Source organism: Zeugodacus cucurbitae, chromosome 5 (genome assembly GCF_028554725.1).
Source record: "Zeugodacus cucurbitae isolate PBARC_wt_2022May chromosome 5, idZeuCucr1.2, whole genome shotgun sequence".
NCBI lineage: Eukaryota > Metazoa > Arthropoda > Insecta > Diptera > Tephritidae > Zeugodacus > Zeugodacus cucurbitae.
The window spans coordinates 73,811,416-74,078,898 of record NC_071670.1 but is presented as its reverse complement, the minus strand read 5'-3'; the positions used below and the strand labels follow the sequence as shown (position 1 = coordinate 74,078,898).

Here is a 267,483-nt window from a genome sequence, read left to right as displayed (position 1 = left end):
ACAGAATAAAGGAAAACTGCCATATCTAAGCAGAAAAATTCGCGTATGAATATGAGAGAATCTACAAGTCTTTTCTGATAAAACACCAACTTTTCTATAGAACAGTGAAAAGACACAAGAATTGCACTTTCCATAAAGAAGGCGGCTCAAATGCAACTATATTTCAGCACATTTTCAGCCAGCTTCCAAGCTGATGGAAATTTTAAGCATAACCTCAAAACGAAATAGCTTCAGAGTCATTCGAAGGACAACATTTAATTGCTGCAAAAATATTGCACTCACTCCCACAAACTTTCTTCCAGGTATTTAAATATGATTTGCTTAAACAAACTCAGTGGACACATATGTAGGCGCCCAAATATGCGTCGAGCGAGGTATCGAGCATACTCTTGGCAAATTTGAATTTATGAAATTGTACTATTCTAATTACTGAAATACCTCAGGCCACAAAGTGATTAAGGCGAACGACTTAAGCATTCATAAATAAGCAACGGTCTGGGTAAAAGTAAGAAGTTAATTCAGTTGTCACCCTTTCATTACTCAATGCCGCATGCAATGCCGTCCGAAGGCCCATCACACCCATCACCCATGTGCTGCCACACAAATAAATATACATATACACCCCGAGGTGCGGCAGAGAGGCAGATAGGCAGGGAGGTCTGCATAACAAAGTTGCATTTAGATGCCTATTATCGATGTTGTAATACCCCTCAACATCAATGGCCGGCACAGACACACGAACACCTGGCTCAGAGCCAGCACTTACTGGAACGACACTGTGATTTCAATTGATTTACAATGCATTTTATGTTGCATGTTCTTAGTATGACACAACATACACACGCTCAAGGATATGTTGGATCCAATTGCAGGTGTGTGTGTGCGAAGAAGCTTTAAAGCAGCTCATTGTGGTTAGACGGACACATGCATTCATGGGCCAACTTAGTATGTCAGCCATTTGAGCGTGTCTTATGTTGCGGCTTATCTTTTACTTATGTTTATCGCTAAGCACAATATCCAAGGACTGCACCAGTCTCCACAATAATGCCTGCCGATTCCGGATGCAGCAGGTTTGGCAGGTCGCCAGAGCGTACACATCACACACACACATCTGCGAGCATATTAAGATGAAACTCCCAGTCGAACGTCTCTTGTGTGTGGTGCGCGTCATGATACTATCGGACAAGCACGGATCATTGCAAGTTTATGGGGATTTCGAAAAAGAGGTTTGCTTTCAGGAAAAGTAATTTACCAAGTTGGCAACCATAGGCTTAATCTTAAATATCTATTTTTCTTAGAATATTTCATTTTGAAACAAAACATATAAAAAAAATAACTTTTACTTTCTTATGGTTAACCCAGGTTACTACAATTTTTGCTTATCCTATGAATGTGACAGAATTATCAAATTAAAAACTACACGTATTTAGAAATGTTCAGTGCTTTGAGGAGATCTTTACTACAAATGGTCAATACAAAATAACATCTGATAAACCATTTGATATGTATGAACCATTCTTGGTGAGCATATCGAAACTATAACACTAACCATGAGGTGATAATGGGATCCCTCCATAGACCCGCATATGAATCAGTTCACAAATTGGAATATGGGCGTGGTACTTCCTACTTTAAGACACGATTTTGTAATTCAATTGGTGATTAATGAGATCAATCAAGCACAGCTTAAAAATGCGAAAATCTGTCCACTATCACAATAAAAATTACTCCCAAATATTTAATGTCATTTGGATCCTCCACCATTACCAGCTTATATCTTTAAGAATCCAAATGTATGGCGATAATAGAAGATCAGGAAGGAACTCACTTACGTTTTCTTTGTCGTGCATAAGGTTCTACATTTATCAAAATCCCAGAACATGGGTATAGCGACTTGGTGCCTTGGGCGGAGATGAATAGTTCTACTTATTTTTCGAAAATCATCACGTTCTCCGCGCTCCTATGCAGATGTGCCCATGTATGGTTCAAGTAGGGAGAGTTTGTAGCTGTGAAGTTCAACCGCAACAATTGTCCTAAAACGAAATGCAAATTTGATTGTTGGTCCACACACACACAGGCATTGGCTCTGTTCACCCTTCTTAGCTCATATGTACGAGTATATGCGTAGGTGTGGGTGTTTGTGTGTTGTAAAGGGCATGGCAGACACTTGCATATTCAAGTAATCACTCACACGCCACCAACGCACACATACACCGACAAACACAGACAGACACAAGAACGCACTCAGTCACGCACACGTCGCTGAGTGAGTGGCTACAGGTACAACAATGCATCCTGGCGATGCTGATGCGAGGGGACTGGTGAACAACTATGCACCCGATGATGCGACCGTCCGTTGGTCTGATTGTCCGATTGTTCTAGCGCCCGACTGGACAGACGCTAATGCTCTTCCGCCGCTCAGCAGTACAGGATACGCTCGGACGTACAGGATTTCCGTTTGAATCATTGATGAGCTATTAAGTCAATTTCTCTTGCTTGCTTTGTAGCCCACTGCCATGGACACCGGCAGCAGTGTGCGCTGCCGCCGGCCGCATGCCTATTTTGCTTCATTGTGGTTGTTGTTGTTTCCAATTGAAATTACTATTGCTGTTGTTGTTATTGTCCGGCTTTGTTATTTTTATTGCTGCACACACATACATCCCATTGATGTACAGCAGTTGCTATTGGTGCATTCTCTTGTTGTTGTTGTTGCTGCTGCTGCTGAGTTGTCAACTTTTTCGATGTCAAAGTTTTCCGAAATTACGTGAGCCCGCATCAAAATTTTGTCAAATTTCCACACACAAATATTGCAAAAGGGCAACGCAGTGTCAGAATCTCCGGCGCTGAGGGGCGCCGGGCTGGCCGAGGGGCATGACACGCCAATTGCAGCATCGCCAGTCGCCCAGCCGTCCTGCTAGGCACCAGCATGCCCGTGCGACCGAAGACCAGCCTGGTCGTCCGTGTGTGTGTTCGTGAGTTTGCCTCGTGTGGTGGGTGCGTGTGCAAATGTCAAAATATGCACACAATTTCTAAATATGAAAATATCAACATACCAACGAAGTCATGTAATATTTAAAGTTAGATAAATTACGACGCCAACCGTTGGAACCAGGCAACCGGGCGACCGGGCACTATGGTGCATAAGCCGACAACCGCCTGGGATTGTTTTTGTCAGCAGAGATAGGACGGCATACACAGGCGGGCGGGTGTGTGGGGGAAAATGAATTTAAATTTACCAACGCCCGCCTCTCCGTCAGTCCGCCCACCCGTCCGTATGTGCATCAGTCAATCCGGCTTGACAACTGCACAGCCACATTCGAGCAGCCGACGAGGCTAAGCCTTGTACTACTCATATGCACCGTTAACTGTAAAATAAGGGATCTGTGTGTCGCCAGAGCACAGTATTTACCACTGTCAAATCGATAAGGACAATATTTGATTTGAGGACCCACTAGAAGTGTATTCACAAAACTCCATTTAAATGTCTTGGTCATCAATGGAATTGTTAGCAACTAATCAACATTTCAACGAATAACGGTTAATGCATTTTGCTTATCTCTTCTTCATGCCATGAGCTTGTGGCAACCGAAAATTCCGAAGAACTCAATTCATATTCATACACTGTCATTAGTTTGACAGGTCTCTAACTGGCTGCCCGCTGACACTTCCATTTGAGCAGCCATTCCTTCACCCACCCCCTGCCGCCGTTCGATTATCTAATTTTCATCGGACTTGTGATAATCCCTCCAATGGTATGTGGTCATACGTTTAACCCCTTCTGCGTGCTGCAGCTTGCGGCCGGTCGTTGCTTATGCTTGTCATGTCTCGTGCGAGCAAATCTTAATATTTCAGCTCCACCGCAACAAAATGGCTGCCCTCAAAATGGACAACGTGCCGCTCAGGTGAAGAGAGGGAAGGACTGTTAGCGTATGTGAGAGGCTTGGACAGTCTTTTAATGGCAAAAGTTGTTTAGTTTATATTTCGTGATTATGATGTGCTCTATCATATATGTATATGTAGTTATGCATACACCTGTATTACCTGGGCGAACTTATGAAGAAAGTTGTTGCGACAAGCTAGTGTCAAGAATTAGATTCAACGGTGTGAAATTACGTTATTTTTGTATTTACTTTATCAGAGCGAGTTGCCACTGTTATAGATTCTCCTAAATAAATGGAAATAAAAATGTACAAATATAAATGGGAAAAGTTTTATTACGGAACGACACGGTTCGCCTACTCCATCGACAAGACACAGTGCTTGAAACCCAACCAAAATTGAAGCAAATAACTTCACTCGTAGATACGTACATATACAAAAGTCATATTTGGTCCGGGAGATTATTCTGAACGTGTTTTGTACTCTCGCCAACCACAGTCATGGTCCTGGGAGCGGTCGGATCTTGGTATCCGTGCTATTAAGTAAAAGTATTGAAGTTACAAAAATGACACATTTCATCATCATTTTGACAGCGTGTTTATTAGAAAACTATTCGCTGGCCGCAGAATCGTATTAAAAAGTTTATTCCATTCAAATCGAGACTCCCTAACCCTTCTTCTCCCCTTCGTAGAATGGAAACGTGCAGAGCATGTAATGACGGGCGAGGCCAGCCGCCGGCTAAGCTGAAATCAAGTTGATCGCATTTAGCGCCGAATAACCCGTAATTATTGATAATAAATTCACATTCGAATTACGGGGAATTGTTGCGGCGGCGACTTCAAAGTTCCAATAAATGCGCAAATATGCTTTGTGACTTTTTACGCCCACATACTCACACAGCCGCAGTAAGGCGCCGCCATTTGCCCAAGGGCTCTGGGTTGCCGGGCGGCGCGTTCGATTCGCATGCGGGCCATTAGCCAGTGCGGCGGCTACCGGCTGGCACTGACTGTGGTTGTCGGCTTATGATGGCCATTTGTTTACAAATCAACGCAGATGCAGACACCCCCACACACTTGCCCGCACCATCCGGTGCATGCAACTTCGTCCACCAGCCCATGCATACCGTTATTTTGCGTGTTGTTTTTGTGCAAACTAGTGCAAAAAGTGAAATATCTATTACTAATTGTTGTTAATTAAAGTGATTTCGCATGGGCGGACCGGCATTCCGCACTGGCCACCCACAACAACAAACAACAACGCCGTGTTGCAAGTGCAAACAATCAACCAATTGAGCAGCGGCGGTGAACGTGAATACGAATTCTGATTGCTGATAATTATTTTCGCTATTCGATTTCGCTTTTTTTATCGCTTCAGTTTCGAGCTGGCTGAGCCGAGCCGGCTCCGCGCGTTCATCATTGCTCGTGTGTGTGTGGTGTTGTGCTCGCTCGCAAATATTTATGCAACACAAGCTCTATTTTGCGATTATTGAATGCATGCACACGCATATTTGCTTGATTGGAAACATTTGATTTGCATTTGTGATTCGCGCAAATTTATAATAAACATTTTGACGTTAATGTTGTGCATAAATTAACTTAACCAATAATGGTGTCCTGCTCGTCCGGCGCTGTGTTGCTTCAAAATTATATATCGCGAACAATCAACTGCTGAAAGCAATCACATTGATCCCACCTTTCGGAGAAGAACCCACATTGTCCATGGGTTCGGCCTAGCGAAATTAGGGACATTGATTTCGTCGTTTTGTCTTTGAGTTGCCAGGTATTTACAAAAATTACAAAATCAATCTGATGGAATTTAAAGTTCTAGGCGTTTAATATAAATTAAATTAAATAGAGGCTGGACCACTTTCCTCAACCATTGTGTTCTTACCGTGCTTCTAACCACAAATACATTTATTCACATAACGGTTGTCTGTGCACCTAAAACTAAATAAAGTATTCAGGCTGACGCATAGAGGTCGGATGTCCATCAGTTCGAGCAGGCGATAATATGAGTAAAAATTAAGATACAAAATCAGGTATTCAATCATATATGTATATATGGCTTGTTGCTCGCACCCCATTGAAATTCTAATATTTAACTCCTTGGCCTTTCGAAATACCTTCTTCTAATATATTAAATTCAAACAAATTCAATTTCGAATCCTAAAATAAAAAGTTGTATATTTTTAAGAGTTTCAAGAATGACTCCGCAATGCGGCCAATAAAATACACATTTCTGAAATGCCTTATCTCGACAGCAGCGGAAGCGCCACAAGCAAGCGCGCGTTGCAGCCCAGCTCGGCCGTCACAGATAAACGAATTTAGAATAATATTGGCGCGCATGCGCAGGCGGTTGGCCGTAATTTAACAGCGCAGCACTGTGCCACTCGCATTAATTACCGCGCGGCGATATCAAAGCATATTTTGCGGCGCGCTCGCCGCTAATAAACCATAAGTGCTATCGGTACATAACTGCACAAACAAAAACAATAAATAGTTGCCGCACAACATCAATTACATGGCATGGCGCGCGGCTGAGGGTGAGCGAAAAAGAACGCGATGGTTGTACCATATTAATTATGGATGGCAAGCAAGCATTCCGAATAGAACAATCTATGAATATGCATGTGCCTGCACTTCTGCCCCACTTGTTGTTGTTGCTCAAATCGCTGATGGCCAACATCGCGCGCGGCTTTGTATATTCGCATTAATAATGGCGCTTTTATTCGATTTGCCGGAATCAGTTCAATGCGCGCCCTGAAAGTCGCTCATACGCCCCGTGGCCTCGGCATATGCAAGCGCTGAACATGCGAGTGGTGTAGAGAAGGAGATGGGGAGTTCACTTTTTGCGCAACAAACGCTCGGCAATTCTATATATTCGTATTTTCATACCGGGGCATGCATATGCTAAGTGCTGTAGTTTTTTATCTCTCGCGCATTTGCCACTTAAACGCGTTGCAGCTGGCAAAAAGCTGTGGCCAATTTACTGACACAAAGCTATCGAGAATCAGTCACTCACAGAGATAATACGCACTCACGCTCGAATACCCGCCCGGAAGCCCTGCGCTGCCGCTCTCCTGAGAGTGTGTGTATCTGTGTCCTTGCATATTTACTCACCCACAACCGCAACTACACAAATACGCGCGCGATGCCGTCGTGTAAACACTGCAGCTGGTTATTACTTCCTGCGGTTTGCACGCACACACAAATAAACGCCCGCGCCACGTCCAGCTAATGCGTATTTATGCAGATTTGTGTGAATGTGTGGCAGTTACGCATGCGATGTGAAAAAGTAATAATTATTTCCACTTGTATAGCAGGCGCTGGCGTTGGCGGGGCGAGGCGTCGCGACGCTTGTTGTGCACTTGGTCGCTTTTTCAGCACTTCGACGGGTTGTAAATCGCGTTTTCAATTATATTTTCGTTTAGTTTTAATTAAAAAATCCTTATGCAAATAAATAGGCACGGAGAACAGCTGGGCGGCAACCGGCGCCGACTAACAAAGGGACACGCAAATAAACAAGTGCGCGGACGTATAGCGGACAGGCGCTAAGACTGACGGCAACAGTCGGGCATCCACCCGGGGCGAGGGGGCACGCATCATTCAGCGCTGCGCAGTTAGTCAAAGCGGCGGCGGCGAGCGCAAATATGCCGCAATAAAATATTCCATTCGCACTTGCCATGCACCAAAATTCATATGCGTCCACACGCTCGCCTCCAACGCACGGAGACCCCTCTGAGCATGTGTGTGTGTTTATTTATGACATAATTTCAATTTTTGCTACAAAATAAAAAAGCAATTTTAATTAAATCACGAAATCAATTATACCGTTTGCTTGTTTTTATATTCACACGCTGATGTCGTTGTTGCTGGCCGTTTTGTTTCGACAGCCGTACTTCACTGGATCAACGCAGGAGCTCCGAATTAAAGGCTTAATTGGGGAATTTATGCCGTTTATTAAGCATAAACCAACTTGATTTGTTCTCTCTAAATTCTACACAAAGAAGTCCATCCGATGACTAAATTTCACTCGCCGCTCAAATTGGGAGACAATAACTAGACTGATTGCGAGTTAACAAAGAGGATAAAGCTCACACGATGACCAACGCACATTAAATTTGTTTTATCTAGGCTTAGAAACGAAACACCCTGTAGAAAAGTGATACAGCTGAGCGCCAGGTATGAGTCCCAAATGACCTTTGTTGAACCTTTGTGGGGGTCGATGGAAGTTCACAAACTGCAAAACGGACGATCGAGAGTGAAGAGAAAAGTCGCATCACTTTGGCTCCAAATACTAAAATGCAACCTCTGTCCTTAAGGAGCAAGCTTCGGCTTGTTGAATATTCTTTGGACCTTCCTTCTTCCTGAAAAATAGAAACGACTCGAACCGACTAAATAAAAATTGGTGTAATGAGTTATGAAAATGAGTTATGATGTCAAGTCAAAGTTAGTGGGATTAAGTGCTATCAGAGGCAACAGCCAGAATAAGAGAAGGGTCTTTAAATGGAGCTAACGCTTTGACTATAGAAGAACCTAAAAGGGTTTCAATTACAGAAAAGAGAACAAAGAAATCCTTGAGATCGCCAGATGGAACGTGCAACAATGCAACTGTTATGAGTGGACCTAAGATGAAACTAGTGATTCAACAACGACAGCAACAACATTTCGGTGTGCATGAAAATCTGTTAAATTAGTTTTCACATTAAACCAAAATGAGCAGAAAAATAGCAGAAATTCCACAATTTCTGTGCATTCTGTGAATCTGCACGCCCTTGCTTGTAGGTGTGTGCAGCCGAACTGCCGAACTGCCGCTGGCTGCGAGCGCGGGCAAACAAGTCCAGGTAAACAATACCAATAACCACCTATACATGCATCAAGTGTTTGTTAACAAACATTGACAGTCATCGATGTGGCACCGCGAACACACGCGCGCACCCGACCGAGGCGCCCGTAATGTGTAAATTAAACAGAGAGATTGCAAACAAATGAGTCGGACATTTTTCCATTTGACATTTTTGACAGTCTGCCGCGACTCGACGCCAACAACTGCGAATGCAGCGGTGCGACGGCGGGCGCGTTATCGGCCGCTCTTGTCGGGTTATCAGTTAGCGTCGCATGTGGCACGGCTAATTTATGTGCAACAGTGCGCAGATATGACTCCGTTGTTTCTGTTTTTCGCCACATTTCACATGCAAACGCTGGTTTCCACTGGCGACCTCTCACAGCCGGCCACGCCCAACCCAACAACAGCATTCCGCGTTGACTTGCACCCGCGTCCCCGCCCGCGCAGTGTGTGCGCGCGAATACTGACTCACTTGATTGCAATTGATATTATTTATGATTTAAAATATTAACACGTGACTGCCTTGTGTGAATTTGTAATTTATTTAATTTTTGTCATTTTATATCATTAAACAAAAACAGTGAAACTGTAAGCACACAATGCCGCGGCCAGTGATACTGCAACTGCGACTGCCTCAGCTGTTGTAGTTGTGGCAACCATCAGGAAAACAATAGCAACAACACCAACATCATCGCTGGCAAATGCAAACGGCATCGCGCTATAAATTTCAAACCGAAATCATGAAAAAGCGTAAATTGTCATTTAATTTAAATAATTAATTGTTAATTGCTGCAGAATGCCGCTTGCCGCTTGCCGCGCGGTGAGGTGTTGTCCATTATGCCAAACTTGTTTTTGTTTTTTTGTCATTTTGTTTATGTTTTTTTTTTGAATATTTTTGAGCGAATTTATCGAAGTTTTGTGGAAGTCACAAACAGCAGACGCCACGATGTCATCTAAATTATTTTCGAATTTCCACGGACTTGTTTTTGTTGCACGCAATTATAAATTCAAACAAACTATTCATAAATGCCCACAATAACGGCAACACAATGGAAAACATATTTTAGCAGCAAAACAAATAGGCGCAAATGAACAGCGGAGCTCACCTAAAAGAGCAAAGCCTCGTTGGTCAACTGTTGAAAATTAATTAGGTCATTGTGGAGCGCATTTCACCGGAATGAGGAGTCAACTCGCACTCATAACAGTAATATGCGCACATACATATTTTATCCCACTAAATATTTCTAGAACTGGGAACCACTGCGGAGAGCTCCGGAGCTCTGTAAGAATAACGTTATTTCCATACTTTATGACGAAGAGAAGGGATGATACCTCAACCAAAATCGCTGGTTGGATTACGAGTAATTCTTTAACAACCCTTTCCTAAAGAGGAAGTAGAGAGTCCTGAATAAAAGAAGTTAGTTAATATATTTAAAAAACCCAACCGAATGGGAATATACTCCTCAGAAATGTTCGCTTCCCAGCTTATTTCTAGTCAATTATGGGGCTTTCGAAGCGCCAAATCGAGAATTGTAATTGGCACTTGATTGCTCCGATAATTGCGCAAGAACTAATAGCTTATTACTGCGAATTCAAAAGCCCAATGAAGGCAAGTAATTCGAGTGAGAGGCAGTCGGCAACAGGCAACAGGCACACATGCTGGCATGCACTTAAGTGGGTACTTAATGCAGCTACCGTTTAAGAGGACCAAATGAGTGAGCTTCCCCGCATGGGGGAGAGGTGGCACGCGCGGGAAGGCTCATGTCATTTCGCAAAATATGAAATATGAAATGCCAATTCACAAAGAGCCATCGGCAAATGGCAATGGCAATGATAAAACGGTACCAGAGTCACGGATGAGTGTGGCAAGAGCGCTGTATTCGGCACTCGAAGGGCGGCAGGCGGAACAAGGCAACAAATGTATCCAATGGCTACGCGTCACTGCCGCTACTCGGGCTACACTCTCGCACAGCCAGTAAGCACGACGTCAAACAACACGCAGGTGAGTCGTGAATTTGTGCACTCATTGCACTGCGGGGGGTTGGTGCCGGTGAGGGCAGCATGGTTGCCATGCAAACTGCTTTGACGCACACATAGCTGGGTGTGCCGGTGTCCAATGCACTGCAGTAATGCAAAGCGTTGATAACTGTTTATCGAAATGCACTAAGGAATGTGGAGCGCACACACACACACACGAGCGTATGCAGAGCAATGCGTCTGTGTTTGTGGCTCTGTGTCTTGCTAATTTCATTAGAATCCATTCGATTGGAATCGCAGCAATACTGCGTGTGTCACAGGAGTGCCTCTTTGTCGGCCCAGCACGAAGAAGCCACTGCACACACATACACACACACACACCAGCGCAGATCCAATAGCCTTGCGTATGCGTTCGAGTGCTGCAGCTATCTTTGAGAGATATCTTCAACTTAAGTAAATTAAAAGGAAATGTGAATTTCATTTTCCACAGAACTACGCACTTGATTACTTACGGCTACTGCTCGGCATTATTAATGCACGTCCTCACACAACTAGGCAAACTAACATAGAAGCCACACATGCAGCAGCTCTCTCACTTCATTGCGATGCGAGAGCAAATCTTCAAATGCATCTTAGGAATGTTGCGGTTACTAACTGTTTCTCGGAATGGAAATCCGATTGCGACTGCATGAGCCCGCCCCTCCCGCCGCCACTTGGCCACTTACCAACGCCGCCCACAGCTCGACCACCTTAAGCTTTTCAATTGTTACATCTTAATTATAAATGAATTAATATCAACCAATTAGATGGGCAAACAAAGCATCAGAAGCCAACGGCCAGGCACACCGAGGTCACATCTACGGAGTTGCTGGCCACTCGAACAGTGAAAGTACTTGCCGCAGCCACGGCAGCCTAAATTGATCTCAGCAAATTTAATTGAAAGTCGACACACACACACGCACTCACACATACATTTGTATTTGTGTACTTCATTTAAAAATGCAAGAGATGCTCAAGCATTGATAAGACGAAAGATGAAAGATGAACGATGAGAAAGTCACGCATACGCAGCTCCTGCAGCATGGCGAACTCTGAATGCGTTGCGCACTGCTGATGGCTATCCGGTTCGTTCGTCTAAGTAATTGCATGTGTCAAAGGAATTTTCCTAATTTCACAATCACAAATCTCGGCGTCTTCTCGACACTCTGCGGTCCTCTTAATAATGCAAGTAATCGATAAATATTCGTTTGCCAAACCTGTTAAGAATATTAAGGACGTGTTGATACAACAGAGCCAAGTGTATCACATCAAAATTAAATTAAAATCGAATGCCAAATGTAAATAAATAATACAAACCCGACGAGGCAATCATCCACAAGCACTCGAGAGTCAATGATCAGGGAAGCATGAATGAAATCGAGCATTGCATTAATAATTAATTATCAATTTTCTATTTGCTCAAACACCCAAGATGCCTTCCATTAACAGCAACAGCAACTGGTATAGTGGACTGTCTCGCCCGGAGCGCGGGGAACAAGAGTAAAGCACATAAAGGCCAAAGTAAACTTAACTTGAAAAGAAAATGCGAAAGTGCAATGAATGTGGCGAAAGCCACTGTTTTCTTATTTATAGCGAAAATTGTCAACCCAGTCCTGCCGCCCCTCCTCCGTGCTCTCACAAGTACCTTTCGAGGTTAAGACAACGCAGCGCCCAGCTTTTTTAACGCAGTTAAAAGTTCACGGGTTTGAGTAAAAAAAGGAACAGAAAACAACAACAAATCCAACAGTAAAGTCTGCGACTGTCGAGCGGCATGTATGTGCGCGCGTCCGAGGCAAGGGATAAAAAATCCATAAACATGGCAGCGGCTCGATAACTCAAATTGCTTTTAAGTAAACTTTGGTGCGGCGCAGCTTACAAAAAGGCAATAACCAATAGCACTTGTCCAACTAATACGGCAAAAACAATGGCGACGGCGAGCACTTTGTCGAAAGCGAAAATATATCGGAAAGAAATCTCCCGACCGTCCAACAAGCAGCCATAGCCATTCGGCAAGCACCCTGCCTGCCGCGTTGTTGTTGTTGGCTGGCAGAAAGAATGTCGCTCGGTCGCCAATGAATGTGTGTGTGTGCAAGAAGAGAAGGCCGTTACGGAAGAAGTTACTGCGTGCAACATGCCACAGCAAATTGCCACACCGCAACTAGCGACAATGCGGCCGACGTCGGATATGGGACGTCGGAGGACGCTAGAAACCGCACGAACAGGCGGGCGGCCAGACAACGCGACAGCTGCTTGTGTTTAACACTCAAGTTAAGCTCGGCAAACATTTGCTGCAGCACGTTCCACGACAACACAAACTATCAGACAACATACGAGATCGTTTGCTCGCTTCCTTTTGCTCTGTTGGTTTTGCAGTATCGATTCGCCTGCGTCCTACGTCCTGCGCCCTGTTGTCAAACGGTCGGGCTTAATGCCCAGATTGGCGTCGCTTCGCTGTTGCGGTGTTTAAAGAGAACCACAATAATAGAGGCGTTCGAGTGTGTAGATATGTGTGTGTGGAAGCAGGGTGCGCCATGCACTCACACAGAGCTGCCGCTTGCGCCACATTTCACAATTAAACTTTCATTGCATTCGCCCACGTTCGCCCCCGAGAAAGTAATCGACATGCCGCCAATTACTGCAAATAAGCGAAAATTATTTTTGGACTCGAGTGTGTTAGGCAGAGTTTTTCAATTCCGTTTCTATTATGACTTATGAGACAGAAAGTGTTTCAGGAACCGCACTCGTTTGTTCACCACTGCCAATAAATTAAATGCACTTAAGCGCAAATTTACTTCCACCATATTTTACTATTACCGGCTGCCGTCCCCTTCGGACCCACTTCGGTTTCCTTCGCTTCACATAACGCCGTCAAAGTGCGATCTCGCCCATCGTTCCCTGAGTGTGAGTAAAAACAAATAAAGAAAACGACAACAACTTCCCGGAGCTATTGAACTTCCATGCGGCGCATAGATAGGACATCGATTGTGGTAAATGTCTTAATTTAAGCGTGAAATGAAAAAGCACTGGGCACATGGGTGACAAATGCACAGCGTCGAAGGAGAGGATAGCGCCTTCGATGAAAGTAGGGAGCGAATCTTCAAATATTCCTATTGGTGTGCACACATACAAGGAGCTCACATGCGGACACTCGCTCTAATTTGAATGCACTACACACCACACACATGTAAATATTCTTATTCCGAATTACATGACGCACAACATATACATACAAACATACATACGAGTTCATATGAGTATCTAATGCCCTCATCAAGCCACACATACGAACATTGTTTTGAAATGTGGAAATTTCGCCCTAAGTGCTTTGGTCATTTACGCTTCTTTGCTCGCCACAGCTGTTGCGTCTCCACGCATCGTCACCGACCCCACGTCAGCACTCTCTTTAACGTCCAATCAAAGAAAACTTTTCACCACAGCCATTCCTCGTATTTATCTGAGCTTCTCCATTACTTACGGACAACTAGCACATCGGCTATTGGAAGTGGATAGACCTTTTCCTGGAGTTCTAATATATGAGGACCTTATATACAAAATGTGACTGGGCCATCCATAAAATATACGAAAAGTGCCCTGAAAAATTTAGACAGAGGCTCTAAGTACAACTTTGAGGGATCTGGCACTCAAACCTTATTTAATGTCACAAGCACATGGAAAACCCCGTTCAACTGTGCCATTTTGATGTGTTCCCGTATGACTCTGGGGGGCAATGGTCACCCTTCAACATGCACAAAAGAACCAGTCCAGACCCTTACGTTATTTTAATGTTGGGCAAAAACCCCCTTTAACCACTTCCGTTTTTATTCCATTCAGCAATTCATTTATTTCCAATTTGTTGACATTTATGTAATTCAAATCGAAGCATTTTTTGTTTGTGTACCTGTTTATTTAACGGAACTTGTCGTCTGGTTGCTTCGTAAGGCAATTGCTTTCGGCAAATCCCAGACGATTATCCGCCTTCTCTAGTAAATATGTGTGTGTGAAGCCTTAATATGTCTTGCCTACTTTTTCACAGCTTTTATTTGCATTCGGAAGTTTATGGCTCAAATATGAGCTGCGGCCATTACGAAGTTGTGTAGTTGGGATGTGCAAAGTTGCAGGCAAAGCAAAGTGCGCTGACAATAAAACTCGTAAAGGCCAACTTTGTTTAAAACAGCCGTTAAAGCTCAAGCTCAAATGAAGACAAATACGGATTCCACATATGCTTGCCAGTTCAACGCTACAGCGACTGTCGAAGACCTTCGCAAGCGAACTACGCGAAGGACGCGATGCCGAGCGAAGCTCGCAGAATGTAGCGACGACCACCCAGGCATATTTATGGATTAAATGTGCCGTTAAAAAACCATTTAGGATCAGTTAAATGTGCTCATCACCAGAACGTTGCCAGCATACGAAAACAATGAAGAGGCCTTGGCGTTCCAGCACACACGCTCTTCGCCATATACCAGGCTAAGTGCTCGTCATTTGCGAGTGTGTGTGTGTGTATGCTCGTGGACCATATAAAGCATTCAATGCATTTAAATGCTAGTTTAAAGCCCAAGATGGCTGCGGAGCGGGGTCGGAAGAAACGGCGGAGCTATTTGTAATCTCTGCGGCAGGCGAAGAAAAAACGCAACACCGGAATGGGCGAAGTTGGAAAACTTTATAGGCTTAGTGGGTAATCGTTGCATTGTCAGGCACGCAGAGAAACAAAAACAAAGCGTCAAAAACAAGGAACAATTCAGCTTTGGAGCTTAAAAAAAATTCGAAGAAGCAAAGACAATTTGAGCCGCTGAACGGCAGCCGGCATTGCCGAGCCCTCAATGAGCGAGAAAACCGTTTCGGCCAAATTATAAATTCATAAGAGCAAAAGTATGGATTTGTTATGATAACGAAAACAAGCAACCACCCAACCAACTATTGCAGTGCCGCACCAACAACAAATGCTGGAAATGCTCGCAGACCCACGCACACACTCACACAATCATTTGTGAACAACGCCTTGGGCCCAAGACAATAGGCGTGGGAGTCTGGCGTTGGTCCAAGTGGAAAATGGCGCGCATTTATTTAAATATAAAATGCCATTAGACGCGCCTTAAAGTATGCATCAAAAAGATTATCTGCGCCATCACTGTTTATATTTATATTTTAAGGCGTTGCTTGGAATACGATACACCTTGAGTTGACCTACGTACGAGCCATCACGAACTCAGCAACCCACCGCCAGCTTGCAATTATGGCAGCCACTTAAAAAAATGACAAATTATGCGACAGGACAACTATAAGGACAACTCTAAGCAACTGGCCAGGAATATTTATCAACTAAGAACCGAGGAGCTGACGTTGTAATAAATGGATGAGTGGACTACAAGTACACGACGTATGATTCATCTAAACTACCTGAAAAAAAAAATAATTTTTATCACAAAACATTAATTAATTTTCGAATTTTCCAAGCAACTGAAAATATGATGAAATTCATTAGACACTCCATCGGCCTCCCATGGTACAATCCACAACTAGAAGAGATTGTTGTCGCAAGAAAGCTTCTCCTCTCCCACCAACGAACTCTATTGAAAAACGTAAATTCGATTTTGCCAATTTCGACCATCGCCTAACTGCTCGGAATATTCGTATCAGGCGACGGAGCTCATTTCCATTAAATTTCATTGTCCGCAAACAATGAGCCCATCCAATATAATTGTATCGCGCCGAGACTGGAGTAGCAAAATACAATTCCCCTCTATAAATGTGCGGGGACTCCACCGCACACAGATCCGCTACATTCGCGACTTGGTGGTGCGTTTAAGCGCTTCGAAGGCCATTTGCAACCAGCCTTGTTGTCAAACTGCCACTGCCCGAGTCCTAACGAAGGCCCTCTCCGTTCGCACCGAAAACAGGCAGTCCAGTGGGAATGTTAGGCGCGCAGACAGACAATGATCGGTGGCATATCTGTGTAATTGTATTGTTGGCATTTGAAGCCTTTCACTGGTATACAACCTGCAACCGAATGATGCATTGTGCCAGCGTCTGGCAGTTTTTTAGCGCAATTCAGGTTACCAATTCCAAAATTGTTGAACGTTTTTGGACTTTTTTCAGGTACAGTGTGAAACTAAACAAAATCGAAAGTTCTTTTGAGTAATAAAGTGGAAGCAAGAGCATCTTCCACTTCTATTCACTTCTATTATATCTAGAGGCAAACGCAAGCCATTAAAACTAACTAGACTCACACCAAAGTCCGATTTTAGTCTAATTCTGGTCAAAAATATAATAACCATTATATTAGCGAATCCACAAATCTTAGCCTAAATATAGGAGCAATATGTATTATAGTAACTTCAATGAATAAGAATCTTAATTTATTCAAACATTTAACTCTGATAACAGTACCTGCAGTGCAACATGTGCAAAACCACAATTTCTGATATATGTCGAACATTCAAATCCCTCCCATCCCACAGCTCTCTAATGTTGAACTGGCCATGGAATTGCGGCGCACACGTGCTGAGGTGTTGTTTGCCTCAAAGTCATGTGGAGCTATACTTTAATTAAAATTCCGAAGTTTATTCTTCTCTAATTATATTAACTCGCCTTTCCACATTGGCGCAGAATGTGTTGCAGATGTTGCAACAATTGTTGCCATCGTAGTTGCTCTCCGCAATCTTAACTCTGCAACACGCACATACTTGGTATTTACTCAAACATAAATCAATTAATTCTTTTGTATGTAGCTATGCGAATCGATTCGGTGCCTCAAAGTTTTACTGCCTATTTTGTTAGATTTGGTAATGCGCTCTCTGGAGCTCCCACCAGGCTGCCAATGATTCCAGGTCGACTAGTTAATGGTGTTGAAATTAAATTAATTGAATGTAAAATGAAATTTATGTACACAAACAAACAAACGAACAAGCATTCGAACACTCGGATATACTATTAATATCTATATGTGTATGTACTTTCCATCATTTCCGATTCGCATTCATGGATAATGGGTAATACCCAATATAGTTCGTCAGCTTAGCAGCTCGGCAAGACGAGAGTTCGACTCATTAATTCGCCGACAGCCCAGCAGGTGCACGGCGCAGCGTCCGCCGCCGCTTGCAGCTCATCTTTCCGCACTTCAACTTCGTAATTGATTTATAAGTGGAGTTTTCGAATGCAATTAATATCGCTGGCGGCTGTCGACTGGCGGTGGCAGAGTGGCAGGCAGCAGGCAAGAGGCATTTTCCAAAAATTACCTTTCAATTCGACATGGTTTTCGGCAGCGCGGCCTCGAAGAAATGAGCTGTCGGCAGTCATCAACATAATTTTGCTATTTATTAACTTTAGAGCTTTTCTGCGCACTTAAAAAGCAACGAACGCAATTAGGACTTTTGCTAAGGCGGAGCAGACATATGAACATACCAACCACCAATCCACCAACCATCATATACCCATGTACAAGTGGATATTAGGGTGCCCTTCAAATCTCAAAGTTTCAGTGTTGAGAAGATGTTTACATATGAGCTCCCTAAACTTCTTCGAGTTCCCGTACCTCGGCCCTGTCTAAATTTAGTCAAGCGTAAACCAAAATTCCAAATCAATTTGACAACTTCTATGCTTGGCTTCTTTGAGTTCATCAATATGAGTTCTACTGTATGTAATGTCAAGATTTTCATTATCTTTGAAATCGACGAAGACCGACGAGAAAGTAATAAAATCAATGAATAGTTACGGTTATGAGTCAGCATCAAACCTGATCAGAATTATAGGATTATTATTAGGACCAAATTACACACAAAAATACGCATTTTTGAAAATCAAATCAACTTGTTAAAAAGGGTTTCCTTACTCCGAATGGACTTCCAACTTGCGTCAAGTAATGGTATTCCCAGATTGAAACGATCGCCCTAGTGTATAAGATTTAATTCAATATGTTTATGAGCAAAGCTGGAAATATTAATTTTTTAAATATATATGGCAACACTAAATTAAAGTCAATTAAATCTGCAGAATGCCATACGGTTTCTCGGTTTTAGTTCAATTGCGTCAGCCAATTGCTGATTAATAAACAAATTCAACTCAGTGAGGCTTCGAAAAGGTAACGGATCACATTTGCCACAGGCGGTGGCAAGCCAAAATAACTGTTCAAATAAAAGAAAACATTTGGGAAAAAGATATTATTACTTCGCCTTTGAGCGCATGTCCTGCATGTATATAATAAATTAGAAATCTAATAGACATCGCCTGCATAAATTTGCGTTTGCCATGAAAGGGGAGAACTGGCAGCGAAACTTTTTTGCCACACACATCCGTTGTGGAGGCAACCACGCAGTGAGTACTGTTCGATGATGACTGACTGGCTGACGTGCGTATCCCACACTGCATTTCATGTGATTACCTGGTCCAACAGGAATTCAAAAAGTGATTTGCATACCCCCTTGCTCGCACGGCCACCCTCATAGCGTGTTTCATCCACACACACACACAATTGCAAGCCACCGCCACTCATACATGCCCACAACAGATTGTGGCAGACACACGTTTACGCAAAATCAAAATAGTCCATTGACAAACAACTTGCCACACACACACACCCACACACGTTCTACCGCTGCAAACTACTAGCACTCAACTGACAGGCGCCCCACCCGCTCCTCCAATAATAGTTGCGTTTGACGGTACGCGCCAATGCTTGTGCTGTGGCAGTCGCAGTGCGGCAAGACAGTCGACGAGCAGTTGAGAGTTCGCTGCATGAAAGCGCCGAGAATTCCCAATGCATACGTCTGGAGAGCGTCATGTTGATTTAATTCAGATTTCCATACACATCCAAAAGCGATCCCAAGCCAACAACAGCAACAACGCAACAAGCCAAAAGCAGGAGCTGAAAGGCAGCGGGACGGTCGCAGAATACGAAAATTCTTATTTCACGCCTTGCCGCAAAACGTCAGTGCGAAAAGCTACAAGTTTCCTCATGTGACAGCAAATACGCCAAATGACACATGCACACGCATCACCGCACACCGACGCACGCACCTACGACACGAACACCACGAGACACTCGGCGAGAACACACGCGCCGTGAAGTGTGCATTACAAGCTAAGAGTTGCCACAACGGCGGGTAGATAATAAATGAAAAAGACGACGTCGATTGCCGACGTTCACTGGCGGCGGCAGAGACAAATAGTTATTGTTGCTGTTGGTGGCAACTGCAGACTGGCTTGCTGGCGGTAAGTGGACTGCCGGAGTCGAACTCCCCAGGGGCATCATTTGAAGGCTTATAACTGCGCAATATTAGATTATGGAAATTTTCATTGTCAATGTTCGGGCGAATCGACAGCGCCGGGTGTTGAATTACACCGCAAAAAATTCAACATAACCAGCGAAAACAGTGTCACTTTTGTAATCAACCGCAGCATCAGTCAGCAGACGAAAACTGCTTTAAACAGAGGAAGGATTGAGACGTAAAGCGAGCTCTAGAGGAACAAAATCAAAAATGAAACATAGACCAGAGAATTTGTGAAGGAATCCCTTTAGGCGATTCAGATGAGATGCCACAGCACTTGATTTCATTTGGCATGCGGAATCTCTTAAAGACGGTCTTCTTTATAAAATATAATTCGCAGTGTCAACGAGTAAGAGAAGAGTAATCACTGAAGCAAATTTGTTAACTTCGCTTGGCTGGCGTTCAGCAATCGCGGCCATCAGTCGTCCCGGTCCATCCATTTCCACTTTGATGTCGGATTTCCCTAGCACGCCCCCACCCGCAGGCGACAAATGAGGAATCGTTGCCTTCACGTTCATCTCAACTCTTCCGCTTCCTAATTCTGTATGTGAGTGTGAGTCCCGATTGTGAGCGATGGGGCACCTCCTCGGTTACTACTTTATTCGAGTGCGGCTAAAAAAAGTTGGAATTCTTAATAATTCTAGACTGCAGCAACCGGTTTGACGTCAGTGCGCCGTGTTTACGATTGTTGTGGCAAAGTGTAAGTCTCATGTTTCCACCGCACCCAGAGGCCTGAATGCATGTGTGTGTTCGTGTAGCAATCTGTTGCTACTCAGGCGCAATTTGCAGATGCGGGTACATCGCACTAAGCTCATAGCCGATCGCTTACACACGCCTCGGGGGTGGCTAGCCCGCCAGGGCGGTGTGTGCCATGCACACATATTGTTTACGCCAACACAGGGCGCGGTGCAATATCAGTATAACAGTAACAGAGTCATAAGAGCGTAAAATATGATATCTTTTCGAAAAATAATGAGATCGTTTTGATTTTCCTAATGCAGTTACTGCTGATACGGGACACTGAGGACACCGGGTGTCCCCCACCTTCGGCCCTCGGCAGCCGCAGAGTTCAGAAAGCAAACAACAACTGCAAATGCGAAGTAATAAATGGTAAAGGGAAAATTGCAATTTGATATTATTGAACTAACAGTCAAGCGCTCCGCACACACAGACACACGCACATACACACTTACAAGTAGTGCTCGCGCTTTAATGCTCGAAATGTCAGCAATGGCAACAACAAAATATGTGACAAAGGTGCGGCGAGGACATACTTCGCTTGACACCACAAAGCAAAACAACAAATACAACAACGATAGACAGGCGAACATTGCACACTTCGAACGGCAAACGGCAAACGGAACGAATGAGTGTGAGTGTTGCTAGTCGCCCGCAAGGAGCGAGCATGAAAAACGATGTCTTTACGATTATGCGGCGTGTTGTTTTACATATTTGCCGTTTAGTGAATTTTAACATAATGAAATGTCAAACGTGGCTGTAAAATGTCCTTGGGGAATCGTAATTGCTGCGAGTTGCCAGTGCCGATGATGGCGGTGCAGGCGCAGGCGATGCAGCGAGCGTGACCGTTATAGCGGGAATAACGAGTCGCTATGCTCTAGTATCGTAAAGTTGCCGAATTCATGAGCCATTCAATTCATTAACGCCGAAAAAGCGAAATTCCGCAACTAAGTTTATTTTACATCCACATTTACTTAATATGAGTTCATATGCCATATGCATTCGGCAGCGCTCGTGTGGTGTACGAGTATGTACTATAGATGGTGTGGCATAATGTGCCACTGCGCCGAGTCATCCAAGTGGAAGCATATGCTTGTTATTGCTTAAATGCAAATTTTTAGTGCTTTATGCGAACACGTCGATGCTGGAGAGGCGAACTCGTGTGTGAATGAAAGGAACGAATGAACAAAAAAACGCGAATGGAAAAATTCGACAAATCGCATAAAAATAAATAGACCACAAAACAGAAAACAATACAAGCCAAAATCAGCACATATGCCATAAATGCATGCGCTCATATCATAAAATCCAAAAGCAAGCACCGCAAGACACTTGAAGAATAAACATTAAAATAGAAATTTCATAAGCAAAGCCGAAGCAGAAGTAGAAGCAGAAATGGCGCCGAAGGGGGGAGGTTAGTAAAATCGGGTACATAAAAATGCATATGTGCCAGCATAATCGGTAATGTCGCTCGTTTCGTTACAAAATTATTCGCATCCACCTCGCAGCTGGTTGGGGGCTCTCTGCCCTGAGCGTTTAATATTGAATCAGCGGAAATAAAAATATGTATCAAATGAAATCCAAAATGAGATTAGTTTTCTAAATAAAATGTTTTCACTTTTCCATGGGCTCTTCTAGTTCCCCAATTTTTTTCCACTATTCCATGTATTCTCAGGTGAATTTGGTAATCTGAAACATTTTGGATCCGTCGTTGGTTTGAAAATGTTTGGTAAATTGTTTGAAGAAACTCTAAAAATAAAACTGGAAAACTACTTCTAAGAAAATAAGCTGTATATAATGTAACGGCCGGAAGAGAACCCCAACATATGTCGGAAGTTCTGAATTTCTGGAGTATTCAATAAGGATTGGAACTAAATATACTGATTTTGGTGGACCATTTATTTATTGGAAAAAGGTAGAGGATGGAATATATAGGGAAATAAAGATGGTAAATTGTATCCATACTTAATTGATACCATTTTCATTCTGGGATTTAGTAGTAAATAAATACTAACTGAGAAGTACGGAAAAATAGCTTCTGGTCCCTCAAAGGTCCCTCTGAATTGGAAATTATGTAATATGTGAGCTTTTCTGGAAAGTTAACCAATCATATTGGAGAGAGAATCTATGAACTTCTCAATTTTTGCGCTTGAAAGATAAATAGAAATGCCACTTTACCAGGGATGGAGGTGAAGATGTAAGTAAATTAAGTTTTTCTAAGCAGTTTATCGACTTTATCATAAAACTACATGAAAAACGCGATTCTATGTGTGTGTGACACATTGGTCTGCTCTGCTCCCCCACAACTCTTCAGTTCTCCCACTTTAGCCGAGCTATTTCCGCCACACCCCCACAAGTCACTATTCGAATAACGGTCCTTCATTCAAATGGGGGAGAGACGTGACAGCGAGTCAGTTGTCGCTGTCGCTGTCGCAATGGAATTTCAATTAGAATTCCTCAGTGCATAGTCGGTGTGTGGAAAACACAATAAGTATAATAAAATAATTTCCATTGTTTTTAACACTTCGACTGCATTCCCAATATCCGCAGCTCGACGACCCCCACACTTGTCAACCACCAACGAACACACACTCACCCATACCTATCACTGTGTCTCGAGTGTGTGTGTCGACGACTTGAGACATTTACATACGCACGAGCGAACTATCTCCGTCCGCACGTGAGCTTGAGCCTTGAGTGCCACTGCCAATACCAGTGCCTATAGGAATAGGTGAGTGGTGAGGTGAGATGAATGAGTGAGTGTGGGTAATCGGCGTTCACGCATGTGTGCTCCACTTGTGTGCCTCGGCTGTTGCGGTTTCGCAATTAGTACTTTTTCGAAAACATCGTTAGTCTAATGTGATTGTCTGCAGACTTTCAGTTTTCGGCTGTTGCCGTCGCTCATGTTCCTTCAACAACAACAACAACAGCAGCAGCAACAACAATGAAAGCGTGTCGATGTTAAATAAATACGGGAACATTTTCAATTTCATTAACACTCTAAGTTTTCGCTCTTTAGTGTGCTCATTAAAAATTAACAAAATTCGGCAGATAAAGGGTGAGTGCGGAGCAGTCGCTGGCAGGGGTTGCACCTGGTTGAACTGTGTTTGGGTGCGCAACCACATCCGCGGTTGCTTTGGAGCATTCCATCTATATGCTTATGCGGCCAACCAAAGCGAAAAGCGCTCTGCGTAGAAGAATTTAAATCCTTTTCTGCGGTTTCACCTTAACATCTCATTTACTGAGTGAGAGAGAGAGGGCTGTGTTGTGGCCCGAATATTCGAAAAGAGGATTAACTGCCGCATCGCAACTGTTGTGACATCAAAGGCACACAGACCCTACGCTGTATACCCTTCCAGGACACACCCTACTTCTCAACAATAACCAAGTCGAAATGAATACAGCACGAATTAACTAGCTAATATCAAGAGTTTGAAAATTTTTAATAAATGCTGAACTCTTAATCATATTGTCATTGTGTGCAAGTTCTTTGCTCTTCTAATTTCAATAACACTCTCGATAATTGCAATAAAGCCGATAGCCCATGTTATAAACAGATTGAATTGTTTAAATTAAGTGAAATGAGCATGGAAATAGGTACAAAATATACAGATACGTACAGACATGAATAGAGGTTTATATTTTCTTCTCAAAATAAAACAACTCCGCCATATGGATTTTTAATGCAGGAAACTATCAGAGAAATTTGAGACCTTCAAACGATGGCACAACTAAACGTGGACTTTTCCACAATCGACAGAAAATTATTGACAACAATTTAAAAGTAAGAAACTCGAAGAAAGTTTTTTATGTAGATTATTTTTCTTTGCACAGTTGCTTAATTTTAGTAGATACAAAGAACTCTCCCAAAGGACCCCTCCCATCTCGAATGAGCTCCCTAATCCTTTGAACTTCGTTTCCAGTGTTGAAATTGACATTTTCTTCACAACTAAACTCTTTAAGCAAGAAGGAACGTTTGTTTGTTGTTATTATTCGTGAAACATAACTCTGTCTCTGTCTCTGGTGAACACCTTTATGTGCAATAATTAAACATTTTAGTACGAGTTACACACGTTTATGCAGATAAAGTGAATTTTCAGAGGAATTTGATTAATGTTTCATACTTTATAATGTATTTCCTGTCTTTGCGGTTACAAGACAAGCAGAGAAAGTTTGCCCACACACGTGCACACACACACATTGCGGTAGAACTCGCTTACAGTTACACAGCCAGGGGGAACAAAATTATGGATGCTGTTGTGAGTTACGCTGGCACTCAGTACCCCTGCAGGGAAACGTCGAACCAATCAGGGAAATATCCACTAGTTTACTACTAATGCTCTGGCGAAGTCTAGTCGAACTAGTCTAAAAACATTAGATTCATATCATTTCTTGGAATTGAATTGAAATGTTTAAAGGTTCAAAACCTAAATTTCGCTATATTTCTAGGTAATATACCCAATACAGAAGGTAATTTGGCTTTAAATGGATAAATTTGGAGACATTTAAACCCATTAATTCTATAAAATGCAAGTGTGAAACTGATATATATCTGACCCCAATCTGATGATTGACAACTCGTCTGTTATAAGTACAGACTGTAACAATATCATCTCTGTTGAGTGGTAGGACTGATTTTCATAGTGGTTGCAAAATAGTTTATAACTAGTTGATTTTACTGCAGGGATGAAGCAACATATATGAGGAACAAGTAGTTACAGAGATATAGTATATCTCCATAAGTTCATATGCGTATGTGCTTTGTAGTGTCTGTTCTATTCACCGCGGGTTATTCACCTGTCAACACATTTCGCCGAAAACAAAAAGCTCAACAAATTGAAACGTGTAAATATTCGAAACTTGCCAGAAATTTATGAAAGCGAGCACAAGGCGCTTTGTCGCATTGTCAAATATTTCACAAGGCAAACCACACAAAGCGCAGAAAAATGCCAGGCGAAAGCGCCACAAAACGGCTGCGAGCCGACGACAAATGGTGGGAGAAGACAAAGAAGGCTGGAATTTATCAGCGAGATAATCTTTCTATTTGTTGCCAGTGTGTGGTCGGTTCTTTCTAATATGTAGCGACAGCCGCTCACGTTAGAAGGCACACATCCAAGCGAGATATTCTTAAGTATAATATGTTGCATTACAAATACAAGTTATATGCCGAGGATATGCGAACGAACCATAGTGAAGATTTCACAGGCAACAGGTTTGAAACCTTGTCTCCGTACTGGAAAATATGCGTCTCCGGTTTTTAAAGACTTCATTCTAATGCTTTTAAAGGGCGAAGTCTTTATTCGTCTCTTTAGCAAAGCAGAAAACCAGAAGAACAAAGTCATAAAAGGAGTTCTTTATGTTTATTGGAAAGAAGTAAAAGAATCCACCAGCCATATGAAGAACCGACCAAAACAGCAGCTAAACAATAAAATGCCAATATCATTTAAACCCGTTTGCTTCTCCGTAATCTCGGTGTAAAGCCTTGTGAACGCTTGTGTTGTTGTCGCTGTTTTAAGGCTCCATTAAGCAAAGTCGCTCAAACAATTTCGCCAATTTGTAAGGATTTTAGTGCATAATATGCAATTGCTGCTGTAACCTTAAGTACTTTTTACTACAACAACACGAACGGGAACGGGTAATGCATCGTCATGCGTGCGCTCAACAGACGCTCGGCAATCGGCTGTAATGAAAATTTCCTCTGGACTGCAGCAGCCGCACGAAATCATATGCCTCACGGCATCGGCAAGGATGAAGGCGTCGAAATGCTTCGAAGTTGCAAGCGTAAAATTCCGCAAAGGAACATAAAACTGTTGGAGAATTATTCGCACGAAAATGTGCTTAAATAATAAAAACAGAACAACGAATACTTCTTTTTCCTTTGCATGGCCCTGAGGGTAAGAAATGTGGCACAACCTTCCTTCTGCCTTTTACTCAGAGTAAACGCAACGCAGTGCGCTCTCACTGTTATTAATAGCGTCTTTTCGAGGATATGGTCGAATTCATCGACGAGAGTCTAAAGATGGCGAGTGAAATTCTCTTATGTAATGGTAAGCTCTCTTGCTTTGCTCAAGAGCATATTTTGCAAAGTGAATTTTGTGGATTTTTCATTTCTCGACTGTTATATGTATGTGAACGGAGTTTGCTATAATTATGACCTCCACATTTCCTATAATATAATGACAAAAAGCATAACAAAGGATGTTTTAATAGACGTCATTATCTGTGGATTCCATCTATTTTTTATTTTTATTACGAGAGATTTTTCAGATGTTCATGAGTATTTAGATTTTAGCTTATTCAAAATCGGTGAAAATCAGTTAGGTCTACTTTTAGAAAGATTCGGACAACCCTAAACTACTTCCTTTCTAAAACCACTCGTATTTCACACTCGAACCTATATGCATATTTATATACATATTTTGAGAGCCGTTTTTATTTGTGTCTTATATTGTTTTGATTTAAAGAATCCTTGGGATAGTTTTCGGAAAAATGATTTTACATATTTTGAACGGAGTTACCACCAATGGTGAAAATTGGCGGACGTGGACGCGATACGAGTTATGTGTATGACGTAAAACCTTTCGGGAATCGTTGAAAGATTCTTTATAACAAAGAGAAGAAGAGAAAGACAAGTGACCGCGGCGGCTGGCTCGAGTAAATTCCAGACAAGAAGCCCAATTTTCGACCACTTTTTGCAGCAATTGCAGCCTAATGCCAGCATTAAACATTGTTCTGGAGTAAGCCTGTACATTAGGAATTGGCAAACCAAACTAAGTATAAATTAAGTGACAACTCTCAAAAAGACAAAATCAAAAAAAGGTATTGTCTCACTGAAATGCGTATTGTTTTCAATGAGACAATACTCATTCGTTATTTAGAATTAAAAATTACTTTTCGAAAGAAATTAAAAGAGACGACTTATGTAAGAGGGAATATTACATTTGCACATCAGACTTTGTAAAGAAAATATGAAGAAGGATTTCTGCAAATATCTAAAACTAATATCTTAGAATGAAAATGCCGGAATCGAGTCTTTTGATTTCGTTCGCTTATATATAATTTTTTATAAGTAAAACCCCAATAGTTTAAGCGACTTAAAGAATTCCAATGTGTAAGAAGATCGTGAGGTATTAACATACGGATACTTAAATATGCAACTGATACCAATGTGTAAAGCAAAGACGAATGAAATAACCAATAACAAATGGCGTGGAATAATCACACATTGTAAAGCTTAAGTTAAACCGAGAAGACACATTTTCTGTACAGATAAATTTAGGATTATTAAGATAAGACGTTGAATCGAATTCTTTGAAATTATTGCAACCGAAGACATCGTTTTAATTGGACCAAGATGAGAATGCAGCCACTTGTAAGCTTGTACCTAATCACTTTTAATAAATTACAACAAAAACGTGTCTCTGGACAAGTGTGAGTGCACAGTTACAACGACTCAATGTGCAACCACTGCAACAGAAATTAATTATCACCCTCCACTGAGGCCTCGACTCGCCTCGGCAGACTGGCAAAATTCACACACACCCTCACACATTCGACCGCCTGATTGTTCAATAGACGTGTGTGCTTATCGGAGTCTCGCATAAGTGACTTGCTCGGACCCTCCACGGCTTTTGCATATTTTAATGAATGATGGATTTGTGTATATTTTTCTGTCACGCAACACCGCCGCTCACCCCCACCCACAACTATTCAGCAACACAACCATATCGCAGCACAAAGCATATTTTTATCACGAATTAATGTGTGAAACACCAACTGATATCTGGCGGTGTGTGTGTGGCGTTTGCGACAAATCGAAAATCGAACAATGCTGTAAAAGGTTGACAATAAAAAATATTGCCGCCAACAATAACACCACAACACACGAGTGTCTAATATTCTCATTGTGTGCACAAACGCGTCGAGTATGTGTGTGGGAAGTGTGTGTGCCACAAGTGTGTGGCATGTGTGTACATGCCAAGGAAATGAGGTTGAAACCTCACACCAGCCAAGTGATAAATTATATGCAACATTCGTGGCAACAACGACAGCAAAAGCAAAAGTCGACTCGAAGACGAAGCGGCCGCAGAGGGGGAGCGGGAGGCAGGGGAGGGTAGCAAAAGAAAAACAGAAAATGGCAATACATCATTCATACAATGTTTGTTGAATGTGCAGCAGTGGAGCGGGGGTGTATTGTTGCACGCAAAAGATATTTATCCATATCTGTTGACAATTATGATGAGCACAACAAAAGAAACTTGTGAATTTATTTGCATAATCAATCGAGAAACAATTTTGCCGGGTGTCGTTATAGTCGCACACACGTCGCCCTCACTTACTTCACGCCAAAAAATATTGCGCAATATTCCAGGATTTTATGGGGTCGCTCCCTGATGAGGGTTTTGACTTAGTCCGTGATACTTCTCTGTATTCTCAGATTCTATTCTCGCAAGCTTAAAGCAGAAGAAATACCCTGGACTAACACTTGCTGGTTCTGTGATATCTTTTATCTTATAGGTAAACCATTCTATAAATGTGTGCTCTCCAAAATAATAACTCGAAATTACAGAGGCAGTCAGTATAACGGTACTTTGTAATGTACTCCTGGTAATCGCCATTTGAGAGCCAAGAAAATGGCACACACACTCAGTTTGATCCGTGAATTTTCTTTAATTTGATTCCTCGTTTAAATGTGTTCGAGCTCATTCGGGTGGAAAATTATGTTTTCCCATTTGAAATTCTGTCAGTTTTGAGGGTCCACACTTTCGCATCGTCCAAGGTGTGGCGCTGCCTGGAGAGCATCGTATGTCACTGCTGATGTTGTGTGACAGTTGTGCATTGCTGCTGCTGCTGATGTTGTTGTTGTCATGTGTGTGTTTGCAATGCAGCAGGCGCTCCATGACACCTTGCCTCCACCACTCACCGAAGATGACGGCCGGTTGACCTGCTGGATGTGCTCGACAAATGCGAGCAGATTGAAGTCGACAGAAACGGGAAATGGACATGCTGCAACGTGGGCAGCCATTGCAGCAACGCATTCCAGAAAATGATGTGTGCGGCATTGGCGTGCGCAACTCTGATTACTCTTAATTCGTTAATTCCATTGAAGTGGCGGCAATGCGACGCACTGGTTGCGGACCCATCACTTCAGCGCGTCCACTTCATATTACTTATTGACCCGCCGCGCGCCGCGCTTTGCGCCGCATTCGGGCCGAGTCCATTTCGATGCATAACTCAATTCCGCGAAAGTCCTCTTGACTTTTATATAATTTTCACAATCGTTCAGCGCTCGGCCGGCTAATGAGATTTGCTGCTTTTTCGCTCCCACGAGCATAAAGATGTTATGCCGTCCGTCACTCGGCGAAACATTTTATTTTAAATTAACTGAAATGTCAGAGCAATTACCCGTTTGGTTGACTGCATGCTCGCATTTTAAAAATGCATTTGACCATATGTATGTCTGTATGTATGTGCGTATGCACTTAAGTTGGTGGTCACATGTGCGCTTTCGAAATTCAGTTAACATCTTTGTCGCGCAGATACTCGCGAATTTTCGGCCCAACTAATTGGAAACGGCAATTGAAGGCATAATTGAAAAGTTTGTACAAATTAAATGAAATGCGGCCAACATGCTGACGCTCCGTAAAGTCCCGAATTCAACACACAAATCCTCGCCAAGGCACAAAACTATTGAGTTCGATATACAGCTGGACATCAAGACTGAATCTGTTCTATGTCGAAAACCGCTTTATAGTCACACACAAAGTATACCTGTGAAGCTTAAACCCGGTATATGGCGCCATATTTGCACTAAATATCGTATTTATGATCGCTTTGCACACAAATTCATAAAATATATTTTCAAAGGTAAGAATCCCACTTTTAACAGTTGCGAGAGCCGAGAAAACCTAGTCCAGAAGCATATTTTTATATTATGACTTCGGATAATCAGACAATCAGTTTAAAAAGAAAGATCGAGCGAGGACGTTTACAAGATGACATGGTACAATCGTCAAGATTCCTCAAACATGATAGCACAGTGGATTATGCCAAGGATTAATTTTTCCTAAACATTCAAACATCCAACAGGGCCTTCAAAATACTAACCTGAATTAGCCACTAAATGTGGTGTACCAAAGCTCGTATTTGATTTCAATATTTAATCATAAACTGCTTTTCATTTCGCTTAAACTGCTTGTTTCGGATTAAAAAAAAGTCCGTTAATTAATACTTTAAGATAACTTTGTAAACCAACATTTGGCACATCTTTATCTGCTGCAATGAAATCTGTAAATAGAAGAGAGGAAAGAAAGCTTAAAATAAACACATAATGAAATAAAAAACTCATAAATATTAGATATGCAGGTTTAGAGCAGAAAGCAACCCCTTCTGTAGCTTTTGAAAGCTTTCATGGTCTCCACGGTTTCTATTCGGAAACTTTAACTTTTAACGAAAGATGGCGCTGCCTTCACTGTAATATTCGAAATGTTTGAGAACAAAAAGCTACGAGGGGTGTTTTCAGTTGAGGTCAGAGGACAGAATGCAGAACTCGATGTGAATAAAACAAGAGCGCACCGATATCCACACGAACAAAAACCTTTATTGGTTCATATTTAAATTACATTTACCAGCAATATCGCTCAAAGTAGTTATTAATAATTAATAGCAGTCATTTATTATAGTTGTTGCTGAAATTTTGTGCGTTTTCACTTTTTTGACCCATCCACTGTTGTCCACGGCCAGCGCTGGTCGCTCACATTCGGCGTGGTCTATAACGGTCCTACAACAATAACAACAACAGCCAACTGGGCAACTGACCGGCCAAATTGGCGAGACATAATTTATTTGCGCAATAAACGCACTGGACCGGATGCAGTCAATTCAAAACGATGGCATCCTGCGTCATTATGGCAAAAACAACTACAACACAAAAAACATAAACAGAGGAACAGGAAAAAGGCAGCGCTGATGACAAAGAGGAGGCTTAAGTAATCAGTTAAAGCGAAGTGATTACAACACCAAAGTGGGCGGGAAAAGGTTCGTGCACGAAATGGTAAGGGCACTGGGTGGCATGATGGCATATTTAAAATAAAGATACAAATTTATTTAAATACACCGTTGACCCAAATTCGATTGGTTGAGCCAAACAGCAGCGACAGAAGAAAAGTGATCCTCTTGTTTACATTTACAATGAGGGAGAGTATTCACAATTATCACGAGAGCATTCAAAACTTAGAGAAGTGAAAATACAGTGGAACTTCCATAACTCGAAGGTCTCCATAACTTGAACTTTTGAATTGGCAATAGCACTTAGAAATCAAATTTCATACAAATTTCCTCCCATAACTCAAACTTCCTTAACTCGCAGTTTTCCATAACTCGAACTCTAGAATTAGCAATAGAAGTAAAATTTCATACAAATTTACTTCCATAAATCGAACTTTTCGACCAGGGCATAGTACAAAATTTTCAATTTTACTATCGAGGAAGAGTTTTAAAAGAGTGTCTCTATATTGTATGGAGGCAAACAAAATATATGAGATTACACTTATAGATTGCATAAATAGTGTAACAAAGGCAAGAGATACAGACGTCAACAACAATAGAGGCCACACAATAGAAAAGTGCAACAAATAAAATTACAGAATACATCTTTGAACGTATTTAAATAAAACTTTATGCGAAGTAAATAACTAAAACTGTGTATAAATCTATATTTTACAGCTTTTTGAAACTCGAAGTCTCTCTAACTCGAAGTTTTTTTGTGGATTATGGTGATACGAGTTAGAAAAGTTCCACTGTATAATAATTCAGAAGGAATCACACCACAATGAAGGGTCACTTACGATGGAATTTACTGCAATAACAGTACTTGTAAATTACTTATCTAAATTCCTAGAATTTCCAATTTAGAATTATTTGCATTCCAACGCACATAAAAATTGAGCAAAAGACCAGCAAATTTGGAACGAGAGGGAGTGAAATAAATGCAGCCAGCAAAATGGAATGTATAAAACAATAATAGATTTCAGGAATTCAGCACATCCCTAATCGGGTGAGCAATGGCCTGAAATATTGTGAACCGAGCGGCAAGACATCTACAATGGGAAGAAAATGCATTCCAAAAGTCAAGGCACCTGCATGGAAGATGGCATCTCCTCCAATAGAAGGAACTACGTGAGCCAAATACGCAACTCAGCACTCAGTGAAGGCCAACAACAAGACACAAAAACAAATACAATAATAAAAACATCAGAAGCAGAGGAAGTTGGACTGTCCGAACATGTGCGCGAGCAGCACAAATATGATGCAATCGCAAGTCGTGCAAAGTTGCAAGTAAAACTTTCGTTCGTATATATTTCGTACTTGCGTGAGTAGAAGATGTGCGCTTGACAAACTAAGAGGACAGCCGAAATACCGATATTGATACTTTCATAACTCAAAAGTACTTTTTAAGTAAATATTCAAAGTTGTACTTAAAATTGGCCAATCAAATATTTATTGGCAAACCTTTCACAGCTTAGCCGAAGCCACTAAATCGATCTCGTGGGAAGCTATTTATTGGAAAATTTTTCAGATTGTTAGCGGAGGCCCAAAAATGTGGAATAGTGAGTGTGTGTAGCTCTAAATTATATGCTTATATTATATAACTCACAGTGAATTTTCAAATGCAAAAAAAGCAGAAGTAAGGAAGGGCTGAAGCTCAGCTGTAACCGAACTCTCTCGCAGTTAATTATTTTAATATTTTTAAGATAGCACAATGTTTGACCCATACGAGTTTAAGAGATACACTCGTGGATTGAATAGGCGGACTAAGACGGGTTGCCTTTCCCAAAGCAGACAGGTAAGTGAAATCCCCGGACTTGATCACCGTAGGAAGTGTTTCTAATACATACTTGATATATTATTTCAGATTTAAAATTTTATTGAGCAAATCGCGTTGTATTGTATCACCAGTTTATGAACAATCAATGCAATTGCCATAGCTTTGGAGAGTTCGCCCAACAAATTGATTGCATTCTTCATTCGCTCTTCTTCAGAAACTCGCTTTACAAATGGAATGGCAGTAAAAGTGCGAAAGGTTTTGTTGAATCGATGTAAACTATTCCACAGCGATTTTCTATTTCAAACCGAAAACAGCAATAACAACACAAGCCACTTGAGAATATCCCCGACAGAACAAGCAAAGCGATCGTAATTCACACTTGCGGTTGGAAATGCTTAAATTCGCATAAATATATCATTCGGCTGGCAATTCTTATTGTATCGCACACAATTCCTTGTTTCGAAAATTTACATACTCGTAAATCATGGGAAATATTCATAACTTAGCAGGACAATGATAAATGGGTGTTGAAATGAAGACATCTGTAAAAAGTCCGCACACATGCAAACACTCACACGCACGCCCACGCACTCTCGAATGCAAGTCCACACTCACACCCACACCCACACACACACAGAGAAAGAGATAGACCATATGCTACATGAAAGTGTAGTTAGGAGCGTTGAGCCAGCGGAGCGAGCTGCGAAAATGCCACAATAAAAATCCGAAAAACAAAGAATATAAAATAAAACGAGAAAATTGTGTTAACGACCCAATTGCAGTCGTGCAACATCTCTCGCACGCACACACACACGCTTACCGCTTACCGCGGGGCCAAAGTGGAAAGTATGGAAAAAGCATAAAAATGTGATGACATCGTTGATGGCGCTGCTGATAACGCCAAAGCCGGCCGAGGGCAGGAGAGCGGAGGAGGTGTCGGTGTTAGCAAAGTCCGCCTGATGAGCCGCCTATGGGCGAGGAGTGTTGGGGTTCGGGGAGGCGAGCGAACAATTGAGTAAAAATGATGAAGGTAAAGGATAAACGCACAAGCACACACTTATACTCAACAAACGCTCGCAATACGAAACGAGTACTCCCCCACCACCTACCCAGCGGCCAGAAAGACAATATAGACAATCTGAAATTGCGCTTGAACAAGCGTAGGCGAGTAGGCGGGTTGGTAGCCGGGGAGCCGGGCGCTCGTAAAACGGACAATGATACGAAAATGAGAATGCAAATAAAAAGGGAATGCAAATATCAACGACTCTATGTGTCAATCTTCCGAGCAATCTTAGGACTGGATGGCCACATGTGCACGTATGTATGTGTGGCCACGTCCACATGTAGCCTGGGTTTGAATGTGGGTTTATTATGTCTTCAGCGTGTTGTTAGCAGAGCATTTCGGCCTTCATTGGCCATTCCGGCACAAATTTGTTCATATGTGCTGTTGTCGGGTCACGTTGCCCGTGCCCCTAACATGTCCAGATCTGTAGCCGGTGGAATGTTAACAAAAGTTCGAGGGTCAAACAGCAGAAAAGATTCGAATGTGGAGATAAGCTCTACCTCAGCTGAGCGGTGCGCACAGTATCGCAAGATGACCAAGAAGGTTCTGAAAAAGAAAAAACAAATATTTGTTTCGAGCGGATTTTTCATAATTTCTGTTATGTGGCTGCGGATAATACACAGTTCAAATTCCAAGAGGAGTTTAGCCGAACAGAGTAACCATTAAATTGAATTTGTATTTCAATTTAAAAATAAAGGCATATTTGACGCGAAAGTGGAGAGTACTACAGGCACATACCGTTATTCATGATTATAGGAATATTGGTAACCGTTATTATGAGGCAACATCCCAGGGTCTGATGAGACAATCATTTCAAAATGTTTTACTCGCAGATAATAGGAGATGTTCCACTGTGCAACAAATTTTAAATCAACAAATAAAACCCGGTTTGCCTCGTGTATGTGTGTGTATGTGGGACTAAAAAGTGAAAGTGATACATTTATTTCAGAGATTGCATAAAGTTGCGAATGGAATTTCACAACTTTTTGTTTCGACATGCTGGAAATGTCATACTTTCATTCTCTACATATCGCCACACACACAGCAACACACATACAACAAAAACACGGGGCATGTACAGTGAGTGTTTCGTAACAGTAAATTAGATGTACAAATTATCGCGTCAGCAATCTCATTAACAAATTTAAGACAGCAACGCAACAGATATCACCGGAACAACAACAATGGTGCCCATTTTGGCTGCAGCAGAAAACTCTTGGCAGGGAAAGTCGGTAGCCGGGCTATGCCACGAGTGCCAACCGAGACACATTCAGCAAATTTCGTAAGTCAACATGAAACGGATTAAAATGCGACACACAACAACAACACACACACGCGCAACGCTCCACTAACGGTACTTCATTACGCTTACACTGCATTTTGCCTCAAATACCGGGCTGCGTGTGTGTGTGGCACATGTGGCATGCAAACGAGTGCGAGCGACAATAAAATGTGTGTTGCGGATGGGGCAGGACCCTTTGGTGTTGCTGTTTATCAAGTGTGCAAGCACCCTAGTAGACGGGAGAAGAAGCATTTAAGGCAGCACTTTTCCTATTCTGTTCTTCCGTACTTGAAGTAGTAAGTTACAAGCCGCAGCAGCAAAATACTCGATTTCAGGCCAGTGTCGGTTTTAGGACTGAGGATGTATATATCATTGGCTTTTGATATACTCAAGCTCAGAGTCCAAATACAAATTTAAGAGCGAGCCGATAACACTGCCGAGTAATCAGTTCAAGATCAGTTCATTCTCATTTCAAGATCCCTTTAGGCAGATTTTACTCAATTTCCTATTTATTAATGCAAAAACGATTCCACTTGAGTACTTTTTTCAGTCCAAACTAAGATCCCCATTTTCCTTACACGACACATCCAGAGCTCATACTCACTGACGGAGCTATTTATTTACGGCTGCACCAAAAAGGAATATTCCAAACACTCATGCATGTATGTATGTTCATATGTCTGTCTCTAACGGCATTTATGAGTATGTATGTGAGCGAGGGTGTGTGGATGTATGGCTGCTAGTGGGGAATTCCGCCTCAAAGCTGGAATTAGCCAAGTGGAAGATAGTTTAAATGTTCATTAGGGCATTGTAATACACTCTCACTCGAACGCATGCACCGGGGCGCATGTGATATGCCTTGCGCATACACCCACACACCAACTGCGGTTACATGCTGCATTGCACTTATTTGTCTTTCACAGTTTCGCAGAGACATGCGAGTGGCAAGTGAAGGTGTTATGTGGCAGCTTAGATGTTGCAAGGAGATCAGCAGCAAATTGACGTTCATCGTCTCAGATTGAAGCAGCAAGAGGGGAGGTGATGTGTGTAGCATTTTAACTTAAATGGTTTAATTAAGAGCTAAAATGAAACATTAAATGCTTAAAAGTGCCAGAAGCCGCTTAACTCGCACCTCACAAACATGAAGTCGCAACCGAGAAAGTAATTGCTCGCAGCGGCTATTCTGCGGTTTTTTGTTAAACAATTATTTCGAAATTAAACGAAAGCAGTGAAATATAGAACTTGACCAAAAAGGGACATCAAAGGATCTCTTAGCCTGGATCAAGTGTTAGAATCGGAAATCTTCCTTTCATTATTTCGCTTATTCATTAATTTATATGATGAAAACTGATTAAGCCAACTGGACATATTTGTGGTAGGCTCAAAGTATTTGTCGATAAACGAGGGTCCGTTGGTCCCGTACCAGTTTTTCAAGTGTAATACTCGCAATATTCGCCTGGGCGAAAAGCCTCGAAACCTAACCATCATAGCTGAAATAAGTAATTTCGAATTTTACCGTTATGAACTCCAAAACAAGTTTGTACAAACATAAATATATACCTTAAACCTACGTTTCAATTCAACCTTATTTCTTGCTTTCAATTGCTTTAATCCCAACTCGAGCATATTTTCCTTCTATAATTGATTATATTATTATTTCATTTAAATCTTCTTCGATGAATGCTTTTAAATGCGTAAACATAATTGACCTCTTGAGGGATGCGACTTAACTTGAAGAACGCACACTTTGCTGGAACGATTCATTGCAGATATGTGCCACTCACGCAAGTAATCCCTCCACGGCAGGCAAGAAACAGGCAACTTCAGCCAAACAAACAAGCTTCACTTTCGCAGTCTATTTATAGGCGGCAGAGCAGCGTGGGCATGCCATTAGCTGCTTGTTTGTATCGTGAATCTCTAGTGTTTATCGGGCATTTGGTGAGCTTATATGAGTATCTTGTTAATTTTTATTAAAATCCATTAGCATAAATTGGTTGGCAACATCCATCGTGCCACCCCTCGCGCTGCGCCAGCCAGAAAGCAGACAAATTGTCAACAAATCACAAATTCGGACACCAATAACAAAGCCCACGGCAAACATGCTCGCTCTGACGAGGGAGTCGCCAGCAAAGTATAAGAGCGCAAAAGCTCTCTCCGCAACTAAAAATGACGCTCTCAGGAGCGAAGCAGGTGTCCAAAGCGAGAGGAATAAGCAGGCAATCACTCGTATGCGACGAAAGCGTCGCTTCAATTCTCAGAGGTGGAGGGTGAGTGGATATGTAAACAAAGAATGCTTCGTTTGAATGCAAGTGAGTGAGTGCGTGCGGAACTCCAACGGGACTGAATGCACGCACAATGACTAGCATATTGACTCATATCTGCTGACGTTTACAAGCTAAGGCTTTCTGTGCAATTGCATCGACCGCCTCAACGCAGCCACCGAACCACCACTCGACTCTGACAATCGGCTCAGCTTGTTGTACTGGCACACTGCGCCACTTCGCCGTTTGACTAATTTTCAATTTCGATTTCATTCTGTGGTGATTCGCTTTCACTCTTTGCAAATAACTTTTTTCTTTCCTTTTTCCTCGACACATTTCCCTTAAAACACGCGGTAGTCTTCAGCGTAACTACATTTCTTACTTACTCCCAAAATCGTTTCGGCTGTTTTATTTGCGCATTACTTCGCTTATTGTTGGGAGTATGTGATTGAGTCTTATAAAAAAAGTATTTTTATATTTTGTTCAATCGAAAAAATCGCGTTCGAAACAAAAAACTTAAATCTTTACAAGCAATAAGACACAACTTTTCAAATTAACAAATGATTTTATATTAATCATCGACAAATACTTATCGCAGAGATAATAAGAGTAAATAATTTGAAAATAATTAAAGACTGGGTGTCGAGACTAATTCACAAGAAGTCATGGAATAATGGGGTTTTCCCAAACATTTCTCTGAATTCCTATCTGCTAAATGGTGAATCGGTACTTACTTCTCGTTCCTCATTTTTAATTTTTTGTTTTTTGAGTAATTCATACAGTCGTTAAAAATTTTATAATATTGAGGAAATATCTCTACCCTGTCCTGGGATTTTTTTATGTACCATTTTTTATATCGATGAAAGACGAATTGAATTATTAACGGTATTTCAAATGGAAAGTTATTAGCCGTTGTTTTAAATGTACGACCAACTACGAATGATTGACTAAGAAGTCTTAAGACACATCCGATCTGCAGCTCCAAAGCCTTCAAATCCTCAACAGTGTTGTTTCAGATTCAAATAGAATTAATCCATATTCATATTTTTCAAAGTCGAGTAGAGTTCCAAATCGTTGTGTCCACAGAACATATTACCGAATCTTCCCTCGAAATATCTAAAAGCCAAATCGTTCACTGTTCCAAAGAGCACTCCATGAGGCACTCTATGCTGAACGTCACTTAGCACATTCGGCAGAATAACGGAAAAATCCGATATTTAATTACGCGGCCACTGCATTTTGAGAGAATCAACACCTTTGCAAAACCAATTTCCTGTAAAAGAATTTCCATTTAAAAACTCTCAAGCTCGAAACTACCTACGCTGTAAGGAAAAACTAATTTCCGTCATCGATTAACGTAATTCAATCGCAAAGCCAAAGCGAATGCAAACAAAGGAGCGAGAAAAAAACGAACCAAACGAAATGAAACGAAAATGAAAGATTCAATGATGAAAGCGTCAAAGCCTCGCAGGACTTAAATGAGATTCGAGAAGCGCAAAAAGCGACTTCCAGCCAGCGACAAGTGAAACGTGCCCACACACGCACTCACACACACACAAACACACGCGAGCGCGTACTTGTTCGGCATCCTGTAGCACGTCTCGTTGCATTTATCACACGCTTAAAATTAATATCCGCTCCGCGCTCCACATTGCAAGACTGTTGCCGTCGCCGTCGCCTTTGCCGCCGCGAGTGCGTCGCACAGTCATGCGACGACGATCAGCGCGCTTCGCTTGGCAGGCAAGCACAGCCGCCGGTCCTCAGAGTAGTCGTTTCGCGGCCGACTTCGCAGACAGGAACTCGACTTCAGCGCAGCGTAATGCCGCAGCGCGCCGAGTCAGTCAATCAACAAGCAATTGGAAACTCAGCGAAATTGCCTGCAGCTGAAGCGGATATTTCACTGATTGCTCCCGCTGCGTGCTCGCCGAGTGACGGAAAATGACGGCGTCGCATGCGGTTGCAGGTGCCGCTGCATTAGCTGCGAGTGGCCGCTGGCGCCAGCGGAAGGAATGTGGAAATGACATCTGCACCGGTCGCAGGCTCAAAGGTAGCAACTGTGGCATTTCGACGGGCGGACGGCGGGGAACAGCGCACATGTAACAACTCGGAGAGCACTCAGCCATACACAAATCACGGCGGAGCAAAAGACACATTTCAAGAGTTAAAGGCGAACGCAGAATACCTACCATACATCTTCTGTGTAACGGCAATTAAATGATAGACGAACTCCGAATGTGTTGATTTGCATATTTATTTTTGCCCTTATGCTTAAGCTCTTATGTGCAGCCTGTGTGAGATTAATGCAAATTAGCTCTGCTTCACGGCTGAATGCAGTGTCAGTTCGAGCGTTAAATCGCAAATGCGCCAATGCGTTCGTAAACATAAATATAGCCAAGCGTCGGACAATCTGCGCAGCAAGTAAATTTAATTCATGGCCTCCAGGCGACATTAGTTATTTTAAGGTGCCTCCGTCTCAATGAGCATCAGCAGCGGCTTCTCCTGTTTGTGACGTAAAATGTTACTCATACGCACGGGCGCACGCCGCTCGCCTATAGATAAACTTAAGTGACATCTGGCAGAAAAGCGAGTGAAAGAGGTCCTCAAGATCGACTCATATGCCAGTTACAGTCCGTGTTTCTTGCACGCAGTTTTGGATGTTCATCACCTCTCTCTATCGGACTTACTTGATGAGAAACAGATATAATGAAAAAAATATGACATTAAAAGCTAATCAGAACTGTATTGGAACGAGAGCCATTAGCTTAGTATAATCCCTTGGACTGTCCTCCAAATTTATCCTTTAATAATAGTTTAACTGCAGTTTAATTTAACTGTAAATAGCCAATAAAGCGCAAATACGCGCGTGTGCCGTTATAGGTTGATAGATGCGAGTTAAACAAATTTTTCGAATCTAATTTGGGGATTAGTAAACACTTCAATTGGTTTTATTCAAACATTCAATCATAACCCAATTGAATGATTGCTCGAATTCCATGAATTTTCATTTACATAATGGCTTTAATCCGACGGGTGTGTCCATACACATATGTGTGGGTGTGTGTGTTTATGCCAATTTACAGGTTTACTGCAAAAACGCGCATCCTATTTCACTTTATTATTATTCACATAAATCGGAGAGTCATATTGCACAACAACAAATAACATAAATAACGCCGAATAACAGTACACCAACACACAGCCAAACGCATGTGAAGTGACAAGAAAGGTGATTTAACTGCGATAAAATTCATTTCGAAAATATTTCGATAAAAACCTGTCCGAAGCCCTTTTTTCCCACGACTAAGCTCGCGTCCTCCACACGCCGAATGTACCATAGATAACAACAATAAATGCAACAATTAAAGCAAGGCGACACTGAGCAGAGAACATGAATCAACGATAAATTGCATGACACTTTTATACAACGGTAATTTGCAGTCTTTCGTGCGACTTTTTTCGGGCGCTTTTTTCACGCTCGGCGCTTCGGCGAGCGCTTTGGCTCGTATCACCTGCAGTTCGAACGGCCATAACGGTATCTATTTTTGTGCAATTGGAATTTTTGCCAGATTATTGCTGCAGATGGCGGACGATAGCAGCAATGCATTTGTTGTTGTTGTTGTTTTTGTTTATTTTTTGTTAAACATATTAAAGCTTAGAGCGATTGCGTTCGAGGATTATCGCGGCTGCAACTATTTCTAAATTTGTGCGAACGCAGCAGCGACGTCCAGCCGCATTCCGACGCGGCCATTTGCAATGCACAACAACAACAACGGGCACCACGGCTATGTGTGCGAGTTATGCGAAGTTGCGTGGGCATTAAAGCCACACAGAAATGTAGGTTATGCTGGTTATTTCATAATTATGTGCTTTAAAGAGAAGATAGGTGGGAGTCAGCAAATTGAATAAATCAGAAACATAAACGCAGAAATATGCGAAACACTCGCAACAACAATGCCGCACACATCAAAGAGACACTCAGCCACACAGAGAGATGCGCTTACGGTAGTTGTAGTTCGTATATTTATTTCATTTTTCCACTCTGGGGAGTGAATTCGTTTTGTAAACAATTAATTACATGTATGTAATTACGTTCAGATGGCGACAAATTTATGACAATTACGGTTTACGCAACACCGCTTATGTCCACGCCCACGAGCCCACCGCAGAATGCGTGCACACACACATATATCACATACAGATATGTAGATGCATGTATGCGAGGGACATTTTTACGAATCATAAAAAATATGACAACTATCTTGAACGGCTGGCAACGACGGCTGATAGCAGCGGTGATAAGCAGTGTGGCTGTCGGTGGCTGTCGGTGGCGGCCACTGTGCAATTAACCGCAAAATGCATTGAAATTAACCTCAATTTCATGGATGCGCAATTAATCCAATTTGTTTACGATCGGCCACAGAAATGATTTTCACGCACACACACACACAAATATCATCGACCAAACTTCACGCGTGTTTAAGATCCGTTATAGAAAAACACTCTAACTGTAAACATTCACATAGCTCCCCATTGAAGGCCTTCATTCCCATTTTGTAAATGCGCGGAGATACAAAGTAATCTTAAGAAAGTTGAAAAACCTTATTTAAAATAGGCAAAATACCTTCGAAGCAAAGCGGATATAGCTCTAGGAAATAGTTCACTTAAAATAGCGGATGGTCATTCCTAACAAGAACTGAAAAAGACGCGATGCGACATTTCAAAGGCTCTGATCCTGACTTTCAGAAACCTAATTTTCTGGGATGTACAACGACACATACTACGAGATACGACAAATACAACTCTACTACACCTACAGTTTTAATACAGTAACTACAGTAAGTCAAAACACTTCGGAGAGGAAGTAGAAGCCCTATAAATTCACCAAAAAAAATATTTACCAACTTCGTTAGCATTTTTAAGCTTATGACGTTAATTTCTTATAAAAGCTAATACGAAAATAAAGCAAAAAACTTTTATCAATTTCCAACACCTCTTCGCCGTAGCTTAAATTATAGAACAGTCGATTTAGTTTGAACAAGGAGAGCTCTGTGTTCAACCTAAAATTATAAAAGCTTGATTTCGTTCCCACTATTTTATAAGCTCTGATGTTTTATAAATCTGTTTATCTATTTCAAAGTTCAAGTACGCTTCCCTATAACCAACCATAATGCACGGAAAGTAATAAAGCATGAAGCTTTTAATATACCTTTCCCTCATTTTCTGAAGCTCAAAAGTAAATTTATTTTAACCCTTAAATGCATGGCGTACCATATATGGTACATACGATTCCACAGTAGGCGTCATAAATGCTAACGGTTATTTCAAAATTCCGCAGCTTGCAGAAGTTTATACTCAGTTGGCAATAACCTAATGAAGTGGTCGGCAGTCTCTGTTTTGGGGCTGAACTCATGCATTTAAGGGTTAAGTTCGCTAAAACAGGATACTGGTTACAGGATAACCGTTCTTCACAGTAGTATAAGGGTAACCCAAGAAACAATTAACGCTTGAATGACCAAACGAGGCCTCTTGATGATGAACAGTGGTTACCACCAATGTACATTCGGATAAGTCTAGACCATTTTTGGTAAACTTTCTTTCTGCCATGGATTCATGATAAATGCTGGCTGGCTGTCAAACTCAAACTAAATGCAGAAGTTTTATAAAATTATCAAATCGGTTAATGTTCTTCTTCTTTATTTGCCAATTCGTATTCGAATATATTATCATATCCTGCATTTTTTCCTTGGTTTTTCGGTCAATGGACGCATTAATTATATCATATAAATCTATGCATCAAATACAAATTTAAAAAAATCAGAACTGAAATGAGGTCTACATCTAACTTCCAAACTTTAATGAACCCAGAATCATTAAACCAAATCCTCGGCCACGACACACGGTCTTGTCTTTAGCCTGAAGATCCGATGCTACAAAGGAAGACCCAACAGACTCAAAAAATACAATAGTCCAGTGAACTGAACATGTCAAAATAATTAATTTTTATATTATGCTATAATGATTAGATTTTATTTATTACCTCGTCAACACGGATTTCAAAAATATGGACATATGTTTGGCGTTGAATTAAAAATATTTCAATATCTTTTGGATCAAGAAGATAGTTTGGTGGAGAAATATTTAAAAAGTTTAACCCTTTAAATGAAAACTAGTCCTCTCGATACCATTAGAAAACAAACCAGATAGCCGGCTACTGTTGGAGCATTCAAAGCGGGATTTTCATATTTCTGCAGGGAAGACCATTCAGAATATATATGTTCACAATATTTACAAGCATATTTACTCCTCTCTCAACTCGAATCGTGAATCAAAAAGTTAATAGAATTTCAAAGTTTTGCAAAATATTTGAATGAAAAGATTGATATAGCTCGCTCAATAAATCTACTTGCTCTTCAATTATTGTAGCGCTCTGAATTTTAATGGATATATGCAGATATGCAGACCCGAATTCCCATAATTTCTTCGTGGAACTTAAGCGAATGTTCAAACCGTTATTTGGATACATTTATAACAGCATTCATTTCCACCTAAATATTTAATTTGATGAAAGGTTACGAAGAGAGACGTAAAGAGAAAATCCTTGCAGTAAATTCGACCAGTTGCGCCAATGAATAGAGCGGGCATGCGCAGAATCTTATTTTCTACAATTCATTATTGGACATCATCCCTTTGAGTTATGGCTTAGATTAAATTATTTTCGAAAAAAAAAAATATTTTTATTTCTAAATGCCACATTGAAATGCCGTCGATAATTTTTCCGAAAATAATTTTCATTTAAAATATTATCGAAAGCTCTTAAAACTCAACCAACTTACTCAGAATCCCAAATCAGTTCACCAAACCTAATCTGAATTTCCATAATACTAGATGGTAGCCCCCCGCTAGGTTGCTCTATAAGTAACATGGTTTTCCCTCGAGTGCCTTTCCGGCATACCTGAAATGAAAGAATATAACTCAATTAGAATCTTAAAAAGTGAAAACAAAACAAAGCAAAACAAGACAAGTCGTAAAATAAAAAGGCTGCAAACGGCACTGCGTTCGTAAGTAAGCGGCGGGATTAGGCGGCGGCGGCGCGGTGAACAATGCGCAACACTTGCGCTTCAAATATTTTCGTCTTTTAATTTCGCACTATAGTCCATTTTGCCGGCGCGGATTATGGCCACTTCATATTCACAACTGCCACTAACAAGTCAACTGTAATGTGAAAACGCAACGGCAACAACAACAATGCCACAAGTACAAACGGTAATAGCAAGGGAAAAAATAACTGTGTTACAAAACGAAGAAAAAAGGACACAAATGACGCCTTTCATGACAAAAGGTAAAAGCAAAGCAGACGAAAAGAAGTCCCATAAAAGAAAAACTCGAGCAAAACATTACCCAATAATAATGCAAGTGAGCTGAAAACCCTCTTTCATAAATACCACAAACGCTTCCTACATAATTGGGAAATATTCCTACTGACAATTTCAGTCTATTCGTCCACCCGAAAAGCTTGGATGATAATTCAAACCGAGTCTCTCATTGTAAGATATTTGTTTTTGGTTTTGACTTCAAATCGATACATGTTGTCAGGTTATAGAGAATTCGATTTAAACGTCCATTCCTCAAATTTTTGAAATTATGATACCCTGAACTAGGGACCCTGTCTATGGACCAAGTTCACCGAATGCAATTACAGTTTAAGTGGCGATGCGCGGAAAAGAACCAATTTCATAGATCTTTGTGAGGTTTGTCGAATTGGTTACCCGGCCTTTTCGAAATCTTACTCGCCGTTAAGCCACCGGCCAACCGACACTTTCAGCAGGCATGGCCCAAATGCTCACAATAATGTAACAACTTAATTTCGCTTGAATGCCTTTTTGCAGCACAACATAAAAATATGTTTTTGTTTTTGCACAGCGGCAAGGCAGGCATCTCTACTTCTGCGGCCCGCTGGTTTTTGCTTTGAAGCCACATTTTTGGCCTTTTTGTCGCTGTGGCGTACGACGTTTTCTGCGACCCTTCCATCATTTCGCGTAGCATTTACCGCTGCTGCTGTCCTTGTGAGCCCAGGCCGGTCTTCTGCAAGCCAAACCGCACTTTCTTCCGCTTTTTGGGCTTTTTTGCTTTCTTCTGGTTCGCTTTATTTCTCTAATTTTTTACTCTCCTGCTAATTTAGCCTTTGTTGTCTTTTTATCATATTCCACTGAAGGCATTGCTGTTGTTGTGTTGTCGCCTGGTGTTCTATCGCAACTTGTATTTCTGTTTACGCCTCTTTGAAGTGCTTCACATTTGCCCTTAAATCGCAGGAAGACATCCCCCCATTGATGTCCATCTGACCGGAATATAATACAAAAATGCAGTCAAAGTGACGCTTCTGACGCTTGTTTTGTTTTAATTAAAAAGTTGTTCTCCCCTCACCCCCCGCAATCGCACTAAGGCAATCACTAGTCTGTCAGTCCGTTTGGTTAGCAGTTGGTAACGAGGTTGCGGCATCATGCCCACCATTTCAGGTGGATTTGTATGAGTTTGTTGTATTGGTTGGCTACCAAGCTACAAACACAACGGTAAACGAGTGTGAGAGTAGTTGCAAATGGCAACTAATAATGAGCTCACTGATGGAGGTGCTCTCGTCGCTGCTGGATGAACCAAGACCACTTCATACCACAATGGAGGAGCTCTGAATTGCAACGCTTTTCCGCCGTTTGCGCTCGTTTAAATCGGTGAATGCGAAACCAAAAAGTTGCATCTTTTTCCGCTATGTTTGCGGTTTCATTTAATTTTGCGGGGACTGAGCTTAGCCGGCAGAGGTTTTGTATGCACGTGAACAAAGGTTAGGATCTGACCAACCACAGATGCAAATGCAATGTGGAAGTTCATAGGTCATAGGTCAATGCATGGCCAAACTTGAACCGCCGTTGGCATATAAAAACTCAAAAACATACATAACGAAACATATGCGGATGAGCAGCAAACGGTAGTGGACTCTGCATTAATGACCCATTTAAAAAATAACCGTAATCTTCTTTCCAAAGGGCTTTTAATCCTGAACAGTGCAGTTTCGAATCCTCGATGGATACAAACAAAGAAATCCATGAAGATAATAGGTGGACTTATACATATATCTGCGTACAGCGAAGCAAAAGAAAGGAAATGCTAAGCAGAAGTTTAGTTGTTAGCAGTGGCACCGCACAGCATTTAAATTTATTCTCAACTTTTCTCAATTTAAGTCACATCTATTATCCGAACACATGTCCGTCTTTACACTTCTACTTTGATAAATTTTTCCGTGTGTCCGTATTTGAAAACATCAAAAATGCTAAATGATGGATGTTGGACCTTTTCCAAAGGAACATCATTTTCCGACCTTTCGAACTAAAGTATGCAGAATCAGGACGAAGAGTTTTCTGGAGCTTTGTCTTTCACTTAAACAACTGGCAATGTCTTCTTCCCACTCCCGTCTACAACCTATTCCCACACATTACCTTTTGCTCTTAAGGAACCGAATCTATTAGCCGATTAATGGAAAGTCTTGAAGATATTTAATCGCTTCGGAAATGGTTTCAGTTCTTAAATGTCCCATTTAGGGTATATATCCATCACCTTACTTCTGAAATAGAAACCGACCGCTACATCAACATAATGTGATTTCATTATTACATAATGTGATTCCAGATCATCAACGAAGAGCACTAACTAATGTCTCCAATGTAAAAGAACACCAAGTAATTCAACTTGAAATAATTTTACTTTTATATGAAGTTTAGAAAACAAATTGATTTCGAATTATGTCTTAGGAGAAAAATTACCTTCCGCCAGCTCAAACTCATGTTATTCAAAAATGACTCATCACACAGGTGATGGGGAAATCAATGTGTTCGAAGGCAGGCAACTTGACTTGTATTTCAATTTCGCACAGAAAATATTTTAACCATCTCAATTTTGGCCAAAAACTATAAGCTTGACCAACCCACACGTAAGCTCACTAAAGTGGTTGCATTAAATGGCCGCTAGAATGGCTTATGGGAGGTTGCTGCAACAAATGCCACCGCCTAGTAATGCGGTGAGGTAAAAGTCTTGTGCGCCGCAAACTGGAATTAAATCCTTTCTTAAGGATTCGCTCGCAATGAAAGTAGATGACAAATCCTTTGGTAAATTCAATTCGACTTGATGTCTCCGTAAACCCAGACAAATGCGAGGGATAACTTAAAATAAATTAAATTGACCACATTTGCTAAGGCGTAATCATTGCAGATGCTACAGGTAGGGCACAGCCGGGTACTGGTGGGCCGCACGGGGCGTTGATTTCCCAAACACACGCCGTGGACTGGTTGGGCTAAGCAAATTATACGGTAATACAAAATTAACCAGAGCTTATTACTCGAGGACAACGTGGAAACCGCGACTGAAATTAAATATACAACAAACAAAGCTCACTAACAAAGTCTCTGCGCACATTTACATATTCTACTGCGTGCGTGAGTGTGTGTGTGTGTTGCGAGCACTTGGCCAATGCCACAAACCGAAATATACATGAAAACACTCAAATTCGGCGGCGGCAACGGCAGCACAATTCACTTTCATGCCAGTGGCACAGGCATTAAACAAAAGCAATAACAAAGCCAACAGAGCAACATAAACTCCGTAGCGGCAACCGCCACACACACGCGCGGCGAGTGGCTGTGGCGGCAAAGGAACCACAATCGGCAGCACAAAGGAATGGATGACACAATCAAACAGCCAACAAGCGAAGCCGAAAAGCTGAATGTGCAGCAATCCACTCACACAGACACACCGATAAATATGTATGAAAAGAAGAAGAAGAAGAAGAGGAAGGGCAAGAGTCAGAGCCAGAGCAGGGAAAGCCTACCAGTGACACTTTGCGTTTGTAAACAAGACGACCTCTCGGACGAGCCGCACACACGCGTGAGTTTGGCGGTGGGATGCGGCGCTTTGGCGACCAGTGAAATAGCAGCAAGCAGAGATAAAAATCCACACCAACTGCCGAAGCGCCAAATTAAATGAATTTTATTTATACGAATTGCGGGAAACATGTGCTCCAACCACGGCCTCTGCCGCCGTCCCCCCTCATGTTTACACGGACGCACACAAACACGCGCGGCTGCTGAGTGCTCGCAATTTAAGTGAAACTTTTATTGCTGCAACATTTTCGTTAGCGGCAACAGAGTGCCTCGCATGGCCCAGCGACAAGGCAAAAAGCATGACACAAGTATCCTTGCTTACTCATCATATTAGTAACGATTCGAGTTCGGCTGAAGCACACATTGTGGCTTTTGCGATCCACCACTGGTTTGGTCTCCCCTATCCGTCCACCTGTGTCTGCGCTCCGCAGCTTCACTCGTTCACTACATGAATTTCTAGTGTATTTTAGTTTATGAACATGACATGCCGCCACACTCCGGTCGACACACAACTGCCGCACACCGTCCTCCGTTTGTGTATATATCTTTTTGTCCTTTCGTGGCCTTCTCGCCTTTGCTGTCTCTTCATAAATTTCTTATGTAGCACGAAGCGCACAAGTAGAAATTACCGAAAGCCAAAAATAACACTAACACAAATCCACACAAACACAGCGACATACGCGAGTACACAACCCTCCCCCCTCACATCCAACAATAAAATGCAGCAAAAATAAAACTAAAGTGGAATAAAATTATGCTGTCATGTAGCGAGAGTGCTCAGCCGGCACTCAACGCTCAGCGGCACTCGAGGCGCGCGGCCGGCGGTGGCCATGCTTTTGGACAGCCATACACCCCGGAAGGCGGCGTCGCCTTACTTACAGCGCGCAGTGACCGTGGCCGTGGCAGGCAGCAGCCGCTTGTGAGCAATACCGTTACACGGCTAAGCCATTTCATTTTGCTGCTTTGCCGTTGAATTCGCATTACATGTAGCGTTGTTCCATGCGGCCGAAGCGCCGCTCAGCAGTCGTGCCATGCGAATTTTATGCCGTACAACGCCACTGGGACAGATTTGTTGAAATGCAAGCAGAAATTATATTTGCAGATGAAAGTGCCGCCCCTGCCGCTCCGCGCCGCATGCCTCACCGGCTGGCGGTGGAATTCGAGCTCACTTTTGCCTCGTTGCAGGAGCTGCTGAATATTTTTGGCAGTGCTTCTAATAATATATGTACGAGTATGTATATGGGGATATGCATGGCGAAAGGAATTTATGGCTTAGAGCGCCTACAACACGATGCGTTCCGGGGCTTAAAAATTCCACCCACACACACGCACACAGTCGACATGCAGGTGCGCCTGTCAAGGCTAGGCTTAGGCATTCCCTTTGCTGTTGCTGTTGCTGTGCTCGCAGGAAAGACCTGCAGGTTGGATGATAATTACTCGAAGCTAAACTTGAAGGTATTCCTTTTGATGATTTCCAAGTGCCTTCACGGATGAAAATTTCACCTGTGGCTCTAGCTAAGCTCTCGCAGAGATATTTGGCTTTTTCGACTATTAAATAATTCCGTGCTGCTGCAGGTGGTAATTTTTCACCGAACTTCATTTTTCATCGTTGCGAAGTGTCTAACCCTTTTTATGGCTGCCTGCGCACACGAGTGGCTTCCCATTTCAACTTGTGAAATTAATTTTCGAATTGTTGAACTCTTACAGCAATTTGCAAACGCTCGCAAAAGTAAAAGGCGCTGGCTGGCTGGCTCTGCCATGCAAAACAAAGGAATTGTCGACATTAATAAATAATTTATCATAACTTACGCAATCGGGGAACGGCGAACGAGGCGTGTTTTCAAAAACAAACTCACGCACCCACACATGTGCCGACACACACGCACGACGTTTTGCGGAAATTAATGGCAAAGGTAACCGCAAGTATGCCACACAGTTCAATTAGCACTCAGCAGTTGCGCAAGAGCATCGGCTGCAGAGGCAAAAATTTTGCTAGAGGTTGAGTAAATCCGCCATCGAAAGCTGATTATTGAAATGTACCGCAATATGCCGGCGAGGTGGGCGAGGTAGGCGAGCGCCTGCAAGGCTACTTTCAGATTCCCGACCCTGCCACAGGAAATACATAAGTAAACAAATAGACAGCAGAGTGGGTGCGCCCATTGTCACTCGACCACAAAGAACGCCATGCTCCGAGCAGTGAGGCGGCTGACAACCCACTAACGGCGATGGCCACTCTCAGAACACTCAAACATAGAAGCATGTGTAGTGAGATGAGGAGAACAGAGCAGCGGCATGCAGCAGTTAGCCGCCATTTCGGGAAATGATAAAAAATCGCACGACCACAGCGCCAGCCGCAGCCGCTCCAAAGGGCTTATGACGAAAAAGCCGCAAATGCGTTGCCGAAGCAACGGACAACGAAACGGACAGGAGCGACACAACAGCGGCAGCCATTACATGAGCGATATGCGAACATGCTGCAACAATATGTGTCCATTAATGCCCTGCGCCGGGCAAATGCCTGTCTGACGCCGGAAATCGAAAAGTAAGTGGCAGGCAGTCAGGCAGCCACGCTGCAGCCGGTTTAGGCGAGTGGATGCGCTCGTGTGAATAAAGGCGTCTCGCCACATCACTGCCACAGCAGTTTGTGCCACACAGAGGCAGGCGCACACAACACAAAGACAGCAAAATTTCTGAAAACGACAACAACGCCGCATGTAGCCGCGCATCGGCAACATCACCATCCACCATCCAACGAGAGGTAGGGCCTGTGGAGACGAATGCATATGTTGCAGCGGCAGGAAAGCTCAGACAAATGGTCGTTACGTGTCTCTGCGCTGTGCAACTCAAATTCAAATCACAAAAACCTCAAACAAATCAGCTTTCGATTTGCAAAAACGCAAATGCCCCAACATCGAACTGGATGCAGTTGTATGGCGAGATCATGCTAAACAAACTTAATTTTGAAATTGTTTAAAAAAATCAATATATTTTCAGTTGGTAACGCGAAATTTAAGTAGATATGAGCTGATGGCCCCACTATTCCCTGTAACCCTTTAATATCAAGCATAATTTATAGATACACTAGCAGTGAAGTTCAGGGCCTCCAATTGAAAAGCTCGTTCTGTACCCATGTACCTCATAATTGAAATTCGTAGAACTGTTTTTCATTCAAGCGAAACTCAACAGTTTCTTTCTGAATGTCTGACGTAATCAAGTGCCCTGAAAGCGTTCCATCAAAGTATCCTCAATGAACCGAAACTGAAGTATATAGAGTAGAGCGAAGATCTGTAATGGTGTTCTTGAGAAGTCGACATTTGTTAGCTTTTTAGTCAAAACATATTTTGCAATCTGTCTTTAGCAAAATCGTACTTAAATATTTTTCTTTTCAAAAATATATGATGGGTTTTCCAAATAGCAGGACAACAGCAAAATAATGAGTACTTATATATACTGGTGTTTCAAGAATGATTATTCTTGTAAACTCTTGGACGAATTCCGCTACCCTTGGAGGCACACCTTTGCTGAAACCATTCCAATTTGCTAAAAGTCCTCCATGAAAATGGCGCAGCAATGCAAGAAATAGCAAACGATGCGCCTCGGCGAGCAAAACAAACATAAATGGAAAACATTTGCGAGCACACGGAGAACATTGTGCGCCCAGAGTACCGTAGGCAATTGCTGGCGAGAGATGCGCAAATATAATTCAATCTACAGCAAATGATTAATCCGCCAACAATAGCAATAACAACAAGCAGTTACAAACAACGACAAACCGTTAGGACACCACACACTCAGTGTAATGACACTTTTCAATGCTGAAAAGACACTCTTCGTGCAACAAAGGACAAAATTTCGTTGAGTGCCTCCGAGTGAATGAAGTAGGAAAATGAAGTGCAAATTGTAGAACACAACGATGGACCAGATAGCCGCATAACAGAAAGTAAGTGAAACAGGAAAAACATTTAAACAAATGGATGAGGACAAAGAGAGGAGAAGGGCGATGGCACCGAAGTGGTATCAATGCAAGAAACGAAACCTAAAAAGTGCACAACAACAGCTGTAATAAAAACATCAACAACATCAACAGCAGCAGAGGCAACATGCAATGGTCTACTTGAGGACCAGCGAAGAAGCACATAAAATCCAATGAAACGTTAAGCGAGGACAACAAATACAGACATACTTTTATTATACATATATACATTGACCCAACATACTAGGTGCCGGTCACGAAGATGGCGCAACACTACACCACCTTGCAGTTACTAAGGTTCTCGTCAGGGCTCCAGTGGCAAACTGAAGACTGATCGACTCAGAAGGTTTATCGAAACTAGTTCCACAATATCCGTTTAGATTGAAGAATATTCAACGACAGTGGATCAATCCGTGGAACATTCCCGTTGAGTTGACTGAAGCTGATCCATTGCATATTTTGTGCCGGTCATGCCCAATTAACCAAGTAGATTGCGTGTGAGGCACATATCTACGGCAATGTGAGTGCACATGTAGGTGGGTAGTTAAGTTTGTATTTAAAGCTCACTCTCACCGTAAGTGAGGAGTCATTTGAAAATCACGTTAGTGCCTTCGCCCTTCTAATGGAATTAGCGCAGCAAACACGTCGATGTATTAAGTGCCAAAAAGGACGAAGAATGGAAGAACACAAAAAGGAAAGCGACAAAATGAGACGACATGCTTCGGTGGTTAGGATGTTGTAATCACTGGTACTGCAACTAACGTTAAAGTACATGTTTTCACATACACTTTGAAAGCCTCGAGGAGAAGGACATCCATTATCTTCAATTTTAGTTTTGTGCTCTTTATATTTATTTTACACGGAATAATTTGTTTACTCACAGCTACATTTAAGTGAGATTCCCTTCAATTTAGAATAGGTGTACTTATAGAATCGGAAGATAAAAACTAAAATTCGGAAGGAACGCCATTGCAGGTATTCTCACTCTCACGAAAGTTCATCAACCTTTGAGTTTAAACGGAAATGCAAATCTGATGACATTTTCCGAGGTCTTAAATTGAACCCCTCTAATCCGCATATTAATAGAACAAAGTCCAGAGTTTCCAGTTTTTCATATGGAACAACCCTAAGCAGAGCACAATGCACTCGGCAAAGCCATCATCTACCCATTCAAGTTCTCGCACACACATCTAATTCAGTTATGGCTCAACATCAGGCAAATGAACTGTGCCAACGGACAAAATGTGGCAGCATAAAGCATAAAACATAAAGAAACCCGTAACATTAAACGTAGCAGCTAGAGCACTTTGCAGGCCCAGCAGCCGCCCCCGTCGCAGCCCGCAGTCCCTGTGGCATCTCTTTGCGAGCGATTGCGTCTTGAGTGCATCTATGCTTAATTGAATTTATAAGCAATATTCATTTAACAGCATCAGCAACACATACGTTAAATTACTTGCACTTGCAACAAGCGAATGTGCACCAGCAACACCAACAACACCAGCTGACACACTCGCAACGACCCGCAGTCGCTGTCGCAGTCGCCGCATGCTACTTTGCATGTGGCACTTAACGTTTAAAGCTGCGTTGCAAAACGCCACCCGCTGTCCCTCTTTGCGCTGCCTTTCGCTTTATGTCAGTGCGTCCTTTAATGCAATTTCCAATATTGTTGTTATGTTATAGCAACATATATCGGTGGTTGTTGTCGTTGTTGGTAATTGTTGTTGTTTGTGCTCATGTGCTGCTGGCTTGCGTAAGTGTGTGTGTAATTTCTTTGGCAGCGACAGCCGAGGCGTTGCTTGTAAGCCAATACGCAGTTGCCACCGGCGGCGTCAGCAACAACATCGCACCTACACAAGCAACAACAGTATTGCTATTCGCACAGAACAGCAACACTCATAAAAAATTCAATTAAGCGTTAAAGGCACAAAAGCCAACCAAGCCAACATCATCAGTGTTGACTTTGACGTGGTGCAAAATGTGCAGACCATAAAGCCAACGCAGGCGCAGGGGCAGAGGGCTTAACTCTTGCCAGCTTTATAAATGATCTTTTGATCGTCTTTACAATACTTTGAAATCAAATCAAAGTTTACTACGAAATGAAAGCCAAAGAGAGAGAGTGGGAGAGGCACAGAGAAAATTATAAAATCTTCCGCCTTTTAACCTCCTTCCTTAAGCGTAGCAAAAAGTGAAGCAAATTTGCGATTACTGACACCTTTGGAATACATTTTCCACTCTCGATGAACTGCAGAGGGAAATAGCAACTCGAAAATAATTGTATAATAGCATTGGCCTGTTGCAACTGATAAATTTGCTGAATACAGATGTAGTGTCGACGCAAGGTGAAAGTTACACAAATTCGACAATATTTTTTTTTATTGATTTCCCACATCTATTCTTCCGGTATATGGAAAATTCGTCTTCGTAGCTCTCTCTCTCCGATTATCCCCAACCACGATTATTAAAACTTGGTAATGGGAAACCAACTTTCCAAAGTCCTTGCAACACTAAGCGCCTCCAGCAGCCGATTATCTAGATCGAAGAACCAGTAATGGTTATGCAAAAAGCCTCTTTTTCATTGAAACGTTTTGAGTCATTCTACTTTTTTGTTGCTGAGTTGGCGGATATTATTTTCCTAAGCAAACTAAGAAATAATCCAATTGCATATAAAACCAGAAATATTTTGGAAGACTAAGTTAAAAATATAAAAACGGTACTTACAAATAAAGGTAATATTATCGATTTCATGTAATCGACTTATGCACTTTGCTTTGTTCTTATTTAAGAACGACTCTATGAACCCCCTTTACAACCTGACAAACTAGGCAAATAAAATACTTGATTTATTTTTCCTAGCTTATTTTCGGAGGCCTATAACGGAGACAAACACATTGTTGATAATGGACTTTATTACGAGAATTGTTACAAGTGGATTTTGTTCGACACTTGACAGACCGTAAGCAACTGAACATGCTTGCGAAATTAGCGTTTTCGTCATCCTCCATATGTGCAAATTGTCGTCGCAACTTCGCACATTAGGGCATATGTACAACAACAGCAACCTGAAAGCTAAGCTGAACGAAAGCGATAAGACGAACTACAACATATTCGAAGCTAATATGCGAAACTTTTGTCACTTTAGAAAAAGTTGCCGAAACGGCGGAGATGAGCGTATTAGCGACGCAGATAGATCTCAGTACTGATGATATACGCGACACATTCGGGAAGAGTCGCGAGCGAGTCGTAACTCATATTGAACGAGTGGACGAGCCAGGGCTCTGCGGTGCACATTTAGCGACATCAACTTAGACTCATTCGACATGAATTGACATGGAAGTACAGGAAAATGGAAATCTAAAAGAAAACTGCGCATTGATTTAATGGGCGGGGAGGCTGGAAGGAGCTGCGACTGATGCAGAAGTCGGTGCTGAAAATGAGCTGAAACGATGTAAGTTATGACAAACCAATTACCCGCACCAGTCCCAGTCGCTCTATCCCATCCCCTGCTTTCTTCAAAGTTACCACGACCGTACAAGCGCTCCGCTCTCCCCGCGGCCAGCACACATCCTTGCAGTTTTACTGCTTGGTGTCTCCATTTCAGTTTTTACATTAAGAAACTCCCGTTTCCCTCTCATGATGGATGCACACACACACACAAGACACCTTGTGCGGTCGGCGTGTTGCTTGCGTCTTTGCTCTTTAAAAACTTTTCCAGATGTCACAAAAAGTGTTTGCCAAGTATGAAAAGGCGAATGAAAAAAGCTCATATTTGCCCCAACAACACACACACACACGTACATCGCCGCTATTTAGAGGTGGGGAATGTGGAATGCCAACCTCATGGCGTATGAGTTCTTATTTATTTGAAAGCTTCAAAAGCGGCTGCAAGTACGAAAGAATCCTTTAGAATTACAAATAAGTTGGTAAGCAGCGCCCGCATGTAACAACAAAAACAACCTCGGCAAAACGCCAGCGTTTGTGGTGTGGCTTATGTTTTCCGGCAAGTAAAGATAATAATCACAGCTGCGGCAGCAACACGATGCTCACCTCAAAACCAGCAAAGAGTACGTGGCCTCGGGGCGGGGAAGCAAAGCAAATCTTCTATTAAGATATCATAAAAGCAAAAGTTTGAGAGAAGAACCTCAAGACTGAAGAATGAAACAACCAAACTTTGCACAGCAAAAGAATTCAAGTCGCAACGCGACCAACAACACCAAACTCACCAAACATGAGCAGCTTTCATTTCGGCCGGCTGCACCGCCGCTGCGTTTGTTGGCTAAAATGTGGCGCATTATGGGCATAATAAGAAGGAATTCCGGGAAAGTTTTGCAACGTTTGCATTTGACTGACATTTGATGACATTTAAATCGCGCAAGAATGCAAAAGTCGCATGTGCCGCTTGCCAGCACTATCGCACCGCCAAGAGAAACCTAAAATTCCGGTACATTATATAAGTGTTACGGAAGGGCTGATTCAAGGAAATTCGTGGGAGGGTCCATTTGTCTGGAAAAAGTTTTACAGTCAGATCCCTCTTACAGAAGTCTATTGTAAAGAAATATTGCTTCGTTTCTTAATTTTGACGCATTTTCAGATAGAAAGCTTAGCGATGTTGCAGCTCCTGGTACGACCTAGAAGATCAGTAGGCGTAATTCAACCTAATCCGACAAACAATGCTTGAGCGGCTCCAGACCACCTTATACTGAACCAACATGAATTCTGTTTTGGAAAATATAGAACAAGAGACACTGTGACGTTCCTCACTTCAGAAAAAAACGCGTACACTTACAAGAGCCTTCGTGTAGGCTCGCACCAGCTGTCGGCAGTCCGCAAATAACTGTTAAAATAACTGCCTTTATACAACAGCACATGTTCGAAAGAAAAATAAAAAGTAGCACCTTGGTCCACACAAACGCTTTGCTGCGGAAACCAATGAACATAAGTGCAAAAGAGAGCTCAGCCTCCAGTGGTGAGCATCTGTTGAACAGAAGGGAGAGCGGCAGCCCTGCAGAATGCTTTAACCACTGCATGGCATTGTCACTTTGCCAAGTATTCACATTCCTGGAGACTCTCCACCTGCGCTACGGAGCTCGTACCTACTAAGATCAGCCGGACAGACACTTGGCAAAAACATACATACAGACATCTAGGCGAGCTGCTCAGCAGCCCCCAGCCCTCATTTACAATTCGAAGAATGAGTCTCAAAGCAATAGTTTGCACGATGAAAGAGCCGCAGCGGAGCAGCGATACGGACGAAGGGCTGTCCAAATATGCCATTAAAATGCATTTCGTTGCAAATAACAAATGCTAAAATGCCTGAACGACACACACACTTCTCGGCCGGTATATAAATACGAATATATGTAGGTGCATGTGTCTATTCAGCAGCTTTGAATCTTTGCAAATGGACTAACTGCCACCTGAACAATGCGCAAATGTGCAAAAACTATTTCACTTTTGGCCTTACATGTGCTAATCGCCCCCACCCCCCGCTTTCACCCGCTCAATACTCGTCCGAATTCAAATTGCATGCGAGTTTAGGCTGCTTTGTCATTTGTCACAGCAGGCCATCGGTCGGGCTTCTTTGCTGCAAAGCCGAGAAGTATTTTCTTTCATCTGCCAGTCGAAACTCATTTTCATCTAATTTTTCGCCTAACTTTTAATTACCCTCAAAAATGTCACATCTGCCATCGTGTTGACATTTTTGTTTTTGCAGTTTTCGGTTTCGAGACTGCCCTGGCTTTGCATGCCGCTGCACACATCCAATGCCATCTCGCCACCCGCTCCACCCACACAGCAGTTCCAACATTTCTTGATGAGGAAAACCTCTGAAACCTTTTTGTTGCAGTTTCAAATTAATTTTGCCATTTGTTGAGGTTATAACAGCACTTCAAGGGATTTCCTTTGCGAACCTCCGGAAAGCTGAGCCAACGCTACTTTCTAATTAAATAAGCTGGTGCTGGAAGGAGACAACCCTGTTAAAGCGCAGAGAAATGCAATTCAAACGCTTTAAATTGGCATTAAACTAGAGAGCAAGCGACATATAAGAGCCGTGCAGTCTTAGAAGTGCAAGCAGAGCTTAATTTTTGAGTAACTAACAGATATAGCCGGTTTCGAAAGAACCGTTCGACAAGTCAAGTTTTCCATTTTCAACGCATCTTCCAGGTAAAACTTAAAGATTTCCAAAGAAAGCGAATCGGATTTTTAATATTTCTTAAAAATAAATATGCTTTTGAAAGCTCTCTCTCTCTCTATCTTCAGCGGTCATGAGCAAAAACTCAATCGGAATCCAGCACTGCCATGAAGCGATCAGGTGCATTAATATTCCTCGCTAGCTCTGAAGTTTCGTGTTAGAGTTTAAATTCGCAGTTGGCACTTAAGCACTTGACTTTAAGTTGGCCAATTGATTGCATACAGTGTCGCTCCTTTAATGAACCCAAAGAAATTAATTAAAAGCGTTTGTTGTCCTTCCACACCACAGCAACGACACCATCAACAACAGGCAATACCGCAGCGTCGACACCTTAGCGCAGCGAAGCTTCAAAGGACAAACAGCCAGCCACACATGCGACAAACGAGTGCAAAAGCACACAAGCCAGTAACCGCCTTGAATGCGTGGTTGTTTAAAGTAAACGTAGACTGGCGGACTATTAACGCCCAAATGCCGCACATGTTGCACACACGGCTCGCACTGCCACACACACACCCGCACGCACAGAGCAACGCCTATCGAGCACAAAGCAGCCGATTTCGCCGGGACGAGGGTCGAGAGGGCAGTGTTGATATTGGCTGGTGATGTTAACGACGTCGCCAGCAGCGGACGTCACTTCCACGGCGTGAGGCGGGGCGGCTGGTGCGGTGGGGACGGTGGTGTTGATGAAATAATAAAAATGTATTGGCGACAAAGTTTCAACATTGGCAACACGTTGTCGCAAATCCACCCCCACACACACGCTTACACATGAACTGCATGAGAAAGTTGGCGAATCACAAAAACAAAAGGCAAAAGCAACAAAACGCTCCACTAACAACGGCTACAAACCACTTACGTTACGTTAGACAGCGACGATTGCGCCATATGCCGGATGAGCCAAAGAGCGAATGTTCGGCGCCGTGCACCAACAACACGTCGGGGCAGCGAGGGCGCGTAACTGTTTTTGCGCTCGATTTCATTGAATGTCAGCAAATTAGTTTGTTGACGGCGATGAGCTCCAACGCGGCATCGGTCAAGCAACTTTCGACGGTCCGCAATGTGGCTGTGAACATATTTGTTGAATGGCACATCTCCCACAATCGACACATGTATCAGCCGGGGGTACAGAAAGGCGCCCTCCGTTTGGATATATCGCATTTATTTTTTTACTTCAAACGGGAACATCGTTGTTTTTGTAGGTTGTTTCGCAGCTGTTTAATGGCTTTTCGCATCATTACATCACCCTTGACCCGCACCTCCGCCGTCGGCATAATTTTGCATCGTAATGCACCCACTTGACAGTTCGCATTCGTTAGGTTTAATTGCTCCTCTTGTCAGTGGTTCATGGTCGTTAAATGAGGTTGGTTGCCAAGCACGCCTTATTATTACCCTTAATAAATTCGTATTCGATCATAATTTTACAAGCCCCCAAGCGATCAAAAAAAGAACAAAATCTTCCTAATCTTGAAATATGTATATTCGCCTTACACCATAGATTTACGAGAGTTGAAAAATGTAAGTAATGACGAATACCACACTCGGACGAATATTTCATTCTTTTACAATCCTATATTTTCTTTATCAAAAAGACATCCTCCATCAAATTATGTTGTGATATACTTACATGCATGAAACTGTTTCTAAAGGCTAAGTAATGACCAATTGTGATGAAAAAATATTCAGACCCCTAACCCTAATGACCCTTAGCAAAATGGTGCTTTAGCCAGATATTGATTTCCATGACACGATGCGATATCCAACAAGCCAGACACCAATCTTTATTACTGCCTTCGCTCTGTTACTCGCATCAGAACCAGCATCAGCAATTTTGAATTCTCGAGAAGCAATTGCTCAATTATTGTAAGGCCCTTTGGAGTAAATTCAAAACTGCTGCGCATTATGTATTTCATGCACGCCATGCACCTATGCGGCTGGGTAAAGGTGTCGATGGATTGCACCCATTAAGTTGGCTCATAGACGAACCAAATGCATCGCGACGGCGGATTGTAAAGTGATCCGTCATTAAAACTTTATCCGGCCCCAATCCCCTCGCGTTGTCTCCTCTAACAATACCACAGACGCGACGACCACCGTGCAACATATTGGCGAAGTCGTGCAACAGCAGTGCTGGAGAAATTTAATGTTGCTCACTGAGTGCGCCTGACTGCTTAATTGGCGGAGTTTATTGACTGGCTAACTGACTGACTGCCTGCATGGCGGATCCCAGCCATTCGCGACAGCCGAGCAATTGCTAGCGGCCCCCCACCACTATCGACACTGTTAGCGTCAACTGTTACTATCACCAGCTATTACTAATGTCGTTACTGTTGCGACTACGACAGCCGCTTCTGCTCATCGCCGACTCTCTCATTCATTATTGTTATGTTTGCAGCTGCTGCCGTTATTGCTGCCGCTGCCCCGTTCACACTTCTGACTGCCTCAGTATGTTCTGCATGCGAGAAGTCATTAAAAAATCAATTAACTGTTGGGGATAAAATGCTTGTTTGTGTTGGCACTTGTCACCATGCCTCTTCCCGCTCCCGCATCAACACTCCTCGCCGTACAAGCCATGTCTGTCGTGAGTGTAACAGCAAATTTCCAGTTACTTTAATGTGCTACACTGGCTTAATGGCGAGAATTCCATGACACATTGCCTCGGCTATCACCGAAGGCCCGCAGTCGTGCATTCGTGTGTGTGTCGCTGACAGGACGCTTCTAGGTGGCGAGGTATGTGTTTGAGCCGTAGTAATTTATGTGCGCACTCAATTAACCACTCGAGGCGACTGACTTCGTCAGCATTTAATGCAGAAAAGAAAATTAAATGACACCGAAGTAGTTTATACAGCTCTAAAAGTATCGGAGTGAGTTACGGAAAGTACCGCTCGAAAGCGATTTTGATATATTCTCCTTTCCGTTTTTTATGACAACACTTAAGATTCTTACTATAAATAAGAGAAAGTAATATAGCCCACCCTTTATCTCATGTTTTTTTTTTTTAAGAAAACTGTTTTTGAAATTCATATCCGAAGAAAATAATTTAACCAACGTATAGAAGATCTGGAAAAGGCATTAAGCTTTGAAAATTGCAAACTACTCCAAAACGGAATATTGTGTGGTGAAAAGACGAGGCACGTGTGTGCCATCACGAGCAACGTTGGGCAACTCAAGTTTTTTGAAGTTACTATAATTATATTATGTCTCTGACTTTAATATTGCATTTAATATAACGGTATGTAGAGGGCTCTAGCTGGGCTTTATTCTTTAAAAGCGAGAGAACCGGAGCCGGAACTAATCGAGATCTCAAGTCTAAAGCCTGAGCGTTATTCCAAATCAGTCTCGGTAGTACTCACTAACTCACTGAACTTTCCGAGGAGTGGAAATTATTTATAGCATAAAGTGTAATCCCATCAAAATAGCAAGAGTAATCCATTTAAAAATTTGCATCAAAATAAATTGGAGCTGGGAAAATATGAAACGGAAGATTAAATTATTTGTGCAAATTAGCCTAAACAAATGAGTTCATTACATTCCCCATTCACCCGAATGCCACAACAAGCGCAGACACGTCAGAGCTACAACACCAATAAACAAAATAAAATATGATTCAGAGGACAATCGTGGCGAAAGGGCTGAGCTTTCACCCTGCAAAGGACGCCAGTCAAAACACAGCGCACGGAGAAGACTGAGAGCCACGCGAGCAGGAAAAACATAATAAATCAAATTTCCAGAGTGATACACCCGAAACGCCACTGCCAGCCAGTCAATCGCAAAAGCATTTAATTACCAATATGAGTTGGTTGAGCTGCTGGGATTTGCAACTGCGGCAGACGCACACGTCCAGCGCAAAAAAACCCACTGACTTCGCTTGTCGAACGGCAAACTCCCTTATGTATTTATTTACATATTGCATACATGAAGAATTCTGCAATTTTTTATCAGCGTCCGTGGGGTGGGCGTCGTTAAAGGGCGCTGCGGACGGACTCAGCAAAGGAGAGTGGAGCGACAATTGCAAATTCCTTCAAACTCTTTGCAACAACGAGCGCAGGGTGGATAAAAAAAAACAAACAGTTATCTATGGTTGGTCCAGTTAGCCCTCACAACAGAAAACACCCTCATGTATGTAAATAACTCATCCGAGACGGGTCAATATGAACCCTCAGTCAGTTGGGATTTGGAAAGAGCGTAGAAGAATCGAGGTCTATTAATTGAATCGAAAAAAGTTGAACGCAGTGCAAAGCAAAACTCCAAATAGCAATAGTCAATAAAACTTAAAGTTAGTTTGAAGAAATTGTTGGTGTACAGTGCAACCTTAAGATCCTCGTAATCCACATAATCGAGCAACAGAGTGCGACCCCAAAATCAGCCGACCATTTATATGAATGTCTTTATTTGCATTGCTGCCCTTTCACTGCAACAAGCATACACGTCACACCCTCCACTCTCCTCATCGCCAAGCACATTTCGACTGCTCATGCCGCTCCGCTAACCCGTCGCTCTTTCCATTCAGTTGTCATATTTGTTTTGGTTTTTGTGTCCGTTACCACTGCGTTTGCCAATTTCGTCTGTTTGCAATTGTAATTTTAATTCACCTTCGCTGCCGAATATGCTAATTTCATACGCCAGCAACTCGACCGCATCATCACTATTAACGACAGGACCAACCCGCGGACCGCCATCGCCACCTCCACGTCCATGACATATATACATATGTATTGATAATGGCGCAATACTACCACAATATCAGGCTCGTTAATGCACTGACATTTCGACGAAATGCCGGAGTTTTGTTGTTGGTACAATACGAAAGCGCCGAACTCGCGCCCGGGACTGGGGTCGGCGCCAAATGATATGCATGGCATGTTTTTCCGGAATCGCTGTCGATATAATTACATTGTGCAGAGCATATTCCGGACGCCCGGACCAGCTGCCAGTTTACCCATTTTATTTTATAATATGCTCGGACACATGCGCATATTCAGATTTCAGATCGCTTAAATAAAGATGTCCGGAATATGTGCATATTAAAAAGCCTACGACGTGGCAAAACGAACGGCTGGCAGTGCTAAGGTGGCAGGTGTCTACGAGTATACGAGTATGCGAGTCTGACTCAAAAATGACTCAAATAATTTGCCGATCATTTTGTGGATGACTCTTGCTATGCTATATTTTTAACAGCAACAAGTCCTGAGTCCCGAATAATATGCACAGGACCAGTATCGTCTCAAGTTCGCTCTTGTAAAATTCAAGGTAACTAAGTCTATTCAGTACTTTTCAAAGCAGCTAAAGCCTGTCTTAAAACATAATAAATATTTACTTTGTGTTCTTCCGGAGTGGTTCTTAATGGGATGAGGTAGACATTTTTTATGAGATTAGTGGAGTCTAATGTCAGTGATGCATGAAATAGGTTCCGACCTTCTCTTAGTCCTCACATAATCGATTTTTAATCATGAATCTAAGGAACTAATAAATTTTTTGTAGACTCCCGAATGTATTTTACACGCTTTTAATCTCTTACAGATTGCGAAAGCACTTAGCGCCTGGACTTAGATCTTTCTTACTTTTTTCTTCAATATATTCCAGTGCAAATGTATCTCTACAGCGTTTGTGCCCTTGCTTTAATTAAAAATCGACACAATTCCTTCGGTCCATTGGCGTTCACTCTGAAAGAAGCTCAGCGGCTTATAGGTTCAGCTTTGCCCGGATCTCAACCAGGTTATATAAGGTTAAGTAAAGAGGTAGATCTCCACATCTACAGGTAATCTCACTTAGACAGCAACGACATTTCTTTGCAACACCCAAATCTGACCCAGGAATACCCCAAAACCCACCATTGGCATGCCAATAGGCGTCAGTTGGCGGTACCTGAGCTAATGGGGAGTCACTGTAACTGCCTTTCAAGCATTTGTGATCGCAGAACAAACTATCGCACTTAATTAAAACTACGTGCCGAACCATTCGCTCTCTCAAATCGCTACAGAGATAAGAGGAGAGCCGGCTGAAATATAACTGTTTACACTGTGTTTTAATATTTGCAGGCGTGCATTACAGTACCTATTTAAATGTGTTTTAATTTCACTTCCTCTACTTGCAATCTCATTTTGAATTCGAAATCAAATAAAAATCCGCTCGGCAAACAACGAAATGAATTTTGTCTCCGCAATGCAACAATGAGATTTACCAACTCGCATTTACATTCTAAACTCATTTTCACAACTAAAGCGAATTAAAGTTTACATATGTACGAACGAGTATGCACGAGGACATGCTGATAAACGCTGCAACTGAAAGAGGCAGTCAAAGAAACCGACTGCTTCACCCTTTCGCCCGCACACGAACTCATGGGCATGCGATTTCACCAAGTCAACAACGATAAGGTGTATCAACAAAATGTGCCAAAAGGCCAAAGTGGTTTAGTGTTGCCACTGCCGGCTGCACAGTGACAATCGGCCACGCCGACAATCGCCGGCCACTTCGCTGCCACGCCATCGTGGCTCTTCAGGCGGGCAACAGCTAGCCAAACGAAGCGGGAGGGGCAGCAAGGACTGTAAAGATATTTTGTTAATTTTAGCGCCATTGTGCTCCGGCGATCCGACCCGATACTGCGCTTCATTAAAATGCCACTTCGCCGGGTAGGAGGGCGGAAGGGCAGTTGTGCTCTGACCCCACCGAGCGCTCCCGCCTTAGCTTGACTTTCTTCAGCTTGGTGTTACCGAACTGAACCGAATATGGGGGCAGGCCCGTTGGGCGGTTGGAAAAGTATTAAAAAATGTCTAGGTATCAAAGAGGAATTAATTGCAGAAACATCAGCATATCTAACTACCAGCACCAGAGCCGGCAATGTCGGCATGTAGGAGTTAAGGCAGTTAGTTAGTTCTATCGCCTGCCTTCTCCTCCTCTGGCAGTGCCACAGTGCCTAAACGGCTTTGGGCTTCGGATATGGCGGGTGGAGGAGTTTCAAGCTATGTTCGCGTTTCGCTACATTTTCGCTTATTCTGCTTGTATTTTTGAACGTCATGAATATTCATAAGCACGAGCGATATTATGCCACCGTGTAATTCGCCCACAAACACACACACCGACATTTATAAACACGCATACCAACGCAGTATATAAGAACCAAGCGAAAAGTCCGACTCCCGGCTGTTGCATGCATTTCCCAGCAGGAATATCGTAGCAATTAATTCGATTTGTTTCAAGTCCCTCCAAGAAGGACAAAGACAACATAAGCTGTATGCCTTTGTTATTTTAAAGCCGCTTTTATTTTGATCACCAGCGACGTTTCTTTAACTTTAGTTATTTAAAAAACAGAATCGTAGTGTTTTCTTTAAATTAGGGTGAACTGCTCTGGCCTGCAGCACATGGCGATATGGAGAAGAAAGAGCTTGTAAAGCTAAGTCGTACAGGGTGTATTATACTTCATGATTTTGGACTTTGACTCCGACAATCTCATATAAATGTTAACCAATATAAGGAATTTGATTTACTTTGAAATGCACCAGTTCCTCGATAACACAGGATTTCAAAAACCGTAATAAAGGATTTTGGTTGTAGTAGGGGAGAGGGGGACAGATGTCCAATGATTCAAAAGAAATTAGAGAGACCTTTGAGAAAGGACCTTAGCCTCTTTGAACTCCCTCTTTAGTTAGGGATATCTTAAAAGTAAGATTCCCATATTTTCGGGATTTAATTTCTTCGTAATCTTCAATTTGCTTTAATACTAGTTTATCGATCGAATTCTTGAAGCCTACGTTCATCCACAGTTGCCAGATTTCTACTTAAATCTCTTCAATTTCCTTACTCGTTTTAAAAAGCAATGTTGGCTGTGCTTGTTTACACACACATACGATATGTATGAATGTATATATACATACACATATGCAAGTGTTTCTATGCGACTCTTAAATACAATTCAAAAACGAAATTTCGGTCTATCATATTAACCCAATATCACATCTCTTGCACTTGAATGAACTTTTACCGAAATTTAATTCACGAGGAAAGCGCCTGCACTGAGGTGAGTTCGCTCACAGCCAGTCACTCCATCATCGCTGCACTGCAGGCCGTCGGCACGGCTGCTCAATAACGACCGAAGGATAACAACGTCGCATGAATGCCAATGTTGCTTTACTCGAACTCGATCTCGAACTCGTCGGTTTTTGTGCCACCGATGCCGTTATGCTCTCAACCGCAATGTTGCTGTTGTTTGTGGGATTTCTATTTGCTATTTCTGCCTCGCGGCCATTTACTTGAGAATCATCGAAATTTCTTTGCGAATTTTGGGAAATTCCAACGGTGCACAGCTGCTGCTACACCAATCGACAGTTATGGACGGCCGTCGCCCACAAATGAAAATCTACGAACGCTCGCATGTTGCATGTGAATCACACACACACACATACACACCTAAAGCACCGGCTATATACCCTCCCATCCTATCGAACTGTGAATGCGTCCGTTGCTTTTTGCACTAGTGGCCGGAGGGGAGAAAGCAGAATTCATGCCCGAGTTTTTCCTTGCTGTTGGTTTGTTATGTTTTTCATTGTTTTTATTGCGGTTGATGCTTCACCCGGTCGCCACATAACCATCCGAAAACATGAGGTTCAATTGCGAAATCAAAACTGCCACTCATCCATTTACGAGTGTGGTCCGCAAGCACAGGTCGCTCAGCAGACTTTCGACCTCCGCACCCTTCTATGCTGGTGGCTGGCCCATCGACTGAATTTCGTTTTGTTTCCTGGCAATATCCTTCATATCCTTACGCTTAATGTGGCAATGTCCAGCGAAGTGCAATATTATATTGTATTTTGAAGCCGTTTAGTCCGTCGCTCGCTCCATCTTCCCGTCCTGTGGTCGCGACGGTTCGGGCGGTCCATATGTTTGGATTCCGTTTGATTTCACATCGCACGCCGCCAAACCCTTCGCACTCTTTCTCGGCAACAGCTCTCATTTCGATGAATGCCAGCGGCCAAAAGCTAAGAAAAAACGCTTCCACATACACACACACAGAGCCGCAAGTGTGGACCTGGTATGTTTGTATTTATGTCTCAGTTGTGTGTGTGTTTTCATTTCAAGATGCGAGTATGGTTACAACAATAAAAATATGATTATATTTTCACTTGAGTTGTTTTCATTTCGTCGCTTCGTTGAACCCAAAATCGCACCGAAACGCCACTACAGCAACGCTGACAAACAGCTGGACGACGCACGCCTGACTGCACCGGCCGCACAAGCAGACCTTCCCGCTGCTTAACCTTCTTGAGCCCACAACTGCCCACGGCTATTGGTGAAGAAGCTTGGCCAAGTACAATAATTTCGCATACGCTACATTTCACCGCTTATTGTTACACCAACATCAACAACACCAACACCAACACCAACAACAAAAACAGCGGCAGCAGCACTTACAAGAACAACACGTGCACAGATAGTTTACATTTATCAAGATAGCAACGAATGATGTATGGCCCGGCCAACAGACGCACAAACCGCCCGACGTTGCTAACCTTTTCTGGTATCTTTCGTGTTCTCGGAATGGCCATTTAATGTTATTAGTTTGTAGTGGCAAAGTTTTGACGCTCATTGATTTTCATACTTTCGGCGAAAGCATTTATGAAACCAAAAGGTATGTGGCCCTGAAGCCGCAACAACACACAAACAAAAGGCGACAGCACAACCTAGATTGGTGAGGTATGAATATTTAGCGAACTGGGTCGAAAACACCTGAAATGAACGAAATAAGTTATCCTTTCTAACCCAGTAACGGAACTACCAAATCTGAGAGTGTTTACGACCACCAAAATCAGCGATTTTATGAACTGAGGTATCAATATTTGTTTAGCACAATGCTCACACATGCGCGTCTGTGTTTTAGAAGATTAAATTTCAAAATTTCAGATTTGGAATGAATCTTTGACAGCACATTAGCCTAGTAGTTTATAAGAACAACCTTTAGCTCCATATAATAGAAGTTTAACAGATGCTCAGACACATTTCCCTTGGTTTCATTATTTCGATTTGAATTGCTGGAAGGACCATCCAAGATTCCTCACGATGCTCTTTATATGTATGTATATATAATTCGAGTGCATTGACTGAAAAGCGAGTAGAATTCTCAAATAAACTTCCTTCTTACTATTAGTTCGGATTTATATTAAAATTAAGTAAAGGGTGGTCAAAGCTAGCTGAACGCTAACCAATAACGGTATTGGAACTAACGCTAGATAAACACCAATTAATAGTTCTTTACATTCTAGTCGTGATACACAGCCGTCGAATACTTAATGTAGTTAAATCAATAGAAAATTCACAATATTTCTAATGTTAATTGATTTTGTGTCGCATTTTTTTAGATTTCTTTCGAAAGGGTATACTGTTATCTATCAATGCTCAAACGAAGCCATTGATATTTGCACATTCAGCCGGCTCTGATATCTCAACTTCCGCTTCGCATTCGGAATCAGCAGGAAATCTCCAACCACTCAACTGGAATCTCTTGTGAATAACCCAATTAAGATGGAAAATGAATCTTAAAAGCCTCAGCGGCTTGCAATTTCCATCGATAATTGAATCAGAACCTTTGTCTTTACTCGTCCACCACATTTTCCATTTTCATTTGAGCTGTGCAAGTGTCCTTGCATAAAATGTATTTTTATTTGTGCCACTGCACTTTGCTGTTGTTTTCGTACTTGCTTGCTGTCATAAAGTCAACGACATTACCGGCAATCTCCTCCACTTCTCGCTGCGACATAACCATAATTCCCAAATACAAGCTTGCGGAAGGCATGAACTAATGTCACCGAAGTACTTGTGTCTTCAGCTTCTTCTTCCTTATCTTACGCTGCGCTGGCTCTTGTTCTTGGCTGTGTCGTAGCTATTTTCTCCAGGTGCCGGCCACCCACACACCCGACCGCCAACACACCTGATTGATGTGCGGCCAGGACTACGGCGAGCGCGGGCGAGTCTGCAACTGCTCGGCACAAGAGGTTATCTAAGCACCACAAAGCATATTTCCACCGCAACACAACACACACACACATGCAGATAAGCATAAAACATTTATTTATTAAAAGGACAGAATGGCAACGAAAAATATGAATTTGACTGGTAAACCGAAACAGAAACTTGGCAGAGAATTTTACAAAATGCCAAAGACAAAAACTTTTCAAGGCAACAAAGCAACAACACCGAAATTTACAACAATGCCAAAATGGGTGGAAAGGAAAACAATTTTCTTGAGTTTGCCAAACAGCCGGAGGGTCGAGGGTCGAGGGTGGTCGACCGAGACGGGGCGGGAGGAGCGGCCGGTCGGTTGGCAGCCAGCTCGCATGCAACATGAAATAAACGAGTTAGCTGCAGGCGACTACAGCTCAGTTAATGCTCAGCAATGTCCTTTGAAAAATGTCAAGTCAAGTATCCCTCAGCTCGACGCGACACAACTTCGCTAAGCTTGAGTCGGCTTCCTTCGCTGCCTTGGCTTGCCGGCTGCCAAGCATAGTAAATAACTACAGCGACATCTGCGTGTATATGTGTATGTGTGCGAATGCTATTCGTCTTGTCGCACCGGCTGTTGTCGTCGTCGTCGCTACTGATGTTGTTGATATTGTTATTGAAAATAGTTTTACATTTCGTACGCCCAATGCCTTGGCAATTGAATGTCGTTCAGGTGTGCTGCGGCAGCGTTGCCAACTACTTGAGCGCCACTTTGCATATCAAAGCCGCTACGGCACTGCAGCGAATGCAACGAGCGTCGCATGCCTCACGAGTTGGCCATTGTGCGAGTCTAACGAAATTTTACAGCCGATGACCAGGTGCACGCCAGGCAACAAATGAGGTGCGTGTTCTCTCCGGCCGGGTGAGGGATAATGGAAGAAATTGAAATATGCTAAGCTGTCAGTTGTGCTGTCAGTTGTGACAGCGAGTTTTCAACAAAGCGACCGCAATGGCGCTCCGCCCGGACGCAAGACGCCAGCCCAGCGATTGCAGGATTTATTTTATGCACAACAACAGCGGACAAATTAAATTAAGACTGCTGGACAATCAAATTCAATTTACGATTACATCATAAATTCCAAGAACGCCTCATGCTCCACTCGCCCCGCCGTCAGGTCCCACCTTCGGACCCTAATGCTTCTGCCTTCTGCGTCTTAAGAAACTTTTTATCGTCTTTGGAGTTCTGCGTTGCTAACTTTTGCCCTCATTTTATTTACAAAGTTTCTACGACTTCACAATCACAGCGACCCATGCATCCCTGTGCGAGCATGCGAGTATGTACAGGCTCACATATACAAGAGATAAGTATACAAAGATATGTATAAATATGTAGGTTTAGCTGTGCGTGCTCATTTCAGTTATTGGCTTCGAATACATTTTATACACAGAAATAAATAAATATTTCTTGCAATAATTACATTTGCCTGCTCAGCCAAGAGATTTGCTCGCTCGTTGCACTTGTTTTTCGGCTGACTGAGCAGGTGCGGTTTGGCTCGGTTTAGCTCGGTTTAGCTGGCTCCGTACGGCTCGCTTGTAGGATCTGTTTGCCGCCGACGCAATTCCAGTTATGTTGCAAACATTTTTATAAGGTAAAATAATAAAGTTCTTAGCTGAACTCGCCGAAGGCTGCTGATGTGCGTGGGGCCTAAGACGCACCCCGTTGTGGCGGAGCCGAAGTGGTGCGTTTATGAAATTTTAAATTTAATTTGTTTTATTAAATAATAATCAAACGTTGCGGAACGAAAATATTTTTGCCTCGGATTCAATGGAAATTCATAAAGCTTCAATCCGAATCGTTTATTGCTCCGCCCCTAGTGAGCCGGGGTAGAGTAGTTTACACAGCAGGCAACTGTTTCGGAGGGGAGTACGATATTTCTTATATATAAAGTAGCATATTGAAAAGCTGAAACAGGAATAGAAGGACTTTTGTCAGTTGTTAGTCAAAGGTATGTAGGAATCCATTAAAAAGCATGGAACCACACAATGCATGTAACAAAAAGTCGTTTTCTTTCCGATCATTTCGCCTTTCAATGAAATGAAATTATGTGTTCTTGGTAACCCTAATATAAGCAAATATCCCAAAAATTCCAAACTTCTCTGACAAACAACTGAGTAAAGCCTCCATCGCTTTATTCCTACGACAAATTTAGATAGTTTTTAATATCTGCCCATTTTGAGATAGACTTTGCAGTTCGGTTCCACCTCAATATAGCTGCTCTTACGTATTCATTTCTGTATTGTAGTATTTTTGGAAAACAGATGGATTAGATTTGGTTGAAGCACTTTTTTATTCAAAAAGAAAATCAAATTCAAATATCATTAATATTCATTTATAAACACGCATGCAATTCGGGCAGATTCCAGCTTGTCACAAGCCGTTCAAGTCATACAAATTACATTTCTGGAGCAAACAGAATAAATAATAGTGAAACCGTTAAGCCAGACTAACAACAAAACTGTCAAATAAAATACACACTTGGATTACACGAAAACATACTTCAAATGGTAAGCAAACAAAACAATTTGCAGAAACAAAACTAAAAGGAATATCCATAATAGAATACCTACGGTGGAAACCCGATACCGACCCCACCGCAACTACGGTACATTCACTTTTACAGTTAGACAGCATGGACATGTTGCCCACATGTTGACTATGCGATGTGTGTGCGTGTGTGCCTTCGGTTTGGTGCGTTTGATACGCTCGAATAAAAATGATGATGATGATAAGGATATCTGATCTCAACTGACAGCAGTTTTCATTACGAATTCATGTAATATTTTTGTGTACTTTGGCTGCGAATTTCACTTTCAGCTCTGCCCTGCGGCGTGGCGCCTGCTTGATGGGATTGCTTGCGAAAACTCATGGATTTTCTCATCAGAGTAATGTGGCAGGCGTCGTTATTTGGCAGGCAACATACGGGGCTGTCCGGCAGAATTGCGATGGGCCCATACACGGCCCGTGCTGCTGCCAACCAACAAAGCTGACCACTCGTCTAATTTCAATTACTGCTCACTTAGGACGCGTGTGCTCATGAGCTCATCCACCTATCCGCCAGCTCGGCAGTTCGCCCCACTCAGAGCCAGTCGATTTGTTCCGCGTCGCCAGCTGATTGAGTGAGAGCTCAAATCGAATTATGGAAATAATATTTCTTCATTATATATGGGATTGTCTTGTTCTCTTATATTCCGTTGTTTCAAAGATATTACCAATGCGCAGGTGGGTGCTTAAAGAGGTGAGCGGTGAGTGGTTTTCAACATAAGCGCATTCGAAATTAATTTCGTTCAATTCACATTTGTGAAGAATGTTGATTTAATGCTCAAATCAAAATACCGGAGCTGCCAATTTCATTTTATTTCACTGCAACTCATTTCACTAAATTTTATTGGTCCCGCTCCTCGCTCCAGCCGCTTGCCGCGGAGCACCGAGCCACAGTCGTAATACAATAATGTCTATGAAATTACTTGGCGAACAAGCATTTTGTCGGATTGGCAACCAAGTGCTCGCTTAGATCCAATATTCCCGCACTCACAGCCCAAATTAAATTGCACGCCGCCCGCTCCGCATTCCTCGGCTGATACTTTTGCCGTGAGTGTAATCGTTTTGGCGCAATTCAGTTGTGGTTGTGCCGCGGTAAGCGGCGTGGCCCCGTCTTCCGGCTTCCTGAAGTGTCTGCTACTCCGAGGATTGTTGGCTCCGGCTGCCCTGCTGCAGACGACGGCGCGGTCGAAGACGGCAGTAACAGCAAAATAAATAGTTGCTATGTCAATTCATAAGTAACAACTCACTTGCAATTCACCTGCAATCATAATGTTGCTACGGCGGTTACATTTAATAAAATAATTTCCCAAGAGTTTCTCCTACAACAACAGCTACAAGAACAACGACGGCAGCCGCAGCAACGTCATATACGGATTTCAAACGGATCTTGCAGCTCCACCAGCAACTTGCAAAAGTATTAGTTCGATGCATAAAAACACCACCGTGCCACCATCTGTAGGTGTGTGTGCGAATACCAACGAAGCGAGCTCAACAAGTCACCGCGGGTGTAGTTTGAGAAGTAAACATCAAAGGTGGGAATAGAAAAAATCTACCGAATCTGGGAGAGTTCGCGGTCATCGCGGCGTGGCATTATTTCTTTAAAAGTTCCATGTGAGTAATCAGCCTGTTTATGCCCACCAATTTGGATCGGAATAGAAGCTTCTTTCCTTGGTAAATTTCGAAAGATCCACTAAATACGCAACCTCCTGAACCAAAGCGCCAAACGAATCGATATAGTGTCCAAGTCAAATGGCGTTTCAACAAGAAAATATAGAAACAATTTTCATGAATTTTCATGGTAATGAAGGACGCTCTAGCCTCGTATTCAAGGGGTGGCATTTGCGTGAGGGGTGACGAGCCTCCGTCGGTTGCCGAGCATCAGCTTTGCCCGCAATTTAAACTTATGAGCAAATTTTCGGTAGCGGCTTTGATTACCGCAGCAATCCAGCAGCTGGGCGACGGCGGGCCAACAGTGTTTGCAATAGAAATCCAGCCGAATCCAACCGGCGTTGCATAACAGTGTAAGGAAAGTAGACGAGCAAGCAACAAACCGCCAAATAAAATAATGATTTTTAAGAAAATTGCAATTTCGAAAGGAGCTGAGTGAGATCCATGTTTGTGGGTGTGTGGTGATGCAGAATGTTTGATATGCACCTGTACACCAGAAAGCTAGAAAAGTTGAAACGCTCTTGTATGTGGCATGCATTTGGAGGAGCATGAAATTGCAGAGAGAATGACGCGCAGAACTCATAGTAGCTTCACGCCGGATCTTCCGTCCGAACGGAAGGGGATGGCAGCCACAAAGTTTGTTGATTCAACGGCTATGCGAGAAGCGCTTATTTGAGCAGCTAGATGGAAAAGTTCATATCAAAAATAATAACTGCGCTGCGAACGCGAGGTTGACTTAGCAAATATAACGAAAAGAGGCAAATGTGCGAGTTTGAAAACTCAGATGAGCAACGCGTCAGCTCTTTAAACGGTACACTGACGTAAAAGAGCTCTAAATCAAAAATGATTTACTTGCTGCTTATATCACTTGCATCTGTTTAATTATTCGATTCCATTCGTAAAATTTTGGGAAATAAAGAGCTTTCACTGTCCAAAGATAATTATGTTTTCGAGAGTAAATACTAATTTTCACGCACCGAAGGAACTTGAGAGAGTACGAGAAAGTTTCCTTAACGATAGGGATTCTTGATAGATCCACGAATATTCGAAGAAGAACATATCCAGAGTGTGAGATTGCTCTTCACTTGCAGCACCTAAGATTCATTCAAGTATTAGTGTGCCAAAGGTTTGCCTCATAAAGGTGTTGAAAATCAGTTTCACATTCAGAAAAAGTAATCGAGTTATGGAACAGTCTAGCTATTAATCCTTTTCTTTTATCTAATCTAATGTGAGAGCTACCTAACCTCGTACTATCATCTCCATCCACTTGGTGGATAATCAGCCAGTATTTCCAATGCGAAAGTGATGGGTGCAATGACATTCCGCTACTTCATGCTTACCCAAAGTGCTTCCTGCGTCGGCATGCCACGGTATGTGCCACTGTTTGCATTGCCACACTACCACAAATCCACCGCATGCTCACAAGAGATGGGAGTGCATTTTGAATGCGACGCCCGAGAAGACCCCCGGCGAATGTTTGCTCATTGTTTCTTTTGCCATTTTTAATTTCTTTCCTTTGCTAAGCCAAGTCCTCACTTCCCATCGAAAAAGTTTCCATGCATTCCGCATTTACACATATGTATATTGTATGTGTTTGTGTTTGTGTGTGTGTTTGTGTTTGTGTGTGCTCATGTATGCATTGTAGTTGAAGCATTAAAATAAACTTTGTGGAAATAACATATCACAAAATCATTTAAACGTAAGTGTTGGCCAAGTGAATGAGCTAAAGCCACAATGGCCCCAGGCGACTTCTCGCCGAACAGTGAGGCAAACTACCAAACAGCTTGAACAATAATTTGGCATTTCTTAGAGCGCATTTCGCATTGAATCTCCAAAACTTCGTAGAAGTAGTGATATGAATGCATATTTCGGAAAGCTTTCCAGCCAACCCTGACGCAGTCATTAACAACAAGTTTTGTCGTGTGCCGGAATGCAGCCACAAGGATCTTGTGAGAAAAGCTTTTAAGCTCGATCGGACCAATGTCGATCACTGTGGCAATTGAAACCGTAAAACGGCTCTCGAAGCTGCATTCAGCTATAAATTGGCTGCTGTTTGAACACCTCCCGTTCGCACCAACACACACACCCCCGCTTGCCTGGGTGCCTTGGCTCCTTTGTATGGACGTTCATGTGAGTTTTGCAGCAACAATAACACACACGGCTGGCATTGAAGTCCAAGTGAGACTGCTTACTTTCTCTTGTATGGAATTCAATTAACAATTCAGCCGCAATGCTGGCGCACACGCACCCAAACAAAGTCGCCCACCCCGCAGGCCAAGACGAGAACGAGATGAGAAAGTCCTGCGCTAGACTAGGAGACCGGTGGCGAGTGGTATCCGAAAGACGGACGGATGGATGGACGGATGGATGTTGGAACAATCATTTTCACCGTTATGCTCGAGCAAAGGGCGAGCAATGGATATTGTGCCAATCAAGCGGCAAAAACTCGCCAGCACCTGCACTCTTACGCCTCGTCACGCCACGCCACGCCGTGCCACACATACGCACGCACACTGCGGCGCACGTAACAGTTAGGTGCAAAACCGAAATGAGACTTTAACTGCAGTGCAGCTGCTGGGTTGGGACATATGCAACAGCACTTTGCCTTCACAACTTAGTGATTCTGCACGCTTGTATTGGCGTGGGAGTGTGTGTTCGTACAGAGCTTGCGCCAATCAAAGTGAGCATTAATTTCATAAAGTACAGCAGCAACAACAACAGCAGAAAACAAAAGTAATCAACATCAATGTGCTGAGCAAGCAAACGGCAGAAGGAGAACTTCTGCAAATCCCGAGCTACTGTGTTTTAATTTAATCTTACAAAGCGCAATACTTATGCACCTAAACGCATCACATGCATTGGCCACTATTCACACACGTCCACACATCCACACAGCCCACTCGCTTAGTTGGCAAAATAGCTTCGGTTTGTTGTTGTTGTTGTGGAATTGCTGCAATCCTTCTCCGTTTCTCTCATAAATATTTTGCAGTTGCTGTTGGTTCATCTGAAAAGCGATCATCAACTATTCAAATCCAACTTTTCTTCACCTTTGAAAGCGCACCGCAAAGCCACGTCGGTCTGCGTGTGTGTGTGTGTTTGCGTGAATTGCGTGATTGCCGAGAGGCGCAAGTGAGCTCATTTGTTTCTTATTTCAAGCTGCTTAATTATTAGTGAGCCACATGTGTACTCATAAAGCATGCTGCGCCTCAACCACTGAGCTCAGTGAGGCGTGTGTGTGCAGATCTCGGAATGAAACTTTTGACCGCCGGTGGAAAAAAATCGAAATTCGAAGTAATTAAAATATACATCTTTAAACTACAAATATTGCACAAAAACAATAATTAACTGATATGTGCTTAAAAGCAAAAAAAGAAGAAAGTCCTTGGTCCGCCATGGCGTATGAGCAACACCAGCGAAAGCAGCCTCAATAGAAAATACAAACACCAAACCGTTGACTAAGTTGAGTCTTTGATTGCGAACAACTCACACAGCACGAGCCAACAATGTTTTATTTGTTTTCGTATTTCTTTTATTTGTTTGCTTACTCTTTTTGTTGTTTTTGTAATGAGGCAACACAGACTCTGGTCATTATTGGACTCCATTTGAGAGTTGTTTCTGTTTGGTGATTTCTTTTTGCTTCCGCTTGCACACCTGCTACAATGTCGTAAAACAGTAAACAGTAAGTTCGCTCGTGTGTGTGTGTGTTGTTGTTGTTGTTATGCAAACAACTGACTTCAGCATGTTCTCGCTGGTCCTGTAATTTTGTTATTCACTGTGCCAACAATTGGGTTCATTTCCGCTTTTGTGGCACAGACGCAAATGTGTTGCCATTACATATTTATATATGTATGAACGAGTGACTGTACGGTTATTATAACTTTTCTTTGTTATGGTTCGTTTTTCTGTTTGTTGCAACTTCCTTTTATTTAGCTGTAGTATGTTGTTGCAACTTTTTAATGTTTCCTGCTGTTTGTTTTATGCAACACCAGCAACGGCTTATCAAAGCAAACAATCTTTTGGCAAACGACACTTGGAAAATCGATGAACATTTTTGGATGGAGTGGACTTTAGGACCCTCTAGTCAGAGATCCCAAAAACATTAAGCCACTGATCAGCCATTATGCAGCCCAAAAGTTGCTCCTAACGAGCTTCACAAAGCTCACCGACCTCGAAAATTTTACGTTGAAGGAGCTGTGTATTCTGCAAATAAAATATCTTTGAATTCAGATGACACACCTATTTCTCACACACTAACGAAAAGCACAAATTATTGAGTGCCTTTGTGCATCGCATATAAGTATTAAATGTGTAAAAATTATTAAAAAATCCGAAAGATGGATTCATTTCAATTCCTTCATATATGTATTTCATTTCTTAAGTGATATGCATAATGTGTGCCGCAAGCTAGTTGAGGGCTGTCTTAGGTCATTATCGTTAGCGTCAAGCTATGTCACCATTGGACTCATGTGGGTGCCGGGTCACTGCTCGGTTGCGAGATCCTATTGGCGCAGAGTCGGGCTCAAGAGGTCGGCGGAATTAGTGTACTTAAATAGATTCAACTTTCCGCAATAGTGAAAGTACTCACCGCACATTAAGGCACACATGCGATCAGGCTAAGAATCTAATCTAACCTAGTCTTCCTTTTTTAAACCAGAAGATTGCAATTACGACGAGACCAGTAACCACAACAGTGTCTGGTTTTTCGGAAATATGTACCGAAAAGCAACAACAATGCACTCGATATTCGAATGAATATTCATCAGACTATTGAATTTTGTTTTACTTACGTTTGTAAGTGGAATGAATATGAAGAAGAATAATTACTTTTTACCTTGTAACTAACTTTCGTCGAAATACAATGTGCATTGAATTCCTTCTTAACACTCATCAATTTTCAAAACAGACGTACCTGAGAAAATCCAACATATCGACTATGCTTCAGGGGAACACCTTACAGTGCTCATATTTTGAACACGCATGTGCGCCAGTCGGTCGAGCTGTGACGATCCATTTCCGGATAATAAGTTAAAATTTCGCAACATTTGTCTTCTGGAAGCATAAGCCGATTCCGGTATTAACGTGTGGCTTCCGAGCACCTATAGACAGCATTGTTGCAGCAAACATTTCGTTTAGGCGTTGACTTTTCGTACCGTTGATTCCGAATGTGGTTGCTCTGTTGCATATACCGTATATATCGCAATACCGTAAAGTACTTGCCAGCCTCTGTGGTAATCAGTTGCTCATGCATACAAATCGGCCAACAAAAATGCTCGCATATAAACCGCATTGAAATGGCGAGACTCGAGGGAATTCGCCAGCATTTGTGCCACAGTGCAATCATGAATACTTTGCAATGAAACGAGCCCGTCTCAGTTTGATTTCATCATTGTGTTTACACCCACAACCGTTAGGAACGGCACACGCCCTCCAGGAAAATGCTTTGTCTAAACTGGTTCGGTTTCAGACCAATACTAATCCATTATTAGCATCTAAGTCAGGAGAAAGATAGAGAGGAGATTTCGTTACAATTCTCTATCGCTGCACTATTTCGGTTTTTGAGTTCTCCATAATGCAATACGAAATTTGGAGATATCACCATAGTCCTTTTTTCCAAGTTTTTTCCAACAGGCCCGGGCTGTTCTGCAGGGTAAATTTGGGCAGCGCGATACATGCGAACTTACTCATAAGAAATTCATAATGATATTCCGCTTGTGTAGCTACCGACTACCCCCAACTCGCTCGTCTGACCAGCTTCTCTCACTTCTCAGTTCCTTCGCGACTCCCTGGTGGACTCTGATTTAGGTAATTGAAATGCGAACGAGTTAGCCGGCATCACCAGCGAGTGAGGATTGACTTTTATGCCGTTCCCTGGCGTTTTCCTGTTGCTCGGTTCCGTCCGCCATTTCGAAATTGACTGTGTTGGCATTGATTTGATTTCGTTTATTTTATAAACTTGGTATTGTTGTTATTTGCTCTTTTTACCCATGTTATGCCACTGTAAACACATGCTCCCGGTTATGTTCACACAAAACACATGTCAAGCTTTGTATTTATACTAATGTATGTGTATATATGTATGTATGTATGTATGTTCACTTTCTGACATGAGGGCGAACTGAACCAAGACTCCACTGCGGAGTAAATTGGCTAGTGTTTTGCCTGTGTAGAAAATTATTAATTCAGCAGATGAACTGTTCGTTTCCGCGCACTTGGATTAACTTTGCAAGTATGCACAACCAATGGCAACAACAACAAACTCTTGGAATTACAGTCTTTGCTTTAGTTACTAATTAATTTTCGAGCTTCGCACTCATCTTTGCGTACAACCAAGCGAACAGAATTCGATCTTCGTCCACGACCAATGTCCGATGCAATTCACCTTCGTCCAGGAAACCTAGTATATCCGAACAGCTACCAGTTTTCATAAATTTCTTCAATTTCTTTCATTGACTATAGAAAACGGTAGATCGCACCTCTGGAAAGTTCGAAACTATACATCGGATTCCGATTATTCTCCCAAAAACGAACAATTTTTGGCAACAGGCACATCGAACGAACACTCAAAAGCTGAACGTATATTCTATTCAGAGAGTATTTTGCATTCAAATAAAAACATGATTGCTTCATTGCAACTCGTAATAGTTTATGATCGCTATTAGAGGGGCATCACACATAATAATGGCTATCCACTAATCACGTGTGCACTTAGTTAATTATAGGCACTTCAATCAGATTGGCCGTTCGTTAATCGTTCACAATTGAATGCGAAATCCACTTCATGGAACCGCTTTACGCTAAGGATAACACAGGTTTAACACTAAAGTTGACCACAATAAAAATTAATTAACAAATATGCGGCAGAACACTTCATTGCATTCATGTTGACTTCCTCTGCGTTCCGGTTTCCTCCCTCCCTCCGTTACTTCAGGCAGCCACTCAAGCGTCATTTGATAGAGCATTCAAGCATTCGATGGTTTCACTCCTCGAACTTAGTGCTTCCGACCCAGCTTCCGGCTTCGAGTGAGCAACCACCTGCTCAACGCACATTCCATCATCTGTCGGCCTTTCTTTCTCATGTCACCTATCGCCTCGCAACCAGGTAGCCGGTGTCCAGTGATGTGCTCATGTTGCATGCCAATGAGTTTTATTGCCAGGCAGCATCGGCAGCGAAGTCAACACTACTGGAACCTATCACTCAACCGACTGATGGATGGCCCGGGCGTTTGAAGCTTCATTGCAGTCCCCATTTGCCAGCAAATCACGTCCGTGCAGGCTTATTCTGTAGCCAGATTTTTCTATTCTCCTTTGTGTTGTTCTTCTTGTTGTAGTTGCTTCACCTGCACAGCGTGAATTGCATGCAAAATGCAAAATACCTAAAGCATTCATGTCCTTTCCTGCTGCGGTGCGGCGTCGCTGCCAATGAGAATAGTGGTGTCCATTGCCGTCGCTCTAACGGCAATTAGAAGCGCTATTGTTCTCTTTGCACGCATTTTGCCAGTCATTAGGACCAGTCATTTCTCCATTGGACAGTGAACAATTGCAGCGCACAAATACACGAATAGTGCACTCTGATGCTCTCTCCTGTGCAATTTAGTTTATTGCCATCGGAACTAATTTTGCGGTTTTAACCTGGAGTTTTTATGGCATAAGCAAAGCGCAACACTTGAGGAAGGTCAATATAACCCCACAATCCAAACCAAACAATGTAAAACGCCTCTAATAAACATTCCATACATGGGGTACAGTAGTTTTCCTCAACACATATGAATATACATATGTACATATTTTGCTTAATGCAACATGTTGCAAATACATTAAAGTCTGTTCAATTCTTTTGCCCACATTTTGTGAAATAATCAGTTTTACGTTTTTCAACAGGCCACATGTGTGCCAGTCCAGTATAAAGACTCCCTCAAATGATTCACTTCTTTTGTTTCTTGTATTTTAAAACGCTTTTGGTTTGGACACCCCTTGACCTTTTGAAAAATCGCATGATTCAAAGGATGTTTTAAAAAACTAACTGGTTGGCAACCAATCGATATCTCCCTTGAATTTGTTGTTTAGAAGTTCATTTTTCGCACTCGGACATTAACTCGCATAAATCTTCACTTAAGTTAATTTGGTTTTATGTCATGCAAGTATAATCGACAGAATGGCAGTAAAATGCAACATTTGCAATATATAGTATGATTCCGTCATTAAATCTGCAGAGTCCCTCACCACCCATCCCCCTACAATCAATCCAAATGCCTCTTGCTTGGAAAAGTCACAGCATTAAGTTCACTCCATAAAGTTTAACACGACTCAATTTTTACCACTCATAAACACTCGCGCCGTTATCGTTGTTTCGCCGCATGAATATGGGCAAATATGTTGCAAACAAAATCATCAAGGCAACAGCACTTTTTATGGCAATTAAATGTTTTCACAAAAATTACAAGCCCCATTATAGGATTTCACACGAACATACGAACATGCGCGGACAACCGCTGCAGACCCGACCAAATGAAGGCAGCCAAGCAGCAGTAGTCGGGTAGACACGCCAGCCTGACTTTCTCGCATGCTGTTTGTGGGACACAATTCGGCTTCCGCTACCGCTGTTGATGCGCCATCTCAGGCAATTTCCGCAGGCACACGGACGCCCGTTTTATGTGGTGGCAACATCTTCGACATATGATAATGCGTATAATTTCCGCTCGCTGTGCTCTTTCGTCTTTCAGCGAGGCCAGCGCTTCATGCCACTCATGGTCTAACGGTTTGCCGGTTCCACGCTCCTGCGTGTTGAATCAGCGTTGACATTTCGGTAATTGTTCTTGTGTGAATGTGTGTTCGGAATCCTTGCAGTCAAAACCTCTCAAAGAGAAGCAAATTTCTACCGCTATTCTTCGACGAGATCTAGCCACTGACTGAATAACACTGGTTTGTTATTTTTTAAAACCCCGAAAATAGTTGGAATAGTCTAAACGATCATGGATCGCGCTAAAGAAAAATGTGACCATCGCAGAAAGGTTGTAGGAATTTTCCTCTCGGCCATAACTGCGTGACCATTGCATACGATAAGCTTGGCTCTTCATCCCTTTTTCTCATACAAGCAGTATGTATGCTGAATCCTTTGCCGAATGTGCTTGTAGCAATTGTGCGTGTTGCAACAATAATAACGAGCAACACAATAATCGTAATGTTTATAATGTAATAATAATAATATAGAGTACTGCAAAAATAATGATTATTATTGTTATGGTAATGAAAATGGTTTGTTGCCGATTAATGTTAACGGACGGCATCTTGCTGCTCATAAACTTTTGCGTACCCATTAAGTATATTAAAATATTTACGAATATGTACATTCCCAAATAAGCATATGGGCAAGCCAAGTGTCGACAACCAAATAAATCTCTTTTAAAGAATCAATGTAAAAATCAGGGTACCCGCGTCTAAGTTGGAGATGATCCATGTAGTGTAGTGTGTCGTGGCTGAAAATCTACGGTGGAAAAATCTTGAATCAAAGTACAAGTTCTTTCTTGACACGTTGACTTGGCTCGCAGGGTTAAAATTACCCTTGGTTCTACATAGATACAGCATAGACTAATTCGACCTGACCAAAAATAACCAAATGAAAAAGTATTGCTTATGCTTATGCTAGATGAAGCCGATATTACTGCCAAGTCTATTTTCACACAAATATAATGGCAATGTTCCCTTTCTTCGTTTTGAATTGTCTTGAACACAGCAAAAGGGAAATAACAATTCCTCCGTTACAAAATTCGACTAGTGGAGCCCCTGTGCGAGGTTCGTTTGCGAGACCAATCGGCCACGAGAAATATTTTCATTCGCCACATTTATGAGACCACATACTTGAACCACACAATAATGAAATATTCCATGACGAACGCTATTAAATGGGTGATTTGCATTTTAATTAAAAGCCAATCAAAAGTAAAAATTTGCGTCGAAAATCAGCTGAGCGGCGAGCGGAGTTTAATTTTCCGAGGAGAAAGAATCAGATAAAGGGACCAAATCGCATGTTCGATATATGTTTGTAAGTCAGTATACATACATATTTACAAATAACGCAAGAAAGAGGAGAATGGCGAAATTAAAAATAAATTCAAGTTTTGACGTTAATTACCATAAACCGCCGCTAACAAATCTCATTTGCTGTCAATAAAAAATGGTTGCGAGCCCCAGTCCACGGCCGAGGCGGTGAAAGGATGCGTGAACTCAAAACGTGCGCGAGGACGCGGAAAAAAGAGTATTTCGCCAAGTTAGAGCTTCACGCGCCTGAGAGCTTCGAGCCTGGCGAGAATGGCGAGGATGGCACTTTCAATAGACTCGCTCTCTGCTGCTCTACTGCTCTGCGGCGACGGTGCAGACGTTTTTCGTTTGCTATTTTCTCATGATTATGTTGTTATTGCTATTGTTATTGTTATTGTGGTTGTGTTGCCGGCGGCATTTGCGCTGCTGGCTGTCTTGACAACAAATTCTTTGGTGACAAATTCAAACAGCCGCGCCGGATAACAACAACTAGACAATAAAGGAGGACAACAACGCGGCGACAGCAGCCGAACGCTCGACAAAACCGGCAGAAGAAGACACTAAAGAAGAAAAGTTAAAAAAGCAGTGAAAACTCAATTAAACTTTTGTAATTACAGTTAAAACGGAAGAGGATATTTATCCAGGATAATTGCATTGAAAACGCACGACACGCCGCAACCGCCGCCGACAACCGACACGAGGGGCGCTGCGGCAACGGCGGTGCACTCGGCAAATCATGGCACAGTTGCCACAATAGATAAATAAACTGCCGGTAGGAGCAAGCGAATCAGGGGAGGAAGCTGTTATAACTTGAAAAGAACTGCAGCTCCTCAGCCCCTCAGCAGCCCCTTAGGTCCTGATCATGTGTTACTGCATGTGAATACAAGAACAACACACTAATTTATAACGGTAAAGCAAGTGGCACAAGTGAGAATGTGAACAAGTTGGCCAACAGCAACACGTCGGATTCAATTGTTAAACGAAAATGAATTATAAAATGAAAACGAACGGAAAACAATTAATAGTGCTCGGACTCAAGAAACTTATTAGACTCTTCAACAAGCAGGTCGTCGGATACTAATTGTCTCTTCATTACTATCGAAGCCTGTTTTAAAAGTATATTCTTTAAAATATCCCACTTAGAGTAAAACCCACAAAAAAGTAAATAGTTTCGCAAAGATCCATATAAGAGGTTCTGACGTATTCTATCGATTGATATGAGATCGCAGATATTATAGTCAGACAGCTACTACTTTAATTGTCTTATCAAAAAAAAATATAGAAATTTTGGTCTGAAAGACTTACGGCCCTCGTTTAATAAAACCATGTCCACCCAAAAGGGGGTCATCTCCTCAAAAACAATGCGAGTTTCTTCCATGATAATATCGATGGGTCGGTCTGTGTACTCAACAGCGCCATAATCACACTCAGAAGTCATGGAAGAAGAAGGAAGAAGTCTTCCACGGCAGACTGAAACAGTGGCATGCAGCAAACTCATACGCTAAATTAGTTACATTATACTCATAATATAACTCAAATCTAACTCTAATTGGCTTTATTTTCATCTTTTACCGTAAGAGTCCAGACATTACAGCGAGTCTGGTATAACTAAACACAGTCGCCGGTTAACTCTTTTGCGCTAACCTGACGTTTATCGTCGCTATGTTTCCACTTGCTTCGGCCTCTTTCGTTGCCATTAACTTTTCGCATCAGTTTTGTTGGTGTAGGCCATAAAATTGTCACGTGACGTTAGTTTTTATTGTGCCACACACGAATTTATTCAAAACAATTTTAATTAAATTGCAAAGTGCGCGAACTTTATTTTTATGGCCGTACACAGTACGAGCAATGCAGTTGTAGTTGTAGAGGGGAGAGAGACATCAATAGATACCAGTTGCATGGCATTGAAATTGTCCCCATTTGAAAAGACACGACTAATTTAAATGTAAGTCTGAACAATGTTGGATGAGGCTCCAACATCTCTTACTGAAGAAACATCTTGGAGATAACCAATTGGGTTGTCGGGCGGAACCAAGGTTTATTTCCTGGAAGAGTTAAACAGAGTCAGGCCATATTTAGAAAGGTCTCGTTAGAGTCAATGTGACAAATGTTTAATTTGCTCTTAAAAACGTCATAAACACAAACATTCTATTTAAAATCCAAATCGAATTTGGAGTCGAGTAAACCGGACCTCTGTTCCAATGTTCCGATGGTGAACAATTCGATTACGCTGCTTCAGTTTTAACCGATTTTTTGTGCCACTTTAAACAACAAATTGTGTTTTGTATGTCTATACTCTCGCAACAAAGTTGCTAAAGAGAGTATTATAGTTTTGTTCCCATAACGGTTGCTGGTATTGAAAATGGGCGAAATCGGACCATTGCTACGCCCACTAAATTGCGAAAACCGAAAACATATAAAGTGCCATAACTAAGACATAAATAATGTTATAAAAGTAGAATGTGGTACAAAGGATCGCACTAGGCATATTTGGATGTAAATTTTTGGGGAAAACCATATTTCCGAAACTACTCGACCAATTTCAATGAAATTCGGTTCGTAATATTTTCCTGGCATCCTAATGATATGTAGTGAAAATAGGACAAATCGGTTCACAACCACGCCTACCTCTATATACCAGAACTGTGAATTCAATCTCAATCGTTTACTTCACAATATATAAGTTAAGCGCTAGTGAAAATATGGGAAAAGAACTTTGCACAAATACTACATTTATAGTAGATGTGCAATAGATAATAGATAAATCAGATAATAAGATTTCAAGGCCCCATATATACAACATGAGGACCTCAGTGCTTCTAATAAATTTTTTACTGAAAATATAGGTAAGTCTCTCATATATTTTTAAGAAAGTCAAAGGGCTATTTTTCTTCCAATAATATGTCCCTGTACTAAAAATTTGTAAAATCGAGTCATAACTCCTTCTAGCTCCCATATACCTAATATTAGGGTTACTAACTTTCAATGGACTTTATACCATATATGTATATGGCGAATATGTTTTGACCATAATATTTTGTGTGTAATATTAATATAATTAAATAAATTGGGAGAGTATAAAATGATCGGTTACACCCGAACTTAGCCCTTCCTTACTTGTTAATAAATAAAATGCTTCATCAACAACTAACTCTCTCTTCCAACTTTATTTAGCGAAACGCAAAATGCCGAACCAGTGGCCGGCCATTCAGGCCATTCTAAACTGCAGGCATTAAACTGTTTAAAACATTAATTTCATTTGCTGTGTTTCCCACACATAAAGTGCCACAATAATCAACATAAATTCGGTGCAACAAAGTGCAGCGGGGGTGGCGCGGCAGCTGTTGGAAAGGTCAAGTGAATGCAAAAGTTTCACAATAAATGTCGCTCATACGTCCCGCCAGACGCAGCGCAATGGACGTGAATAATTCATGTAAATCGAAAAATAATGGCAACGAGAACAATCAACAACTTTGCTCGTACATTGGCATTGACTCGGGCGATTTTGTCACATTTTCATGGTAATTTTCCTCATCAAAGGCAGGCGGCACATTTGCCAGTTGTGCGGCAAAATGCGGAAAACACGGTAGAGGCGGAAGAGGCGGAAAAAGGCAGCTTTGTGAAACTTGCAACAAACTTGGACTGTAACTACTTTGTGTACTAACGACATTCATCGAACTTCGAAAAGTCCATTTAGTTGGCATTTTTATGCGAGAAGGCGTGCTGAACGACGGAAGCGATTCGATGAGTGGAAGTAAAGTGCCGCGCATAATAACCTCGATTTACAGAAAAATATTCTTCAATTTGTTTTTGTTTATGTTTTCCATTTCCACTTCATTCTAATTGTGCGCTATTTATTAAGTCATCACACCAAGTATAGATGTCTCTTATATAGATGTATCTATTAATAGCACCACCACCACCCGGAAGGATCATCGTCATCATTTATTGAGTCGTCATATAAGTTGTTATGGAGATTCGTTACAATAACAACATCTATAATACGCTGCACCCTTAAATCAAAGACTTCGGGTCATTTTCTCTAACAGTCATCAAACCAATCAGTTTTACTCTTCCGCGATTTTGTGACCATTCCATTCGACCTGCAATTGGACAGTGATGAGTTCTTATCCTAATTCACAACCTAAAGAGCGGTGTTTAATATAAATTTGTACTTCGTGATTGCTTCAAGGTAGACCCCGGCTGGTGAACACAAATCATGGTGGATATACTTAGCTACATTCTAAAGGCGAATAAGACTTGAGACTGTCACTCTCATATATATCGAAAGACCTCGATCCGTATCACTGCTTTTCTAAATACTTTAGAGGAGGAATGCTTGTTTGAAGATTTACTATATGTATTCATTGCTCCTTAAATCGATTCATTTATAATAATAATCCAAGTAAATTTATTTTATTAGAATCCTTTTCAAATTCCTTACCTTACTTCACAAAGGAATTACCGCGAAATCAGCTAATAAAATGGATTACTGAATTCATCGTTTATAATTAATTGTGCCACACACATCTCCCAATGACTTCAATTATTTGAGCTGAATATCTATTTTCTTTAAGCTTTAACTTCAAGCAAGGTTGCTTCCGAAGCGAAATTTTGCGCTTCGTCAAAATTCATACGTGAAACCTCTGCACACACGTCTTCGTTCAAATATAATCAAATTCATTTTATTCAATAACATTTACTAAAAGTATGTGATTTCCCATAAGCTTTGTAGATAAATAATATTGATCCATTGCTTTAATACAATACGAATACAAACTCCTCCAGCTGAAATGTGTACCTATCCACATTAGGGTGTGCTGGCTTCGTATACCAACAACAATTTAATTTTCTGATACAACAATTTCTGTCATTTGAAACTATGGACATATTAAGATGAAAATTCCAACATTTACTTAAATAAAATAATAAATTATAATATTATTTGGATTAATTTTTTATTTTTTTTGTTTCTAAAATCAAATTATATTTTACATTATTCTTAAGAGCCTGTTTTATTATATTTGTTCAAATTATTATTATTCAGTTTCTTCATTTCACTATAAATCAGTAGATTTATTATTCAAGTGGGACCATTCATTGCAAATCAAGAACATTTGACAACCCTAATGCTTCTTGTAGATAATTACATTTATCCTGAACCCAGATAAAATATGTCTAATGGCGGAGGAGCAGCGGAAGTGGCAGGTAGACTCCCTCAATCATTTCATCAACTTAAAAATACCAACAAATTCTTGTATAACAACAATAACAACAAAGGTAGCGTATATTTTTGCCATTCTAATCCTAATCAGTTGCGGCATCGACATTGCCTTCTACCCTTATCAATTTTTCTATAAATTATTCAGTTTCAATTTTGCTGTGATTTAGCATTCCCGCTGTTCGCAGCCTTCGTTGGCTTTTGGAAGTATTTTTGACAGCATATTAATGTGTTATCCTCCAGAATATTGCGTGAGCCGAGCAATTGAGGTAAAAAGGGGGATTTGACCGAGAAATCGCAATAAGTTTCCCTACCCTCCAATACATCGCAAACGAGTATGTACTTGTATGCTACTAGCAACTGTATGTTTTGTTGGTATCAGCATTTAATGATAATCGGCTGTTATTTACCTTTTTTCCGTAATGCAGAGATTTCTTTGCGGTTTCAATCGTCGAAGGCTTTACTGTTATTTTGGTTATTGCTGATACTCTTTATGCTCGTACATGGAATTGATAGACTCTCCTATACATGGCCAATGTGTTCATGGAGAGTCTTCCTAATCAGTAAGTCCAAAAATATTTCCATGATTCCCCTACTCATACAAATCTACTATATTAATTGTTTTGAGGAATAAACAAATTAAATAATAACTGATTTAATTCTTTTTAATTCCACACAACTATTCTCCATGATATTTGCAACCGTATGTCCTCTTAAACATCTTTAGATTGATACCCATATTTGCGTAATTTGGTTATCGATTTTATTAGATGGAATTTTTAAAGGAAGTTGCCTCCTCCCTCCTCAAAAAGTATTCCCAAATATAGGGTCTTTAAAGTTTGTTTGCATCCTATAAAAATTTTCAAACAGGTGGCAATTTTATTATTTTGTTTTAAAGCATCGAAGTCAAGCGTTTTCACATCAATGAATATAACCTTAAATTTTCAACTCACAAAATACAATTGTTGTTCGCGGCATGACTTCGAATGATAAAAACTTAATGCTTGTTCCTTTAAATTCCCATTTGGTAGTTGCCCATTTTTCAGAAAAACATCGCTTACCCTTCGTGCGGAGGTAAATGATGGAGAGACGCGATATGCGAGTGACGTTGTGTGGCCAGGCATTTCCGGCATTTTGTATTTCCAAATCAGTCAGATCTAGGAGACAGTGTGTCAATTAGGACAAAGTATTCATTTCGAGTTTGCTGAGTTGCCACGGTTTTGCAAAATAATACTGGGATTCCGGTCATCAAGTCTTTTTGTTATGTAGTACTTGAACTCGTAAATATTTTATCAGCTGAAGCCCGACTTTTTTCTTTTATTCAATAATCCATTCAACACATCGAAATTGTCCGCATTTTAATCAGAACCAATTTCTTTGTGGAATTAAATGTGAACATTCCCACTGTGCAACTCTCACCGCGAAAGCATTGTCCTGGTGCTCGTGTTTTGACATGAATTTTTCCCAGCCCTTTCATTCCTCCATTGGACATCGCTGAGGACGTCGTCGTCCTTGCGGTGGAGCACTTGGTGTGCGCCGTTCACACATTCGCTTGTGATTGTGATAAATGTGGGGCATGCCGCTAGCAAGACTTGCAGTTGTTCACCCCCCGCACCACCCTCTCTTAGCGTTGGTGCTGCGTTGCATGTGGAAGCACCTTTCAACATATTTCACCACGGAACATGCAACATCAGCAACAACAGTTGCAACACAACGCTAACACGATAGCAGCAACATGCAACAAACTCCACGAATTTAGCCGCCTTCCCTCACTTACTCGGGCGGTGTGCGGAGCGGTTAGCTTAACACTTGTTAATTTAGTGTGGCTGTGGCACTGGTAATTTTTGTTTGGCATCGCCTACTCATTCTCTTATTCTCTTTCATTGTTATATCTTCGCGCTGCCATTGCCGTTTGAGAATTGTAATTTTTCGCATTTCGAACTCTTTTCTTTACGATTTTTTCAAAAAATATAAAACATTTTTAAATGATGGGTTAGATTTGGATGATATTAAAAGAGGAAAAAAGGAGGAAGAAATGTCGTTAAGTGCGCGAAAAGTGCAGGTGATTGCATTGGTTCATGCGATTAACAAAATTTAAATTTTGAGAAGTTCACGTTCATCATCTGCTATGTTGCTTTACTTCAACAACTTGGTTGAACTTATCACCGGAAAAACTTACGACTACTCTGCGTCCCGAATGACGGCGTTGACTTAAGAAATGCATTCCCATTTATTCGAAGGCGCTCCGTAATATTCGAAACATAACTAAATCAAAAAAAAAAAATTCTTAATCAATTTCAGATATCAGGAGAAGATCAGAATATCAGATTTTAGGAAAATATATTAACCAAAATAGAGTGATGTGATATGATGTTAGAGGATCAAGTTATATCCATTTTTCCACTGGTTCAGTCAAAAGTAACCTAAACTAGCCTACTCTAGAGGTATTAAAGAGTTGCCCACATAGTGGATGCCTCCATCGATTCGGTTTTCCATATCTCAAGAAGAAAGATAAAATATATGCCAAAAGTATTTTAGAGGGCCCTCACAATTATAGAAATCCGCAAAAAATTGTACACATTTAATATAATATTCGACGACATATTTGATTGCGAGCATTTAGATTAAATTACATTTTACAGTCATTACATTTCAGTTATACGGCATATGCGTAGATGCGTGTGTATGTGTATGAAATTTGTAGCTAGCAATATGTCCTTATGGCAGGCTCTATATCACCAGGAAGCCATTTCATTTTGCAGCCACTTAATAAATTTAATCAACAAATTTTGTGTAAAACTGAAACTCACTGACAATGAGTGTAATACAATTTATATCCATTCTCGGTATCTTCCGCAGCGCCGCTTTGTGCCCGAGCTTGTGCAGCTCACATTAAATAAAATGAATTAAAGCTATTAAGCAACGTTTTTGCGGCGCCACGCCCACTGCCACTCGCATTCGCGCTGCCATTCAAATGCGGAATAAGTCGCAACAAAAAATCCGACACTTTACTCCTCCGCTTAATGCCATGCAATTTTCGATTTTTATTTAAATTTTACACATTTTCCGCTGGTTGCACTTTTTCAGTGGCCCTCGCCTCCCTTCCCCCCTGCCCCCTCCAACTACGGCCGGCCTCAACCAACTCGACAGAGCTGGACACTTTGTGCGAGTGGCGAGTGGCGCTCGATGCAGCGTCGGTGGCAAATTTTCATGCTGGAATATTTGCACCAGCGCGGCAAGTGCCAGCAATAACAACGGCAACAAATTTGCCGACAGCAGTAAACGCCAACAACAACATGCAACATGCAACAATAGCACTAACAGCAATGACCAGCTGCAAGTGTGGTTGTCAGAGACTATAATTGAACGCAACAGTCTAATGGAAGAGGTTTTAATGCAATTATGTCCACCAACATGCACGCACACACACATGCACATCCATGTAAATTCGTCTGCTCTGCTCTCGTTTTAGGTACAGTTCGGAGCGCTCTTCAAGTTGTACTAGGGTGATCGAATATATTATATCCATAGACTTGCTGTCATTATTTTTCGAAACAGTACACTCTTGTTCAAGGCTGTAAAGAAGTGTAGACAGGCTTCAAACGAGACCTTCATATGACGAATCGATTGGAATTTGCTTAAAATGAAATTGACATGAAGAGCCTCACAAATATGAATAACTACTCTAAATTATATGGTGTTTCAACTGAGCGAAATAATCCTAAACTATCAATTCCGTCCTCTTTTTCCTCTGTATAAACTAATTAAACTAATTAAAACTACTATGCCACGACAGATCTAAGCAATTTAAACTTATAAAAAGCTGAGTTGGGGAGATAATTTGTTTATTTTCACTAATTGACAGTTATTTACATGAAAGAGAATAAGAAGAGAAATGACGTCATAAATGCAAAGTACCAAAGAACTGTGTATATATATGAGACTAAAAAGATCTTATCAAATCTGGGATGCATTTATTTGAATTCTAAACCACTCTGTTTCTCACTATCTAATAGATCTTATCTGATCTTATCCACTTTTCGGTCTCTTGTAGTACCAGAAGGTCAGTGCAAAACCGAAAAATGAAGTCGTGAATGGCGTCATATAGATCATATTAATATAAGGAGACTAAAATATAATATAAAATATATATCACCCGTAAGTCACCCGAACCTATTCCCTTCTAACCCTGTCCTAAGAAACCCAGAGTTCGATACAGCCTGATTTAGGTGGATTCCTAAACTTTAGTTAGTTAAACCCACGATATTTCTAAAAGGTACTGACATATTTAGAACACGCCTCATGTGCATATGTATATATATAGGAAAGTGTATATGCAGCGATAATAGTTTGGCCATCGGTGGGTTTGGCCCCATCCGCTGCCGCTGCTGCTGCGTTGCGACGGATGTGCGAAATGTTTCACAAGTGCGATTCACATTGTGCACTGACGTGCTTGTTTGTTGCTGTTACTTTTCTGTTTGCAACAGCGCCAATCTCGCCTCGGGGGGCACTTGAGCACACCAAACGCTTCGAAGCGTTCAGTTCGAAACACACTGAAGTATGCATGCTGAACAAACTTAGCTCCCGCGCACGGCAGTGGCACAAGCGGTAAGGAGACCGGGGCCCCGGGCGCCGGAGAGAAATGCATGTACTCACATGGAGGGAGGAAAATTGCAGCGGCACATTGCATTTGCAACAGCAAATAATTGACTTATTGACACGCTGAGCTACAACAACTGCAATTATTAGGCTGAAAATGGCGCGTGGAAGAATTTGTCTCACCAAATTTTATCTTCTGCGATACATTAATTAATCCATGATGCATATTTATCACTCTCCGCAATGGTTCAATTATAACTGCTTAATGAGTGCATTCGAAGCATTCCTGTTCTCCACTCCCCCACTAAGGTCGGATCTTCATTATAGTCTCGAAGAAAATTACACGTGTTGCCGGTCGCCATAAAAGATTCATCGAAATTGGCGAAAAGTAAATTTCAAATGCCCACACGTTCTCTGCTGAATGGCTACATCAATTCTAATTACCTTTGATTAGCGTGCAATCTCCATAAAAATTTACACTCCCATTCTCCACACACACCTTAATAATGTCGCACACATCGCACTCGCCATCGGCGCGGACATCCTCGAAGCGCGGCGGGTTAGTTACCGAAGGAGGAGGATAAAGACTCCAGGCGTTCTTGTGGCCCATGAAAGGGCAAAATATATTCATGCATATGTAGATGTAAGTGCATATGTATGCCATTACATAGAGAGGGTCGCCACACTCACAATCCGTTGTCAAAGAGAAATGAGCGAAATTGCCTTAATTAGAACAAATAGCGTAATAAAAATTATTTTATTACAGTCGCCGATCCACCGGCCATCTTTCCGCTTTTTTTCTTGAATGTTGAAACAAGCGTCGATGTAAATGCGCCGCGATCACGCTCATCCTTAATGTAAACCGAAAACGAATCAAGTGTTATGAAAAACCTTACACACATAACCTTAATTAGACGCCATTTGATTCATGGCCGATCAAATCAAGGCAGTCGCACACCGATAGGGTGACCAGGAATACTAAATTCACTTCCATCTGAGGCGTGGTCGCCCAAAATATACTTTAAAAGGTGATATATCGTGGTAACGTGAAATGCTTTCAAGGGATATGATATGACCTCTTAATATTTTCCTTATAATTTCAAATTATTAAAGTAATTGTCCTCGTAATTTCGAATCATTCTTATCTAGTATAAGAACTCACATAATTATGAAAATAAGTTTCTGGTTTTTGAATAATTAAAAAGACTTGCAATGCCCAGCTTTTGGAGCCCATTTGCTCTTGCTTCTGTAGAACTTTCTTTATTGATTACCCCCTCTCACTTTTGTCTCTTCATTCCAATGCATTAGAAGCCTCGTATTTAGAGTCCATTGGCGCTTTAATAGTCCATTTCTCGACCGAAAGAAGAACCATAGCAACAAGAGGTTACTAATTCCATCAAAATAATGTCCCAGTAATGATTGGAGCTGTAACCACACAAGTGATTTTGTCCGGGTCCGAAGGCATTTACTTTGCCAAAAGGGTTTTTATTTGTCCACCTGTGGTGCGAAATCCATTAAGAATGTTACCCAGCGTGCGTATTTTTCTTTCGCATTGATGGGTCAGTTCATATCCGGATTGTCATTCGTTATTATTATCGTTTTTATTACTGTTGTTGGAACTTACTTACCCCATGGGAGCATTGCGATGTTGTTTGCACCACCAAAGTATTCCGCGAAGGGTATCAAAATATTGTACATTTAAGCTTCGTAACTGTAGTAAAGAATAGATTTAGATATATTTATAAAGAAAAACAAAGGAAAGGCGTTTACAAGATTATCGAAATGGGTCGATGATTTAGTTTCGTCTTCATCGTGGAATTTGCGATGAAACTTGTTGAGTTGGTTTCAAAGTGCCATTGGACCCTTATTTAAGTGATAATTATGCAATTTCTCACCTCACTAAAATACAAAGAAGAACCTATAAAGAATCTATTCATCAAGCAAATCTGAAATATTTAAATAGTACTACAAGCAATACTCCATTTGATGTCATCAGTTGCCTGTGTGTGCCACAAAAACTCGACTCCGGGCGAACACAAGCCCCCTTACTTGCTTTTTATTGCCTTTTTCACACTGAGTTTTGTTTATCTGTTGATCTACTTTAGCTTAATTTCTACTCGGACAGGGTGACAACCACAATCCCAGCAATCGATAACCCATGGGAGAGTGAACGGGAACGTGCCGGCGGAGAGCTGGACTACACGTACGAAATGTAGCCATTACAGTGCTTTTACGTAGCATATTTTCTGATAATTGCATGAACTTCACAAACATCCTTTCCACAGGAAGTGAACACAACTAAATGGATTAGATTGTCTTTAGATCCACTCAGGAGGGGACAAAGCCATTCGTGACACATACCCATGCATTACACACAGCCACACACGAGTGTGTGTGTATCAGTGAGAGAGTGAGATTTTGTTATTGTTGTCATTTGGTCTTCTTCGAAACACACAGTCACCGAGATTTTATTGCCATCAGTGACACTTCTTTCCATATTGCTTTATAGAATATATGGTACATTAGAAACGCACACAAGCACACAAATGTGCGACATGCGTAGTCGTGGGTTGAAACTTCCGGATGGTCGGGAAATTAATAGTTTCAGTCGGTTGATGCGAGTGTGTCTTTTAAAGCATGCGTTAAAATAACTGTACACCGTACTAAGGCAGTCCGAGTTGGAGCATATCAAATGAGATTTGCAAATTTAGCTTCGGTTTAACCAACACACACTCCTAAGCGTAGAAAACATTCCTTAAGTCCTTGACAACTAGCTTTCTGTGTTCTAAAGTAATTTTGCTTAGCTTAGCACCAAATATCCTGTATTAATTTGTTTTCATAATCTTCTTCATTAACTCTTCTTTTACAGTTATGTGGACAGAAGTGTTAGCTAGTTAATTTCGATTCAAAGGCAAAGCAAATGCAACAATTTCAATATATTAACATTAAACTTCCACTACAATGACCTTAATGGCGCCCCTGCCCACTTATTTTCGATTCCAATTTTCCACAATAATTCACCGGCAGATTTCAAAGGTCTTAAACTCATTCATGCAGCGCACAAAAGTCCATGGCAGCGCTCTCGAACACTGCCAGCCAGAACAAGCATCCTCCAGTCGCTCTTTGATAGTCTCAATTTCATTTCGAATGCATACAACAACAACAACAGCAGCAACATCACAGCAGTGGCAACAATCACAAGCAATTTGGCGTTATTGCTAACACAAAAAGATAAAATATGCTCAAATAAATATAAACAAATTAAGGCACAATTTAGATATGCCTGCGCCACAAAGAAACAGCCAACGAACACACACACACGTACACCATGCATGTAAATCCTTATCTGGCATCTTTCTTATATGTATATGTACAGAATGGATTCCTAAGAGCTTATGAAGCGCAACTGCTCAAGAAAAAGACACCCGCCCGTCGTCGTCGCTCGCTTCCAGACGCTCCCGTCCTCGCCATCGTCGCCGCCCCTCCACATAACTAATCAAGCTTCGTTCGTTCGAATGGAAGCACTTGAGCGGCGAATATATGCAACAAAAAAGGCAAAAACATATTTTCTGCAATCATTATGCACAATCCGGGCAGACATAACCGACAGACACACTGCAACAACAACGCGAGCATACATACGATGAAATTCACACCTTGATCATTTCACAATCGCTCCCGAGGGATGCACAACTACAACTACAAACAGCCGTATGTGCCGCGCCGTTCACCTCTTGGTTGGCTATGCCATGCCATGCCATGCTCTGCAGTGCTTTTTCAAGCAGTCGTTTGTGCTGGTAATCCCTGGCAGCGCAGTGTAAGCCGATATGCAAATTTAATGAACAATAACAATTGCAACAACACTCGAATATTCGAATATAAATACTTATGGATTCGCACATGCAAAGCTGCCAAAACACACACGCCCACACACATGCCTACATATGTATTTATGTAGGAGGCGCGCGTGTGCAAACGATTTGGCCAAAATAACATTGGCAATTGCCAAAGGAATATCGAAATACGAATTTAAATTTAAATAAAATTTGCCGTCCCCTCGCCGCTCTTGCAACATATCGTTGGTTACTTGTCGCCACAAAGGAGGCTTTCACTAATTGTTGTACTAATAAATGCAGTGTTATATAATTTTATGGTTTCCTTCGCACACATCTGAGTGTGTGTGTCTGCCGGGATGTGCGCTCCTTCACCTCACTTCATCTTCACTTACTCACACAGCCACTTTGCACAGTGCCTAAATGTATGCTTAAGTATGTGTATGAATGTATGTGTGTGTGTATGTAAAATAATTATTTTTCATTTGACTACACAATGAGAATTTTAAATTATTTTTATTTATTCATAAACTGAGCTGTCGTAGCCACAAAGTATGCCTTTTATTCTCCACAATTCGCCTAAGAGCAGTGTGTGTGTGTGTGTAGTTCGTTACTTGCGGGGTGAGAGGAAGGGGGCGTGCAGTGGCATAGTGGCGTAAACTGTAATCGAGTCCATGACTAAGCCTTCATTAGTGGCAACAGGATTTTCCTTATCACTGTGCCACTGAAATTTATTCATTGTGAATTGTGTGCCAACTTGTATCAAGTGCCACCCCGCCACCCTCTTCACTGGGCCAGCCACTGCATCTGCAGTCGTTTCTCAACGTTTGCCAGCCGCCAGCAGCCAGCTGCCAGCTGCTTCTTGCATGCAAACATACATACATACACAGATACAGACAGTGGTATGCATATTGGCGGAGTGAAAAGTCAAAGTTCGGAGCAATTTGCTCAAAACAAAATGCACTGAATCAACAGCTGCCAACTAAAACAGGGTGTCAGTGTATTATGACCGTTATGTCAGCTACTTAATGGAAAGGATGATGACTTACTGCCCAGAATTCAAAGTATTCGGGTTAACTTCCAGGGCAGCAATACTGATAAGAGCTTTAGACTTGGTTCATTGGTTATAGAATATAATGAATATCTAAACTTCCCGGTCAAAATTTTGGTATAAATATATACTTTTTCCAAAATGTTAAATAGTTCTGACTCACTATTAATCGAAATCTTTTTGTTCCCCAAAATCCCGTTTATCTCGATGGCCTCCGATTTACTTACAATTTCTTCCATAGCGATGAATGCACAACCTAAGCACCCTGTATTTTCGTCAGTTTGCTTTGGCTTGTCGTTTTCTGATTTCCATATTAATTACATATCGACCAAATGTGGGTCTGGCCGCTCGCTGCCCTCACATTTGGCCCAAGCGCTCAGTTCAATAGATTTACATGAAAATTATACCGCACACACACGGCCATGCAAGTGTATTTGCGTTGTAAATGTTCGTATAATTATGCGCATATATGTATGTGTGGGTGTGGTCTGTGTGTGTGTGTGGGCACATATAAATGTGGTGCTGTCCAATGGCAGAGGTGAAAACGCTGGAGGCAGCTGGCTGTAATTATGCAAATTTTCAAACTGCCAACACTCAAAAATGCCAAAATGCCAGTGGAAATTGTCGCTATTTACATAAGCGCAGCAGAAGATGCCAACACATTGGAAAACTGAACCGCCCGCCATGTATTCAACTCGAGATTTGCACACCCACAGCGCTGCACATTTGGGCCAGCGGATTTAATGCAGCGCCAATTGTTGTAAATGCAACTTGTAACGATTACAAAATAAACGCTCGGTGACTGCCGAACCAAATATCCAACGGAAGTAGATGCATCAGCACTCGCGCATCGAGCGTCCCATCTACAGCAACGAACAATTTTTCATTTAAGAAACGCGAATCGGTCCTCACTGTATCATTGCGCGCCAGCTTCAATCATTAATCCCGCCAAACAAGCGAAGACGGCGGTTTTGGAGTGCGCTTTCGCTGATGAAAAACATTAACGCCAACATAATTATAGAGCAATTTAAAATTCGCTCACGCCGTCGAATTCCGTTCATATTTTCTGCTGTCTACCGCACTGGCCTCGCGTTAAGATTCTCCAGTTAAGTGAGGGAGCTTGAAATACGCTTCGGGCAATTGCTTAAATGCCGCAGTGACTGCCGGCGTTCTCAAGCTCATGACTTTATACAAAGCCTCAACATTTGACGGGAGAAAAACGGTCTTCATATTTTAGGCATTGGAAAAGTTGGCTAGCACGCTGGAAGAACCGATACCAAGCCGAAAGTAGTGTGTAGAGTAACAGCTATGAGGGAGGACTCAGCAGCTGTGCAGCACTCAAACACGATTGCTTTAAGAGCTCCTTCGCTTAAATGAAGAGCGGATTGCTTTTAGCAGCGAATAACAAACAGTAAATGATTCACTTCCGTCAAAGTAAACCCACACAGAAATACACATTCGATGCCTTCGCAACAATTGCCGCATTTTCTGGCCTACACCGTTTCTAACACGGGCTTATGGTCATGCACACACCAAACACCCCGAAATCAACGAAATCCTCAAAAGAAATTGGGGCTGGCTCGCCTGGATAGCTATCGACTGGAATCCACAAGGTAGCCGAAGAAAAAGCCGACCTGATCTAATCTGAAGAAGAAATTTGAACATCGAAATATCTAAAGCCCAAAAAAGTTGGAGTCAAATCCAGAGGCTAGCACAAGATCGCAATAAACGGAGGATCTCATTGTGGTCATTTGCTCCCACGCGGAGCCCCAGCTCCCGCGGACAATTTGTTGACTAAATTTGAGCTAAAACTATTTAGTTCTAGAAATGAGAATATTTCATTATTTTGGTATTACTCTAATACTGAAATTGATAATTTCAGAATTTCTAATATTGAAATTTACATTATGTTCTCTCAACCCCACAAGAAGATATATATATAGTTTACAAAAGAAAAACATTTTCAGTGAAAAATATTAGTGTTCGTTGTTCCTACAAGGGGCGTGAGTGTCTATATTTGTACAAATTTATATATATTTATGTCCGAAAATAAATATTATATACACTCTGATGTATACGATGCCATTGACGCTCGATTTTTAATACGCGTACTAAATTAACAAAGAAATTAAAATTCTTAGTGACTCATCACAGCAAAGACGGCGAAAAATCAAATATGCGCGAGTTTGACTTCGCTTCTTTGCAGGCTCCGTGCATTCATTTACTCCATAGTGATACATATATATGAACTATATAAAATATGCAAAAACAATCTGGCATGCACTACACGCTCAATTCACAAGCGTTCGCCTCGCCTGGTGTTGAGGTTTAATAAAATCACAATCTTAACCAAATCACTTGAACCTTTTCCAAATGAAGAACGAAGCTCCCCCTCGCTTGTAGCCCAAGTCTTGTGTAGATAAGCATGTGTGTGTGTATGCATGTACAAGAAGTGGTTGAAAGAAAAGTGATGGCACATCTTTGATCTTCTGGCAGATGCACCGTGTGAGCAAAGAGAAGACGAAAAGGTAGCAGGGTTAAGACAGAAGGCCATGTTTGGAGTGCCGCCACACAAGGGCGGCATGTGCTGGCGAGGCAAAGCAATAAATAAGACCAATGAAAAATGCGCGTAAACAAACACAGTCAATGAATCTTACAAAAACCAAAATTAAGAAATTAATTTTTCATAAAGCGCACCGAAACATCACCGAATCTCCGAGAGCACCGAAAATACGCACTCATTAAATATTTTATCACTTGTTGTTGTGCCGTTTGTTCTTCTTCGTTGTGTTATTGGAGCTTGTTGTAGTTGTTGCTGCTGTCAGCAGCACATCAACACGTAAGCCCAGCAACAACAGCAACGGCAGCTCGCCACTGACGAGCATCCATTCACCGGGGGTAAGTGACGGGGCTGTTGTTCCGCTTAATGCGGCTACAGCGGCAATCAGTGGGTCAGCTTCGCTAATTTACTAGACTTCCTGGCGTCGGAGGGTGCTGTGCCCGCGTCTTCTGTCATAAAGTTCACAAAATTACTTTTATTTACCTGGACGCCAAAGAGCAGCCGCGCGCGTGTTGAAATATTTGCCAATAAATGTCGAATTCATAATTCCGCACGTGGACAATAGTTTCATATTATGCACGGTAAGTGATAAAAGAGAATTGAATCATGGGGTGATTAAATCAACAGCGTTGAAGCACTGCCACTCGATTGCTCCATTAAAATGTGATATATTCACGCTCTTTCTATTTACACATTTATAAGCAAGAGCGGGAGAGCAAGTACCTTATTTACTTTCCGCTGACCTTTGGAAATACTTGTTTGAGGGCCACCGTGAGAGAAAAGTCGAAACGCTTGTGAGTATTCCATCGTATCGCATAGATATTTAGAAACTTCTCTATTTTCAATCAGCTTTGGATCTCACAAGACAACTTACAATATGTAGACATAGAAAAGAATCTGTGATCACTGTAATTTTTCCTGAATTTTATAAACAAATGGAAGCCATCAGACTAGTCGTGAGAAGTTTATGAAGGCTCCATAGGCATTTATGAGGTTTTTCAATTTGAATCGCCATAAGAGATAGAAAGAGAGAGACATTTTCCAAAGAGCCTCCCGATTCTGTATTTGGACACAGCAATTAGACTTTCTGCAAAAGATCGCCCAGAATATTTCTATTTCTCTCCGAGCACTATACTGAAAGTGGACATCAACGCACTCCGAGCCAAAAGAATCGAGCGTGGCGTTTCAGATGCCATCTTCGTGTGCTCTTGCTTGAACGTGTGAAGAAGCGGAAAACCGTGAAAAAGATATGTTTGGGCAGCGAGATTTAGACTGAAACGCGCGCGTTGCTGCTTTTATTGCTACAGTGGAAATTGGCCAGGCAGAAAAAAGCCAAAGCAAAAGTGGAAAAAAATTTATAGTGAAAGGAAAAGAAACTCGTCGCGTCATGGCCAACAGCGGCCGTTGGGAACGTGTACAACGCGCCTAGTAAAGCCTATCGGGTAGTGAAAAGTGAAGTGATGTTGTTGTGTTTGAACTAATTCAAGATAACTTACTAAGGACATTTGTGAAAGGTGGATCATTGTAGGCAGTGAGAAATGTTAACGAAGCCAAATTTATAATCGTAAATGTCGTTCCACCTGTCTATATTAGTATATATAAAGGTATATATGTACTTGTTTACAAAAAGATTATGTTATTCAGTGCTCTGTATACATAGTTAAAATGCAAACAGAGTGCTTTGTGCTCATTTACATTGTGTGCCTACATATACATATATATAGATGATCGGAGTCTAGCTGACGTCACAGTGAACGCATACCAGCAAGGGCCTTCACACACAGTCGCATCTTGCCACTATATATACACATACATTTACTTCACGTAGCCATCGACGCACGAGTGAAATATCATCTGGAAAATAATATTTCAGGAATTTCGTTTATATTGTGTTGAAAACCAGCGAACAACAACAATGCCAGTGCTACCAAAATAATCGCGGTTGAGGAGAACGATAACCGGGGCGCGTGAAATTGAATATTTTTTTTATTCAAATTTGGTAAATTTGCTAATAAAATCGTTAACTTGCAATTAATTTACAAAAACAACAGCAAAGTTGTGAAAATAGTGCGTGTACCGTGAATCTAGACAAAGCAATCAAACCATAGCCTACAATAGCGGATAATAGTGAATTTATTGCAATAGTAAATTATACAAATTCTCGATTATATACACATACACATCATGAATAAATCGTGCAAATCAAAATATTTATTCAACTGCGTACATACACATATGTACAAAGATCTTACATATAAACAGATCGTGCATATATACATATATATTGTATATATACATATTTATATGCTATTAAGTAGTGAAAGCTGGCAGGAAACAGACACTAAAACAGAGAGCGAATATTAAGGTGTATAGTCACAGAATGCTGAGCGTTTTGCCCAATTAACGTCGGTGTATCTTATTTGCTCGCGCACACTCTCGCCCCAAAAGTCTGCGTGTCTTCTATGGAATGTCTAGCTGGTGGTTGCGGCTCTCCCCACAACTATAACCCTTTATCGCTGATATCCGCTAAACAAACAAACCGTAAACTGACAGTTAACGCCAGTCCTGTTTTTGCTGGCGCAAACAGTATCAAAGCGATTCTACAAATGAAATGGAAAAGAAACTATGAGCCTCGATCCAGAGGGAAAATGCGATTTTAGAAGATAACCACAGACTTGTCGTACTCGGTGTAACGGTTGAAACTAGTACTTGAGCGACCGTAAGAGGTGCATAATCTGTATAACCCGACTACGTGTTCTAAAAGTGATTTCCGTTTTCGTAACCAAAAAAATGAGTTCATGTGCTGATTTCTTTGATTTACTTTAATCAAATTGAAAAGCGCCCACTGCAATTTCAGTGGATTCCTACTTCTAAAAAAATTGTTTAATCAGATCTTGTTGTTGTTGTTCAATCTAGATACCTCGTGTTGTAATCTTTTATAATGGTGACGCACCCCACTAATACAGTGATATATTAATATGTATTTAATTTTTAATCCAACTGAAAGCGTTTGCTAATTGCAAACTTATTATTTAAGTTTTTCCATTCATCTAAAATTAAAATTTCTGCCTGTATTTGTTACAATTTGGAAACTGTTTCAGAACTGAACCGTGCAGTGATGAGAAATCTCAATAAACATTTCCGCACACTCATTAATTTTCCACCTTCAATAAAATATTCGCACGGACAATTGAAAGCTTTCTGCTTTGATTTGGAAATCGCACAAAAACCACAGAAAACAAACACGAAAAAACAACAAATAAATAAAATAACAACAAAGCAAACACTGAAACAGCAGCGGAAATAAGACGCTTAAGGAAAACACGCTCCACTGATTAGGAAAATCGGGCATTAATTGTGAAGATTTGTTAGCACAATTTCAACGGAGCACCCTGTACAACCTTTGTTACCATAAAATATATTGAACTACCAAGTTTCCACTGACTACTATTCAGCCCATTCCGCAGTCTCCCTCTTCCGCTGACAGGTGAGTTGTAATTAATAATAATAAATAATTAGAACTCAATAAACAAATTGGTTTCCATTTCTCTGAAATAGGCTCTAAAAACTCATTATTTGTAAAGTGGGTTTTATATGTAAAGTAGCCATGATAAGATTTCCTTTGATAAGATTTATATGATGGGAAAATATTGTTATTTCTATGATAAGGTAATTAATGCTCTGTAATTAGCCAAAATGGCACCTCAACCACAGCTTGATAACAAAAATGTATGACTTTGGCCCCCATCTTCCCCTATATCAAGCATATATAGTTTTAACTTTTTTCGTTTTTATAATTCGCTAGAATATTTAAGGTTCGATATTGCCCCAAACTAAGCCTTCATTAGTTTAATTACCTTCTTCTACTTATTTATTTTATATGCAGATTTTGAAGTGTTGAAAGATCTATAGTTTGCATTTTCCATAATTAAATTTGTCACACCCGGAAAAACTCCTAACGGATAACTAACCTTTTGTTGCGACAAAGAGCTTGGACTCAATAATAAAGTTCTTAAGTCGGCTAAGGTCGATTCCAGTCACTTCGCTGGGTTCGCCGAAGATATGCCTACCGAGATGCTTTAAACTAAGTCTGGCAAATGCTGGACATTGAAGGAAGAAGTGCTTGGACTGCTACTTTGATGGCAGCTACCTCCTGAATGACGCTGCAATGGTCTGGCAGCCGAAAACTGGAGTTAATTGAGAGCTTCCAACAGAAAATTCCGACCTGCAACATCCACAGGTGTAACACTGAAAATGGTATTTAGAGCCATGGTTGGTGTTGTTCTTAGGGCTCCGCAGATTCGAATACTACACTCGCTAAACAGCTTGAGCGTGTCCAGAGAGCGGCTCCCACCAGACGACAACTCCATAGAACAGTGTTGGTTTAACAATGGTTTCATAGATCCATGAAACCACTGTTGTTGAGAGCCCCACTTTTTATTCCTATATTTTCCAATAGCCCATCTACAGCAGTAAAGGGCTACTTTCTCACTCTGTCCTCAATGTTTGACTTCCACGAGAGCTTCCTGTTTAGGATAAGTCCCAGGTATTTCACCTTGTCCACGGGTTGCAGACTGGAGCCTCTCAATGAGGGGAGACATTGCAGGGATTAATGGCTAAGTCACTTCTTTGCGCTCAGCGGGTTACTGTGTTTAAGTGACCTTGAGTCATCTCATACACAGTGTTTAGAAATTTTAATTTGACCAACAGAGAGCTGTGAGAGTAACTTGCCATTTTTGACATTCTTTCTCTCCCAAAAAGCCTGCAGCTGCCAGCAGTTAATATAAAGAGCTTGTGATTCGAAAATTTAATATTTATTTACAATTTCACCTTTTAACACTTGACTCTAATAATATACGTATGTTCTTCAGGTCGCTGGAAAGGACGTATGTAATGCAGTTGCCTTTAATAAATAGTAAATAACAATCTCCCGAGTTGAAGTTACCTCTTAGAAATTGCTTATCCCATAAAGACAACAACAACGGCGCAAAGATGATGTTCACACGCGCCCAAGTGCGAAAACCGAAAGCCAGTGGCCACAACAACAATCAGAAGGGGTCATCACGCTCCTCTCATAAGCACCACAATTTACAACAGCAACAACAATATGAATGGGATGTAAAGTATTTCGCTACAACCTCAAAATCCGAATTAGAAATTTATAAATGATCATTCCATTCCTTTCAGACACACTACAAACAATCGCCGCCCAGAGGGAATGGGCGTGTCCATGATTGGGACAGAAACAGGGGCTGGGATAAAGATCGGGACAGAGATAGAGATCGGGATCGCGAATACTACGGCGATCGCAGCAATTTTAGTTGTCACAAGTCGCATTCCTACGAACTGCCGCGGCAACACTCCAAGGAGAAAGCCTATGCTCAGTTTTACGAGCACGAATTAGAGCACAGCGCTGTCGGTGATTATACGGACAAACGAACACGGCCACGCAGCATCACAAACCGGCGCGGCGCCATCAAACACCTCAAGTAAGATAATATTATCTCCTTAAGAAACTCTCCTATCACAAAATTCCATGTCTTTAATATTGATTCAATTGTCATCAGAACTCACGACTACAACGGGCATCGGTTTGTTGCGAAATTCTTCCGACAACCAACTTTCTGTGCGTTTTGTAACCTTTTCGTTTGGGGATTCGGCAAGAAGGGTTATCAGTGTATAAGTAAGCGATGCTTTTGAAAACCGTTAACTGTTCTAATATATTTCATAACGCCTACAGCTTGCCAAACAGCCGTACACAAGAAGTGCCATGAGAAGCTTCTCAGCAAATGTTCCGGCTCTGTCTTCAATTCGGCCAGCACAATTGTAAGTGAAACAATCACACAAACTGACAGATCTTCTCATTCACCTCTCAACATTTTGCATTCCAACTGTTTCAGCTGCTGCGCGAACGCTTCAAGATCGATATGCCTCACCGTTTCAAGCCCTATACGTTCATGTCCCCCACATTTTGCGATCACTGCGGTTCCCTTATGGCCGGCTTCTTCATACAGGGCCTCAAATGTGAAGGTGAGTGTCGTTACACATTTCGAAATCGAATTTTATTTTAATATATGTCCAGAAGCGAAACTTTTGATAAGCGCACTGAATAATTGGCTTTTGTTAGCTGTAATCAAACGTCAGTCTCCGATATCAGCGCTATCTAGTGGCAACTAGTACAAACGTCTGCATTATTTCAGACACAAACCTTGCCTGACAGAGGAAACAACTTAATATCGTAATTTGTATGCTCTTTTGGCTGAAACAGAGACCGTAAAATATATATTTTTGCCAAATAAATTTGTTTCTAGCGTTTGTAACGAAAATGTTAAATATATTTAACCTATATTTTGACGGCCCGCAATTCTCATTTTCAAGGCAATTACTAATCGAGTTATAGTATTTTGTAACGCATCACTGAATATTTGAATTGTTTGTAATAATGTCTTTTAAATGTTTATTCCTCTTCTTTATATTAAGGATTGATCCAGATGCTAGGCGATCTTATATCATATAAATCAAAGAATTAAATGACAAATCAATAGTCACAATTCAATTATGACCTCCCATCGCAATATTTTGAGAGTCAATATTTTGTAAGAACAACTGCCGATTTGAAAATGGTGACACTCATTGTCAGCCCAGATAGGTGATCTTCAAATACTTCTCCGAAATAGATATATTTAAGAAGTACGAATCTCCACAAGTTATGGGTTCGCACTGCTCTATTTCTGTAAGGATTTAGCTGTAGCGGTGAAGGCAATTTTAGACAAATCAAAGTTATTGGAATATTATGTTCTCGCAACATGTAGCACAGGGTATAATAGTTTTGTTCACCTAACGGTTCTTTCTAGATCAAACTTGTTCCTTGGGACTATGAATCGCCCAATCAAGAAATTTCATATTCCACTACATACTTGGCCGATAGAAAAAATTTGTGCCGAAGCAATTTCATTATGTTTGTTTGTCACTTTTTGAATATAAAATTGAACTACTGCCACACTCACTTACCATTGAAAGTCATTTTGAATTTCGTAACTTATTTACTTTAAAATTATGAGTCAAATTGGAGCAGATCTTTCCACATTCAAAGTTATGATCTCCCCCCTTATATTTGACTTTATTCCTTTTCTTTGAACCATAGTTGGTATATAGTTGTTCCCAAAAACGAATTTGGTGTTTCAAACAAAGTCCTGGGTTCATCAAAATATTATTGCTCCTAGTAGTGCATCCCTTCTCTCTCGGTAGCTATATCTTTAGCGAACTAACCGAACTCTTCGTTCGTAAAAATCATGATAGCCTCAAAGCGCTTCAGCGATACAGAAGCGTATTCTTTGCGGTTCATACTCTGGAGTCATTTGATACCGACTGCTTTAGTTGTCCAAGTGTCCAAGTGTCCAAGTGGTACAGGTGTCGCGAGGGGCTGCTTTTGAACCTAACCTAACCTTGTCCCTTCGGAATCAGTGTGTGCAAGTGTGCAAACATGTACATATATACATATATGACATAATGTTTACATAAATGTTGTACAAAATAAAATATGTTTATTTTTTGGAAGAAACTCCGGAAGAAGAAATGCAAGAGATTTAACGGAGAGCATGACCCATACCAAAAACTAAAGGATAGTGGTAAAAGGTTGTGCCTGATAACTGCTGATTGGTACCAGCTTGGTTTCTTACACGGTTCAAATTGTTCGATCAATAAATCGTCAAGTTGAAGTGAATTCGATTTCATTACTTTAAAAACCTATTATTTATGAATTGTCTTTTTGTTGTTGTTGCTGGCACCACTCAATCACCCTTAAATATTGACTTTGCTAAATCACCATTCAATCGGCATCAACAGCCGAATAAACAGGAATTAGTCCGTTTCTTGTTTATTATCATACAACAACATACTCGTAGCAACACATAGAGTCTTCTGTTAAAATTGTCTCTTCCACTGACGATGCTCGGAAAACAAACGGTCAGGATTAGCACGGAAATAAACTAATCGCGCACATTCGGTTGCCTCATATTCCGTTAATTTATGAGACGATGTCGTGATCACCATCGCCATCGCAATGCTAATCTATACATACTCATATACATATTCATATGTATATATAACAACAGCATCTCCGATCGGCAACGCAGAATGTTGGACGTCACTGTGAGTGAGCATAAGCACAGCATTGGCGTGTATTTGTATGTACATATGTATGCGTACGTATGTAGGTGTGTTTAGATTGGCATGATTGCTGACAAGTTCGTGGAGGAGGCGAACGGTGAGGCGCGGCCAGCGATCTTACATGGAATGCAGCACCGATTAAACATTCAGATATTCTTAGACGTCACAGTGACGTTGACGCTAGCATTACACGGCTGCAATAGTTTCTGAAGAAGCCGGCCAACTGCAAATTATTAACGAATTCTCGGCATATTTTCGGTGGCGCACGTACGAGCGTCACGATCCTCAAAGCGAATTTACTTCTTGTGAGTACCAAACAATATTTGAGGTTGTTGATATTACTACAGCGGCTAAAGCACTAGGCCCTTTGGTCTCTAGCCGTATCTGAGAGTGGCGCATTTTCATTTGGTTTGTACATAAATGCCTTTTGCAGATTCATCTTCGAGGCACGACAAGTCACGAGTTGTCGAGTTAGGGACATGCACATATGCTTATTAGTAAACAATATTTTGCGTTTTTCTCTCGATTTACCACAACCACTACGCGTTGGGTCCGCCGCCTCGTCGCCTCGCCTCCTTCGCCGGCGATCACATTCGTTGATGATTCCTTCTAGCGCACCGCGGACGGAACGTCGGAGCGCCGTGAGTGTACGCTTATGCCATTTATAAAACACTTAGGCTAATTTTCCCAAACACCCATGTGTGCTGGTGCTCATGGCTGTATTCTGTATTCAAACAGAGGCAGACATATGGGTACAAACACATGTAGAGGCACGTCTAATAGACGAAATGAAATGCTCGAACAAACATTCATTTGCGTATTTTCGCATCTTGGAACATTCATTTGGCGGCGCGTCGTGTGTGTCAGCTGGGTGGCTGAGTGCGTCTGGCGGCCGCGCTGTCGTAGTCAACGTGTCGAAGGCGATCTCTCGAGCACGAACGGCTCAGCACCAGGAAAGCCTCGACGGCCGCCGCAGTTATTGTGGCAGCTTCCTGCCAAGCGGTTCGCGGTGCGCTCTAGCATTGGAAAATTCTAATAATCGCGTAATACTTCAAGCATAGGCCATATTCATACCTGAGTGTTTGTGTGTGTGTGTGTGTCGTAATTGTTCATTCCTCTGTCGCTGTGATTAAAATTAATTAATCCAACTAAATCTAAACTACATTTTAATGCATAATTATGAAGTAGCGAAGCAACGAAAATCATTTTACGTTGGAATGCTTGAAGAAAACACTAGAAAATTGCAGAAAACCTCTTACGTCATGCGCCACAATATTGGCTGGTGTCCTAAGCTCTTGCGCCATTTTTTAGTTAGCATTTGGCTGAATAACGGGAAATATACACTGTTGTTTGTTTGTTAGTTTAATATTTTCAGCTTTTGTTAATGTTTTTTTTTTTTGCTTTTAAAAGAAAATACATAAAGGAACGAGTGGATATCAATAATTTATCTAGAATTCCGATAAAAGTCCCGCTATTTCACGCTGAGTTCATGCAGGTTCGAGGTTATGCGTTTTTATTAATTTTTTCTTTTATTTTTTAACAAATTGCGCATTCAGAAAAAAAATGCATAAAAAAAATTCAAACCAAAAAGCAAAAAATGAAATAATTAAAAATATCATTAAATATGGAATATCGGAAATTATTATATGATCATTGAGATCGCGCATTTGACCTCCACCTGTCGCCAACTAACCGTTTGGATGACAATTAAGTTACTCTACATTATACCGTAATGTCTGCAATTAAAATGGCACATTGCACAACTATAAAAGCGAAAGTGAGTCACAGCGTCAGAGGAACTGTAAAACACACATTTGGCACACGTGAACGCCGTAAAATAATAGACATAATAAATGCTCATATCTTCCGGCAAGAATAATTTAAAGCCTTCGTGAGAAGAACAAAGAACTTTATTAATCGCACGGCATATGCTGGCGTGTGTGTGAATGTGCATGAGTAACGGGTCCATGTTCGAATGAAAGTAAACTTTTGTTGGACCACAAAGAAAAAAAAAACAATAACAAACGGCATAAGAAAAAAAATATAGTAATCTCTTTGAAAATTTTAGTAAACTTTCTAAGTAAAACACACACATCTTCGGAAAATGACGACAGTCACCGTCGCAGTCGAACGTGAGAGCTCTGTCGCGCGTTTCTCGAGGTGATGCTAAAAATAAACTCATTTGTATTAGAACAAACAATCCAGAATAAAATAAATTTTAAAAGTGTGCAAATACCCCAATAAAAGTGTCAAAAGAAGCAATATAATATTAACAGACGGTATTCTTAGCATAACACACCATTATTGTAGTGAAATAATTCGAACAAGTTCAGTTCAATAACTACTCGCTAAGCATACGGGACTACACCATGCCGCTCTACACGGATCAGGGCTATTATTATAGCGGTGGTAGCAGTCAACTCTATGCCCCTTACTACACACCGGGCCTATATGGGGCGAGCTCTTCGAGCAGTTCGTACGCTCCCTACTCCTCCACCTACAATCGCACTTTCGGCGGTAGCTATACACTGCCTTTGGCGCCACCGCGGTCTCCCACTTACACCTCGACACACAGCTTGGCATCCCGATATCAACCGAAGCTGTCAACCATTACCGAGACTTCTCCCCTCATTAGTTCCAGACACGGTGGCCTTTTACCGTTGACACGAATACAATCGCCGAAAATTTCGCCATACACTCCCACCTCGTCTACAACTGCAACAAAATACATACCACCCCGCCCGATACTCATCAATACGGCAGACATTGATGTCTCTTCAAAGCGATATCCGCATCACAGGGATGATCACGAAAAAGAAAAACAAGAGAAGCTGGATAGTGAAAGTAAGCGGAGCAGTAAGGAGAAGAAGAAGGATAAGAAAAACAATGGCGTGGAACCAAAGGAAGACACTAAAGTTCAAGAGAATAAAGGAAGGTTATCTACCATTAAAAGGGACCGTCCTGTAGTTCGGCTATCAACAATTCGTTCACGTAGTAAAGATCGCAATCGTAACACAAAATCAACATCTTCTGGTACTGACGAATCACCTGAGCCCAAATCGAAAATGTTCAAAGATCTCCCCACAATAGAGCCTTTACACCCTAACGAGACACACATTAGTTGGCGCCAGAAGCTGGCTGAAGAATTGGCCACAGTGCCGGCGAACAGTTCCAAAAAGTCACCAGGTGATTTGATACGCGAACGTTATCTCATACAGGAGTCTTCGGTCGATGATCTCAATAAAGCTCAGCGCCAGCAATCTGTAGTAAGGGATGAAGATGAAACAAAAGAGCATCTGGCTAGTGAGCTGATAATTGAAATGGACTTGGATTCTGCTGATAACAGCATCCGCCGCTTAAGTATACCCCAGTGTCCTACGTTCCATGATATATGTGAGGATATTTCATCGGACAAAATTGACGACGACCTCAACGCAGGCGAACTAAGACGTCGAGCTTCACTTATTCAAGAACAGGAACAGGAAATTCTCAATCAATTGCAAAAATCTGCATCTGGTACTTTCCAGCTTATTCATCTGGAACGACGTGATAGTCACGACAGTGCGGCCGAGGAAGGACATCGCCAATCAACAAAGAAACGTGCATCGAAAAAGGGAAAAAAGATTAGGCACAAAATTACAGCTGTCGTTGAAGTGGAAAATGCACCTCTTCTTCCGGTACTTCAAGAGAAGGATGAGATATCCATAACGACACCCAGAGCGGGCTCATCTCCAAAACCTAAGTTCACCGTCAATGTTGAATCGGTTGAAGAACATCACGAAATTCATAAAGTCTTTAAATTACCAAAAAGAAAGAGTGTTAAAAAGGTTATTAAGCCGAAAGCAGTCGTATTGCCTGAAGGTTTCATGCAGGCGAGTCCAAAAGCGAAAACTCAGCCTAAAGCAAAATCCCCGACGAAAAAATCCACATTTATAAGCACAGCAGAAATTTTCACTTTTGAACCCTCAAGTGTAGACCTTTATAAAGAAACTAAAGAAATTAATAATATAGAAGCAATTGTAAGCCCGAAGATTCAAAATGAAGTTTATAAAGACGAATCGATTTCTCCGCCTCAATCTTTTCAATCACCCAATACGGCCGTTTCAGAATCAACAGCTTCATTGGATTCCTCTTCAGTAAAACAAAGCGCAGATTTAAAAGAGCTGTTCCTTCCAATCGAGTTAAAGACCGAAACTACAGAGACTTCAAAAATTGTATCCACAAAACTCTCTCCAGCAAAAATTAAAGAAATTAAGTCAAATCCTATTGAAAAGTCAGACAGTGAAAAGGATTTTTGGTCCGAAATTGGGAATCGCGAATCTGTGTACATGACGAACCGAAAGAAGGGGCAACTGGAAAGCCAATGGCAAAAATGCGAAGAACTTTTGGAGTCCCAAGCAGCGGTAGACGTAAGCAATATAAAGGAAATAAAATCGGTCGTAACGGCTCAAAAGACCGAGGCACTAAAGAAAGCAGATCAAGATATAGCGAAAGCAAATGAAAAAGGCGTGGTGGGAAGATCTCAATCTACGGAATCTACGATGTCTGATAAGGTGAATAAAGGCCAAAGGAACTTGAGTGTGTTAGGAAAAACGGAACAACAAGCGGATACTAAAAACTCACTGGCAACGGCACAAAAATCTTTAATCGAAGAAAAACCTAAAACCGAAAATATAACAACAACAGCAGCAGCAAGCTCTTTGACAGCCGCGACGACTGCAACAAGCGGCGCGACCAAAATAAATTTTGGGCAAACCGCCAAGTCACCTGCACAACAACCGAATAAATTTACGACACAAATGAAGAACGACAACGAAAGCAACAACAAAATAGATAAAGCGAAAATATTCATTAGCCAAACCGACGCAAAAAATACAAAACCAACAACACCATCAACCATACCGCAATCCATTACTGCCTCTGCTAATCAGAATTTGAAGGAGGCCGAGATATTGCCAGCATCAAGTGCACAACAAGCGATCGGCACAATAACTGAAACAAAAACAACAACATTCGTTGGAGAAAGCTGTAAGTCGGAAATAAAAGCGGTGGCACAAAAGAAAGCATTACCAGCTGCCGCAGATATAACACCACCTGTATCAACTGGATCCACATCGCCCACCATTACTGGAGCGAAGCCAAAAATTGTACCCAAACCAGCAACAGCAAAAGAAAAAACTATCACAACAACGGTTGCCAAATTAAAAGCGTCCCCACGAAACGAGCCGGTGACACCCATCAATGCCGATCAATTCATTTCCATTGCACCCCCAAAGACCACGACGTCACCAACAAAAACCAAAACGACGTCACCACAAAACACAAAGCCAAAGGCAAAAGCTGCAATAGCGATAAACAAAGAAGCGAACGAAAAAGTGGCCAAAACAAAAATCTCGCCAAAAACATCAACCGTGACAGCCATAGTAGCAAAATCGCCCAAAACAATAGCATCCACAGCCGGAGTAGCGACAACAGCTGCCCGCGCTATTACTACAACTACAACGACGACGACAAAGCTACCAGTTACCTCGTCTACGAAGTCGTCCACATCCCCAGAGACCCCAACAGCTGCAACCGTCTCGCCAATAGTGGTCGCTACAGAATCGTTGGCGCGCCACAACAGTCACGAAGACGCTGACGACGACGAGAAGAATCACCAACAAACGCCACACGCGCCAAATAATTTATCAAAATTCGCAACAGTACAGAATTTGGCGCAGTGTTTACAAGACGTCGACGCCGATCTAGAAGACTACATACCGTCATCTGCGGAAAATAGCGATGACGAGGACAGTTCAGACAATTACTCCAGTGCGGACGGTTGTGATTATCAAAATTTGAGTGCAAGCATGAAGAAGAAACTGCGACAACGGCGCAAAAAAGAGAAACAGGCCGAACAGGCGCGTTTCGATCCACAAAAGAAAATTAAAATAGATCCCTCCAACAAGTGTTACGTGAAAGAGGAGGCACCGCGTTACCCGCTTGTCGCGACACCGCGTCCGCTATGGAAACGCGAAAAACCCGTGTATCCTGACGAGGATTCCGATGACGAGAGCGGTGACAGTGATGAGAGCGGATCGGGTAGTGAAGAAACCGAAGACAGTGAAGAGTGCACCACGTCCGAGGAGTACGAGGACGACCTGAGCACCAACGTTAGTGGAGCGCCCACTGGCGGCAGCAATGTATCCAAGGAGAACTCTGCCATTATACGCTTAAGTACCTGCAGCAATGATTCGGGTTTTGAAGGCGGCACCGCGCCATCTAGTCCCAAAAAAATGCTTGGTAAGTCTACAAACACTTGCATGCCCAATCGTACATCGTCAAACTCAATCGAAGAACAGTCCCAAATGTATGGTGGTTACTATCGACTGGCAAAGGCTTCTAACAGTAAAAACAAATATCTATTATACATATATACATATATATATATATGTATATATATTATAGACATATATTTACTTTTAAGAAATGTTGAAAAATCGACTTCGAAAGTACCTATTATTTTGGCTCAGCCGAAATATTTGACTACGTCAATGGGAGACATTTTAGTTAATCTGTTGCCAGAACTGCCGCAACATACACAATTTTCCTTCCCGATATTCGTGTATAGTATGTGTATATGAGTATGTGTGACTATGTAAATGTCCCGAGTGTTTGAATACTGATTATATTGCTCTCACGTTCACATGAATTGCGTTCCGATTTACTAAATCCCAATTGCTGTAAATTGGCTACTTAAAAATATTAAAAATTTCTTAATCGTCTGCGTGCCTTTCGTGTAACCCCGGAATTAGATATTCATAGCCATTGGTGTTCATTGAAAGCTTCTGATATGCTTGGTGCTTACCATCTAATCGACTCGATTTTTTTAAGTTTTATCGACATTTAAGTTTTATGTCTTTTAATTTCCTTGTTAATTTCTTCGTTTAACTGTATTCATTAGTAACCTTTTCACCATCCGTTTGAGTGCTTAATCCTTACAGAGAGATTCTTTGTTTAATTTTTGTTAATAACAACAATAATAATAATAGCAAATAACTAGTCGTTATAAATGACGTTGTCTATGAAATTAGAATTCGTTTTGTCAAATTGTGGACCTATCTACATTCTAATTTTTATTAATTTAAGTTAAATAGACTAACTAAAATCACTATATTTATAATGTGGGAACTCGGACTTCATTAAGATATCTCACATAAGGGCTCATACGTACAATAACCGTCTTCACCAAATACTCTTACAAAATGATAGCAAAACAACATTTTCCGTTATCTTACTACATCCTTAATTTCCTTCTCCCTACTTTCTGTAACATTAGTGTAACATATAACATGTTCGTCATTAAATGTTTTCAGGATACTTTTTTTTTAACATATGCCCACTGTTGGGAGTTGTTTCTATTTGATTTGTTAAATTTTTTCCGTCAAAGAATATGCTGTTATATCTATAGGCGACCGTTGCTCTACATTATACAAATTACACCCGATTTATGCAATATATCGGAACTGATTTAGTTAATAAAATGATAAATGTCTCAGTAAACAATAATACGAGTGCTAAAAGTTTCGCTTCATTTTTATTTTATATACGATTTTAATATTACCGAATGAAATGTATAAAAATATTTATTGAATCTTTTGAACTTTTGGACAACGATATCGGCGATTGATTGATGATGCAGAGTGTGATGTTAACTGCCACAAGAAATGCGAGCACTTGATGGCCAACTTATGCGGCGTCAACCAGAAACTGATCGTCGAGGCGTTGGCCTGCGTGAAGCGAGGTAATCGCTTTCTTAAAGGAAATTCGTACAAAATATTTTTATTGATGTTCATCCCAGAGTGCTAAAACACCTAAAAACAGCCAGTTCCACATGTTATAAGTACTAAAACGACGAAGTACTAAGTGATGGTTTCAATTTGAGAGCGCAGAGTTGCTGATCTATATTTTTCTTAATGACGAATGCGGAAATGCTACCTCTCAATGGTAGGGTTCCAAGTGAAGATCTACCATGCAGTTCAATAATTCATTACTAGCTAGAAACCATAACAACATAGCACATTTGTTTGTTCGTACTCTTTCCATTTTCTTCGTTCTTTTGCGCATACATATGTATATGTATCTTCAAGTTGTCTAGGCTCTGCAAGACATTTCGAATAATCAATTAATCAATACAGCATTTTATGTACATTTGTATTTATTTAAAATGCATACATAAATATTTATCGAACCGTTAGATACATTATTGGCTTGAGGCCATGCAGGTCAGGTGATTGTGTCGACCATACTCGTATTCGTATATTGGTAGCAACTCACATAACAAATAATTTGTGTGGGAAGATCTTCTACGGCCAGTGTCCCAAATACTTAAAAAAATATTGCCGTTATTTATCGCCGTTTTATGACACCAGTAGCAGTATTGCAGATGTGCATATAGTGAGCTCGTACAAACACTCATGTACTCGTATATTCAGACGGCATTCTCCCGATCGCGTTCAGTTTCTTGGCACAAGCACCTCAGCTGTGTAGAACATGCAACGCACTTCTAAGATGTTACACATGTATTTGCACACAACATTACACACGTTTGTATTATTTTACATATTGCACATATTTTACATTCCATATTACCCGCACCGTTACGCTGAAAGACTACACACTTCGGAATATAAATACACTAAATATTTAATCAACACTCCTCTGTTATTGGATACTTCTAAAAAACAACCTCTTTAATAATTGAGTCTAGAAGACTAAAGTCGCAATTTCAAGTTAACCCGAACCCTTAATATTCGATCTAACTATTCGAGAGAGATGGCATCGCTCTCTGTGAGAGCGGAGCACTAAAACTAATATCCAACTCTCGATTTGAACATCTAGTTTAACAACTAGTGCTAAATTACTTATAATCCCTTTATTTATAGTGAAAACTTAGCAGTTTTCGCGGAGACTGTCTAATTTTAGATCCGTTTGTAAAAAGTGACCTCAGCCGTGCGATGACTAGCTGGTTAGCATACCACTGATTGACAGCTTGACAGCCAGTCAAGACCGATAAATTCTCATATAAGTTATGACAACTGACAACAATAGTGAGAGGTCGGTCAGTGAAATTCACTCACGTTAATTTCCAAGGTTCAGGATCGATAACAGTTGTGTGTATATATACTTGTATATATACTGGAAGATTCTATTATGTGCTCAGGTAAGGCATATAGCACAGCATTCGCCTTATTCTATACACTTTAGATATGTTCATTGATCATATGTATGTGAGGTGTGTTGAGGTTAATGTTTTCATTTCGTGTTTGGCATTTTTGGGAAACATTTGTCTTTATATAAATACACACATATATATATGTATATAAGCGTATACGTTTCTCGTTCATCCAATGTGTAGGCGCACGTGAAGCCCGAGAATCGTCAAGTACTCCACCGAGTTCAAATCCAGCTTATAAGATCGAGGCCAACGAAGAACAAGATGGTATGCTATGTGTCCGTGTTCAAGCGCCCTGTACTAACCGCAACGCTTTACTAACACATACAAATTTCGGTGACAGTTGACACACGTTCTATGAGTTATGTGCCATTTTAGGTTAAGAACAGCTGCTTCAGTAAATTCCTTGGAAAATAAAGAAGAATATCAAATATGAAATTTAAATTGCATAAATTCTCAATTCTCATTTTATATTATCTTTGTTTTTAAGTTTTTTGTTTGGTATTGTTTGCGATGACTAAAAAAACACCGAAAAGATCACACGATTTGCCAGAGCATTTATTTATAATCAGTTAAGGAAAGTGCGAAATAAATCAATGTTTTAAAATTAGCGTTTAGTTTCATCAACTTTCTACAAATAACTCAAATAAATCATTGGCTATGTTGGATGACAAGCCCGTGACATTTGTTCAATATTCTTTTTTAAAAAAGCTATTTTAAATTTTGTGAATATGAATATGTATGTATGTGGATACTAACAAACATATAAATATGTACTGGGAGAATGTAGTGTTGTTATAATTTTTAACTGAGTCTTCAGATATTAACTAGCGCGCGCCAGTCTATGGGAAGCGTTTTTTTTAGTTACAAACCAAAGAGAATTTCTAATACTATGTATAACTTTGCCATCGAAGTAACCACTAAAACACAGACTTACTATTCCCCGGAAATCACTTTTAACACTCGAATCTCGGATGAGAGCTCTCAAGAGATCCAACTATTATTTGATGCTAAACACTTCCTGGACTTTATTTGCAGAAACGTCGTATACCTATTCCCAGTTTCAAAAGTCGGGGCGTTTCACGGCGCCAGCTACCGTTATACCGCGGTTCAAAAACTATTCAGTAGATGACTTCCACTTCCTCGCTGTGCTGGGCAAAGGCAGTTTCGGCAAGGTATTCAACTTATTTACGTCCCCAAGTCACTTAAGTTACATGTATTCGATGCGTTCGCATTGTAAATTGCAGGTACTGCTGGCTGAGCTGCGCGACACCACTTACTACTACGCCGTCAAGTGTTTGAAGAAAGATGTCGTTCTCGAGGATGACGATGTCGATTCAACCTTAATTGAACGCAAAGTGTTGGCATTGGGCACCAAACATCCGTATCTGTGTCACCTGTTTTGCACATTTCAAACGGAGGTAAATAGGAAGCAATCGCAGAGTCTCGAAGACAATTGAAAATCATGTCGGCCTTTAACTTGTACGGTTTTCGATTTCGATTTATTATTTATTTTATTTTTTCGTTTCAAATTCTCGGTATTCATTTGACACATACCTATCTTCGTATATCTATATAGTACTGTTATGCTAGAATCTACATATTTTAATTTGCTTTTCAATTGCAAATTATTTAGAGTGTTCCTGCATCAATTTGATTTTCACCATTTACATACATATACATATATGCATATGTGTATTTTGCTTTGGCATCGCGCATTTATCTATTCTTAGAACGTAAGATTTTGGTGTATTCCGCTGTTTGTGACAACATACAGAATATAAACGCTATATGAGGACTAAAGGTATCTGACGCTTCGGTTGTTTTACTCCGTGAAGCAAACGCGTTTCCAAAGAACATTTCTAAACGGTACAAGTATGTACATACTTTCGTAGATACACGAAGCGTGCGCTTGTTGTCATTTTCAGATTTCTCTTCAACCCTGATACTTTCGAAATCTAGTATTTTCGCATCTTGGCGCAGCGCTGACAAGATATTGTGTGTACATGGTACACCTGCCGGCAGTCGCATGCCTCGCCACCCGCACCGTCCACAACGGCACACCATGAGCCACCCCAAATAGATCAATTAACGATTGAGGAAAGGTGAAATGATAAATTTAGCCCATTGTTTGACCATCACTAGGTGAATTCGAAAGAACGCTTTGCCGCAGACAGCGCGCCCGATGGTCAATTTTCAAATGTGGATCAGGGCATTTGATTAAAGTGAATGTCGACATTAATTGCGTACATCGCCGGAGGAGAAATCACCGCACTTATCGCAGCTACATATTCGTTTTCGCGATCGATCGAGCATCGTCAGGTGTCGTTTTGTAGCGATGATGTTCACGCGAACTGAGAAATATCAAATGCGATAACATAGATTATTTGTCAGAGTTCATAATATGCCAAGCACTTTTCATTGAAGCTTCCCAGTTTCTCCAATCATAACAATCTAAAATTACTTCTGACATGATAATATTGTTGATTTGACTTACCCTACCTTGTTCACGAGACCAAACAGTTATGCAACTGACAATTTTGTTAGACTAATTTTTCATACGTTTTTCGTTATTCCAGAGTCATCTGTTCTTTGTAATGGAGTACCTTAATGGTGGGGATCTAATGTTTCACATACAGGAGAGTGGTCGGTTTCCGGAGGAACGCGCACGATTTTACGGAGCTGAAATCATATCCGGCTTAAAGTTCCTGCACAAAAAAGGGATAATTTATAGGTATGGATTGGTGGTGTACTCTTGCTTTGAATAATTTAATTACTTTTCTATGTGATACAGAGATCTGAAGCTGGACAACGTGCTATTAGACTTTGAAGGTCACGTACGCATTGCCGACTTCGGCATGTGTAAATTGCAAATCTACCTCGACAAGACCGCCGATAGCTTCTGTGGTACACCTGATTATATGGCGCCCGAAATCATAAAGGTACAAACCCAGTCATTGTTTCGAGTTTCCACGTTTTTTTATTGCATATGTGTATTCTTTCAAATGAACAGGGCGAGAAGTACAACCAAAACGTGGATTGGTGGTCCTTTGGTGTTTTACTCTACGAAATGTTGATTGGGCAATCGCCGTTCAGTGGTTGCGATGAGGATGAACTATTCTGGTCGATTTGCAATGAGATTCCTTGGTTCCCTGTTTACATATCCGCAGAAGCTACGGGTATTTTGAAAGGAGTAAGTCTTTAAGTTTACATCAAACTGGTCAAGTCATGCAACAAAATAATCTTTTTTGTAGCTACTTGAGAAGGATTACACTAAACGCATTGGATCTCAATACAGTCCCGCTGGTGACATCAGCGAGCACCTATTCTTCAGACCCATCGATTGGGATCTACTAGAGAAGCGGCAATTGCCACCACCTTTCAAGCCACTTGTGGTGAGTTTTCATTCACCACATTGCAATGAAGGCCAAAGCATCTTGGATACTAATTAGTATTTCGTCTTTTTAGAAACATCCATTGGATACGCAGTACTTCGATCGCGTTTTCACAAAGGAGCGTGTGCGCTTGACTCCCATCGAAAAGGATATCCTGCATTCAATGGACCAAAAGCCATTCTTAGGTTTCACATATACCAATCCACACATAACACTAGATTAAGCTATGTTGGCATATAGTTAAGCCTTAGAATTGATTGGAAAGATTATTGAAGAGCACCCAAGGAACCCAAATTTTGAACTTTGAAAAGCATGTACGAATGTATGTGCCCAGTACAAGCCTCGTTAGATTGGGTTTGCCAAAAATTTTGTTTACAACCCAATGTTAGTTTCTCACCAGTATTTAAAAGTAAATAATTTAGACTAAGCGAGGTTAATTAATTTAATATATTTTAGCATAAGAAATGGAAGGGAATCAATTATGTACAGATGAACAAATTCTACACCAATTTGTACCCGAGTTCGTTACTGTGAATGTCCGAGCCTTAAGGTCTATTTGCACGATCAACTCTGTATGATCACTAGATCAATAATTAAGACCGTTGCTTTTGTGATGTGGATCGCAATATATACTTAAAATATTAAGTAGCTAATTTACACACTTATTTCTAGACGTTATTATTATTCTGAGTAGATTTAGTATTGAATGATCGCACAAGTGGCGTTTTGGTTAGGGTCCCACAAGCTAGGTGATGCGACAAGTTAAGGATTAAGAAAATCTTGCTAGAGTTATCATACTACGCATAAAAATGGACACATACATTTGTAGATTTATTGTATTTGTATTATGAGGAAAAAGTACGAACACACACAGATCTACTTAACTTGTATATACTGAAACACTGAAAATATAAATAAAAATTTTAAAATAATAAAAAAATAATTTAAAATCTATCTCCGTACATCAATCTAACTACATTAGGGTTCAAAAGGTATTGTTTGGTAATTGTTTTCACAATTTCCCCAGAAGCTTACTATGAAGATTATCCAGTAACATCTGAGAGAACTCCGAATTTCCTATGAGTGGAGGGAAATGTTGCAAAAAAATTTGTACTTATTTCCAACAACATCTAACATAAGCGTCACGTGACCTCTCAAAATATGAATTAACTTTTGGGGTGGTCAATGACAAAGTTTGTTGAAGTTATGAAGATTTGTGAGATATCAGAATTTTTAACTTTTTGAGTAGTCTGTGAGGTCGAAATTCTTTACTGTTTGAGGAGTCGTTTACGTTTGGACTTCAACTAAAGTATGTTTGAGAACATACTTAATTTCAATAAGCTAAGAAACACTTTGTTCGACACACTCGTCACAACGTCCACAAGAAGAAGAACAGATCTAAAATAATGCATGAACCAATTTAACTTACATATCTCAGTCCAAAGCTACGATATATCTATGTGTTCACGTAATCTTATTGAGATATTATATCTTACATATTGACCGATATATGCCAACCGGTGGATTACCGTTTATTAGCTATATGGTGGTCAGGAGCATTACTAACTAATATGATTAATTTTAGATCAGGCCACATTACTATTAGAGGAAGAATAAATACCTCGTAATTGCATTAACATAATATGCATAACTTGTGCGCCGATTTGCACTATTTTTGTGAAATAATGAAATAATTTTAAGGAAAACTGTGTTATATTGGAAGAAGGCGCGCTTTAATCCGAATTCATCCATCCGGAAACCTATATCAATCTCAATAAATTTTACGAGTTGTATACAACCGTTAGGTGAACAAAACAATTATACTCTGTCCAACATGTTGCGTGAGTATAAAAACGGTGCATTTCAAATAACCAAACGATTGCTATACTGATTAAGTCAACTGGCCAATTTCATTTTGTGTATTATTTCATAATACACAGAGGCACTCTTGTTTGGGAATTGATAAAAGTTACGATATCATTTCGAAATTCATGAATAAATGATTAAAATATGTATGTTTTAAGATACGCGCGAACGCTTTGTTGGCTGTATATATTGACATATGTATATACCAGACTCATCTACCATTTATGTGTGCACTAAGCACACAGTTATACGTATGACAAAGGTAGTTAAGTTTCCGTGAACTTGAAATTGGTGTGCTTCCACATTTAACACAATTTCACCTATATTTCGCTTTTTTCACAGTCTATTTTGTCTCGCCTCACGTTTTGATCACGATTCGTATTTACAAAAGGCCCACATACATATCTACGTACATACAAATTCGTATTTACAAAAGGCCCACATACATATCTACGTACATACAAATATATGAAAATGAAATTTGTCAAAACAAATTCCAACTCAGCGGATTTACAACACCTGGTGCTGCCAAATCGGCATGTATGTCAACTGTGGCACATTATTGATCTAACTTCACCCCAAAAGAGAGTAGGTGGGACTGGCTAACTTGAGCGGGTGTGTATTACAAGCCCATAGCTCTTTGGCGCATCTGCAGACTCGCCAACTATAATCAATCAGCGTTTCTTCTCACCTCTGGGTCATATGTCTCATGATAGAAAAGTTGCAGTCCAACCAACTTCGTAAAAACATCGAAGCAATCCGATAAGTTACCATGAGAACTCGCTTCATGAAGCAACCTCCAAATGTGGTCCCTCGAGGTAACGTAACCTATGTGATTATTGCCAAAGAGCAGTTGGAGTTTCTTAGGGGCCAATTAGTTAACTGTTACAAAATGTGCATGCGCTGAGGTCGACAACCGACCAAAACTCTGAGCATGTCTTTGTCGGGGAATCAACTTCAAACAAGACAGTGACGCAATGATGGCAGATGGCCAATTTAGCTTTAATTATGAGCGTGCAAGCTCTGCTATCCACTAATCCGAATATAAAGATGCGCGTCCCCACACATACATACATACCTGTCTTAACATAAGTGATAAAACATACAAATGTGGACACAATAAATGGAAATTAAATGATTAACTAACGAAACTTAATAAAAACGAAGAAAAAACTCCGAATACATTCCGGACCCATTAAATCTGACAGTATTACTTTTACCTTTGTTGGGTAACTGCATTGATTATTGTTCGACAACTATTGTATTTGTTGTTTTTCTTTACAGATTTCTGCGTTAGACGGCCGACACATTAGGGCCGCGCTTCCAAAGCGGCGTTTGAGTACCGGTTGTGGAAGACAGCACCGCATATGAAGACAGCAAAATTAACTACAAATATATGGTGGCAGCGCTGCCAGAAGCGGAAGTCTGCGTAGCGTGTCTTTTGTTTTTCGTATAAATGATTGCATCTCGCATCTTTCAGCATCAGTTCGCTTTTCAGTTTACACAGACTCTTCATAACCGTATTTTCAGTAAGGTCACATTTGAGGAAAATACACGATGAAGGTAAATTTGTTATACTTTTGTTAAATATTTGGAATATCTATTGAACTCTTTATCCGCAGATCTTTGTTTGTGTGCTCGCCATTTTGGTAGGATCAAGCTCCGCGGGCTTCCTAGGCGCTAGCGCCGCCGGTGGAAGTGGTTACGGCAGTGGTCCCGCTGGGAACGGCGGTCATGGTGGTCACGGAGGTCATGGTGGTCATGGCGGATATGGTGGTCCAGGAGGCAACGGTGAAGTAAAAACTATTAAAATAATCCATGAAGAAGCTGCAGGACACGGCGGTCACGGAGGACATGTATCTCACGGCGGTCATGGAGGAGGAGAGGTCAGAACCATTAAAGTTATTCACGAGCAGGGAGGAGCAGTTGGCGGTCACGGAGGACATGGCCATGGCGGAGGTCATGGTGGCAGCATTGAAGGTGGCAATTTGAAAACCATCAAAGTTATACACCAGCAAGCTGGCGGTAGTGGATTCTCAAGTGGTTATGCTGACAATGGTGGCTACAGCTATAGCGGTGGCGGACATGGTGGTCACGCTGGTGGACTCGGTGGTGGTGCTGCAGGTGGTGGTGTGGTAAACACAATTAAAGTTATTCATGAACAGAGCCATTCAGGCGGTCATGGAGCGGGCGGCGCAAATGGAGGAGCTATTGGCGGTGGCGGTTATGCTGGCAACGCTGAAGTGAAGACCATTAAAGTCATTCATGAACAGAGTGGTGCTGTGGGCGGTAGTTCCCACAGTGGTGGGGCCAGTGGAGGCTATAGTTATGGAGGTGGTGCTATTAGCGGCGGAGATGTAAGTACTATTAAAGTCATTCACGAGCATACCGGAGCTGTGGGTGGTCATGATGGTGCCTCTGTTGGTGGAAGCGCAATTAGTGGTGGCGAAGTGAAAACAATCAAAGTCATTCATGAACAAGCGGGTATCGAGGGTCACTCCAATGGCGGCAGCTATGGTAGTGCAGCTGGTGGTTATGAAGGTCCAGGTGGAACTGGCCACTTCAGCGGTGGCAATAATGGCGGTAACTCTGGCGCTGGATATCTGCCCCCAGTTAATGAATACGTGCCGCCATCAAATGAGTTCGGTCCTCCCTCAAACCAGTATGTTCCTCCATCAGATCAGTACGGCCCTCCATCCAATGAGTACGTCCCTCCATCGAACCATCATGGCCCTCCATCAAATCAGTACGGCCCTCCATCCAATGAGTACGTCCCTCCATCGAACCATCATGGCCCTCCATCAAATCAGTACGGCCCTCCATCCAACGAGTACGTCCCTCCATCGAACCATCATGGCCCTCCATCCAATGAGTACGTCCCTCCATCGAACCATCATGGCCCTCCATCCAACGAGTACGTGCCACCAACGAACGGATTCGAACCACCATCGAACGCATACGTCCCTCCTTCAAACCAATATCTTCCACCAAGATTGTAATTGTGGTTTTTATTTATTGCCAAACGAGATGTTTTATTAATATTAGTTATTTACTTATAACATTGTATCTAGTATCTAAGCGTTCATATGTCATTCTTGTATATATTTCTTTTTGTATCAAACAGTAAATTAAAAGAACACAGTGTATAAACATAATTTCCCTAATTGTTTTACTTTTCTGAAGCCTAACACGTGGAATCTGATCGTAGACATTTCGATCTTGCAAAGGACAAAGTTTCCAGCTCATTTCAAATTCCCAGAAGCATGTATTGGACCCGCCCGAAAGCTCTTATTGTCCCCAAATTTCTATTCAAATTATCCGAGAGACCGTTACCCTTAGAACCTAAACTAATATGGTACATACTTATCTATATAAATAGTATGTACAAATGTCTGTGACTAACATAAATTTAAATACAGACCAACGAAAGCGAATGCACATAATGCAGAAAGCTTAAAACAAACAACAGTTCCACGTTCTCTATTAAAAGATTATTCAATCAAAATTGGAGCACAGAGGGTCCACTATTGATTTGTTGCAGATGCTCAGTTCGATTACCAATTCCACATAAAATCTGCTTAAATTCAAATCACCGAAGCAGATCCCATCTTATATCCCTGAACGCATAGTAAAAAATGGACTCTGGTGTTGCTTGTTTAAATGTCAAAGACCTTTTTGCCATGATAAACAACACATAAATAACATACCTCACACACTCCAACTAGTCGCTTTATATCTATTTCTAAATAATTTTTTTTCGAAATTTACAATAGAAACGTCTGACGCCAAGGACCGGATTAACAGCAAGATATGTATAATTAATGCTTTAGAAGTCAAAATTTCTATCACAGAGCGGATGGGCAGAGCTTAGCGAGTTATATTCTTCACGGGTAGGTGTTGAACAGGTGTTTGAGCAACTCCACGTGAACGTCTTGACAGGCCTTTATTCATGAAACTTTCCAAAAATATATCTCATACTCATGTAAACAAATAATAAATATAAGTGCAACATCAGAGTTGATGCGTCTATTATCATACAAATGTTGATAATAGTTGTTATTGTTACAGATAATGTGGGCTAACCGATAAGCTGTGCCCCAATAACACTAGTCGCTGTCTATTTGCATATTCGCGGCGGCTTATTGTTGTTCAACCATTGTCTCTCGATAAATAGGACAATTTTTCGTAAAGGGCATTGAAAACAATTTTGAAATTCGTAGGTTTGAATGGCTTTTATTCGTATTTAGGTATTGTCTGTTTGGATTTTGTGGACCATTATTTTGGGAATTTCATCACTAAAATTTCGTAGCCTTCCGAGCTTCGTTCCACTTTGGTTATATAAATGGTAATGTGCATAAAACAGTTTGCAGTACGACGCGCAGACTCAGTCCTTCAACTTGAGCACTTCAACAAATTTTAATCCGACTAGGGCCCTTCTAATATGAAGGTTTGTGGCATATAACAAAACTCTTATTCAGAAGAATTTGATTCTTCATAGTTTTCAATTTCAGATCCTTGCTTTTATCTTGTACATGTTTGTGGCCTCAGCCAATAGTGGATACACACTTGCCGGGAGTACTTTCAACGATGGTTTCGACTTTGATGGCGATTTCGGCAAGGACGGTTGGCATGGATTGAGTCAAGATTTGAGCGATGGTGAAAAAACGTCATTGTCCGCAGAGCATAAAGACGCCAGCGATATTGGTGATTACGGAGGAGTCTTTGGAAGTGGCAAACCAATTACCGAAGTGATGCAAGAAGAAGGCGAAGGTGTCCAAGGCGATTACGGAAAGTTTACGGAATTTACGGAAGATGGCGGTTCCCTAGGAGGTGGCGATGGCACTGGTTGGTACGGTTTTTCCGGCGGAAACAGTGACTTCAGTGAACACAACCAAGCGGAAAAGGTTGTTCGCGAAGAAGCTGGGACTGGAGGACTTGGTTCGTTTAGAACACCTCAACCCCACGACGCACTCGGAACACATGGAGATCTCGGTGAGTTCAGTGCCGGGCAAAGCATTTTTGATAGTTACGTAGCTGTCGGGGAATATAAAAGCCACTTTGGTGTCGACCAATTTGGTGAAGACCATTTCGACCAAGAAGTGAAGGGTTTTCAAGACGAAGGCAATAATGAAGGCACCACCAATTTCAATCAATTTGGTGGCTTTGAGGATTTTCTTGGACAACAAGAATACAAAATAAGCAAGGATATTCATGCGGATGATGATAGTCACGGTTATCACGAATACGGTGGATTCAGCACTGCTAACGGTGGGTTTGATCATACCGGTTTCGAAGGTTTTGAAAACGAATTTGGCGGATACAAGTCTGGGGACGGTCATTCAGATGTTGCATAACACAAATGGTTATAAGTGACTTGTGGACCACAATCATCACAAACACTAATGTTGTTATTGTTTTATTAGAAATTGTTGTAAAACTAAGAAAATTTTTAATTTATAATTATATTATTATTTAAGTCCAATATATACATAGTACATAGCATAAATAATGAAATGAATTAAACAAAAAAATTAATATGATTTTTGAAGTAATCCAACTTCCGTCAATTGAGAACGTCCTTGGTAAAACTGGGAGAGATAATATTTGGCGCGCCTTTATATATACAACCAGTAGTGATGAATTCGCTTGAAACCTTCGCTGGATTCCTTTGGATACAGAACACTCTTCCGTCTATTTGACGCATTGAGCAGCCGTCTGGGTTCGTGAGATGGCGAGCGATGTTCAGTCTTGTCTACTTTTAAATCCAACATGTGCTCACCGTCGTCATCGTACAAGTGAAATAACTCTATATTATGCCGAGAGAGCCCTGAAATTGGTTGTTTTCGTGCAGTTGATGGCTTTCTTTTGACAGTGATGAAATTATGGGGACGATAGTTGATGGACGTTCTCCGAGTTTGACCAAACATTGGATCTTGGTAAGGTGTTGGTGGAAACATAACGGACTTGCCCATCTTGTCCATATCTTGCATACTCTTCAGGGCGCTTCGACGAGGAATGTGGGCATTTTTTTGCATTTGTATTTGTTGCAGCACGCCATATGGAAGAATACCTGGTGTCGCACCGGAAAACACTCCCCTATTTAATTTCGCTGTAGTTTTCGGAATTTCGTAAATAACGGAGATAACAGAAACTACTAACGATATTCGGAATAGTTGTATTTTCGAAAACATAATGGTGGTTAGCGATTACAAAAGAGAATAAACACTGCCGTTAACTCGAAGACGAATATTAACACAATAATTTCATACACGAGTATTTTCAAATATTTAATAATTTATAATCAAATCTTGGCATGTTGTGCCGCATTCACGTCGCGCTTCAAACTGTGGAGTTCGCTCAGCACACAGCTAAGCTGCGCCAAACGGTTATGACTGATGACAACTGAACAAGTCTCCCATGACTGCTGTTGTTGTTATGGTGATATTATGGCTCATTAAAAGAGCTGCTACTGCTCCTATACGGAAGTGTAAAAAAAATGCTTAATTGGCACATATTTCACTTTCTCAAACAACTCAGCGACGCGCGCGCATGCGTTTGTGCACTTCCAGGTCATCAACACAGCACTTCTCACCTTCATTTAAATTACGATGCTCATATAAACATATTTATGTAAACCAACCAATACACTCTTATGTTCATATTATGCTCTGAGACCATTTCGGACTCATTAACGGTAATTAGATAGTATACCTCACGTACATAGTTCTTAATTGTTTTATATTTAATTGCGGATTTTATGTGTGCTCAGCGTTGTCATAATTCTGAATGCTTCCCTCGAAATATGGTGAGTACTCCATGCAGTACCCACAGACGATTTCTTTCTAAAATACTCTTAAGCCATTGCTCCATGGAGTACTCGTCGATTATTACTTTCAAATAGTTTGCATAGATCGATGCCCCACTTTCAAGTGAAAACCACACACTGGTAGTATCGATTTTCTATGCCAAGTCTAATCTATTAGATATTACGTCAAGAAGCTGGAATTAACTTCAGATTACCTTCAGCTTATTTCTAATTTGTATATACATGTGTAGTGCATATGCATGTATTATATATACTATGCAAGCATGCAGACGACTATATCCGAAGTACAATAGTATTAAGAAGTCGACAGGCAATTGTATACCAAACTATGTATTACGGAATACTATTTTTACGAAGAGTTACGAATTATTCAAACTGGAGAATTTACCTGCAAAAATGTACACCCCAATTGTGTAAGGCTACTGGCGATCGTCGCCAGTGTAGTTGCCTTGGCTACTGAAACTAGATTTCATATTATGATAAGCTATTTGTCTCAGTTGCCTAGAATACGCAGATAACAGCTCTGAGTTTACAGCATTCGACGGCTAATTAGAGATCGTTCCAATCCGTTGGATCTTCCATGTGTGAAGTACGCTAAGAATTAAAACGTTGTTATTGGATATGTTTACTATATTTTGTATATTTCCAAATATATTTGAAAGATATTTCGGTATATCAAACAAAGCATTTTCACACTTGTAGGCCTCATTTTAAATCCATTAACCAATCAACTGCTGTCCCTCCAATTATGAAGATTCGCGCAGCTCAACGATTCTTTGCATAATGTAGCTATCAGAAATGCCAAGGGAATGACTTCGGAGTTTCACAACTTAAGTGCAATGTCAGAGATTCTAACAGAAGTGACCACATTCATGCAACAGAAAATACGTCCAAAACATATAAAATAAAACATAAGTGTAGAAGATCAAAATACTACTAAAATAATAAATAATAAGCAATCAAACCGAATTTCCTGGTGCACATTTCAGCACCTAAACATCTGCATATCAATAGCTATACGTACAGAAGTAAAAGTAGTAGCCTCCGCTTTTATTCTCCAGTCTTATGCAGCGACATGAATCTACTTATTTCGTCTGCGAAGCACTTTCAATGTACCTCCGGATGGTTTTACATTTATTTTAAATATAATAAATTCATTTTTATGTGTATTTATATTTTCTTCACCATCTCAATATATATATTGCTTTACTACTTTACTACTCTAGACAGTGACGAACGCAGGAAAAAAATTTTGGGGGGGGGGGTGTTGTTGTTTTAGGTAAAAAGACAATGTTTCATTATTTTATTCAGAAATTAAAGTCTAATCTTCTTTTAATTTGGGCCATAACAATTAAAATCTCTTCCTCCATCACGTCTATATCTCTATGGATATTCAAGAGAGCCATTCCGTTCAGGCGTGCTTCTCCAGTTTTATTTCTTAAATATGTTTTAAGCCTGCGAAGTGAGGAAAACAAGCGTTCACTTGAAGCGACAGATATAGGGATTGTTGCTCCAATCTTTAAAAAACGATGCACTGTTTTGAAAATTTTTGCATCGCAACAATTCATCGCGTCTAAAAAAGTTTTGGATCTCTTTGTTTGATTTAACCAGTTCCTGAAAATATATTCAAAATTTTAGTTAGAGAATATAATCGAAGAAAAGATTTTTAACCTTTTCCACATTCTAAATTCAGCAACGAAATCATCGGGATCTTCTACATCAGCGGTTAAGTTAAGACACTGAAGTATTTTTTTGCAAATAGCATAATTTTTTTTAATTTAAATTTATTTCACAACAGTTTGCTCATGGAACGAAAACTGAAAGTCATAATAAATGAGTTTTTATTTTTCCTATATTATGATTAACAATAAACTCTAAAAAAAATAATAGAAACCTTATTGGTGACTTTTCAGTTCAGAACTAATTTTCAAAAGAAGTCCATTTTCGACTCACAATTCCCCTTAAATCTAAACAAAATCCAGTTCAGCAGCCACAGAGTTATAAGGCAAAGTGCAGTTTATATTTTTCTGGGTTTTTTAATTGACCTACATTCCCACAACTTTTTAATACTATCCAGATACAATAGGTTTGTTTTTAGTTTAACATTTTCATAGTTTCAAAAAATTAAATTCTATCAGCAGAAAAGTATCAAAATAGGCCGTTTGTGAACAAAAAAGTATCAAATCACAAAATTTAGAAGATACAATACGTCAAATACATCGTCGGCAGAAAGATTGCTTTGAAAACAACAAATTACAAATCAAATGACTATGTAGAATTAAATTCTATTATTTAAAAATTCAATTTCTGCGTTCGCCCCTGTCTCTAGAAGAGAGAGAGAGGTTTAATAAGAAAGAAGGATACTATCTCAATCTAGAAGAAGCTTGCTATCTCTATCTCTCTCTCTATCCGTCTGCCAAAATCAGCAAGCAACTTCCAAGCGGAAGTACTAGACATGGGGAAGGGCTGAGTGGCTCTATTGAACACCTACGGAAGGATACGGAAAGTAAATTTATACGTAGACAGTCAGGCAGGACTGTTGGCTTTGTCGTCGCCAAAGATAATTTCCAGCGTACTCAACAACTGCTATTGTAATTGCCAAACCAAGTATACACCAGTGGCCTTACAAAATAGGATGTTAGTCTTTCTTACCAGAGTGTGAATTCAAACAACTTGAGATATACAAAAGATTTCTTTTATTTTCATTTTCTTGCTTGGATAAGTTACAATTAATAAAAATCAATAAAACACTTTCTTACGCGTATATTATTAACTGAGGGAGTTTTTAAAATTAGTTAAAATAATTAGCATTCGGTTATTGGTCTTAAAACAAAGCTAGGTTTATGTGGACTATTTCGAATATAACTAATTACATGAATTTAGTATAAATAGTTTATTTATAGTAAATATGTTAGGTTGTGAAGTGACATTGGTGATTGGTGATTTCACGTTCAAAAAAGTGCGCTTTTAATATATATATATGTATATGTATATGTAGTATATCCTACGTCTGCTCTTCGAATATGTCTACGGGGCTTATCGCTTAGCGTAAAAAATCGGTAGTAAAATGCATATACATACATATGTATGTGTATACGAGTATCGTACATATAATAAGCCTGGTGAATTGAAAATGCAAACAATCTTCTTACGTAATGAATAAAGTTTAAACTTTGTTAAACAATAGTTAATATTAAAAAAACAACAAGTCTACATTCGCTTGCATATTGCTTGTCCGTTGTCGTGAAATAGTAAAAAAAAACCTATATATGTATATATATATATTCTAAGTGTATGCAAACTGTGTGAGTCGAAGTAAGCGAGATGACTTAAGCTTCAGGTGAAAGATAATCGAATATGTGGCTCGCTCCGTGGAAAGCTGCTTGTTCTGGTGATGCAGTTGTTGATATGTGATTATGTACGTGCGCAAAGCCTAGCGGATTTTTAATTTATTCATTATATTATGTACGTTCACTGTTCGTATAAAAATAATTTCAAAGTTCAATGCTTATTTTATAAATGGATACAAGTGTTTTACAATTACAACTAGAGTACAAAACGTCTGTTCATTGTCACAATTAACGTTTCAATTCGCTTAGTCGAATTGTTAATGGAAGGAGTTTGAATTACTCTTACGATATAAATATAATTATGTTTTTTCGTATTTGCGTACATCAGACACAAGCATGTTCATTTGTATTTACAATCTTAAGCACTTGTTCATCAAAAATTAAATTGAATTTGAAATCACAATGCGAGAAGGTGAAGTAACTTTCACCTTTCTTCAGCCGTCACTCGGCTTGTCTAACTTGTAACTTACAATGTATTCTTAATATTTATCGTAAAACATTTCCGACTTAGCTTTTATTATTTTTATGAGTCTTCATTATTATAAACTGCATACCAATCATTTCGCCTCGGCCACCTTCGTGTATAAAAATATGAACTTCATATTTATATATTTGTTAAATATTTTCTTCGCATGAGTTGTGAATTTACTTTTGCCTTCAAAAGCACTATTGCTCGCACTTTTAAAAAGTGTATCTACCGACGATCGCTTCAAGTGCGGCTCCTTCTCCACCTCCTGCTCTTCATAAAAGGCACTTTCCAAAAACGAAATGGTTCAAAATGGTTCTTTTATTCTTTCAATAACTGGGGGAATGTTTTATGCTTTATTTATTTTATGTTGTTTTTGTTTTTGTTAAAAAAGTATTGTGCAAGTGTTTTTTTTCGTTCAGGCAAAATTAGTTTGCATCAATAACTGGAATATATTTAATATATTATTCTGTAGATGTAAGTACGTTTATGATCACGGATAATGGTTACTGAGCCCTTGTCTTACGGCTGCAGTGCATGTCGTAAATAAAATTACGTTCTCTAAATTAATTATATAAATGTGTATATATGTATGTATGTATGTGTTTGAACTTTTTACATAGTACAATATGCGGATACGGATTACGGTTATTATGGTAATTTGCAGTGTTATGCAAGAATCTTTTATTATACAAAAACAAAAAGAGCATTTGCGATTGTGTAGAGTTCTCGAACAGTTTTTTTTTTTTTTTGTGTTATTTGCAGTTTCTTATATTGGCATGAGGAAAGGGTCAACAAAGTATTGATAATACATACACACGTGCAACTTAAAATACTGTTAGTACTAGTGTGAAACATAGATATTACATGACATATGCGGTGATTTAACTCTTTACGAACCTAACAATAAATTATTAACAATTAAACGACACACCACAAACTGAGTAATTAAATAGAAAGGTTGACATCGAATACACATATGTAGTTGAATAGGTTTTCGAAAATATACCGTTAGATATTGACAAACATATTTAGCGTTTGTGATGGGTGCTGCCAAAGTGGTTACTTTGTGGTAAACTGAGAAATAAACAACACAAAACGAATGTACGTGTGGGTTTGAACCGGTAAACCAAAATGTTCCATTAAATATTGACAATCATGTTCTGCAATTGGGATAGCGTGCTGCCAAAGTGGTTACTTTCTGGCAAACTGCGTATCTGCAGCAGCCAGTGCTGACATTCGATGCATTTACGGTGACGCTCCTCTCGCGAAACATCGACTCCCAAACTATTCGACCAGGGATCTATGTTGTCTTGTATAATTGGCAAGAAATTCGAAAGAATCACTCGAAGCGTGTCACAGCCACGTGTGTAATGACTAGAATTAACCGGCACACGATTATTTCGAATGAACATAGCAGAAGGGCATTTTAAATTGACTATACTTACAACTTGTGTGGGCTCTGGAGCAGTTCATAGATTTCCGGCAGCAACAGAAGACACAAATCTAAGTTCCATGACGAGCTATATGAACCGGAATGGAATCAATTTAATTCATATATTCGCTTTGATTGCCCAATGAGTTGTTGCACTTACGTTTTTTCCATTATGGCGCCCAACAGATCAACGAACACAGTTCGTCCTGTCTTTATAGCTTGCTTCAATGCACCGATAACGTCATGAGATCTACATAATACCAAATATAGAATCGTTGCTAATAATATACAGCAATAAGAACTACAATATTACCTGGTAGAATTCCTTATCAGCTGTAATGTCGCATTTCGGTTGCTTAGCTCTTGAAAGATTTGCTCATGCGACGCCAGCAGAATTTGTATCTCTAAACTGTCGTCGATATTTTGTTGATTGCCAAAACTCTTTTGGTTCAAGTTTCCTTGTGTCAGCAACATGGGATCTGGACGGGTAACAGGTATCTGCAAAAATTAAGTGTTAACAGTGTTTATTCACACATTACACCAGTGCCATTACACAATCTTACATTAGGGATTGTGCTGAAATCTGCAACATAACTTGAAAATCTCTACAACATAGTAATACTTTATAATTAATGTTAATGTTGAAATGATCGTTTGAACTGAACTTACATTAGATTGTCTTTGGGCAGCAGCCGCTGCAGATGCCGCCTGCCGTTGCGGCGAGCGCAGCTCCAGTGTGGTGCGCGAGCGTGTTGGTGGCTTTGCATATATTTGTACACTTATATTCTTATTCCTGGCGTTTTCCTTGTTAAGGTTAGATTGCGTTTCGTTCCCACGCTTCGTCTTGTTTATGTAATGCGACGAAGATGACTTCTTCAATGGCATGTTGTCGTCTAACTTATGCAGCTCTGTTGAGCTCACCGACGACACCTGCGACAGCTTGCTACGATGCTGATGGGATGAATTTATGTGCGATTTGCCACTCGTCGAAATGGCTATTTGCGTGCTACGCTTTTGTGCGCTGGTTGTAGATTTCGTTTTCGAACTCTTAAACGCCGGAATCGCTTGAGTAGGCCCCATTGTCGCGGTAGTTGAACTCACAGAGTTTGGACCATTCGGCTGTTGATGAACGTTTTGATTCACCGGAAAGTCTTCAACCAACTCTGTGTGGTCATAATTTGATATTACGGGCGGATTACTTTCATTTAAATTATATTCATTGTCATTAGCAAATGAGTTGCCCAGTGGCATGTGAAGGTAAATATCACGTTCTCCAGGCATTTTTAATGAACTGGGTCCATCGAAATTTAACGAGCAATGACCGTTACCACTAAATGAACTGTACCCAGTGCTGGATGCCATCGACGGAAAATTATATGGTGGAGATGTATTAGACTTATGTGTCAGAGGTGGCATTCCTCTATATGAAGAGTCGAAATGCAAAGAGTTACTATTAACAATATTAGTATTAACGCCATTTAATGACGTAATAGCTGACGCTGGTATAGGGGGTGGTGATGTGGTGTCCAACAAGGATTCGTCAACCAACTCAAGACTTAAGTTTGGGGATGAATGACCGTCAATACTCGGACTTCGGTTATCTTCATTCTCCTCCACTAGTCGCGACGCTTTTGGACCAGTGATTGAAAGTCTCAACTTCTGACTACCACGCGAGAAGCTCTTGCGTGTAGTAGAGTTATGACTGAAAGCGGTGGGTGTTGAATTGGGTGGGTTATAAAAAGGAAATACGCGATCAATGCTAAGTGCATTGATTGAAACAAGACTTTGTTCATAAGAACCACATATCTGTGAAATACAAATAATAAATATTAAACGAAGAATATTATACTCAACAAATCGGCTTACCAACTTTCGATTAACCACCTTCATATCGCCTAACGCTGTCCACGTTGATATTATGTGGTCGAATTCACGATCTGGTTCCCAACCGATCACAGAAATACCTGCTGCTGTACCCACGAATAGACACTCCCCATTCTCACTGTAACAATGAACGTATTGGCTATAAATTCAGTAAAATCTTACAACACAACCCTCTAACCTAAAAGTTATGCACTTTATTGGGTGGCCATAAAACTGACTTTCTGTCTCTGTTTGAGATATGCGCGATTGACTTTCCAAATCATATATGCAGATGGTACCATCAACGCGTCCAACGGCCAATAGGAACTCAAACGGATGGAATTGGATGCAAGTAATGGCAGCTGCTGGAGGGTGCTCAGTGAATTCCATAATTTGTTTACTTTTTCGTATATCCCAGATGATTACGGATCCTTCTGTGCCAGCAGATGCAATCCACAGCCCATCTGGCGAAAACTTTACCGAATTGACCTGAGCGATATGACCACGATAAATTTTAATACATCTATTTTGATTTCTAACATCCCACAACCTGCAATGAACAAAATTATTATTTATTTAGATAACCGCTACAACACCAAATTTCTTCAGTAATTGTTCAAAAATAGTCAACATTTGTTTTTAGACTAATTAGTAAATCGATTCGACTTATTCATCATATTAGAACTGAGGAAAAGTGTATAACTAATTACGTACTTAAGCTATTTAAGAAATATTTTTAAACCGATATAAACACGAACACTTTGAAACAGATCGGATATATCTGATGAATATTTGTTCCTTACTTTAAGTCTTTGTTATAGCGACTTTGGTTTGTGTTGCAATGGTCCTATTTTGCCCATTTGCAATACTGCTCCGAGTGTCTAGTGTTGACAATACAGTGGAACTTCTATAACTTGAACTTCTATAACTCGAAGATCTCCATAATTAGAAGTTTTGAATGGACAATAGCGTTTAGAATTCAAATTTCATACAAATTTCCTTTCATAACTAAAACTTTCTTAACTCGAAGTTCTCCATAACTCGAACTCTTGAATTGGCATTAGAAGTTAACTTTCATACAAATTTCCTTCCATAAATAGAATTTTTCGACCAGAGCATAATACAAAATTTTAAATTTTACTATCGAGGCAGAATTTTAAAATAGGTTAACAAAAAATATGAGATTACACTTATGGATTGCATAAATCATGTAACAAAGGCATGAGATACAGACGACAAGAGCCAAACAATGGCAAACTGAAAGAAACAAAATTACCGAAAACATGTTTTAACGGATGTACATAAAACTTTATGCAAAAAAAAATAATAAAACTGTATGGAATTCTATATTTTACAGCTTTTTGAAAAATTATATGATTTAATAAAAATTCTTTAACTCGAAATCTCTCTAACTCGAAGTTTTTTTGTGGATTATGGTGATATGAGTTAGAGAAGTTCCACTGTATTATTATTATTTTTTTTTAATTTTAGCCTCAGCGAGAAAAGAAGGGAGGGAACAAAACTATTATACTCTGTGTAATATGTTGCGAGCGTATAAAAAGTGTTTTAGTATGCAAGCTTTTATTAAAAGCTTACCAAAGACACAAACCATTAAGAACAAAGCGAAAACAAAAATGATAAATGTCATAAAACACACTTGAGAAATGTGTATGAACAAAGGTTATTAAATAAATAGAATTTTTATGTTTTTACTCCCCAGTCTGCGGAATTCAATTTCATTTCTAATAATTGGGTAGATTTCAAAGAATACGGTGCAGTGCTCCAGTATATGCAAACCAAGCAAGGTAAGCAAAGCATAAACAATTTGACTTTAGTGAACAAAAACCAACCGAACTTTGTTCCAAGTACTTGATAGCCACCAATATATGTGTCTGACTTAGTAGTAGTATTAGTGAGATTTAGCCGTATATTAACATCTATTTATCGGATGTTACTTATCATTATGCACACATTGAAAAGAAGTGGACTTTGTTGTGCAAAATCGAACTAATCAGATGTGCATTGTTAATTTAATTCCAGAATAAAGTGGACATCAACTTCAGTTCACCAGTGGTATAGTAAGTGCGATATACAGTACCCAATAGTGAAAATACGAAAAATGACCGAGCAATTGCGTTTTGATGGTCGAGTTGCCGTTGTTACGGGTGCCGGTTCAGGACTGGGTCGTGAATATGCCTTGCTCTTTGGCTCTCGGGGGGCAAAAGTTGTGGTAAATGATTTAGGAGGTAGCTTCCATGGCGAAGGTGCATCCAAACGTGCCGCAGATATTGTGGTCGATGAGATTCGTGCACAGGGAGGCACTGCGGTTGCTGACTACAATTCAGTAGTTGACGGTTCAAAGGTCATTGAAACAGCTATTAATAATTTTGGACGTGTCGATATACTGGTGAATAATGCGGGTATACTCCGCGATCGCAGTATTGCCAAAACTTCCGATCAAGATTGGGATTTGATACATGACGTTCACTTAAAAGGCAGTTTCAAGTGTACACAAGCGGCTTGGCCGTATATGCGAAAACAAAACTATGGTCGTATCATTATGACCTCATCCAACTCCGGAATTTACGGTAATTTTGGTCAAGCCAACTATTCAGCTGCGAAAATGGGGCTAGTGGGCTTGGCCAACACCGTAGCCATTGAAGGCCAAAAAAACAATATACATTGCAACGTTATCATTCCAACTGCGGCTAGTCGCATGACTGAGGGTATACTCCCAGATATACTTTTCAATGAGTTAAAGCCACATCTGATCGCACCTGTTGTGGCGTACTTATGTCATGAATCTTGCGAAGATAACGGTAAATTAGAAAATAACATCTATAAAATATTAAAGTTTTATTATTTTAGGATCATATATTGAGAGCGCTGCTGGCTGGGCAACTAAGCTGAACATTGTACGCGGCAAGGGTTCTGTTTTGCGCACTTCGCTTGATCAAAATGTCACAACGCCAGAATACGTTCAAAGCGTATGGGCAAAGGTCACTGACATGACGGATGCCAAACATTTGGACGGAATTGGTCAGGCTTCAGGCTCTTTACTTGAAGTTCTTGAGAAATTGAAGGAAGGCAAATTAGGTGGTATCCAAGATACTTTCAAATACAACAGCAGAGACTTGATTCTCTACGCATTGGGAATCGGTAGCAGTGTCAAGAATGAAAACGACCTAAAATTTTTATATGAAAATCATCCGGAATTCTCCGCTATTCCTACCTACTTCGTATTGCCAGGTCTCTTGTTAAGTATGACAACTAATATTGTGAGCGATGCATTACCTTCAGGAGATGCTCACCTATCAAACATTCTACATGGGGAACAGTATTTAGAAATATGTGATGAAATTCCAACGAGTGGAACCCTTACCACTATCGGACAAGTATTTGATGTTATGGACAAGGGATCTGGTGCACTTGTTGTGACAAACGCTGATACATATGATGAAAGTGGCCGACTTTTGGTAAAAAATCAGTGCGCTACTTTCATAGTTGGATCTGGCAAATTTGGTGGAAAAAAGACCCCTAAAAATGGCGTTGTACCAATTGTGAATGCACCGAATCGGAGCCCAGACGCCATGTGTCAATACAAAACCACAGAGGACCAAGCGGCTTTGTACAGACTCTCTGGAGACTTAAATCCCCTACACATTGATCCGGATTTCGCAGCTATAGGCGGATTTAAGACACCCATTTTACATGGTCTATGCTCATTGGGTTTCTCAGTACGAGCGATTTTGGCAAAATACGCCAACAATAATGTATCGCTTTTTAAAGCTGTTAAGGCAAGGTTCTCAGCCGCCGTCATTCCCGGCCAAACACTTAGAATTGACATGTGGAAGGAAGACAAACGAGTCCTCTTCACTACCACCGTTGTGGAAACTGGAAAGAAGGCAATTATTGGCGGATACGTAGATCTAAAAGACATTTCGTCCAAATTGTAAAGTTACGAAACAAACAGACATTCGCATGACTTCAAACACAATAATATTTTATGGTTTTAAAGGGATATTTTCTTATCAGTTAAATGAATATATTTTGTTAACTAAAACAGGAACGCATTTTTATTTCAACTATCAGAAAAAAAGATAAGTGTGTAAAAATAGCCAGCTTCAAACAGTGGCAGTTATACAGAATCGAAAGCGTTTATCAACAACAACAACAACATCAACCAAAACAAGAAATACATTATTAGTCATCAGAGATGTAAGAACCCTTTAGAGATATAAAAAATGCAATAATTGTTACGACAATTGCGGAAATTCGCAACGAGCTCGATCCCAGTTATAGCTGTTAACTCTATCTATATGTGAATATGTTAATGCTTATTAACTTAGTGTATCGGTACAATCGTAAAATACAAATCCCCGCAACAGGTAAAGTAAAAGACTTTCTTTAATTCTCTTTTCATGATTTGTAAACCAGTTACACTTAATGTGCTAATAATTGTGATAGCGTCCATACTTATGTCTACATATATGTATATCTATGTAAGTACAGTATACTCTCGAAAAGTAAATCGATTGGTATTTTGGGTAAATTACTTTTTCGAATAATTTACTTTTCCAAATATATACATAAATTATCTGTTTTGATAATATTAAATGCATTTTTAAACCAAAAAAAATCATTCATTTATTTGCTTCAATAAAACATATGGATTTACATGAAAAACATATTTACATTTACATACATACATATGTATTTACTATGAGCAGAAAAAATCTTGAATATTCTTTTGTTTTTTTTTTCTTTTGCAATATATTTTCTGACCATTTTTGTACGACAATTCAAAAAGTCTGACACCTGATTTGCATCGTTTTCATTTTTAAACCAGTGGATAAAGTAGGAGAGTTTATTTACTAAAAAGACGCGATAAACAAGAGAGTAAGTGTTTTTGCAACATCGTAAAAAACGCTGCTTGCTTCGTTTCGAATTTTTTATCACACTCTCTGAAAAGTAAATTAAAAAATTTACTTTTTCGAGGTACATGTGTAATCTTAAAGGTGATTAACTTTTCCGCGATTATTTACTTTCTGAGAATTTACTTTTCGAGAGTATACTGTATGTGCAACTATGTTATGCTATTCATGTAAACATTATAACTCAAACAATGAAAGGCAAACGAAATCACGAATATGACGCCAATAAAAAATACTGGAATGAAAATTATAACATATTTTACAAACATATGCATAAAATAAAATACACAGATGTTTGTATGTTGTCGGAACTTTGACAGCAACCGAGCTTCAAGTACTCGAAATAGAAATACCATTAGCATGTGGGCTTTTAGTAATTTCAAATATGAATACAGTTTAGGCAAATTGACTTGAAGATATCTCGCATATAATACACATCTTAAGAAATAATTTTTTTTTTTTTTTTTGTTATCTTTTTTTGATGCAGTAACTTGAATCTTCGATGTTGTACTCTTATTTGAATAAATCAATACATATAGAGGTAAATAATGTCACTATGTACGTAGGAAAAACAAAAGCGATCAAAGAAGAAAACTCCTACGCAATAATATGCTGCCGAAATGGTTTGGTCTGTGTTTAAAAGTTCATTGAAATGCGATTCAAGTTTCAAATAAAAAATCCAAAAGGTGGAAAGTCATCGTTTTCCGCACTTTTAAAATGTAAAAAATGGAATTGTTGCAGATTTTACTTATGTTCATATGTATGTACCTAGGTTAAAGTTGGTTTGGTATATGAATATTGCTAAGCATATCTATAAAACAATAAGTTGCAAATGGATATGCAGAAGTCATTTTCAACCACATATATATAACTTGGAATTGAAAAATATTAAATTGTTAGGCTTACCTGACGGTTGTATCATTACTGCCCGATACCACATATTCACCGGAAGGATTAAAATCTAGAGTTCGTACACTTTTCATATGTCCATTTAAAGTTGAACAAATGGTTTGTGCGTTCAAGTCCCAACGTCTAATAATACCAATATCGTCCGCGGAATATACGAAATCGTCATTATATGCAAAACGTACACAATCAATGGGTCTGTTATGTCCGGTTAATGACTGAAATGGCAACATATATATATTAGTGACAAAACTCCATATATACTGAACAATTTACCATGAAAAGTTCTTCTCGACCGATTGCCCATAAATTCACATTTCGATCCTGCCCACCAGTTACTAAAACACTACCAGTTTCACCGAGGTCCAGACTGGTAACATTACCATCATGAGCTTTTATCTCATCTAGAAGGAAATTTTGAGACAAAAAGGCATAGAAAGGTTTCCACAAAAATGTTCCTTTGCACAAGGAATAAGGTTCGCATGGGAAAGTTTCAAACTTACATATTTTTGCTGTTAATTTTCTAGCTAATGCCATAACTTTTAGCCACCACTATTTGTCAGAGTACTCCGTTGTTCTGTTAAATTTATAAATCTAATATATCACTTTTTCAAAGAAATATTAACTCCTGAATTTTGAAGCAATGGCTTCTCTTCTTTTGTTATGCTTGGTTTTCTTGCTATCTTTCATTCGACGACTAGGTTGGCGTTGCCGTCATCATTGTTACCGTTTACGAATTCTACAAATCTCAATTTTTAGCTCAAGAATTTTTCATGCACCCGACGTCGTCGTCACCGTCACAGCCGTTACTTTTACGCAATTTTCTATTTTCGTTTCAAATCACGCAACATTCGTCCATGGATGCTTTCCAATTATAAAAATACAACACAAAATTTTATTTTATTCTTTTGCACAAAATAAAAGGAAAACAAAAGTTTTTTCGTCGTCGTTGACGTTGTTCACAAAATACTGTCAAAACCATCTGAGAAATTGGACAATGACGACATAAATACAAAGAGAGCTGATAAATGACACCCCAAAAATAATATAAAAAAAGGCTGCCAACTTTCCATTCGCTTCAATTAACAGAGCGGAAATATGTACACGAAACTTAGAATATAATTTGTTTAATAAAAAAACGGAAAGATATACACAAAGTAAAGTTGTAATTTTTCAAATGTCTTATTTTTCGTAGAAATTAAATCAAACCTTTTAATATGCCAAGCTTATGCTACCAAAAAACAATTTGCTTGTCTGTTGACAATATTATCAAGGTAACAACTATAGCCAGCGAAGACTCAACTATATGAGTTTTAAAATAAAGTGGGTGGAGTAGTCTTGCAAATATATGTCATTCAGATTAGCAGTTGTTTTGTTTTTGAGCAGCAAATAAGAACATATTTTTAACAATTTTATGACAACTTTTTACTCTAATCCCGATACTCTTTTCACAGAAGATGGTGAGCTCTCTCAAGTGGCCTATGCACGGGAAGCGGTCACCACAGCTGAAACTGTGGTAGGTATGTGAAGTTTAAATATTATGCTAAGGTTTAATTTTGTATAATTATTTTATAGATTGCAGTTTTGGAAAATGACCAGATCTCTCTATGGGCGGAAAGAAAGGAGTTACCATTGCTACGACCACAAAATAGGATAACACAAATAGATGACAAACATAACATATTTATAGCCTGTGCTGGGCTTCCGGCTGATGCCCGTGTCATAGTAGATCGTGCCCGTCAGCATTGCCAGAGCCACAAGTTGAATACAGACGAATCTTTGACCGTTGAAGGCATTGCAAGGTTTGTTATCGCATCATGAACCCAATCATATTCGTTTCTTCTAATAACTACGTTTTTGCTAAAAGGTTCCTCGCTCAATATAAACAAAGCTATACACAACAAAACGGGTTCCGGCCATTTGGTGTATCCTCCCTCGTATGCGGATATGATGATAAGCCTCACATTTATGAAATCGATCCCAGTGGAGATTATTGGGAATTTAAAGCAAGGGCTATCGGTCGTTTTAGCGATAAACTTAATGACGTGCTAGATAAAAATTACTCAAATACTGACATATTCACGAAAATAGAGCAGTATTGTAAAAGATTCATATGGGAAAAAAAAGAGATTGTGTTAACGCTCGATTGAGAAAATAAAAATATATTAGTAACCCACTATTGATATGCGAAAATTAACCAATAGATATTGCATGTGCACTAAGAAACATCCTTTCACTGTCCTCATTCCTTACATCCACTATCGGGCATTGTAGAAACCTACAAGTAGTAAATCTAATATACATAGAAAGAAATTGCGATACGAATGCAATAGAATGAAGGAAAACGCAAGACACTACGCGCTGGTTCCGGTGTATATACTACTAAAAGGACACTTGGCGCGGGTTGTCGTGCAGATTTTGGTACTCTGTACAACAACAACTCAAGGCAATGGACACTTCGCGCAGCTTGTATTGTACTAAAAAAAACGCAAAAACTAGAATTTCGAGTTGCCGTGTTATACTACAAAATTTATTACTTTAAGTAAATTATTAGTAATTTTTCAAATATTTTCTATTATTTTAAATAATAAAGAATACTTTATATGGTTTTGATTACATTTTTTTTTTGTATAAAAACATTAAATGTATCTAAAATATTTCGCAAATATTTGTGTAATGACTTGTAAAAGCTAAGTATTTCGTAACGCGCCTATATTGCAACCACAGAGATGGGGAGGAAGAGCAATATATACGCAATTAACATTTGTTATGAATAATGTTTTTCATTAATATTTTCTTTCCAAATCCACAAGAATATTGCCATTTTGTAGTGCGTGTATTTAAAACTCTGTGTCGAAATACGTACTAAATCGAACAAGTGATTATTTTGCTACTTGTTTGCTTATACAATGCCGGGTAAAGAGTCGTTTATGTAGATTTATGTTATTTAGAGTGATCTATTTTCAGTTGGACTTTAAAAAGTGACGTTCTCTGGTGACGTGTGATTTAATTATTTACGAGCGCCATCTGCATGTGAATTTGAATATTGAATGCAACCTCAGTCCGGCAACTATAACAAAAGCAAGACTAAAAGCTGGCAATACTCTTCGGCGAAGCTGACAAACACTTTTTCAGTTATTGTAATTATTGCCGCAGAACATTTACATTAGTTTTTATCAGAATTTGTGAAATATAAAGTTTTAGCAAAATGTCTGCACGTTATGATCGCGCTGTTACTATTTTCTCCCCAGATGGTCATTTGTTACAAGTGGAGTACGCTCAGGAAGCAGTGCGTCGAGGATCTTCTGCTGTAAGTAACCTTAACCTCCCATGAATATAATTATCCTTTCGAATGGAGACCAAATAATACAGCTTATACAAACTCTTCAGGTTGGAGTACGAGGAAAAGATGTGGTAGTGTTGGGTGTAGAAAAAAAATCAATGCCTACTTTACAACTGGATCGAACAGTTCAGAAAATTTGCACTTTGGATGAACATGTAATAATAGCATTTGCCGGGTTAACTGCTGATGCTCGTATTCTTATTAATCGAGCTAGAGTCGAATGCCAAAGTCACAAATTGAATGTGGAAGATCCTGTAACCTTGGAATACATTACTCGGTAAGATTGATTATTATAGAAAAAAGTCGAGGGAAAAGTTGACGGAAATATTTATCTCCTAGGTACATTGCGCAATTAAAACAGAAGTACACACAAAGCAATGGTAGGCGACCATTTGGAATATCGTGTTTGATAGCTGGATTCGACAGTAATGGCGAACCACACCTTTACCAGACTGAGCCATCTGGAAATTATTATGAGTGGAAGGCTAACGCTGTTGGTCGAGCGGCAAAAACAGTCCGCGAGTATTTAGAAAAGCACTACAAGGAGGAAAGTGTTGCAGAAGAAGACTCGGCGGTGAGGCTCACAATAAAAGCACTGCGTGAGGTAGCACAGTCCAGTGGGAATTTAGAAATCGTTGTAATGAAAAAGCCTGAAAAACCCGGTGACGCACCAAAACTTGTAACTCTTTCTGCAGAAGAAGTAAAAAAACACGTTGAAGCTATTAAACAGGAAAAAGAAGAAAACGAGAAGAAAACCCAGAAAAAGTAAATGTATTTAACTTCGTTTCCATATAACCTTCGTTTTTTCTTTTCAAAGCTTAAAAATTCTGTAACCGGAAATAAAATATATTGAATAAAGATTTGTACAATCCACGTCTATATTATTTCGTGTATACGTAAATATCACATTGGCTTATTTTATATAAACATGTATTTTATATCTTATTTTAAATGAGATCACTAGGAGATAATTGCGATTCACCTTCTGCTAAATATATTTGCATTGCTCTATATAATAGAGATATCCCAAACATTTTCTTTTCTTTCATGGTCCAAGTTTGCGCTGGACCGTAGTAGTCGCCACGTTTGTGATTTGTTAAATGCTGTACTCCAAATGCATCGATTATGGCCGCCTCACGTGTATAAGCTTCCGAAGGCAATATGTTGTGAAAGACGTGAAGGCACACCACACCTTTACCACACCTCCAAATATCCAGAATTCGCTCTAATTTCTTGTTATCCAAAGGTTTCTGGATATTTGTTTTGAAAATATCCAGGCAAATGGTTTGTTTTCGAATAGCTGGAATAAGAGTAATTTAAGTCATTTTCAGGAACTCAATGTTACATTTTGTGTCTTATCTAGTTTATATTTTACATGAGACTTTTTGTCGCTGTGACTGAACAACATCTGTTCTGGAACTTGTAATCTTGTGCTGACTATGGAGGCGAGAATGCAATTTCATAGCTTCATATAAATGGGAATACGGACGTGAAGTTTTCCCTTTCCCGACATAGAACACTGATTCCAGGAAACGTATCCAAGCTTTGTGCGTGTCGATATACTAGGTGCACGAAAATTATATAATTATTTTCTGAATACTTCTTTGGTTAATGACGTACCATGCTTTCTCCTGGTAAATTACAAGATATTCGAGGATCAATTAGCATATATATAAAACTTTGCTTTAGGTGGCCCTCTCTCAATTTATGTTTATTTTGTAAATTAGCAAAGTATTCAGTTGATTTACATTCATACTGCTGGTACTCTGGTATTAAGGAAAAATATTCCGGAGAACGTATAGTGCGTTGTAATTCCACAGATAATTCTAATTAATATAAAAAAATTAGCAACTGATGCTATATATGTATATATTGCAAAAAAATCATACTTGCACTGTCAGAGACGCTTTGTTTTCCATTTGCATTTATCTTCACTATTTCCGGCGCATTCCTTCTATATTTTATAAGCCTTTTTATGTAAAGCCTTTTTGTGCTCTTTGTTATTGGACCTTGAATAGTTGTTATCGTTTAATATCAATAACTAGTATTATACAAATACATATATATGTAAAAATAAATATATAAGTTACCAGGACGATCGCCAAAATGAGTCAGTTCAGCACGTAGTTCATCAGTTTCGTAATCCAAAATATGTGTCTCATTAGTCGACACTGTACTGTCCAAAATTTGTTGATCGCTTCAAAATAGAAATTTAAATATTCTACAATCATTTAAAACAAATCGTTGTATTTGAGTTGTTATACCGATTGGTTGCTTGGTTACGACTACTTAGAAGTTTAGTTTCGTAGAATACCAGCCCATTCTCATCATCCGTATGAACGTAAGCTTCAGCCATTTGTAATATATAATCCCCTGTTGGACTCTTTTCAGGTTTTTCTTTTAAATCGTTCTCTGGTGATTTTTCTGCACATTTTTTCGTAGGTTGATCATTCATGCCTTGACAGAGTTCGTCCTCTATTATTGCAGGCACTGTATGATAACTACTATCAGGCTCCGGGCCAAAATCTTGATCTTCTTCATCCAATACATGGGCCTGTGCTGCTTTTTGTATTATAGCGCCCAAAGAGAGATTTGAATTCATAATAGGTTTTGTCTCAGATTCATTATCTTCTGAAACTAGTTTCTCATTTTCTTTTAGAATTGTGTTAGTAAAGTTAAGGTGATCACTTTTCATTAGTTCGTCCACCATTTCATCTACATCTGTGTAACATCTCAAAATTGATCTTTTAACACGTGAGCACTCAACTTTTTTACGCCATGCTTCGATCATTGAAATGCAGGAGTGATCTAAATTAGATGATGCCTTTGAAAGTTCTTTCAAATTTGACTCAGTAAGATGAAATACGTTAATAGATGATTGTGGGTCAGTTGAGACCTCTGCTTTAGCTTCCTGGTGATAAAGTTGGATGTTTAGAAATAAATAAGTCTATAGGCGTAACCTTTTACTCATTACCTCAGAGTTTGATTCTTGCTTTTCTAAATTCTCATACTTAAGACTAGGCGTTTTATCCTTAGAGCCTGGCGTAGATCCAACTGGCGGAAATATTGGTTGTGGTCGGTGTCGGCGATGGGTTATATTTATATAATATGGGGATGTCACATCATAATTGTAGTGAACTCGGTTCGGTGTGTACTTATTATTGGGTGTAGCTGGGTTTCCTGAATCATTAATAAGTACGTTGGAGAGCATTCTGTTAATGGGTGTCACACTGGATACTCGTTCTTCCTGTTTAGCTAATTCCCCTTTTGTGGAAAAGTTACTATTATCAGTGGCATATTCTACTGATTTTTTGCGAACAAGTTCATATTTGTGTTGAAAAATATGATCTCGAATTGCCTCCAACACCTCAAAGTGGCATTCTTCGATAGCGTAATGTATAGGTGTTTTGCGTTCATCATCCAGTAAATCATGTCGAGCTCCATGTTTCTAAATTTGGATGAAATTAGTTTCCCTGGTAATAGGTTCATAAGAAGTACACACTTACCAAAAGTAAATTCACTATAACTACACGGCCAAATATCGCAGCTACATGCAAGGGTGTCATATTCTCATTTGACCGAACATTGGCGTCAGCTTAGTTTGTAAAGAAATGCATGTATGAATTTAAAGACATGGTAAATGCTATAACTAAACTTACCGCCATCTTGGAGAAATAGCTTTATAATGTCCGCAGCGACTGTCGCATTCTCCATTCCACATGCATAATGAAGGGGTGATATACCGCGCTCGATAGGGACGTAACTCGCATCTACTTTATTTTTAGCTATTATGGCGTATATATCACTAACAACGTAAATTTATTTAGATGTAAATTAGTATTTATATACAAAACAATTACAATGTACGACATTTAGCACCCGTTGTTACCTCTCGTTTCCATCCTCCAATGCGTCCAATAAAATTAGGGCGATAAAATTTGCCCGTTGGTCTACTTGAAAGTTTGTCATTTCTAAATCCTTACCACTCATAATTGTTTAGCGAAATTAATTAATTAAAATTCTAGAAGTTTTTTCTTAATTTTATTTAGTTCTTCTCAACTTTATTTTGATGATACTGTTTATCGCGGCTTTTATCTAATATTTTGGTTTAAATCAGTGATGCATTCATTGACGTTCCACACTTATTTTGTTTCGTACTGTACCACAACTGTCTTCCGTAAACCATGATTATTTGCACTTTGTGGGAGCCATCGATAATTTATATGCACATTTGAACATACACTGGTTCAATGTAATATCCTTAATTGACGAATTCCTTTAAACATCCACTTTCTTTCAGCGCTCTGAGCATTTCCTTAATGTTTTAAATTGATTTTCTATTTCCGATCGGCATATCTTAATATTAATACACATGTCGATCGCTTTTGAAAAATCTCTCTGATTCAATTACGGACCTACCATGTTGCGAAGGATTTAAATTTAGATAATCTAGATCTTATTAAGTGATCGCTCCCACGGATTTACAGGCATATAGCCACCCTCTACATTAAATTCAACTTCGACAATTTATTTATTTAATGCACGAATATATTTATAATCAAATCACAAAAGCCACTTTCACAACATTGACATGTGCGGATGTTTGTGAGTACCTTTGTAGGTTTATTGTTCAACTTGCACTTGCTTTTCACACGAAATTGTCACTTGATGGCACTTTCCGACTTTCAATGACACTCCGGTAATAAGGGGCTGACTTTTTGGCAACACGCTCTTTACCTTTGCTTGTCATGTTCACGTAATAGAGACCGAACTTTTCGCTGCAACGAAATTAGAGTTTATTTTTGATTAAAGGTGTCGCTAGCACGCAATCGCAAAACTATAAGGGGGACACAAATAATGCACAAACTTACGTAAAACCCCTATTCCACTCAAAGTTATCGATTAAACTCCAATGTGTGTAGTGCGTTACTTTACACCCGTCGTTTATGGCATTCAGTACGGCTTGCAAATGGGACTGGAAATTATAATATGTACTTATGTATATACATATATATATGCATATATATCCGAAGATGTCTAATTGGTCAGGTCGTTCAAATTTACCTTGAGATAATCAATGCGACCTGTGTCATCCAACTCGCCATCGTCAGACCAACCATTCTCCGTAACGTACACCTCGACATTGTTGTAGTTATCGCGAATCCACCTACATATGTATATAAACAAAAAAATATCTCCGTTAATACAACTATATCAAGGAGTTTCTGGGCTTTCTTGTTCATATCTGCGACTCACTTCAAGATGTCTTCTAAGCCCCGCGGTACACAATACAGCCAGTCAGATTTAGCACGTTTCCATCTCTTGTCCACCGAGTATTTGAGGCGTGAGTCATGTTCCCATGAGGGAATTTCGCCTCCTGGAGGATCGGCCATGTGGACAAATCGAGAGCTGTAATAATTGAGTCCCAGAAAGTCAGCTGAACCTTTTATAATCTTCGACCAGTGCAAGCTGAGGGGGCGTAAACGCGACCATGCAAGTCCCTCTTTCATGCTGTTGCTTGTGATGTCTTCGATAATGGTATAAGGATAATTGCCTGATTCGCCAAATATGGGGTGCGCCAACCAACCTAGCTATATTTAATATACACATTACAGGGATATAATTTAAATTCCATATACAATGACAGTTAAAAGTTTCACCGAATATTGCATTGCGCGATCCACAATATTTTCTGAGCCAACATTTTTGGTGTTCGGGTAGTAGAAACGACTGCTGATGGTGACGCCCACTTTGCCATTTTGAAGATTAGAATACTTTGCTTTATAAAGGCGATAAGCGGAGGCATGAGCCTTCAGAGTATTATCCATACATAAGTAGTCGGCAACACCGGGTGCGTGGACCATCGGCGGGAAATCCCCATTGCCGTAGCCCGGTACACAATAGTCGAAGGGTTCGTTGAATGTTATCCACTTTTTCACACGATCACCAAAGGTTTTGAATAAAAAATCGGCATAATAGCGGAAATACTTAATCACAATGTCGTTGGTAAAACCGCCGAATTTTGTGAGCTCTTCTGGCATATCATAGTGGAACATTGTTACCATTGGCTCGATATTGTTTTCTATTAATTTATCGATCATCATATTGTAATAATCAATGGCCTTTTGATTGTGCACTCGAGTATCCGCCAAGGGCAGTATTCTAGGCCACGAAATGGAAAATCGATAGAAGTTAACCTTTAAGAGTTGCTTAGAGCACATATCATATAAATGTACACATTTAAGGCACCTTGAGTTCTTTCAATGCGATCAAGTCTTGAGCGAAGCGGTGATAAGACTCTGCAGCTTCGTCGCCGTTGGAATGATCAGCGATCCGTTCCGGATGCAAGTGGGTGTATGTATCCCAAACGGAGGGTCCTTTTCCATCTTCATTCCAAGCACCTTCGACCTGGTAAGCGGCCGTGGACACGCCAAAGAAAAACTCTTTCGGAAATTTCGAATAATTTCCTTTATGGTCTAAACTACAGTCGTCATATTCGTGAACGTATTGTGATTTAGCAATCGATGCACATGAGATCAATAAGCTGAAATTTGTACAAAGATTATAAATACGAACACATATATAATGAAAAAGATTCCCTCAAAAAATACCACAAAAGAAGTACATGTAGCTCCTTCATCTCAGCTTGCATTATCACTGCACCTAGAAGCGGGAGAAATACCACTGAATAAATCATCAAGTCAGCTATTTCTTATCTTTTTCCAGTTTTGACGGCTACTCATTGGTGCTCACAAGTCACAATGGAATGTGACTTGGTAATGAGTAATGAGTTGCATGCTTGCATTTAATGCAAAAACACTTGGAACAAATTATTCTTGGTGCGCTGAAATTTGTAGCTGAGGATCGAGTGCATCTCTCTGTGTTTTAATTTTCAAACGATCGCAGCTTCGTAGCCCCGATCATATTTGAACAATCAGTTCCTGTTTACAGTTTGTGGCTTGATATGTCGGCTTTCGCTGACTGACTGACTCACTGACTCACTGAACAACTGATAAGAATTATTAAGAATGAGACTGCAAGAGAGAACACTTTCCCTTCTGCGAGTATTTATTTTGAAATATACTGTGGCAGGCTTTCCCTGAACTTCATTATGTGAAATTAAATGTAAACAACTTTAAAGAAAGGAATGTAGAGGAATGTCAAACTAACTAACTAATTTGAATATATTTTGTGAATTCACTAATTGTCGAATGACGTTAAAAATGTCGTACTTGGACGCATTTGCACTTTCAATTTTTGAGTGGTTGATAATTTTTTTGCGTTATCGAATGAAAACATGCAAGAATTAGGAATTATTATAACATTTTGACACGAACGCACTTGAGATAATTTCGATTTCATTTCAATTTACACTTTACCAGAGTGCCACTATAAGATAAGATTATGTTGTTGGGGGCATACCCAATCCCACCCATTAGATGTCCAAAATATTATTTATTATTAGGCGAAGTTGTGAACCGTTGGCTATCTTCGGATCTAGTTAGTATCCGAAATATTTACGTGCTTTACTATGAAGAGTAAGAAGTATCAAAGTGAAGAGTAAAATAGTAATATCAATTCGAATACATCCGTTTATTTTGAAACATTACGGAACTCACAAATCTTCAATTAATTAAACAATACTCTTACTGTCATATATACACTGACTAGACTAACTACTATATAGCTCAAGCCGCAGGGACGAAGAGAAAGTGCTCCGCTCGCCACCGGAATTCTATGGCTTTCTATCACGCTCGTGTAAACTGAGGCTGATTTCTTGGGAATGCGCTCTTTGTTGGCACTTGTCATATTGACATAATAGAGACCAAACTTCTCACTGCAACGAAATGTAATTCACATAATTAAAACGTCTACAATCAATATATTTTAATTTGAAACTTACGTGTATCCCATATTCCATTCGAAATTATCTATTACACTCCAGTGAGTATAGTGTGTGACATTACATCCATCATTTATTGCGTTGAGAACGGCTTGCAAATGAGCCTGCAAAGTTCATAAGTTAATATAGACTCTGTTATGAATTTAATTTGTATTACCCTAAGATAGTCGATACGTTGAGGGTCCTCTAATTGTCCACCGTCGCTCCAACCGTTCTCCGTTACCAATACTTCAACGTTGTTGTAGTAGTCACGAATCCATCTAAGTTCAAAGAGAGAGAGAAATATAAAGATATATGTACATACATATAAAACTTTCTTCACTGTATTAAAACCGAATACACACTTCAATAGATCTTCAAGTCCTTGCGGTACGCAGTATAGCCATTCAGATTTGGCGCGTCTCCATTTATCATCAAGTGAAAGCTTTATTTTTGAATCGTATTCCCTAGATGGTACTTCACCTCCGGGGGGTGTAGCTATTTCAACATAATTGGAAGTATAATAATTAACTGCTAGAAAATCACCAGATCCTTTGATAATTTCGGACCAGGTACTGTTTATGACAGGCAGACGTGACTCTGCTAACCCCTCTATTTTACTGTTTTCACCGATGTCTTGTATCATGCCAGCTGGATAATTTCCTGTACTATAAATTGGATCAGCCAACCAACCAAGCTATTAACAATGAACACATTAAGTAGTAAACGAAAGACAAGTCTATATTTTTAGGTGAAATATTTACCTCATACTGCATTGCGCGGTCCACGGGCTCTTGAGAAGATTGACCATTTTTTCCAAAGAAAAAGCGTGTATTAATGGAAATACCTACTTTGCCCTTTTGGGAATTGTAATATTTCTCTCTATACGAACGATAAGCCAGTGCATGTGATCGCAATAAATAATCCATACAAATATAGTCCCCAACACCAGGGTTGTGCACCAGTGGAGGATACATAGCATCACCATATCCTCTTCCACAAAATACATAGGGCTCATTAAATGTGATCCATAATTTGACACGATCACCAAAAGTTTCATACAAGAAAGAAGCGTATTCCTCGAAATAATCAATAACTGAGCTATTTGTGAAGCCGCCGAACTCATTAAACGATTCGGGCATATCGTAATGGAACATTGTCACCATAGGCTTGATATTGTTCTGTAGGAGCTTATCGATTACCATATTATAGTAATCGATTCCTTTTTGATTTTTTACTGACGTATCTCCGTTGGGCAGCACCCTGGACCATGAAATAGAAAACCGATAGAAGTTCACTTTAAGCTCCTTCAATGCTGCCAAATCTTGATCGAAACGATGGTAAGATTCTGCGGCATCATCTCCTGAAGAATTATCACGAATTTTTTCGGGGTGTTCATGGGTATAAGTATCCCAGACGGAAGGTGCTTTGCCATCCTCATTCCATGCACCTTCAATTTGATAAGCCGCCGTTGACACGCCGAACGAAAACTCTTTCGGAAACTCAATATTTTCACCTTTATGAGCCAATTCACATGGCTTTGCGCTATTATCGCTGTCGAAATCTGCAAATGATCCACAGAGGAAACATGCCCTGAAACAGATGGTAGACCGATGATACGAATATTGTGTCCGTATTTTAGCCGTTTCACTTACCAGAGAAGAACAAAGGTTTGAACCTTCATTATGTGAACTCTTTATCTACCACAACTAGAAAGCGAACAACTGCGGTATTCCGGTACAGCTGGTTTACCTTTACCAAATATGCCTTAGAGCCAGTGCTAGTCTTTATATACCATTTTGTAGCGTTATTTTCAATTATAAGATAATTATTTAATTGTCACATCAAGAATTAAGTATTTACTATCGGAACCATTTGAAAGCTGTCTTGAATTTGCGAGATATATCCACTTAGTTAGAAGCACTTTCATCTTTCCTTGGGGTAAGATCATTTCATATTGTTTACAGTTAAATGAAATGAAATCGGTATCAATGCTGTCAAAGAACTGATTAAAATGTATAGCAGATATGCCCGTAAGTGGTTTCCCATAACTGCAGTATTTGCTCGTATCAGATAAATGAGTTTATGGAACGCCTTTAGTTTGAATAAGCAACTACGATTTTACGATTTTTTCGCTATTAGCGTCACTTTTTAAATTGTCGTTCTGTTCTATAAATGTATCTCCATTCGGAAATAATAAAGGGTTTTCCAATAAGAGCTTCTCAACAAACAAATACAAGAACAAAGCTCAGACTTTTTATATTCTCTTTTACATTTTATACTATTACAATTTGCAAAACGTGGAAACATTTTTTTTTAGCAACTTTGTTGCGAAAGTATAAAAATGTTTGAATATAGTTGAAGATACAGGGACGATAAAATGCTGCTGATTTTTTGGGAATGCGCTCTTTGTTGACACTTGTCATATTTGTACAATAAAGACCAAACTTCTCACTGCAACGAAATTTAATTAATTGATTTTAGAGGGTCTCTAATCGAGTTAGTTGCAACACTTATGTGAATCCCTTATTCCATTCGAAATTATCCAATGCACTCCAGTGAGTAAAGTGTGTGATATTACAATTTAATTTTACATAAACAAGTATCAGATTACAAATATTTATGTGTCTTATCGTCGACAAATGCAAATACATTCTTAGTTAATTAATTAGAAGATGATACTTGCATTTTTTACGCAAAAGGTCATTTCGGTAATTTATCCGGTTGGGATACGTTTAGTATTACCCATATCAATTACCCACATATTTAAGCAATGCCGGTATTTACAACAGAGTGTGGATGATTAGTATAAATAAATTAGCTTTGGGCAACTAGAGCCTTCTGGACCTTCTTCGAGGAATATTTTCGTGTAACTTGTAATAGGGAGTGCAAAAAGAAGATTACCAAAAGGACCATTCGTTCTGACGTTTCCAAATTTGTGAATTTCGTTACAGTAAGACCAATCAAAGGCACTTTGGCGATCCACAATGTTTGTTCTTTTCCTATTGAAAAATAAATTAGTAATAGAGAGAGGTTATAATACGATAAAGCGGTCGGTTCGAATTAAAAACAATCTACATATTTCTTGAAACTTGGAAGACTCAAGCCATTTTGAAGATAATAATCCAACAAATGCTTAAATATTGAAGAGCTCAATGACATAATAACGGGGAGGAGGTTGCAATTAGATAAGATAAGATCATAATGTTATTTCTTGTTTGGGCTGATGGATGGAGAGCACGCGTCAATGCAAGCTGTTTTGTTTACAGTTAAATGAAATGAAATCACTACAAATGATGTCAAAGAATTGATTAAAATTTATTGCAGTCATGACAGTAAGTGGCTTTCCGAAACTTTTTATACTCTCGCAACAAAGTTGCTAAAGAGAATTTAATAGTTTTATTCACATAACGGTTGTTTGTAAGTCCTAAAACTAAACGAGTTAGATATAAGGATATATATACCAAAGTGATCAGGGTGACGAGTGAAGTTCAAATCCGGATGTCTGTCTGTCCATCCGTCTATCTGTCCTTCTGTCCGTCCGTGCAAGCTGTAACTTGAGTAAAAATTGAGTTATCTTAATGAAACTTGGTACACGTGTTTCTTGGCACCATAAGAAGGTTAAGTTCGAAGATGGGCGGAATCGGACCAATGCCACGCCCTCAAAATGGCGATAACCGAAAACCTATAAAGTGAGATAACTAAGCCATAAATTAAGCTATTGAAATAAAATTTGGTATGAAGAACTACACTATGAAGGGGCAAGTGGGCGTAACCCAGCCACTATTAAGTTTTTTGTACATATCTCGTAAACTACTAATTCTACATCAACGAAACTCTCAGAAGTCTTCAGGTGTTTCATTATACAGTCTAAAAATGGAGGACTTCAGATTATAACCACGCCCACCTTCCATACAAAGATTATGTTGAAAACTACTAAAAATGCTGTGATTCAGTAAGGAGAAGAAACCACCAGAAACCTTAAATTTTATTATAAAGAAGGTACAGAAGGGCTGCATTCAATATGGTATAAAAAATTTTAAACGGGCGTAGTTATACAGTCTAAAAATGAAGAAATCGGTTCACAACCACACCTACTATCTACATACTAGAACTTTGAAGTCAATCGGAAAAGTGAACATATCGGAACAGAGCTTTGCAAAAATACTGAATGCATAGTGCGGCATCGGTCTTTTAAAAATCGCCGAAATCGGACGGAAGACGGAAGTTTTCACGGCCGCATGTATCAAATTGTGAGTTTTATTAATAAAAATAAATAAATAAATTGCGAGAGTATAAAATGTTCAGTTATACCCGACCTTATACCTTATTTACATGTGAGATAAAAAAATTGTTGTTTTAATGACAAATTGACAATTTTCAACCAACCAGAAAGATCGTAGGTCATTAGGTCGTAGTCATTCAAGAATACTCGGTTTCAATTTAGGGTCGATCGGTCAATTTCTCGTTAAGTTATGATATCAGCAATTTTGAAAAACGTCGTTTCGAGAAAAACGCTAAAAACGCTAAAGATTCAACTATAGAGGTTTATACCTGCAAGAAATTTTTCAAATGAAGTGCTATTGATATTGCTGGAATGCCACCACATCATCTTAAGTTAAAGATTGGGCCATCTATTATTCTTCTGCGTTATTTGTATCCACCTCGATTATGCAACGGTACACGTTTGGTCATCAAAAAGACAATAGGAAATATTATTGAAGCAATAATTTAACTGGAAAGTTTAAAGGAGAATTGGTTCAGTTAACACCAATGCTACCGTCAGAATCTACCATACCCTTCAGAAGGCTGTAGATTCCAATTTGTTTGGCATTCGCTATGTCTAGTCAATCACTGTCCGTTTGCGGTTTAGATTTAGAAAATCCATGTTTATTTCATGGGCGACTATGTATGTATATGTTGTATGTTCACATTTGGAACCATCGAATCTATTTGTATTAAATAGAAACAGGTTAACGCAGAATATTGTGCAGCGATTATGGCTGAATTAAATTACAATAAAAATATCTTTAAAAATAAATTTTTATTTACCTTACCTTACTTCTTTATAGAAGCAAATGTTAGATGTTATCTAATAATAACTTTATGAGTATATTACTTACAAATTTGAATAAAAAATTACTTGAAATTAATATCAACTCTCATAAATCACAAATCATCTACAAATATTAATAACAATACTGACCACAACATGGAGTTTAATATCGGCACTTCCCATTTTGAACTATATTCATAGATAATAATTTCAATGTATTAAAAAAATAAACAAAATATAAATTATCCACAGAAGCGCGTGGCCGGATCTACTAGTTTATATAAGTATATGGATAAATACAATGATATGTATACGAGTATTTTGAAATGCTTAATTAAACAATACTGTTATTGTGATATATACACTGACTAGACTAACTACTATATAGCTTAAGCCGCAGGGACGAAGAGAAAGTGCTCCGCTCGCCTCCGGAATTATATGGCTTTCTATCACACTCTTGTAAACTGAGACTGATTTCTTGGGAATACGCTCTTTGTTGGCACTTGTCATATTTACATAATAGAGACCAAACTTCTGACTGCAACGAAATGTAATTCAAATAATTAAAATGTCTACAATCAATATATTTTAATTTGAAACTTACGTGTATCCCGTAACCCATTCGAAATTATCTATTGCACTCCAGTGAGTATAGTGTGTTACATTACATCCATCATTTATTGCGTTGAGAACGGCTTGCAAATGAGCCTGCAAAGTTCATGAGTAAATATAGATACTGTTATGAATTTAATTTGTATTACCCTAAGATAGTCGATACGTTGAGGGTCGTCTAATTGTCCATCGTCGCTCCAGCCGTTCTCCGTTACAAACACTTCAATATTGTTGTAGTTGTCACGAATCCATCTAAGTTCAAAGAGAGAGAGATAGAGATATAAAACCAAGCTTTCTTCACTGAATTTAAACCGAATACACACTTTAATAGATCTTCAAGTCCTTGCGGTACGCAATATAGCCATTGCGATTTGGCTTGCCTCCATTTATCATCTACTGAAACCTTTATTTTTGAATCGTATTGTCTAGATGGTACCTCACCTCCGGGGGGTGTAGCTATTTCAACATAATTGGAAGTGTAATAATTAACTGCTAGAAAATCACCAGATCCTTTGATAATTTCGGACCAGGTACTGTTTATGACAGGCAGACGTGACTCGGCTAACCCCTCAATCTTACTATTCTCCGCGATGTCTTGTATCATGCCAGCGGGATAGTTTCCTGTACTATAAATTGGATCAGCCAACCAACCAAGCTATTAACAATGAACACATTTAGCGGTAAACGAAAGACAATTCCTGGTTTTTATGTGAAATTATTTACCTCATACTGCATTGCACGGTCCACGAGCTCATCAGAGGATTGACCGTCTTTTCTATAGAAAAATTGAGTATTAATAGTAATACCTACTTTGCCCTTTTGAGAATTGTAATATTTCTCTTTATAGGAACGATAAGCCCGTGCATGTGATCGCAATAAATTATCCATACAAATATAGTCCCCAACACCAGGATTGTGCACCAGTGGAGGAAATATAGCAGTTGCATACCCACATCCACAAATTACATAGGGCTCGTTAAATGTGATCCATAATTTGACACGATCACCAAAAGTTTCATACAAGAAAGAAGCGTATGCCTCGAAATAATCCATAATTGAGCTATTTGCGAAGCCGCCGAACTTATTAATCGATTCCGGCAGATCGTAATGGAACATTGTCACCATAGGTTTGATATTATGTTGCAGTAGCTTATCGATTACCATGTTATAGTAATCGATTCCTTTTTGATTCTTCACTGAGGTATCTCCGTTGGGCAGCACCCTGGTCCATGAAATGGAAAACCTATAGAAGTTCACCTTAAGCTCCTTTAAGGCTGCCAAATCTTGATCGAAACGATGGTAAGATTCTGCGGCATCATCTCCTGTAGAATGATCACTAATTTGTTCGGGGTGTTCGTGAGTGAAAGTGTCAAAGACGGAAGGAGATTTGCCATCCTCATTCCATGCACCTTCGATTTGGTAAGCCGAGGTTGCCACGCCGAACGAAAAATCCTTCGGAAACTCAATATTTTCACCTTTATGAGCCAATTCACATGGCTTTGCGCTATTCTCGCTGTCGAAATCTGCAAATGATACACAGAGGAAACATGCCCTGAAACAGATGTAAGAACAGTATTGAGTTAGTGAATATGGTAGACCGATGATATGAATATTTTGTCCGTATTTTAGCCGTTTCATTTACCAGAGGAGAACAAAGGTTTGAACCTTCATTATGTGAACTTTTTATCTACCACAACTAGAAAGCGAACAACTGCGGTATTCCGGTACTGCTGGTTTACCTTCAACAAATATGCCGAAAGGAGGCCAATGCTGGTCTTTATATACCATTTTGTACCGGTATTTTTATAATAATTATAAGATAATTATTTAATTATCACGTCAGAAATTAAGTATTTATTATCGGAACCATATAAAAGCTTTCTTGGATTTGCGAAAAACCCACTTACTTAAAAGTACTTTCATCTCCTCTTGTGGTAAGGTCATTGCATATGGTTTACTATCACTGCTGTCAAATAACTGATTATAATTTATTGCGTGTGTATATGACCACTGACGTCTTGATAGTGTTCATCTGATAAATTCGTTTATGAATGTTTAATGCCTTAAGTTTTTATTGGCTATCTCGATTTTAGGAACAATTCTATTATTCGTTATTAGCGTTTCGTGTTCCCATACGAGTATAACATCGCTGATCTAAAACTTCCGGTGGACTTTATATCGTGCATATGTACCGGTTATTATCAAGAATGATAGAATACAAGATTACGACATTCGTTTTCCGTTAGCTTTTTCGAGTTTAATTTCCTGTCGCATGACGTCATAATACCCAGTGCACAAAACAATAAAACAAAGCCAAATGGTGGAAGTGAGCGGTTGTGCTTTATTATTATTTACAATTCTAAGTGAAAAATATATTAACCATATTAACTTGAAAAAGAAGTGCGCAATGGCGGAATTTAATAACAATAGTACAACAAAAATTCTATTTAAAGAGGTTTTTCACTTTCCTAACCAACAAAAAATTTGCCCAAAATAACGAACTTTTTGTAACAAAACAAACAATTTTAATGATAAATATGCATTATTATATATATAACGATTTTAAGAATCATGTTCATTTTAATATTTTATCTGCACATTATTAAACTCTTCATGTTGCCTATTCCCATTCAGGGTCAGGATGACGTCATTATGTCGTAATCTTTTCTTCTATCATTCTTGGGTTAATATGTTAAATATGTATATTACTTGGGTTGCACTCTTCAGTCAAGCATAATGTATGCGTTATATACTAACGCAGATGGTCTTCCGACCCGTGAAAATGCCACAGATAATTTACCAAGGAAAAAACTTGATTTTCTTTATAATTAGACCACAAACTTTCAATCATTAATCTTGCCGTTTGTTGATATTTATAGCGAATGCAAGACGTACCGGAAATTGTATACGCTTAAATTCAAATGGTATATTGGTTGGGATCATCGGTATCGTCGGAATGATAACTTATTCACCTTTGAACTTTGCTTCGAGTATCATCGCATACATTGTTCATAATTTTTTTTACCACCAAACGCGTTTGGTTCAAAGTTTCAGTTGGTTTAGGTTTTGAAGCATGATTATTATGGAGCCAATCTTTAGTAGTAAATTGTGCGGTGATAAGCCAAACACATAATAAGTTTAAAAATGCAATTGGATAGTTGGTGTCTTCTTCGTTTATTACACAGTACATTACATAGATTTGAATGAATAAAGTGTACCAACGATCTCATTCTGAATTATGTGGTTTAAGTACATCTTCATCATCATTATATTTGTGATTGGGAATTCTTTGCTGATGAGTTCGTTTTCCGATAAGACAAAGTTACAAAAATTGGAAATCCAGAGATATCTTCAGTGTATCGTTCAGCAATGCAATTCTCATGTTTGTTGTTAGCTAAAGTTTCTACACATAACGACATACATATGTACATAGGTTCGATGATTTGGAATTACTGGCAGTTTTTGGGGGAAATCGACAGACAATAAAATCATTGATCAACCTCCAATACATCTTGGTTTGTACAGTGATTGTATACATCTTTTTGTGTTCGGTTAAATGCTTCTAATGCACGTTTACCATCGCGGAGTATTTTGCAACAGTTTGAAGATGTAACGATTTGTAACATAACTGTCACACAGTCAGATAAAAGGTTAAATTCACAATTTCAAATATTCAACCATGAACAACATTTTTTTTGTATATTATGTTGAACAGCATTTATTTGCAATGTAACGCAACTTGATAAACAACATTTTTTGTTTTCTGTTCCGTTGCATAAATGTACGGAGAAGATGGTTTTCCAAATCGTGAACATGGTAGACTTTCAATCAGGTATTGTGGATGCTTTGCTGCAGCTGGAGTAGGAAAACTTGTCCCAATCACCGGAATAATGAATGGCAAGAAAAACATTGATATTTTAAGAACACAATTTAATCAAAGTACAGATAACCTTGGATTGGATGCAAACATACTGCGCTGGATACTCGATCTTGTACTACTGTCAATTTTACCTAAAAACAAGTAAGGAAGGGCTAAGTTCGGGTGTCACCGAACATTTTATACTCTCGCAATTTATTTATTTAATTTTATTAATATAACACACAATTTGACCCATATATTCGACATAAAGTCCAATCATTATTTATAGTATATGAGGGCTGAGGTAATTTTTGAACCGATTTCACTCATTTTCACCATCAAGGTAATACATGTCATCAGGATGTCAAGAAAGTATTATGTACCATTTTATTGAAATCGGTCGAGTAGTTTCTGAGATATATGTATAAGTGGGCGACGCTACGTCTATTTTCCATTTTTATTTCATATCTGAATGCAGCTCTCCTCTGCCATTTCTTCTGTAAAATTTAGTGTTTCTGATATTTTCCGTTAGTGAGTTAACGCACTTTTAGTAATGTTCAACATAACCTTTGTATGGGAGGTGGGCGTGGTTATTATCCGATTATATAAATTTTTATGGTGTGTGATGGGGTACGTAAGGACAACGAGTGTAGGAAGTTTAGTTTATGCATATATAAAAAAATATTTAGGGGCGGGGCTACGTCCACTTTTCCAAACAAAATACCTTCAGATATGTCCTTTCCTGGTGCGATTCTTTTTGCCAAATTGTACTATTATAGCTTTATTTAAGGCTTAGTTAGGACACTTTATAGGTTTTCGGTTTTCGCTATTTTGTGAGCGTGGCTGTAGACCGATTTCTTGACACCCTGATATCAAACATGAAGAACTTATTGAGTAAGGGTAATTTTTCACCGAAAGTATAGGTAAATCTCTCAGATATTTTAATATTATTCAGAGAGAAATAGTCGTTTTTTTTATAATAGTTTTTCTCTGTACCAAAAATTGTTAAAATCGGGTCATAACTTTTCTTAGATCCTATATTCCTAATTATAGGTTTTTCAAAAACGCTATGGGCTTTATAAATCGTTTAATATGCGATATATCGATATAGTTTATCTTATTTGGTTCAGGAATTACCTCAGCCCTCCTATACTACATATGATGATTTTGGTTATTCTATTGGAGTTTATGCCGAATATATGGGTCGAATTGTGTTATCTTTATAAAATTACATCAACAAATTGCGAGAGTATAAAATGTTCGGTTGCACCCGAACTTAGCCTTTCCTTACTTGTAATTTACACTATGGATTTCAGGTATCAGTTAGGTTAGCTTTTTTTTTTTTATAAAAATCAATACAAATGAGCATCCTGCAGTAGTTTTTCATCCAAATATAGTTTTTTTTAATGTTTTTTTTTTTAATTTTTAATCTACCGATTTTGTGCAAACTTCACATAAACATTCTATTAAATAGTCCGAACAAAGCCCATACATTTACAAACAATTACAACGAAAAGTGGCATTACTTGTCATATATTAGATTACAAAGATTCGTACGAGTATACGTGAATTTTGAAACATTACGGAACTACTAGTTGAAGCTGCAGCGACGAAGAGAAACTGTCCTCGGAATGGGGACGAAACTTCAGTCCAGAGTGAACGATTGCTTTTTAAATCCTGAACAACTATCACGTAATAGAGAACTCGAAAAACCGTGAAAAGTGACAGTGAAACAAATTTTCCGAGTTGTTGTTTTTAAATGTTGTCATTTATTGACATAACAGACAGCTAAGAGCTAAGTGTAAATATAATGATCAATTTAAGACACACTAACAACGACATTTCATATTTTTATGCAAAATTTCAGAAGCAGTATTAAATGAGATTTTTGTACTAACTTTTAAGATACGTTAAGAATAGTTCAATGTTTAATGACCGATGTGTTTGATTCCGATTTCGATGTTTTTGGAGGAAACATCGTTACGTCGAACCATCGATGTTTCACTTCACGATGTTTGCATCCCTATCTCAGAATTCTACGACTATCTATGACGCTCGTGTAAAATGCTGCTGATTTCTTGGGAATGCGCTCTTTGTTTTCACTTGTCATATTCACAGAATAGAGACCGAATTTCTCACTGTAGCGAAATGTAATTGATATAATTAATATGTCTACAATAAATACATATCTTTTAATTTAAAACTTACGTGTATCCCTTGTTCCACTCGAAATTATCCATTGCACTCCAGTAAGTATAGTGTTTGACATTACATCCATCATTTATTGCGTTGAGAACGGCTTGCAAATGAGCCTGCAAAGTTCATAAGTTAATATAGACTCTGTTATGAATTTAATTTGTATTACCCTAAGATAGTCGATACGTTGAGGGTCGTCTAATTGTCCATCGTCGCTCCAACCGTTCTCCGTTATTAATACTTCAACGTTGTTGTATTTGTCACGAATCCATCTACATAAGTTTAAAGAGAGAGAGATATAAAACACAGCTTTCTTCACTGAAAAAAAAACACACTTCAATACATCTTCAAATCCTTGCGGTACGCAGTATATCCTTTCAGTTTTGTCACGCCTCCATTTATTATCTACTGGAATCTTTATTTTTGAATCGTGTTCTCGGGATGGCACCTCGCCAGCGGGGGGTGTAGCTATTTCAACATAATTGGAAGTGTAATAATTAACTGCTAGAAAATCACCAGATCCTTTGATAATATCGGACCAGGTACTGTTTATGACAGGCAAACGTGACTCTGATAACCCCTCAATTTTACTATTTTCCGCGATGTCTTGTATTATGACAGATGGATAATTTCCTGTATTATAAATTGGATATGCCAACCAACCGAGCTATAAACAATGAAAATATTTAATGCTAAACTATAAAAATCGTGATTTTTAGTGAAATATTTACCTGATACTGCATTGCGCGATCCACGAGCTCATCAGAGGTTTGACCATCTTTTCTATAGAAAAATCCGGGATTAATATTAATACCTACTTTGCCCCTTTGGTAACTGTAATATTTCTCTTTATAGGAACGATAAGCCCGTGCATGTGATCGCAATAAATTATCCATGCAAATATAGTCCCCAACACCAGGACTGTGCACCAGTGGAGGAAACGTACCTTCGGCATATCCCTTACCACAGAATACATAGGGATCGTTAAATGTGATCCACCATTTGATACGATCACCAAAAGTTTCATACAAGAAAGAAGCGTATGCCTCGAAATAATCAATAACTGAGCTATTTGTGAAGCCGCCGAACTCAATAAATGATTCCGGCATATTGTAATGGAACATTGTCACCATAGGCTTGATATTGTTCTGCAGAAGCTTATCGATTACCTTGTTATAGTAATCGATTCCTCTTTGATTTATTACTGAACTATCTGCGTTGGGCAGCACCCTGGGCCATGAAATAGAAAAGCGATAGAAGTTCACCTTAAGCTCCTTCAATACTGCCAAATCTTCAACGAAACGATGGTAAGATTCTACAGTATCATCTCCTGTAGAATGATCACTAATTCTTTCGGAGTGTTCATGAGTATACGTATCCCACATAGAAGGTGCTTTACCATCCTCATTCCATGCACCTTCGATTTGGTAAGCCGAGGTTGCCACGCCGAACGAAAAATCTTTTGGAAACTCAATATTTTCACCTTTATGAGCCAATTCACATGGCTTTGCGCTATTCTCGCTGTCGAAATCTGCAAATGATACACAGAGGATACATGCCCTGAAACAGATTGTAGACCGATGATATGAATATTGTGTCCGTCTTTTAGCCGTTTCACTTACCAGAGGAAAGCAAAGATTTATGCCTTCATTGTGTGAACTATGTATTTATCTACCACAACTAGAAAGCGAGCAAATGCGGTATTCCGGCAGAGCTGACTTACATTCAACAAATTCTTACAATGAAATGAGCCCACTTAGTTAGAATCACTTTCATTTTCTACTCCGACTTTCATCTTCCCTTCTGATAAGGTCATTTCAAATTGTTTACTATCACTGCTGTCAATGAACTGATTAAAATACCGATTCTAAATCGCCGTTCCGCTTCGTGCTTGATTGGTTATTAGTTGATTTCCCCCGATGTATGTATGTATGCTCATGCGCATTAAAGTGGAAAGATTCAGAACAATACTTTTACCAGTGAATATAAATAAAATGAGAAGGCGAAAATATTAGCTCTTCTAAAATTATTTATCATCATTTATCACATCGAAAATTTTTCGAACAATAAGAAGGAACTCAACAAATTACACTATTACCGTAGGTAATTCTGAGGTTTAAAAGATTAAACTCTTCGCAGATTCACCTCCTTATGAAAGAACATCACAGAATTTCGTAAATATATATATATATATGGGTCAAAATTTCATGAATTCACCTGCTTTTAATGATTCCTCTAATTTGGAAAAATATCCACTTTGTTGCTTTGCTAACAAAAAAAATGAAAAGCGTCTTCAAACAAGATTTTCAAAAGCTAAAACAATCTCAGTCTCCAGAAGCTTTCATTGCTTTATCCCTAAGGATGAAAGAAAAATAATTGCAAAGAATATTCTGCATCCAAAGCTTCAAAGATACTTAAAATTCAATGATTTCAAAACCATATTATGGAAGTTATAAGTTACTAATTTTTTTATAAGTCAAAAACGATCTTTCTACCTATTAAAAATTCAGATAAAGAAAAAGTCTAACAAATTAGTATACTGACAAACAAACTTTCGGAATATTAAATATTCTGTTAAATGATATTTCTGCCTATTAAATATTCGGATAGATACGAATTCTGTTAAAACAAGTAAGGAAGGGCTAAGTTCGGGTGTAACGGAACATTTTATACTCTCGCAATTTATTTATTTAACTTTATTAATATTATATAATACACAATTTGACCCACATATTCGTCATATATATTGTATAAAGTCCATTGAAAGTTGGAAACCCTAATATTAGGTTAGAAGCAGCAAGGTCCTCATGTTCGATATATGGGGCCTTTACAACCTATGGTCCGATTTCGGTGATTTTAAGAATGGGGCTGCCACACTATAAACGTAGTATTTGTGCAAAGTTCTGCATCGATATCTTCACTAGTGCTTACTTTATATATTGTAAAGTTAACGATTCAGATCGTCTTCAAAGTTCTGGTATATAGGAAGTAGGCGTGGTTGTGAAGCGATTTGGCCTATTTTCACAACATATCATTGGGATGTAAGGAAACTATTACAAACCAAGTTTCATTGAAATCGGTCGAGTAGTTCCTGAGATTTGGTTTTTGGCCCATAAGTGGGCGACGCCACGCCCATTTTCCATTTTGTAAAAAAATCTGAGTGTAGATTCCATCTGCCATTTCTTATGTGAAATTTAGTGTTTCTGACGTTTTTGGTTAGTGAGTTAACCCACTTTTAGTAATTTTTGACCTAACCTTTGTATGGGAGGTGGGCGTGGTTATTATCCGATTTCTGTCATTTTTAGACTATATAAGGAAATGGCAAAAAAAAACGACTGCAGAAAGTTTGGTTTATATAGCTTTATTGGTTTGCGAGTTATCTACAAAAAACCTATTTGGGGGCGGGGTCACGCCTACTTCCCCAAAAAAATTACATCCAAATGTGCCCCTCCCTAACACGATCCTATGTTCCCAATTTTATTTCCATAGTTTTATTTATGGCTTAGTTATGGCACTTTACGTGTTTTCGGTTTTCGCCATTTTGTGGGCGTGGCAGTGGACCGATTTTGCCCATTTTCGAAAGCAACCTCCTCAGGGTGCCAAGGAATGTGTGTTCCAAGTTTCATTAAGATATCTTAATTTTTACTCAAGTTATCGCTTGCACGGACAGACGGACAGACGGACGGACAGACATCCGGATTTCAAATCCACTCGTCATCCTGATCATTTATATATATATAACCCCATATCTAACTCTTTTATTTCTTGGTGACACAAACAACCGTTATGTGAACAAAACTATAATACTCTGTGCAACAGGTTGCGAGAGTATAAAAAATTGTCGGTTAAACGACAAATTTTTAAATTTACATGATATTTATTTAACAAAATTTTTAAAAAATGTGAGCATAATTGACATATTTATTCTAACAGCTGATTTTGAATGAAAATAATCTATATACTTAAGCCAAGTGTGGTATATAAGTCGATCGTGATGCGCCTGCTGTCGCGCGCCACAGTGCACCGTCGGACGAAATATTGAATATCTCCGTTAGTTTTAGACCCTCCATCAATTTTTTTTTTTTTAATACGCAGAAAATTATAACTTGTGCGGCAATCAGCTTAAATTATTGTTTTTGTCCTTTATGTTGCTATTTTTTTAATGAATCACATCATACTAATGTAGTGTATTAAATAACATTACAATTTACTGCATAATTAAAACATTGTTTTCTGAAATTCCTTACAAAGTCTAAAAGAGTCTCCCTCTAAAAGTCTCTAAAAGAGTCCCCTGGCTTGTCCCCTTGCTATTTTTATACTCTCGCAATAAAGTTGCTAAAGAGAGTATAATAGTTTTGTCCACATAACGGTTGTTTGTAAGTACTAAAACTAAACGAGTGAGACATAGGGTTACATATATCAAAATGATCAGGCTGTCTGTCCGTCCGTGCAAGCTGTAACTTGAGTAAAAATTGAGTTATCTTAATGAAACTTGGTACACGTGTTTCTTGGCACCATAAGAAGGTTAAGTTCGAAGATGGGCGAAATCGGACCAATACCACGCCCACAAAATGGCGATAACCGAAAACATATAAAGAGCTATAACTAAGCCATAAATTAAGCTATGAACTTAAAATTTGGTACAAACGATTGTTCCAGGCAGGTGCATATTTGGATTTAATTTTTTTTTTTTTCTTACTAAGTTTTTTGTACATATCAGGTAAACTACTAAACCTATATAAACGAAACTTTCAGTGGTCGTTTTTTCAGGCATTTCCTTATATAGTCCGAAAATGGAGAAAATGGGATTATAACCACGCCCACCTCCCATACAAAGGTCACGTTGAAAACTACTAAAAATGCTGTAATTCAGTAAGGGAAAACACCAGAAACCTTAAATTATATACCATATTATACCATATATAAGAAGTTGTATGGTCCTTTGAAATTGGCAAATGCGAATACCGCAGATGATGGAACGATGAGTTTTTCAGCGAATAAAAAGTCAGAGGCTACGTTAGCTTGGTCATGTTGTTCGAAGGGACGAAAGCGCTTCAGCTTGGAAAGTGTTCGATGCAGTACCCGCTGGTGGAAGCAGAGGATCAGTAAGCCCGCCATTCCGCAGGTAAAAAGTGACCTGGTTTCTATTGGTATTTGTAATTGGCGCCATACTGCAAAAAGGAGAAATGTAGATGTATATATAAATAAGATCAGGTTGGCCAGACTCTTCCCATGCCAAATCATCGTTTGAAAGGAATAGATATATTACTTCTTTCAAAAGTCAGTAAAAGGTTTTGAAAGATCTTAAGATTTTATATTTAATATATGTTTAGTTTATTTAGGATAGAGAGTGGATTTATTGATTTGTTATTTTAATTTTATGGTTTATTCACCTAGTAAAGAGAGTAGCTTTAGTTTGTAATACTATTTTAACTTTATTTTTTGCTTTTGGTAAAATAATTATTTACCATAAACTTTACGTCTCTCCCCTGGCCGATGTATTTACCATGGTCGTCGAAAAAGTAATAAAATATGTATAAAGTGAATTGCCCTTAAGTGAAAAGATAAATAAAAGGGACCAAAATCATAATATAAATGTTTCCACAAAAAAATCCAAAGTTTCTCTTTGGCCGTATTCTCTATGCAATTGAAACCTCTTATCGTAGTACTTAGTTTCATTATTTTATTAGACTTTACCGAATATATGGGTCGAATTGTGTGTTAATTGAATAACAATAAATAAATAGCTTGCGAGAGTATAACATTTTCGGTTACATTCGAACTTAGCCCCTCCTTGCTTCTTATATTTTCATTTAAAAAGTGTTTTGTAAAAATAAATTAAAAATTTTTAATAAAATACATACCGCTCATTTACTTGAATAGTGTCATAACTCAAAAGTACGATTTTTGAGTTGAGTATGCAGGAATGTGCGCAATTTCATCGTCCATATTGTATAAAAATTTCATTCCGATGCGTAGGAAAATAAGCCGTGAAATAAGAATGTGTCGTTTTTAAACTTGTTATGTTGCATTATTTTTTAACCAGTTTTTGTGCCAGAAATAGTTATAATTTTTTTACGAAACAACGACATATTTTGTCTTCCAACACACACATATTGTTAAAAGGTGCATTTGTCTTTCTTTTCAGAAAGAACGATTCATTTTGTTTTACAACGATTTTTTTGCATATTGGTTTTTTCAGCAAAAACGACACATTTGACTTATGACGGCGAAATTGATTTATATTTTTCACAAATAACGATATAATTCAAAGTGGGTTACATTTATGCCAAGGAAAAAGCATTTGTACACTCTATTTGGTCCATTTATGCACAACATTGTATTTATTATATTACAGGCCACTAGATTTGTCAATAAATTGATGGCATTTTTCTATATTATATAGATAAGAGACAATTGAAAACTTTAAATCGCTCTCCTAAAAAATCGACTTTTTTGGGTTGTGACACTATTCAAGTAAATGAGCGATATGTACTTTTCGTTTCGAAGTGGCTTTCGATGTTCCCTTATAATTTAGTACCCATAAAGTTGCGAGTTAACATTTGCCCCTTCTCATTTTATTTACATTATCTGATTATGTACAACATATATGCTCATAAATATTAGCATAAAACGTGCACATATGTATGTATTTGTACAAAGGCCAATGATCCCTATACGACCAACAACATACATAAAAATGTATTTACACACCCAAGAACATTCGAATGTGTCCGCAATAAATAATATATAAATATTTTGAAACAAAAAAAATTAAAGAAATCTCGTCTTTTATGAATTAATTTTAGAGAAAATAAAAATCTCTAATTTATTTAATTTCTAAATCCTGGACAGCTATCACGCAATAGAAAACCCGAAGAACCGTGAAAACTAACAGTAAAAAAATTTCCAAATTGTTGTTATTTATTGACACAAGTTTAAGCAGCTAAAGCTAAGTGTAAATATAATGTATCAATTAAGACACACTAACAACGACATTTCATATTTTTATGCAAAATTTCAGAGGCAGAACTAAATTAGATTTTTATACTAACTTTTAAGATACGTTAATAGTAATACGTTAATAGTTCAAAAACACATCGATGTTTTAATGATCGATGTGTTTGATTCCGATTTCGATGTTTTTTGAGGAAACATCGTTGCGTCGAACCATCGATGTTTCACTTCACGATGTTTGTGTCCCTATCTGAGAATTCTACGACTATCTATGACGCTCGTGTAAAATGCTGCTGATTTCTTGGGAAAGCGCTCTTTGTTTTCACTTGTCATATTCACAGAATAGAGACCGAATTTCTCACTGTAGCGAAATGTAATTGATATAATTATAATGACTACAATAAATACATATCTTTTAATTTAAAACTTACGTGTATCCCTTGTTCCACTCGAAATTATCCATTGCACTCCAGTGAGTATAGTGTGTGACATTACATCCATCATTTATTGCGTTGAGAACGGCTTGCAAATGAGCCTGCAAAGTTCATGAGTAAATATAGATACTGTTATGAATTTAATTTGCATTACCCTAAGATAGTCGATACGTTGAGGGTCGTCTAATTGTCCATCGTCGCTCCAACCGTTCTCCGTTATTAATACTTCAACGTTGTTGTATTTGTCACGAATCCATCTACATACATAAGTTCAAAGAGAGAGTGAGATATATAAAACGCGGCTTTCTTCACTGAAAAAACAGAATACACACTTTAATACGTCTTCAAGTCCTTGCGGTACGCAGTATAGCCATTCAGATTTGGCACGTCTCCATTTATCATCCATAGAAACCTTTATTTTTGAATCGTACTCTTTAGATGGTACCTCACCTTCGGGAGGCGTGGCTATTTCAACATAATGAGAAGTGTAATAATTAACTGCTAGAAAATCACCAGATCCTTTGATAATATCGGACCAGGTACTGTTTATGACAGGCAAACGTGACTCTGATAACCCCTCAATTTTACTATTTTCCGCGATGTCTTGTATTATGACAGATGGATAATTTCCTGTATTATAAATTGGACCTGCCAACCAACCGAGCTATAAACAATGAGTGTATATAACGCTAAACTATAAAAAATTGTGATTTTTGGTGAAATATTTACTTGATACTGCAATGCGCGATCCACGAGCTCATCAGAGGTTTGACCATCTTTTCTATAGAAAAATGCGGGATTAATATTAATACCTACTTTGCCCCTTTGGTAACTGTAATATTTCTCTTTGTAGGAACGATAAGCCCGTGCATGTGATCGCAATAAATTATCCATGCAAATATAGTCCCCAACACCAGGACTGTGCACCAGTGGAGGAAACGTACCTTCGGCATATCCCATACCACAGAATACATAGGGATCGTTAAATGTGATCCACCATTTGATACGATCACCAAAAGTTTCATACAAGAAAGAAGCGTATGCCTCGAAATAATCAATAACTGAGCTATTTGTGAAGCCGCCGAACTCATTAAACGATTCGGGCATATCGTAATGGAACATTGTCACCATAGGCTTGATATTGTTCTGCAGAAGCTTATCGATTACCATGTTATAGTAATCGATTCCTTTTCGATTCTTTACTGAAGTATCTGCGTTGGGCAGCACCCTGGACCATGAAATAGAAAAGCGATAGAAGTTCACCTTAAGCTCCTTCAATACTGCCAAATCTTGATCGAAACGATGGTAAGATTCTACAGTATCATCTCCTGTAGAATGATCACTAATTCTTTCGGGGTGTTCATGAGTATACGTATCCCACATAGAAGGTGCTTTACCATCCTCATTCCATGCACCTTCGATTTGATAGGCCGAGGTTGCCACGCCGAACGAAAAATCCTTCGGAAACTCAATATTTTCACCTTTGTGAGCCAATTCACATGGCTTTGCGCTATTCTCGCTGTTGAAATCAGCAAATGATCCACAGAGGATACATGCCCTGAAACAGATTGTAGACCGATGATATGAATATTGTGTCCGTATTTTAGCCGTTTCACTTACCAGAGGAAAGCAAAGATTTGTGCCTTCATTGTGTGAACTATTTATCTACCACAACTAGAAAGCGAACAAATGCGGTATTCCGGCAGAGCTGGCTTAAATTCAACAAATTTATACAATGAAATGAGCCCACTTAGTTAGAATCACTTTCATTTTCTACTCCGACTTTCATTTACCCTTCTGATAAGGTCATTTCAAATTGTTTGCTATCACTGCTGTCTATTAACTGATTAAAATACCGATTCTAAAACGCCGTTCCGCTTCGTGTTTGATTAGTTGACTTCCCACGATTATTTTACAGTGGAACTTCCATACCTGGAACTTCTATAACTCGAAAATCTCTATAACTCGAACTCTTGAATTGGTAATAGAAGTCAAATTTCAATTTTCGATCAGGGCATAATAAAAAATTTAAAATTTTAAAACAATAAATATGATATTACTCTAACGGTTTTTTTTGCGAAGTAAATGATTAAAGCTGTGTATAAATCTATATTTTACAGAAAAATTTATGTTTTTGAAAAATCTATGTTTTAATGAAAATTTCTATAACTCGAAGTCTCTAACTCGAATTTGTTGGTTATGGTGATTTGAGTGAGAGAAGTTCCACTGTACATATGTATATGTATATGTATGCATGTTCATACGTATTGAAGTAGAAATCTTCAGAACAATACTTTTACAATATTTGGTTGGTAGTAGATTTCACCCAATTCGGAAATAATATCAACCTCAGATTTAATTTCCGGTTAGAGGAAATTGTTTTCAAATAAGAGCCTCTGATTTCTCACATAAGCGTAATGAACTATGATTTATTGAAGAAATATATTTATAAGGATTTCCAGATTTCCCGTACTGCTTTACCCGCATGTCACAGTTCAATATAGTTGTAGAGCTTTTCGATTGGAAAGATGAATATACAGATGTCTGATGAAGAAAGCAAATATATTTATATTTGTTGGAGACTTTTCTCTTTACATTATAGGCATATATTCACTATAATTCACATTGTTGAAATATCTAATATAATCCAGTAGTTTTCCGAAATAACGAATATTCGTTTTAACAAAAACCGCCTATAACGAACAAGCAAATTTGGTACATTGAGTACGTTAAATAACGAACATCGGTGATTTGTAAGTACTCGGTTAACCGAACAACATGAAGAAGACGTATGAAGACAGAGAAAAATCAAACAACATTGAACGAAAATTAAAGATAAAACTTGAGAAAATTCAAAGGAAATGTGCAAAATGAAAAATTTTTTATTTTATATAAAAACTTAAAATTATTTATTAGCACCCAATAGAAGTATAAGTTTCAGAATTGGTCCATTTTGGAAGAATTTATTGGATTTGAATTGTTTTGTTATGATTTTTCATTTTTTAGCAAATATTTAATATAGCAATTTATTAAACTGCAATTAAGGGATATTTAACTCATTTTTATTGAAAAACATACCTTTAAGTGAGTACTCGAATTAATGAAAAATTCGATGCAACGAATTGTCCTGACAATTAATGTGTTCGTTATTTCGGAAAACTACTGTATATCCATACATAGTTTATCAAGATAACAAATCCTGTCACTACGAATATTGCCAATGATAATTTGTAGTAATAGATTACGGACAGTTGCTTGGCTATAAATATCGCCCGAATAGGCGTATTGTTATCGGGATTCAAAAGTTTTTTTTCCTTTATCGATGTTATCGATATGCGAAAGCTTCTTTTTAAGTAACAATTTAAATTCCAGTACAAATCGTGTTCTGAATTAATATTATTAATTGTAAATGTTTTATAAATGTAAAAAAATAGAAGATTTTAGTTTCTTCTGAATGACTTTTGTTTTGTTTATCGACAGAATACTTTTGTCATCGCCAATCAGCTGTAAATTGTAATATGCAAACGAAAATGGATAATGCCAATGAGCGCAAACTAATAAATAAACGAATTTTAGAATTTTATGTGTGTTACAACAAATTCCCAAATACAGAAATATGGAAATATTTATGCTCTGATTGGACATTAAATTTTAAAAGAGTGTATGAATTATATGAAGATAATTTGAAGCCCGGTGTAACAGGTACTTTTATATACAATAATTTAAAAGTACTAAAATAAATAATAATATTTGTTAAATAATTACAGATTATAGATATGAGGAGTACCTAGTCTGTTTTCGAAAGCTGCAGCCGATATTCGAAGGTATTCACTTCTTGTACTTCAATGCTCAATTGGATTTAAAAAAGTTAAATGTTGACTGGCTTGGAGGCAATGGCAAATATTTGTTAGAATTTTTGGAATCAAATGAAATCGCTGAAACATTAAGCGTAGAAAAAACTCTAGTTTTAACATCACTTCTGGAAAATGCGTTGGCAAATTTGTACTTTGTTAGCAGTGGGAATTGTACACCACCACATTTGTTGCGGGACTTATTACGCACAGAAGAACTCGGCAGTATATTCGGATTAGAAATAGTGAGTAGTGAGTTATGTGTAAAACATAAATATTTACTACAAAATAACGTACACATTTCAGATGTCCTTATTAAGAATAATTATGGGTTCGCCCAATGCAATAAATCTGCGAAACATTGTTTGGCATGGCTTTCCACATCCTAAAGAAATACCAAATTATTATACCTCAATACTAATAATCATTATACACAGTTTGGGCTCTGTGCTGAAAAAAAACAAAATTGATAAGTTGTCTGAACGTCCGAAAGCTACAGACCTTAAAATATTATGTGATCAGGTTTCAAATCAACTTTCATTACCTTCAAAATCGTTAAAAGAGAGTGAATACTTTGAACAAATAAGAGATAATGTGTTACTTCCCAAAGATTTTAAACAGTACTGGTATAGACTATTGCAATATTATGAAAGACAACAGCATTGGAATTTCGTAATATTGATCATACCTCAAATCGAATTATTACTAAGGCTGATATATGCAGAAGCAAATGATTTAGATGTTACTGCCAAGTTGGATGAGTACTATATCACAATGGATTCAATATTTGAATGTAACGTTATTACTGAGGATACTAATAGTGAAAACAAACTAATGAATGGAGATGTACTAAATGAGGGCATGCTCAAACTTACATATGATTTGTTTATAGCTCCAAATGGACCACGTATGCGAGATAAAATTAGTCATGGTGAAGTTGATATTGCTGCTATAGATTATACGGAATTGTGTGACATTCTGCTTCATCTGTCCATGGGCTTATTACATTTTGAGCAGCCGTTTCAAAAATATGAAAGTATTTTTCATTTAAATTGCATAACAAAAAATGCTTTGCATACAGCAATAGAGGAATATGAAAAGCTGACTGAAAAACATTTAATGAACAGAAATGCTCACGATTTAAGTTTTATAAGCGAGAAAACAGCGCCCACAAATATAAAAATATTTAATCGCCCAAAAAAGGAATCGGAAGTAAATCTTTTGGTGTTAAGAAATGCAAAATTTGTGCAAATGTCTTGTGCAAACTATGAATATTCCATTGAAACTAAATTAAAGCTGTTGCAACAACGTGAATTGCATTCTAAAAGACGACGCACTTTGGAGCGATTGCTGGAAACTCTGCCAAATATTTGTAATGTGTTGAGAGAAATCTTGACTTGTCTCATGTGTATATTTAGCAAGCTGCAAACTGATGATTCAGTTCTTCAAAAGGAAGGGACTTCTAAAACCCTGTTAAGGTAAAGCCATACATTTCAATTATAATCAAGATTTAAACTTTTTACAGAAATAGATATTTAGGACAGAGATTACAACTAACCCAAGATCGCATTTTTGCTATGTACGGGTGATATAACTTTTCGGGCGCTCAATGTACCTGCATTCCGTGTTTATATAATATTTTGTTGCTATTTTAAGTAAACCAATGCTCAGATATGTCGAAGCTTTTGTTGCACGAATATTTGTTAAAAAAGGTTAATTAAATTAATATTAAATATAGGTAACGGAGTATTCGGTTTCTGAGTTCTTAAAAGTATATAAGATTTTGACGAAGATTTTCTTCATTGCTAAGTGAATTTTAGGTGTCATGCGAAGAGAAAAGTGGTGTAGCATACATTTAATTTCCATTTTCATGACTGGTATTATCAAATAACTCCCTTCTAACTGTTCTATTTGCTTGTTTTGTTCAACCAATGTACTCGTACGTTTTGTACCCTTAAAAATCAACGAATTGGTGCAATGAGTTTCATCGGACAGACAGACATAACTGAATTTATATAATCCGTTCTTTCATTACAATTTTGTTTAATTTTTTACAAATTCCTGCGATATTGATTTCATTTCAGATTTTTAAAGCACACCTTAAAGTTGACTGAAAATATCGCCAAATATTCCAAAGAGAGCAGCAACGAATGGATTAAAGCGGTTCAATTGTGTACGAAGTTTACTGAAGTAAAACTACAATATTATCAAAAAGAATACTTCTAATTGTGGACTTTCCGTGGGCGTATGTATGTATTTCAGTTAAATCAATCTGTTGCAAAAATTTGTGTGGTTTAATAATTAATGTAAGTATCTGCACTCGTATGTACAAATGTTTTTGTAATTTGATAATTTCTTGGCATTTTACGCTTACGTGTTTCCCCATCATTTAAACTTGTCTATCATCTCGGATATTTCTGGGGCAATTACCATTGCAGTAAATTTGATAAACAAATGAGCGACAAAGCTGTAAAAGATATTTGTAGTAATAGTTTTAACTGTACAAATTTATATATTTATGAATGTGGCATCAATCCATTTTTTTTTTTTTTTGCATTCATGTGTGTCCCCGTTAAGTTCATAGACATATGTATTATATGTATTCATATGTATGTATATGCATGCGTATGAATCTTTATGTGTAATTGTATGCCTGCATTCACTTGATTTTTATTGAAGACTTGCCTTGGCCATAACTTATGACAAATGAATGAAATGTTAGCACTAGTGGCATAGACAGAGTGCCACATTTAACGTTCCCACCATTAAATCGATGTCACGCATGCCGGTGCAAAATATGGGCAAAACATTTCATTACTGTTGTTTTTGTTTTAGTTGCTTTATGGCATACATGTCAAAAAACTAGTAGCAATATGGTCGGATCATTCTGTACAGTGAGTACGATTTATGCAAATTCTTGAACTACGAGAATATATCACTTTGAAATGTTCTGATATTTTGCAAAAGTTCGGGGCGAATACATAGGCCTCAAAAGTATACATAACAAAGAAATTGAAATTATTCTTACAAATTTAATCAAAAAAGACTAAATTCCATTAGTGATTAACGAATCTAGCTAGTTTCTAGTTCGAGTCTAACCTAAAATAATTTTTTGACAAGAATGCTTCCAATTTGCCATTGGGTGCGCATATTCACAAGAGCCTGTAAACCTAGACTGAGCGGTATGGCTTTTTAGTGATGCGTAAACACTTACGTACGTACTATATGTACATATGTATGTGCGCATGAAGTTTTATCGCGCTTGAGTGATTTCGAACAGAAAGAGCGGATCTGTTTTACTGAAATGTCGCATGATTGTTAAATTGTTGTTGCTGTGGTTCCGGGAGTGCAACCCACTTTTGTGGCGAAGCTAGCGGGTTCGTTGCCTAGTTAGATCGTTGCTGTTTTTAGTATTATTATATGTATTTTTTCATTTTTATTTTAACTGTTTCTTTTGTTACTGTTGGTAACATAGGAAGGTGTTGTTGTGGATTCCGATGCGAGAGCTCAGTTTTTCTGATCGTTCGACGATAAGCGACACAGTTGTGTTTTCTATATGCCGGATCGCACAAAGGCCATTACAAATATACATATGTACTTTGGTGCTACAAATGATTTTTGGGGATGCCTTGTATTGAATTTCCGCTGAGCACTGCAGTCGCTTTTCAGAACCTGAATCGAGTGGTTGATTACGCTGCTCGCTGAGCTGCTGATATAGGATAGTCTGAAAGAGTGCAAATTTTTAAAGTCTAAGACAAACGCAAAATAAGCTCAAAAGCATAAATATTTTCAACTTCCTCGAACACATTTTTTGCTCATCTTACAGGGAGGTCACAAAATATAGCTTGAATATGCATGGTCCTCCAACTAAGCTATGGGTGCTGGTGTATCCTGTATTTGCGAGTTCCTGTATTCTTCTGGGATGTGCTATGCAAATACCTCAGGATGTTGAAATACTTGAAGGATTCGAGTTCGACGAGAGCCCAGAATACTACTCCACTGATTCAAACTACTACGAGGCCAGAAGCTTGCTATCCGGCTTCCATAAAGCTATCCGCAATAAACGCTCAACATTAGAATATGATAATGCTAAGGGATTACCATTGGCAAGTGTAACGCCACCGAATGGCTTATCGGAATTCTCTCAAAATATCGGTACACAGCAAATAAAGGTGCACGGGAAAGAGGAAAATAATGGGGAGGATAAGTTGGAGTCTGACATGCCACGTGCAGAAAAACAAGTAATGGATCCCGACTATGATTACTATTCTCAACGTCACATATCCAATTGGAATGACGCTTATGGTTCGTCAGCGCTTAGTGGTGCATCGCGAACAACAACAGACAGGGAAGATGTTATGGCCGATGCCAGTACTAGTTACGCGTCCCGAGGACGACAAGCTCGTGTAAATTTCATTACGCAACCCAAAAAGGACCTGAATGATGGCGCAAAGGAGCTGACAGAGCCATTTGTGCCTAAACTTCCAGTTGCAAAGCCTCATTATGATATGAAATACCCCATTACTGCGCCAACCTACAACTATGAGATGTATCCATCTCGTTCTTATGCGCCATATTTACGTCGCTACGACGGGTAAGATTCCATCTACATAATCATATAAGAAAAAGTATTTTAAAATGAGTCTAATATTTCTCAAGGTTCGATGAACAATATTCTCGTTATGATCCTTACAACTATGAGGACCATTATTTACACCGTCGGCATTACGATCCATATGACAGCTATAGCCCTCGAGTACCGCAATACCCTGAACTATATTATAATTATCCCGATCGACGTTATGACATTCCGGAGCCTAGAGAATACGTTCCTATGTACAATAATGAAATCTACGATAAGTCTCCATATCCCGCAGTCAACTATCCCGCTAGTAATAGTTACGCATCAACAAAGTATCCGGAGTATCCGCGAAATCAAAGGCGCATAGTATATTACGCGCATTTGCCAGAAATTGTGCGCACGCCTTACGATTATTCCAACCGATACGACCGCTATGACGATTTAATGAAGGCAAACAAAGCCATGCCAGGAGCTTACAAATATGAAAAACCGTTGACTGGGAATGCAGGTGCTGCCAGTACAAATGCCGATTCCTACGATTACATGAAGCGCGACAAAAAGGATCGACCAACGCCCAAACCCATCAAACCGAGCACCAGCGGCCGACAGTAGGTGCGGAAGTTGGTTAAAGCTCCAAGCGGTGTTTGGTTAAGAAACGCCATTTGGACATTTCTCAAAGTAAACTCCAATGTACTCAAAACTTCGTTATCACTTAATTTTTTCTATAAATATAGCGGATAATACGATTCCACAATCTCAAATATGTACATTTGCCACACTCCTTTATTGTGCGAGCTCCAATGTCTTGTTTTTACTTATAAATGTATGTTTCTATATTTGGTTCATTCGACGAATGTATGCATTAAATATAAATATTCGGAAAGCAGAGTTGAAGGTTTCAAAATCATTTGCGACTAGTATTCATTACACTTTGTTAATCAAAAGAAAACAAAAATTATTAATTTGCAATCAAGTCAATTTCAGGTTGGTTTGACTTGCCTCGGGATACACAACAGTGAGTCGACGATTTAATTACACTCCTCGTTAGATTGCAAGTGCGTTAGATGGCATGGGAGTGCCCGAGTTACTGCGATGTCACTCTTCAGTGATTCATGCTGCTGGGTTGGCCCGCTGTACGTGGGGAACACAAACCAAAGAATCACATTAACAAATATTCCGGTCAATTTGAACGCAGCGTGGCAGCGCCATTCACCATTCACCGACACCGGCGACAACAGAAACGGTCCAATGCTTCAGCTGCTGCTTCTGGTGGCTGGCACAATGCCCGACCACAAATTTGCATTGCCTTTGCACAGCCACATCGCTACAGAGCAGCTATTGGCAGCGTCACTTCCTACTGCCCACCGGAAATATGTTTAATCTTGCGTTAATAAAACGATGACGCTTTGACCACTGTTCCCCTTTGTTGTTAACTCATTAATGTGTGTGTTTGGTTGGGCCAGCACACACGTGCGTGGCTGTTGCCCATGGAATTTCGAAATAAAAATACTTATTTTAAGCTGCGGCTCCACTGGGTTGGTCTAGGGACACGGGCGACTCTTTGCGAGCACCATTTTAAATTCATTAAATACGAAACACAAACATATGTACGTATGTATATGAATAGACAAGAGCTCTACTCTGGCAAAACGCTGCTGCTGGGTTGTGTAAACTCGCCGACAAACCATTCTAACAGTCGAGCGTCAAGTCTTCATACATACATACATACATACATACAAGCGAATGTATGTAGAGGGCGCTGAAGTTAGCTTTGTTTTGTTTGTCAATTTGTGCAGGGTTGACGCTGACTTTAGCCAATACCGGCTGTGGTTAGAAGTTTATTCGGACGGCAGCAGTGCGAGCGCTGACAGTTGACTTTGTTGGCTTGCCTTTGGTGAATTGGCATTGAAAGAATTTGTGGAATTCTTAATTAAATTTGCATGCATGCAACAGCTTCCAGCATCTGTTGGACTCACCGAACTCCGAGCTAATCAGCAAACAACTACGAGGATGTATGTATGTATATGTGTAACTTTGGCTAATTTCTGATTTCGCTTAACTGAAAACTTTCGTTTGAGACTTTCTTGGCGTGAACTTTTGCCAGGCAAGTGAAAGAACTTTGTTAAGAAGTTTCACTTTGTAGTACGAAACAGATGATGGAAGCGCTTTCAAATTGCTACGCTCTTTTATCGTTGCCAAGTGGGTGAGCGCTTTGCAGAACACAAGAAATACATGAATATTTAAAATTTAGGAAAGGTGCTGATACCAACAAGTACCAACAAGTGATTTGATGAGTTTTATACGGTATTTGCGCCAGGTCAACCAACCATTAGTAAGTTTCTCGCTGAAGATGGGCGAATAAAATAGGTCGTTACGGGTGTTCAATTGTAAGAAACCCGAATTTCGTCGATATGTGGCAATTATCAGACCTGGCTCTAATATTTCATTCCGGAATCCATTTGATTGTCACCCAATTGGAGTACGTACGAAGCACCGTATCCAAATCAAGGAAATACGTTTGACCTGATAACTAACTGATTCCATATCAGTTTAAGTTAATCGAGCGAAGTACGAGATATTTATGAAATCTTTACATGGGTTTGTAATGTCCATCATTTGAAACTCAAAAAATCTAGAACTATTAAAAATTAAAAAAATCGTGTTATGTTTTAGGAACTTTCGAAGAATTAATTACAATCTTTACTGCTAAAATTTCAATGCAACAAGGCCTTCTGAATACAGTAAAGGGAAGTTTCACCTCAATCGGAAATCTATTCTAATGTTAGCATATGCTCACATGTAGCTTCTTCTCACTTTACTGCCGTTCACTTGCAGCCGTTTTGGAGTCGTACATATGTATGTTTATGGTGAATCCATAATTCATAAAGTGCAAAGACAATGGCGTCGGTAAAGAAATTATTACGCGCCACGTTTTGTCGCTAAGACGACACACTACGACACTCCCGCAGCAGAAAACCGAAACTGAGCAAAGCCAAACGGAGCTCGAAGGCAAACGGAAGCGCCATAAAGTTAGAATCCACCGACGCAAAGCCCCAAAAGCGTCCACCAGCACAGGATTAGCGAGTCAGTCGACTGGAAGATAAATGGCAACTTAAATGCCTACAAAGCGACAAGGAAGTGCTGAGGCATTCGTACCCCTGCCCTCTCCCGCAAACATACATAAATGCTCACATAAATTCATCGATGCAAATGACGTGAAGCGTGGCTAAATGAAAATGTTATGATATGCCTTGTGGCACACATAGAGCCAAACGAAAGTTCATGTGCGTACCGAGCAGTAATTGCTCTTTTCGGCAGGCGGCGGACGGCAGTCGTACCAGCCAAGAGCTAGAGCGTCGTGTGAGTTAATGTTTTTTCGCAGCGCATTTATCTCCTTCGCGCGACATTCTACGCACATTAGCTGCAAATTGATACATAAACGCAGTAGGTGGCGCGAACGGCGGCAGGGAGCACGAAGCCATGACTGAACGCGCCCGCGGCAAATGCGGAAACTCAAATAAATAAAACAAATGCAATTTCCGCGATGACAGGAAGCGGCTCAGGGCATCAAATCCACTCAGTTGACAGTTCAAAGCTCGAGAATGCCATAACAAAATTTAGGGAGTTTTAAATTCAAATGTTAAACAGCATACCTTTGAAGCTGCTGGAGAAGTTTCATTCTTCAGCTGTCCCAATAGAAAATAGCAATCAGGTATATCAACAAATATGTCACCTTTGAACTTTAATAATTGGTATAGGGTGGATACCAGCAAGTTCGAAAACGCTTCTCAATACGAAATATTCTGTTTCAGAGAATGTCCAGTCTAATATATGGAAGGCAAAAGCATAAAAAACGTCACAAGAGACGACACGGTAGTTAAAAGCAACTAGTGGCTCCAATTTCGAGTTACAAGGTAATATTAGAAAGGAATATATTTGCTTTTCGTAGGGTCCAGTGCATATTGTACAAAGTTAGATGATAGCGTAGTATCACACAACAGAAAGAGAAGAATGAGGTGACTATTTAGAGGTAAAATCGATCGATATCTTGAAAAAAAGGTGTCCTTTCTTCCCTTTAATTTGTGCAATTTCATGGCAAAAGTGACTGACTGCCCATCTATGCCGTGGGCTTGGTTTGTCCATCGTCTAGCTGTCAACGTTCGACCACAATCAACTTAATCAATTTCTAATTTGTTCGTAAACATTTCGCATTTTGCGTGTCAAATTGAAATTGTCCTTTTCTTAATTATTCTCTCTTCTCGGGTCTTTGCGACCGTCCACGAGCCCACCACAAATGCATGTTTGAGGACGTTCATTTGTAGACGGCTAAATGAAAAGTGTGTGTGTGTGTCTGTAAGTGTGAAGGGGGAGGGCAGCAGCTGATGACCGGTTACACTTTCACACGTTGCACCATTTGCCTGCGTAATGAGTAGGTCATCAAACAGCACATTAATCTCGTTGGCCTTGAGGACTATGTAGCACCAACGATACCGTGGTGAGATTCATCTATTTGTTACACGAGACTCGTCGAGTGAATTCCCAAAATTTTCTGTTGAAACATATGCATATGTGCACACATCATTCTTACATAAGCTCTTACTGCGTTAGAAAATCGATAATCCGAATTTTTGTGTCCAAAATGCCTGAATTTCGGGGAAGGGAATCTGCAGAGACTGTGACGTTGCATGCATTCGCTCGTTGCAGCAGTTTTTCGTAATCACCATTCCCGTACATAAGTACAGGTGCGAGTGCATATTTTTAACGGTATACTCAAAATGAATAAGGAATGCCTGAGTGCGGACGAAGCCAACTATTGGATACTTTCTCTCTGCGCGATTTCAAAAAATTAAAAGCTCAAAGGCGATAGAAGATTTCGAGGTGTTTACAAAACTTCACTGTAAAAATTGATGTGTACAACCGTTGGTCGAATAAAATTTTATAATCCGAGCAACATGTTGTGGGAGTAAAAAACAAAGAAGTCAGTATATGTATGTATATCCTCTATGTAGTAATGCCATGTAATACATAAGCGAGTAAATGCTGCTCACCATTGATATGATAACTTTTATTCGCTCGTAAAAAATGTGTGGTCGCCCATGCAACTGAAGATAAAAAGAGAAAATAAAGACTCTCAAACCATTGAAGAAAAAAGTTAAAAAGAATTGTAGCTGAGGAGTGATGTGCTGCTGAAAGTCTTCGATTTTATTGGTTGGAATTTATTTGGGACGACAATGACCCCCGTTTGCCGCTTGTAAAGTACACAATTGGTTTGTCACAGAAACTGGCGCGGCGGCAGTTGTGACTGCCATATCGACAGCAGCAACGCCATTATTTTGCCATCGACATTCTTGTTGTTTTTGCTTGCAAGTAGGAGTGTCACCAGCATTTTTACCGAGAGCAACGTGTCCTCCACTTTGGGGTTGCCTTTGCTATTCTGCCGTGAGTCGGAAAGAAAAATGTCTGTACAGTGTACACGAACCTAATATTTGCAAAAAAGCGAGCAAATAAGGAGAGCTATTGCTTTTCGGAGAACTTAGCTCACTCTCTTCGTTGGAATGCTCTGCTCTTGCTTTTCTTTGACATCTCCAGAGCATGTGCACTAACGCATTTTAAGAGAAAATTTGATGTTTGATTTTACTTTAAATACATTTGTATAGTGGATTCTAGAAAAGACCTGTTCTTCCCAAACACAAAACATACAATGTGTGAATTACAAAAAAAATTTGGAAAATTGGGGAGCGTGCTGCTGTCCACTTTAGGTTAGACCTCTTGTCTTACAAACGACATTCATACTTAAGTTGATATTGGCCAATATCTTTCCTTATTCCGAAAATTAGTCAATGGCGGGGGCTCTCATACCCAATGTCTCAGTGATCGATTAATCGTCAGATTCTGTTTCTATTTATACTTTGTAACTAATAATGGCCTTAATTGTACCGTATTTAATTTGCCGATTTGATTCAGACAGAAAAGCATATTGCTCTTTCTACAAAATTTGTTATTGTTTCGAATAACTGTATTGCATAAGGAAATAATGTATCCCTATTGGTACAGGCTACTTGGATAGCTACACATACTGGCTCTTTGTGAGGTCAACGAAAACATTGATATCTATAGATCAAGATAACCTCCACGTATCGGCAAAACGCTTAGAGTCTTTCACAAATTTCTAAAGTTTGCTAATATCTTGTTTACGTCGAAGTATAGTGTAAACAATTTTAAAAGCCATATTTTTCCGTTATAATCTTAAAGTACGGGCAATTACACCTACAGTCATAATAGCTTCTCTTCCAAAGTTATTAAAAGAAATTGCCACACTTAATCATCCTTTCGTCTTATGGTGATGAAAAACCGATTCCGGGGATGTGATTAGTGAAGTCAGTGCCAACAGGCGACCAACTGGCGACCGCGAGTTACGAACAGCAAGAGCAAAGCAGCATTTAATCCGTTTTGTTTAATAGACGGCCGGCCACTCTCCTTCCGCGTCTCGGTGTTGAGGGCGCCTCAAGCGACAGCCATTAATCATCCGCCAAGTGCAATGCGCGCATCTTGGAGCAGATTTCAATTACTAATTACGGTTGACATGTGGTGCCAAAGCCACAAATTTGCGTTTAAATTCGCCGCAAGGGGAGCTCTAATCAAAGAACACGCTTGTTTTTATCAAAAAAATTGTAATGTTTTTACTAGCTCGCTTTGGGGTGTTTTGATGAGGAAAATTGGAGTGCTAAATGGCCCGAACCTGCACAGTTCCGCTCTGAGGGTGTGTACGCGGATAACGGCTAGTCGTTCGGCCGTCGCGGTGTGAAATTCGTGAAACATGACACCGCACTTAATTTACAATTCATTTGGTGCCATAGTGCTTGTTATTACAGTTATTGTTGTTACAACAGGTTTCGCTTCGCTCGGGATGTGCCACACGCCATAATGGTCGGCTTAATTGCATGATGAGTCGGTGGTTTCTTTGCTTTTTCTGCGTTTTTCCTTTTATTTTGTGTTGCTTTTAGGCGGTACTTTGTTTTTGTAAAAAATTAGGTATATTATTGGCCATTATAACGGTATTTAGTGTCAAAATATGGTAATAACCTTTTGACATTTCCAAATAGCGGACGTAGCGAGTAGCTGCCGCTTACAAGTTTACCGTAATTCCATAGACAATGTTGTGACATTGGATATTAAGGAGAGCACATCTGTTGGATCTAAAAAATTGACTGCAATTACTTGAATATTTCCAAAAAAGAATTTCGTAGCAGATCAAGATTAACTACACCAGCAAATTGCAATTACTCTTCTTCACCCGTTGAACTCAAGCTTCCTGATCCTTCCTATTTTATTGCGCTGGCCGTGCTCGGAGTCGCCTTGTTTGCGTAGTTATTTACCTTTACATTGACCGAAACCGAAACATTGCAAAATATCCTCAAGCCATCCAGTTAGTCTAATGAGCTGCCATGCATATTACATGCAACCCATTGTAGGGCATTAATATTCCCCACCCGTCTGCACTCAGGCCAATAGTATAATAGTTGTTGCCTGTTGTAAGCGAATAGTTGTACACTTTAAGCGATGGGCAAATCTGAGGCGCTTTGCTTGTAGTTTCGTCCACACTGATGTTCCTCACAATGAGCAATAATACATATGTACATATGTAAATAGAATCAAGTACATATATATAAAATCAGCTGTGACTTGTTCCATAAGTTTCTCTTCAAACTCCAATTATGTAAATAAAAATAGAGAAGTTAATATTTTACCCGGGTCCACAATAAATACAGTTACAGTTTGTGTCCTAATTACGGCAACGGGTGGCATAATTAGTAAGCAGTACTTGATGTATGTTGAAACTAAGACGTAACAGGGAATGGGAAGACTACTTCCGCTAGTGAGAGAGAGAGAGATCTCTGACAAAGTTGTTAAAACAACTCCGAACTAAGATAGGTGATATTTGAGGTTATGGTATAAGGTGACCGGTAGTCTTGTCTTATTCCAAAAACTGTATAAGTAATTATCTATATATATATATACAAATTCCATGTCACGTTGTTTGTCCGGGATTGGCGCCTAAACTACTGAACCGATTTTAATGTAATTTTGCATACGTCTGCAGTTTGGTCCAACTTAACAGATAGCCATTCGATCAAGCGATAATTTGAATTGAAATCTTGATATCTTAATAAAACTTCTTACACGTTACAATGAGGAATATGAGATTGTATTGTAGATAAGCCAAAAATAAAAAAGAAGTTAAGAAAACAATAAGACTTTTGCAACAGATAATCACAGCACGGAAGGGCAATAAGATTTACACATTTTTAAGTAAGTGGGCGTGGTAACAGCTCAACATCCATCTGTCCGGTCGGCCATTTGGTCAACTGATAATTTGATGTGGATAACCTAATATAATTGAGCTCACTCTTAAACCTTGATACTAAGAGAAGATTGGTATTCTTGATGGTCAAAATCGTACTTCTGCAGCGACTAAAAAATAGTAGTTAAACAAAAAGGGTTTTAACAAAACGCACTACTCTTTGACTGCTTTGATTCAAATTGGATGCTTATTATTTTGACATCCTTCTGTACTTTTGACAATGAGAATAACGCATGTACAAAGCATTTTATGGCGAAATGTTGTTGATTCCTCAGCACAAATATTATTCTTGGGAGCGGTGGAATAGAACTGCAACAACAATGTATTAATCTGCTAGACATTTTATGACCTATTGTTCACGACAAATCTGAATTAATAGAGGTGCCAGTATAAGATAATTATTTGGATCATAACTGATTTAGTAATCCCGATACTTTGGCAGCAAAAAATTTTATGTTGACAACATTAACTTCAAGATACAGCAGTTGTTGACAGACATTTAAACAAGCTATAACATTTTTGTCTATATTTTAAATAATTAGTTACTCCATATATAATTTCACTTTATCAAATAATCAGGATAATGCATGTCCAGGTTTACTAGTACTCTATAAAACCAGTTATGGCACTGAAATTAGGCTATTGAAGTAAAATTTCGTATGAAGGATCGCACCTACTAAGTTTTTTGTTCATATCTCGTAAACTACTAAAGCTATATCAAGGAAACTGTCTAGAGCCGTTTCTTTTAGGTACTACCTTATACAGTCCAAAAGTGGAGGAAATTGGATTATAACCACGTCCACCTCCCATACAAAGGTTATGTTGGAAACTACTAAAAATGCTTTAATTCAGCATAGTAAGGAAAACCACCAAACCAGAAACCTTAAATTCATTATAAAAATGGGACAGAAGAGCAAAATGGTATACAAAATTTTTAATGGGCATGGTTCCGCCCACTTATGGGTCAAAAACCATATCTCCGTAACTACTCGACCAATTTCAAAGAAATTCGGTTCATAATATCTTCCTAGCTCCCAATGATATGGTGTGAAAATAGTCCAAATCGGTTCACACGCCTACTTCTCATATACCAGAACTTTGAAGTCGGTCTGAATCGTGTACTTTACTATATATAAAGTAAGTACTAGTGAAGATATCGGAACAGAACATTGCAAAAATACTACATTTAAGGTGCCACTCCTTCTAAAAATCGCCATAATCGGACCTTAAAGGGGGTAAGGTTTGTTTCATCAAAAAAAGATCTTTTTTCATGAATTTTTTTAGAAAAAATTATTGCTGTAGGTTTATTTTACTTATTATTATATGAAAGCCAACATTTGAAGGATACTTAAAAAAGTTTTATCGAAAAATAGCGAGGAATAACGGATTTATCGTCGATCTCTGCAGGCACCTCGAAAAGAAGTTTTTGTGCGGGGACCAGCCTACAGCATCACTGGATCATCCGAAACCAAAAAATCAAAATGCTTTTTTTAGTTTATTAGTTTATCTTTCAATTGACGTCGAGTTTTTTTTAAATTTTTAAATTTTTAAATTTTTGGTACCATTTTCATGCCAAAATGACGATTTTAGACGAAAAAATCGACCTATTTGTTATTGTAAAATTGTTAGTAATTAAAATTTTTGGAAAAACTCAAAACGTCATTCGAGAGCTATATATATGTAGAATATTTGTTCAAAATTTCAAAACGTAGGCTGGTCACCGACTTTAAAAATGACATATTTGGGAAAATCGATTCAAAGTTTTGTACACTCAGCGCAGGTAGCTGGAGGTACCGCTATTCAACCTGCTGTAACTTCGTTAGTTTTTCTCCGAATGACCTAAAACTTTAACACATTATTCTTGAGATGTTGATGGTTCAGAAAAAAAAATTAAAAAAAAAACAAAAAAAATAAAAAATAAAAAAAAATAAAAAAAAAGTTGTCAAACCTTACCCCCCCTTAAGTATTCAAGGCTCCATATAACGAACACGAGGATCTCAGAGCTTCTAACAAATATTTTACCGAAAATGGAGGAAAGTCTCTCAGATATTTTGAAGGAATTCAGAGGGAATATGTTTCTTCTAATAATATGTTCTTATACCCGAATTCTTGTACTTCTTGCTCCCGGTTACAGCCGAGATAAAAACAGCGCGTCATTCGTTCTTCCTTCTCGCAGGGTAATCTTTTAATTGAAGCTATTGAATAAGGTTTTTAGGTTTTTTAGGTGCATTTTAAAATAAAAAATAATTTTTTTTGTAAATCCCAATCACGATTTCGACACTTTCTGATTGTACGCCATAAAATCAAGGTCCAAAAATGACTAGGTTTCCTAAAAGTAATAACAATTTCCGATTATGGCTATAAAAATTCGATTTTTTTTCACCCAAAAATAATGTTTAAAGAAGTTCCTTAATTCTCATTGAAGGCAAACTCTGAACTGCGAACTCCGATGTACGCGTAACTGCGTATGTGCTCTTAAACGACTGAGTATATAAATTATTTAAATGATTATTTTATTATCACGAAATGTGTGAATCACATTTTATGAAAATTGCGAAATTATACAAATGTCTCGCATTTATGGCTGTAACTTGTGCCTTTAAATACCGCTACGTGCAACATGCGGTGTGTGGAGGCACAGCCGAAAAAAACGAGAAGCAAAACAATGAATTTGGCGCATATTCACCTGTGATAGGAGAGGGGGAGCGAGCAGATGCCGGCGCTGCGGCTCAGACTCGGGCTCTGCCTGAGCACGAATTTTAGTGGCAATCGAATGCCGGGACATCTGGCAGACAGTAAACGGCGAACAGGGTGAATATGTTTATTTGTCACATTAACATTTATGAGTGTCACGAGCGTCGGTTTTATTACTTTTACGAGCTTGTAAAATTCGCTACAGCGGTGGGGGAGTGTCAAAACAAGCGCAGAAATATGAAATTGCGAATATTAAAGTGTATTAAAAATTCAGCTGCTCGGCAAATCTCGCCTCCTCCCTCACGCAATGCCGTTCCAATGAGAGGCGTCTGTCGAGAGCGCTGCATTGAAAAATAGGGATTGGGCGCTTTGAATAATTGCAAATTACTTGACTTTTCCGTTTGCAATTCTGTATTTTATTGCCTTTTGCAGCAACAGACTTGCACGACACACAATCGCTTTGATAATCCAGCCCTCACAATGGCAAGCAGATGCCAATTCTATGGCGGCTTAAGATGGGGAAATCAATTTACAAATGTAAACTTCTGCCGAGAGTCCTTATTGCGTCGCGTTGCACAACTTCAACATTTCAAGTATAAACCGACCTGCCTCGACTTTTGCTTGTGCACCTTCACATATGTATATACATACATACATATATACAAATATATAGTCAAGTGATTGCGAGGGAGAGGCGGACAAGGAAGGCTTGAAACAGAAATGCTTTCAAACGTACAGAATTTAATTCATTTTTATAAAAAAAGAGACAAGGATGTCGGAGTGCATTTCGTACGCTGCATTTAATCTGCGAATGCGAATGCTTTTCAGTGCTAGCAAACGCTTCTCCTTTCACCTTTCAGATGAATACATGAAGTCTTTTGATGCATGGTCCATCGTAGAGCAATTCTCCTAATACAATTCACTCATTTCTCTTTCAAAGTAAATAATCGTAAATACCAATCTGCCACTGAGGACCCTTGGTAATGGCTGACGCTTCAGTATTTCAAAGAGAGAATCACGATTATAGAATAGGCGCACATTTTATTCAAGGGTTTCCAGTCAGTACAGCAATATTAGCAATTATTTTACGTCCAAAAGAATAACAATTTTAAAGGACATAAGAAATATGAAAGGAGAATTTGATCTACCGATTTGTCGTAAAATATTGGAGTTAAATCTCCGAGGAGCTCTGTGTCGGAAACTCCACTTCGTTATTTTGTCCCATTTCTGCACCGATTCGTTGCACTATGAACTTACAAAGTGATTGGGTGTGACGAGAATCCGTGATGGGTTTGTGACGCAGCACAATTTTAGTTCAGTCATTGTTTCGCTACCAAAATTGGACAGTGATTTATAAGGTACGGAGCGATGGTCTTTTGCGACTGACATTTAATTAACTCCGTTGGGGAAGGAGTCAGACTAGTTTTGCTGCAGACGCTAAGATGACAGACACTTTTAGTGGCAAAGTGATGACAAAATGTCAGCAAGCTGGTGAAAAGGAGCCGAAGGCCTCTCTGAAGCTGATAGCTAGAGGAGTTCAAGACGAAATAAATTCAAATGTTATAGGTAATTGCTGTAGCTAGTTCACGACTCATACACGGAGGACGTTGAGTTGAGTTCAAAAAACTAGAAAAGCCGAGAAGCGTTTTTAGTATAAAAATCATGAAAGCTCCACTTAACCGTTATATTTAGCACTAAGGGAATATAATACAAATACGGCGCTACCAAACTGAGGATATTCGCATTGCCTGTTGTTGTTTACATATATATTTATTTAGATGTATGCCACACACGCATGCCGATGACTGCGAAATGGAAGGAGTTTAGGTGGTTGAACGTTTTTCAATCCGAACTACGTGTTTGTTTTGTTAAAGTGAGCGGAAAAATTCTTTTCACCTTTCACGCAACCTGATATTTATACACCGGCACAAAAGTCACATCGCCGCATACAGTACAAGTGTATTAGGGTTTCCTTTGACGTATCCTTGCACTTAACGTATCCTTAAATTCACTTAAAAATATTATTCCCTCATACTTTGCGTCACAGCGAACAAGAAAACATTAAAGAATCTGACTCGCAACCGCATTTTCTTGCGCCAACAACTCTTAACAAAAAATCAGCGTACATTGAATGCGGCTTTTCATGCGTGCTTCAGCCAATTTGATCCCGGTTCTCCGCCCCCTCGACGGTGAAGGCAACCACGTGAAGTTCCCAACACACGCTGCAGCATTCCAACTCACATGTGCGGTGCTGTGTGCGTGTGTGCTCGATAGGTTTACCCAAGGACTTAGAACTGGGACTGCCCGCCCGACCCGCGGAAGCCTCTGAAGCGCGCCGCCTTGCACGGTTTTCAACCTCTTCGCAGTAGTGAACTTTCGAATGTGAATGTGTCTCAGCCGCAAGCTTTGTGTGACTGGCCGCACAGTTTGCAGTTTGGAGGCAAGTGAGCATTGCCGGTTCGCCACATTCGAGGAGTGTGTGCGAGAAATTGTAGTGAAAGATTTAATGGCCTCTAGGCGTTTGTCGTTCAAATGTTAGTTTGCCATTGCCGTTGGTTCGGTGTGCATTTGCGGTTCCAATAAACGTCGAGATCTGTGGTTACTGAGTGACTTTAAACTTTTATGAGATAAAGACATTCAGCGCCGCTGGGAAATTGCTAAACGTTTTCCAGCTGCACGGAGTTGGGTCTTATGATTTGTGTGTGCTCTGAGCTAATCATAATGTTGGCAATTACCTTAATAGCTTGTTTATATTCTAATGCATGTAAACTATTTATGGTTAATTTCGACTAATTAAATTCATTTTGGGAATAATTCGCCCGAAATACAAACATTCAAGTGCCGTTAAGTGACTGCATGTATGCTAAACTTTCTTGCCGACGCAAGAAATGACTTAATAAATTACATTTAGTTTCCATGGTTTATTTTTCAAAGGTAGAAGCTTGGCCAAGAAAAACCGTCGAAGTCTGCACATTTGATTTTAAGATAATAATTAGATGTTAATTATAATTCTTAAGATGTGTACTAACAAATGGAGCTCGGAAAAGAGATTCATTCACTCTAGAACATTTTACTGATACATTGACCTTTCACCTTTTTGCTTGGTTTGGCTTTATATTTTAAATAGGACGTTAACCAAGGGTTAAGTTAGGTTAGGTGTTCCATTAAGGGAAACACTTTTAGACTATGGAAGACAGTCCGTTGTGAAGCCAGGATATATATTAATACTCGACTTACTAAAATTCTGCAGAGATTTTTCACTTCTAAAACGGCTAATTCACGCGGTTTTTAATTGATCTCATAAAGGCGCAACATTCCATAAGAAAGTGATGAGATGATTCCACCTCCTCTTCCAGGCAGCTTCCAGAGGTAGCATCCGCTGAGGTTTTTAATCTAACAGCGTGGATCCCGATGGGACAATGACCGATCCTACGACTACTGAAGAGCTCCCTAGACCTCTTGCTATTCACTCTAGGATAGTGCTAGTGGCTGACCAGCGCTTGCTCAGTTTAGCAGAGATCCAATCGTCCAGTAGTAAACCACAATAGGAAGCGATGCTCCTACTTGTTCCCATGCAAACTTATCAGTCTTACAATTTCCCACGACTCCGTTATGGTCAGGCACTCAAACCAGTCTATCCGTGAAGTAGCACGATGCCACTGATGGTGCAGAACTCAGGGCTAGTATTACCGCTCTTCTATAGGAGTGAATTGTTACTTCTCTGAATGTTGCTAGGCTCCGGAGAAATATATCCGCCGGTACCTTTATAGCAGCCATTTCCGCATGAAAAAGGGGAACCAGAAACTAGAGTCGATAAAAAGTTCCCGACAGTAAACACCTCCACCTACCTTCCCCACCAACTACGTTTCGCATGGAAACTCATTTTTATACTCTCGCAACAAAAGTTGCTAAAGAGAGTATTATAGTTTTGTCCACATAACGGTTGTTTGTAAGTCCTAAAACTAAACGAGATATAGGGTTATATATACCAAAGTGATCAGGGTGACGAGTAAAGTTCAAATCCAATTCAAAAAATTGAGATATCTTAATGAAACGTGGAACACGTATTCCTTGGCACCATAAGAAGGTTAAGTTAGAAAATGGCGGAATCGGACCACTGCCACGCCCACAAAATGGCGATAACCAAAAACACATAAAGAGCTATAACTAAGCCATAAATAAAGTTATGAAAATGAAATTTGGAACATAGGATCCCATTAGAGAGGGGCACATTTGGATGAAATTTTTTTGGAAAAGTGGGCGTGACCCCGCCCCCAAATAGGTTTTTTGTATACAACTCGCAAACCAATAAAGCTATATAAACCAAACTTTCTGCAGTCGTTTATTTTAGCCATTTCCTTATACAGTCCAAAAATGAAAGAAATCGGATAATAACCACGCCCACCTCCCATACAAAGGTTAGGTTGAAAATTACTAAAAGTGCGTTAACTTACTAACGAAAAACGTCAAAAACACCAAATTTTACATAAGAAATGGCAGAAGGAAGCTGCACTGAGATTTTTTTTACAAAATGGAAAATGGGCGTGGCGTCGCCCACTTATGGGTCAAAAACCCATATCTCAAGAACTACTCAACAGATTTCAATGAAATTCGGTATATAACACTTTCTTGACACCCTGATAACACGGGTGGAATATGGGCGAAATCGGTTCACAACTACGTCTACTTCCCTTATAACTCAATTTTGAATTCTTTTGATTCGTTCACTTTATAATACATATATACATTAGGAACAAATGACTGTGACATCACTTGTGGAACAATTTTCAAAATCGAACCATGACTTTTCAAGGCCCCTGATATCTAACATGAAGAAATCAGTGCCTAATAGGGGCAAATACCTCAGATATTTTTATGTAATTCATTCCCTCTGAATTTTTTTCTTATAAAAGTTTCTCTCTGTAAATGAAATGGTAAAAATCGGGTCATAACTTCCCCCAGATCCCATATACCTAATTATAAGTAATATTAAATTAAGTGAGCGTATAGTCTTCGATACATTGTATCTTGGTGGTGAAAACGAGTGAAATCGGTTTAGGAATTACCTCAGTCCCCATATACTATTTATGATGATTTTCGTTATTCTATTGAACTTTATACCGAATATATGGGTCGAATTGTGTTATCTTTATTAAATTACATCAATAAATTGCGAGAGTATAAAATGTTCGGTTACACTCGAACTTAGCCTTTCCTTACTTGTTATAATATGTGTCGTAGACTATGCTATAGCTGGTCCGATATTAGATACAAATTAACCGATGCAGATGATGGTAAGATTAGTTCCATAACCGATTGAATTCAGTACCTCCTGTCGGCTGGGGTGAGGTTCCACCAAATTACTATACTTCCTAGATGAAATTGTAGATACCTCTAAATGTAACTTTTGATTTCGAGTATAGATATAGTCTTTAAATCAGGGAGCTATTGATCGGTGGTGCATTTTCAAGTTGCTCCTTTCTCCCACAAATTCATATCTCTGTTGAGTTGAAGCATATGGGTTTATGCATTCCCAAAGAGCTTTTTAAATTGCTCCAGTTTATTTATTTATGAAAAGCAAAAACGTTCTTCATATGGTAAGATCTCAGAGGTAAAAAATAACACGAGTATAATCTACGTAGAAAAATGCAAATTTTAATTATTTCAACAATTTTTTTCACTCAAAAAGCAAGCCAAATATATATACATATATAAAACGACAAAAATAATTAACAAAATATTTCAGGTGCACATTGTGAGGCACAATGTCAGAACCTGCATATTTAAAAAGGGTCTTCTTTGAACAGCGCTCACTGCTTCTTCTTCTCACCCGCTTGCCTTTTCATCTGGATATGTTTTCTTAGCTGCTTTTCGTGTTTACTTTTCAAAAGATTTCCCTCGGGGGCGAAAGTTCAAAAATGTTGCCAAATTAATATGTCAAGCGAAAGAGTTGTAGCTGCTGCCTAATTATGCAGCACATTCAATTTCTGTTGTTCACCGCTCACCGTTGTTGTTGCTGTTGTCGACTTTTAAACTCTTTCAGCGTTGGCAGCGTTGAAAGTTTCATACGCACTCAGCTGCCGCAGTTCAATGGGGACATTTTTTTACCCCAAAGGCTAATATTAAATTAATGCAAATTACATAATTTCACCGTCACCGCTGGGGCAAGGGGTAAACAGGGCGAAACAAAATAATGGTTGTGTATTTAAAAATTATGAAAATGTTACATTTTAAATATTAAATACCCCGAAAGTAGAGTTTCACGAAAGTTAATGAAATAGAAGTCATTCGCTCGTCATTTCCGGGCGAGAAAGGTGACTCTTCATAAAGCTTAATGTGTTCATTAGTAATATCTCGCTTCTGTACTTCTAATACTGGATATCCTGCTTCTGAAAGTCGCATAGATTTGCTCGTTTTCCTTTAATTGATTTTACATAGCAGAGTTGGCGAAACGAACGCGCACCAAAACATAACTATAACTGCATTTCTAAAATATAAATATATGTAATTGGCACATAAATGGCATGCTTACGACTGTCACTGAATGAGTAAGTACTCCAAACATATATTGGCAACAATTAAAGATCTCCGCCGTTTACGAGGCCTGCGAATGTGTTAAGAGTACGAGAGGGAGCAATTAAAATCGACATGCGTTGGAAGAGGTATGCATTCTGCTGCCGTTTTTCTCCAATTAATTCGCTACCTAATAAAACAACAGAATTAATAGCGCCGACGAATCCGAAATAAAAAATTAGTCATTACACATACTGACGACTGACACAAGTGTGAGACAATAATTACCCAAGTATGTGTCGCTGAGTAGTGAAATGCCCACACAGAGCACGAGGTCACATCTGAGTGTGCTTGGCTTGTAGCTGCGGCTCCTTATGAGGAGGTCCTCGGCTCTCGATGTGGGCACGACACGAATAATTGCTTTTGTTTTATGGCGAGTTCCGAGATTAATGACGTAAAAGCTTTTTACTTGTTAATCTTACTGGGGGTGGTCTCCGAAAGTACACTCACACTTGCAAGCGACACGAATGAAGTGTTCGTGTGCTGTAAGTACTCCATAAGGACATCGACCTTGGCGATAATGTTTCGCTTTATAGTTTGAGCTTCCATTCGGTTGTATTGTGCAGAAGAAGCAGCTAATCATTGTCAAACTGAGTAAACTTTGTCCCATTACCGAGAGTATTGTGTGAGCTCCGCTACGCTCCACCACATCCACTGGCTGCGAGAGTTGCCAGGTAGTTTTCACCTTGAGTTTGGACTACAACTGCAAAAATAAAAAATCAAGAAGTATGTAATTTCTTGTCACTAGCTTATATAAAAATTTACATAAAAATTTCAAAGAAAAAATTCTTGTAATACCCAAACATAAGCTATTGAGAGAAAATTAAAAAAAAAATTCAACTTGTCTAAATCAAATATGCCGAAAGCCATACAGGGAAAAGAAGTTTTGGAGGCGCTTGCCGAGTTTAAGGAGCCCGTGACCTTGGAGGAAATCGTTCGGTACGTTGCAGAAGCTAGTTCACAATCAGCAGATAAAGTGAAGAAGCTGGTCGAGGATGTATTGAATGGTGGAGTGCGGTATGGTTTTGTGCAGAAGCACAATGAGTTCTATTACCGGGTATGCGACGCTGTGGATGCTATAGATGATAGCACCGAGATGGACGACGATGACGAAATCGATAGTGCGGAAAGTTTGGAGAGTGTGGACAGTGGGGACGTAACACCTGAACCGAAATCAAAAAAGGGCACAGAGTCAAGGCCAGTTAATACACGCATGCCCTCACGAAAGGTATCGAAAACGAAAAAAATCAACAAATACGAAAAGGATCGGAGAAGTAAAAAACCGATGGATATGCTCAGCGACGAAGAAGAGGAGGAAGATGAAGACGAATATGCCCACGATGAACACCGAAGTAGGCGATCCCATAAGTGCTGTAGTGACTGCGACAGTTTCCACCGCACACAGTCGATTGACGACCACGGTTACTTGCGGGCTCGGAGTCGCTCGGCATCGCGCCGTCGATAGAGCAATGCTGGCTAGAAAACGTCATTTGTTGTCGTATGAGTAAAATTAGTTTAACATAGTAAAAATTGTCTGTGAATTGTAAAATTTATAGTAGAAAATAAAAAAATGTGCAATTTGATTGATTAAACAAAGAAGTTTCTTTGCATATTTGAAACGAATTGTGATCACAAAGTGATTTTGAAACCGCTTGGCAACCCTGACGGCAAAACAATAACTCAGCCACCGGCCACCATTCCTCAGGTCTTGCATTGAATCTTGCTATAAACATTGCGCCGAATGCGAAAGTTCTAATTACTGTTGCTATGGCTTTTTTTCGCCATTTGACAAATTTCCGGAGCATAAGAGCCTTCTGGGACATTTTCCATACTCCCGTCCATTTAGCGCCAGCAAGAAGGGGGCGAATGTAATGAGCGTTGGAGGTGGTTCTTCGCATAAAAACACGCAACACTGAAATTTAGTTGGCGTGGCTTGCTTGTTAATGAGAATCAATGGACCCAGCGAGATTGTGAGACACGACAACCAGAGTGGTTAGAGTGCAGACATCGACGCTTCCAAGCTCACAATGTGCCGAGGTGTTGTCGTAAATAGCAAAACAATGCACAAATAACGAGGCGGCTCAACGAACCTTTCAAGATTTATTTCTTTTTGTGCAAATTGAAGTTTGCTACTCATCGGCCTCTATAAATGGGTGTGCATGTGCACACGAAACGCAACTAATATGTAGCCCATTACGGAAGACACAATAAAACAACCCAAGACAAAGGTGGGTGTTACTACAAAAGCATTAAATAACATTGCTTGACATTTATGACCTTTTCCACCGTTATTTCTGATAGAAGAAGAAAACTATTCGAACAAATGCATGAAGAGTCATCTCATTTGTGTTAGTATCTGTGGTGCGCGTAATTAAACTGAATAATTGTTCGGTAATAACGCTTCGCTTCGTATAGAGAAGAGACACAAGACCCCTTAGTAGCTGAGCATAATCTACTTTCAAAAGATCATCAAACAATGAAACCGTACTATCACTATTCACTGTGGCAGAATGCCTAAGCAACTTTAGAAGACTTCAGTTCTTCTGACCATTCAATCAAAACACTATGAATTCAACGTTGAATCGTTCGACTCAAACAACTATATTATTTAGATATATAGTGGGCTGTAGAATCAACGAATCTCCGGAATTAAAACGTTAAGCTACCTCACAAAGAAGACTTTTATTTGATATATCTTCTTCTTATTTGATATTTTTTATGTGGATTGAACTTTTGGTTACTATCAGTTGTCCGGGTTGTTCTCGTAATTCCGATAAAATAATAATAATCAGAAAAAGCTGAAAAAGGTGATGTTCATCTAGACCGCTCGATCTTCAAGAAACGAAGACACGATATACTGAATGAAACATAAATATTTGTGTTTTGGTTAATGTTTTCTTATTAAATTTAAAGCAACAATTTCGTGACTCACGTATTACATATGGAATGGGAAACCGAAAACCACAAGAGAAAGGGGCAATTGTCTGCGTCAACCAGGCATGGAGGCACATCGCACTCTGGACTTCAATCATTTCTCTTAACAAAACTAACCAATCTATCCTTTCGTCATACAAGTGGTTCCATCCACCCTTGTGAAAGTGTCACAAAAAGAAATCGAAGATAACCCAAGTTCCGTTTGCGCTCATACAATATATCACCAAACTTCAGTAAGAACATAACAAGCTTACGAGACGAATTATGTGTTTGATACAAAATTAAGTCTCAGTGCAAAAATGAGAACATAAATAATTAACAAACTTGGCCCGGAATGAATGATAAATTTCACAGCAACCAAATATAGTCAGCCGAAAATAGAAGTCAATAACGAAAACACAAGGTAGTTGGAGAGATAAGTTCGTTTAATATTTATGTTCGCACCGTACTTGTATGTATTCTGTATTCTGCATTCTGTATATGGTATATTGTATTTATTCGCACATTCATATGCACCTATAGACGTGTGATGCCAGTAGAGATGTTCTATAGTTGAGTTGGTCTTCTCCATCGTATATTTGATTGGTGAAATTAAGAGATGAATATCGCACATCAGAAATATATTTAAAACTAAGTCTTCGAAATCAGTTCTTCCTTCGAGAACTCAAATATTTACAGGAACGAATTTAATCCCCGAGCAAGTACGAAGTATTGCGACATCTGTGTTTCATAAAGAACTTTAGATTTCAATCCATAGACAGGAGTGTTTTCATTGGCATCAAAAATTACCAGGTTTCCTATCCAGCTATCCAAGTGGAGGCTATCAGCCTCCCAACCTAACCTTAGAATTCGTTGGTATTGAATCAACCGAAATAAGTTTCAAGTTCCGGTGAAGTAAGCTTTATCATCTGAGTTTGACATACGATTGATATAAATTAAAAGAGCTGGAAGCATACATAAACCCTTTAAAATGCAGATATTATGTTGATATTCTAGTCATTTCATATTGGAATTCCTCATCTGGCAGATGCTGATTTTCCAACAGGGCTTGCATGCCAATGGACTTGCGGCATGCCTAGCCCGACTATGATTGTTTTAGTTTGGCTATTCCGTATGTAGATGTAATTCATCAGTGATTTATGAAAAGCAAAACAATCTGGACATGGTGGAAATATGCAAAAAGCCGACAAGAGTAATTTCTCATTTCACTTCGCATGGCAAACTGATAAGCGGCGGTGTCGAGAGGAAACTAGCAGATGCATTAGACGTACGAGTACACGAGCACAAACGCCTGCATATATAATACATACAAACATACATACGTATATAAATATAGTTTTGTGTGGTATCCATGGAGGAGGACATCGGTGTTTAATACTCTGAGCTTAGGCTCATACAGACACTTCCAATTATATGATAAACACACACAAACACACATTCGTCTATGGAAGTCTATGTCTCGGCTACCGGGCATTATGACACATGACAATATTTAATTCCACCAAACTCCGCCCGCCGCCCTCATCATCTCTGGCCCATCTTGCTGGTTGGTAGCAAAAAATCCAAATCAATAGTGACAAGTTCAATAAAGATTTATGACATCCACGACTAACGCAGAGGACCACGGCATACACCAGGGAGTTGGCCGGCCGTGGCTGCCGACTAAGTAACTAACCAGCGACTCCCCCAATCAAACACAGCTCGCCATCGCAACTAGCTTTGTGCCGTTATCTTTATTATTTTACTTTCATAAATGCAAACACTGAAACACACATACACATTTATAGTATATATATTTGTATGTGTGTGTGTGTGTGTTTACGTGCATTATGTATGATAAAAGTAACAAACTTCTTATTTATGTGTATCCGAGTCGTCGTTGGCCTCGGCAGGACGGGGCGACATGTGTCGCTCGTTATATTTATGACCACCACTTGACTTTATGATTGCTCATATTGGCCCCTCCACCGCAAGCGAAATCTGTGTGCAACATGCACACTCACATATGTATGGCTAGCTGTGATATCCTGTCACCTACATATATGCGCGGATATTCGTGGAACTGTGCGCATTCATTTGATTATACCAAAAAATAATCAACGCTCTGCTGGAAGTGGAAACATTTTGGGCTGAAAGTCGTAAAAATGCTTACAAGTCTATTTATTTGATTTGTCATTGACAATGATGGACAAAGTGAAGTATCACACATTTGCAGTATCTGTGTGGGTGTTTCTAAGTGGAAGGGAAGCGCTGGGTTACTTCTATTACACGCACCTGCTCGCTTTTCCAAAAATACAAATTTTAGCGGATCGAAAGTGTTATGAAAAATTAATGATCAATTTAATAATATTTGGGACAGTAGTTCAAAAGGAGATCAAGGACCTTAACTCTATGAAAATAAGTATCCAGTTTGACTAGTTTACTTCGTCTCAGTTGTACTTTAAAGTCTTAACGAAATACGTATTTTTATTTTCACTTCAGATGCTGCATCTTTGCGGAGTTACGCTGCACAAAGCGGACATAACTTTGACCCGAGGACTACTCTGAAATGACGTCACAAAGAAAGAAGTTTTAAATTTTTAATTTTAATTTAAACATATTAGTAATCCCTTATTAAATGTTATTGAAAAATTACCGTTTTTTTGGACGAAACCCATCTAACCCCTTAATGACAACCTCGGGGCTTTTTCGTGATCATAATATCTTTAATATTGAAAGCATTTGCTTCAATCTGAATCATATCAATCGGATCATATAAGCGCCTTTGTACTTACACTAGTGTAAAAATATACTGTTAGCTTGTGCTAAATGCCATTTTGGATATGAAGACTTAGTTTTGAGAGAAAATGAGTTCTTAAACCTTATAACGTGGGACTTGCACTCTTTTTAGAGATGTGCTTTTACTGGTGCCTCGTTCGCTTTTATAATTCTGATTTTATTGTCGGTTGTATCCATTTAGATCACGTTATCCTCAGACGCATCCAATTGTTATATATTATATATTCTATCAGAAGTTTATATTTCTGTTCTTCAGCATGAAAAAGATCAAGTTGGAGGGTCTGAAATCGATACCATTTCTTGTGCTGTGCCTGATCTTTTGTGTTACAATGAAATCTATAAGTGTTAATTTTATCAACTCCTCAAAAACATTTACCAAAGTCAATTATACGTGATTTCCCTATAAATGTGCTCTTTCACCTGTCAATGAACTAAATGAAACATTTAATTAAGTTCCCTTAGAAGCGTTCACATATTGCACTATTAAAATATGAATAATGGAAGAACTGCGTCGTTGGAATGCAGATCAATTTGAAAGGGACATATGAACTACCTGTAAAGCGGATCCAGTACCAGATTAGAAATATCTATTCTTATTTTTGTAAGTTTCGACTATTAGCAATGTCCCCAACTAGTTGCTTCAACACATTTTGAACAAAGATATTAAGCCGAATACAACGCTGCTTGCATATTCCCTCTCAAGTTTAATGTTCTCAACGAAAGAGCGATATTTAGTCTTTATTCTGCATGAAATAGGTTGTCAATAGCCGAGACACTGTAAACACTGTGCACAAATCAACATACATATGTGAGAATATCTGTACTAAAATTTAAGTGGTTTTATTTTGGTTTGGACAACTAATTAATGTCCATTTGAAATGGGCCAATAATTCACACCCAAGATGTCCACGTTCCCAGGCACTGAGCTCGGAGGACACAAAACCGATAGCGACAGCATCTTCAAGCGGCATTAAGACAGGCGACACGCACGCATTGTTTCACCCCCACTCAAGCCACTCACGCTTCATTTATTGAGTTCACGCACGGCACATATGAGTGTGTGTGCGTGAAATGACTCATTTAGTTGGCGAACTCGGACGACACGCATCGGCCAGCTTCCGGTCAGTTGCCGCTCTGGAGTAGTGGAAATGCCATTAGACATGCGATGCGGCGATGATGCCACGATGCAAAGCGGCCGACACCTCGCATTCGAGAGGACATTCAGTGCCACCTAATCGACGCAAACACATCATTAACGGTGAATTGTGTGGGCGCGTCGTTGTCAAATGCGCAAACTAAACATATGCATGAGTATGTGTGTATGGTGTGCGGAGTGAAGGGCGGGAGTGCCGTTTCGCTTGAGTGGAGAAGGTGTTCGGAAACTGATAAGAATTTCATGTCACATGATGCTGTTTGCACTTAAGCCGCTTTCATCTGCTTAATTGCTTTTCGATATATTCCTTCATTCCTTCGACAGTTTCTTCAATTTGTGTCATTAGTTGTCGGCGAAGTCCCTCCTCTGCTTAGGGCACGTTGAGTGTTTGTTGTTACTTTCGTTTGTGTTTCAGTTGGACCCACTCCAACTTGATTTTTTTACGAAAACTTTTCCTCGAATATCCTCTGGTAGGCTTATAGATTCCACTAAATCGTGCTTTGGTTGAGCGACGTTTTCTTTATTGCTGCTTAATGAGCCATTGTTCATTGGATCTTTGTTTTCCAATAATGCTCCTTTGACAGTCAATGAAGTGCCGTTGCGCACCATGTATACTAATGAAATACACCGCAATGTCCCTGGCAGACCAGAAGAAAATCTTAAGTTCCAGCTTGTTAAAGTTTAGGATTTAATCAGAAAATTCATTGCTTTGGCTTTGGAATGGAAATAATGAAGACATTTCTTCCTTAAACCCCGCTTTATGTCTCAGTAATAATAATTTCATTTGAGTCCGAAGACATAGCTAGTGCTGCTTTAGTTTTAAAATAATATTTTTCATTTACGAGATGAATTGTTAACATAATTGTTAGCTAAATAGTTCATCGCGTTATTTTTTTGGCTGATTGACAAATTCTTGAACGAACTTAGCTAGACTCAAATTGTACTTTCATGATTGGACACTTGAAGCTTAAACGAAATGTTCAATCAGTCTAATATCATTCCTTACCACATTTGTTGCTTCATTTTGGCTAGTCCTGAGCTGCTGAGATAGACATGCTCGATGCTCAAATTTGCTATCATTAATTTCACGATTCATTTTCTTCTGAAAAAAAAAAAATAAATCTCCACTACAAGTCTTGTTGTGCCCTGATGATCCATGAACAAACGGCAGAAACCTGCTGTTGCCTCGACTGCCTCAAGGTCATCGGACAATTGACGGAAACATGACATTATCAACGCATTAGCGCGTACCAAACGTTGACTCGACGTCAAATTAAGCGTCTCAAAGTTTTTTGACACATGTTTTCGGGGGTTAGCAATTGGCAAGTTTTTTATTAAATTACTGCAGTCAGCGGGAAAAAGGTCAGAGCCACACTCTTTACCACCAAAATTAACATGAGCTTCGGTTAATCTTTGCAAAACTTTGTCGCAGACACTTAAATGAACAAATACGGCAAAGAGAGTTCACACTATCTTTGTGCGGACCTCGTATGGCATTCCTAGCTGTACATATGTACACCATGTATGTGGTTGTGTTTGAAAAGTATGTCTAAACTTTTAATAAGAAATACTTTGATTCCACCACACACACAGCTACAAGTGGTGGGATAGATATGAACCGTTATATGTATAGTATATATTATAAGTATGTGTGTAAAATCATGTTCGTGTGTATGTTTTCGTGTATTTGTGGGTGTGTGGGTGTGTGTCCGAGTGGTATCATAAAGAAAAACACTTTGTTATCCTGCAACTTGAAATGAATTGGCGGACTAAAAGTCAATTGCGGTTATATTTATCAACAAAGTGAGTGCTTTCCGCTCCGTGTTGTGTTTGTGTTGTTGTATACTCGTATAGCACTCGAGTGTTTCCGATGCCGTTCTTCAAATTGAAAAAGGCGGCTTGGTCGGGGGAAATCGTTAAGTGTATCGAAAACGGTTATGGGTTCAAAAACTCGACTTCGATACGATTGTATATTGTTTGTTGTTGTTGTTCGCCTTTTTATTTTCGCATTTTTTTTTGGTGGCCGCAAAGTGTGCGAAATGTTCGGCAATAAAAGTACACATTACAAGTAGCTGGAGGTCCACACACACACTCGTGTGTGTTCGTGTGTTTGTAGGTGTTCGACTTAACTGATACAAACGCCCGATGCCTATGCGTTCGCAATAAAATACATATGGTTTCCTGCATCGCAACAGGCATTCGGTATTCTCATGCATACTTATCGCCCGCTTTTCCCGGTGCGTCTGCCCCTGCCACGCCGTCTCCCCGCATGGAGTGCATGCGGGTGCGAGTTTATTTGCTAATCCTTGCCGAATCCCCCTCGCGCCGTCGAACTTTACTACCTCTTCACCGGTAAGTAACTTAACTACTCATTTCGCGTACGCCAGCGCTTTCACACACACCCACGCACACATATATATCAACAGACATGTGTTGTTGTACATTTGAAGGTATTTAAGTATGAGAATTCATACGCCCAAATTGTTTGCTCGATTATTGAACTTACACAGGTCGACTAGATTTGCCACATTCGCCGCATACGTTTGTGAGTGTTTCTTTTGTTGTTGGCCCAACATTTGCTGACAGAGATAAGCATGATTGCGTAAGTGCTTCGTTGTCGATACCTTCTTGGAGCTTGTTTTCATGTGTGTCTTCATGTGTTACATTTGACCCCGTTACAATATTCGTGAAATTGCCTCCGTCCATACGCACATTTCAGGTGAATTATCGCCCCATTTCGAGCTAATCTACTGTTTGTAGACGAGACATGCATCCAATGAATACAAGTGCTCGTGCGAGTTCTGTCTATAAACAAAGCGATTATCATTTCTTTAAGTGATTTCGGCATCACCTTGATGAGTTACGTTTGTGAAGCTTGAGAACTCGGTGACTGGGTTGAGTCTATTTCTTCCGAAACGATACGTCTCTGAGGAAACTATATTTTTTAAAGAATGTCTTTGTAGATTTCTTGAAAAACTCATAAGATTTTTACAAAATAAGATAAGATAAGATACATATACCTGAATGCAAAACAAATTCAGTTACTTCCACTATTTGTAACTCAAGAACGACCCAAGATTGGTTGAAGATCTAAACTTTCCCAAGAAAGCCCTAATTCAATAAGGCTTCGTAAAATTCCGAATGAACCCGACCTCGTGTTTATCAAAAGTAGAACAATACTCGAAGGAAAATCCCTTGAAACCATGTGTCCAGTCCTAGAGTGTTTGTGGACTGAATCGTTCTTCCTCTAGCAATCCATGGTTGTCTGAATATTATATCACTATTGTATTTATAATTTTTGATATTTAATTAAAATCATAACCTAGGTTTTGCTTGAAGGTATCACTACTATTAGGCCGGGTCATCTAGTTTTATAATACAAAAACAGTTATGTAGAAAAGGCATTATATTGCAACTAGAAGCTCAATTCAGAGTAATCATCTAATTATTTTCTTGTATGAATGTTATAGATACAGATCCCTTAATAGGAACGACAATATCGTCTATCGGGAACCTGACACATACGAATTTTGTAGATGGATTAATTATGGTGTCATAAAAGTAGTAGTATATCTTTAAATATTGAACGAGATAAATGATCTCTTCAAAAATCAGAAATAACCTAAAATATCGCCACGACACAACGAAAGTGTTTGAAACTGTTATGTGAAGTTATATTCCATAAATGTTTTTCATGACAACCCGTGGCGTTATTACCAGTATCATCGTAGCAGAAACGCTCCATCGTTTGCTACCCTTCAAATTGCGTACAGAGAGGTGGTTACAGACAAATTTCATTATTCGCATTAAAATATCAAAAGTACAAAAATTATGAGACAATTGCTTCGCTTGCCACTGTTGCTTGCTGTCGATCCAACACCAACACGTAGATACCCCCTGGGAATGGCCTAATGCAGGGCAGCTCCAACCCCTCAAAATTAATAAAACAGCCATGAGTGAGTGAATTAGGGGAGGTTTTGTTGTTTTTGGCTGCTGTTTTGGGTTTTTTAATAAATTCGCACGGCAAATTTACCACCGTCACCGAGCGCACTAAGGAGACGTTGATTGCCAAGAAGCAGCAGGAAGTGGCGTCGCAGAGCCCAAGGCGACATAAATTATGACAGAAAATGACAGAAGGCGTGTGGTGGGCGTGGGACAAATTTGTAAAAAATATTTACAAAGGTATCAAAAGCGAGGCAGTTAACTATTTCAAAGCTTATAATAAACAAATTATGGCCGGTGTGGAGCTGGATCTGGAGGACGCATGAGTAGCTAGTGTCCGAATTAGTGGGCACTTTAGAGGGTTGCGGTGGACTTTAGCGAGATATGTGTGTGGACGAAAAGCCAAGAGTGTCTCGGAAAATTTATAGAGCATTGTAAAATGGGAAATATTCAATAAATTGACCTTATTACGGCAATGAAGCGATGAAAATGGAATTTTGTAACTGAGAACCAGCAACTAGCCTATAGAACAAAGTGTGGTGAAGGAGGGCTGCATGTAACTGAAAAGGCTTATGTCATTGTGTTGCGAGGTCAAACCACGCTAAAAAGTAAAAAAAAAACTTAATATTCTATGTTGAAAAAATTCAATTGGAAAGCGAGTGTAAAAAGAGGAAATTCGAGCGGCACACACACACACGAGTACAATAGCAAAAAGTGGCATTTGCAACCACACAACTCTGTGGTTGCCCGACCACGACAGAAGGATTAAGGAGTATACAATGGCAAATCAAAAGGTCAGACACGTACACAATGAAAAACGCTCGTACTCGCCTGGCTGAGTGGGGCATGTGCTCTTCTTATCCGCCATCAAAGGTGTTTATGTATACAATTACTCTCATGTGTGTACCCTCGCTGGGTATGCAGTCAACATATGCAGGAGAGTGTGTAGACTGAAACCTCAACAGCAGCTTTTATTTTTATTTTTGAAGGACATATGGGCGCGCACTGAGCGGCTATAATAAATATTCGGTCATCTTGTACGAGTACAGTTATTTTATTTTAAACTTGGGAACCCGAAGACTAATGAAAGTGATGAGCCATGAACGATTTTCCGATTGCTATAAAAATATATAGCGGAATTTATTTAGAGAGAATTTAAAATATTGGCGTATTGAGGTGGCCGTCCATGGGCGGTGGAGCGGGCAGATTTCGAATTTTTACATTCGGACATTTCGTTTGTGCGGGTTGTCATGATATGGCAAATGCGCTATGCATACTAAGTGCCGCCACTCGGCCACAGAGCCATTGTATGCGATAGTTGGCGCTCCCCTCCTTCCCTTGCCGAACACTTTGGTCACTCGAAATCGGGCATTTTCACATCGATATTCGTTAGTTGCGCATTTGTAATGGTCGCCAGTGAGGTGGCGCGCGGGGGAGGGCTGCAAGAAAGGTACTAAAGCTTAGGCAGTGGCCACCACTCACATCACATCCCCGGGGTGTCATAACGTTTGAAATATGAATGTGAAATTGTTTTTCGGTATTGGTCTGTTGTTTGCTGCGGTCTGCGGTTATTTCAGTTGTAAATTTTTTGGACTTCTGCAGCAGATGCTGTTGTAGAATTTATTGTACTGCTGCCGTTGTTCGGAATAAAAGATAAATAATGCTGAAATAACTGCTTTGTTGCTTCTCAGAAACGTATTTAATTTAAAATTCCACATACATGCATGTATTATATGTATTATATGTATACTTCTATCCCGTTAAGTTGTTTCTAGTCTCACGGGCGGTCCTTAAAGTCGCTTTTCCACCTGTACTAGAAGCTCAGAAGAGCTGATGGCTTTGGAAGTAGGTTTTTCATAGCAGAATAATCTGTTTCAAAGATGATCAGACACTGGAATCGGACCAACATCTTATGGTGTGCTACCTCTGGCCACTTAATAATCATTAATATTATGTAACCAGTAACATATATCATTCCAAACTACTACAATCACTTGTTTTCGTCACGTAACCGGTACCCTTCCTTATATGGGGACAATAACAATAATCGTGTAATTTCCAGATGGCGATTGAATCTTTTCAAGCCATTTGCATTTGATCTCTAGATTAAAAAGGAAATTAAAACCAAAGAATATCCGTTAAATCGTTAAAATAACAGCGAGAGCTTAAGAACGGGGTTGGTGGAGTTTTATTGAATGAACTCAATTCGAACAAAGCTACTCTGTGGACATAAAAGTGATTTCCCAATTACGAAATGTCCTGCTTACAGTAGCGATTTGACTGTTGGCTTCTGCCATATTTTAGATTTCAATAAAACATTTTGATGACAAAGAAAACTCACCGCTCAACCACTGCCGCGGCGGCGTGATGGCCTTGCAGAACGTCGTCGAGAGCTTATCGTAGATCTAATGACAACAAATTTGCTTTATTGTTCGAGATGAGGGTGGAGAAGACGACATTCCAACGGGCGGGCGGGCGCATAAACATGCCACAAAGCGTACAAAAGTAATTTTTCAGCATTTGCTGCCCCTTTTTTTTGATTTTTTCGCTCAACGCGGATTCCACGGAAAGTTCAGAGAAAGTTATGGAATGCGTTGAACCATTTTATGTCTCAATATGACAAGTTAATAACGCGCCGCCAAGCGGTGGAACCTTTGACGGCGGCGACGCGCACACGCGACAACATTGTTTATGACCGATGCTTTATTGGTTTTTCGCTTCTATCTCGCATTTGTTGTTGTTTGTTAGATTTTAGTTAGGCAAATTTCGTTGCTCGAATCCAGGCCACGTGCTAATCTTGTAAAAAAAAATAACAGCGGGATACCTCTCAGCTCTAAAGCGCATATATTTTCATTATTTCAAGCAAATACTTTTTATGTGAATGTGTGTGATTCGCATAGCATAGTTCGGCCTCACTTTTTCATCAAAGCATTTTTAACTGAAAATTTTCAAAAACTTTTTCCATTTCGCTTCACACTGAAGAAAAGGTGTTTTCCTAATAAAATCGCTAGAAACATACCCAAAAGTGGCACAACTCCATGCAGAATGGAACATATTGTTTTCACATATTTTTATTTTTCGTTTTTTTTCTCATTTTCACTCGCTACTAATGCACGAATGCTAGGGCATCGTATAACTAAGCAAATATATTAGCATCGTTGACAGCTGATGGCAAAATTATGCCCATTTACATACCATAAATATGTAATGGATTGATTAATTCGGGTTTGGCTACCAACAACAAGTGCGGTTGCTGGGGTTCGGAGCGTCCACCCTCATCCTCATCCAGCTCACACCGGTCGTCATAAAAATCCACGAAATGTGTGGTTCCGTGTGCACATATTTAACATACTCGAGCAATTCGACAATCAAAATGTCCTTAAAGTGGCCATAAATGGCGTGGCAAAGATAAAGTGTAATCGTTCGCACCAGATGAGGGCCGAAGGGCCCCAGAAGTGCTCAAGCGTCATCGTTGATTTCGGCAACATTTCATTTGCGTATTTTCACGTCCCTCGCCTCGCTTTATTTATGATAACTGCTGTTCACCACTTGTGTGAGTGACAAGCTCGAAAGCTGCGAAAGGGTTACCCCTGAGCGTTAAAGCTCAGTTTTATGTGAAAGTTATCGCCGCAGGTGGAATACCAAATGTATGCATGGGGTGGGGTCGGTCTTCAGACTCTGGCAATTGTGCATTATTTTGTTCGATTTACAGTTATTTGCGCGAAGTGGTTTTATTTAAGTGATTGGTTTTTGAAATAGTTAGAACCCACTTTTGGCTGTCTTTCTATTAGCTCGTCTATTGACACGGTAACTCAAGAGATAATCGAGATAATGAATGCAAATTGGACGAGAAAGATTTTGGGGGAAAAATTGCAATTGAAAATATTCGCACTTGCTTCATATTCACACAAATGTGGTATTCATTACCCAGGAAGAGAAGATGTAAGTAAATTTTGATCAAAATAAGTTGGGAAATGTCAACAGTATTGTTTTGTTTGGTCCATACCAACAGAGAATGCTCCATACCGGAGGAAATCGCAAACCATGGCTGGTCATGCAGCTCTAATTGCCGCAGAGCAATCGAGTTAAAACAAACAATCAAGAAATATCAAATATCCGCCACAAGATATCGATTGAAACGCCTCGCTAACCCTTTGGCTCGTTTGTCTAGGCAGAGTGAATTGTTTCTGCGGTCTAGTAATTGATACTTGTCCGAGTGCTGTGCTCGTGGAACTCTCTTTCTCCGCCTCGGCCAAGTCAACAACTCAAAGCTGTTTGAGAAACTCACTCCCCGGACGTGCTTGTATGGGGCGTTATCGGGGTGATTCGTCGCACTTAAGTTTTTGTAATTTTGTACTTTTAATTAATGACATCAATTTGTCTACAGTGCAATTTGGGTTAGCCAAAAGCAACAACAGCAAAAATATGAACAGTACCACATCGTGGAGTTGTTAGTGCTAAGAGTACGCGTATTCTGCGGGACTTTATTGCAGCCAAATCAGTCCAGCAGAAATGCCAACACGCGTTACGAGCTCAGGCCTCAGCGGTGGCAAGGGCCTTGGCGAAGTGATGAATGGCGTGTTAACAAGATTTTATTTATATTTCTTTAAATTTGTTGCTGTTGTTGTCGTTGGTGACTGGTGTATTTCTAGCGTAAAGAATCGCTTTTGACATTGACACTTTACGCCATTTACCAGCGCCAGCCCCGGCCGGGTGGCGGGCTCTACATAAAGGCTCCATGCGAGAAAAAGTGCATAATTTTGCTTTCGCAGTTGGTGAAATGGGGGTGACAGCAATTCCGAATTGATTAATTGGTTTGTGTGCGTCTAATTAAACACAAACGCGCGTCGCTGTGCCGCAGCAGTTGACGCAAATTAAGCGCTGCCTCCCTTTGATGGCGCTTTCCCAGCCGAGGGCACTTAACGCAAATAACTTCTTTCCATGTTCTCTGTGCCAGAGCAGCGAATTGTGTGTGTGTTCGTGTTGCTGTTCAAACTGTTCCCACTCCGCATGTCGGCTATTACGCGGCATTCTCAAATGGTGCCTAAAAGTATGCTACACAATTAAAACTGCTTAAATTCAAATTTAATTACGATTTGTACGCAACATGGCGTATGTTCCGGCGCTGCACAGCGGGCCAATTAACCAAACGCAACAACAACCAACTTACACCTAAACTGAAGGGTTCATTAATATTACGATTCTTAAGATTTCTCATAGAACTTCCTTTTATGAATATATGTATATAATTCGCTTGAGAAAATAAACGCTTCACGATGTTTATTCATAAAAGTGATCTGACTTCACTACAACCTTTGGTCTGCTGCGACCTGTAACGCACTGCATTTGTGAGCACTTAAATTCAATTTCCTTCGCCCTATTTTCTGCGCAATTAAATCACTTCCTTGCTCTCGGTGTTGACGATGTGTGTAAACATTAATCAAATTTCAATTTAAATCGCGGCGAAAGAGAGCGGCGCTTGCGGGCGCTAGTCAAGCGATGAAACGGAATACGGAATAAGGAAAGTCTGTCGCTTACGTTTCGCAATTAAATAAGGTATGATTTACGCCGAAATGTGCTTAAATAATTTAACTACAACTTGTAAATCAAATAAACAAACCGCAGAACATAATTTGTGTTTTAAACAGATTTATAAGAGATTGCCACCCTCGAGCGACCAAAGGGCCGAAAAACACACAGCCATTAGCCGACTGACATGAATTATAAAAGCCGAAAAAATCCGGCAAACTAAAGTTAAATGTAAAATCATAATCTATTACTTTCGCGCATAAAAGTATGCAGTGCTTGGTACTCTCCCCCTTGCCACGGCAAATTCCGCAGTCAGCAACTTGAGGCACTGGAGGACGACTGTTTCCCTGTCGTCGGTTGTCGGACGCCTGTCTCTTGTCCACAGATTCTGTGGTCGGCTTCAAAAGCGCAACAAGAAAGGTCAAACGCCCAGGAGCGCCTGAATGAAATATAAAAAAGAATGTTTTCTTTGAGGATGAAAGAGCGTCAGCAAAATAAAAGCAGCGAAAACAACACCCCCGAGCATACATTTTTCAATCAATTAGGTTTCTTTAAAGTTTGGTCTCCTTCCTCCACCTCGGACCAGCAACCACAAGGTACAGCATAACGTCTTTAGCGTTTGGCAAATCTTATTTGAGTTTGAACGAAGAGTAAGAGGACGAAATGTGACTCACCCTCAACGATGCTCAACTCACAATGCGTCCGAGGTGGAATGTTAATGCTGTAAGTGCTCATTTGAACGCACTTCGTTCACTCCACGCGACGGCTCGTTGATTTATATGATTTTTAATGTGACCAAAGCAAGCGATATTTAATTATAAATAAATTAATGGAATTCTCGCATAAACAGTTGAATTGTTAAAGAACCGTTAAATGCCATTGAGGTCGAGTGAAACTTCGGAAATTCACTTGCTTTGAGTAACAAGTTATTAATTATTGACATTGTAGAAGGAATATGCTTTAGATCACACCTTAAATTCCTAATTTCCATAATTATTTATTCGCTTTAAAACATGCGCTCATAATTTTAAGAACTTTTGCATTATATATTATATCACCGAAAAAATACTGTGTTCTGAACCCAACATCATTTCCATTTAGAACATGTCACCCTTTGAAGGCCACAGTCTTACAAGCGAAGGGTTTTACAACAATATTACCGTTAAAAACATAAACTGCATTATGTCCGCAAATTTTTCGCAGCGTTTTTCTCAAAGTCAATAGCTAAGTTAACCGTTTTAAAACTGTTCAAGTCGTAATGAACCCTTTTAGCCATTGTCGTTATCCCAAAGCGGTCGTAAAGCGTTGTTATATTTAATGAGCAGACGATTTTTTCATAGCATCCATTTCATCAAGACTCACTGTCCCTGTGTCCCTGTTTAATAGTTAATTGCAAACTTTTGCGTAAATGGAAAACGCCTTGTCATAGAACTGTTTCTCTCTTGCTCAGTGCTAAGCCTTCTTCGCTATATGCTGGTCATTTCAGTATGGATTTTCTAATTTTTGAAAATATAATAAACAATTTGTCGCCTTCTTTCGCAACGACGAATTCCGCAGAGTTCATTGAAAATGAAAATGCGCCGAACGAGGGCGCTTTCGTGGACGAAGGGGATAAACTTTCGACTCGGCAAAGGATAAGATTTCACAAGCGCATTTATTGCTTATAAAATTGTATATGCGTCATAAAATTGTCTTCTGTTGGATAATTTGGGAGAATAATGGTTATCTTTCATGAGACAATGATGTGTTCAATATGAACGGAATCCTTAGTATATCAAGACAGAACAGCTAGAAGAAGCCTATATGTATTAATTTCTCCCCTGTGAGCTGTGAGTTTTCTTTCCTTAAGTATTTTTAACCAAGTCTTGACCAAAATATCCCCAAAATAATTTCTTGGAATCATAGGATACTGAGAGTAGGTATAAGTTCCGATCCGTTTAAGCAACGCCATTTTCTCTAATTTCATAATCCAATCCATATTTAATATTTCGGTTCGCTGACCATTATGTTGTGTGTCTCAATTTTGTTGCTGTGGTTTTAAGTGGCGACGTCTGTGCAGCAAGCTCTATTGTTTTTGCGATTTTCAATGAGCTTAATTAGGAAGTTTCTTACTCAGCGACGTTTTGGACCACACAAAAGTGGATTGTTGAAATGGCGGTAAACAATAAATGCAGGTGCTTATTATATTATATACACAAGTAATTTGTTGCTTTATTTTCACCAAATTGAAACGAAAATGAAACTGAACTTTATTATTTTTCCAGAGGATGCTGCTGCTCGCTGGGTTTATAGAAGAGTAGCTCTCCTCTCATTTCATTCAATATGGTGTAAAACTTTCAACGGTCCAAAAACATAAAAAGCCCAAAGTTTTCATAAAAAAAGTTTAGGTAAAAATAAAAACCGATGACCCGCCGAACAAAGGGGCATGCTAGTGGGGTTGGGATGTTGTAAGAAATTCTGCGCATCCACAAACAAGAAAGTGCTAAAGGTGAATTATGATTTTTATGGCTCCATTTAGGAATATATTAAATTTTCGACTCTGCCAGGAGTACACAAAAGAAAATTAGTCTGCTTAAATATTTATACCACAACCCTGCAGTGCAGTCAACTAGTTGTGAACCACTTTAGATCTAATGTGGACCGCAATTTTAACTAGTCGTCCAACTAATTTGCTTCTATACAAACAACTGCTATTTTGAACGAGTTGACGTCCTATGAGATGATAAATGTCAGACTTCGGTCAGAAACTTAATAGACTCGTGGCGGTTCAAAGGTTCAAAGATAAGCAAAAACAACACATTTAGTTGGACTATTGAGCAAGCTATATGTGTAATAGAATAACCAATTAGAAACTCATTCTACAATTCGAACAAGTCTTGTGCTTTTCTATATAGTTGGATTTCAGATGGAATTTCTAGTAAATGGAAACCGTTTTTTTTGACGAGTTTTTTATAATTTTTATTATGCATATACATATGTACATATAAACATATAAGTACGAGTATTTGAGCGAAATACGGAAGCACCTACGCCAACTATTGGCTGCAATGGCGTGGCTTTGCTACCGCAAGAACGTTGGTAGCTGCGAGCCTCATTTACATAATTACCCGTACGATTGTTGCTTCGCAGGGCTATTGCCGTTATTATTGTTACAGATTACTTTGGTGTGATGGCTGTGCGGTGGCACGCCAAGTGACGGCTGCAACAAGCTGAAAACCGACACACTTTGCTATTAGAATCGGTTCGACTGACGCTGGGCCGGCTGGCCACAAAGTCCAGTTACGCGACGGTCGGTGGTTTTGCACCATAAACCACCTGCCCCGTTGAGCGTATCTCGACTGCACCGCACCCACCGTCCACTTTTAATGGCCACAATGAAGAATTGCAATTACAAGCTCTTAGAAAGGACACATACATACATACACACAAACATACGAAATTAAGCAGCGAATGCATTTCGCCACACGCATATACATACATATGTACATATATAGGTTTAAGATTATAATTCAAGTCATTCGTAAGTTTGTCGGAATGTATATCACTCGCTTCCCCCTTTCCACAATTGTTTATCACTGTTGCGCCTATTTCTGGCTGCGATCGAGCGTTGATGACTGATCAATGCTCGTACACATGTGTTTAGATGTGAGGGTAAGTATGTATGTATGTATGTGGCTGGGTGTATTATGTCCATGAGTGTTTGGCTATTACGGCAAGAGGCGCCAATTGACATAGAGCAGGTGGCGCATTGTGGGCACTTTTTGGCCGTGTTTTGTTTATTTTCTGTTTGCTGTGTGTCTGGCGGCAGCGAAGAATGTCGTAAAAGTAAAATACGAGATTTTAAAATGTTGCAATGCCGTAACGCCGTGGACGCTGTTCACGTATTGGTCTCGCCAATAAGTTCACATGTTAGAGAGCATAAAATCGAAAAAATACAAAACTTAAGCGCTCCAAAACTTTTATATTTTTCCGTAAACAAAAATTCAAAGAAAAAGTAAATTAATTCGTTTTTGGGAACTGGAGTGACTCACATGCCAATTTCAAATATGATTTGAATTTTCAGGAAATACTTATACTATGTATCAGTGGACCTTTTCTATTTTAGTATATTAATTTTGATTTCCCATAAGATTTTGAAACGATCTTTTGGAAGATGGGTCCTCAAACGGAAATAAAGAATATGAAAATGCCATAGTTAAATGGATGTAAATATTCTACTAATCATTCTGCTTATAGCTTGTGGTTAAAGGAGAGTGTTTCAAGTGTCCCCAGATATGTATGTGTGTCCGGATGTACCGTCAGCACCGAACTGCAGCCTGATTCGATTTGTTAAACATACATATGTACATATGTAAGATATACATATACATACATACATATAAAAACATTGCTCATATGTATTAATATAATATAACATTGTGGAAAAATGTTGAACACTCACACAAGCAAGTGTCAAAGAATTCTCAAGTCGACGCAACCAAATGACAAAACTGCATAAACATTTACAAATCCATAACAAACAAAATACCACAAACGACTGATTTTGAAAGACAGATTGTCAAATTGTCATAATTGTCAAATGCTTTAAGTAAAATCACTTAAAAAGCGAAGAAAAATGCGGCAAATGTTAATTTATTAAATTAAATGCTCGGCGCACCAGTCTTGTTGACAAAAGGCAAACAGCAAATCGCGGCGTCATCGTCATTCTCCCCCCCCCCCCCTTCCACACATATGTTCATGTGAGTATGTGGCCCCATCAGTAGCAGGCGTGAAGGTACTTATCCCAGAGGCTGTGGGTGCGGGCGGCGTTGGCGCTGCTGCTCAGCATTTTTAAAAGCGAATAATGTCAAAATTGTATTTTGACGACACAATTAGTCTCGAGCAGTGAGGTGAATGCAGACCCCGGACCATACGAGGCTCCGCGGCGTTTGGGGCTGCACAATAGCAACAAAATCACTTGTCATTGCCTGTCAATCACATGTGATGTCGCCGCAGCCGTCGTCGCTAACGTCGATTTGGGCTCACACTCGACACAGTCATCGCTGTAGCCACGTTTTACGCCGTCATCTACTAATGGATATCGTTGTCGCATGTTCGAAAATTCGGGGCATGCAGCCACAATACTCGTATTATTTATACACGCATGTATGTAAGTCTCTAAGTAAACAATAGAATGTGCTCTCATACATATATACATATGTCACGCACTTCAAGTCATTCAAACTTCTTCAATTCGAAAGACGTAACAACATCAGCTATATTCCAAAACATTTTTTTAGCTTTCTACAGCAGTTGTTTGAAGTGAAATTTTTTTTACAAAATTTACATTTCAAAATTCATTGTACCGAGATTCTTCAATGGTTCAACTGACCAAGCATGACTCCAGCTTCCGGTTGCTAGTTTTTGATAAATTTTTAAACCGTTATTCATTCCCACTCGATTGGAGACATACTATATATGTACATGTACATGTGTGTTATAAAAATATTTTCATACATTTTCTGACCTAAGGACTTGAGCTTGCTAAATCACATACAAGCATGTACATATGTACATGCATATGTCGTGTGGTCTGGTTGCAAGTGTGCCAACGCCAGCACTGCAAATATTGACCCGTATTGCGGGCACTTGGGAAGGGGCGGCGACGCGTCGCAAGCCGGCATGCCACACAGCCGCGGAGGGATACATTTTTAATCAAGGAAATGGTTTTCAATATTGATTGGTGATTAACATGCCAGAAATAGGTTTGGCGTCAGCTAAACAGCGGATACGGCTCGGCCAGTGGGTTAGAATGGATTCCACAATGGAATCGGCGAAGCGATGAAACGACAAAAGCGCAACCGGCGCAGAGAGAGCGCGTGACAAACAGATTGCGAATGGTGGCAACAACAGGAACAGGAACAGGAAATGTGCATGGAATGTGGCCGAAAGAAAAACAATGAAAGTGCAAGTCTGCTGACGAGACTTTGAATATATTTGTGGGCGAATAATATATGTATTGTATTATGCTTCGTCAAATTGTGGTTAGGTATTTCGGTAATTTAGAGTCTTCATATAGAGAGACATTTTGTATTGTGGTCGGAAGGCTTTTACTTTTCTGAAATCTATTTTACTGAATTCTTCAGGTTTTCCTAAAGTTTGTCAAATTCGTAATTGTCACTTTGTGCCTTATTTTAGGTGTAAATATTATTCGCCAAGCAGCAGATCCTTTAACCACGGAACTGAAAGGGCGCGGTACCTTTGGATTGATTTCGGCTCCATGGTCATATGTCTAATAATGTTCAAACCAAACCTTAAAAAAAGAGGCGAGAATGGGACCAACACTATAAAAATTTATAATTTGTAATGAAAATGTTCAAACACTAAAGACAGGACTGAATTCGATTGCAAGCTCGATTTTTATTTTATATAATAAAATACTAACCTTATGTATACTTTTTAAAGAATATAGTTGATGTCAAAGATCATAAATCTCGAAAAAAGAATATATTGAAGTTTTGTAGAGATTATGCTACCATTCGTGCAGGGCCTGGAAGCTTTAAGCGAGGATGTTGACGAACTACTCTCCAAGCGGAGTTGTGTGGGAGTGTGGGAGTTGCGCATATTTGCTTTTGCAGTTGCATGGTTAACTGTTACCCATGTACATACGCATTCCACCCAAACTCGAGTGACTCCAGTCAATTCTAAATAACACAACCCTTCTTCGTGTACTTTTGTACAATGGCTTTTCAAAATATTTGTTTCTGTTTTTTTGTTTTTGTGCCTGTGTCCACTTGTCCAACAATAACCGGTTGCTGTAATTGTTAATTCAATTCCAATGAATGCTTTTGCAGCTTCGGAGGACTTCGTTTTGTTGCTCTCTGACGGTTGCTGCTCCATTGTTTTCGGAGTTTTGTGTTTACTGTAAATTAAAATAGATTTTCGCCTCTAAAATGGAGAAGCGAGCATGCTACACTATGAACGCATACACCGTTGTATGAATTTGGAGTAAAATTTTGTATAAATTTCAAATGCGACATACATATACTTACATACATACATACATACGTATGTATTTATATTTATATTAATACCTTCACAACATTTTGTATAGAATTTAAAAATTTATTTCTGGATATGTGACACCAATGAAATGGCTGATAACACGTACATACATATGTGTCTATGTAGACTCGCATGTCCGCAATGTGGCTGTAGGGATTGGAGCAAAGTCAATTTCTTTATTTATATATTGGTTACATTGGGGCTAGAGAAAGCTCTGTACTCAATAACTTGTTTCCATGAAATTTTATTAAGAAAATATAGAATTTGACTCATATATTCGGCATAAAGTCTATACTAAATATATTGGGTCTATAACTATATGTGAGCTGTGTTGTTTTGATTTGAACGTTTATTTAAGAAAAAAAATGAAAATAATATTATTTAATGTATTATACAATAACATTCTTTCATCGTTTTGTCGACTGTAGTAACTGAATGTCTTGAATGGGTTTTCTTATATCGATTGTCACATTACAAACACAAGACATCTAGACCTTTCTAGAACCGAAAACATATATACTTATACCACAAATAGGACCACAAGCTTGTCCCAAAGGTATATTTAAATAAAAATCTGGCTCTATAAATGTATGAAGCGTACTTAATCATTTATTATTTTGTAATATTCTCTTGTGTTTGACGATTTACAAATCTGCGTTTATCTGAACATAAATTTCTTCACAAATATGCTGTACATACACGTATATACATATGTAGGAATGTATATATTATGTGACGATTTTCGAGATCGTATTCGAATCGTATTTTTTTTTTTATTTTTAAGAAATTTGTACAATAATAAATTATTTGACAAATGAATATTTAGCAGCGCTAGCAACAAGGGCCTTCGGCTGTTTTTAGTACCAGCGCACTATTTCACAATTCTTTCAATGAATCTGTGTGTATTCGTCCGACACTATTATCACTGAGCAAGATATGATTAGGAGAACTTGACGATTCACTGGAAAAATCATTTGCTCGGTGTTTAGTTTGGCGAATGTCCTTTTCTGTGTCACTATTTGACATACGACTACAATTTCGGATGTGAGCACACAATGGGCGACAAGGTTAGCCAAACATTCTAATCGCTCTGATTTTTTCGTATTTGCATACAAATGCTATACATACTCTACATACTCTATATACATACATAACAACATACATATGTATGTCAACTCACACATGTATGTAGGTGTGCGTGTGTTGGTCGTTTGTGTCCGAGGATATGTGCGTAATTTGTCGACGCGTGTTGAGCAAACAAATCGTCGTTTTGGCGTTGAGCAAATCAGATCAAAGTGCAAACCGCCTCCGCGATAAGGACATGCTTCCTTCGGCAAGTTGTAAGGAGGACGCACATTGACAAGCGAGACTTGTGATTTTTCGCTGCTGCCGCTGACGTCATCACCGTCGACGCCAACATTCTGCTTTGGCTATTCACAGCCTTAATTGCTCGAAATACACTCGTGAACAGTGGCTTCGGTTTTGGTGATCCTTTGCCGCCGTTTGTTTGCACAGGAACGATAACTGTTGAACAGTTGACGGATTTCGTGGCTGATGGCAGTGAAGCGGTTCTCACATGGACGAGAGCGGGCCGTTGGCAAGTCGCTGATTTTTTCGCAGAACGGAAGGATTCTCGGAAGGCTTGTGCATAATCACTGTGGAACAATTGACACTACGGTGTCGAGTCGTCGCTCTTATTATACTGGCTTCGGCGCGTCACTACTGGTGTTATGCAATGTTGCAATATCTGGTCTATGGACATTTGGACAACAGTTGTTTCACATTTGTTTCCTTTATAACACATAGCTGCTTAGTATGGCTCTCCTGCACATACACATATGTATGTGGCATATGGAGATACATACGACTACATATGTCTACTTTTCGCTTTGTTTTCCGTTATTGTACTTTCGTTATGCTTTCGTTTGGCTCCTCTGCTTCGGCGGTGCTCGCCCATTTCCGAGACCGCTGATTTCAAGAGCTCAAATTCGGCACTATCCATGCTCACGGGCACGATCATCTCACGTTTGCGCTGGAACGAATTCATCAAAGATGAAAGACAATTAATTGTGCCAGTTCGGTGTCCCATAATCAAACATGCGGTAAACAGGACCTGTACAACAACTGTGGCAATTGTTTTGTGCGTTTAACTGTGTCGAAATAGAAAGCAATGGACCCACACACACTTCCACTCACGGCGCAGAATCCTCGGTATTTACATTGGATCACAAATACGCGATTACACACGCCTCGCACATGGAACATTTTTCATTTTTATGGTGGATCATCCCTGTGTTGCCGTTGCCGGCTCTCCAGTGCCGAGTTTGACACACACTCACACTCATGTTACGAGGAGCACACACACAAACACAGCTACAATGGGTTTAATGCGTGCTCGTGGGCTAGCCAAAGCATATCCCGCGCAGTGACTAATGATTGAGGGGGCAGGGAGAGGTGCCGGCAAACGCTTTGAAGTAATTACGTCACAAACAAACACGTACATACATACATACTTATATTTAATTGAAAAGTATTTGGAGCGCTGCTTACAAACATACACGGTTTTCCCACATGTCCACAGCCATTCAATATACTTACCGCCGAATATATTGGGCTCGTTTATCAAATAATCATTCTGCATTCTATGTATATATGTACATGTTTGTCCGTAAACAAGTGTAATCGCTGGTGGAATAAATTCAATTTGTAAAGCAATACGAGTACTCTCCGAGCGACAAGTGCCGCTTAGCGTCGCTCTAACTTCAACTTATTTCCCCACCCTGCGTGCGTGAATGTCACCCGATGTCGTTGTCAACTAGCGGATCACACGAAATGAGTTCGGCATACGAGAGTGTTTATCTACCAACGCGACATTCAAGTGATCGTGCAGCGATCCTTATCTTTACGGTAAACCAAGTGGCGTGTTCCGCGTTCCGGGCTCTCATTGCATTACCATTCACCACCAGCCTTGACCGCTGGTTCCACTTGAGGGAAGTTGAAATATTCAAATTAGCATAAGACAAAGTGATTGGCATCGTTGACGCGAACATTTAATGCCAACCTGCAGTGGTGTTCAGCGGTCAGCGGATTGTCGCCGTCGGATAATTACGAAAATTAACGAAATTAATGTTACTGAAATATGAAAAACTGGTATACTTGTAACTCATTTAAAATGCGGTGGGAACTGTCCGGCATTGCGAGGGGTGGATTTTAATTGAATAGCACCTTGTGGGACAAAAATTATGGAAATCAGCTTACATAGCTTTGTGGTGTTTTCGAGATGAGTTCACAATTGCTGAGACATAGGCGAGTGTCGTTGAAGAATGAGTGGTACAGGTGGACAGCGTTTTTATGAGAATTCTTCCATGAGTTTAGTGCAAATTGTACAGTTATATAAAATCTTAAGTAAAATAAATCACCTACTTTTTGAAATATCTTTCAGTTTAATTGGTATAATATTGAAAAACTTGACTTTATAAATTAAAGTGAAAATAAAAAAAAAAACAAGTAAGGAAGGGCTAAGTTTCGGGTGTAACCGAACATTTTATACTCTCGCAATTTATTTATTTAACTTTATTTATATTAATAATACACAATTTGACCCACATATTCGTCATATATAGTGCATAAAGTCCATTGAAAGTTGGAAACCATAATATTAGGTTAGAAGCACCGAGGCCCTCGTGTTCGATATATGGGGCCTTAAAAACCTATGGTCCGGTTTCGGCGATTTTTATAATGGGGCTGCCACACTATAAACATAGTATTTGTGCAAAGCTCTGCACCGATATCTTCACTAGTGCTTACTTTACCCATAAGTGGGCGACGCCACGCCAATTTTCCATTTTGTAAAAAAATCTGAGTGTAGCTTTCATCTGCCATTTCTTATGTGAAATTTAGTGTTTCTGACGTTTTTGGTTAGTGAGTTAACCCACTTTTAGTAATTCTCAACCTAACTTTTGTATAGGAGGGGGCGTGGTTATTATCCGATTTCTTTCATTTTTGGACTGTATTAGGAAATGGCTAAAAAAAAAGACTGCAGAAAGTTTGGTTTATATAGCTCTATTGGTTTCCGAGATATGTACAAAAAACCTATTTGGGGGTGGGGCCACGCCCACCTCCCCAAAAAAATTACATCCAAATATGCCCCTTCATAGTGCGATCCTTCATATCAAATTTTATTTCCATAGCTTTAGTTATGGCACTTTATGAGTTTTCGGTTTTCGCCATTTTGTGGGCGTGGCAGTGGTCCGATTTTGCTCATTTTCGAAAGCAACCTTCCTATGGTGCCAAGAAATAAGTGTGCCAAGTTTCATCAAGATATCTTAATTTTTACTCAAGTTACAGCTTGCACAGACGGACGGACAGACAGACATTCGGATTTGAACCCCACTCTTCACCCTGATCACTTTGGTATATATAACCCTATATCTAACTCGTTTAGTTTTGGGTGTTACAAACAACCGTTATGTGAACAAAGCTATAATACTCTCTTTAGCAACTTTTGTTGCGAGAGTATAATAAATTAGTTAGTCTCATCGTGGTCACAAAGGTCACAGTCAGTATGCTTAAGAAATTTGAAAAACTAGTTGCTGCAGAAGACATTGAAAACCCCATCTGGATTAGGGAAGGATCGGTTTATAAAGTACACTAGAGAAATCCAAAATTTATCAGGAAAACTAAGAGAACTACGTCGAAAGAATGTTTTTGAAAAATATTTCGATTATTCTCGGAATATATGTATTTCAATTAAGTATAATTTATTTTCATGGAGCTTTGTTATTTTGTGTAAAACCAAGATATATATATTCAGAACATTTATTATCTTATTTGTCGAAATCCAGCGCGTTGGCAGAATGTTAACTGCTTTGTAAACAATGAATTCATAAAAATATTTAAAACTTAACACCTCATCATTCGAAGCAGCAAGATTCTAAAATTCATTGTGCGATACTTAAGATCAGACACACACATACTCGTATATATTATTGAGCAAGTAGCGCGAAGGCCCAGTGCCATGCTGTACACCCGCAACAAAGAAACCACAAAAGAAATCAAAACAAATTCATAAGCGAAAAATAAGTATTCTAAACAAGCGTTTATGAGCGTTTACGAGACCACAAAAGTACGCACATAAAGCAAATATTGCGATAAGAAAGGAACCCCACCAAGAGTGCGAAAGTGGCAGAAGCGGATCGCCTGGCACCGAAGCACCGAGCAGCAGCTTGGGAAAAGGGTCGTCGCAGCAAGTGTTGGACGAGTTGTACCCAAATAACATGAAAACAATTAGATTACCTAACACTGGGACACTCGAGTTGTCACAACCACAACCACACTCACATGCGCACTCCGAATGACAGATCTGAACAGGACACTTGTTGTCACACAATTCAGGCACCGCCTCGAGCGCAAGCATAGCTCTCGAACTGAATAGCACAGCAGAGAAAGCAGCGAAACCAATTACGAGGACAATAGCGCCCGAAATCAGGTTGGCGGACGGACAGGCAGCGAAGCAGATGAAATTGACAGAATGTGACAAGCGTGCAACACTTGACGAAATTGAGAAAACAATGAAAGGTCGAAATTGAAATGACAATCAGCAGATTCAAGTGGATTGTGGATTGTGGCAGCGAGTGTGCGCACTCGAGCGATGTTCACTTCGTGTGTGCGACATTCCCGGCAAAGGATCAAGAAGTCAGCACCCAACTACAAGAACAACAGCAACAACATCGCAAGCAAAACAAAAATGACAACGTACAAAATTGTCGTCGATGTTGGTGTTACCTGCGGCCCAAGTCGTAAAGAATAACGCAAAGATCAAAAAAGGTTTGTCAAACCCTGTGCGATGCATTAATCTCGGCTTTTGACCGCATTTCGTGCTGCTGTTGCCGATTGTGTAGATTGTGTAGGCGGTAAATCTGAAAGGACATCACGCGGTGACGGCGAAAAGTGCAAAGTGCAACTGGCCAAAAACAACAAACGCCCGAACACTTTGCGCCCTCAACGATTCATCCTGCACATGTCGAATCGATAAATGACACAATTTCCCTCGACAAACAACAACGAAGCGTTTTTCAATGATCCCCTCTCCCAATTCGAGCAGCGAGAAACGCAAGAAATTATTTGTTGAACTGCTTTTGTTTTTATTTTTGTTTTTGTTTTTGTTTGCACCAACTGACGTTTAGGCCGAATGCAAGACGTGCAGGCGGCTGAGCGACCGGAGATGGACAATTACCGATGTGTGATTTTGTTGCTGACTGTTTGTCAATCTAATGATAGAGGCCCGTGCAGGGGCATAGAAAATGGGCGATTCTTGTGCTCCGTTTATTTTTTTTCTGTTTTGCTTTCGGGACTTTCTTCGGCCAGCGCTGCTGGAGCCGTCACATGCTGTAATTTTCTGCTAAGCCATTCGTCAAATTTCTAATTTCATTATATGCATGTACATATGTGTATATGTGTGTGTGTGAGTGTGTGTACACAGCAGCATCTTTGGAAGAATTTGATTTTTCCTGATGGATTTCGTATATGTTTGACGTTTGTGTTTTTGGTTTTTTTTTCATTTTCTATTTTTTACCGCTTACAAGCAGAAATATTGAGTAGTTGCATGCTGTTGTTGTTGCGCCGTTGCACCTTTAGGGCCTATTGAAATTTCTAATGTCTGTCATTATTTCCTGACAATAGTTTTGTCGTAATGAGGAACAATGCTGCAGACAAAGAGGTTAGGACCGCTGACGCCAATGTTTCTTCAGTCATTTTACGCTCTGCAAGATGACATTAATCAAAACGATTATTACATACGACTACAAGTGTACCTGCATAAATGCCCACTTATGTACGTCCATACGTGTGTCTGATGAGTTTTGAATATCCTTACAATTGCAGTTCATTAAGGCATTTAAAGTTGCCTTAGAGTGAGAAATGCAGCTGATCGCTGTGCGCGGGTTTACAATCGAACCAACGAAAATTTCAAATTAATTATAAATTATTTCTCGTTGAGATCGCCCCTCGACGGGCATATTGTGCCAAGAGACAGTTTCTCATATGCGTCATCTTCATCTTCAGGGATTCTTAAAACCTTAAAAACAATATTATCAACTTCTCAGCTATTATAAACATATATTTTTTAAATATTTGGATTACGATGAATAGAGGGTTCTATTGAAGTAATTTATTTTTCGCATATTAACGAAATTTACCATTCAACCTTTCTACTTTCAAAATATTAAACATTTGAGAGCAGATAGGAACAAAGCGAGTTATGTAAACCAAGGATCCTTTCTGACTGTCCATTAGTTAAATTTCATATCGATAATGCTTAGTCCACAATTATTTTTTAGCTTTGGTTCATTAAATCGATTATTTTTATTCCATGCCTCACACGACAGTAAGCAGCAACCTCTCGGAGGTCGATCTAGAGTCTTCCCAATAAATTAACGATATATTGTTTAGTATACATATCCTACATATAACTTTCGTTATTGTTTTCGAAATTCATTTTATTGGCTTTAGATATGGATTTTGCCGATTTGATATGGGTGCTAATCACATACTGATACAGGGCGTAAGTTTTATCTGGTAAACCCATAAATAAAACTCTTAGACCGCGTTAGAAGATCAAACTCAATGACATTTCCCCTTCAGCATACGACTACATGCGACCACATTCTTCAGTTAATAAGAAGCAATATAACTCTAGTCTGTGGCCAAATATTTTACACCAATGGTCGGTGACATCTTCCATTTTTCACAGACCATTGGAAAATTGTTTTTCAATGCCAATTTCTGAGTTTCCATAAGAGGAGATCCAGTAAAATAATGATTCCTTCAACTTTCGTAAGTTTGTATGACTACCTCGTTTCTGAATCGCATGATGATTCGTGATAAAATGCGATGGACAAATTTATTGGCAAATGATTATTGGAAATATAAATCCTTAGACTTCTTTGGCAATGTTGCCTTTGCGCTAGTGCCCTTATTTTGGCGCAATTCCTAATTTCCACATGCTTACTTTCATAAAGAGTATACTATATATGTGTGTATGTGTGTCTGTGAATATGTAAATGCAATATAACTGTGATACACATTCGCTTATAGATGAATATATGTATGTATGTACAGATCAATGGAGGATAATTAGCAAGGCAAAAAGGAAGCGAGCACAAAAGCCCTGAGTTAATGACATACTTCTGCCCATTTCAATATTCGTTAAGGGTACTAAACAAAAAACAAAAAGCAAAAGAACAAAAACAATCTGAATGAGTCAAATTATAGACACAGTGACGTATACCCGTTCACTTGCAGTTGCGTCGTCACCAGAAAGGGGTTGCTGCAACGCCGGACTCTGCCTCCGAACCCTCGTGTGTTCAACAAATAAAATTATGAATATCAACATTGGTGCGGAACAGAAGCAGGGATGGGAAGGGGGATGTGAGTGTGTGTAAATAAATCTCTGTTGGTGAGTGAAACCTATGAATTGTCGTGCTCTTTATTGTGATTATATTTACGTCACTGCTGTTGTTGTTGTCTGCATGCTTATCGTTATGTGATGCTGATGCGCCAGTATTTATTATTAATTCTGATGTTAAGTGCGCGTTGAGCGGCGTTTTTCATTTTCATAACTCATAACTCATAACTTGTAATCCTTTGCGAATCCGCATTATTGTTGTTGTTTGTCCTCATTGTTATTCCCCAGATTGAACGAGCCTTGAAATATGAAGCCGACAAGCATTTAATAAGTCCTCCATATGTGGTACACGGGAGGTGTGTGCGTGTGTGTGACAAGGATCGAGCAGCGGAAATCACCCTTTCGCCTTTCGGTTGGACGTGCACCCACAGCTCCGGAGCGACACAGGGTTGATGCTGTCGAAGGTTATTATGAATATGCCTCCGACGATGATCCATTGTGATGGGCGAGTATGCGTCCTGTCGCCGGCGCAAGGCACGGTGGTGGTTCATCGTCCTTTGCAATGACAACATTCAACATTCATTATGTGAAAATTATAATGAGCCGCGCCGAAGCGCGTAACTGTGTGTTTGTGCGCACGTGTGTGTATTTGCATATGATACTGTACTCAAGTACATACTCGTACATATATATATCGACAACAACAACAATAGTGCAGATGGGCTGGACCAATTTTGCTTGGCAATGAGAAAATGGCACCGAGGACATTATTAATAATAATAAAGCAAAGCCCAGAATCAACAATTAAGCAAAAAAAATCAAACTGAAAGCAATCATAAACAGGCACAGTCGTGGCCTCAGCCCTCGTGGATTTACATACATTGAATTTTGAAATCTTTAGTTTCTGTACTTGCACTGTTTCATTAAGTACGTTAAATTTCTGAAGTATCAGCACCCTCTAATTTATTCAATTGAAATTGTGCAAATGTGTCCTAACCATTATCCTCGATATTTGAGCATATGTAAGTGGAACAAGTAAGAAAAGGCGAAGTTCGGGTGCAACCGAACATTTTATACTCTCGCAATTTATTGCAATAGTTTTATTAAGATATCACACAATTTGACCCATGTATTCGGCATAAAGTCCAATAGAATAAGGAAAATCATCATACAAGGTTTATGAGGGCTGAGGTAATTCCTGAACCGATTTCACTATTAAGCCCATCGTATTTTTGAGAAACCTATAATTAGGTATATACGAGCTACGATACGATATACGATTTTAACCATTTTTGGTACAGAGACACACAATTAGAAGAAAAAGATTCCCTCTGAATTTAATTAAGATATCTGAGAGATTTACTGATATTTTCGGTGAAAAATTACCCTAAGGCACTGAACACTTTAAATTCGATATTTCGATTTAAAATTTTTTTTCACAAGTATTCATTGTTTCGTTAAATCTGTTTCGTTATATATATATTATAAAGTGAAGGAATGAGATGGAATTTAAAATTGAGTTATATGGAAAGTAGTCGTGGTTGTGAAACGATTTCACCCATTTTTCACAGTGTCATCAGGGTGTCAAGGAAATGCTATATACCGAATTTCATTGAAATCGGTCTAGCAGTTCCTGAGATATGGGTTTTGACCCATAAGTGGGCGGCGCCATGTCCATTTTCCATTTTGTAAAAAAAATCTTAGTACAGTTTCCTTCTGCCATTTCTTCTGTAAAGGTTAGGGTTTCTGATGTTATTCGTTAGTGAGTTAACGCACTTTTAGTAATTTTCCACTTAACCTTTGTATGGGAGGTGGGCGTGGTTATTATCAGATTTCATTCCCTATTGGAAAGTTTGGTTTATATAGCTTTATTGGTTTGCGAGATATATACAAAAAACCTATTTATGGGCGTGGCCCCGCCCCCTCCCTAAAAAAAAATTACGTCCAAATATGCCCCTTCCTAGTGCGATCCTTTGTACCAAATTTAACTTTTATAACTTTATTTATAGTTTAGTTAAGACACTTTATGTGTTTTCGGTTTTCGGCATTTTGTGTTACAAACAACCGTTATATGAACCAAACTATAAAACTCTCTTTAGCAACTTTGTTGCGAGAGTATAAAAACTGTACTTATTGGGAGCAATACAAAGACATCATCGTATGTCTAAAAGATTTTTGATTTGAATTTCAATGTCGCCATGGATGGATAAACAGGTAAAATCGTTTGACAACCACAATTACTTGCCATATAACATATTTTTAAATTCCATCTGATTGTTCCCTTTACAATATATAATATAAATGAAGAACCAATAAAGACGTTAATAAAAGTTTGTAAAAGTTCTTCAATAGAGGTGTGGCGTTGTTCATTTAAAAATTGTTGAAGTTGGATTATAACTTGTCAAGACCCCTGATATCGAATATTTTCTTTATAATCTTGCGAATATGTGTCAAAAATGGGACAAATTGGGACATTACTTCTCCTAGTTCCAATATAATATTCGGTTTCACAATCATCGGTTATATCAGTTAGTCAAGTGAATATATAATCTTGGATAAAATATATCTTGAGAGTGGTGGAAATCGGTCATAGTATAATACTAGCACTCATAAATTCTATTGGACCTTATGTCGAATCTGTAGGTCAAATTGTATGTTATCTCAATAAAATTAAATAAATAAATTTCGAGAGTGTAAAATGTGCGGTTAAACCCAAACTTAGCCCTTCCTTACTCGTTCATTTATATTATATACATATGTATGTACGTGTGCAATTGTATATTGACAAAAATGGACTTTTGCTATTCTTGAACTCCCACTGCCGCATTGCCGACCACCAAAAAAGTCTTTGATTTCATTTTCAGTGTATTGCGCGGCAAATAATGAAATGTCGCGCCATATTAAATTATGTTTTTAAGGGTTGACGAATAATTGCCTCATACGCACACATATTGGCTTTCTATTCATGTAATTTAAAGTCATAAAAGTGGTGGAAACATGCAAATCAGCCAACGTGCCCTTTAAGTACTTGTCCAACAAGCGGAGCGTTGATTTCCAGAAAACAGTTAGAATTTGAAAATGGCAGCCATTTTAGGAATGCGAGTTGCTGATTAGTAATTATAGCACATGGATATGCATATATGAATGTAAATAAGTATGTATGTATAGGCTTGAAATGAGAAGCTGAAGCTGAAAAAGTGCTATGTATGTGTGTATGTTGAAGGTGGAATGAAAATTCCCAAGTTCGCTGGTTTGCAGCCGTGATAAAGCGCCAAAAAACAGATCGCCGCGCAGTTCGAAAATATGATCACTCATTCTGTAGACATGTCTATGGAAAATCGATTTGGTACAAAAGTCACAATTTGGAGAATTCTCGCAGTGACAGGCCAACAAAGGTAGGCTGAAAAGCCTCCTGCTATTACCCGGCCATAAAAGAAATAACAATTGCATTATGAGTTAATTATGCAGCAATGAAAGTACAATTTTACGCAGATCACTGCAACAACACCGCCCTGAGAGCCCTGAGAGAAGAATGCCAAAAATTTTGTAAACCATAATGAATGATTGTTATTAATTATGATTTGAGAAGTGTGTATATGCCGCAGCAGAGTCACTAGAGCCAACAGAGCCTAAAGGGTCATTTGCTTTGTCATCGTTGCCCAATCAAATGGAACTGATTAGTTATAGATATGTATAAATTTAATATTTTTTTTGTGATATTCTTGACAGAATCGGCCGAGCAGCGCCACCGCCGCCGCCAACAACACACTTCACGCTCTTTCCCCAAAACATGAGCGCCACAGGTGGGCGCCGAATGCGGACCAATCAGCGTGACTAGGAAAAGCAGTTCGAGGAAAGTCGCTTTTCATCTGCGACCGCCAAGCCGCCAATTGGGCGGCGTTTTCTCCATTTATACATTCACTGTCTATTTGCGATTGATCAGTGGCAATCTAAACTGACACAGCAGCCCCGAACAGGATGTGATCAGTAAGGAATAAGGCATCAGGTGAATCTGAGGGATCAGAGCGGCGCTAAGACAGCTTCTTAAGGAAATGTCCGTGTGTATTTTGTACCTGTTACTGTTTATTTTGCGAAAGTCCAACTGTTTGATTAATGAAATGACGCTGCCGTTTAGCAGCCCTTCGAAGGATCGGCATGGCATCACGGGAAAGAACTATTGAAGTAGTTGCTGTGGCTGCTGTGATAATTGATGTACGCGCTGCATGCTCGTTTGACAACTGCAACTGGATTGAGGTCCCTGTAGCATTTTCCACCGCTGGATACTCGCTAGCTCGGATCTGGAAGCGGTCAGCTGACAAGTGTCGATCAAGTGCCTCTGTGCGGAGTGTGACACTTCGACAGCCGCTCGGGCGATTAATCGTGCTCTGCATAAGCCCTCGGGATAATAGATTGTCCTTTTTGCTTCGGCCGTGTTCTTTGTCCCGCTAAGCTGACGTTTAATTTGCGAACAAAACAGCTGCTTTGTTTCAGTACCGTAATTATTAGCCTTTTTCCCTACCTCCTTTGTGTGCCCGAACCGACTAAAATGTGTAGGTATGCGTAGGTGGATAGCGCATGGCGCTAAGCGCAACAAAGACTGTTCGAGGCTGATCTTCACCTCATGTGTCCTGCTCAACTTGTTCGATGCACGAGACTCTCTGGCCTTCCAATTGTCTTTGGTAATTATTCATTTGAGGAAATCACCGCTTCTATTTTCATCTGCATACACATTTGTGCAGGTTGCGAATTGTGCATCGGAGATTCAGCAAGTGGTTTAGTTCTTCCACAGGCAGCGGTACTAAGCCATAGAGCCGCTGTGCGAACAAAGGAAAGGATACTGAAAATTAAAATTAGAGTAAACTAAGCGTAAAATTTAAATTAGATCAAAGTCATTTGGTGTAGAATATGGGTATGGAAGCGCATGCGGCACTTTTGCTCCATGCGACCACCACGAATTGTTCACTTTTGAGTTTGGCGACAAAAGTGGTTGCTGTTGGTGCGCGGCCTTTCGTCCTGTTCGATCCTCAGAAATGGCATTACAAGGTTTTCCCATTACCTCAGCTTCGCGGTCTTGCCGGCATACGTGGCGGTTAACGTGTGTCCACGGAGTCTGGGCACAGCGAAAGCAACTTGCAACACAATTGCGTACAACGCATTGCTAGCAACGGCGTTGTTAGTTGGGAATCGGAGTCGGATTTGGTGTTGGTGGTGTCGCTTATCGTAATGATCGCTGATTTCGTTACGGCACACGCGCTGATGGCGTTGGCTTGTCGAATGCACCACAGTGACTGAGTCCGTTGTTGTCGAGATTTCGGCATTGATAAGAAGCTATACTCAACACAGCACCACTAGCGGAAAATGCAAATATCGCGAACGCCCCGCTACTAACGACGGTGACGGCGACTAGTTAGTAGGCGAGCTTTGCGCCTGGGTTACACAGTAACTGTGATACTCCTTGCTTTGACTGTGTCTACCGCCGGTGTCTACTGTCGGTGTTGCTGCCACCGAAGCTAGGGCGATGGTGGAACGTTTACTCTTATTTTTGTTGGGTCGTTTTCGATGAAAACAAAAGTGAAGTGGTTCCAATGCCGGACCCCATCAAAGCCCAACCGTCGACTAAGCGATGTTTAGTGACATGCAACATAGTTTCACTGCTCGAATTATTGCCATTTTTGCCCGATTACACAATCCTTATCAATCTTAATGTGGCAAGAACAAAAGCTACTTTGACATCATACCGAAGCGTAATAGCAACGACACCAACGACTTTACGTCATAACGAGTGTGAGAACAAATTTGACATGTGTCAGAAATATTTATTCGAACATTGCCACACTGACACCTAACAAAACGTTTGCTAATAAACCGACGGCTCGACTCTGTGACGACATGTGTCGGCGTGTATTGCCGGTTGAGCATGTCAACTTCTAGTTGATTGAATGTGGCAACAGTTGTTGGATGCAGGTTGTGAAGGTTGAGTTTCGAAGACTCCAAAACGGTTTGACATTTGACTGCCGCGTCCAACATGCGGCTGTGACGGGGACAATGACGGATTTTGATGGATACCTAACCAGACTAGTTTACGTTCACTGTGTTGCCAGCGGGGCAGCGTTGCAAGGACCAAAAAACAAAAACACCAAAAGTCTTCCCCCTCTCTAAAAAGAAGTTAAATGAACGAGTTGGAAAGCAAAACGAAATTCGGCATGGAACAATGTTTGATGGATTTGTCAACGTTACAGCATCTGTTGCACTTAATTTAAGAAAACGGTTCAAAACATTTCAGATGAGTTGTTGCTTTCCACTATTAATAATTTGTACAATTCCGTTATATCTTAAATTTTCGCCATTATGGTAAAATTTTAGCTGTTAAATCCTAAAATGAGCAAGTGATGACCAGTTTGTCGCCGAACTTAACTGAGAATTGCCGTGATATGGAGATGAGATATGTACTGAAAGGCAGCCATTAATTGTTGGAAACATTTTATGAAGTAATTTTGAACTAAATTTCATTATGAATCCTTAACCTATTACTTGAAGTGGTAAGGAAACGACAAAGACAAATCATGTTGACAAGGACCTGTCTTGTCCAGAACTATCTGCAGTATTTGGACTTCTTTCAATGGCCGCAGAACTTGGAAATGCAAAGCAATTCGTTTAGTTGCCAACCACTTTTGCACTGACAAAACAAACAAGAAGAACGAAAGATATTTGCGGGAGCAAGCAAATTTAGTTATAATGTTCACAAACGGCCGTCATCTATTCTGATTTTGTCGCTTCTGCTGCTGCTTGGGATCGCCTGATTGCGCCTGTGCCATGGGCCACACATTAGCCATACAAATAACAACGCGAGGAAATCTGAAAATGACCAGATTGCGTGCGACGGTCACAATTTCGAACGCATTTACCAGATCGTGCCATTAGAACGCGACACGCACATCAAGCGACAGTCCCCAGCCGCCACACGGCCTCAATCAAGACGCCTGCCTTGCCTCCGAGATGATGATGAAATTAGAAAAGAATAGCAGCGTCTGCATGGGCAATGGCCTGCTACAAAGGCATATTAAGAATGGAAGCTGCGGCGACAGTAGTGAATTCTAGTTTGGCTGCCGCAACGAATTAATAACTGCCAATTGCTAAGATATGCTTGGAACTGCAAACGACGGCCAATGCAAACGAACCTCAGCGAATGCTACCAAACTGTTACGGCAGCTAGGCTGGAGGAGCTGAGGTCCCGAACGGATGGGCTGAAGCAGTTAGCAGCCGGGCAATCGCAGCTGCAGTGACAGCGCGGTGCCACATCGGACCGCCGGGTAGGTTCCGACAAGATGAATGTGTCTTTGAATGAATGGTAACAATTCAATTGCTGCAACTAGCAAAACAGTTTCTAAAATGTTCACTTACGACGGCGGCTACTGTGGCATACAACAACAACAGTAAACAGTAACGCAACTGGTCAGACCAGTTGTAGCAGATACATATGTATGTACATGAGGTAGTTGTAGCAAGAACGCATATTTAGCAAGCAGATAGGGATTTATTGTGTCTTTAGGTGGGGAACGATTGATATCACAAAACGAACGGTTGAATTTGGTGGTAACAAGTTGAGAAAACCACCGTGGCATATAATTCGTCATAGCATTACAATAATACGACTCTTATTTATAAGAACTCGCGAAGAACGATCACGCCAGCTGCGGCACAGTGCCAGCGCCTCATTTCTGTCAACATATCCAAACAAAAGCGACAAGTCACCAGAGTCCAAGTCAGTAGAGTCTGTCGGTGTTGCAGCTGCAACTTTGCTAGCTGTCGGCGCTCAGTATTTGGTGATCATCTTGTAGATGGAAATCTACTTGGCTAACGGCTCATGACAATTAAAATGGATCAACTGGTTTTTGATTGCATGATCTCACTGCCCAAGAGTAAAGTGCAGCGAACGCTACAATGTGATCATCATTACCGCATTAAACCTGAACTTTGTTGACTTCTGTTGGACCGACGGGCTGTCCCCAACGTCCACTCAACAGAACGCTGAACCGTATCTAATCACAAGCATAGACGCGACCCGCGAACGGGAAGCAAAAGCGTTACAGTTCCGTCACGAACTGGCACGAAAGCTCATTATCAAAATGCAGGCGGGAAGGTCCAAAAAAGTTCGATCGGTCGCTGCCTCACGCCAATGTCACTGACGTTAACGATGCGGTGGCGCCAATGCCGCCGTCGCTTTCGTCATTAGTCAGTCAGTCGGTCAGCGATTGGTGATCTGACCGCTACACGAGCACGAGGTAATTGTCGTTCGGCGAATGCCAAAACGTCAAGCGTCAAAAGCGCGGCCTGATTGACGCCACCAATTCGTCGCATGCCATTTGTCTCACAACGGCCCACAACTACCTGAGCTCAGTTGGCCGCCGAACAATTATAACTCAATGAAGGCTTTTCTCTCGGAAGACGTCGTCAAATCGCCAATGACATCGAATTTCAGCTAGCCAGCGCGAACATTGTGTCAGGTGAGCGTGCGTGTGCTTTCGTTTGGCGGAGAGCATTTACGACATAATGGCATTTAATTAAACCAACTTCGCTTGTGGCAACGTTTTGGGTCGAAACCTGAACGAGATAACCGGAAATCTGCGTACGTGTGTGTCAGCGGCGCGTCAATTGAATTTTGATTGTCGTTTTTATCGAGGCAAATACTCAGTGGGGGCTGCCTGTGCTGCGGGGGTCGGGGGCTGACCTCGATGACAGTTTTTATTGTCATGGTGATGGGTTCATAATGGGCTTGCATACCTGTAGAGCTCGTGCTTTTTCGCTATTTTCTGTTCAACTACTCGCTTGGCTTTGAACTCTCGAAATAGATTTATACATATGTACATACATATACGTATATATATTGTTATTTGTTGTAGCTGTGGTATGCGGTTAATTGAAATTTCGACTTTATCCACTTTGATTTGGACCATTGTTTATTATATACCGGCCAATTATGGATTCTGCATGTTTTTGCCGTTGGCCGGCAGCAAAGAAACATTTTAAATTCGGTCTAATCCAAGGCTTGCGGCGAGCGTGGTGGACAATATACATATATATAAATAAATTCAAGCACATAGCTACGACTTGTATCGAAATTCTGTAAATTACTTATTTTAAGTATTCGCAACCATTTCTACATTTCTAATGTGTGAGTGTGTTTGTGTGCACATTGTTCCGAGTGCAGCTAAGGCGGTATCTCATTGTGTACTTTGTTGTTTTTGCACACGCATTTTCCACAAATAATTGGATTACGCAAGGTCTACTAAGCGCTAGCTAGCTGCCATTAGAATAGTAAAAGTAAATAGCTGCTGATTTTCGGCAAAGAAGAAATTCAATATTGAGCTAAGATATTGATTGCGGCGAAGGCCCAAAGTTTGCTCCGAACTATTGAACTGTAAACTATGTATCATATACTCGATATTCTCGTGTGTTGTGCGTTGTGTGGTATTGCGAAATAGTGTAGCGGAAACCAACAAGGGCCCAGTGAGCGAAAGATAAATATCAGCGCTATACAACAAAAGCAGCAAATTAAGTCATTAACGAGAGGCAGGCGAAGGACCACAATGGATGAGCCGGATCCTTTCTGTAAACAAACCAAAATTGGACGCTGAAAGGAAAAATTAAAAAATAATGATAATGAAAAACATGAATACTTTTACAAATAAATTTAATCCATAATTGACACAACACTGCCTGAGAACAAAAGCGACCGCGCTCGGAATCGAAGACGCTGCGACGCTAAGCATCTGCAGCAATGGCGTACAGGATTACACAATGGCCGAGTGCTAGAGAGTTTCCGACAATCACACAATGCAAGACAAACAAGCAAACGCTCGAGTAGATATTACCAATCACTCACTCGCTTTTATGGTATATCCATACAAATACAAATATATGTATATATCCATTTAATACTTTCACGAAGAGAATTTTCTTCATAAACTGTTTCATAAATTTCATCTGCTGGTAAAAAATAGTAAAAGTAGATGCAGATGCGCACATCTCTGTGAAAAATTAAATAAGAAAAAATATATATAAAATGGCATCATGCGTTCTTAGTCATTATCCTTTGTCAGGAGTATGTGGCTCTTTACGCAGCGGCTGTCTTCACTCTTGACGCTGCAGCATATTGCGTATTCATTACAATACTAATCCACATTGCTGCCCTCTCGGCCTTGCACTGTATCCACTCATGTCTGGAAGGTTTTCTAATAATCTAAGGCCTGTCACCACACATTGAACTGAAATCAACACATCCTTACGTGAATGATTAGCAAAAGATGAGTTAACATTTTTTCCTCACTTAAAACGTATGTTCATACAGACATAAATACCTACATACATAAATACGTATGTACATCAGTTGGCGTTTATTGTACAGTTCGATCACTATATTTATGAGTAACAACTGCTGCTCTTTAAGTAATTCCATATGACACAGCACTACAATGCTGTCAATAAAGCTCTATTTCGAGGTCCTAGCGACATACATACATTGCGACGTTAGCGATTTGAATTGATACCAAAGAACATGGAAGACTATTAAGAAGTAATTATCCATAAAAAAACGAAGCGGGCCACAGTTACACATACATATGTCAGAGGACATTTCAGAGCAAGGCTAGACCTGGGCTGCCAGTTTGTTTGAAAAATTGGTATAACTTGTTCGATTCGATACTCCCCAATCTATAATGCCATTTGGAGTCTCATCAGCTTGTTTTACTTTAGAATAGAAAACATTAATAAGGTACCGAACAAAAAATCGTCAACCCCAATTTGATGCCAAAATTAGTGTAGAATCTTATAACATTTTCTATAATTTTCCTGCATTTGCTTCGGCTCGAACCCACACCCACCATTCAATTATATAGGTATTAGCAGAGTTAACAAGTCTATTTTCTGGAATTAAAGCTCTTTAAGGGAAAGACTTAAGCGATTTGTAATGGACATTCAATGGGAGGTTGCATCTTTGCTTTAACAGACATTTTAAGAGCTCATCGGTAACAAAAACAAAAAAAGCCTAACGAAAGCACTTTGCCTTATGCCTCATGCCTCATTGCTATTTGTCAATAATTAGTGAGATTATCTCTTAATAAGCGGGAGAGATTTAACTAAATAGCCAAAGAAATGGCATTTTCGAATTAGAGTTCCTTAAAATTTCACAAACAAAAAAAGAAAACAAAAGAAACAAGAAAAAATGATAGAAATGTTTACACATCAAATTAAAAGTCAAATAAACAAGTTGAAAAGAACAATCGAACGCACTTAAGACAATAAAAGAAAGCCCCCAAAAGGAAAAGCCCGCAGCCATGTAAATGAAGTCAAAAAACGGCGAATTTTCGAAATTAGCAAGCACTCAAGTGGCAGCCAAGTTTGGCTGAAGACATAAGCACAAAAATTTTTGCTGAGAAAAATGCGAGCGGTCGACGGGGGGACGCGCCCACAAAACCAGAAGCAAATAAAGCCACTTCAAGTGGAACGAACCTCACAAATGCAAATAGTTAACGACAAAGCGGCACGAGGTGGGCGATTCGGGCTCTGCGGCGCAGAGCCACAGAAGTGCAGAATACACTTACAAAGGACACAATGCGCGAAAAACAGTAGTGCAGGCTGGGTGGGGGTCGGTGTGGCGCAACACAGTCTACACACAGCCAAGAGCCGTCAGCCGACAATTGTAATTGAAATCCGCGATTGTAATCCGCAATTTTTACGGCTTTTATAACAACGACAACAATGCCTGTGCCGCGGCTACGGCTGGATGGCGGGTAGTAAAATGATAACAATTGACTGAAGGTTGTCCTTGCTGCGGCTCATCCGTCTATAGGCGCCGGGCGTTGGGGGGCAAGCGAGGGTGCGCAACAGTTGCCTGCTGGGAGGCTGATAAAGTGACACCAAGGGGACATGCGGCTGTTCGGCAGGGTGTGTAGGTAGGATACAGCTACAATGACAGCTTTCGCACGCTGCCAGACCCCACTTGATTTGACTTAACATTTTTTCATTCTTCTCTGCAATTGCTTTGGCATTGTTGCTTTTGCTTTTGCGTTTTTTATTTCCCACTTTCCGTTTGTTTCAAAGCCACACTATTTTTTTCTCTGCTCCAGCGTTTTTTATTCCCTGACCGAGCGCATAATTCTGGTGTATTAATATTGTTGTTGGTCTCCCTCTCTTTCTCTCTCTGTGTATCTCGCCTGTGTTATTGGAGCTGGATTTGCCGCACGCAATCAATGCGCCGTACGCCCCGTGTATCACCTTGCACAAGCTTTGTTGCTGCTCACGCCCTGTCCCCGGAGCGATTGCCGCGACTGTGCTGACAACTTTATTGCAAATTGACGAGCTGACGAGTGGCTGCGCTCGTTTTATTAAAACAACGAATGGCCCTGCCGCCCTTGCCCTACACTTCTCAACCGGCTGCGCCGCGTGATAGGAGCGGGGATGAGGTGTGGGGGCACTTGCTCTGTTCTATGAAATGCAAAAATATTTTATTATCTGCTGATATCTGCTTTGCATTCCCGTGGCTCGGCTTTTTATGATTCCAATTTCGCAAAAAATCCACCCCAAACCCCCTTGGAGCAACGGTGCTTGACGCCTGGCCCGTTGGCTAGGCTGTTGTAATCTGCATGTGATACAGCAGATATTACACCAAACGCGCCTCGCCTCTGAACATGCAACAACATAATCACTTTGTTGTCATTTGGCCATTTTTTATGATTTTCGTTTGATATTTTTTCTCTTCATTTGCAATTGTTCCGCCTTCGTTGTTGTGTTTGTTAACTTACCGGGCAGCAGCGACTCCCACACGGGAGAGGGAGAGAGAGAGGGGGTGAGTGACGCTGGCGTGCGTACCAGGATGCAGGATATGCGTGTTGCTGGGCATGTGTGGAGCTTGACTGATATTTTATTTATTTATTCATTTTATATCCTGTGCGGACCTGCCTATTTAGTGTCGCCTGCAACGAGCGCTCTCGTGTTAAAAGTCCATTTTTTTCCGTTCCAAGCGGAGGACTTAAATATGGATCATTGCTGTTCGTGGGCTGCGGTGCGGTTTGTTTGACGGTGCGTTGAGCTGTCGCATGAATTATGTCCTTTGCGTGTTCCGGCAGCACATGTACCGTTACTTGTCCTTATGAGGAGTTTGTTTAAATATTGAAAGGCATTAAAATACGTGTTGAAAGCGTGAGAATACATCGCGCATAGACTCAATTCGGCAATTACGCATGATTCCAATAGAAATTGTGAATTTTAAGCGAATGTTGTTGCTTGTAGTTGTTGTTGTATTCTTAATACAAATTATTGCGCAAATATAACGTAAAAAAGATAAAGTTGGTCGAAATTCTAGTGCTGTTAAGTAGTTCTATTACTTCCGAACTGTAACAAGATCCAACAAATGTTTTCAAATAAATCCGAAACTCACAACTCTCAATCATTTTTGGTTTTGCCAATTCCAGCGTCTATTGAAACACAAATGAATAAGTTCACACAACGACGGCGACGACCATTTCGTATTCGAAGTCATAACCAGCGCCTTAAAATGACAGTAATCATATTGCTACTCCGGAACCGCTCCAATCTCTTTTATTACAGGGACTTTTTCGTAATGCACATTAGTTGCTTCCTTCTTTCTCTGTGGCTAATGAACCCAAACCAACGGCCCACATTTTAATGGACCACAATTTCCACGGCAAATAGGCGAATTCGCACTAATTTCGAACTTCTCTCCACAATTCCGAAGGAGGTGGATCACTATGCCTATTTGCAGATCTGTATCCCAATTAAAGTGAACTCAGCCGCTGGCGCAGACAAGTCGCCCTTAAGTAATTGCATCCTTCCACTTTTGGCAACCACAACTATATGTGGAAGGAAGACGACAACGGTGAAAGACTAGTAGATAGGCGTATATATATGTAAATGTATGTATGTATAACTGTGAGTATGCAGAAGGCAGCAGTTTGGCTGTAACCTTCATAATGAGGGAAATATGTTTTTATTGATTTTCATCATAATTTCACAGCATAACGGGTATTTGGTGAGCGTTGCAACCCTTTCACTTTCCTTTTCGCACACACACACACACACCGTTGTACGCGTCGCAGAAGCAATAGGGGCGTCCAAAATTTGAACTTTCGAAATGAAAATGAGAATGTAACCATGTGGACTTATATACTTGTATGTACGTAAATGTGTGTAGCATAATCAATGGCAGCTGTCGATCCAATCAAATTTCTAATTAAAATTTGCGGAGATCAACCTCCCAAAATAGGCTACGGCTATAGGAAATGCTTTCTTGATATCTTCTGGAGGGCTAGGTCTAAAATGTGACCTTGCTGAGGTTGTCAACCAAGGAATGCTTCACTCACAGTAGTCTATATAAATCTTTTGGAAATTCGTTGGATTTAAATTAGAAGATATTGACTTTACTACGTTCCAGTAAGTTCAACCCATTAAGAACCGCCTTAGTTGATTAGCATTGGATTGAAACGAGGGCAGTTATTAAAATATTTGCGATAGGAATTTGAAGGCAAATTACGAGCAAATGTGAAGAATAGCGGACAAAAGGGTAAAGAGACCACAGTAGAGCCCGAGGGCAACGACAACAAAATTTACGCTTATATCAACTTGTATTATTAGGTAGCAAAAAGGCGACCCGAAACTCACCGAATAAGCAAAAAGCCAACTGTCGCTCGGAAGACACTACGGGTATATCCTGAAGTTGGATAGCAGAGGCATCGCATAGGAAAACTGTCGTTTCAACGTGAAATGAATTAAACGTGTCCTTCCACAGTAGCGTCTTCCTCCTTAACGAACAGTTAACAGCGTTCTACAACTGGTCTTCGGTGTGTGTGTGTGGTCCATGTCCGCACTTCATTGGCATTGATTCTCTTTTGGGAATTAATTAGTACGAGCTGGAGTCGCTCGCTGGCTGGCTGAAATAGACGCTGACAAGCTGAGTCTTTTGACAAACACCAACATATTGCTAACCCGTTAACAGCTTTCGGGGATCAGTGTGTTTGGGAGGGGTTCGCATGCTGGGAGAGCCCGACAAGGCAGTTGTTTGAAAACTTCGTAGCTACAGCAACCGCACACTTTGGTGGCTCCTTCACTTCACTTAGTTGTTATTGTTTTGGTTTTCACATTGTGTGCAAAGTTCGTGAGGTCGTTGTTCCTATCGCTGTGTTTGTTGCCAGCCAACCAGCCAGCCAGCTTTATGTTTATGTTTGTCTGCGACCTATTACCGTGGGGCGTCATTTTCGCGTATTTTTAGCCATGAAACCAAACCCAGCCAGTGCGGGCTAGACCTGCTCGGCATAGCAATAAGGAAGAAAGCAGCGTGCAAACAACAATTGCCACCACACACACACACACTTGTGAATGCACTTATACATACGTTTAGAATGAGGCCTACCTCATTCGCCTTTAATGATGTTCATCTTTGCTTTTCGCCTTTTCCAGCAATTTAATTGTTCAACAAAGTAAACTTCGCGCTGCCATTCACTCACATCCTTGACGCATTGACGCAGCTGTGGCCAGCAGATGAGGGGGCTGAGGGATTACTCAACATTTTCATTCATTTGGGCGAATCTCCGGCAATTGTCGCCAAGAGTTCACCGCAATTGTTGTGGCGCGCTGTTTTCGAGCTTGCGGAAGAACTTTGAAGACGCCAAGTTGCGAGGCAACAATCCACTCATTAGACATTTTTTAATTGAGTTCGGAGAGAGTAAAAAATTAATAATAAATTTTAATTAAAAATATTAAATTCAGTATTTGTTAGGATTCATCTATGCTAAGAAATAAGAAACCACAAAGTACCTTGACTACTTCAAAAAATGTCGAACCTGAGTGGACTACATTTTAAAGACTCACCACTTCCCTGAAAGCACATACATATGTACAATTGTCAAGAGCTGCAGAAAGCCATAACGGCATCGTGATTGCACATATACTTCATATGGCTATAATGTAAATACAATGTATATATGTATAAATACATAGATATATTTGCGCCCTTAAATTATTTTGTTGTCACTATTCTTTGGGGTAGGTTATACTTTTTACTATTAAAATAATAACCTCATAAACGCACAAAGTACATACACACACATACATATATATATGTAAGTACATGTATGAGTACACGGCGCAAGGATATTAATGAGCCTTTATGTGCGGTTAACAACCCCTTCAGCTTTGATTTTAATGGCGCAAAGCCCCGGGGTGTGTTGAATATTAGTAACTAGAAACCCGTTACCAAATATTACACACTCTCAATATTATTACTCTTATGGTTGTATGAGTATATATGTACATAAGTATACATTTGTATATAGTTTCACAGTTTGTAGTTACCTATGATTCTCGCTGTACATAGTAGGGAAATACTGGAATATAAACTCCAAAAGCACTTCGAAAACGGAGAAAAGCTGAGTTGAAGAACTTTTTCGAGGGAACTGTTTGAACTTACAGTACTTAATAGAAAATAAATCCGGCATAAAGACTTACACATTTTATACACATATATTTTGATGCAATTCCATAAAGAGTTATTCGTAAGTATGTATGAATGCAAGTGCCTTGAAGACTCTATAAAATCGCCAGATGTATCTTGAACCATCGAATCGTGTGGGCCATGAGAAGTCGGTGTGACTATTTCTTTTAATTGCCCACGAAAATTGCTGAGAAAAGGCATCGTTTTACAACAAAAACCGCAGGACAATAACAACACAAAGGACATCGTGACAACCTAGTAAAGTGCATTTCGATTTATCGCCATTATTCTCGGGAATCTGTGTGTGATGACAAGTATGCGGCGGCGCTCGGTGGGCGGATGCGGCACTAAAGGACACGATTGACGGGCGCTCCCACCATATTAATTCTATCACATAATTAGATTTCTTTTCAACTGATTACTGATTTCGTTTGTGTGAATAGCTATTCTCGAGAGCAAATGTAATTTTCAGCGTAATTGTTTTTGTATTTCCTGGTTTCTTTTGCCACATTTGCAGAACACGCAAGCATTGACACACCTCTCATCTTCGAAATATTAGTGCTGCGCTGCGTTTTTGTTGTGAGTATTCGCGTTCACCATTGTTCTTTGCTGTAATGTATGTTGTGTTTTCGGACAAGTATGAGCATTGCTTTGGCACGCTGATCACACAGTGTTCTCGGTTGAAGTCGGTACCTGCTCGAGAAGTTCGTTGTCGAAACCGTTTGTGTGGTCTGCCAAATCAGTGCGGCAGGTTCTCGGTTTATTGTTGTTGTAGAAAGTAGAGCATACATTGTCTTAGTTGATTTTCTTAGACACAGTGGCTGCCCATTAAGCAAAACATATTTTTAATGGTGAAAATTTCCCAGCGCGGTTTCCAAAAAGACGTGTTGAAGTGAAAGGGTTAAATGTAATAAAAACCTCTGCATTTTCACATTTCCTCACACATTTGCATTTATGTGTGTGTGTGCTCGCAAATTCAAATTGTCGCGCGAACACCGTAACTCTTTCGTCGTGTCTTTATACAATAAAACAAAAGGCGGTCATTTGAGCGAGCTTCCATGGTTGTGTTTTGCCGTGTTTCAGTCTGTACCTGTTTGTTTGTGCACACTTAATGTGAAAGACGAAAAAATAGCATCTCATTTGGCTTGGAAACTCTGCGAAAGGGTTAAATTTAGTTGTGAGTTCGCTTGTGACACTACTGCATTTCGTTGACCCACGACTGGCCGATAATTTGTTGTCATTAAAGAAATGGCCATTTAACCCTTGCGCTTAATTGCCACGGTTAAGCGACGACACCGTCTCGTTGTTTTATGGGCCTAATGGTGCCTCATAAAGGCAAACAAAGGAGAAAATGGTAAATGTCCCAAATATGGAGCAAAAATGCTTTTAGTACAGGACGCATCATTATTAGAGGTTGCTGCTTGCGACATTGTTTGCCGTTAGCAACCCATAATACACTGAGAAAAATAGTTGTTCACACAAAAGACTCAAAAGATCATACATAACAATTTCGGTATTTGCCAAAAGGAACCTTCAAAAAACTCTACAATTTTTTATTTTATATTACACAGCAAAGTTTCAATAATTTCAGTTATTTTTCATATACTTATTTCCCTACTATTCAGCTAGTCGCACTGCCTTTCTTCATTTCTCAATCAACTTAGTTTTACTCACACTGCTCAACGTTTTTCTCCATAAAATAAAAAAAAGTTCGTTCCTAAGAAAGTACAAGTGTTGATACGATCCATTAACCATTTTAGTGTACAGTTCACTTTACGGATTTTGTGTTTGTGCCGATTTGAATTCACAGGGTGTCGGGTCGGTCAGTCGGTGTAAGACTTCATGCGCTCACCTTTAATCGGCGCATTATCTCTGCAGTTGATAATTGACGCATATCTGTCGAGGTGTTTCGAATTGCGTGAATGCATTTGGCGGCAGTGGCCGCGCACAATGGGCGCTGATATATCTTTTATCTATTATCTTTCTGACTTTTATTTTTTATTAATGAACTTTTAATATCAACGCACTTGGCAGTCATAAGTTTGTCTTGGCTTGAGAAAAAGGAATCAGAGTGAAACAATTTATTGACACCAAATCGAATATGTAAGAAAGCGGCAATCCGCAAGCCATTTTTTGGCGTTTGAACCTAAAGAAATGATTAATAGTTCGACTATTGAAGTGGGGAAACATCTAAAATTCACTCTACACACTCTCGCATATGAAACGAATACCTTCGAAATGAGCGTGGCATGAAATGCGTAGAGGAGAAAAAATCACACGCCAAAAGTGCACAATTTAAAATTTTATAGAGTCCGAGTGTGAGCGCGGCGAGGGGGGTTGCGAAAGTGGGTGAGCTGTTGCAGGTAAAGATAATATTTGATTAATGATTAAAACTGGAACAAAGCGCAGGAGAATGCCTTCAAATAAAATTGAAAATATTGAGCGGCGAATTGTACATTGATGGACAACGCACAAATACAAACACACATAAACATATATGTATTCGTATGTAACATACGTGCAGGTGTGTGTACGCTTTACAAGATGTAGAGTGAGTTTTTAAGAATTTACGAAATCTATCAGCGACTATTCTTCTTAGCGGGCACTTTATTATGGAAATTATACTACTTGCACTGAGTAAATTTAAGTTTATGAGTATTTTATATATATATATAACTTCTCTAACTCGAATCACCACAATCCACAAAAAAACTTCGAGTTAGAGAGACTTCGAGTTATTGGATTTTCATTAAAAAATATAATTTTTCAAAAAGCTGTAAAATATAGATTTCCATACAGTTTTATTTAATTACTTCACATAAAGTTTTATATTCATACCTTAAAACATGTATTATGAATTTTAAGATATAAAGGGACTCCTCTAAAATTCTACCTCGATAGAAAAATTTTAAATTTTGTATTATGCCCTGACCAAAAAGTTCGATTTATGGAAGGAAATTTGTATGAAAGTTGCCTTCTATTGACACTTCAAAAGTTCAAATTATGAAGAACTTCGAGTTACAGAAATTCGAGTTATGGAAGGAAATTTGTATGAAATTTGGCTTCTAAACGCTTTTGCCAATTCAAGTGTTCGAGTTATGGAGATCTTCGAGTTATAGAAGTTCGAGTTATGGAAGTTCCACTGTACTTATTTCATACTTTATGGATAGTATTCGTTTCTCACAATACTGGATAATGCTGCTTTGAATTAAACATAGTCATCTTGTAACTGAGATCTACTGGTGCTAGACGAAGCTTATAACAGACAACTACCATAATTCTAATAATATCGTTTTAAAATAATAACTTCTAGGTTTCCATATAGCATATGCTTTAATTTGTATTTTGGTCCAAGTGGAAAGATAGGCCCACATTTTTGTATGGCACTTTCTGTTGACAGAAACTAATTTGGTCCACCGAATATAAATTCTAAAATATTTAAGCAATCTATATTCATAAGAATTTCTTCATTATTGGCAGGATTTTATGATTATTGGAACACAAATCAAATGAGTTATTTAATGTAACGCGGTCCTGTCAAGGTTTCAGGATGCCATAACTCCTTTAGGTCCAAAATTTCAGCTATTGGTTAGTGTCTGAGCTGGGTTACAGAAACAACATGAATATTTTAAAGCCCTCACTATCGATGTTCCTCCATATTGAGAGCATTAAAGCATTGTTCATCATATTGAATATTGATTAGCTGAACTATTGCTAAATTCTTCGCAATGTCTGGCATCTGGTATAGTATTATAGAAGTACTAAGAACTATCGGTGTATTAAAGCTTTAATAGGGAAGATACTATTTATACATAGCCATTATATGTAAGTATGTATTCATGGAGAGTCAATAAGTATTTTCTTTGTAGGTAAATAAATCAGCTAATTTACAAAGCGCCAGTATTTTGAAGACGTTACCTTAACTTTGGGGAATAAGAAGATGTATCTTTGAAGGTTATTAAGATTTATGTGTCTTAAATTCAAATCTTCAATAACATTTGCGTATCTTTCTCAACAGATAAACTATACTATAGATTTCGCATTAATATTTGCACTGCCAAAGCATCCTCGTTTCTATCCTTGCCGAGAGTTTGCTCCATTCCATTCCACTTGAAGCTTACTATTTGACTTGAATACATAAGTATTCGAAATGCTTGTATATACATATGTAATACATATCAGTACACTTACATACATACCTACATATCCTTCTATGTGTGTACACAATTTAAATAAAAAAACTGGAATATATAAGAAATGCCATTGTGATCGGACGAAAAACCTCCCTCCTGCTTAAGGTTCTCGCAGTCACATTCATTCAACATTGCCCGATTCTCTATCCAGCATCGGACGGTCACGAATAGCAATAATGCCTTTGTCACCAGATCTGCGATGTCATTGGTGCATTGGTACTCGCCCCCATATTAAAATGTCGTCTGAAATCAAAGCTAAACCCAAGACTCGCTTGTGACAGAGGGAGAAGCAGCGACTGGGCGCCATTAGAAAACGCCTTCGAGTGAAAGAGACATGCAAACCAAGGAGACACAACAAATGTCAAAATTTAAACGAGAGGAAAAAATCACCACCAACAATAACAATAACCTTATATATTTACGAAGCTCAAGCAAAGAGCAATAACAACAATATCAACGCCATCGACCAAAGCAACGACACAAGCACCGACAGTGGCAGCGGTGAAGGCAGAGGCAGAAGCGAAGCAAGAGCAAAAGGTATCGCAACCATACAACAGTGTTGTGTTAACCACCAACGCCAACAACAACACACACGGAGGAAGACTAAAAGCGAGCTGAGTCAAACAAAACCAAGCAGCAAGCCGCTGCGACGTTTACAACAGTAGCAGCGTCGGCGTCAACAGAGGCAGTAAACTGCGGACGACGGCGCTACGAAAAGTGAATGGGAATCGGTGTTTCACTCGTACGAACGTGAAACTGCAAAAGTCAACTCGTTTCACCTCTGTCTCACACAGCGGCACCATGGGGCGAAACTCTCTGCTCTGTGAAACGCAACAACACAACCGGAATTATTCGCTCTCCCTTGTTGCGTTTGTGTTTTGTGTGTGTTGAGAGAGATATGGAGCGTGTGTTGCCTCTTGTGACTGTATGGCTGGGAGTTTGTACGGTTGATATGGTGAAAAGCAACAACACCAACGGCATTATGCGACGGTCACCAGCGTCGCATGTCAACTGAATATGGTCCAGCGCGGAAACGTGCGACACTGTGCGAATGAGAAGGCTTTCTATGAGTACCTGCGTGGTGCACAGCTGCTAGAGGGGGAAAAGGATAGCGATTGCGTGTATGGACTGAAGTGGACTGAATGTGGGTGCTGTCGGTGGGCAGGTTGGTAAGTGACCGCTTTGATTAGATGGATAAGCGGGTGCGTTACTGTGAATTGTGTCGTCCCCCAATGTTATATGCCAACGAAGGGACAATAATATAAGAATACATATTTACTTATGCTGGTACATAAGGAATGCAAGAAAAAGGCGTGCGTCGCACAACGAATGGGCACATTCTGGTGGACATATTTTCTTAAAGTATCACCGTTTTCTGAAATGTCCCCTTCTGGAGTTATGTATGTGTGTACTCTTACTTAGACGGTCAGACAATATCCGTTGCAGATGACTAGTCACGGCTGCTAAACTAACTTAAATTGAGAGGAAAGCGCTTGAATTTAACGCAGCTGGCGTTTGCACTTTAAGAGACTTTCCGAGTTAATCATTCCATCCATGTTACTATTAAATAAAGCACTAAATAGTATCTATACTTAATCATAAAACTTAGCGTAAGAGTAAGCTAATCCACTTCGGAACTATCGGAACTGCATTACCGACTCATATATTTGAATCGTAAATAAATACATGGAAACGTTTGAATGTCTACTCTAGTAAAGTATGCACATAAGCACATACATATCTTCTATATAGAGTCAAAGTCAAAATAAAAGAACACAAATCCGCTCTTATGCGAGGTGCTCAGCGCTTCGGCTGGAGGAGTGAGTGAGTGCGCTATGAGCTCGGTGGTGGCTGAAGTGAAATGGTGAATGGTGACAATAGCGCTGTCATTATGTGCTCTTTAAAATAGTCGGGCCGTGGTTTTTTTTCTCTGCCGGGCGTGTTTGCCAACACCACGAGCTGCAAGCTGGTCTGTTCGTGGTGATGAGTTTCGACGTTTTCGGGCTCAACAATGGCACTGCAAAAGGCAATACGCAACGGCTAGGCAGCAACAACAAAAAAGGCAACAACAGCAATGTGTTCATCTGAGTGTCACTGAGCACGCAACCAACCACACTCGCAATGCCACTCATTCACACAGACACACAGATACTCCAAGGTAAATGCGACGTGTTTGCACAACAACAACAATTTAACTGTGTGTATGTAAGTATAGACGACTTTGTCTCTTGTGTCATTCGGCAGATACCCAGGTTGGTTGTTCGCAGCAGAATCGCTTGCTTGCTCTTTCGACGCGGCCGCTGCTGCTGCCAGCTGTGCTGGGTCGCTTTGGGTGACTGTCACAGCAGCGACGAACTCACGCTCAGTTTATCTCGAGTGGCCGTGTGCGGCGTGTGTGTGCGACGCAGCGAATCGAATGACGCAGCTATCCTTATCGGCTGGCCCACGAACACGTTCGGTTGAGAGCGTCGCAGCAAAGTGTCCCCAAGCAGAACAGGGCGGCAGCGCACACAAAAGTCAACCAAGAACTTTGCGGGGTCCGCTTCATGCGTTTGTCAGCGGCGGCAGCAGAATGTGAGCGCATTGGTGTGGTGGTTGCCTGCAGCAGCGCGCTGTGCGAATGGTGCTTGCGTTGGTGTTGGTGTCACTGTGGCAAGCGACGCAGCGGTGTGTGAGCAGCGGCGACTGCACAAGTCGCTTGAAGTCGGTTGAATTCTCACAACGACATTATGTGCCACAGTCTGTCAGTGTCACCCACGACTTTGTAGGAAGTGGACATATGTGCAGGAGTGAAGTAAGCGAAGAAGCACGACGGGTACTTGCTAGTTGTCTAAGAACTAAGAAATCGTACAGACACATTTGACGAATCGGTCGAAAATAAGAAACAGCCGTTTAAATGGTGTTAAGTGTTTAACTAATAGAGTACTGACAGTGCTAATAACAATAACAAAAAGCAAGTGATACATACTTCTGCAAATAAAAAATATGATTTCTGAAAAAACAAGTGCAACACAAAGAGTGTAAATAAATTAGAAGACAGTAACTTAAAGATTTTCTATGTAATAAAAGGAAAACTGTTGTGAATTTTAATCAAATAAAAAAACTTTTTTCGGACATTATACAAATAATACTGGAGCGCAGCTAAAGCGTTTTAAACAATTTCTATAAAACTGAAGGAATAATTTAGTGAAGAAGAAAGCGAGCTTAGACATTTTTTAAAAGGTAAGCAATGTGAAAACGTTTTTTCAAATCTAAATATATTTTGTGAAAGAGATATTGAGATTGCGAACTCATATGGATCGATTAATTCGTGGATGCTGTACCGTCGGAGTTTTGACAATAACCTACTAAGAATGACATATGAGATTTGTATATCTAAGGATACAATTTAGCAGTCACAGTATTTTGAAATATAGTCTGAGTTTAGGTTCCAAGAAGCGAAGGTCTTTTATATCTTACATAAAATAATTAACGATGACAACATCCGATGAGACGACTCTTGGGGTTTTCGAGAGAAAGGTTTTGCGCAAGATTTATGGTCCTCTAAACATTGGCAAAGGCGAATACCGCAGACGATGGAACGATGAGCTGTACGATTTATACGACGACATTGACATAGTTCAGCGAATAAAAAAACAGCGGCTACGCTGGCTAGGTCATGTTGTACGGATGGAAGAAAACACTCCAGCTCTGAAAGTATTCGATGCAGTACCCGCTGGAGGAAGCCGCGGAAGAGGACGACCTCCACTCCGGTGGAAAGACCAAGTGCAAAGTGACCTGGCTTCACTTGGTGTTTCCAGTTGGCGCCAAAAAGCAAAAAGGAGGAATGAGTGGCGCGCTCTGGTGGATTCGGCTATAATCGCTTAAAGCGGTTCCTACGCCAAATATATATATATATAAAATAATTAACAACTTGTGACTCAGAATGTAAATGAGTTTTATGCTCAAACAACTATGAGAAATACACTCACGGCGAACAAAAGCAAAAAAAATTAATCTGGGTGTAGAACAAGCCCTAGTCACAATACACTATACTAAAAACTAAAAAGCGCAGTTTTCACTACGGAGCTTTACTTTAATTCCAAATGTTTTAGTAAGCAATTATATGACGAAGTGTGCATTTTATCATCTTGTTTTATCGCTTTTATTATTAATTCAACTTAACTGTGAGAAAAACTGCCATCAGATGGCTTTATTAAAATCGCCAAGAGCGAGGTCAAGTAGAGTAATATGAAAGACAACAAAAACGTCCACCAAAATATGTATAACAACAGCAATAAATCTGAAATATGTTGGAAATTAAGCAAGCATAACGAGAATACTATACATAGATATGTACACAAACAATAACAGTAAAAGTCATAAGAGTTGATGGCGGCCAATTGGTGAAGCAACGAAGCGTCCAATGACTAGATATGATTACTTGGTGAGATGACAGACGCCATGTTGTAGATGGACGGGCAACCCAACTGACTTTCTTAATTGAAAAGACCAGCGAACAGCCAATCGAACGGCCTTAGAAAAGCGAGGTCGCTGCAAGTCAATTGATACGACCGAGCGTAATAGAGCCAATCTCTGCAGAAGTCAATTAACTGTACAAATTTCATTCATAGATTCATGCAGCAAATACAGATATGTATATCTATATGTCTATTTTAAACTACAATTTCAAATTGTCAGCAAACTTATTCAAAGCGGGGCACCACTCATGAAGGGGCGTCGTTAGACAAGCTGATATTCGTAGACATAAAATTTCTATTAGCGTCGTACAAAATGTTGTCAATAAAATGTAATTAAAAATTGGACGCGAAGCGAGTTACAGCGCCACAAATCAGCAGTTGCAACTTTGCATTAAAACCCACCAAATCTACTGGCGCTCCTCTCGACCAGTCGCAGAAGCCACATCTGTGGCTGCCATTAAAAATGTCTTGTGATTTTTGTCCACTAAAGTGCGCAGTTCGCATTCCTCCCCGTGGTGCCCTCAGCAGTATAATAGCGTTTTACAACTACTGGTCTTCCATTTTTATGACATCAAAAGGCGGACAACACGGTAGTCGTGTCCCCTGGAAAGCAGCGATGTTCGCATGCAAGGAAGTCTGAACTTCCTCCCTCCTTCCTTTGCTATAATTTCACAATTTGTCGTGGCACTAAGTCGGTGATCGAAAATCGAATCGCCAAACTCTACCTCGCACCTCGCGTCCGCTTCATGTAATTGTCACTGACATTGTTGTTGCTATTACACCCATACTTACTTGTAAATGTTCATTTCGAAAATAGTTGTGCGAGTATCGCCAAACTCTACCTCGCACCTCGCGTCCGCTTCATGTAATTGTCAATGACATTGTTGTTGCTATTACACCCATACTTACTTGTAAATGTTCATTTCGAAAATAGTTGTGCGAGTAATAATTGTTTGTGTTGTCCTCTGGTGGGAATTGTTGTGATCTTATCAGGCAGGTTTCTTCTCTTCGCATCTTTTAGGAGTACAAGCGTCTCTTGATTTATCTTTCTAATGGGCTCGTAAAATCTGCAAACACTTGCAGAAGACTTGCTTCTGCTGTATGTAAATCATCATTGAATCTATCATTGAAAATGACAACAAAAGTTGTCCGGATAGGGGCCGCGACACTCCACAGTATTCGATGATAGTCAAAGTGGGCAGATAACTCCACTTTCTACATTAGAAAACAAATTCACTAATTTGATTCAATTTTCTTGCTTTGTCAACGATCTCAAAGCGTCTCTGTTATCGTCAGAATTTTCGAGTTGCCTTGTCTTGTCTTGTATTGTTTGCTGCGCATACCTCTATGTAATACGAGTGCATCTACACGCACATTTACACAGTCGAAGCGTTATGGCTTTATAATTACCAACGTGTGATCCGATCGGTGTTGCTCTAAATGGCTTGATGTATTTTATTAATGTCTTTTTATGGGGTTTTTCATGTCAACCATTTGGCATCTAAAGATTTTGTCAAAGAATCTTAAAACGCTCAGCAAAGTGCGAGAAGACAGCAGACAGTCGGGTAGCGGCAAGAAAGCTCATTAGGATTTTATAGCGGTCACAAGCTGGCTACCTAGAAAGCAATACAAAGCGGGCAGCAGCACACAATAAACAAGCTAAGCGGCTAAAAACAGGCTAAGACGAGATAAAAACACAACACAGTTGTACGCATACAAACGAACACATGTTTGGACACATGAACAAATGAGCATACAAACTAACATTCAGAAAATCCAATCTAAATGTTAATGATCATCGCATACAATCACTGTCGATAATAAATCAACATCAAGCCAGCATCAAGCGAAGCTCTGTAAGTCGAAGCCGAAAGTCGTGTCAGCAGCCAAGCTGAAATGTGGACCGCCATTGAGCTACCAGTGATAAAAGTGTCATCTTCGCTTGGCCCAAGACTACTGCGGGCGATATGCCAACTGCGGAACGGTGAGGGCCTTAGTGACACCGTCTGCGGTTGCCACTTCTCTCGGACATTTACAGCTTTGTCGAATTTTTATTGTTTATTCTTCGTTTTTCGGCGACAAACATGCGTGTAACCACACAACATAACATATTTATATGAAATGCTTAACACAAAAAGCGAGTTTTTGGATTTTTATGCCACCGCTTTTGTTGTTATTGTATAAATCACGAAACTACTACAGTAGTATTTATGTCATGTTCAGCATTGTTACTCCATAAAAGTGACATATTCTGCGGCGCATGTTTGTGTGTCAACTTTGAACTGCCAACGCATGCCACTAACATGGACACAAGCATGTATATGTATAGTTGAGTGTGACCGGCTCTGGTTAAAAATGTTAATATGACAAATTTAAATACTGAGGTGACAAAGACACATTTCAGAAGAGGTCACTCTGCGCAAACCGAAATAAATGGATTACACCTCGGCTCCTCTTCTTATTTGACCTCGTTGTCTTTCGGCATCTCATCATCACAGGGACATCACAGTAATTCCAACTTTATATTGAACGCTGCTGATTGTCGTAAATGAAATTCGTTCGCAGCTTGATTTGTTGCACCCGCGTACGTCGTAATTATTTACGATCAATTAAAAGCCTCCATTTCTCGCACAATATTCCAACATACCTGCCTTGATCGCATGGACATTTCGGCGTTTAACACCACACCATTCGTATGTCGGTTGGCATATTTCGTCATTGCTTATGGTCTTTTGGCGATCGGCGATCAGCGGACACAGGAATAACTCAAAATGCGACGAATAATGGCAGCCACTGTTGTATGCAGTCGTAAAAGCATATTTTATGCGCCCGTTGACAGGTAAGAGTTCCGATTCGCGACCGTTTCCAAACGCTGCTGGGAAACTCACACACTGAACCCGAGACAACTGCCATCACCGGACGACGCGTTCGTTCCCAGCGTCAACGACGCTTTCATCACACACTATGCACGAGGCCCTATCGGTGGAGTGGAGACGACGAATGGGACTTGATTGTGTGCTTCTGTCGGATCAACGATACTCAGCGAAAGCTCGCCTTCGACACTTTTTATTTGTCGTCTACCCCTGTCATCCAGTTTTGGAGTTTGGCATTGAACATCACTTGAATTTATGATTTGAGTTATTGTTTGACACCATTGCCTTGGATTATTCATGAGTTAGTGAGTTCGAATGTGCATGCCGAACTTAATTGTACGGGCTTTTGGTCGCTCACATTCACATATTCTGCCGCTCACAGAGCACGAATGAAGGAGAGGAGCTTTATGATTTTCTTAAATTGCATCCTTCACGATAATCTTTTTTCTCTTGCCATCCGAATCGCTTTTGGGGACATTTATAGCGCAACTTTTGTGTTCTTGATTGACAGATGTCTCTGCTGTATGATGTCATTCGAGTTGTTCGAAGAGTAGTTGTTTGTTAAAAAGAGTTGTTTGTGAGAAGTGTTCAAAAATAAAAATAAATATATATAAATAAGAATGACTGTGAACTATCATCTTGAAAGTATTACAATCTGAAATCTAGACTCGAGTGCTCCTTCACTTAGCCATTTGACATCGAGGAAATGATGTAATCTCCTTTCAGAGCTCCTCCACTCTACTTTAGCCAAATGTTCGTCTGTCACTGTGTACATTCGCTTCGTATCTATTGAATTTATCGCGAAGCATTTTTTAGCTGAGACGGAGATGTCATCTTTCTAATTATGCGCAGATTATCTCAAACAAATGCAACCATTCATTTTATTGTATATCTATATATAGAGTTGTTGTTATTACTGTGAAAGACGGAACTGGTACATATATACATATAGACTACACTAATCAAATACAGCCACTTCGGACTGTCAATCAAGATTATACTTGTCGGCAGTGAGACACATCTGCATCGTGTAGAACCAGAACTATTCATAAAGCGGAAATTTGATTTCACTCCAAATTGTTGTTGTGACTTTCAATTACGTTTTCAAAATTAATAATTTATGTATTTTAAAAGAATTCTGCATGTCTTTTAACACAATGAAATCAACTAATTAATAATTGTTTTTTTCTTGTTTCATTTTAGATATAAATACAACGAATCTCAGTAATGGAACACCTCATATCGACCTTCATGCCTCCCGCATACCTGATGGGCCATCCGTCGACAGCAGCGCCCTGTCCAATTCCCGTTGCCTCCCCCGCCACCTCACCAATCGGCGGTTCCATGGGCAAGCCCAAGCGGTGGGGCTCACCGCCCGTTAATCTCGCAGCCCAGTTTATCAACCCTGTGACGGGCAAGAAGCGAGTGCAATGTTCACTTTGCCTGAAGACCTTCTGCGACAAGGGTGCGTTGAAAATACACTTCTCCGCTGTGCACCTGCGGGAGATGCACAAGTGCACTGTCGAGGGTTGCAGCATGGTGTTCAGCTCACGCCGTTCGCGTAATCGCCACAGCGCCAATCCTAATCCGAAACTGCATTCGCCCCATATCCGCCGCAAGATCTCACCACACGATGGCCGCACAGCGCAACAGTTCCCCGTGTTTTCGTTGTCACCTGCCGGTCTGTTACCTTCGGCCGCATTTCCGGGCCTCATGCCACACTCAGCTGCTGCGGCTGCTAGCTACGGCGCACACCAGTCCGTAATGTTTGGTGATTTTCCATCGTCAGCCAATGCCGCTGGCTTTCATCACATGCTAGCCAGCCAGGAGCAGTTGGAAATGAGGGCAGGGCTACGGCTCAGTTCCACGGGAACAGGTTCAGCTTCTGCATCCGATGCGGATGGTGAGGATGACAGCTATATACTTGATGTGCACACCACCGCCTCCAACACTAGTCACGGTGACAGTAATAGCGATGTGGACGACTACTGCAGGGAAATCGATGCCGACGATGATGAGGAAACCGCCGACGTTGATACAGAAATGACGCACGAATTCGACGAAGAAGTGATATCAGTTTCTATCGATGAGAAAGCTGCGGCTAATTTCGATCCTATGGAAGACTCAAATGAACCGCTAGATTTCAGTCTTCACAAGCGTGATGTAGCAGTAGAAGAGCGTTTGTCCAGCCCAGTTACCGTAGCAATGTCTGGCAACAGCAGTGACTGCGGTAGTCCACAACGCACAGCAGTGCCAAAGTCCAATGGTTTCTCGGTGGATTGTTTGTTGGGCAAACGTAAGCGCAACCACATTGAAGAGCACAAGGAGCGTCTGTCCCCAGTCGTTGTAAAAATGGAAGCGGAAGAAGAATCTTCCCGGGACTATATGTTCGGACTTGATCTGACCTCTCAACAGACACAACCATCGACTGTCAATACAGAGTCAGCGGAACATTTTCTCACATCCTCGCACCTTCCTCCGACCGCCTTATCAGCAGAGGCGCAACAACTGCGTCTCTTGCAGTCGCAAATGTTCGCCGCTGCCGCTGCGGCCGCCGCTGCTCAGTCTTCCGAAGCGCCCTACGCACCGACTACTCTGCCCGCGCCCGAATTAGGCTCCGACGCAGCCTCACCAGCGGGACCAGCACCACCCGTGTGGAACTTGCTCTCTGAAGTATACCGCTCAATGTTCATCAACGGCGGCATGCAGCAGCCAACCCCGCCTCAGCCTCAATACACTGAAATCCCGACGAGTGCGATTTCGGTGTAGAGCCAAGTCACTTGCGTTGTTACCGTTCAGCCGTCCTTGCTAGTAGTCATCATAAATACCGTGACCTTGTTATGTACTATTGTATTTAATTTTAGTTGTGTAAATTCGTACTGTTGCTGTTGGAGTCAGTCGTTAGACCAGTTGTGGGCCGTAAAGTTTCTCGGATTTAATTGTAAATATTTATTGTGTAACTAAATAGGTGTATTAGTTGTATAATTTGTACATTAATTTCATTTTACCTGCGAAAGTATTCATATTATTAATGTCTAATTGAGCCCCCTCATTGAAAGCAGTGCCGGTGGGTCCCTCATTTGTCGTAGCTTCTTAGTAAATTTATGCTTTGGTTAACTTCTCTTTCATTGCGTAAAGTTAATTTTTAGTTTTTGTTCTAAATTAATGCGTTTCTCCTGAAATTATTAGAGAATTACTCAAGCTAACTGTAATTGATGTACAACGAGTTATCGGGGAGTAAACCTTAGATTTTAAACTTTAATTTAAGTATTTGAACATATCATGACATTGGTGGTGTTTAGCCAAAGTCAGTAAGTAAATTTAGCGAATTGAATATGAAAGTATTAAATAAAAAAGAAAATTTTTAAGCAAAATGATCAAAATAAAAAAGAGAGTTTCAATTAATAGAGTGAATATGGTGAGTCTGGGAGGTTCTCAAACTAATGATAGAAACAGTTTTGTGTTTCTTTGGGGATATTTCAGGCTTTGACGTCCCATAAATTCCTTCGACAATGGGAAAGCTCTTGAAATATGCGTACCCTCCACAAAATATAAGTTTCCACAAAAGTGAGAGAGAATTCTCAGCAAAATTCTCAAATTGTAAGACTCCTGAACATCAGCTTTAATGCTACGGGTATCAAGGCAAATATTATTTTGCACTTTGACCTCTTTGAGGACACAACTATATTACAATTCTGTTTACAATACGTGTTTTTTACGTGTTTTTACGTGTTTTTCTTCATTACTATACTACTATATATGTATGAAATCTTCTAGTGATGAACCACATCATCTCTTATTACCCGAAATATGTTTATTATCGGTTATATTCCTATAAGGTGCAACAATCGTCGTCACTCCCATATATGCCTTATGGTATACAAGGTTGATAGCATCGAAAACAAAGTGAATTCTTGGCAACGATTTCATTGTATTTGTATTATGAATTTACTGAAGCGAATAGTTGAAATTGAGAACAGGAAAGAGAAGATTCTTTCGTCCCGGATTTGAGAGATCGCCGTTGGACTCTTATGTGCACATAACTCATTCGCATCAGCTACGATTTACGTGTTCGAACAGCCCATCAATCGGCGGCGGCCGATTTTATTACAACTTAATATTTCCCCGATGTGTCAGGCATCAAAGCCAAACGATTTCACTCACAAATTCATTGGCGCAAATATGGCGAGGGAGCGAAGCGATCAATCTGTCGTAAATAATACAAACATTTCATACATTTCGTACATTTCCCAACCAAACACTCATAAATAATTAATTTATTATTTCTAATAATATTCGACCAAATGTATGTGTGTAAACAAAAGCGGCAAGCGACGGCCCTCCACTTCCAGGCGGCACAGCTTCCCAACACATCCACATTCAAATTCACACACGTGTGTACATAACCGAATATATGTATATTCGTAGATCAAAGTCGACTAATAAAATCAGCGCATAAACAACAACACGAGTGAAATGAAATCGTTGCCATCACATTTCGATGTCAAGTGAAATTATGAAATGAATTCCATATGGCCCGAAATGCATAAGTACGTCAATACGAGTACACACATGTGTGCCATCTCCGCTCCGCTTCACGTCTGGGCCTCATGACGCTTTTCGCTGCAAGGCTTTGGGCGACTATCGAACAATTGGCCACTCGTTCATTAGGTACGCTTATGCCCAACGGCGCATTTAGGGGGAGGGGGCTTTATAAAATATTTCAAAAAAGAAACATATTAGAATACTGCCACATTCCATATGCACTTTATACTCCGGTCCGTCATATTCGGAGGACAAACAAGTTTATGATTTTAATATGAACGCTTGAATCTCTTCTCTCAACCAGCATTTCAATCGCGTCGCCGTTGTCTTCTCACTATTTTTGTTGAATATTTTGAAATATGTTGCTTGCACAATTAGAATGTTAGAGATTGAAGTGTTTTGTAGTGGCTTAATGAGCTGACAAGTGGTGCCTTCCGGATGATTTGCTGGTCAAAAATTTACAAACAAATTGTAAATAAACCACAAGGGATTTATAGGTGGTAATTAAAATGCTAAAATTAAATAAAATTCTAGTTCTATTGCAGTCATATCAAGCAGGCTTAGAAGCCATTACAAGTGCCTAAATTGTATTAACTCGACCGACCGACCCACTTCGCTGAAGTCTAAATCAAATGTCAAGTAATCACAGAGTCAAAAAGGTACAAGTGTCGGTTTGATAGACGTCGCGGAATCTATTTGTATTCTAGTTTTGATCTAAGGAGAGACATCTTTTCAGACTTGAACTCCAAGTTGTCACTTTTTTTCAAAAAAATATAAAACTTAACTTATTTGACTAAATTATTTTGAAGATTTGCTACGTGTTCTTTAAGAGCCCTTGATTTTATTTCCAATTTGGAAATCTTCAGACAGTTTGCTCATAATTTTATGATGATGATGAGAATTACGAAAAGATCCAATGAAGTCCCTCCCAAAAATTCTAAATTATGTCTTAAAAACTAAATTGTTCGTACTTCTAACCATTGCTGTATTCAGATATGGCTGATTATTTTCTTTGAAGCGAAGATAATAGAATTCAAAGTTGAAATAGCGTACTGACATACATACATACACACATACCAGTATTTACGATAATAGATTTGTATGAGCAATTCAGCTAAAGGGATATCAAATTTAAATGTCGTCAGTCATCTATGAAATATGACACATCCTTGCAGCAGCAACAAAAGGTACCGACAATAGACACAACGAGTAAAATATTCAAAATTTATCCAACAAAGGCGTAGCGAGTCTCTCAAAGCACGCTGGCATGACAGTGCCACTGACATCTTCACAAACGTGCAAAACTGTCAAATTTTGCGCAATTTCCAGAGAAATGAGCGTGAACGACATGCAGCGGCATTCGGCAAGCTAGGACAATGACGACGACGGGGACGCTCGACCCAGAAGCGCATAAATGGTAAGCGCCGCCGCCACAAAAGATGTGGCAAATAGAATTTTATAATCCAATTTTTCATGGCAGTTTCATAAACTCACACAGCCACACTCATAGACACAAACAGTGACACACATTGAGACAATCATGCGCATACACTCGGCTTTTTGGCGGTTCCCTGTAGGAAAATCTTCAGATAATTTATTCGTTACGATTAAATGCTCCAGAGGCAAACAAATTGTAGACAGTTGGATTGGATTGGAATTCTTTGAAAAGAGTTAATAATATCTATGAATGTCTGAAAAAGCTATAAAAAGAGACTGAAAATTGGCAAATGGGTACCGCACTAGTTCCAATGGGTATACAATAGGACCCTTCATACATACCTATACATAAACAAATGCTTACAGTTTGGCCCATGTACCTTCACGATTCATCCCATACTCCTCTGTTCAGAGAAGTTCATCGCTCTTCACTGCCGGTTACTGACACCATGCTACTCGCGTGTTGCAACCTGGTATGCTTTCACTTTCCTACTGGGTATTTGCAGAAATGTGAATTTGGCAAAATTTTGAAAATAGTGTTTGTGTGTGTATTTGAGATGGCGTAAAACCGCAAACTGCAAGGCGACGCAAGACAACGGTAACGACAGCATGAAAATGTCAAGTGATGTGATGCGTTGCCTTGTTGAAGCGTGTTTGTTGTGAGGTGAAGGGGCAACATGCTAAATGAGCAGCAAGGATACACGTGTATTTGTACACACATTACACTCACATTCATAGAGAAAGATCAGCATTCACATGGATAATATTCTCGGTGGCATATCATGGCATGTCATGCATTATGAAATTATCCTCTATGCCACTTTGTGTCATGCGAGACAATCGACTCCCGTGGGATCTATTTGGTTTGTAATTTTTATTATGGCTTCAAACGGCTTATTGCGCCAGACTGTCAGGCGTTTTCACGACGCCACCGCCACCGCCACCTTCACTTGCAACACCAACGCAGCAGCTAGAGCCGGGGGATGGGAAGAAGTGAAGCGCCTATGGACTTGCAACAGGCGAAATTTTCAATTGAAAGACTTTCTAGTTGTGAATTTTAAAGCGTTGCGGCCAACCACATATGTGTCTTGAGTGTGTATGTGTGTTGG

General features: G+C 39.7%; 16 protein-coding genes across 32 annotated transcripts; 10 read left to right on the top strand and 6 right to left on the bottom strand.

Moving 5' to 3' along the window:
* The first annotated feature begins 102,945 nt into the window (after positions 1-102,945).
* Positions 102,946-123,485, top strand: LOC105212810 (putative protein kinase C delta type homolog). 8 transcript variants are annotated; one of them, XM_054230823.1, is made up of 16 exons: positions 102,946-103,317; positions 104,855-105,240; positions 106,625-106,871; positions 106,941-107,242; positions 107,321-107,436; positions 107,494-107,579; positions 107,654-107,783; positions 117,604-117,705; positions 119,320-119,403; positions 120,175-120,311; positions 120,384-120,557; positions 121,716-121,870; positions 121,931-122,078; positions 122,150-122,329; positions 122,391-122,531; positions 122,605-123,485. In XM_054230823.1, exons 3-16 carry the CDS (start codon positions 106,746-106,748, stop codon positions 122,752-122,754), a joined length of 2,031 nt encoding a protein of 676 aa, XP_054086798.1. In that variant the 5' UTR covers positions 102,946-103,317; positions 104,855-105,240; positions 106,625-106,745; the 3' UTR covers positions 122,755-123,485. The 8 variants fall into 8 exon arrangements, with proteins under 8 accessions (XP_054086798.1, XP_028896416.1, XP_054086800.1 ...); XM_029040583.2 differs by having other exon boundaries at positions 102,946-103,357; XM_054230825.1 differs by lacking the exon at positions 102,946-103,317 and adding an exon at positions 103,418-103,752.
* A 2,315-nt stretch (positions 123,486-125,800) lies between these two features.
* On the top strand, positions 125,801-127,415 carry LOC105212811 (uncharacterized). Its single transcript, XM_029040623.2, has 2 exons — positions 125,801-125,960; positions 126,020-127,415. Exons 1-2 carry the CDS (start codon positions 125,955-125,957, stop codon positions 127,394-127,396), a joined length of 1,383 nt encoding a protein of 460 aa, XP_028896456.1. The 5' UTR covers positions 125,801-125,954; the 3' UTR covers positions 127,397-127,415.
* A 1,209-nt stretch (positions 127,416-128,624) lies between these two features.
* LOC128921895 (uncharacterized) lies at positions 128,625-129,894 on the top strand. The gene is made up of 2 exons (XM_054230827.1): positions 128,625-128,844; positions 128,909-129,894. The coding sequence occupies exons 1-2, from the start codon at positions 128,839-128,841 to the stop codon at positions 129,749-129,751; spliced, it is 849 nt and encodes a 282-aa protein (XP_054086802.1). The 5' UTR covers positions 128,625-128,838; the 3' UTR covers positions 129,752-129,894.
* Positions 129,895-133,902: 4,008 nt separating this feature from the next.
* LOC105212809 (katanin p80 WD40 repeat-containing subunit B1) lies at positions 133,903-145,264 on the bottom strand. Of its 3 annotated transcripts, XR_008471453.1 has the most exons (12): positions 144,681-145,264; positions 144,454-144,581; positions 144,178-144,395; positions 138,537-138,887; positions 138,341-138,476; positions 137,144-138,280; positions 137,038-137,079; positions 136,788-136,972; positions 136,635-136,724; positions 136,488-136,562; positions 136,049-136,416; positions 133,903-135,484 (listed from the first exon to the last, which is right to left on the bottom strand). XR_008471453.1 is itself a non-coding variant. In XM_011185090.3 (11 exons), exons 1-11 carry the CDS (start codon positions 144,712-144,714, stop codon positions 136,182-136,184), a joined length of 2,631 nt encoding a protein of 876 aa, XP_011183392.1. In that variant the 5' UTR covers positions 144,715-145,264; the 3' UTR covers positions 133,903-136,181. The 3 variants fall into 3 exon arrangements, 2 of the variants coding, with proteins under 2 accessions (XP_011183392.1, XP_011183393.1); XM_011185090.3 differs by having other exon boundaries at positions 133,903-136,416; XM_011185091.3 differs by lacking the exon at positions 137,038-137,079 and having other exon boundaries at positions 133,903-136,416; positions 144,681-145,257.
* On the top strand, positions 139,984-142,400 carry Mfe2_2 (peroxisomal multifunctional enzyme type 2). The gene is made up of 3 exons (XM_011185089.3): positions 139,984-140,142; positions 140,378-141,156; positions 141,206-142,400. Exons 2-3 carry the CDS (start codon positions 140,457-140,459, stop codon positions 142,291-142,293), a joined length of 1,788 nt encoding a protein of 595 aa, XP_011183391.1. The 5' UTR covers positions 139,984-140,142; positions 140,378-140,456; the 3' UTR covers positions 142,294-142,400.
* A 270-nt stretch (positions 145,265-145,534) lies between the features above and the next one.
* On the top strand, positions 145,535-146,356 carry LOC105212807 (uncharacterized). The gene is made up of 3 exons (XM_011185087.3): positions 145,535-145,693; positions 145,753-145,979; positions 146,045-146,356. Exons 1-3 carry the CDS (start codon positions 145,592-145,594, stop codon positions 146,325-146,327), a joined length of 612 nt encoding a protein of 203 aa, XP_011183389.1. The 5' UTR covers positions 145,535-145,591; the 3' UTR covers positions 146,328-146,356.
* Positions 146,357-147,263: 907 nt separating this feature from the next.
* On the top strand, positions 147,264-148,399 carry LOC105212805 (proteasome subunit alpha type-7-B-like). Its single transcript, XM_011185085.3, has 3 exons — positions 147,264-147,487; positions 147,568-147,797; positions 147,860-148,399. Exons 1-3 carry the CDS (start codon positions 147,386-147,388, stop codon positions 148,287-148,289), a joined length of 762 nt encoding a protein of 253 aa, XP_011183387.1. The 5' UTR covers positions 147,264-147,385; the 3' UTR covers positions 148,290-148,399.
* On the bottom strand, positions 148,375-151,893 carry LOC105212806 (uncharacterized). Its single transcript, XM_011185086.3, has 10 exons — positions 151,410-151,893; positions 151,180-151,325; positions 151,027-151,115; positions 150,495-150,968; positions 149,785-150,431; positions 149,611-149,717; positions 149,410-149,529; positions 149,141-149,346; positions 148,896-149,082; positions 148,375-148,820 (listed from the first exon to the last, which is right to left on the bottom strand). Exons 1-10 carry the CDS (start codon positions 151,508-151,510, stop codon positions 148,468-148,470), a joined length of 2,430 nt encoding a protein of 809 aa, XP_011183388.2. The 5' UTR covers positions 151,511-151,893; the 3' UTR covers positions 148,375-148,467.
* A 139-nt stretch (positions 151,894-152,032) lies between these two features.
* On the bottom strand, positions 152,033-157,409 carry LOC105212803 (myrosinase 1). Of its 3 annotated transcripts, none has more exons than XM_011185083.3 (7): positions 154,132-154,312; positions 153,770-154,064; positions 153,181-153,717; positions 152,777-153,111; positions 152,585-152,687; positions 152,392-152,495; positions 152,033-152,298 (listed from the first exon to the last, which is right to left on the bottom strand). In XM_011185083.3, the coding sequence occupies exons 1-7, from the start codon at positions 154,215-154,217 to the stop codon at positions 152,169-152,171; spliced, it is 1,590 nt and encodes a 529-aa protein (XP_011183385.2). In that variant the 5' UTR covers positions 154,218-154,312; the 3' UTR covers positions 152,033-152,168. The 3 variants fall into 3 exon arrangements, 2 of the variants coding, with proteins under 2 accessions (XP_011183385.2, XP_011183386.2); XR_008471454.1 differs by lacking the exons at positions 152,033-152,298; positions 152,392-152,495; positions 152,585-152,687; positions 152,777-153,111; positions 153,181-153,717 and adding exons at positions 155,424-155,527; positions 155,581-155,683; positions 155,768-156,099; positions 156,167-156,995; positions 157,058-157,409 and having other exon boundaries at positions 153,850-154,064; positions 154,132-155,357; XM_011185084.3 differs by lacking the exon at positions 152,392-152,495 and having other exon boundaries at positions 154,132-154,329.
* Positions 157,410-160,688: 3,279 nt separating this feature from the next.
* On the bottom strand, positions 160,689-162,833 carry LOC128922187 (myrosinase 1-like). Its single transcript, XM_054231923.1, has 6 exons — positions 162,713-162,833; positions 161,794-162,622; positions 161,394-161,725; positions 161,220-161,322; positions 161,063-161,166; positions 160,689-160,996 (listed from the first exon to the last, which is right to left on the bottom strand). Exons 1-6 carry the CDS (start codon positions 162,739-162,741, stop codon positions 160,789-160,791), a joined length of 1,605 nt encoding a protein of 534 aa, XP_054087898.1. The 5' UTR covers positions 162,742-162,833; the 3' UTR covers positions 160,689-160,788.
* Positions 162,834-166,517: 3,684 nt separating this feature from the next.
* Positions 166,518-168,901, bottom strand: LOC128922169 (myrosinase 1-like). Its single transcript, XM_054231822.1, has 6 exons — positions 168,882-168,901; positions 167,857-168,685; positions 167,461-167,792; positions 167,295-167,397; positions 167,138-167,241; positions 166,518-167,067 (listed from the first exon to the last, which is right to left on the bottom strand). The coding sequence occupies exons 1-6, from the start codon at positions 168,899-168,901 to the stop codon at positions 166,953-166,955; spliced, it is 1,503 nt and encodes a 500-aa protein (XP_054087797.1). The 3' UTR covers positions 166,518-166,952.
* A 5,124-nt stretch (positions 168,902-174,025) lies between these two features.
* On the bottom strand, positions 174,026-176,424 carry LOC105212859 (myrosinase 1). Its single transcript, XM_054231922.1, has 6 exons — positions 176,137-176,424; positions 175,246-176,074; positions 174,849-175,180; positions 174,671-174,773; positions 174,514-174,617; positions 174,026-174,443 (listed from the first exon to the last, which is right to left on the bottom strand). The coding sequence occupies exons 1-6, from the start codon at positions 176,163-176,165 to the stop codon at positions 174,329-174,331; spliced, it is 1,512 nt and encodes a 503-aa protein (XP_054087897.1). The 5' UTR covers positions 176,166-176,424; the 3' UTR covers positions 174,026-174,328.
* A 1,512-nt stretch (positions 176,425-177,936) lies between these two features.
* LOC105212801 (endoplasmic reticulum membrane-associated RNA degradation protein) lies at positions 177,937-182,441 on the top strand. 5 transcript variants are annotated; one of them, XM_054231920.1, is made up of 5 exons: positions 177,937-178,218; positions 178,284-178,612; positions 178,674-179,845; positions 180,452-180,612; positions 182,194-182,441. In XM_054231920.1, exons 1-4 carry the CDS (start codon positions 178,035-178,037, stop codon positions 180,591-180,593), a joined length of 1,827 nt encoding a protein of 608 aa, XP_054087895.1. In that variant the 5' UTR covers positions 177,937-178,034; the 3' UTR covers positions 180,594-180,612; positions 182,194-182,441. The 5 variants fall into 5 exon arrangements, 4 of the variants coding, with proteins under 4 accessions (XP_054087895.1, XP_054087893.1, XP_054087894.1 ...); XM_054231918.1 differs by having other exon boundaries at positions 181,843-182,441; XM_054231919.1 differs by having other exon boundaries at positions 180,452-180,616.
* LOC105212799 (protein disconnected) lies at positions 180,546-263,769 on the top strand. Of its 2 annotated transcripts, none has more exons than XM_054231921.1 (2): positions 180,546-180,673; positions 261,596-263,769. In XM_054231921.1, the coding sequence occupies exon 2, from the start codon at positions 261,620-261,622 to the stop codon at positions 263,159-263,161; it is 1,542 nt and encodes a 513-aa protein (XP_054087896.1). In that variant the 5' UTR covers positions 180,546-180,673; positions 261,596-261,619; the 3' UTR covers positions 263,162-263,769. The 2 variants fall into 2 exon arrangements, with proteins under 2 accessions (XP_054087896.1, XP_011183380.2); XM_011185078.3 differs by lacking the exon at positions 180,546-180,673 and adding an exon at positions 254,746-256,281.
* On the top strand, positions 182,219-183,837 carry LOC105212802 (uncharacterized). Its single transcript, XM_011185082.3, has 2 exons — positions 182,219-182,961; positions 183,027-183,837. The coding sequence occupies exons 1-2, from the start codon at positions 182,219-182,221 to the stop codon at positions 183,559-183,561; spliced, it is 1,278 nt and encodes a 425-aa protein (XP_011183384.3). The 3' UTR covers positions 183,562-183,837.
* On the top strand, positions 201,307-202,177 carry LOC105212800 (uncharacterized). The gene has a single exon (XM_011185079.3). The coding sequence runs from the start codon at positions 201,435-201,437 to the stop codon at positions 202,041-202,043; it is 609 nt and encodes a 202-aa protein (XP_011183381.1). The 5' UTR covers positions 201,307-201,434; the 3' UTR covers positions 202,044-202,177.
* Positions 263,770-267,483: the final 3,714 nt, after the last annotated feature.

Excerpts from the sequence above, each read along its gene's own strand:
- LOC105212799 (XM_054231921.1), top strand. The coding sequence starts at position 261,620 with ATGGAACACCTCATATCGACCTTCATGCCTCCCGCATACCTGATGGGC.
- LOC105212801 (XM_054231920.1), top strand. The coding sequence starts at position 178,035 with ATGCAAACGAAAATGGATAATGCCAATGAGCGCAAACTAATAAATAAA. Across the intron at positions 178,219-178,283 it reads TTTGAAGCCCGGTGTAACAG|ATTATAGATATGAGGAGTAC; the intron begins GTACTTTTATAT and ends AAATAATTACAG. Across the intron at positions 178,613-178,673 it reads GTATATTCGGATTAGAAATA|ATGTCCTTATTAAGAATAAT; the intron begins GTGAGTAGTGAG and ends TACACATTTCAG.
- LOC105212859 (XM_054231922.1), bottom strand. The coding sequence starts at position 176,165 with ATGAAGGCACAAATCTTTGCTTTCCTCTG. Across the intron at positions 175,181-175,245 it reads ATCGCGCATTGCAGTATCAA|CTCGGTTGGTTGGCAGGTCC; the intron begins GTAAATATTTCA and ends CATTGTTTATAG. Across the intron at positions 174,774-174,848 it reads GGACTTGAAGACGTATTAAA|ATGGATTCGTGACAAATACA; the intron begins GTGTGTATTCTG and ends TTATGTATGTAG.
- LOC105212810 (XM_011185093.3), top strand. The coding sequence starts at position 112,292 with ATGCCGCTCTACACGGATCAGGGCTATTATTATAGCGGTGGTAGCAGT. Across the intron at positions 122,330-122,390 it reads CTACGGGTATTTTGAAAGGA|CTACTTGAGAAGGATTACAC; the intron begins GTAAGTCTTTAA and ends TCTTTTTTGTAG. Across the intron at positions 122,532-122,604 it reads CACCTTTCAAGCCACTTGTG|AAACATCCATTGGATACGCA; the intron begins GTGAGTTTTCAT and ends TCGTCTTTTTAG.
- LOC105212805 (XM_011185085.3), top strand. The coding sequence starts at position 147,386 with ATGTCTGCACGTTATGATCGCGCTGTTACTATTTTCTCCCCAGATGGT. Across the intron at positions 147,488-147,567 it reads TGCGTCGAGGATCTTCTGCT|GTTGGAGTACGAGGAAAAGA; the intron begins GTAAGTAACCTT and ends CAAACTCTTCAG. Across the intron at positions 147,798-147,859 it reads ACCTTGGAATACATTACTCG|GTACATTGCGCAATTAAAAC; the intron begins GTAAGATTGATT and ends TTTATCTCCTAG.
- LOC128922187 (XM_054231923.1), bottom strand. The coding sequence starts at position 162,741 with ATGAAGGTTCAAACCTTTGTTCTCCTCTG. Across the intron at positions 161,167-161,219 it reads AACGTATCGACTATCTTAGG|GCTCATTTGCAAGCCGTTCT; the intron begins GTAATACAAATT and ends TGAACTTTGCAG. Across the intron at positions 160,997-161,062 it reads GAATGGGTTACGGGATACAC|TCAGAAGTTTGGTCTCTATT; the intron begins GTAAGTTTCAAA and ends ATTTCGTTGCAG.
- Mfe2_2 (XM_011185089.3), top strand. The coding sequence starts at position 140,457 with ATGACCGAGCAATTGCGTTTTGATGGTCGAGTTGCCGTTGTTACGGGT. Across the intron at positions 141,157-141,205 it reads TGAATCTTGCGAAGATAACG|GATCATATATTGAGAGCGCT; the intron begins GTAAATTAGAAA and ends TTATTATTTTAG.
- LOC105212800 (XM_011185079.3), top strand. The coding sequence starts at position 201,435 with ATGCCGAAAGCCATACAGGGAAAAGAAGTTTTGGAGGCGCTTGCCGAG.
- LOC105212809 (XM_011185090.3), bottom strand. The coding sequence starts at position 144,714 with ATGGCATTAGCTAGAAAATTAACAGCAAAAATAT. Across the intron at positions 144,582-144,680 it reads AAAATTAACAGCAAAAATAT|ATGAGATAAAAGCTCATGAT; the intron begins GTAAGTTTGAAA and ends ATTTCCTTCTAG. Across the intron at positions 138,888-144,177 it reads AGTAATGATACAACCGTCAG|GTTGTGGGATGTTAGAAATC; the intron begins GTAAGCCTAACA and ends TGTTCATTGCAG.
- LOC105212803 (XM_011185083.3), bottom strand. The coding sequence starts at position 154,217 with ATGATTTATTCAGTGGTATTTCTCCCGCTTCTAGGTGCAGTGATAATG. Across the intron at positions 152,496-152,584 it reads GTCGCATTGATTATCTCAAG|TCCCATTTGCAAGCCGTACT; the intron begins GTAAATTTGAAC and ends TATAATTTCCAG. Across the intron at positions 152,299-152,391 it reads GAGTGGAATAGGGGTTTTAC|CGAAAAGTTCGGTCTCTATT; the intron begins GTAAGTTTGTGC and ends ATTTCGTTGCAG.
- LOC128922169 (XM_054231822.1), bottom strand. The coding sequence starts at position 168,901 with ATGAAAGTGATTCTAACTAA. Across the intron at positions 168,686-168,881 it reads ATGAAAGTGATTCTAACTAA|GGCATGTATCCTCTGTGTAT; the intron begins GTGGGCTCATTT and ends AATCTGTTTCAG. Across the intron at positions 167,242-167,294 it reads AACGTATCGACTATCTTAGG|GCTCATTTGCAAGCCGTTCT; the intron begins GTAATACAAATT and ends TGAACTTTGCAG.
- LOC105212802 (XM_011185082.3), top strand. The coding sequence starts at position 182,219 with ATGCATGGTCCTCCAACTAAGCTATGGGTGCTGGTGTATCCTGTATTT. Across the intron at positions 182,962-183,026 it reads TATTTACGTCGCTACGACGG|GTTCGATGAACAATATTCTC; the intron begins GTAAGATTCCAT and ends ATATTTCTCAAG.
- LOC105212807 (XM_011185087.3), top strand. The coding sequence starts at position 145,592 with ATGACAACTTTTTACTCTAATCCCGATACTCTTTTCACAGAAGATGGT. Across the intron at positions 145,694-145,752 it reads TCACCACAGCTGAAACTGTG|ATTGCAGTTTTGGAAAATGA; the intron begins GTAGGTATGTGA and ends ATTATTTTATAG. Across the intron at positions 145,980-146,044 it reads ACCGTTGAAGGCATTGCAAG|GTTCCTCGCTCAATATAAAC; the intron begins GTTTGTTATCGC and ends TTTTGCTAAAAG.
- LOC105212806 (XM_011185086.3), bottom strand. The coding sequence starts at position 151,510 with ATGAGTGGTAAGGATTTAGAAATGACAAACTTTCAAGTAGACCAACGG. Across the intron at positions 150,432-150,494 it reads AGCAAGAATCAAACTCTGAG|GAAGCTAAAGCAGAGGTCTC; the intron begins GTAATGAGTAAA and ends CTTTATCACCAG. Across the intron at positions 149,347-149,409 it reads AAGCGTCTCTGACAGTGCAA|AATTATCTGTGGAATTACAA; the intron begins GTATGATTTTTT and ends TATATTAATTAG.